Source organism: Microtus oregoni, unplaced genomic scaffold (assembly GCF_018167655.1).
Source record: "Microtus oregoni isolate MIOR12 unplaced genomic scaffold, Mior012 000010F_ref0000083, whole genome shotgun sequence".
Taxonomy (NCBI): Eukaryota; Metazoa; Chordata; class Mammalia; order Rodentia; family Cricetidae; genus Microtus; species Microtus oregoni.
Window position 1 is genome coordinate 30,044,664 of NW_024543069.1, and position 252,837 is coordinate 30,297,500.

At 36.4% G+C, this 252,837-nt stretch overlaps 1 protein-coding gene and 1 long non-coding RNA gene across 4 annotated transcripts; one reads left to right on the forward strand and one right to left on the reverse strand.

Moving 5' to 3' along the window:
* Nucleotides 1–120,383: 120,383 nt before the first annotated feature.
* Pcdh10 (protocadherin 10) lies at nt 120,384–177,653 on the reverse strand. Of its 3 annotated transcripts, none has more exons than XM_041658901.1 (5): nt 174,206–177,653; nt 172,642–172,700; nt 172,027–172,133; nt 163,534–163,839; nt 120,384–122,764 (listed from the first exon to the last, which is right to left on the reverse strand). In XM_041658901.1, the coding sequence occupies exons 1-5, from the start codon at nt 176,834–176,836 to the stop codon at nt 122,694–122,696; spliced, it is 3,174 nt and encodes a 1,057-aa protein (XP_041514835.1). In that variant the 5' UTR covers nt 176,837–177,653; the 3' UTR covers nt 120,384–122,693. The 3 variants fall into 3 exon arrangements, with proteins under 3 accessions (XP_041514835.1, XP_041514837.1, XP_041514836.1); XM_041658903.1 differs by lacking the exon at nt 120,384–122,764 and adding an exon at nt 133,534–137,818; XM_041658902.1 differs by lacking the exon at nt 120,384–122,764 and adding an exon at nt 156,589–156,848.
* A 189-nt stretch (nt 177,654–177,842) lies between these two features.
* On the forward strand, nt 177,843–242,347 carry LOC121452994. Its single transcript, XR_005974942.1, has 5 exons — nt 177,843–177,934; nt 188,464–188,700; nt 232,228–232,292; nt 240,313–240,420; nt 241,133–242,347. It is a non-coding gene; the product is annotated as an uncharacterized LOC121452994 (long non-coding RNA).
* The last annotated feature ends 10,490 nt before the right edge of the window (nt 242,348–252,837 follow it).

A 252,837-nucleotide genomic window follows, 5' to 3' on the forward strand; every position in this document is an offset into this window, starting at 1 on the left:
ATAGGTGGCTTTAAAACATAAAACAAAAATAACCATCCTACAAAACACAATTCCACAGAATTTAGACAACTGTAGTAGGAGGGAGGGCCTGCTTTTCATCCCACCAAGTTAGCTTACTCTCAAAATAACCACACAGAAATTGTATTAATTAAATTACTGTCTTGACCATTAGCTCTAGCCTCTTATTGGCTAATTCACATCTTGATTAACCAATTTCTATTAAATCTGTGTATTACCAAATGACTGTGGCTTATCAGCAAGATTCTAACCTATGTCTGTTTCAGGCATCTCAGGCATCCGCCACAGTTTCCTTATTCCCAGCATTTTGTTCTGTCTTCCCGCCTATCTAAGTACTGCCCTATCAAAAGGCCAAGGCAGTTTCTTTATTTAACCAATGAAAGCAGCACAAATACAGAAGGACCTCCTACACCAGACAACAATGAGGACAATAAGAGAGACTTACATATATCTAATCTACATGGGAACTAGAAAAAGACAAGATCTCCTCAGTAAATTGAGAGCATGGGTCCTTGGGTCAGGTTTGAAGGGGAAAGGAGAGAGGCAGGGAGGAGAGCAGAGAAAAATGTATAGCTCAATAAAAATCAATAAAAAGTATGAAAATATAATCAGTTTGGCTCTCCAACTGAACAAGAAACAAACTAACCAGTGAGAAATACAATAGGAGAGAAATATCATCTGTTAAAATATGTAGTGTGATTTAGAATTGTTTCCTGATAATACTAGAACATTCTTCTTATTAGAACATGGGGAATGCAGCTTCAACTTTAAGTCTTCAGTGAGATATGTATTTTTGTTTTAAAAGATTCTATAATTACTTTGAGATATTTAGGTACTCGGTATAAGGAAGACATGGTTTGACACAGTACACTGAGCAGTTTTTTAATTTTATGTATTCATCTTCAGCTGAGATACATGAGGTAGATTTAGTATTTACAGATAAGCAAGGAAAATAAACTACTTGAATACAAACTTAAGTCGATGGAAAAGTCAAGGGAAACTCCCTTGCCCTGTGGTCTTAGCTTTCAGATTTTCATACTTACCTAGTACAGCAGGTGAGGGATGCAAGACATCCCACCAAGAACTGGTGTTTCAATAGACTTCTATGTACTGCAGGAACGTGTGGAGGAACCAGACCTGCAACTTTAAAGCTACAGGATCTCTATGACCCAAGGCAACAATAAGGTATCTGAGAGGAATTACAGTGATGTGCCAGTATTGATACTGTAGTAGAAGCCAGAGACCTCAACTCAGATCAATGACTTCATTATAAAGAGCACTTAGAAGTAAATATGTATGAACTAAAGGTTAAACTGGGACTCAGTGGGCTACACTACATCTTCCACATCAAGATCTTGTTCTTTTTTGCTTGCTTTTGTTTTTTGTTTGTTTATTTGTTTTATTTTTATTTTTGATTTTACTTTGAAATTCTGTTTTGTTTTGGGACAAGCATTGCAAGGGCAAAGGATGAAGTGAAAAGACAGGGAGATGAGGGGGATTGGGATGCATAATGTGAAGTCCACAAAAAAAATCAATAAAAAAGTATATGAAAAAGAATATCCATTTATAAGTTTAAAATATTGGTTGAATATAAATTTTAAAAATGTATTTTTCTATAGATACATTTGTGGTTATGAATTTTTTCAATAGCTACTTTAAAAAAAAACAAAGCTTGCATGTATTCTTAAGCTCACCTGCAGATATAAATGTATATACTTATAAAATAACATTTAAATAATTACTGACAAAAGTTCCACAGAATTAAACCTCAAAATTTACTTCATTTACTTGATTTTGGTTAATGTTCAAATACCCCTATAGTTATTGTATATTTTCAAAAAATAAAGGTTTATATTTATTTGCAATATTAGCTTTTGAGTAATTTTTCTGATTTTCACATCTGACAAATATATATTTGGCAAAGTAAATTATATGTGCCTTTCCAGTTTCTTTTTGTATCTGATTTTAATTCACACATGTAGATATATAGTACTTTGAATTTAATCAGCAATCATTTCAAACCCTTAAAATCTTTATGCTCAATGTCTTAGCACTTACACTAAGAGGCAACGTTCCTACCACTATGATTTTGTAAATAGTAACCTATGTAATTCAATAGATGAACATGTATGAACGACTTAACATGGGAAATTTCAATATCTTAAGTATCATCTTAATTATACATTTGTATTATAACAAATCACAATGAAAAAATAAATTGAAACACAGTAATTAATTTTAAGGGGCAAGATGTTATCAAAATCTACAATTATAAAAGTCAGCATTTTTATGAGTGTGCTGTTTTTCACCCCTTTACTTTCATTCTGAATATGTTTTGTAGTGTAGTGGCATTTAATAATGATTTCAAGAAATAATAATAATTATAGTAAAACCTAAACATTATCATATAGAGAATCGATAAGGCTTGAAATATAAATACTTAAAATAATATTGAATATATACAAACTGCTAAATCATAAAAAAACTGTTCCACTCTCTGTAAAAAGTTCAAAGTCTATGCCTGGAGGAAACATCCTGGAATTTTCTTTGTTTTTGGAAATTCTGACCCCTGATATGTTCAAATGAATTTGTTTTTAAATACACCAAGATGTGCCCAGATTATTTCATACTTATTTTTGCTCGAATTGTATTTGTCTGTCTTCCAGATTGTCTGCTAACTCATTAATTAAGTTAGTCTCTGTTTATGGGTAAATTTCTATTGAATTACATAAAGGGTATGGCAGAGCTGAGATAATCTCATTTTAAAAAGAGACTGTATTTATTCAGGGCTGACTAGACATTTAAAACTCTGAGTTTTATCAAAGGCCTTGTCTGCAAGTTGTGTTAATTGTATTACAGAAAACCAGTAGCAATTACATGTACACAAGTATTGTACATTGACCACTGCTTCAGAAACAGTAGGGCAGTAAGCCTACCTACTTAATGACCCATGTAATTTTGGTAACCCCAAATTAAGAGGGATTATATATATGAATTTTGCATCGTCTCATTATTTTGTGGCATTCAAATGTATAGACCAAACTGTGTTTTATCTAACATAATATCACTTAGAGAAAATGAAGCCACTAGGCTTGAGTCTTATGTTACAAGTATAAAGTTGGTAAGAAAAATCAAAAGTTGTAAAATGACATGCTGTAAAAACCTCAACCTCACTCAGTTACTTAATTTTTTTATCATACCCACTCAAATCTTGCTACTTAGTTAACAGTTAGTCTTGCACAAATTAAAATATGATTTTATATCCCATGAAAGTATAAAGCTTTTAACTTGCTTGTCATGCAACCTGTTTCATATTTAAAAATACCTAAAATTTTCATGCATATGTATATATGTATAATATATATATATATATATATATGTATGTATGTATGTTTATGTCAGTGCATATCTGTGCTAAATTGTGTGTGTGTATCTCCAGGTCAAGAGAAAAATTTATATCCTCTAGAGTTTGAGTAATGGACAATTGTGAATCTGCCCAATGTAATTGCTGGACGCTGAACTCAGCTCTTCTATAAGAAAAACGAATACTCTTCATTGCTACACACTCTCTCCAGCCAAAATATACTCAGATTTGGGCGATACTAACATTCTAACTGGTCCTGTACATTTGATTCTTCAACCAGTCATATCCCACATCTCTTTATAAAAGACATCACTTCCACAGTCATATTTCTTCATGATTATTTCTACTTTATTATGTCCTTCCTAGAAGTTGATTCAATATTTTTTCCTTTACTTCTACCTTGATAGTCACTGCAGTTGTTCCTGGTATCCCTGACATCAAAAGGTAAATCTATCATTACTTCCTTTATACTCCTGTAATACATGTGTATGCTCTCCAGGTAATAATCCCTTACTTTCTGAAGACTTCTAAAGAGATCCCATAGATTTCTAAAGTCTCTGCAAAAAATTAGTGTACCTTAACTTACTAAAAGAACAAAAAACATCATTTGCATACTTACCATTAGCTAGTTTAAAATTACACAGAAACTGTTTAAAATATATCTGCTGCATAATGTATATTAGAAAATACATTAAATCTTTCTGATTAGATATGTGTATTTTATTGAATACACTGGAAATAACAATGTTTTGTAGCCTTTCTGTGGAATAAATCTGCTTAAAGCATTAAGAACATTCTTATTCTTGGAAAAATCGTCCACAATCACAGGCACAATGCGTTATATAGAGAGTAATATAGGGAAAGACATTTTTATAAGCATCAAGACTGAAAATGAATTCAAAGATACTCAAATAAATGAAGTGATTTCATATAAAAATAAGCAATCTATGTAAAAGAAAGTTTCTAATGCTAACCTATTTTCATCGAAGGTTATTTTTAAAATGACGAAATGAAATTTATCATTTAAAAATAATGACATAAACAGTAATTTTATTCTAACTGGGGTATTGTTTACAAATTGTTCCTGATTAACTATAGTAGGTACCATTTGCAGACACCACAACAATCAATTCATGTGACAAGAGTCATGAGTTCTCAAAAGCATTTAATGATTCATTGTGATACATTTTAACTTTTAGGAGGATTTAATGGTATTGCAGAGAACTGAAATGTCTTATTTCTTTTCTGTAACATTTTATATGCCATGTCCTACAAAGACATAAAACAACTCACTAAGAAAACATGTCAGTGATTTATTAGGTCCACTGACCACCACATTTTCCCAATATTACATCATTGGTTTTTCTTTTGAAAAAAAAATGGTACTTGTGTTTTGTTATTCTTTCCATTTTACTGTGCTGTATAAAATCAATATTTGACAGCTTTCCAGAAATCGCACGTATTGACTCATTATTGTTCAAACACTTTAATCAAGTATTCCCTTTTGCATTTTCTTTTCTTCCTTTGTCTTTTCTTCCACTTCCTATTTTTCCTTCTCCTTTCCATCCCTCTATCTCCCCTTTCCTTCAATCCTTTCATCCTCCCTTCATTCTTTTTTACTTTATTTTTTTTCCTTTTCTCATGTCATTGGAGACAGGCTGGACATATTGTTTAGGATGCAATTCTGTATATAAGCTGATGGAAAACACAGCGCTATACTTGTGAAGGTATATTGTTAAGAAGGACAAGACAAGAATACAAAATATTAAAATGACATAAAATATATTTTTAGAGATAAAAAGTCGTGTCTTTTAATGTGAAACATTGCTAATTTATCTCACTATGCAAATCAAATTAGATGAGGTAGCCTGTCTGTTATTACTAGAAAGAAAAATTGTAAAAGCTTCTGAGTTATTAGCTGAGAGGATGAGATTGCTTTGAAAGGAGAGCTATTGAACAACAATAAAGGCAGAGAACAGGATTGTTTCTGATTATATGTGCAGATGTGTAAATATGCCTTAATGTAAGTTATGAATGTGCAGAGGCACAGACAACAACCAGTTGTACATTATGAAGAAGTACTTATGAAAATGTTAGCTCAAAAAGTCTCCAGAACTCAGTGACTTTGGGGTTTTTAAATTTTGGATTTAACTGTGCATACATCTTTGGACTGAAACTCCGTCCCTTAATGTTCTAATGGTATTTAATTTTATCTCTATCACAATGTCCGTACTGGAGAACACATTCAGGGCCTTCCGCTTTTGAGACAGGCATTACAAGACTGAATTAGAACTGTAAGAAATGTAACCCAGCCTTAACTCTCTTTATTATGTGTATCCTGCTACCTGACCCTTCAAGCATTTAAGACAATGTAAGCTAAGGGACCCCCAAAGTACGGTAAGTTAGAGATCAGTCTCAAATATGTTATTCTTGCATTATGACCGCATCCAGCCTGATCAACTCTATTAAGGTCCTTCATAAGTGAAAGAGAATTTATCTCACAGTATCATGGAAGAAAATCAATTTCTAATAAGTCAGAATCTTCTCACTGTGGTCAACAAGTCACAAAACATGTAAGTTCAGAATGGAAGCACCTTTGTCATGAAATTATATTGTAATAAAAACCCAGCTTCATGTAGCAAGAAGACATATATATATATATATATATATATGTAAATTCTTACACTCTAAGTTGTTTATATGAGACATCCAATCAACACAACATGAAATAACTAAAAGAGCAAATTGGCACTAATAGAGTAGTCATTGTTGAGGGAACAAGACCGTGTGACTCTTATGGACAATGGATTGGAAGTAGAATTTCCATGAGATCAGAGAACTTGACCAGAAAATCTTTAGACTCCAACAAGCAGAACAAAAAAAAAAAGTCTTTTTTATGAAGTTATTTGTATCAAACATTCTTTCACAGTGAAAACAAAAGCAATTCATGCAGCCGATTGCATTATATTTCAAGTTCTAAGGGCATTTCTGTTATTCACCAAATGCTTGTCTTTGGTGCTATGCATTTTGCCTTCATGCTTTGGAAGTTTGACAATAAAAACCATTGTTTTGTTTTATGTCTCGCAATGTCTCTCTTACAGTTCAGACAGTTTCCCCACACATCTGGTGACTCTTGATTTATTACTTGCTTATAAGGGTGTTCCTTTAAAAAATAAAATAAAAAGTAGATTTTCTCATGTAACACAGACTCTCAAGCTAGGACAAACACTGTTGTAAGTGTGTTTCTCTCCCCCCCACACACACTCTTCTCCCCTCTCTTCCCTCCCCTCCTTTCTTTTCCCTCCCTTGTCTCTACTCTTACCTTCTCCCCTCCTTTCTTTTTTCCTACTGTCAATAATTTCTTATATCAATCTGTCAGCATAAAAAATAAATAAATATAATAAACCAAGTGGCTAAAAGTCCAGTTTTCTTTTTTAGACCTGAGCTTAAAAGTCCAAATTCTTTGCCCCATTTTTGGTTTCTGGTACACACACAGGCAACTTTGTGTGCTCGGTGTCCTTTTCTGGATGTCTGTGCAGGGAGAAATGCTGCCTGGTGCACTGATGTACAACTGCTAGTCCAAATGGATCTATACCAGGGCCTCAGCCTGAATATACTTCCTTTGAAGGTCTGTAAATAAAGACCCCCATAGTAGGGGTGAAGTTTTCAGCTTAGAAATGTTGATAGGATATATTTCAATTAAAACAGTTCAGACAACTAATGGTGATGTCTGGATATATGCAAGAGCAGTTTCATTTTTATTTTATTCACAAAGCTCATTTTTCATTATGAAATGTATCTGAATTAGCTGAAACAAATTGGGACTTACATACTATTTGAAGGATGTAGAGGTGAACCCTCACTATGGCATTATCTACCATCTACAGTTGTCACACCAGTGGTGTTCCTCCTTTGCCCTCTAATAAAGAACACTTTGTAGCATAAATTCTAATTCTTAATACTAAAAACCTGGAGTCAGATATTGGGCAGTGAAAGCTGAAAGCTGAGAGAAGCAGAGCAACCAGCCACTAGCTCTTACCTCTATGAAATCCTCAGACCAAATGGTGTATGCTTTCTCTACAAGTCCTCAGAATGAATGCCCGGAGCCCCTGTATCCTCCAGCCTTATATTCCTCTCACTGTCCAGCTATATCACTTCTGTCTCCACCTCCCTAGTGCTGGAATTAAAAGCATGAGATCCCAAGTGCTGAGATCAAAGATGTGAGTTCTGTTTCTCTGGTAGACAGATCCATTCAATCTAGTATAGCCCAGGGTGACCTTGAACTCCCAGAGATGTATCTGCCTCTGTCTTCTGAGTGCTGGGAATAAAAGTGTGTGCCACTACTGCCTGGCCTCTGTGGCACCTAGCTAGTGTGGCTAGTTCCACATATCAATCTTCAGGCAAGTTTTATTTGTTACAGCACAAACAAAATAATGCCACAGGTCATGGATCCAGAATTGCAGTCCTGGTGGTGTAGCTAGTCTAAAATCATCTCCCTGGTTTTCCAGCTAGAAGCTGTGATGGCTCTACTTTGGATGATAGGACAGGAAAGACAGCAACTGACAGGAAATTCTCACATAGAGAAGACTGCACTTTAGGGAAGAAACTGAAAGTCACACAGCTATAACCTCTGAGACTCCACTTGCATAAGGAAAGCTCCCTTTGTTCCTCTCCTCAACTCCCTCTGTAGCCTGCTGTCTCTTTCTCCTCCTTTCAACCAGAAGCTCACTTCCCTACTCTTATTTTTAGCTCTAGTTTGAGTCTCCTACACTCTGTATATCTTTTGTGCTTCTGCATATCAATACATTTGCTACTGTAAAAGTATTCATTATCTATAGGAGTTCCACCATTTTACATGATGTTGATCATTTGATGTTTTGTTTAGTAAATGTATCTGAGAATGCATTGCATAATAGCACTGTCTCCTGAAAGATTTGCATTTTATAAAGTAAATATGAGAAAAACAGATCTAACTTTATACTGAATATGATAACAAAGCACGCATCAAAAGTAAGTTAACATTCTTACTGCTACAACAGCTAAGGCTGTGGCACTGCTTTTTATTCTGTTAAAAAAATGACACCCAAAACAACATCCACCTCCCACCAAAATATCATCTGAAAAGCTTTAAAAAGTCTTAGAAGATGCATGTTTTCAAAATATTTACCTATTTCTCATGATTTGTTGGGAAACTGCAAGTAAAGTTTTTATTAGAAAAAAAGAGATTAAATTCAGACAAAGGAAGGCATGAGAAGAGGACACAGAGAGAAAAATTCCATTCCTGGGATGCTGGTGACATACAGTGGTGACATTTCAGACAGGTTGTGTCACATGGGTACAGTGTCTCTGACCCATGGGAAGCAGGATCAGCGATTGGCTCAGACTATGTCTCAACTAGTATTCAACAACACATCCGATAAAGTCTTCACTTAGAGCAACTGCTGTTTTATGTGGACATATCTTTGAATGTTAGAAACATTCGTGATTACAAAATTGGAAGGAGATAGAGTCCTTGATTCAAGGACTGTTTAACACATGATCTATACCTAAGGGAAAAATAAAGTTGATCAATATATAATCTCATCAATTTCATCATTTTATAGTTTATATTCCACCACAGGGATTGAACATGAACTAATTATGGAAAGACAGGAAATTAAGAAAATGAGCAAAGTGTGTTATTAACCACAAGGAGAAGGACAATGGGCAAGTGAAAACTGCACAAGAGAAAGCAATGAATGCCACTGATTCAAATGAAATTATAAAATACATTTATTGGAAAATCATAAAAGGAAGAAAGAGTCAGAATGCACTAAAAGTATTAAGTGAATGATACCAGAGATTAAAAAGTATAGGGGATATTAAGGAATAAAATTTCAAGAAATGCTACAAAATAATAAAAACTTTTGATTTTAAGGATAAAAGAGAAAAAGATGTTAATATGGTTCCTTCCTATAAGGTATTTAGTGCAGTGTGAAATTTGCACATATATGCTTCTTGTAAAACAAAATTAAAATTGAATTTAACATTGATATGACTTATAATAAAAATCTGTCTACATAAAGTTATTTTTATCTTCAACTATTTCTCCAAGAGTGTACAACTAAGAAATGACCCTTGTACCCAATGTTCAGAGAACATCAAGGAAAAGCAGAGAGAATTATTATAATAGTCAGATGCCCTGAAAAGCTGATGTGAGTTTATGTCTTCTAAAGATGACAGCAAAGCTACACTTGCGAAATAGCAATAATACGGCTGCCTAAACAAGATCTGAACAATGACAACACCAGTTGACATGCCTTTATGGGTAGGAGAAATCTCACAGGACCCTACACCTGACTGAAGAGTTTCAGGCAATTAATTAGCAATGCTGAGAAAAGGAGAATTAATCTTCCCTAGGGTAAGCCCTTAACTGTTTGTTGAAGATTGGTGGTCAGCCTTATAAACATATTCATACAAACAGCAATAAACCAAATCAGCAGATTATATGTGGTGGTAACTGAAGAAAAAGAGGCTATAAAATTTGAAAGGAAGTTGAATGGAAGGTTTGGAGGGGTTGAAAGGAGGAGAGGAGATGTGGATGCTATAAATATATTTTAATTAAGAATAGATTTCCTAAAGAAACCAATTACATGTGGAGGTCAGAATGCCAAGCATTGCAGTTACAGAGGATTATGAGCCACCATGCAGGTGTTGGGCACCCATCCTGGGTCCTTTGCAAAATCAGTAAGTCCTCTTAACCCATGAAATTTTCACCATCCCATTCTTTTCCCTCTCACTTAAAGGACCTGACTGGGTGGGAAGACATTCTTCTTCCGTCTCATCTTCCCTCACATGTGATGCCAAGGTCACTGTGTACTTCATGAACTTGAAGTTTAGTATTTACAGAATTGGTTTGGGTTCTCAATTGGTTTGGTGTACTCCTGTCCTCTTTTGCTCAGTGGTTTTACATGCTACCCCCTCACCTTATAGGTTTTCACTTGTTTTGTTTCAGGGTAGTAGAGATGCAAGGAAAAATTATACTTTTAGTCAGCCACCTCTCTTCTCCATGATTCATTTGCTACTTTAGATCTCAAGTAATTTATCTCAGGTATTGGACTGTTTTATAATTCTTAGAGGTCTCACTAATTAAAGCTTTGACCATAGCTACTGCTAAGAATTTCTCAACCTGTCTAATATTAATTATCACTTAAGGTAATGTAATACAGTTCTATTTCTTTCACAGAATGGGAACTTTACCATCGATTTTCATATTCTGATGAAAGCAGAGAGATTTCTATTGTCTCTTTCACTTTACTGGATGGATCCCAGGTGTGTTCTGTAATTGTAATACTAAGAAAGCTTAAATGAATTTTTAAAATTATATTAGCTTTTTATAGAATGTGACTGTGACAAATGTTGGGTCTGTTTGTTTGCTAACTCTGATTTTGTCTCTAATTTTTGCTGAGCCTAACATGTAGTACAGTAGTAGAATATTTAACAGTTTTTTTTTCTGTGAAAAGACACTTCTTAGAGAAATAATTCAGCTCAGTTAATCTCGCAACATCGAAAACAGTTATGGATCCATTACTCAGAAGTGATGGGAGTTTTTTTTAACACCTATCAAGAAAGAGTTGAAAATAATATGTGCCATAACAGCAAGACAGTGATTCCTATATGTTAAGATTAAGAAGGAAAGTGACAAGTATCATGGTGTGAAATTTAGAACTTGTCCTATGTTTTATCAATGAAAGATCTTACAAAAGAAATAAAACAAGGATCTTAAGGAAATTCTGACATCTTATGAGTTGTATTGGCACAATGATTAACTGTATTAAACATAAATTAGCATAATCTGCTTTAGGAGACTCATTTTGACACAGTAATATGATATACAAGATCAAGTTGCTATGATCCTTAGTGAAGACCTCTTTGTTTTGCTTTATAAACTCAGTCGGAATTGCAATAATGTATCAGCGCTCTAGTACACATAATAAGTGAATATAATACAGAAAGGTGTTGGATATGAAAGAGACACATGTACTACTCATTTGGCTATCAGTTCAACTTTAAAGTTTTTTGTTTCTATGTCTCAGGTTATTAGTTTTAGAATTAAACAACTGTTTAGTAAAACAATTACACTTGCTCCAGTGGTATAGGATTGTAGCAAAAGGCCACTTGTTCGTCCCGGCCGCCCAGAACTGAAATAATCAAAAAGAAACTGTATTAATTAAATCACTGCTTGGCACATTAGCTCTAGCTTCTTATTGGCCAACTCTTATATTAATTTAACCCATTTCTATTAACCTGTATATCATCACGTCCTTGTGGCCTACCAGCTAAAATTCCAACCAGTGTCTGTCTCCAGGGGTTCCATGGCATCTCTCTGTCTGCCTTTCTTCTCCCAGCATTCAGTCCAATTTTCCCCGCCTACCTAAGTTTTGTCCTATCAACAGTTTCTTTATTCATTAACCAACAAAAGGAACACATAGACAGAAGGACCTCCCACACAATTTCCCCTTTCCTGTTTAAACAAAAAAAGCTTTAACTTTAACGTAGTGAAAGTACATATAACAAAACCGTTATTAAGCAAGAATTACAGTTACAATATTTATATCTACTTTATCTTTTATCACAACTAAGAAAATCTATAATGATAACTCTAAATTCTTCAACTCCATCAAAGACTCTAGAAGGATATGATATTACCTAAGTAAACAGGAAGTGCATTGTAAGCAACTTTCAAAACTCTAGAATTGACAGAGACACCTTCCTGCCTAGACAATCAACCAAAGTTCTTCTGTACTGTTGGGGCATCCATCTTCAGCCCACAGACTCATAATATCCAGCAGATTTTTCCATGAAGCAGGAAATTGAAAGACAGTTCCACCTATATTGGTAGTTTGTCAGTCACTTTCTTCTGTGTCCTTCTGAATGTCTAGTAGACTCTTTCACGAAGTAGGAACCAAAAAGCATCGTCTCACCTTTAAGCAAGTCCAGCACTCATTTCTCTGTGGACTCTGCATGTCAGGGTAGCAGTCCAGGCAGGAACAGTTTATTGCCCAAATGGGCTATCAAACTCCATAAGGAGCCTCTTCAATGCCCATCTTCCTCTTGAAGTAATTGGTGCTACCAGGAACAGATGTGTCTCATTGTCATAAAAAGTCCTAAGTTATTAAAACGTGTTTCATTAATGCCATATTCTGAAGGTCTCTGAAAGATTTGAAGAATACCTATCTAACTGAAATATATCTCTATACATCTAGAAAATCTAACTAACATGACTCTAAGCTTGACAATTATAGATGAATATTAGTAACATATATTTTTAAATGATAAATTACATTTTCAAATGAGTTGGACAAACATAATACCTTAATCAAGATCAGAAATACATATACACAGCAAAACAAAATTTACCTTAAATTTGTGTCAATAAAACAAGATCTATACCAATGCAAAGTATCCATCTCTATAGGATATCCCCTTTAAATATAAATAAACATTTACAAATAATATTTAGGAATATGGGCGCAGTTCTGCCCAAACATTTTTTGCTATTTATTGAGCAATGTATTTTCTTTGTGGGGGAGTTTACAGCAACCTTTCAGGGGGTCTTGTTCCATAAAATAATATTGGTCTGGAAGCAATTGATAGGTTATCATCTTCTGTGAAAACAAAAGAAGAACCTCTTTTCAAAGCAACATATCCTTAAACTCAAATTTTGGAATCAAGATACCTTTATGTTGCTTTAACTTAACAGTCTACATAAGTCTCAGTACTTAGCTCCTTCGGAGTCAAAAAAGTCAAAGAAAATACAATCTAGACTCTCTGTGAATTTTTCCTTTTTACGTGGCTTATTTTTTGATTCCCGCTTTTAATCTATGACTGTCTTTACTCTGTCTCTTTAAAGACTACTTTTTTTTTAAAGCATTAACTTTATATTATAACTCTCTATACTGTTTTTCTTTTCTCTTCTAAGCCTACATTTATCCAACACTATGACTTATGTGGATTTGTTTTTATTACATATCTTTAATTCTTTACTGTCCAGGAGCACTTTGTAAAATGCTAAGCCCTCTTAAAACTTAAGGTGCTTTATTCAGAATCATTTCTTATGAAAAATATGAATGTTCATGTGGTGACCTAGAAAGATGCAGCAAATGTATAGAAGGAAGATGTCTCATTCATGTTTATCTTAAACATATTTTTAATATATTTCATATTTAATGATCATATTTACTACTGAAATATATTATAATACATAGTTATATGCATACACACAATAAAAGTGTAAAATAATTGACAACTGAATATGTAGAAAGCAGTAGGGCAGAGTGAGAAATATAGTTAAAAATTATCATGAAGCTCACCAAAATTAGCATGATGAAAGGAAAGAAAACCAGTTGTAAAAAAGAATGACTGTCTTTTGTCAATGATATGGAGAAGCTGGGTTGCTATGCATCTGTGGGATAATATAAAATATTGTAGTCATAGCAAAAAAAAGTGTATGCAGCTCATCAGAAAATTGAAAAGTAAATTTACCAGAATAATTTCTCTTTTGAGCATGTTTACAAAGATTTTATACACTAATATATGTGTCAAAATTTAATGTTGGCCGAAATTCAAAAGGGGGAAAAACCCAAGAACTCATAGGTGGAAGGAAAGATGAAGAAATCAACCATGTACAGTCAATAAAGTATTACTAAGCCTTGCAAAAGAAAGATGTCATGACGCATATTATGGATCGCGATGACCTAATTTAGGAACAAAGAGACAGCTAATTTTTAAAAGATATTTATTTGCTTATTTACTTATTTGTCTTTGAATATGGGGCACAGGTTGTAATTCCTTTGGAGATATGAAGAGATCTGTAGATTCTTCTGGAGCTGATGTTACAGGTGGTTGTGAGACTCCTGAAACAGATGATGGGAATGGAATCTGGGACCTCTGAAAAAGTTGCAAGTGCTCTTAACTACAGAGGTATAGCTCTAGGTCCAAACAGTATTTTATGAGTCATTAAGGTGGAATGTAGCATAAAAACCCTCTCTAAATAAACTTTCTAACCTTAGTTCAATCTCAGGATCCCACACTCAGAGAACTGATTCCTAAAAATATTCCTATGATCTCACATGTACCTATGTTGTGGTACTCTATATGCACACATGCATACACACATCACAAATGATTGATGGAGGAAGGTCATTGGTTAAATAAAAAGAAGCTGCTTGGTTAGAAGATAGGTGGGAGGAGTAAACAGAACAGAACGCTGGGAGGAAGAGGAAGTGAACTCAGACTCCACAGCTCTCCTCTTGGGAGCAGATGCCTCAGAGAGATGCCATGCTCTGCTCTCCCGGGCAGACGCACGTGATGAAGCAAGCCGCCAGGTTAGACATGCTGAACCTTTCCCGGTAAGACTGGTGCTCACAGATTATTAGAGATGGGTTGATCGGGATGTGAGAATTAGCCTGTAAGGGCTAGAGCTAAAGGGCCAAGCAGTATTTAAGTGAATACAGTTTGTGTGTTGTTATTTCGGAGCATAAGCTAGCCAGGCTGCCGGGGTGCTGGGGATGCAGCCCCGCCACTCATATTACTACAAATAATAATAAATGAAAGCATATTTAGAAGACAAATCATTTTGTTCCACATAAATAGCCATCTGGAGTAGTCAAATTCATAGTAAAATAAAAATACCTGAAGATTAAAGGAGGCTGTTTTTGGTCAAGTAGATCAATGATTCTTACCTGTGGGTCATGACCTTTTGAGAATCAAATGACCCTTTCAGTGGGGTCCCCTAAAACCATCAGAAAAGATATATATATATATATATATATATATATATATATATATATATATATAGTTATTCGTAATACCAACAAAATTATATTTATGAAGTGACAACAATAACAAAAATATGGTTGGAGATTACTACAACATCGGGAATTATAATAAATGGTCAGAGTTAAGAAGGTTGAGAATGAGTGATATAGAGTGTGCAAAATTGTATAGTCCAGACTTAAAAGAATATGTCAAAAAATCTAAACAGGCTTAACATTACTGATCTCTGTACCCCAAGGTTGATAAGAGTCTAAATATTATTTTTATTTTAACACTATTGTTAGAGTTTAAAGATTAAATAATAAGAAACTCACAATGAGAGCATCTATGACAAAGGGGACCCAGCATTTGACAACATGCAAGAGTAGGGAAAGAACCAGAGAGGTTAAGGGGTCTCAGATAAAGAAAGTCACTCCAGACCTTGATGGGAATGATCAAGAATTTTGAAGTCATTCAAATAGTAAAACAAAACTGCAATGGAGAGCTTTGAGTCAGTTAAGCTTTGAGGGAGATGCTGTTAGTTTCTTATATACGTACTGAAAATATTCCCATTTATTTTGTACTGCCCAGTGGATTCTCTCCATAAGCTTATCCTGATGCTAATTATTAAGGACATCCCTGCAGGAAATGAGGGTTCAACATAAGGTCAAATTTCACTTTGCTGTGTTTGTGGGGCTCATAACCATGTTGTTATGTAAGATGTGGGACACAAATTACCACGTCACTGCCATCTCTTCCACAAAACCAAGCTTTATGAAATCAGAAAACTATAGCATAAGGTGGAATAGAACAGACGTAGGAAGAAACTAATGTACAGAGTCACCGAAGGAGGAGGAAGGAGGCTAAACAATGAAATGTTGGGTGGCAACAATGGAGGAGGAAAAAATCCCCAAAACAGTTAATCAAAACACAAATAATTAAATCACTGATGAAATATGCTTAAATTATTGAGTACTTCCTGCAGACTGGCTCCTCAGTTTTCTAATTTGTATGCCAGCTCACAGATTTGGTTCAACCATGTATACTCATGACATGTGTTCAGTAAATATATGATTCATTGATAATTCAACACCCGCGTAGAATTTTTATAAATTGTGCCACTTCCTACTTTATCTTTAAAACTGGAAGCCATTTCTTAAGAAAATATTCCTGGAGGAGGGTCTGTATCTTGGTATTGCAGCATCATGACAGACTACATGGTAAATCACTCAGCATTGCAAAAAATTTCATCACGCAGGCTGTTGATTCATAAACAAACAACTGTTTCAGACTAACATCTAATTTCTCTTTGCTATTTTCCCCATGTTGGCTGTAAAACCATGCTTGACTTCATATAATCATTAGTTAAATGAGCAAGAAACAAACAAAAACATCTGCATTTTGTTAATATTTTCAGATACATCTAGCTCTGCTCAATGTCTCTTGAAAGAAAATACTACAGTTCACCCACAGACACAGAAGCACAAACATAGGAGCAAACACACACACACACACACACACACACACACACACACACACACACACTCACAAAAGTAGAGAGACATAAAACAAAGAAAACCAGCTTACAAACCACCATGCCAGAGAACTTAGACAACAATGAGGACACTAAGGGAGACTTACTCAGATCTAATCTACATGAGAAGTAGAAAAAGACAAGATCTCCTAAGTGAATTGGGAGCATGGGGACCTTGGGGGAGGGTTGAAGGGGGGAGAGGTAGGGAGGGGAGCAGAGAAAAATGTAGAGCTCAATAAAAATCAATAAAAATAAAATAAAATTGCCATCCTCATGGAAAAAACATCAAACTGCTTATTAAATTAATAAATGGTTAAAAGAAGAATATATTTGATTAAAATTGACAATGCCATTTCAAATATATGCATAAAGCAGAACGTATCTATTTTGATAATTTGACTAGTTAAATATACTGGATAGTTTACTTGAGAATTTGTTACTGATCTGCTATAGGACTTGTCTGGTTTTTAATTGATTCCAGTTGTCCCATCTCTGGCACAAGAAAATATAATATAGCATTCACAATCTCTATGCTGATTCTAGACAATTTCTATCTGAATAAAAAAAAACAATGTTTGTTTTGTAATATGTAAATGAGTTATATATGAAAATCACTATTCCTGATACATATTTTGATAAATGGTAGATTTCAATTGGGTATTTCTCAACTCAAGTCTCTGAACAAATGATACTTTTCTCTTTTCAAAAGTATTTAAGAAACTTTTGAAACGTGTTGCAGGTTTAGTAGTAGACATGAAACACTGACACTGAGAGACAGGACAATTTTAAGAACAGTAGGATTAGGAAGGATATTCTAAGGCTTTTTTTCATATATCGGCTTCCAGACAGCTGTATTGGGCTTGAAATAGAAGACTTATAGGACTCAGGTAAAGACTACATAATGCCGCCAGAGAGCTTCATTCAAAAGATGTGGATGATTTATAATCTGAAGGCCACAGGACAGGGAGACAGAAATCACTGTCTGGACTTGTTCTAAAAGCAGGCTTTTCCGGGTTGCTTGGCCTCAGCACTTTGCCACTCTTCCCTCTAGTGGCTGCCAACACAATTGCACGTTTGTTATGGCTGCAGCAGCCAGGCTCACTGAACTTGGGTCCATGAAAGCATTCTGTTAAGGAGAAGTAAATATTACCAGAGTATTACATTAGAAGGATATTATTAAAGATTCTTTTACTTATAAAATATATAGAAATATAAGATTAAGGCAGGATTTATTTTAGTTCTTGTACATATTTCATGAAAGGAGTGAAAAGTTTTAGATTAGGATGTGTTTGCTACTTATATCTCACCTCAGCAAATATTGTTTGCCATTATTTTCACTGCATAGTCTCTCACCTTTTTAAACAACAAAATCTAAAATAAACACAGAATAAAAAAATGTACGTCTGAAAGAAGAAGTGTATGAGAGGGTTTGTACGGGAGGAAGATTAGGGGAAAATGATGTAATTATACTATAATCTAAATTTTTAAAAAACATTTTAAATGTATTTATTATATGTTTAATGCATATACAAGCTAGAATTGTTGCTACCATTTTCTAACTCACTAGAAGTTTGATAAGCAGTGTTTGATTGACTATGTCATTTGGAATATATAAAAAATAAAGCTCATAGGCAACTGATTTTGACAAGGTCAGGAAATCTTTCACTGTAAATATTAATAGCCATGTGTCATAATCAAACCTAAGTACACTGGTATGAATCATATTAAAAAATGAATAGATCATATCTGTTCTTTATTCCACAGAATGGAGAGAGAAAATGAAGATGAAAAGAAGGCATAAAACAGAAAGCAAACAAGAACTCCAGCAATATTAAATACTAATAATGATATGAAGATTTCAATATCATATTACTTGCAGAAATACAAAATACTATACTATACAAAATACTTTCTTTAAAGTAATTAACAGTTCCATAATTTCTTAAAATTAACCCTGAATTTAATTTAATTAATCAATGACCCACCAATTTCACACTAGAATTTCTACTTTATAATTGATAAATTATATTCATTTAAACATTCAAATATAAGTAACAAATTAAATTCGGATGAAATCAATAACAATAATATTGGTAACACTGCCCTTAATAATAAATATATAATAAATAAGACTAGAAATGTTCTCATTTAAGTAGTAAAACTGCTAACTACTTGCCATGCATATAAACAATGCAACTATGGAAACTGAACACACTTCGGATAAACACAAAAGAAACCAGTACTCGGGGATTACCAGCTTGATACATCAGTCATATGCTATGTTCATATAGGCAACACTATAGTGATGGGGAATACATTAGTAGTTGACATGAGATGAGGGTGGAGGAGAAAGTCAACATGACAAGAGATGGTGAGAGGAAATTTTGCCGATAGAGTTTTCTGTACCCAGATTACAGTGGCAGTGACTTTGGTATATTTGTATGGTAACATTCTTAGAACTTTGACACTGAGGGAAATCAATTATCTTCAGTGATAACTTAAGAGAAAGATTCAAAAATTAAAACATAAAAGTTCTTCTGCCTGAAAACAGAAACTTCACAAGATGTAGTGATAGAAATATATGTGTATAATTACTATATATGTGTACAAACATATATGCACCAAGTATATATGTATATATACGACATATTAACATGTACAAACATTTGTGTGGATGTAGATTATCATTTCCTTGTAGTAACTTGCAAGGACATCCATTCCCAAATCACATAATAAAGTGTACTTCTTTAGATTAAAAAAAAAAAGCTGCTAATACAACCAGACAGTGGACAACTGAGCGCTGAAGCTTGGGAGATACAATGACACAGGAATGACACGAAGCATGTTTGATCACATACAAAAAGTAATGCTCCAGTCTGATGTTTGGACACAGGCTACCCATAGAGTAGGAAGAGGGCTGCAGAGATATAGCAAATGGAACTCTTAGGAAAGTAACAGATGTAAGATGCTGTCATGCTGGATGGATTCCTGATGTTGGACATTTGTCTAAAGGTAGAATTATCTTCATGATTACACATCAGTGTGGTGTCATCAGCTCATCTTTTGTAGGGGACGTCAGAAACTGCAGATGTGTGCAGGGGTATACAGGAAGCCCCTTCATCTTCCTCTGAATTATGTTCTGTATATGAAACAATCTAAGATGACATTATTTTCTAAAGCAAATGACTTAATAAAATGTAGTTTAAACTACCAAACAAAATATCCAGTACCACCACGTTAAAAATAGAGAATCTGAGAGAAATTAGGAAGGATAAAATATCATCAAAATATATTCCACAAAAAATAAATAAATAGAAATCACACAGAGACTAGTGACAGACTCACTATAGACATTTCACACTATTATCCACTGTATTTATGCATTTCAAAGTCACTTATTCATAAGATATTATGACACTTTTAAGTAAAATATTAAGGAATTAACTCTTGATCCACAGTACATAAAATTTCCATAGCCTCCACTTCTATCAATTCTAAGTTCTACTATTTTACTTCACCTGAATTTAGGAAAACTACATTTATTGCCCTAATTTACCTGTAATTTTTTACTACAGAGACTGAGACTTTAATAGGCTGGCCCATTTGTGGCAGTCTTATTATTTTCTTTCATTCTGTGACATTCCATTAAGAATTTTCCACCCTACAAGGACTCGATGGGACTGATTCGCTCGGCATTGCTTTTGCCTCCACTGGTCAGGAAATTTTAATTTGTTTTCCGTCACTGAGCAAACGAAGATGTACAATTAGCCTGCCCCTTCCCAGACATAAGTTCCTGCACGTTATTAGTCATTTATGTCTCTCTCCTCCGCTTAGCCTTGAATAACAGCAGTGACGGAGCTGTGCCAGGTCGTTGCATTAGCTGTGAAAGAGCACCACAGAGCATACACCTTGCTCTGAGAAGACCTTCCACAGCCCCAAACCCAGCCCGCGACTTCACAGTGTTGGCCCTGTGCTAATGACCCATGCATTTGTAGGGCAGCAGTCAAGAACCCAATGAGTAAAATGGCTCACCCACATGACACCTCTGCCCCACAGCATATTAGCATCAGTTAGCGGTGTGCCGTGAAAAGTCAGGTCTCACTAAAGGACTTCTCTAAATGCTAACTTGAGAACATATCAGTTTTTAGCTTAATTTATTAGATCGTGGTAAACGTCATATATTTATATGGCTTATTTTGATTTCAGTCATCACTCATTCTCTTCTAGCTTCTCACAAGAAGTTTTTTCCTCCAGCATGCCCTTGCCCAACCTCACTAATCTTTTCGTACCATATGAGGAGGATAGGGTCACGATAAGGAGCATGGAGAATCTAACAGGATCTTCAGAATGTTACACTGAAGAAAACAGCCTCTCCCTACTACAGCAGCTGTCAACTGCCAATAGCTCTTCAATGAAGGGTAGAGTTTTTTCAGGACCTCCTATTCGTTAAACTTTTTACATCATAGGATGTTCAAATGGTTAGAAAATTTCACTTGTTTCATTAATGTATAACAGGCTGTATAGTGAAAACACATCTGAACATTTTAATTGAAGTCTTTTCAAAAGTCCCCTCCAAACATCTACATTTTTTACTTCTGTATTTTCTTAAAAAAATACTTTATTTTATTTTTTTATACCTTATCTTGTTTTTATATTTTTATTGAGTTCTACAATTTTCTCTGATCCCCTCTTATTTTTAAGATTTACTTTCAAAGGAGTGTTGTGCCTGCGCGCACGTGTGAGTGTGTGTGTGTGTGCGTGTGTGTGTGTGTGTGTGTGTGTGTGTGTGTGTGCATGTGTCCATGTGACTGCAGATGCCCATTGAGGCTCAAGGCATCCAATGTCCCCTGAAGCTGGAGTCTCAGGAGGTTGAAAGCTGTACAACGTGCCTGGTGGGGATACTTATGGTCCTCTGTAAAAGCAGTGCAGGCTCTTTCTTGCTGAGCAAGTTCTCTAGCCCTGAATTCTCATCCTGCTCCTTATTTCTTATTTATTGACTTTTTAAATTAGAGACAGGGGTTTTGCTTTGAACTCAAAGTTGTCCAAGGTCTTGTGCTTCTTCTGATGCAGGCCCTTAAGGTTCAGAGTATGCCGACATGCTGTAATCCTGTTGATTCATGTTAACAGAATTCTTGCTCTCTTTTCTCTCTCTCTCTCTCTCTCTCTCTCTCTCTCTCTCTCTCTCTCTGTGTGTGTGTGTGTGTGTGTGTGTGTGTGTGTGTGTGAATGTGTACAGACACTGAGGTTAAGTGCTGTAAAATATTAAAAATGATAACAGAATTTTTTTGAAGCCCATACATTTGACTGTTCAAACTGTAAGGAGATATAATGTGCCTGAACCTGAGTCAGAAGAGACAGCTTAGTGATTGAAAATACTTCATACCCGCCATCCAGAGGACCTGGGTTCACTTCCCAGCACCAACATCATCTGGGGGCTTACAATTACCAGTGACTCCAGTTCCAGAGGATAAAGTTCTCTTTTTGTTCTTTGCGAGCACTATACATGTACAGGGTGCACAAACAAGCAGGCAGGCAAACACCCATATAAATCAAAGAAAATAAGTCTTTACAAAATAGGGCGTCAGAATTTCAATGATACAGTATAGAAATACCTTAGTCGTGTTGTGAAGGACTGCTACACCACAGAATTTTGCTTGCTTGTTGTGGTTTTGCTTTGCAGGATCATTGTGAAATGTGAAGGAACCCATTCAGTGCCTATGGTTACATTAAACAATTGAAAACTATTTTCAAAGAAATATTTTGAAGGAAGTACTGCCTTGGAAATGGATTGTTCTGTTAGATTCAGTAAAAGTTTAACCTACTACTCTATTGCAACATTTCCAAAATTTGATATTTGCTAAAAGTAGAGGAATTGTTGTAACAACACTTAACAGGATGTACACAATGGCAAGTTTTCCAATAAGCGCCTTTGTTCTCCCATGTCAATGAATATCAAATGAATAACAAATGGTGGAACTAAAATATTGTGTTTTGCCTACATGCATATTTGTTTTGAATCTAGAATAACAAAATAAATTAAGTGTAATTTATAATCTTTGTTCATTATTAATTAGGTACAAAACCCTTAAAATGATTTGAGGGGATAAATTATTGTTGATCTGAAATGACAGAGATAAAAGAATAAGCAAAACTTCCTACTGTTTCTTTGTGTTGTTGAGTGTACCTGCTAGAGTCACACAGAGGATCATCTCAGTCTCTTTTCTGAAGACCATGGTCATGTTTTTTATGAAAGCTGATACCCCTTTGTGTAAGATCTGCATAGAATGGGCTGTGTCACACATTAGCTGGTTCTTCCTAGTACACAAGGCTCTATGATAATATAGAGGCTATTGATTGTATTTAGTGCAATTATCATCAGCAACTTGAAATGTTGTTATCATTGAATTCTGCAGATTCAAAAGTTCAGTAAAGAAAATCATTAAGTCTAAATTTTTACTTAATATACAAATAGGGAAAGGAAAATGTTAATAAATTATATAAATGTTAAAATGGATAAGCTCATTAAAAACCCATTACTTCTATTGCAATATCAGTAAACGCTTAATAGGTTGTGATTGTGGGCCAATTTTCCAGCTGAGGCTTCTTGTTCTTGCACAATGTAAACAGGAAGAAAAGGCACTTTGACATGAAAACTGTGGTACAACCAGACTTTGTTCCACTTGCGAAAACAAGCGAAACCTGAATATTATTAAAAAAAATAAAAGGGATATTAAACATTTTTGCACTGTAGCATGCATGTGGAATTTCCCATGTATTCTGTGTGATATGAAAATATATGCATAGTTGTGCTTCTTGATCTTTTTCTGGCATGTAAAGCATGGTTCCTTTCTCCAGATTCTACAGTCATCACTGCTGTAGAAAGTGCTGGGAGTGTTGACTTAATGCTAACTGCATGCACATCCTCCATTAAATATTTTAGAACAACAAAATAATAAGTCTTCTTTGCTTAATGATGCATGACACATTTGTTGTCATGTTTTAAGCATTTAGAGTTGAGCCCAATTATGAAATCTGATTCATCGTCATCTGCTAGCACTCTGGAACCTTCTTTTGAGGATTTTCCAACCACAGTGCAGCAACTAAAGACGATATTTTTATATCACCCAAGTATGATATCACCACCCTCTACCATTATTTAGTTTTATTTTTTAATCATTTCTTTTATTTCTGGAGATTATAATTGTGTCCTTTCTGCCTCCTCTACTTTCTCCATCCAAACCTGGCTTTATATACAAAATTAAGTTTATTTTGTTTTTATATACAAAATTAATTTATTTTCATACACATATTGTATATACACATATATTTAAACACCTACATAGCATTTATATTTTTAGGAAAAAAGCAAATAATTTTATATCCTAAAATGTAGTATAATTTCAGATATATTCATTGATACAAAACATTAATAGTTTATCAAGAGAAATGAAAAAACACATTCATAAACCAGAAATAATTTAAAATACTCTTCTGAAAGAAATTCTTAAAGGTAAATCAACTTTGAAGTCATATATACCAAGCCTCCAGAACTTAGCTGAGTAAATTTCATTTTGCACATATATGTAACAGTAATATCAAAGTCAAAGAGTCCATCAGTCTGAGAGGGGTTGAGGGGACAGGATATGGGAGAGGATGAAGGGAGGAAACAGAAGGAAGCAGACAGCAGAACTAGAAAACAGCCAGGAAATAGACTCATTACAATTAGCATGCTCATTACCTCGAATCTCCTCCCTAGAGAAGGTAGGGTTGAGGATGTTAGGCTGTATCATTACGAAACAAAAAATTAAAAAAAAAAAAGAAAAGAAAACTGTGGATCAAAGAAAAACAACCGAGGGGTCTCAGAATTTACATATATAATGAGGAAAACAAGAGAGTATTATCTAGAGCATATAAGGGATGGGTGCATTTTTGCTTTCCTTATCTCATCCAGAGACCAACTTCTCAGAGTCAGAAGCTATCTTCAAACTGATAAAAATCAGCATAGTAAACCCTCCATCCAGAAAGCAGAAGCAGAGCTTAAGAAAAAAAAAAAAAAGAATTTCTACCAAAATAAGGGAGGAGATTCGAGGTAATGAGCATGCTAATTGGCTTCATTTCCATAACCATTTCTCAACATATATGGAGACCAAAAGATCACATTGCATATTATGAATACATTCCAGCTTTACTCATCTATATAACCTGAATGAAACGGAAAAGTGCCATATTGTGTTTTCACTGTCAAATGAACATACGACATCTCTTTCTTTTCTGTTTAAATATTTGGTTTATTGAAGATAAAACAAAGTCAGAACTGCTTAAAGCATTTCTTAGGACAAGATTCTTTTAGGTTATGACGTAACTTCTCATGGGAAAGGAGAACTAGGGAGCTCTTTTAGAGGTTCAGGGAATAGATAAAGCAATTGTGCTGTGGAACAAAAAAAAAAAAAGAAGAAGAAGAAGAAGAGAGAGTGGAGTGAAGTCAAAAGAATTATTCTCCAGCAACACCTTTCTTAGATTTTTATCTAAGTGACACTATGTATTACGCATACCCAACGTATTTGTCTAAGTGTCAAACATGCATATATGCTTTTATGTTCCTTTTTAAATGTAGTAGCATCAAAAACAATGCTTTGGATGGATGACCTCTTTTCAGCATTTGCTGAAAGCTTCTTGTGAGAAGGATCAGGTGCGTAGCTCAGAGAAGTGATAATTAGCAAGGATTTTACTCTACTCTAATCTTACACCTCTGCTGCATAACATGAGGCATTAGCCTTCTAAATTTATCCAAATGAGCATTGCAGTGAATTATAAAATGCAAAGGGAAAATGCCATAAGGGTCCTTGAGAGAAATGTCAAAATTCACAACTGAAATGTACATAAAGATTATGTGCTTTTTTTTCAGTTTTATTTTATTAATCTCTTCCATTTATCAAGTAGTTTAGAGAAAAGATCATCTTGATTTAATGAAGGTTGCTATGCTGGCCCTTCTTTTTAAAATATGTGATTTATGGAGCAGGAGCTAAATCACGTTTTATTTTCAGAAAGAAGATGTGTAGACGGTACAATGATATGTAGTTGAAATAATAGAATCTTGAACATTAAATGACCGGTGTAATCAGCAGTACGGATTTATTAAAGGCTTGTCTGGCATCCCAGGAGTACTAGTATGTAGTTTTTACCTTCGTTCTCAGGATTCACTAATATTTGACAGAATGAGCCATCTCTCAAGGCCCTGTTTCTCTTTCGCAATGCTTCCCACTGCGGTTTCTTCTGTTATGCTTCAGGATAGTTCTCGCTCATAACCCTAATGGTGGTCTTTGTTCCAATGAGAGAGGAATGTCTAAAACTTTTGCTGACACTGCACCATGAACTTTGCCTAAAGCTCCCTCATTTCTGCACATACAGTGGAAAAAAAGCATATAACAAAACAGTGAATAAAAGCATGTGTCTGTATGAATAGAGAGCTGGAGGACCCCGGGAAAGTTATTTCCTGGCATTTTTGCTTGGCCTATAAAGAAGACAGAAAGCTCACTTATCTGGGCTGATTTAGAATCTTTTTATAACCAAGGCATCTATTATTTATGCTTATTTTTATAAAGTAAAATTTGTTTTATCTATTATACAAGTTTCTAGAACTTTCATTTTCTTAATTACAGATTTACAGAGCACTCATAAGATGTTCCTTCTCTCAAATCATAATATGACCCTTTCAAATGAGTCACCAGTGCAGCATCTGCTCCAAAAGGCGATAGGAAGAGCTGCTGGAATTGCTGATGTACAATAACCATCTCTAAAACTGTCAGCCCAGCCATAGTTTATTCATTATCACCTAGGTATTTTAGATAGCATCCCTATAAGATATATCAGAGATATCACGTTGTTCTCTCTCTATACAAATCATTTCAGGATTTTACAGCACCTGATTTAAGTAATGCGCTTGCATTTGCTTTTCCTCTTCAAATATCTAGTTTTGAATAAATAATATTCCTGTATTGTATATATTTCCAACCTGAAAATAAAATACTTAGATATTGCCATAAAGAGTGAAAAGTGTAATAGTATCTCACAAAATTATTTTTTACCTGGAGATACTTTAACTTTCTAAGAAATTTTGTCAGGAGCTGATCTCTAATATTCATCCACTTTTCTGTTTAGAAAACTTCCTAAACAGCAAGGATTCTCATGGTCTGTACATATTTCTGATCTTGGTTGTAATATAAGAATGAGTGGGGGGCTGGAGAGATGGCTCAGTGGTTAAGAGCATTGCGTGCTCTTCCAAAGGACCCGAGTTCGATTCCCAGCAACCACAGGGTGGCTCACAACCATCTGTAATGAGGTCTGGTGTCCTCTTCTGTCCTACAGACATATATGCAAACAGAATAGTGTGTCCCTAATAAATAAATAAATATTTAAAAAAAAAAAGAATGAGTGACAGCCATGATTCTAATGACTTGAATACCACTCTCCTTAAGTGCTACTACATTATGGATGGGAAACTCCTCAAGGAGAAAAGAGAAGAATCGGATTCAATCGAGGTTCCAAAGCTATATATTTTTAATAAATTCCATATAAATCCTAAGTTGCTATTTTAGGCACTAATAAAAGTGTTTTCTTTCAAAGAGACAATACACTGGAGCTTTAAGATGCCTTTTCCTGGAAAGCTAACTCTAAATCTTTAAATAACTTACCTTTCTTAAAAGGTAGCCATGGGACAGATTCACAAACAAACACATTATTTGTAGCATGTAAAAGCCAAACTTGGTGTTTTATTCATTGAAAATCATGAAACTGTCCAAAATTTCCTTAAAAGCTTTTCAGCAAGGGTCCCTTGTTTACTTCCTAAGGAACAGGCAATATAAATAACTCCACTTGAGAAATCAACTACAACTCCATTTAAAAAACATATCCATAATCTTTTAACTTTTCCCTTAAGGATCCAAACTCTTCTAAAATATTTCTCAAAGTTCTTTTTAAAAAAATCAGTTTAACTACAAACCAACAAGACTACAATACAGAAAGAAGCCACATATTTCAAGAACAAACCTTTTTATTTGTCTATCACAAGAAAACAAATGTAGCTGTAAAAATGACATCATCTTATATAACATGGACTTTGTTTTAAGAGGGCCTGCTGCATGGCAGTTTTACCATTACCTCTTATTGAGTTATATGTATCTTAAATTCCTCTTGATACTGGCCTTAATGCCTTTTGGAGGCTAGGCTTTTGCATCTCTGTGCCATCTTAAGTCCTCCTTATACAGCTGATGATAGCTGGAAACATAATTAAATACTAAATCAAAGAATGGGGCTTTAATGCCTACAATTTCCCCCAAACAACCACAAATTCCTATTACAATATTCTACCAGTGAAACATAAATATAATGTAGATAAAAGAAGATGGGTCTTTGATTTATTTCTCTGCTATTTTCATCTGTTTTCTAAATGAAAAGAGCTGAATGAGAAAATAATTACTATTGTTCATACACACAGAATATAAAACACTGCTTAAATAAAATGTAGCACTGAATTCTTGCCCTTGTAATTCTTTAAATAATCTTACAAATTAGATTAATGTATCATGTTGTTTATGTATAAGGTAGCAGAGTTGAGTGTGCCTGTAGTGTTGTCTACTAATGAACCTATTAGTATTTAGCTACAATTCTCAGTGCCTAACTACATTGTCTTAAAACATTAAGATATAGATCAAACCCCTGGCAAAAACAGACAAAGCCATTACATGAGCAGCATGTAACCCTGAAGAATGCATCCAGCAGGAGATGAAGGTTTTCTGGGCTTTGGAAAGGGAAATCAAAGAGAACTACCAGTTCTACTTGAAGGTCCAGTTGGATGCTTCTCATAGCCTAGCAATGGGGTGCTTTTAAAAAATAATTATGGTTATGTTAAAGATAGATAGATAGATAGATAGATGATAGATAGATAGATGATGGATGGATGCATAGATAGATAGATAGATAGATAGATAGATAGATAGATAGACACACAAACATATATGTTAACCATACTTCAGATCACAAGTGTAAGACCTCAAAGATTGTCATAAAATGCCTTAAAATGGAAAGGATATGGCATCAGTTCCATATGTGAAGTTCTCAGGAGAATTAGAATGAGCTTCTAACAGCTGCAGGAGCCCAAGGAGTCCATCACACTGAGGAGTATGAGTCTGATCCATGAACAGCTGCTTCCGGATCACTGCCCAGATCAGAGATCAATGGGAGAAGACTAGGAATTAGCAGCAAGACTTACAAATAAATTTGTGCCTGATGAGATCTAAGTCTGAGGAGATTTGTTTTTGCTATTCCATCTGCTTGAGCTAAGAAGAGTTTGAGTGAACAGGGAGAAGATAATCTCAAGGGGTATTAGTTTGAATATAAGAGCCATGGGTTGTCCCTCAGAAAATATCACAAAAGTAAAGTAGAGGTTCTAGTTTTTATTTCATTTAAATACTTGTTATGGGTGAGATGGGATTCATATCCTAATGGTTAATAGTTTATTACTACAGAATGGCGCCCAGACGTCTGGGTAATTGAATCCACTGAAAGCCTGAGAAAGCTTGGGAAAGAGTAAAGCGTGTTTTTCTGGTAGCAGCGATTTTTCATGTCTGCTCTGCTTGCTAGAGGCAAGCAAGCACTCTCATCTAAGAGAGGCTTCCTGACTCAGCTTTAGCTGCAAATCCCTGCAGCTCATTAAGAGGTCCTGCCACAAAACACTTAAACAGTGTTGATGAAAAGCTTAACGCAGTGGGTTTTTGATCCTACTGCATGTACTGGCTTTGGGGGAGCCTAGGCAGTGTGGATGCTCACCTTACGAGACCTGGATAGAGGTGGGCAGTCCTTGGGCTTCCCACAGGTCAGGGAACCCTGATTGCACTTCGAGCAGATGAGGGAGGGGGACTTGATCGGGGGAGGGGGAGGGAAATGGGAAGCAGTTGCGGGGAGGAGGCAGAAGTCATAAATAAATAAATAAATAAATATTAAAAAAAAATAAGAAAAGAAAAGCTGAACGCATGCTTTTCGGTTTTCAGCCGTAGCAGGAAAAAGCTGTGCCATTTAAAAATGCCAGCTTTCTGGGCCATCCTGCCAGGGCAAACTCTGACTGTTTGAGGCAGGAGGGCCGACTACAGAGAGAAGACTTGTGTGTTGTCTGTGGACATAATGCTGCAGCTTACTTGCTGGCAGGAACCTTGTAATGCCATAGAGTTGTGGCAGTAAACATGCCTACAGCAGGTACCTCAGCCATGAGGCCAAAAAGCTAAGGAATGGACTGGATCTAGCTGCCAAAGCCACGTCTTTAATCCTACCCGTATTGCTCAGTAATTTAAAGACTCATGTGGTCAGAAAAACAGAGATACAGTAAAGAGAACGTCAAAGACAAAGAAAAAATTTAAATGATTTACAATGATAAAATATATGCAGACTAAAAGTTAAAATTCTTAAAGTAAAAAACAAAAATAAGGAAGAAAGAGTAGTTGGGTGTGGTAGTACACACCTTTAATCCCAACACTTGGGAGGCAGGGGGAGATTGACCTCTGTGACTTCAAGGTGTGGTAGCACACGCCTTTAATCCCAGTGCCTAGAAGGCAGAGACAAACAAATCTCTGTGAGTTCAAGGTGTAGTAGTGTACACCTTTAATCCCAATGCCTGGAAGGCAGAGACAGGCGGATCTCTGAGAGTTCAAGGACAGCCTGGTCTACAGAGTTATTCTAGGTCAAAGATACAGAGAACCTGTCTCAAAAAGCAAAAAGTTAAAAATAAAAATAAACAAAATAGAGGTTAAAATAAAACGAACAAAGATGGAAAATAGACAGAGAATTTTGATACTGTATACTATTATGCTCTTTTTGAATTGTTTGAATGCTGAGGAAGGAGCAACAGATGCCAAAAGATATTTGTTTATAAATGTTGCTGAACTAATCCAACCTAGATATTTTGAAAATGCCTTGACTTTGAAATTTGGATCTAAGGACATGATGCTTTGGAAAGGAGTTTCTTATTTTGTTTTCACAGAGGATGAGACCCTGTTCATTTCTTCTATTCCGATATGGTATGATGGACCACGTCCTCCTGAAGGGTTGCTGTGAACATCTTCAGAAAATTGCTTCGCTCAACTGCCAACTGAGATGAAACTAGCACACAGGTTATACCATGAAAGACCTAATTAACGACACCCCCATTCATCAGAAATCAGTTTGGAGAGAAAAAACTGAGCCCATGTTCCCAAATATGGTTTATAAACGTTCTTTTACATTTAAAGGGGGATATGATATAGATATTAATAATTTGCATTAGTATAGATTTTGCTTTATTGTTAGAGATTTAAGGTCAATTTTGTTGTATGTACATGTATTTCTGCTCTTGATTAAAGTATTGTGATTGTGTAGTTTATGTAAAAATGTAATGTATATAGGTTGTTAATAGATAATCATAATAGTCAAGTTTGTAGTCATGTTAGTTAAGATTTTCTAAATGTGCATAGATATATCTTAGATAGGCATTCTTCATATCTTTCAAAGATTATAGAATATGGCATTTTAAATGTTTTTATAACTTAGGACTTTTCATGACAATGAGACACTCTGCTCCTGGCAGCACCAATCTACTTCAAGAAGAAGATTGGCATAGAAGAGGATCCTTATGGAATTTGATAGTCATTTGGGCAAGAAACTGTTCTTGCCTGGACTATTGCATAAACTGGACACAGAGAACCCACAGAGAGAGGACTGCTAAACTTGCCTAAAGGTGAGATGGACTTTCGGGGTTCCTGATTCATGAAAGAGTCTGCAAGACATTCTTCAGGACAAGCAGATAGTGACTGCCTTTGAAATTTCCTGCTTTGTGGAAATGTCTGCTGGAAACTATGGGCCTGTAGGCCGAAGACGGATACCCCAACGGTACAGAGGAACTTTGGGTGACTGTACAGGCAGCGAGATATCTCTGTCATTTCTAGAGTTTTAAAAGTTGCTTTTTTCTTGTTTGCTTAGGTAATATTGTATCTTTCTGGAGTCTTTGATGGAGTTAAGAATAGTTAGTTATAGTTATAGTTTTCCTTAGTTATGATAAAGATTATTATAATTTTTACTTGATAACTGTTTTGTTATATGTAATTATGCTATGTTAACGTTAAAGCCTTCCTTTGTTTTTTTTTTTTAAACAGAAAAAGGGAAAATGATGGAGGAAGGTCATTGCTTAAAAAAAATAAAGAAACTGCTTAGCTGGACCTCATAGGTTAGAACACAGGTGGGTGGAGAAAACAGAACAGAATGCTGGGAGGAAGAGGAAGTGAGCTCAGACTCGACAGCTCTCCTCTCGGGAGCAGACGCCTCAGAGAGACACCATGCTCCCGGCTCCTGGGCAGACACACGCGATGAAGCTCCAACCCAGGATGGACGTAGGCTAGAATCTTCCCGGTAAGCGCACCTAGCTGTGCTACATAGACTATTAGAAATGGGCTAGTCCAGGTGCGAGAGTTAGCCTAGAAGAGGCTAGATAGAACTGGGCCAAGCAGTGTTTAAATGAATACAGTTTGTGTGTTGTTATTTCAGGTAAAGCTAGCCGTGCGGGCGGCCTGGTGCCAGAACGTAGCCCGCCGCTCTTATTACTACAGTTGATTCTTAACATGAGTTAATCAGGGGATGGACACCTCTCTAATACATGACACCTGTTAACAGGTATTGGGTCATGATCAGCCTTATGAAGAGATAAATGCTCATTGTTCTTGGTGGGAAAAATCTTGAGAAAATATTAGCTCCTGGAGGAATGGCTAAAATTTATAATCGAGGTAGGACTCTCCACTTTTCTTACTTTCTCATTCCCTTCTGATTTCTTGCATTTCTCCCATGATTGAAACCAACTACCATGCTGTGACATAAATCAGACCCTCCACAGATGTGGTTTCCTAACTTCATACTGAACAATGACACTCTTTCTTTATTAAGTCTCAGGTCATATTGTTTGTTTGTTTTGGTTTTGGTTTGGTTTTTGCTGTTTTGTATTTATGTGTTTGTTTGCTGTAACAAAAATAAATCAAACAAAAGCCAAGTAGGGAGAGAAACATACAGAATTTGTACAAATGTATTATCAATAGTTCTTTGCTGGTCCAATAAAAATGGCATCTAAACCAATATTGAATATTATTTATACATCTAAATACATATAACTGATAGGTGAAAAGATAGGTAGATGAATAAGTAGGTAGTAGCCCTTTTTGGAAGATAGGAAATTTTAGTTGTACAGATTCTAAGCACATCTAGCTGTCCCAAAGCAACCTTAATGCCAGCTCTTCTATAAAACTGTCGTTTAGAAAGTTCTCTGTCTTCTAAAAACTAGTCTCATACGACCTAGATGTTTTTATGTTGTGTATCTGTTTTATCTTTGACTGAGACATTCTATTCTGCAAAAATGCTCCTTACAAGAGAATGAAAACAAAAAAAAATAGCTTTAGGACATTCCTGAAATTGCACAGATTAACTGGACTGATCTCTGCCCTAAGTAAACAACAAAGACTATTGATAGTCATTTTGAGACAATGAAATTTCAAAGAAGACTCTTAGACAAATCAAGCTGTAAATGAGAAGCAGACATTATTTAACCAGTCTGAAAGGAAGCAGAGATTTACAAAACAACCTGGAAAGTAGCTGAAACCTGCCTGATTCTTTGAGGAGGTATAGATCAAGTGATCAACCTTCAGGGCACACTCTTCAACCCAGTGAGCAGCCTGAAGGTCTGAAGAATATGCATCATGCTCTAAGTTTGCAGGTTTAGTGAATTATCACTCATGTGGATTTCTGCTCCACTAAGTAACCTCCAACTCTTACTCTTGTATGTAACTCATTAAAATTCCTTAGTTCACCAAGTTAGACTTTGGTGTTGTTCTTACTTCGGTCTGTCACAAGCTGTTGATTCGGGGTGTGGTGTTGCATTCTCCAGGAGAAATCTTGTCACATGACACTATTTTAGTTTGCTTTCTGTTATGAGAAAATGCTGACCAATAGCAATTTGGGAAGGAACCGGTTAATTTGGCCTGTATATTACAATCTATCATTATTTATAGGCGATCAAGGTAAGAACTGACGTAGAAACCATGGATGGTTGCTGCATCCTGGATAGTGCTTCTGCCAGGTAGATTCTTTTTATAAACCAGGGTCACTATTCTACGAGTGATTCTGTCATCATTAGGCTAGGTCCTCCTCCACCAATAGGAATTGCAGAAAGAATTTCACATAAAGACATGCCTTCAAGCTGAGTTGAGGTTCCATCAGTTCAGTATATGAAGTTGAGATTCAAGATTCAAAACAGTTGTGTAAGATGTTCCCAGAATTTACTACTATCATGGTGAGAGTTACCATTACTGTGATAAAACACCATGACCAAAAAAAAAAAAGAAAAAGAAAAAGAAAAATTGGGGAGGAAAGGGTTTACATCTTTCACATCACTTACATCAGACTGATGGCAGAAACTCAAGCAGGGCAGCAACCTGGAGCAAGGAGATGATGCAGACATAATGAAGGTATGCTGTTTACTGACTTTCTTCTCAAAATTCACCTAAACTGCTTTCTTCTAGAACCCATGAGACTGCCCACACACTGCCCACCCTCCATGAGATGGGCCCTCTCCCATGAATCACTAATTAAAAAAAAATACCCTAAAGCTTTCCTCAATTGAGATTCATCCCGATACCTCTAGCACAAACTTGTTTTAAAGCAAGTAAAAATCTGGGTGAAAATAAGCAATATGCAGAAAGTATGCAAAGATTTACACAGGAAATAAATTTCCCCTCAGGTTTCATGGATAGGAAGACCAAGCAGACTTAGATCTGTTAGTGAGAGTTGTAGAGTTCCTTTATCATAGATGTGAAAGGGATGAGTTAGAGAGGGATTTGTACAGCCGGCGTTCACAACATTGCTGTGTCACGGCATGGCAGCATGGTTTGAGAGCTAGCCTATGAGAACGCAAGCTTCACTTACATGCACTGAGTGGAGATGCAGGTATTGTCTACAGTTAAAGCATAGCACCAACATACTCTGACACATAAGATGTAAGAAAGAAGCCCCAGGTATAGAATCAGATTAATATACTTGCAACTTTGGGGCCAGGAGACATACTTTTTATTAATTTGAAAAATAAAACTATTTATTTATAGGAAGACCGTATGGCTAAAGGTGATGCATGCCTGAATCACAGAACACAGAGAATCAGTTTCCTCACCTGGAAATGTGATCTATACTGGGATACTTTCACAGTAGCAAAGCACAGTGTTCATGCTCTCAGAGGAGGAAAGTAATCATAAACAAGACATATGAATCCAATCCCTGACTTTCAACTCTACTACAGAGCTACAGTATTGAAAAGAGTCTGGTATTGGCATAAAAACAGACAGAAGGACCAATGGAAATGAATGAAAGACCCAGATATCAATCCACACACTTATAAACACCTGATTTTTGACAAAGAAGCAAAAAATATAAAATGGAAAAAAAGGATATTCAACAAATGGTGCTGGCATAACTGGATATCAACATGTAAATGAATAAAAATATATCTATACCTATCACCATGCACAAAACTCAAGTCCAAATGGATCAAAGACCTCAACATAAAACTAACCACACTGAGCTTCATAGAAGAGAAAGTAGGACATACACTTGAACACATTGGCACAGGAGACCACTTCCTAAATATAACTCCAGTAGCACAAACACTGAGAGAAACAATTAATAAATAGGACTTCTGGAAACTCAGAAGCTTCTGTAAAGTAAAGGACACAGTCAACAAGATAAAACAGCAGCCTACAGAATGGAAAAGATCTTCACCAACCCCATATCAGTCAGATGGCTGATCTTCAAAATGTACAACAAACTCAAGGAAGTGGTCATTAAAAGAACAAATAATCCAATTAAAAAATGGGGAACAGACCTAAACAGAGAACTCTCAACATAGGAGTCTAAAATGGCTAAAAAACACTTAAGGAAATAGTCAACATCCTTAGCCATCAGAGAAATTCAAATCAAAATAACTTTCGGATTCCATCTTACACCTGTCAGAATTTCCAAGATCAAAAACAATGATGACAGCTTATGCTACAGAGGATTTAGGATAAAGGGAACAGTCCTCCATTGCTGGTGGGAGTGCAAACTCTCATAGACACTGGAAATCAGTATGACAATTTCTCAGAAAATTAGGAAACAACCTACCTCAAGACCCAGCAATACCACTTTTGGGTATATATCCAAAGGATACTCAATCATGCTACAAGGACATGTGCTCAACTATGTTCATAGCAGCATTGTTAGTCATAGGCAGAACCGGGAAACAACCTAAATGTCCCTCAACTGAAGAATGGATAAGGAAAATGTGGTCATTTACACAATCGAGTACTACATAGCAGAAAAAAAATGACATCTTGAAATATGCAGGTAAATGGATGGATCTAGAAACCATCATACTGAGCGAGGTAACCCAGACTGAGAGACAAATATAATATGTTCTCATTCATTGGTTTTTAGAAAAAAAGCAAATCAAAAGAAAGAAAAATCAAAAAAAAGTGTACAATTCACAATCCCAGAGAATGTAGACAACAGAGAGGACCCTAACAGAGTCAAACATGAATCTAATCTACATGGGAAGCAGAAGAAGACAATGTATACTGAGTAAATTGGGAGAATTGTGATCATGGGAGAAGGTAGAATGGGAGGGGACGGAAGAGAGTAGAGAAAAATATACAGCTCAGTAAAAACAATTAGAAAAAAAAAAGACATGTAAACCTTTCAAATTGCAACAACAAGAGGCCTGACAAGCTATGTTCACTGGTATAATAGTGGCACAAAGATCATGACAGTAATCTACCACTTTCTAGTTAGAACCCATGCTGGACTTATTAAAGTGGCCAATCATCTTTGGTTAGATAGGTCATAATAACCCAATGTCATTATTGTGTTAAATGGACACAGTATTAAAATGACCACTAATAACATTGTTATACCCATTAATGAGAAATTCTCTTAAGCTTCATCAGAGAAGCTTTTCTAGCAGTAGATGAACTAAAACAGAAATCCTCAACTGGTCAACATGCCCAGAATATGGGGCTATGCACTGCTCAGCCCTAAATGGGATAGTTAACCTACCAAACTCACAGAGAGACTGTAAAAGCCAGAGTGAGAGGGAGCCTGAGAAACAGCTACCACATCCAAGGAAGGCAGCAGGCACGCAAATTACCCACTCCCGACCCGGGGAGGTAGTGACGAAAAATAACAATACTGGACTCTTTCGAGACCCTGTAATTGGACTTTAAATTTTATTAGTTTTCTACAAAATCATTGTTCACATTTATACCAAAAAGTGAAAAATATCACTACTACAAATATTTTAGCAAGGAAATGATTTTTCTTTTGTTTAGTTTTCTTTATTCTTTTTTGCATAATTTTAAGACAATTTATCAACAACAAATAAAGCACATAAAATTAAAGAGAAAGACAAATTATTTTGGAAATAATGTATGTCAGTTATATACAATAAAGTTTCTGGTGTCTTTTTCCTTCATCAGCTACATGGCATCTCCCTGACTCCGCCTTCTCTTTCTATATATCTTTGTTTGAATTTCCCACTTAGCTGTACTCTACTAAACCATTTACCAAAACAGCTTTATCCATCAACCAATAAAAGCTGCACATATACAGGACATCTCACATCATACCTGCTTTTGTAAATGTATAAAATAATGTACATAAGGAGTGGGCAGGAATTTTGTATGTATTGAGTGATTTTGGAATGTCCTTCCCTGCCCTTATTCTCATCCCAGTTTTCTTAAAAACAGCAATATGTTTATCTTTTTATTCATTATTCTTTGTCAGTAATCTAGTATATCTATTTCTTTCCCCAAAAATGTGTTTCTGTGATTTAGACAAATATCTGTAGTAGAAAATAGCTCTGTTTCAAATACTATTCCATATTTTGCAAACAGTATTTAATGATAAATTGTAATTCTGCATCCTAATAAAGGTACAAATAATTATGTTTATATGTAACCATGATTATAAATATAACTTCTAGTGTATTTCTTGAATCAATATATGTATTTGAAGGCATATGCTTGATTATACATGGGCTTGGTTCTACCAAGATGTAAATTAGGAGAACTATAACCTCAAACTAATTTTTGTATAAAGCACACTGTTGTTAAACAGTGCATTTATCCACTAGTTTCTTTAAAGTCAATGAATTTGTCAATGCCCTCTCATGGGACTATCAAAAGTGATCTCTGTTAGCAAACAAGGAATAAAAGGTTATATTTTCCCCAACAGGTATCATAGTGAGAGTCATTCTCTGTGAAGTATCTGCTATCTTTGTAACTTAGTGCATCTTTCATGGGTTTCATAACTTTCAAGGCTTATTAATGCTTCAACTATGGTATAAAGCATGGGGAGAGATTCTCATGTGTTTTCTAAGTGCCGGCACTTATCATAGCCATCTGATCCACAGTGTTTCATCTTATATGAAAGCGCTGCAGCAACAGACTCAACAACATTGTTCTTGCATCAGCAGTACTAGGAACAGTCTTGCCACGAATGTGACAAGAGCTAAAGCAATTAGATCTAAACTTGATGAAATTGCTGTACAATCCATTTACTGGATCATGTTGAAAAGCTTTCCCATTCTTTTATGGGTCTGTAATAGCAGGTGGTTTGCGTGTCGGGCCCAGCCTTCTTCCATGGTACCCTGACTCATAACCATGCATACAAAAAAACATATTATTGCCTTGAGACACTGATTATGTCCATTGTCACATTCCTCTGTGGCTCTGTGTAATTGTTCAGCTGCAAGCCAATTACAGAAATGCTTAGTGTTGCACACTGGATGAATAGGGGCTCAACTCCCCTAAATGTTAGTGGTTACACAATGGGGAAAGGAAGTCCCTGTTGAGACATAAAGGTTACAGTGAGTTCTTTATGTGCTGACCTATAAAAACACAGATGTAGTTGCCTAAATTAACAAGTGAAACGACAGCTAGTGAAGAATGTATATTGAACACATAGTGAAGAAAAGCTGTTGTTATAACTAGGGTTCAATCTTTAAAACAAGCATGATGTAGTTGAAATAGGTAAAATAGATAAAGTATGTTGATAATTTGGCTGTCAAACAGATGTTAGTGTATGCCTTCATTATTTTATCTGGTTAACATTTACAGTTAAATGACTATATTAACAGCTGCTAGTGACATAAACCATCACGGATGAATTCTTCCTTCCTAAAATATATGTGTGCTTGAATTTGAAATATTGTTGCTATATTTGAACACTTAACAGCAGGATGAGATTTAAAAATACTAAGTTACAAATTCTCCTTAGTTAATCTTTTTTGAACTTTAACGGGGATTTAAATGTTGTGCATAATTATGACTGAATGGAACCAGTCAAACTTTGGATTACTAGACAAGACCTAAAAACCAACAACCCTCTGGGGTGTAAGACTATTCCTAGGGAGTTCTGAACAAACATCCACTCACCCCATATAGAGAATCCATGACAGAACAAAGTAAGGATGACTCCATAACCCCAAATTGTTAAACTAATAATTTTTATGGAGGGAAGGTTTACTTACTGGGTTATTGGAACAGGAATAACTAAGAGACACATAAGTCACAATGTGTGAATGGGGACTCACTGAAGGTGAAATCCTGGAACTGTTTTCAGGACTTGAAGGAAGTTTAATAGATTGCAGATTGTATCTTCAGGTAGGTCTGGTGGCAAGAGTCTCGGATTAGTTAAGAGTGTCTCTCACCGGACCTTACAGATGCCATAATGACCATAATAGCCAAGTTGCTTAGTGAATTTGTTCATTTTTAAAGGACTTCATGAAGCTATTGAATAATTTACTTCTTGAGTTTAAAAGGCAATATTGTATTTCCAGAACATTCTGCATTTTAAGGAGATTCCTTCCAAGAAGGAAATGTTTCATCTTGAAATTGCTATAGATCATGCTTGGAACATCCTGATTTTCTATTTATATGTTGCCTGTCTAACACCATTGGCATTGGAGCAGCTCTTTTCAACCTGTGGGTCATGACCTCTTTAGAGGGTCAAAAGATCCTTCCACTGTGATCTCCAAAGACCATTGGAAAACTGATATTTACATTACTATTCATAACAGTAAAATTACAGCTATGTATTAGGAACAAACATAATTTTATGTTTGGGGTCATCCCAACATGAGGAACTGTATTTAATGGTCACAGCATTAGGAATGTTTAGTAAGAAGGAAGTACACCCTTAGAATATCAGCATAAAAAAAAACAATACTTCACTGTAGACTAAAAACCTTACTGAACGGTGCAGTTAGCTTAGACTTTCTATTCTGAGGCTGCCATCTCCATTAAAAAGAAGAGAAGAGGAATCTATAGCCATTGCAAATCTCAGCTATATTCAGATACTTTCAAAAGGTATCATCATTCTGTATCATATAGTAGATATTGATATCCTCCTATTAGGAAAGCGACAGCTTCAGTATATATCTCCAAAACAAAGGTGTTTGGCATATTTAGACTCTTAATATACATTTTCCACACTTATAAAATGCAACACGACTATTTATGAAGACTGCCTACTTTTCTTCAATGCTCCTACTGTTTCTGCACTTAAATATTTTCTTTACAAGTATTAATTTGTATGCTAGTGTAATGCTGGATTGACAGATAAATTACCCTTTAAAAAGATTGGGAATTTTCACAAGATAAACTATTATATTAAAATGCATCACAAAACTCACTTTCTTTTGTGACCTTATCATGGAAAATATTACTTTTATATTTTCAATGGAAATAAGTGTAAATTATAACACCATTATAAAAGACACCCCCACCCATACAGCAGAATACAGAAGAAAGCTGAGCTCCCAAAAGGGAAATAACTAAGCTATGACTTTCCCCTTTTGAAATCAGCATGCACAACCTCAAATTAGCTGGAAAATCTTTATATGTGACCCAAGCAATAAAACACACACCAATTGTTAGCTCTTCCAAGGAGCTCTATTTGTGGGTTTGACGGTGGGTGTCTGACCAAAAATAATTTTGTGTTTATACGTGATATTTTTTCCTCTTGAAGAATATTATATTGTACTTCCAAAAAGGCGTTCACAAACAGACTTTACGGAAAGCATTGGGCTCACAATTGAATCATATTATACGTGAGTTTGTGTGTGTGTGCGTTCACTCATACACAATGTCTTCGGATGTCAGTCTCCCTCAACTCTTCCTTATGCCCCATCCACAGCTGTCCACCACACCCCATATCTAGCAATTCCTTACACAGATGAATGACTTTTGGTTTGGTTTTTTGACCTTAGTTGTTATATAGAGGAAAGCATACAGTGAGATTCCTAAAGGTAGATTATAGATGTAAAGTTTAAAGTTAACAGAAAGACAACAGTGGATCTTACTCATCCGTGAACAGTGAAGTATAAAATAGAATAGTGGTTATTAAAACCTGAAGAAACTAGATGGGAGGTGAGGAAGTATGGAAGAAATAGCAACATATTCAACATACTGATTAGATAAATAATATTTGCTTATAGGTTCTATTGCACACTGCGGGGAGGAGTGTCAAAATCTTTTCTTTCTAAAAGTTTTATTTTTTAAATATTTAAAAAGGAATAAAAGGAGATCTTTAAATGGTCTCACCAAACATGCCTTTTAGATCATATATGCTAAGTTTTCTGAATTGAAGACTATACAGCTGAGGTTTATAATGAAATGCCACCCTGTAGCAAATGAACATATACAGTATGTTTTCACTATACAGATATGTAAAGGATCTGGAGAGGTGGCACAGCAGGTACTTGCTTTCTTGAAAGAGAGCCAGACTCAGTTCCAAGCACACATATTGGAGGGTTCATAACTGTTTGTAACTCAAGGCCCAGAGGTTCTAGTGTCCTTCTCTGGCCTCTGTGAGCACTACACATGTATAAAACACATAAAAAGGAAGACATATCACCATTCACAAAAATAAAATTAAGCGAATTGTGATTCAATAAAAATAATAAAGCTTTCATTGGAAATATAGAAAGTACACTTATTTCCTGGACCTTAACAATGTTCCTTAATTATTATACATTAATAACTAAACATAAAATATTTTTAGTTGAAATATGACTTTTCACATCAAAAAGTTACCTTTTAGGTATATAAAAAAGAAGTTAAGTTACTGAACAGAATATATTTGTAAAATATGTAAAAATAATTTATAAAAAATAAACGTAGAAAACTTTGGAAATAATATTAAAGAAACATTCACAAAATGTCACATGTAATGAGCCACTAACATTTGAAAAGATACACATCTGCACTAAGTTTTAGTGTATCTGTACTAAAACCTCAAATCTCTTATAGTTTCAGAAGCATATAGAAAACATATGTCCAAGTACACCACAGTCAAAACCAAAACCAGAAGCCTTCAAGTTCTGTGGCAGGGGTGGACCTGAAAAGGTTCCCCAGGATCCCTGGTAAGAATATAATCGGATACCACTTTGGGATACTAGGGTATCCATGGAAGACAGCACAATAAAATATTGCATGAATATGAAGAACAACCCATAGGTTCTAACAGCTTTCAGTGTAGTTCTATAACAATTACTATAAAGAACACATAGTAAAAATCCCGATAACAAATACTACGAAGAACAAAACTGACCCCATGGCAAGTATTTAGTTGCTTAGATATATTCACAACAGAGAAAATGTGAATCTTTTAAAACCACGAGATATTTTACTGCAAAATGTGTTGTATTGTGATTTATTTCATTTTATGAGTTTAGTCTCTTTATTATAAAATGTACTTATTTTTAGATCTGTCCTTGCATAATTGCAAAGATCCATTTCTAAGTCTGAGAGAGATACTTGAATTTCTAGATTTGTTATTTTATTGAATTCTAGAGAGATTTTGCTTCTTACATGGGTATTCACTCTATTTTTTTAAGAGTTTAGTAATGAAAAATATCCTTTTATTGAAATAAATTGTACATCACTTTCACTTCTTTTTCCTAATTTTACATTCAGAGAGTATATAGACAGGAGTCAACTTTCTTCTTGCAGAATATGCTCTCCTAGTGTGAGAGGAAAATAGATTTATTTCAATTACCCATATCATTACTGTTTTCTCTTATGTACACAAAACTCATATTCAGTATTTCTGCTGATCTTACAGCCTAAAAAATTTTCCAGAAAGGAGAGAGTTTAGTGAAGTCCTGCAAAGACATGTCAGACTGAAAGGATTAGTACTGCCCTGAGTTCAAAAGGTCAATGGCTTTGGGAAGGAGGGAGGGTAAGCTATTTCCTGATACAGTGTTTGCCATCAAAAGTGCCCAGCCTGGTTCCTGGAAACCAAAATCTGCAGATAGCTCACGAGGCAATATTTATGAATCTATTATGAGAGGGTCAGTGGCAGGGTATTGCAAGACAAGCTATCATCACTGGAAATAGCAGTGCTGGGGATGAAGGCGGCTATGGAGACTGCAGCACACACACGTGGTTAGAATAAAACCTCCCCAGCCTCAGGATTACAAGCAGCACAACAAAAACACAGGAACGACTACAGTTGAATTCCATCTCTCTTAATAAATAGTCTATATTAAGTACATAAAGGCTCACGCTATTGGGATACATTAAAATGGTCCTCAGAGAAATCTTAAATGTGACCGTACTTCTAAGTTTAAAAATCTAAAGATACCTTAATGAATGACTGAATCTCATACACAAAAGTAGTTTTAAAGGAAAAACTTTGATAAGTGAATGCTACAGCAGCATGTATAGAACCATGATATTTTTGTACCCTAAAGACAGCATGAGTTCTTATTCATTTATAAACTAAGTAGGAGATGGAAAAATGGCTCTCCTGGACTTGCTGTCCTTCCACAGGCCCTAGGTTCTATTCCCAGAATCCACATCTGGCAGCTTCCAACTACCTGTAGTCCCAGCTTCAGAGAATCTGATGGTATCTTCTGGGCAACAAGCACTGCACTCACATGTACAAAACCACACACATATACACATAAATTAAAGGTAAAATCCATTTATAAACAGTGTAGGGGAATACATCACTAAATTTTTCCTTTCTGATATCAAGTAATATTGATATTCTGAGAATGTTCCTGATTAATATAACGAAAATGTTTGATCTGTATTTTGAAATTTTATAATAAAAAAGGAAGAAAATGTGTGCTGTACATTTCTGGGAGCAGGGAAATTCAGTGCTGGCCCACATCTGCCAAGAACCTTCTTGAGTCATTATTCCATGGTGGAAGGTGGAAGGGTCAGACAACGAGCTATGCAAAAGTAATGAGGGACCCAATTCACCTTAATAGCACATCTTCCTTACATATGAGAAGTCTGCTTCTTTGCTAATGCAATTAATGTACCCTTGATGATGTACCGTTGATGAGAGATCCCAGGTGGCTGAGTATATTACCACACAGAGGTCACATTTCCTGTCCCTGGTACTCTGGGGATTAACTTGAATAACATAAAATTGTGATAATACATCCAAATGGTCACACTGTAAAAACTCAACTACTCTGAATTCACGTAATGCAACTTTGGCATTAAAGTGCAAGTTTAGCATAAGGAACCACGTTCTTAAAAAAACAACTTGAAATGGCTTTGAGATTATCCATATTTCATTTCACCCAAGTAGGGAACTTTTCTCTAAACAGTAAATGTCACCGGACCAGTGCAGATAACATCTGCAAACCATGCTAATGATCCTGAATCAGCAAACACACCGTGAAACAACTATAAGCAAAAATCAGTTCAAACACTAAAATTCATTTGCTAAAGAGTTAAGCTGCTAATTTTCAAATAATTTTAAGAGGTATATTGTAGTAAATACAACACCTGTAACTACCTAAACGAAAAGCAAAAGAAAACAAAAAATAATCTTTTAAAAATGCACGAGTTCCTTGTTTTAAAAAGTATATTTTAAGTTTCTCTAGTCATTTAATGGAAGTCAAAGGACAGCTTTCAGGGGTGGGTTCTGTGCTACTGCCACTTGGGCATCAGAGAGACTCCAGAACAAGACATCAACCTTGACTGCAGTGGCCTTTACAGGCTGAGTCATTTTACCATTGGGAAGGGAACACATGAGTTCCCACCCTAGCTGTAAAGCTACAGGCAGATGCTAGCTGCTACAGGAGGGAAGCTCATGTTGTTTGGAGGCATTCTATCTCTGAAAGTTCAGCCATGGTCCGTATGATGGTGCCACATCTATGTGCACCTAAGTAACAATAAATGGACTTAATGTGTGACAAGATTTTTTTAAAAAAGGATGTTAAGTTGCCAGGATAAGTCACATGAAGTTACCCCAGAGGAGGCAGAGGATTGGAATGTGGTGATGAATATAATCAAAAAGCACTGTATGCATATATAAAAGTTTCCAAACTTAATAAATTTCAAAATAAGTATAAGTAAAAATGTTAATACTGAAGGTTATATAAAAAGGAACTTTACCACAGATCACATTTTTAGAAGCATGAGCGCAACAATGTTCTTTACAGCCGCTTTCAATAATGGAACTTTACTGCTCTCTTACCGAGGATAATTCCTACTTGAACTTGTTTTGGCCTTGCTTGCTGAAGGTAGTGAAAGATCAGAGGGTGGCTTGAGTTTTACAGCCTGGTCAGAATAGGTCATTGCGTCTTTCTCTCTTTAGAGGCTGGTTCTGGAGGCTCCTGCTCCAAAAGCAAAACCCAGCCCTAGTAACAAGCGAGCAAAGCCAGCAAGCACTTCATGGAGAAGCGCCAGGGAGGCCCTCAGCATCCTGGAAGAGCTCAACTAGAAAGTCCTTTCAGCTGTGGTTGCCTTGGTATGAAATTGCATCTCTTTTATGTTGTGACTCAGTACTTAATAAACGTTTTTATCTTCCTGTCTCTCTACAAAAAAAAGGTAGAGGGAAAGAAAGAGAGGGAGAGGAAGAGGGAAAGGGAGAGGGAGGGAGAGGAAGAGGGAAAGGGAGAGGGAAGGAGAGGGAGGGGGAGCGGGAGGGGGAGGGGGGAGGGAGAGAGAGAGAGAGGGGGGGGGGGCTCTCCTAGTACCCTATCATGTTCAAATCCCCTGGAAAAATCCACATTCTGGACTCTGTGAATGTGGCTGACAATGAGGGTTGACTGAGAAGCCAAGGACAATGGCACTGGGTTTTGATCCTACTTCATGTTCTGGCTTTGTGGGAGCTGTTTGGATGCTCACCTTCCTAGACCTGGATGGAGGGGGGAGGACTTTGGACTTCCCACAGGGCAGGAAACCCTGACTGCTCTTAGGACTAGAGAGGGTGGGGGAGAGGGAGTGAGGGGAGTGGGAGGGAAATGGGAGGAGGTGGAAATTTTTAATAAATAAGTAAATAAATAAAAAGGCCATAAAAAAGAAAAAAAAAAGAAAAATCCACCTTGCCGGGATGTCAGAATTCTTCCTGAAATCATATCAAAACTCTTTTTTTATGTCAGTAAACTTAAGATATTGGCTGAAATACTTATCTAGTTCTATGATTTTTTTTCATTGTTGAAAGAATTCTTAAAAATAAGTACAATTATTTCTTCTTCATATGTTCATGAGATTGTGTCAGGCACGGCAGTACAAGATTCACACCAACATTGAGAAGACAAAGTCAAAGACATCCAGAATTTGAAGTGAGCTGTTGTTGTATAGAAAGATAATATATTCAAAAAACAAAAGGAAGAAGAAGAAAGAAAGACAAAAAGACAGTCACAGACATGTAAACAAAAGCAATCAAAAATAGACAAAACAAGTGAAAGCCTGGAATAGTCACTTAGCAATGGGTTTCCTATGAATAGAAACAAGCAAAGGTTGAGTGTTTTCTATGGTAGAACTGAAAGAGCAGCAAGAAGTGACATCATAGTTAAGGCAACACTTTCTGAGGGAACTAAACGAAGTGAATGTTGTTGGGAAATGTCATCTTCTTGAGCAATATATCCAGTAACAAGTTGTCCTTGCTCCAGTAAATACTCTCACCACCAAGCTCATGCTAGCAAAACCAATTAAACCCTGTAATCACACTCAAAAGCAGACTTGAACGTATGGGGACTTGTTGAGGAGCAAGCTACTGGGAAGAGAAAAGGAGTACGAGGGAGGGAAGAAGACATATGCTGACTACAACTTATTATGTAAATTTAGGAAATTGTCAAATAATAAACATTTTTCAAAACTCTCAAAATGTTAGAAGAAAAGCTGTAACTCTCAGGACATATGTAAATTAAATTACTCAGAAAGAGGATGGATGAGATATTTTATCAAACCCAAAGACACAGTCCTTACCGGGAAGAGGCATTTCGTACATGAAAATTGTTAGATCTGTACAGGCACTTTTAAAAAGATACATTTAAACACAGCTAGCAAAGTCTGATCAGCATAGCTTAACATCAGCAAAACTGTTTCTATTATTTCAGACTAACCCTGTTTAACAAGCCGTTTGAAACAAGAATTACTAGGTTCACAACCCCACCCCCACAAAATACTGGTTTCTAACCAAACTTTAGCCATTCATCTTGTTTCTTTGTACACCTAAGAATTATTCTCTCCTCCTTAATTTATTGCTGGTTGCTTGAATACCTTCCTTTGTTTTCTTTCATTTCTTTTTGGTTAGGACCAAAAGGTTTCTTTTATCTTCCCAAGAAATTCTGCATGTGATTTGCATTATATGATGGTGAATATGATTCAAATCTTTTATTATTTTGCCAATATATTTTATCATGTTAATGGAAGTATTTCTTTGGAAATTCACTAAAATGTAATTTAAAATAATGATTACAAAAGTAATACTTGTAGCATAGCTACTCGGAGTTTTAAACTGCTTTAAAATTTTTTAATTGATATAAAGAACTGCGGCATAAAAATTTTATAACATATTATTGTATTCTATTCATGTTCAATTTCCATTATTCTCCCTGGTCACACTGTTTTCTTTGTTACTGTAGTCTCTCCACGCTCTCACAGACACAGATACACATACACATACATGCAAATATATATATGTATTATTTCCTTCATATGAAAGAAACTTGCAAAGTTGCTGTTCTTTTTTTCCACCTTTTTCTTTCCTTTTTGTAAATAGAACTTTTTTATCATACAATAAATCTGGTTATGGTTTCCCCTTTCTTTGTTCCTCCAGGTTCCTCCCATCTGGATCTACTCCATCTCTGTCTCATTAGAAAACAAAGAGGCTTCTTAGGGATCATACTAAAATAAAATATTATAAGAAAAAACAAAATATAACACATCAGAATAGGACAATACAAGCATAAAAAAGGAAATGTAGGCTAGAAAAGGTGCAAGAAACTGATATAAATTCAGAGACTCGTTTCTTCTCACACTTAGGAATCTCATAAAAGCACAAAACTAAAAGCTACAATATATACACAAAGGATCTATTGGGGGGAATATGTGTGTGTATATGTATGTATGTATGTATGTATATGTATGTATTACACACAAACATATGTAATAAAATAAAAAGATAAAATTTTTAAAAAGTCCTGAATGATATTGTGAGACAAGAATCCCCCTAAGATGCTCTTGATTTTATTTTATACTACCTAAGCTGGGTATGTGGTTTACCCATAAGAATAGCTTGCTTTGCCAGTGAGATTCACTTGAGGAAAATTAAATTTCATTTGCAAGAGGTTACTAATTGTAGATAGCTTCTAGATAACAGGAAAAGGTATCAGGGGCATGTCTCCACTTCCATCTAGGTCTAGGGAATCCATGAGATACACACCCATACAGGCCCTGTGGATGCTGCCTTGGTCTCTGTGAGTTTATGTGTATATCAAGCCTACTGATTTAAGGCCCTTGTTTACTTGATGCTTTCTATTCCCTCTGGCTCTTTCATTCTTTATGCTTCCTCTTAGTTCTCTAAGCCCCAAGGAGAGGGATTTGGCTGGAATTTCCTCTTTAAAGCTGAGTATCCCAAGGGCTCTCACTCTGAATAACATCTGGGTCTGGGTCTGGGTTTGGGTCTCTGGATCTTTTTTCATCTGTTTCAGGAGGAAGCTTTGCTGATTACGGCTGCGAAAGACACTCATCTAAAACTAGAGCAGAATGTCATTAGAGTCATTTTATCACTATGTTGTTTTAGTAGAACACTAGTAGTTGATTTTACTCTAGATCCCTGGGCTAACTAGCTTCAGTTTCTTGGTCACCCAAGCAGTGTTGGGTATGGGTTTCACTCCAGAAAGTGGAACTTAAGTCAATCCGATATTGGTGGGTTATTATCACAAGCTTTGTGCCAGCGTTATACCAGATTACCTTGAAGGCTGGACACCAGAGTAAATCAAAGGGTTTGCATCTTTGTTGATATTTATATTTCTCCTTTGGTAGCATGCAGAGTACCTTCCTTTATCAAAGATGATAGCTCACAGTGGTGAAGGCTCTCTGTAGGCACCAGCTGGACTTTGCCCTGTACAAATGAGTTGTATATGTTTTACGTTTAGCAATGAGGACTTGCCTAGCCCTTTCTGGAGGACAAATTATAGTCATAGAGCACCCTGAGTTGAGTATAGATCCCCACGGGACTCCATTTGCCAACAGCTCAATCAGATATAATATGGGAATATTTATTTGGTAAATGAGATGTCAGTTGGGGTTCTGTTTCCACCATCATTTGATGATTTAATTTTGATAACTTTCATACATGTATATATTTTTGAAACTTCTACTGTATTAGTTTTCCATATTACCCTCAAATACCTCTAGATTTAAGCTACCTCTCCTCATATTTCCTCTCTTATCCATCCAAAACTACCTCTTCTATTTCTAGACAGAAAGAACTATCTATTCTTTCTTGGATAATTCTATCTGTCTTCTCAAGTTAGTTTATCTTTACCAAACCTCTGTAGTTCTATGGATTGTAGCTTGATTATCATTGGCAAAGCAGTTACTATCACATATAAGTGAATAAATGCCATATTTTATTTTGAGATCTGGGCTACCTTACTCAGGATGGTATTTTACCTGCAAATTTCATTTTTTTAATGGCTGAGCAATATTCTTTTGCATAAATGCATTGTTTTCTTTATCCATTTATCCTCCAAAGATGGGCATCAAGTCTGTTTCTAGTGCCTGGCTATCAGCCTACCGTAAACTGCCTTTATTATGTTGAGATATGTTCTTTGTATTCCCAACAACTCCTGGGCTTTTTAATCATGAAGTGGTGTTGGTTCTTCTCAAAGGCCTTCTCTGCATCTAGTGAGGTGATCATGTGGTATTTGTCTTTTAGTTTGCTGATGTGATGAATTATGTTTCTCAGTTTAGGTATAGTGAGCAATCCCTGCCTCTCTTGGATGATGCCTATTTGACCATGCTGGGTTTGATTTGCAAGTATTTTGTTGAGAATATTTGTGCCTATTTTTATAAGGGAAATCGGTCTGTAATTAGGCTTTGTTGTGTCCTTATGTGGTTTTATTATCAGGGTAACTGTGGCCTGGTAAAACAAATGGTGAAAGGTTCCTTCTGTTTCTATTTTGTAGAATTATCTGACAAATAGTGGCATTAACTCTTCTTTGAAAGAAGAATTCCCTGGTATAATCATCTAATTCTGGACTTTTTTTTGGGGGGGGGGACACTAAGTATTAAAATGTATTTAAACTGTTTATCTGATATTGGTTTACATTTGGTAAGTTGTATAGATTGTGAAAGTTAAGCATTTCTTACAGATTTTCCAATTTGGTGAAACACATGTTTTTAAAGTATGTTCTTATGATTCTCAGACTTATTATTCTAGTGTCTGTTGCTATGCCCCCTTTTATCTCCAATTTTGTTATTTTATCTCTAGTTTTGTTTATTTTGTTATACATTATAAAATTGATTAATTAACTTAGCTTAAAATTAAGCAAAATTTTCTCAGTTAATTTGGTGACGAGTTTGATATTATTATTGGTTTTCTCAAAGAATCAAGTGTTTCATTGAATCTGCATTTAAAAAAAACTACAGTGCTGAGTTTTACTATTTCTTACAGTCTAAACCACTTAGGTGTGATTGTTTCTTTCTGTTCTAGACATTTCAGGTGTGCTGTTAATTTTCTAATATGAGATACTCCTTTTTAGTTTTATGTTGGTTCCTGATGTTATGAACTTGTCAATTTAAAATACTTTCATTGTACCACATGAATTTATGTATGTTGTGTATTCATTTTCATTCAATTCTACAAAGTCTGTCATTTCTTTCTTAATTTTTACCTTGACCCCTTCATTTTCAGTCAATAATGAGTTATTCAGTTTCCCTAAATTTCTAGAATTTCTGTGTTTCTGCTGCTGTTGGTATCCAGCTTTTATCCATGGAGTTCAGATAAGACACAAGATGTTATTTAGATTTTCTTGCCTCTGCTGAGAATTGTTTTGTGTTCTAGTACATAAAAAATTGGGGAAAAGTTACATGAGGTGCCTAGAAGAAGGTATATATTTTCTGTTTTCCTGAACTGTTTTGTAAATATCAAACATCCATTTGATTAATGAAATCAGTTAGCTCCAGTATGTGTGTGTATGTTTGTGTGTGTGTGTGTGTGTGTGTGTGTGTGTGTGTGTTTCCCCTCGTTTGATTTGCTGGCCTGCAAACATTTAATTTTTGTGCTTTCTTGTGTGTGGTTAACCTCTTTATGTTGAAGTTTTTCTTGAAGTGCTATTTGAAGAAGCAAACTTGTAGATACATATTGCTTAAATTATATTTTATCATAAAATATCATATTTCCTCCATCAATTGGGATTGAATGCTTTCCTGAGTATAATAATCTGTGTGGGTGTTGAAGTGTAGAAGATTCTTCCAGGCCCTTCTGTATTTTAGAGACTTTATTGAAAATTATATGTAATTCTAATAGGTCTGTCTTAAAAAGCTATTTGGCCTTTTTCCCTTGATATTTTAATATGCTATCTTTTTTTTCTGTATGTTCAGTGTTTTTGATTATTATGTGTTGTGGGGAATTTCTTTTTAGGACAGTCTATTTGATGGTCTGTATGCTTCTTGTTTCTTAATAGGCATTTCCTTCTCTAGGTTAGGGAAATTGGGAAATTTTCTTCTTTGATTTTCTTTTTTGAAAATAGTGTCTTGCCTTTGACCTGTGTTTCTTCTCCTTCTTCTATTGCTATTATTTTTAGATTTGATCTTTTCATTGTATCCCATATTTCCTATATGTTTTCTGTCAGGAATATTTTTTATATTTAATGTTTTCTTTGACTGAGGTATCCATTCCTTCTATTGTGTCCTCAGTGTATGAGATGCTCTCTTCCATTTCTTTTATTCTGTTGATGGGACTTGCCTCTAAGTTTCTATATGCTTCCTTTCATAATTTCCCTTGTTTTTGGTTTTCTTTGTTGATTCTATTTTAACTTTCAGGTCTTAAATTTTTCTGTTCATTTCATTTCAGTGTTTGTGTTTTTATAGATTTCTTTAAGGAATTTAATAATTTTCTCTTCATATTCACAAAGCCTATTTTAAGGTCCTTGAGCTTTAACTGTGATACAAATCTGAAGGCCTATTGTAGTGCAATTCCTGGACCCTAGTGAAGACATCTTAGCCTGCTTTTTATTGATTATGTCTTTACACAGTTATTTGGCATTTGGTATTAGGTATTTGGGTTTGGTCTGAAAACAATTCTACATGCATATATCTGGTCTTGTCTTTGTTGGGTGGTTGTTTGTTTCCTGATTTCTACTGTCTTTTCTGTTACTCATAAGATGTATAGGCTATGTACTACCTGGTTGGGGATTTTTCTGCAGTCATGCCTGGACTACCACAGGGGACTATGGGTAAAATATGTTTCTAAGTATGGCGGCAGTTAACACATAGGAATGGGGATGGCCTAGAATGGGCAGGATAGCTGAGCAGTTCACAGACTGGAGAAAAACAGTCTTCTATCAGGATCAGGTTAGTCCCCTGAGAACTAGGATAGAGAGTGGGGAGAAACCACAGTAGGGAGTCTGTTAAGGAGCTAAGGATGAGATGTAGACACTAGATTTGCAGAAGAGGAGAGAGATGGTGAAGATCTGAAGCTCATCGACCTGCACTACAACATATTTGCTTCTCTGGCAGGCTTGGCAGGCAGGTTCCCAGGAAATGCAGAGTGCAGCTGGGGGCTGCTTTCCTGATTGGAGTCACAACGTGGCATTTATTCTGCTCCATAACCTCACTTATTCCATAGTACTCCTTCATTTATTACTACCTCTGTTAAACACTCCTCCTGCTAGCTTACACATGTGTGAGAAAATATATGCTATTTCTCTCTATGAGTCTAGATCGTTTCAGGTAATATTCATAATCCTACACTGACATACCTCCATTATCATTTATGGCTGAATACAGCCCCATTGTGTTTGTGTAATGCACGTACATATTCATTTGTCTATTGACAGGTGTCTAAGCAAATTGTGACCAATGTGTCTTGGGTTTTGTAAAAAGTGGTGCATTATAATTTGTATTCAAGGATTGTAGCATATGAATATTAATAAAAATTATTTGCAAATCGAAAACAATTTTTCTTTTAAAGTTCGTTTATTTTTAAATTTTTCAAACTGTTTGTTGATTATATTTTACTCCCTAAACTCCTTCCAGATGCCCCTCACTTTCCTACATACCCAATTCCATGTATTTTCTGTTTCTCTCTCTCTCAAAAAAAAAGAAAATGTAAGCAAGCTAAAACAAAATTTCAATGTAATATATTCTTTTAGTGTCACATCTTATAGGTAAATTCTGAGAAACAATGTAGTGCTTGTACTGATGTATTTACTGCCTGTTTAACACAATTCAGCTCTACTTGGGGCCTTCACCTGCACATTACTGTCACTGAGTTTGTCCACTGACATCAACACATTTAGATACTGGATTTTCTGACTGTCTTATTATATTTGAAAATACCTCAGGTTTCTAACTTGGAAATATGGGAAATAGTAACATTGTGGTAAAGATGAGGTGTATCATACTTTAGTAAGTAACCAAGGCTTATTAGTATTTTAAAATGACAGAGCTTTTTTTATGTTACCACTGAATCAGGAAAACCTTTCTTAAAGGTGCCGAAGCATGCCATCAGCAAGCAAAGCCCATTCGGGAAAATAAATGCAACTAACCTTTTTTTTTTAGTGTCTAGAATTCCTTTTCAAGCCCTCTAAAGTTTTACATGGATTTAGTCCACCACATTGGTAAATCAATTTGTTGTGCGGAAGCCGCTTATTGGTTCCTAGCTACTCAGCCCTGAAGTAATGACATGGAAACTATATTAATGAAATTACTGCCTTGGGCCCTTAGCTCTATCTTCTTATTGATTAACTCTTACAGAAATTCTTTCATGGTGCCCTTGATTAAGTTTTCATAGATTGTTTTAAATGTATGGGTATCTTATTTATGCTTACCATTGTTGTGATGTAATACAGTGACCATTATAACTTAAGGAGGAAGGGTTTTATTTAACCTGTACTTTAAGTTAACATCCATCACTGAGGAAATTCAAAGCAGAAACAAAATCAGGGCAGGAGCCTGAAGGCAGGAGTTCATAAAGAGGCCACAAAGGGGCTTTACTTATTGATCTCCCCCATGGCTTGCTTAACCTGATTTCATACAGAACTCAGAATCACCAGTCCAGGGATTGCACCATTTAAAATGGGCTAAAATGTCTCCTATCCATCACTGATTAAGAAAACACTTATAGTCAAATCTTATAAAGACATTTTCTTAGTGGAGGTTCTCTCCTTTCACATACTTCTAGCTTGTGTCAAGTTGACATAAATCCAGTCAGCACTATAGGCTAATATAAGGATTATATGATTTAGCATGTATGAACTTAGGTGAGTATGCATTTATACTCAACAGACCCATATCCATTTAAAATTATTCTTAAATATTTATTAAATATGAGTATATAGTAGATAAAGGTGTCAACTTCCAAGTCTGATAGTGTGAATTGAATTTCCAGCACAGACATGAGGAAACCATGTTCTGAAAATTGTACTCTACCCTCCATGTACTTGCTATGACATGTGGGCATATGCATTCATTCATCAATAAATAAATGACAGTAGAGTTTAATTCTATTTTTAAAAGGCATTAAAATAATACAATGTACTACAGTAATGACTAAGTAGAGATTTACTCATGACATATAATTACACAATTTTAGTTTATTTCCTTTAAAATATTTTTGTATAATTAGCTTATTCCATTTTTTGAAGTCATTTTATATACTCAGATAATAAAAAATGCATGCATGAAGTAAAGTTTTAAAATATCATTACATAATCTCTTTTTAAATGTAAAATATTTGAACTCTCAAACTAGGCCAGGACACCAACTTTCAGAAATAATGCAGCAAAGACTTATTTAAGATGAAAGATAATGCCACAGATTTGCCTGTTTCTGACCATTAAAGGGTTTTGATCTTTTTGCTGCTCATGTTTGATAAAAATGGCAAGAGCACTAATTAGACTTTTCACTGTTACTTGCTTTATACACACCTGCACATAAAACACACACACACACATATATACATTGGTCTAGGTCTTAGAGAATGTGTTTGATCTAAGTGATTTAGAAAAATTTCAGTGAACACATGGAATATTTTAAGGGTCATGAATTTAACATCTGATAAAAATAGATATTTCATTTAATTTTCATAATTTAAAGTATGAAATGTAAAAATATGTCAAGGCAATATGTACATGGCAAATATATAAATAATGTCAGAACTACTTACAAATAATTAATTAAAATATTAGAAGGTAGTTGATTGCATTGGTATAAACATAAAATATTTAACACATCTTAAATAACTGATTCTTTAGTTACATTTCAGTGGTCTTATTTTTAGGACTTTAGTATTTAAATCTATTAACAGTAGCAAGATACACCTAACAGCACTTACTAACAGATGTATACTTCACTCTTCTCGCATTTCAGTTTAATACCATCATGAAAGTCATTTGTGCTATGGATGTGTATGAATACAAAGGCTTTTAAAAATCAATTTTTGAAATGTGGAAAATTACAGCAAACTAACACCTTCATGTATTGCTTTCACATATTATAGTGTTTCCAAATTATATATATATATATATATAATTATCTTAAATATCTTATATATATCTTATTAAAGAAAAACACATAAGATAATCTATGATGTCAATCATTACATAACAGCTCTAGTGCAGATCAGAAAACAGAGAGATTCAGTACATTAAATAGCAGAAAAATGACCTCTTAAATTATTGTAGACAAGAGACTATTCTTCCATGTGAACACTTGGGAATGATGAATTCACATAGATATTCTTAAGAACCGAGAGTTACAATCTGTAAGAACTCACTAGGTATTTATCATAAAATATGCATGGTCAACCAGTGCATGCTGGTTTGAAAGAAAGTGGCCCCAATAGGGAGTGGCAAAAGTAAATGATATTGAAATAGGTGTGGTCTTATTTGAAGAAGTTTGTGTCACTGAGGACACAGGCTTTCAGGTCTCATATATGCTCAAGGTATCAACCTGTGTTACAGTCCATGTCTTTGCCTTCTGATCAAGATGCAGGCCTTATTGCAGTTCTTAGGATTCACAGCAGGTAAGACTGTTGATTACTTTTCTCTTCCAGTAACAAACATAGCATCTTCCAATAGACACAGCTAGACAGGAGGAAAGAAGCTTCCAGGTAATTATCTGACAAATTTCTCCATGGTTCTTTGACTCAAGTTTGTGGTAACTTCAGCAATATTGTCTTGCCATTAAATTCTGAGAAGGGTAACAAAGAGACGAAGAGTGAAGGTGTTAGCTTATGAATTTTGTGAGGAGGTGTCTATTGTTCCCATATACCAACAACTCAAAAAAGAGTAGCATTTCACCTGCTGTGGTGAAATGTAAGATTTTCAAATTTAACAAGTGTTTAGCCCTAAGTACAAAAAAAAAAAATTCTAAATTCAAAAGCATATTCAGTGTATTAAAATATTACTTGGGATCTAGGGGTAGAAAGCTTGCACAGAATAATGTCCAGATTCTATCACTGAAGATTTTTATAATAAAATACTATAATTGTTTTCATCACTTTATTTGTGTATCCACAGTTCCAAAGTTTCAGAGGTTTAAGAAACATAAGAGCCACGCTGTAAGCATTTGGGATCTAAATACATTTCACTAAGAGGTAATTATTATAGGGGGCCATTAAGATACTATCTACAAAGCCTAAACCTTCTAAGAAATGTGTATTTCATAAGGAACATTTTTAGCAATTTAATAATTAGATTCCCTTGAAAATACTCAAAAAAGTCACTGTAAATGTAATTACTCTATATGTCAAAACAGTTTATAGAAAATCTCTGATTTGTGAATATATTTAAGTGTGCATATACTAACACAAGTGAGCATAATGGTATTTTTAAATACTTTATCATAGGGCTGGAGAGATGGCTCAGCGGTTAGAGCACTGACTGTTCTTCCAGTGGTCCTGAGTTCAATTCCCAGCAACCACATGGTGGCTTACAACCATCCATAATGAGATCTGGTGCCCTCTTCTGGCCTGCAGGGGTACATATGGGCAGAATACTGTATACATAAAAAACGAATCTAAGAACAAAATAAAATAAGTATAAAAATAAATAAATAAATAAATATTTTATCATATCAATGTCAGTATAATGATGGAATATTTGGAATTATATATAACATAGTATTTCATATTCTTCAAGAACTACATTACTCAAACAATATGAAATCCCATATTTCACTATGAACATTAGAAATATTGATGAAATCATGCTTCCACTCTCCAAAGAAGCACACTGAAGTACTAATAATTCAAGTTTTATCTCTGTGTTTTCTCCTTATTATTTCAGCACTCTCATGATCAATCAGCTGTAAACATAGGCTTCTTTTAAGACAGTTCACTAAGTGATTCCATTTTCTTTTATGATAAAAAAAGTTCACCAGTTATTTAATTTTCTTTTAAAATAAAACTTCAATTGAATTATTTCATTTTCTTTTAGGATAAGGTTTCCTTAAATTTTATCTTAGTGAGGACATTTGAGATGCTTCAAATCGTAGTTTTTAGAAATGATATAAATGCCAACTATCCAATTGTCAAAATTTGTATAGTTCCTGTTGTATAGTTCCTGTTGCTGAACCCTGGATAGTCTTTTTCTCATACATGGCCCTTTAAACCCTAGCATTCTGTGAGTAATCATAACCTTTTGCAGTGTGGCTACATTAATTTCATCCCATGATAGATAGTGCAAGACATGTGCTCCATATGTCATTTGTTCAAAGACAAAACTTCAGTTTGAATGACTAACTCTGTAACTTCTTTTCCCAAATATATTCTGTTACATAGTGCTTTATTTTTAATAAACCTGACTATCACAGATTGATTAAAGTCATTGTATTTGAAACTTGACAATTAAGCCAAGGCAAACATCAAATGTCTACAAAAATATGAAATGAAATCTCTAATAACGACACAGCTAAACACTTCTTTGTTTTCTTGACCAAGGCATTGGACATAATTCTCTGTGGTATTTAATTATGTTTTGTGCTCTATAAAATGTTCATCTTGGATTTAATCTTATGAAAGGATTTTCTCTGTGCCCCAAGACAGATGTCACTTCTTATGCTTCCCGTTGATAGAAAAAGGTATTGTTATCTTACATAAGAATCTTAATTCGTTGGCAATTCCATGATCTTATTATCCTTAAATTATTCTATGAATTTTACCCTCATCTGCAGATCTATGGGTACTATTCTGTATTGGCCTCTAAACCCACCTGCTTATTTCAACTGCGTACAAACTGATGTGCCTATGGCCAGTAACTCTCTTAGATAAAGCACTAGCTGCATTTTATCCATTAACCACAAGTTTTATAAACTGCAGAACCTATTTCTAATTAGATTGTTTCCTCAATTTTTGTTTGTGTAAAATTTCTGGATAATTAAAAATTTTTCAGTAAAGAATCAATACCAAGATAGACAGACTCAGGAAAAAAAGAACTCCAACATTTTGTGGTGGTGATTTGAATAAGGGTGTTGAGACAAACTTGAATTTCACAAGTGGCACCCAGGGGTGCTGAACATGACTCAGATATCCTCTTAGAGTGAGGCACTAGTTATGCACCATGAAAACCTCTGAGGAAAGCAAGATATACTATTATAGAAATGTTGGTGGACACTGCGCTAGGGCATGATTTTGGCTCCCTTGAATACTGAGCATTTGGGATTAACCCCAGATGTGAACAGACATGCTGCACAAGGACAGGAACGTTTGTAAAGCCTCATACCTTTAGACAGTTAATCGTTTCTAGTAGAAATACTTTTTTTCCTTCAGTGGTATAGCTGCCAATAAATTGTTGCTGTTCCTGTATATAACCCCATTCACCACCTATGCCTCTGTAAGTAACCCCAATTTACACCTCTTGGATAAAGCTAAACTTGGGTGGATTTTTCCTTCCTTCCTTCCTTCCTTCCTTCCTTCCTTCCTTCCTTCCTTCCTCCTCTTCTACCCCTCTTATTTTCATCTTCCTTCCTTTCTTTCCTCTTTCTTTCTTTCTTTCTTTCTTTCTTCCTTGTTATTGGTGCCCTCTCTGTGGTAACTAGACAGTACTTCATCTCCTTGGGCAATGTTCACACACATACACACATACACATGTAGATGGAAGTTATTGTTCTGACTGTTCCCACAGCTGTTCAGTCCTAATGAAATATACATATATATATATATATATATATATATATTATAAAGTATTTTGTCTATTACCTCAGGCTTATTAATATCTACCTTTTAAAACTTAAATTAACCCCTAATTCTTGTCTATGTTTATCCACATGGCTTGTCACCTTTCGCAGTGCAGTGTTTTCATCTTGCTTCCCTGAATCTTGGTGGAAACTTTAGACTGAACTTTTCTTCTTCTTCCCAGAATCTCCTTGTCTGGTTTCCCTGCCTATAGTTTCTGCCTAGCTCCTGGCCAATCAACATTTTATTATACCAATACAAGTGACAAATCTTTATGGTGTTCAAGAGCATTATCCCACAATGTGTGAATGCACATGCTTGCACTTTCACACCACACACACACACACACACACACACAGAGAGAGAGAGAGAGAGAGAGAGAGAGAGAGAGAGAGAGAGAGAAAGCGAGAGAGAGAGAGAGAGAGAGAGAGAGAGAGAGAGAGAGAGAGAGAGAATTAGAAGTACTCTATTTGGAATATTTTCTTCAGTAACACTATAATATTAATTTTTGAATCTGCCATTTTAAGTCAAGTATTTAACTCAAGAGAGCTGACAAAATACTAAAGTGTCTAATAAACTTGTTCATTTATTCCATACTTTTTCTAATTCAATGATATCCTTGTATTAGTAGATAATTGACTGAATGATTCATTATAACATAAGATTCCTAAATTTGAAAGTCTCAGAAATGTGATAATAGTTTATATAAATACATAAGATACATTTTCTTGCTAATAGAAAATTTAGATGAAGACAGACTCTGAATATATGAGTCAAAGCAATCAAAAGCAACAATTTAAAAATATTAACAAAGGTTATAACTTGAAAAAGTGGAAATAAAATTTCCAGAAACATTCCCATTACAACTTATTTCCAAACTGTTATTGCTAGGTCAGTGCTTCAATATAAATAATTTATCCACATAATAAATATTAAATCTTGGTAAAGGTGAAAAGTATTTGAGAGTAGAGCTCAGCAATTCCTTGTGACTAAATTGTGAATTCAATTTGAAAAGTAGAATAGCACACAAATCTCTCATAAAAAGACTTGAGACAAGAGTGTCACATAAAAATGGAACTGATAGGCCAAGCGATGGTGGCGCACGCCTTTAATCCCAGCACTCAGGAGGCAGAGGCAGGCGGATCTCTGGGAGTTCGAGACCAGCCTGGTCTACAAGAGCTAGTTCCAGGACAGGCTCCAAAGCCACAGAGAAACCCTGTCTCGAAAAACCAAAAAAAAAAAAAAATGGAGCTGATAAATATATTGACATGAGTGGGACTTGAGAGGTGAGTGAGTAGCCATGGTGTAAGACACCCCATTCTCTAGGACCTCCACAGTGGTACAAAATCCTGGGCCCCTCCACAAACTCTCTCTGCTTTTCTAGCCAGCCAGCAGGAGACCTGCCCACAGGTAGGCTCTCCCAAAACCCAACACTATCAACCTGACCCTCCAAGCTACTAACCACACCCCTCCTCCAAACTCACCTATTCTTCTATAACCTCAGTGGAACTCTGAAACACAGCTTGCTTCAATACTGAAAAGACTTAAGAGGTGAGTGAACAGTAATGCAGCAGGACATGCCACTCTCTGGGACCTCCACAGTAGACAAAACCCAGGTCCCTCTCCCAACTATCTTGGTTTTTTCTAGCTAGCCAACAGGAGATCTTCCCTCAGGTAGGCTCTCCCAAAACCCAATACCATTCACCTGATCCTACAAGCTACTAGCCCCACATGGCCCACAAAATGGCCTATCCTACTGTGACCTCAGTGGAACTCTGAAACACAGCTTGCTCCATTACTGAGGGGATATAAGAGCTTGCTACAATACTGAAGGGACTAAGAGCTTGCTACAATACTTAGGGGATCAAGAATTTGCGACAATATTGAGTGAACTAAGAGCTTGCTATAACAATGAGGAGACCAAGAGAGAGGACCAAGGGAGTGAACCATAACAGAAGACCAAGAGAATGGATTTACAGAGATCTCAGAGGCTTCCTGAGACCCAGTCCTTGACAGTACATAGCAGACCAAGAAAAATTCCCAAACACTCAGACAGCCACTGCATGGATTAGACCAAGACACAAAGATACTGCTGGCCTCATTTGAAAGAAGAAATGGGTTAGCATCAATGCAAAAATTCCTCCAAAATCCTAAGAAGCAACCTGGTAACACCAGAACCCAGTGGTCATACAACAGGAAGACTTGATCATCCTAACCCAGAAGAAGCAGAAGTAAAAGAACTTTAAAAACTTTATGAAAATGATGGAGAGCATTAAAGAGGAAATGAAAAACTCCCTTAAAGAAATGGAGAAGAAGAACAAAAAATTGAAAGAAATTAATTAATCCCTTGAAGAAACCCAAGAGAACAAAGAATAAACAATGAAACAGGTGAAGCAAACAGTTTGAGATTTGAAGACTGAAATAGAGGTAATAAAACACAAACTAAGGAAATTCTGGATATGGAAAATTTGGGTAAACAAATAGGAACTAAACAGTCAAGTATAACCAGCAGAATACAAGAGATAGAAGAAAGAATCAAATGGACTTACCAAGCATCTATAGAATATTTCACCCAAACACAAAAGAATATACCTTTTTCTCAACACCTCATGGAATCTTCTCTAAAATTGATCACATACTTGAAAACAAAGCAAAAACCAAGAATGGAGTAATCCCCTGTATTTTATCAGATCAACATGGGTTAAAGTTAGAATTTAACAACCATACTAATCTCAGAAAGCCTAAAAATTCATGGAGAAAGAACTACAAAACCAACCCTGGGTAAAGGAAGGAATGAAGAAAGTAATTAAAGACGTCCTAGAATTCAACAAGAATGAAGAAACATCTGCAAACCTATTGAAATTTACGACAGTGGTGCTAAGAGTGAAGTTCATAGCACGAAATGTCCACATTTAGTCACATTATTGACTTCATAGCACACCTGACAGTTCTAGACCAAAAAGAGGAGGACTCACCCAGGAGGAGTAGAAGACAGGAAATAATCAAATTGAGGGCTGAAATTAAGAAATAGAAACAAAGAAAACAATACAAAGAATCAATGAAAAAAGGGCTGGTTCTTTGAGAAAATCCACAAGATAGACAAACCCTTTCCCAAACTAATCAAAAGGCAGAGAGAGAACATCAAATTTAACAAAATAAAAAATGAGAAGGGGGACATAACAACAGATACTGAGGAAATTCAGAGAATCATTAGGTCATATGACAAAAACCTGTACAATACAAAATTGGAAAACATAAAATAAATGGACAATGTTCTAGATAGATACCATATTCCAAAATTAAATTAAGACCAGATGAGCAATTTAAATAAAACTATAAACGGCAAGGAAATAGAAACTGTCATCAAAAACTTCCCCAGAAAGAAAAAAACAAAAAAAGCCCAGGGCCAGATAGGTTTAGTGCAGAATTATACCAGAACTTTCAAGAAGGGCTAGGAACTATACTAATCAATTTGTTCCACATAATAGAAACAGAAGGAACATTTTCAAGCTCTTTTTATGAGGCAACAGTTACCCTAATACTAAAACCACACAAATACCCAACCAAGAAAGAGAATTACAGATCAAGCTCATTCATGAACATGGATGCAAAAAACTCAATAAAATACTGGAAAATCAAATCCAAGAACACATCAAAAAGAGTATACACCATGATCAAGATGGCTTCATCCCAGAGATGCAGGGCTGGTTCAACATATGAAAATCTATCAACGTAATCCATCATATAAAGAAGCTAAAAGAAAAAAACTGTATGATTATTTATTTAGATGCCATGAAAGCATTTGACAAAATTCAATACCCCTTCATGATAAAGGTCTTAGAGAGATCATGGATACAAGAAACATATGTAAATATAATAAAAGCAATATACAGCCAGCCATCAGCCAACATCAAATTAAATAGAAAGAAACTCAAAGTGATTTCACTAAAATCAGAAACAAGACAAGGCTGTCCACTCTCTCCATAGCTATTCAATATAGTGTTTTAAGTTTTGGCTATAGCAATAAGACAACAAAGAAAGATCAAGGGGATTCAAATTGGAAAGGAAGTAGACAAATTTTTGTTGTTTGCAGGTGATATTATAGTATACATAAGTGACCCCAAAAACTCTACCAAATTATTCTTACAGCTGACAAATTCCTTCAGTGATATGGCAGGATACATGTTCAATTCGGAAAAATCAATAGTCCCCTATATACAAATGATAAAGGACCTGAGAGAAATAAACAGAGAAACATTACCTTTCTAAATAGCCACAAATAACATAAAATATCTTAGGGTGACACTAACCAAAGACATAAAAGACCTATTTGACAAAAACTTAGGTCTTTGAAGAAAATAATTGAAGAAGATACCAGAAAATGGAAAGATCTTCCCTGCTCTTGGATAGGAAGGATCAACCTTAGGATCCAGCTTTACAATTATTGAGCATATACTCAAAATATGCTCAATCATGCTACAAAGTCATTTGCTAAACTATGTTCATAGCAGCATTATTTGTAATAGCCAGAACCTGGAAACAATGTAGAAGCTGCTCACCTGAGAAATGGATAAAGAAATGTGGCATATTTACACATTAGAGTACTACTCAGCAGTAATAATCAATGAGTTCTTGAATTTTGCATGCAGATAGATGGAATTAGAAAACACTATCCTAAGTGAGGTAACCCAGAACCAAAAAGATGAAAATGGTATATACTCACTCATAAGTGGATACTAACTATAAACAAAGGAAATTAAGTCTATAATTCATGATCCTAGAGAAGCTAAGTAAGAAAGTGAACCCTAAGAAAAATGTATATAGATCTAACTGGAAAGTGATAACAGACAAGATCACCTGACAAAATTGCGAGCATGGAGGTGAGAGAAGAAGGGGGTGGAAGGGGAAAGGGGGGAATGGAAAAGGAGAGGAGAACTTGAGGGGAAAAAAGAAAAAAAGAATATTGACACGAATTTCAAAGAAACAGGGAGTGAATAAAAATTTATTCAATTATAAAATCTAACTTGAAAATTCTCACACAAAAAAATAAATATGGAAAATTTTATAGAATAACTTGTCCCCAGTCATCTAGTCTCTTTCCTATCTTCTCTCACTGTTATTCTATACATTTCATCTTTTGAGCCTTTGTCTTTCCCCTTTCTCCCACTTTAACCTCCTTTTCCTGGCAAAAGGCTTTTCTGACAGCTCCACATAGCTCTCCTTTGTGGTTAGGTGCAGAGACAGAGGAACTTCTGCACATTCTAGCTGTGGGATAATCGTCTGTATATGTGTTGCTTTTATTGGTTGAAATAGACCGCTTCCTGTTGCTTGTTAACCAAGTTGTAAAGACACTCAGCTACTTCTCCAGCACTATGCTCCCCACAGACCACCATGTTGCATTATGATGATAATGGACTAACCCTCTGAAAATGTAAGTCACCCCTAGTTTAGTGTGGGAGGTCCTTCTATCTGTGTGTTGCTTTTTTTTGATTAATGAATAAAGAAACTGCTTTGGCCTGTTGATAGGGAAGAACATAGGTAGGCAGGGAGATGGAACTGAATTCTGGACAGAAGAAAACAAGAGTCAGAGAGATGCCATGGATCCGCTGCCAGAGTAAGACATGCTGCCAAACCTTAGCTGGTAAGTCACTGCCATGTGGGGATACACAGGTTAATAGAAATGGGTTAACGATCATATGACAAGGGCATTTGTTCAAATATGTTCATAGCAGCATTATTTGTAATAGCCAGAACCTAGAAACAACCTAGATATCCTTCAATTGAAGAATGGATGAAGAAAGTGTGGAATATATACACATTAGAGTACTACGCTGCGGTAAAAAACAATGACTTCTCGAATTTTGCATGCAAATGGATGGAAATAGAAAACACTATACTGAGTGAGGTAACCCAGACCCAAAAAGATGAACATGGGATGTACTGACTCATAATTGGTTTCTAGCCATAAATAAAGGTCAGTGAGTCTATAATTTGATATCCTAAAGAAGCTAAATAAGAAGGTGAACCCAAAGAAAAACATATAGCTATCTTCCTGGTTATGGGATGTAGACAAGAATGCCGGGCAAAAAAAAAATGGGGTCTTGGGGGTGGGGTGGGAGGGGGGTAAGGAGAGATGGGGAGAGAAAAGTGAGAAGGGGAGGATGGGGGAAACTTGGGGAAACGGGATGATTGGGATAAAGGAAGGTTGGATAGGGGAGCAGGGAAGTACATATCTTAATTAAGGGAGCCATCTTAGGGTTGGTAAGAGACCTGGACCTAGAGGGGCTCCCAAGTGCCCAGAGCAATATCCCCAGTTAGTTCCTGGGGCAGCTGAGGATAGGGAACCTGAAATGACCCTGTCCTATAGCAATACTGATGAATATCTTGCATATCACCATAGAACCTTCATCTGGCGATGGATGGAGATAGAGACAGAGACCCACACTGGAGCACTGGACTGAGCTCCCAATGTCACAATGAGGAGCGGAAGGAGGGAGAACATGAGCAAAGAAGTCAGGACCACAAGTGGTGCACCCACCCACGGAGACAGTGGGGCTGATCTATTGGGAGCTCACCAAGGCCAGCTGGACTGTGACTGAAAAAGCATGGGATAAAACCGGACTCTCTGAATATGGCGGACAATGAGGGCTGATGAGAAGCCTAGGACAATGGCACGGGGTTTTGATCCTACTACATGTTCTGGCTTTGTGGGAGCCTAGCCAGTTTGGATGTTCACCTTCCTAGACCTGGATGGAGCGGGGAGGACTTTGGACTTTCCACAGGGCAGGGGACCCTGACTGCCCTTCAGACTGGAGAGGGAGGGGGAGAGGAGTGGGGGAAGGGGAGAGCAGTGGGGGGGGGGGGAATGGGAGGCTGGGAGGAGGCGGAAATTTTTTTTTCAATAAATAAATAAATAAATAAAATAGAAATGGGTTAAACTATGATGTAAGTGTTAGCCAATAAGAAGCTAGAACTAATGGACCAAGTAGTGATTTAATTAATATATTTTCTGTGTGATTATTTCAGGGATAAGCTAGCTGGGCATCCGGGACAAACAAGGGGCCTTCCTCCATCTCCACCTATTAAATGTTTTTCCTTTTTTTAAAAAAAGTGTTTTCTCTTGTTTCTCACGTGTTTGATCACACCACATACACACACACACACACACACACACACACACAAACAGATACATATTTATATACATTTCTGAATTGTATAAAGAACAAAATTTATTCTTACATTTTGTTTTCGACGTGCTGTTGTTTAAATTTTTTTTTTTTTGCAAATCATTGGGATCATAAACTAGGAGCACATACATTTTATCTTGAGATATTTTATTATTCTTCTAGTTTTGGTTGTAAGTCTACCCTTTAACAGCTGAGCCTTCTTTCCAGCCCTTGATTGTTCTTAAATTGAATAAACCTACAGTTGTTAATTGTTTCATCATGGCTACCCGTCTTTTTCATTTTGAAGAATCAAGAGCTACCTGGAGACACTACTAAGCACCTGTAGTTCCACCACATAGGAGGCTGATCTTGGGATCACTAAGCCTAGAAACTGGGAGTAATAAACATCTGTCAAAAAAAGAAAACAAGACTTTTAGAAGCAGAGCATAAAAATAGAGGGGAAGAGGGTAGACAGCTCTGTTTATCTCCATTCTGCCATGCTTACAATTTTTGACTTGTGTGTGTGAGTGTGTGTGTTTGTGATACAGCTTTGAAAACCATAAAATCATATTTTTGTGACTGAAACTCTTAAATCATAGTTAGACCCATGGGAGAGTTCTTAATTTACAAACATAAAAATAAAAAATAAAAACACACCACAACACGGTATAGTCATCCTCATGACATCAGTCAACCTCCTGAGATTAACAGAGATTTACACAAAGAGATTAGAGAGGTGATGTGGGTCCAAGTCATCTTCTGGTGTTTTCATGTGACTACATTAGCCAAGTCACAAATTGTGTCTCACGAGTGCCCTTCCAAACATGTCCAGTGAATTACACTTATGAACACCTTGGTTAATGAACGGGGAATGGGAGGGTAGATGCTCCATCAGAATAAAAGTCCAGGAGACATTAAGTCTTGGTTTTATTCAACATGCTTTGGTGGGGTTGGAAGACACTAAATACAGCAGACAATCAGATAATGTAATCACGCAGTTACTTAACAGAGTGACAACCTGAGGAGGGAGGCCACACCTCTAATGGGACTCATTGGTAGAGAAATGTAATCAAACAGAGAGCACATGTAGGATCAATAACCTCTGGTAGATGAACTACAGGGGAAGTCTGGATAGCTAAAATGGGCAACGTGCATAAGGGACAGAGTGCTGGGAGGAAATAGCTTGCAACTCCCTCCACTTAGAGCTGGAGTCAGCAGAATGACTGCTCACCACTATCATACACTTGCCTTTGAATTAACACAATCACTTGAAGATGTTATGTCAGTAAAATTTCAATTCATTCTACTAATAAGATTTTTTTTGCACATGAAAGAAATTAATATGCAATTTTAATTTTTTTTCTTTTTTTTTCTTTTTTTTATATTATTCCTCCCATCCTTCTCCCCCTCCTCCCACCCTTCTCCCCCTCCTTGGGACCTTGGGAGCTCCTGTGTGGGTCTCTGTCTCTATCTCTATCCATCACCAGATGAAGATTCTATGATGATATGCAAGATATTCGTCAGTATTGCTCTAGGATAGGGTCATTTCAGGTTCCCAATCCTCAGCTGCCCAAGGAACTAACTGGGAACCTCATCTTGGGCACTAGGGTGCCCCTCTAGGGTCAAGTCTCTTGCCCACCCTAAAGTGGCTCCCTTAACTAAGAATTGTGGTTCCGTGCACCCCTATCCACCTTTCCTTTATCCCAATTCTCCTGTTTCCCCAGGTCCCCCCTCCTTCCCTTCTACCTTTTCTCTCCCCATCTCCCCTTACCCCCATCCCACCCCACCCCCAAGATCCCATTTTCTCCCCGGAAATTTTGTCTACTTCCCTTAGCCAAGAGGATAACTATATGTTTTTCCTTGGGATCACCTTCTTACTTAGCTTCTTTAGGTTCACCTATTGTAGACTCCGTGGTCCTTATTTATGGCTAGAAACCAATTATGAGTGAGTACATCCCATATTCATCTTTTTGGGTCTGGGACACCTCACTCAGGATAGTGTTTTCTATTTCCATCCATTTGCATGCAAAATTCGAGAAGTCATTGTTTTTTACCGCAGCGTAGTACTCTAGCGTGTATATATTCCATACTTTCTTCATCCATTCTTCCATTGAAGGGCATCTAGGTTGTTTCCAGGTTCTAGCTATTACAAATAATACTGCTATGAACATAGTTGAACAAATGCTTTTGTCATTTGATAGAGCATCTCTTGGGTATATTCCCAAGAGTGGTATTGCTGGGTCCAGGGGTAAGTTGATCCCGAATTTCCTGAGAAACCGAAACACTGACTTCCACAGTGGTTGCACAAGATTGCATTCCCACCAGCAATGGATGAGGGTACCCGTTCTTCCACAGCCTCTCCAGCAAAGGTTATCCTTGGTGTTTTTGACTTTAGCCATTCTGACAGGTGTAAGATGATATCTCAAAGTTGTTTTGATTTGCATTTCCCTGATTGCTAAGGAAGATTTTTTTGTATGTGAAATTTAGGTATGAGGTTGTACACATATTTTCACTTGGATTTTGTCTTTCCTCCTTTTGTCATTCCCTTGATTCCCTGAGATATGATAACTCTACTTTGCTCATGTGCTTAAGTTTCTATCTCCCATCTTACATTTTTGATGTGTGATTTTTTTGTCATTGTTTTAGAAAATAAAATATCCATCCCGATTTAGTCCGTTGTGATTTTTATACTCAGTAGTTATAGATATATTTTCAGCTTAACTTGTTTTTCTGGAACACATATGAGAAATAACATGGATTCTTATTCTTTTAACATTTACATCCATTATTTTCTATTTTTCATTGTATTAAATTTTCTAGAATCTCCCCAACAATAATATGGAATATTAAAATTTAAAAAAAAGTGTTTTAAGAGCTAGCAATAAATACGACTAAGCTATTGGACAAATATTTTTGTCCTTAATATAGTTTTTCTGTTATTATTTAGGTCTGGACATCCAGGAAATGAACAAACAGTCTCCATCTGCAATGCAAGAATTTAAGTATTGGGATTAATGAGTCCTGACCTTCAGTTGCTTTTCCCTCCTAGAACCTTCTAATATAAGTTACTAGAAGCTGTGCCTAGTTAGAGGATCAGAGGATCACCTGTTGACTATTAACTGCAGTGTATTTAAGTCTACATGGTGTTAATAAAGAGGGGCTTTCTGAACCAGCGTTTTGGAGCTGTGTGTCAATCTATCCCTGTGTCTGTAAACTCAACCTCCAGCCCCTTGCCCGAAGCTCGGGAACTGGGTGCCAGCGCACAAAGCGCTGACACGGGTGAGGTGCGCAGAACTTAAGAGTCAGATAGTCATCCAATTTCTCTAAACAGGATGTCTCTTAGCTGTCATTTAAACCACATGATTCAGAGAATTCTCCAGGTACACTTAAAGCCATTTTGGAAGAGTGTCGGGATAACAAACAAGCAATAAAAACAAAACAGAACACAACTATAGAGAGCCTTCCAGAAGATATTCTAGACTTACTAGAAATAGAGAGGGCAAAGGAGACTTGAAGTAGAACACGCTTAAGGGGGGATGCCCAAAGGCAAGTTAATCAAAATTTGAATTAGAGCATAGGCTGTGAACAGCTATAATGTATCAAGCTACTAGAAAACCCATGACATTTTCATGAGAGGTATTTCCTAAAGATATATGATGACATCAATTTATCAAAGGATGAGTTAAGGCTATTCTCATACAACGTGACCTAAAATTAAGTAGAAATCACCAAGGCTTCTGCTTAAAATTTTTCATAGCAGTCATGTCCTCCTCTGTCTTCATTCAGAAATCTTTTTGCCTGCTGGTGTGACATTATATCTTGGTAATTGATTTTCTGGCACTGACGTGGACACTGACCTGTTAGAGAGCATCCTTATGCTAGGAGAAGGTGAAGGCATGTAAGAAGATTGCCAATGGCTCCTTGGCTCACAGATCTCTTTCTGGCCTTGGGTTAAGCACGGAGAACAATAATGGATACTGGAACTGCACCAGAATCAGTGAAAGACCATCTTTCAAGGGAAAATGACAGAAGTAAATAAGCATCATATCTAATCATTTTCTAAGGTCCATGGAAACGTGTGTACCCACATATACATGTGTGTACGCACACACACATTTACACCAATACATACATGTATCTAACACATGTGTAATTAAATTAAAAAGTAAGCTTGTCTTATTGTTCACAATATCAGTTTAAACATATTTATATTTTAACATATGTATTATAGAATTGTGTTAAGTTCTGAGTTTGGAGACAAAAGGACACAGCAATGTTTTAGAAATACAAAGTGTTTTAGTGGCAATCATCACTTAAACACAAAAGATTATAGGAGTCAATAAGACTATGCTTAGGGAAGCCAAAGAACGAAGGTCCTGCTATTATTTTCTGTTTATGCATAAATCACTTCTAATTATTCCTCAGATTTATAAAAATAATGTTAAATATTATATGTTGGGTAGTTTTTTATTACTGTAATAAATGTCTGAGATAATCAATTTCATGAGACAGGAGGTTTATTTTGCTCAGAATTTGGGATATGTCAGCCAATGATTACTCAGTCCTGATGCTTGAGGCCTGTAGTAACATCTCTTTTGGAAGCAAGTGCTTATGGTATATTAAAACTGTTCACAACTTAGGAAGGGAGAGAGAGGAAAAGGAAGAAGTGGCTGAGATACCACTGTATTCCTCAAGGACATGGCTCCAATGTTGTATGTCTTCTGTCTATGTTTTATCCCTGATGATTATACTATTTTTTAAAAGTGCCTCTCCAGAGGCTCCTAAAGGGCACCGGAGGCCAAAGCTAAACATGACCACACATGTTAGGTTGTTGGTAAAATTGGTGTTAAAGTTGTTTAACCATACCTAAGCTGTGGTCTGGCATTCATGCCCAGGTAGATCCACTGTCTTAATATCTTCTTGAATTTTAACAATCTCTTCTGGATAATTCTATTCATTTTGAAAAGTATTCTGTATAGTAGTTTGCAAGAAACTAATGGGTGTTGGGAGAAACTTTGTTGAGAAAATGCCTGACAATAATTCCAGCACTGGGGTGCAGACAGAAGAGAATCAGGAACTCAGGCTGGCCTGATCTATGTATCCCAGATCATACCCTTTCTGAGAGAGAGAGAGAGAGAGAGAGAGAGAGAGAGAGAGAGAGAGAGAGAAAGAAGAGGGAAATGGAAAACAAGAAACAAGATGAGATATGGGGGTAAGAAAGAAAGTAGAAAAGGAAGGAAGAAAAAAATAAAGGAGAATGTAAATAAGTTAGAAAGGTGAGGTAGGGAAGATAAATATAAAGGAAGGAAGACGACTAGGGGGGCATAGTTTGAAGACCTTCATATCTTAGTTTATACACATTTCCATCCAAATTTAAGCAGTATATTTTATAGACAGAATGTTCTAACATTCTCAGGATGTGAGGGCTTTGTTCTTTCTATCTTTTAGCACAGAATTGGAGAGGTCACCTCCATTCTTATTTTTGACCCTTCCTATAGCTAATGGAATTATAGAAGTCCTGGATTAGCATATCAATATGGCCCATTTTTTTGTCAAGTTTGGAGACGATCCATGGACTTTTTCTATCAGGAAACTCATGTCTATATGTTCTGACAAGTGTTCTCAGTGAGTTCTTTGATGGTGTCCTGATCTTTCTCTTTTTTGGCTATCTCTTTCTGATTATTGAATTTCCTGAAATGATCCTTAAATGCCCATCTCTTTTTTTCTCCACTTCTATATGTTTTTTTTTGTCTTTTCCTTTTGACCCTTTTGAGACTTATCACTTTTTTCTTATTATCCTACTGAGTTTCTTCAACTGAGTTTTGAAATCCCAAAGTCCCCTTTTCTCTTCTAATTTTTTTATATAACACTATTCATATTTTATTTGAACTAACTTCACTCATCTTCAAATATGTTCACAATATTTTATGTTAAATCTTTCTTCTCCTTATAAAAATTGTTTTCTCTAAAGTGAAGTATTTTGTTAGACCATTTGGCTTCTGGTTTTCCTATCAAAGTTCATCCTTGCTCAAATGTCCAGTGAGCATCGCCTTTCTGCTTGAGGCACAGAAAGCACAAGGAATTGCTTCATCCAAGACTATATTCATGAATGTACACTCAGCAGAGTCTTCAGTGCAGACTGATCTAGATGATCAGTTTTTATATATAAGTGGTTTTTGTCTTTAAATCTGCCCCATCAAAGATTCTGATAACTTTGGACATAACTCCTAAACATCTGCCTTATATTATATCACCTCATAAACTGCTAAAATACTAGGAGGTGAATAGGGAAGAAAGTAAAGTGAATGCAAAGGAGGTGATAGAGTTATAGAAATAGAGATGAAATAAAAACATGGGAGAAAGGTGCAAGATGGTCTTAAAAATCAGAAAAGAAACATTAACTCTTTTAAATATACTTTCCATAACATCTTCAACTTCTGAAAACACATTTTTAAAATCCTTGCCAAAATGGGCTTCAGAACCATGGGCAGTAGAGAGATAGTGATTCTACTCTTAAAAACTAGATCACACTGGTTCTTCCATTTCAACAAACCTCAGGTTCAGTGAATAACCCTGTTTCAAAAAGTTAGGTGAAGAGTAAGAAAGGAAGACAATCAGTGTCTATTTCTAGTCTCTACATGTATTTGTTATATATACTCAACACACACACACACACACACACACACACACACACACATACACACGCACACTTATATAATTTCCCTTTTTATGTCTTCTTCTTCTTCTTCTTCTTCTTCTTCTTCTTCTTCTTCTTCTTCTTCTTCTCCTTCTCCTCCTCCTCCTCCTCCTCCTCATTATTATTATCATCATCATCATCATCACAGGTAGTATACAACCTATACCCTAAACTTATATCCTAATTTACAAAAGTCACTTCTCTTCTGGGGAGTAATTTTAAACATCTACAAATATATTGCCAAGTGCTGTCACTCTTCATAAGCTTTAATCCCAGTAGCAGGAAAAGAAGAAGATAAACCTGAGTCACGATGAGCCACGGTCAACAAGTTCACAGGCTTTTTTTTTTTCCTTTTGGCAAAGTGAAATTGAATTTGTAATTAACAGTATCATTACTAATCAAAACTTATCTTTATCAGTTGTTTGTGACTTTAACTAACTCTGGATGATTTTGTAATACAATTTAACTCTTTGCATGTATTTAGCTAAGATTCTTCTATATCTTAGGCTTTCCCAGTGATTTCTTTTCACTGCTATTATTAGAAGGAATGAGAGGCTTGAGTGTAGTCAGGGTAGAAAAAAAGATTGTGGGCCTTTTACACCACTGCATAGGCATCCCTACTTGCAACCAGAAAAGCCAAATAAACGGCATCATGGCATCAGTGGGAAAAAGCAGGGTGTTATTTCTTGAATTCCTAGCAAAGATCAAAGCTGAGTGTGATGCACAGAACTGTCATGGAAGGGGAAGATAATCTTGTAGCAGACGAGGAAGGGTGGAGATCCTAACCCTGTCTCAAGGTGCAGGACATGACTGGGACTTATAAAGCACCTGCAGTCTTCATGTTTTTTTTTTTTTTTTTGGTTTTTTCGAGACAGGGTTTCTCTGTGGTTTTGGAGCCTGTCCTGGAACTAGCTCTTGTAGACCAGGCTGGTCTCGAACTCACAGAGATCCTCCTGCCTCTGCCTCCCTAGTGCTGGGATTAAAGGCGTGCGCCACCACCGCCCGGCGCAGTCTTCATGATTGAAACTGCATCTGGCAGAGGGAAGGATTGCTCACCCAATAACTGATTGCAAATTTCATCAGCATTCATTTTGACAGATGCAAACACAGCGATTTAGAGAGCTAAGACGATGATAGGAAGAAGACCCAAGGTGGGAGAAAATGAACCAGCAATGGATCCGAGATTTGGAACAGAATCTAACGGACTTAGAGAGCAATGCCACTTAAGTGTATTCAATTGCTTTTAACATTAGAAATGTTTTCCTCTGTATGACTGACTAAAAATATGTGACTTATTTCCAAAGAATGGCTTAAAATATTAATAACTACAAAAAGAAATGTTTCAAAGGTAGTGTTAAAACTAATTGAACTATTTACTTGTAGTGTAAGAAGTTCCAAGATAGATCCATGATACCTGAGAATTTTCATTTTTCTCCTTCATGTATTCTACCCAGCTTTGCAAAATGTGATTAAACAGAACAAATAGCAGTCATCACCTGTCACAAAACACAGAGCCCTCACACTCAGACAAGACAGAAAGGTGACCTGAAAGAATTGGTTTATGACACTAAGAGGTGCCTTCTGACAATATGAGGGGCTTGGCCTCAAAATATGACACTTACAAGGCTGGATACCCACAAAAATTGTGTGCATGTTAAAATACAACTGTGTACTCTAAAAGCCTTTCCCATAACACAACAAATGCAGACAAAACTAAATTGAAGTGATAAAATAATTTTATTTGTTAAAATATAATTTAGCTAGATACATTTATTTATTCCTTTCCCTGGTTGAATATCCACACAGTTCAAATATCACTAAAGTTTCTTACATTTGAAAAAGAAAGCAATGTTGAAATGGTAAAAAAGTTATGAAACATAATTATCACACGAAGTAAAATTTACTTTGAAAGTACTGACTGATGTTTGAATGTGTTAAACATTATGTTATTACGTAAAACTCTATCTTCAAAAAGTATTAGTTCAGGAGTACTCGGGGCTCCCGGCAGGCTGCAGTTCCTTTGTTTCTGTGGCCTGCCTGCACCAAGCGGGGTAGGCGATTTGTCTGCGAGCCGCCCAACCAGCACGGAGGCCTGATCTTTCGGCGCCAGGAGACCCAGCATTGGGGTGAGTTTCTGGCCCACGGCGCCAGCCTGGGACGGGGAGCTCGGGGGTTTCTTGGCCCCCTGTCCTGCTTGGGCTCTCTGCAGGGCCTCTACTCCCCGGGTGCTGCCTCTTTCTTCCTGGCCCACCCAGCTTCCGTCCAGAGCCCTCCCCACTTCGGCCCCACTGCCCTCTTTTGGCGCATGGCATCGCCCAGCCCAGCCTATCTGGGCGCTGGGTCCGAGTACTCGGGGCTCCCGGGTGGGCAGCAGTTCCTTTGTTTCTGTGGCCTGCCTGCACCAAGCGGGGTAGGTGCTTTGTTTGCTAGCTGCCCAACCAGCAAGGAGGCCTGATCTCTCGTCGCCAGAGAGCCAACATTGGGGAGAGACAGCGTTTGGTAGGCAAGGAGACCTGATCCGGTAAAAGAAGATCCATAGGGAGCATTTAGAAGAAGAGATGGGCCGACGTCAAGGCAAGAATTTGCCCAACAAGCTGAAAAGCAACATGAAGCCACCAGAAACAAGCGACCTCACAACGGGAGGATAAGAACCCCTTAATCCAGAGGAAGGAGAAAAGATTGACTTCATGAAAGTGATTGACACCCTTAAACAGCATGTAAAAAACGCCCTTATTGAAATGGATGAGAAATATAACAGAAAGTTTGAAGAATTGAATAAATCAGTGAATGATGCCCTAGAAAACCAAGGAAAAACAATCAAACAGATAATGGAAACAGTTCAAGACCTGAAAACTGAAATGGAGGCAAAGAAGAAAACACAAACAGAGGGCCGGCTGGACATGGAAAATCTAGGTAAACGAATAGAGACTACAGAAACAAGCATAAGCAGCAGAATACAAGAGATAGAAGAAAGACTCTCGGATTCTGAAGATACCATAGAGAAAATAAACACACTGATCAAAGAAAACAGCAAGTCCAACAAACTCTCATCACAAAACATTCAGGAAATATGGGACACAATAAAAAGACCAAACCTAAGAATAATAGGAGTAGAAGAAGAAGAAGAAGGGCAGCTCAACGGTCCAGAAAATATATTTAATAAAATTATAGAAGAAAACTTTCCCAACCTAAAGAAAGATATTCCTATGAAGGTGCAAGAAGCATACAGAACACCGAATAGGCTGGATCAAAAAAAAACATCCCCTCGCCATATAATTATCAAAACACAAAGCATACAGAATAAGGAAAGAATATTAAGAGCTGCAAAGGAAAAAGGCCAAATTACTAATAAGGGTAAACCTATCAGACTTACACCTGACTTCTCCATGGAAACCATGAAAGCCAGAAGGTCCTGGATAGATGTACTGCAGAAACTGAGAGACCATGGGTGCAAGCCCAGATTACTATACCCAGCCAAGCTTTCATTCACTATAAATGGAGAAAATAAAATTTTCCAGGATAAAAACAAATTTAAACAATACGCAGCCACAAATCCAGCCTTACAGAAAGTAATTGAAGGAAAATCACTAACCAAGGAGTCCAACAATGACCACAATAACTCAGACATCTAGAGACCCTTCACCAACACAAAACAAAGAAGGGAAACACACAAACTCTATGACTAAAAAAAAATTACCGGAGTTAACAACCACTGGTCATTAATATCACTTAATGTCAATGGACTCAACTCACCTATAAAAAGGCACAGGCTAAGAGATTGGATAAGAAAACAGGATCCAACATTCTGCTGTTTACAAGAAACACACCTCAACCACAAAGACAGGCACCTACTCAGAGTAAAGGGCTGGGAAAAGGCCTATCAAGCAAATGGACCTAAGAAACAGGCAGGTGTGGCCATACTAATCTCTAACAAAGTTGACTTCAAACTTAAATCAATCAGAAGAGATGGAGAGGGGCATTTTATACTCATAACAGGAACAGTTCATCAGGATGAAGTCTCAATCCTGAACATCTATGCCCCTAATATAAAAGCACCCACGTACATAAAAGAAACATTGCTAAAATTCAAGGCAGCCATCAAACCGCACACACTAATAGTAGGAGACTTCAACACTCCTCTCTCACCAATGGACAGGTCAATCAGACAGAAACCTAACAGAGAAATAAGAGAATTAATGGAGGTAATGAATCAAATGGACTTAACAGACATCTATAGAACATTCCATCCAAATAGGAAAGAATATACCTTCTTCTCTGCAGCTCATGGAACCTTCTCGAAAATCGACCACATAGTCGGTAACAAAGCAAACATCCACAGTTACAAAAAAATATTAGTAACCACCTGTGTCTTATCAGATCACCATGGATTAAAGTTAGAATTCAACAATAATGCTACCCCCAGAAAGCATACAAAGTCATGGAAACTGAACAGTCAACTATTGAACCATACCTGGATTAAGGAAGAAATAAAGAAAGAAATTAAAGTCTTCCTGGAATTCAATGAAAGTAAAGAAACAACATACTCAAACTTATGGGACACTATGAAAGCAGTCCTAAGAGGAAAGGTCATAGCACTAAGTGCCCACTTAAAGAAAACAGAGAAAGCTCACATTAGAGACTTAACAGCCCACCTGAAAGCTCTAGAAAAAAAAAAGAAGCAGACTCACCTAGGAGGAGTAGAAGACTGGAAATAATCAAACTGAGGGCTGAAATCAACAAAATAGAAACAGAGAAAACAATACAAAAAATCAATGAAACAAAAAGCTGGTTCTTGGAGAAAATCAACAAGATTGACAAACCACTATCCAAGCTAATCAAATGGCAGAGAGAGAATTTGCAAATTAATAAGATCAGAAATGAAAAGGGGGACATAACCACAGACACAGAGGAAATTCAGAGAATCATTAGATCTTACTACAAAAGCATATATGCCACAAAATTGGAAAATGTAAAGGAAATGGATACTTTTTTAGATAAATATCATATACCAAAGTTAAATCAGGACCTGGTGAACAATCTAAATAGACCTGTTAGTTGCGAAGAATTAGAAGAGGTTATCAAAAACCTCCCTACCAAAAAAAGCCCAGGACCAGATGGTTTCAATGCGGAATTCTACCAGATCTTCCAAGAAGATCTAATACCTATACTCCTTAATGTATTCCCCAAGATAGAAACAGAAGGGTCATTACCAAACTCCTTTTATGAAGGCACAATTACTCTGATACCAAAACCACTCAAAGACTCAACCAGGAAAGAGAACTACAGGCCAATCTCACTCATGAATATCGACGCAAAAATCCTCAACAAAATACTGGCAAATCGAATCCAAGAACACATCCGAAAAATTATCCATTATGATCAAGTAGGCTTCATTCCTCAGATGCAGGGCTGGTTCAACATACGAAAATCTATCAATATAATCCAGCATATAAATAAACTGAAAGAAAAAAACCATATGATCATTTCATTAGATGCTGAAAAAGCATTTGACAAAATTCAACATCCATTTATATTAAAAGTCTTGGAGAGATTAGGGATACAAGGGTCATACCTAAATATAATAAAAGCTATATACAGCAAGCCGACAGCTAACATCAAATTAAACGGAGAGAAACTCAAAGCCATCCCACTTAACTCAGGAACACGACAAGGCTGTCCACTCTCGCCATACCTATTCAATATAGTGCTTGAAGTTCTAGCAATAGCAATAAGACAACATAATGGGATCAAGGGGATTCGAATTGGAAAGGAAGAAGTTAAACTTTCGTTATTTGCAGATGATATGATAGTGTACATAAGCGACCCCAAAAACTCCACCAAAGAACTTTTACAGCTGATAAACAGCTTTAGTAATGTGGCAGGATACAAGATCAACTCCAAAAAATCAGTCGCCCTCTTATACACAAAGGATATGGAAGCAGAGAGGGAAATCAGAGAAGCTTCACCATTCACAATAGCCAAAAACAGCATAAAATATCTTGGGGTAAATCTAACCAAGGAAGTGAAAGATCTATTTGACAAGAACTTTAAGGCATTGAAGAAAGAAATTGAAGAGGATACCAAAAAATGGATGGATCTACCTTGCTCTTGGATTGGGAGGATCAACATAGTAAAAATGGCAATTCTACCAAAGGCAATTTATAGATTCAATGCCATCCCCATCAAGATCCCATCAAAATTCTTCACAGATCTGGAGAAGACAATAATCAACTTTATATGGAAAAACAAAAAACCCAGGATAGCCAAAACAATCCTATACAATAAAGGATCTTCTGGAGGCATTACCATCCCTGATTTCAAACTCTATTACAGAGCTACAGTAATGAAAACAGTGTGGTACTGGCATAAAAACAGAGAAGTCGACCAATGGAATCGAATAGAAGACCCGGATTTTATCCCACAAACCTATGAACACCTCATTTTTGATAAAGGAGCTAAAAGTATACAATGGAAGAAAGAAAGCATCTTCAACAAATGGTGCTGGCACAACTGGATGTCATCCTGTAGAAGAATGAAAATAGACCCTTATCTATCACCGTGAAAAAACTCAAGTCCAAATGGATTAAAGACCTCAATATCAGCCCGAACACACTGAACCTGATAGAAGAGAAAGTGGGAAGTACCCTACAGGAGATGGGCACAGGAGATCGCTTCCTATGTATAACCCCAGAAGCACAGACATTAAGGGCAACATTGAATAAATGGGACCTACTTAAAATGAGAAGCTTCTGTAAAGCAAAGGACATAGTCACTAAGACACAAAGGCAACCTACTGACTGGGAGAAGATCTTCACCAACCCCACAACAGACAAAGGTCTGATCTCCAAAATATATAGAGAACTCAAGAAACTAGACTTTAAAATGCTAATTAACCCAATTAAAAAATGGGGCACTGAAATGAACAGAGAATTCTCAGCAGAGGAAGTTCAAATGGCCAAAAGACACTTAAAGTCGTGCTCAATTTCCTTAGCAATCAGGGAAATGCAAATCAAAACAACTTTGAGATATCATCTTACACCTGTCAGAATGGCTAAAGTCAAAAACACCAAGGATAACCTTTGCTGGAGAGGCTGTGGAGGAACGGGTACCCTCATCCATTGCTGGTGGGAATGCAATCTTGTGCAACCACTGTGGAAGTCAGTGTTTCGGTTTCTCAGGAAATTTGGGATCAACTTACCCCTGGACCCAGCAATACCACTCCTGGGAATATACCCAAGAGATGCTATTTCATATGACAAAAGCATTTGTTCAACTATGTTCATAGCAGTATTATTTGTAATAGCCAGAACCTGGAAACAACCTAGATGCCCTTCAATGGAAGAATGGATGAAGAATGTATGGAATATATACACGCTAGAGTACTACGCTGCGGTAAAAAACAATGACTTCTCGAATTTTGCATGCAAATGGATGGAAATAGAAAACACTATCCTGAGTGAGGTGTCCCAGACCCAAAAAGATGAACATGGGATGTACTCGCTCATAATTGGTTTCTAGCCATAAATAAGGGCCACGGATTCTACAATAGGTGAACCTAAAGAAGCTAAGTAAGAAGGTGAACCCAAGGAAATACATATAGTTATCCTCTTGGCTAAGGGAAGTAGACCAAATTTCCGGGGAGAAAATTAGGATCTTGGGGGTGGGGTGGGATTGGGGTAAGGGGAGATGGGGAGAGAAAAGGTAGAAGGGAAGGAGGGGGGACTTGGGGAATCAGGAGAATTGGGATAAAGGAAAGGTGGATAGGGGAGCACGGAACCACAATTCTTAGTTAAGGGAGCCACTTTAGGGTGGGCAAGAGACTTGACCCTAGAGGGGCTCCCTAGTGCCCAAGATGAGGTTCCCAGTTAGTTCCTTAGGCAGCTGAGGATTGGGAACCTGAAATGACCCTATCCTAGAGCAATACTGACGAATATCTTGCATATCATCATAGAACCTTCATCTGGTGATGGATAGAGATAGAGACAGAGACCCACACATGAGCACTGGACTGAACTCCCAAGGTCCCAATGAGGAGCAGAAGGAGGGAGAACATGAGCAAAGAAGTCGGGACCACGAGGCGTGCACCCACCCACTGAGACAGTGGAGCTGATCTACTGGGAGCTCACCAAGGCCAGCTGGACTGTGACCGAAAAAGCATGGGATAAAACCAGACTCTCTGAACATGGCGAACAATGAGGGCTGATGAGACGCCAAGGACAATGGCATGGGGTTTTGATCCTACTTAATGTGCTGGCTTTGTGGAAGCCTAGCCAGTTTGGATGTTCACCTTCCTAGATATGGACGAAGGGGGGAGGACCTAGAACTTACCACAGGGCAGGGAACCCGGACTGCTCTGTGGACTGGAGAGGGAGGGGGAGAGGAGTCGGGGGAGGGGGAGAAGGGTGGGAGGAGGGGGAGGGAAATGGGAGGCTGGGAGGAGGTGGAAACTTGTTTTTTGTTTATGTTTTTTTTTCTTTTCTTAGTAAAAAAAAGTATTAGTTCATTCATCCAGACAATAGCTGTTCCTATGTAATTTTTGTCCTTTGGATTTTGTCCTTTGGTCCAGTTAAGACTGGACACTGTATTATTTATATTTGCTTCATGGTTGAATATGAATAAAACATCAATAAGTTATATATCCAGGTAAGAGAAAACTGGCCTGACCTCTCTGGAATTATCAAATCTCTCAAAGAAACATATTTTTTTTTATTTCCAAACAAGAAGGTTGTTGTTTAAGAAGTGTCTAGGTCAAGAAAAGAGTAGTATAAGCATTTGAAAATATGGAAACAAGAATCTACAAAGAAGAAAGTGCATGTAGTCTAAATTAATTGTCCTTTGCTTCTCATGGCATTACGGAAATCTATAAACAGTACAAGAGCTTAGGTATTCCTTTTCCAAAATTCCTAGCATTTGAATATTGGTTCTTAAATGTTATTTTGCATTACTATTTGTTAAATATAGTCTAATTTCCCCTTTTAACACTGATGGCAGAGTGTGTAGACACTAGGTAAAGGACTTCAGGGAATGAGAAGAGGACAGGGTGATTCAGTAGGTGGTATTTGATGTAACAAAACTCAAATGAGATTTCCTTAAAGCAAAAACTTAACCTTGAGCAATACTCATTCTCTCTCTCTCTCTCTCTCTCTCTCTCTCTCTCTCTCTCTCTCTGTGTGTGTGTGTGTGTGTGTGTGTGTGTGTGTGTGTGTGTATGTACTGTGTGTGTGTTTGTGAGGGTTGTTTGTGATGTGGGTATGTTTTTATGTGCCATGGTGTGCATGTGGAAGCCAGAAGACAAACTTGAAAGTCAATTCTTTCTTTCAACAGTGTGTGTCCTGCAGCTCAAACTCAGTTTATTCACCTGGATAAGTACATTGCCCACTGAGTCACAATAGCATCCTGCATCATTTATTTTTAAAATAACCATAGTTTTATTAACGATTTCATCAGTAAACGGATTAATGATATAATTTATAAGTGCATTAAAATGTTGAGTTTTCATACTTTAGTTACTCATGCATAATTGCTCAAAATATTTCAAATTATTATTCCTCTCTCTTAAAAATCAACTTTTGAGCAGAATGCACACGTTGAATTAATTTACTAGGAATTAAGGCATGGAAACAAACACAGGGAAGACAATAGCTGCATTTTGAGTTCTACTCTGACCTTTTTCTTTCAAAACAGTAACTCTCCAAAACTGTTGAAAGGTTAACTAATCTTTTAAAAGGTCACCTGTCTTTAAACTAGCTACAGTATATAAATGCTTTTCTCCTGTTCTCCAACTATTCATCAATAACTCATTAAAATCACACTGTTTCTTTCTGAAAGTTTTTTACTTTCTTGTAAGGCTGTTTCCTCTTAGTCAATATAACATTTAACATATGTCATAATTTACAAAATATGATTATATGAAACCATGTAGTGCTGTTCAGGTAATTAGGACGGCTTTGAATGCAGTATACACCAGGAAGTGCATCAGCTGTTAAGAAAAATTTTCATATTTTAGTGTAAGTGTAGGCTTGCTCATAGTTATGAATCAATTATATGTTTATATCAAAAGATGCCACCATAATGGCTAGTGAGACTCACGAAAGAACGTGCTGGTTCTTGAGGACACCTTGGGTCAATACAAATATTTCTCAGAGTATTTTTTTCTGACTCACTTGAGAGCTGGCACTTCTTTCCTAATCCCTTAAATGTCAAATATAAATTAATATGAAAATCCATCTTCAGCTTTACAATTGGATTTTTAATATGATCAAACACCATAAAAAGTTTAATAGGTTGACTAAAGAGACTGAAAAAAATAACGGCGGGGGTATTGTTTGTGGATTCTGAAATAACGACACAAAAATTGCCTTTTCAGCTTGCAACTTAATCCAGAACATATTTTTTAGGGTTGTTACTCCAGAGGAAATACAAATATTTTTGCATAATATTTGTTTATTGCTTAAAAGAGAATCTCATTAAAGCTCACTAAAATGCACTATTCATTACCCACTAAGTAATTAAGATACAGTGTACCATTATACTGAGAGAGACAAGAATATTCTTATTGAAAAAAGAAAGAAAGGCTTCTTGCAGAAAGTAACGCTTTGTCCATGCATCTGATGAACAATTGTGGTTGATCACAGAAGCATATGAACAGTTTATAAATTTACTTTAGCCTTATTTTTGTCATTTATTAAATTCATGTTTTTAAACCTGTAGAACCTGTAGGTTTGACAGACATTTTCTTTTATCTTTGAGCCAGCGTAACAGTATAGAATAGAAAATGCATCTGTAAATACTAGTATGTCACACAGTAGAACCCAGAATTGCTTTATGTGAATTGTGCTTCAATTATGTTTATTTTGTGTTCCTATATATGTATTTATATATACAGGGTTACAATGAAAACTGTGTTTCTAACAAAAGATGCCTTTCAAGGACTGGACAACACTCCATTATAATATAAAGTGAGGCAGTCTGAAAGCCTCAGTAGAATAATGTCTGATTTTCACAAATACACATTATTTTCGCCTTCTTATTATTATTTTTTACTGAAAGCGTTAGCAGCCATTGTGTTGAAGATATAAATAGTCATGCTCATTTGAAAAAAATAAAAGGCAGAGTGGCCACCATAGATATTGGAAAAATAGAGATAAAAACAAAAATTATAAGAAGCCATGTTTCTACGATGGTATTAAAATATAAAACTCTCCTCATTACAATGTACAAATTAAACTTACTCATTAGATAAACACATATAATAGTTTATTGAAAAAACATTTACTATTGAGACTCTGTTTTCTATCTAGTCAAATGGTTTTTGTGAGAATTTCTCGGGGTAGTGGACTGAGCTCCCAAGGTCCAGTTGAAGAGTAGAAGGAGGGAGAGTATAAGCAAGGAGATCAAGACCATAAAAGGTTCACCCACTGAGACAGTTTGCCTGAGCTAATGGGAGCTCACGAACTCCAACTGGACTGGGAGTGAACGAGCATGGAATCAGACTAGTCCCTCTGAATGTGGTTGACAGTTGGGGCAGATTGAAGGGCCACTGACAGTGGCACTGGAATTTGTCTTTCATGTACTGGCTTTTTGGGATACTATTCTCTTTAGATGTAAACCTTGCCCAATCTAGATGTAGTAGGGAGGGCCTTTGACTTTCCACAGGGCAGGGTGCCTTGCCCTCTCTTAGTATTGGAAGGGGTGGGGTTGGAGGGTGTGTGAAGGGAGTGGGAGGAGGGGAGAGAGTGGGAATTTGGATTGGTATTTTTTTAAAGTAATAAAATAAAATAAAAGGAAAAAAAAGAATTTCTCTAATATCTTTAAAACATAGGCTTCTGTCATTCTACTAAAAGAAAGATGAAGAGACTTTTTTTTTTTATTCCTGTTTACATTTTCACCTTTTAAAAAACTGAATCACCTCCAGGTGTCCCTGAGAACACAGCACACTTGCTTCTGTAAGGCACATGAAGCTGGCCTGTGTGTGGTGAAGAGCTGACAGCCATCCTTGGTCCATATCCATAGATACTGTAGAGATCCCTGTTGGCCATCTTTGTTCCACATTCATTCAACACGTGGCCAGTTGTTGGCCATCTTTGCTCCACGCTCATAAGTCTAGAGAAGACTCATTGTCGACCATCTTTGCCCCACACCCACTGGGATGGGGCTATTTTTCTTCTGTATTTTCTCTCTTTTATCTGTTTGCCTGTGTAGATGACATCAACTTTTTTTTTATTTTTTATTTTCGAGACAGGGTTTCTTCGTAGCTTTTTGGTTCCTGTCTTGGAACTAGCTCTTATAGACCACCTGGCCTCGAACTTACAGAGGTCCGCCTGCCTCTGCCTCTGCCTCTGCCTCCCGAGTGCTGGGATTAAAGGCGTGCGCCACCACTGCCCGGCTTTTTTTTTTTTTTTTTTTTTTTTTTTTTGACATGGTGTCTATGTAGGGCTTTGGCTGTCTTGGAGTTTGCTCTGTAGACCAAGCTGGCCTCAAACTCAGAGATCCACCTGTCTCTGCTTCTCGAGTGCTGGGTTTAAATGTGTGTGCCCCTGCCACCGTGGCCAGTTTGGCATTAACCTTTTGATTGCTCTATTGTAAATACAAATAAAATTGTGTGCAAATAGCCAAAAAAAATAAAACACTGAATCAACCATATCATACTTATTGGAGTCCTTAATATTGTATATGCATTCTCTCCTAGAGTGGAGTATTAGTGAAAGTGCTCTAGGTCCTCCTTCCTTCTCAGAACATATCTCTGAAGTTGGAATTCATTCTTTTCCAGTGACACATACCTCACAATGAATTGTGGTGCAAAAAGTAAGGACATGTTACTACAGCAGTTTTCTGTAGAGCTGGGGATGAGACCAGGACAATAAATTTGGAGGATTTGCAGAAGTTTAGATCTGCATCAGTCTGGAAACAGAGGCAGAGACCCTCATCAGAGCACTGAAGTGAGCTCCCAAAGTCCAGTTAAAGAGTGGAAAGAATGAGACTATGAACAAAGAGGTGAAGACCATAATAGCTACACCCACAGTCTACTGGAGCTAATGGGAGCTCACCAACTCCAGATGAAAAGGGAAGAAACAAACATAGGTTCAGACTGGTCCCTCTGAATGTGGTTGACAATTGTATGGCTGGGGAAGACTGAGGTGCCACTGACAGGGGTACCAGGATTCATCGCTACTACTTGTACTGGCCTTTTGGGAACCTATTCTCTTTGGATGGTTACCTTGTTCGGTCTAGATGTAGTGGGGAGGGCCTTGGACCATCCCCAGGGCAATGTGCCTTACCCTTTCTGTGGAGTGGATGGCAGTGAGGTTCAAGGGTAGGTGGAGAGAAGGGGAGGAGGGAGGGAGTGGGAACTCATATTGGTATGCATAACGAAAAAAGACACTTGTTATTAATATGCAAAACAAATAAAAAAATAAATAAAAAGTTGAATATACCCAAAAATAGCTGTTTAACATACACACACACACACATACACTCACACGTATGAACTTGTGTATGTATTTGACAAATGTCACCTTATGACTTTTTCACTATTACAACGAGTACTTCATGAAGTCTGAGCCCATAGACTTTAAGAATGAAAACTAAAAATTTGGAAAGGATAAAGTATTTTTTGAGTATATGACTGTGCTTTGTAGTATGTTGGATATAAAACTTTATAGAAACACAACAAACAGAAGATCTTAAATAATATTCTCCTACTAAATAAAGAAGTTTTTGAAATGACAGTGAAAGAGAATCTTGCTCCTAGGATCTTGAAATTTGCAGGCAAATGGATGGATCTAGAAAACATCATATTGAGTGAGGTAACTCAGACCCAAAAAGACAAACATAGTTTGTATTCACTCATAAGTGGCTTTTAGACATAAACCAAGGAAAACCAGCTACAATTCACAATCCCATAGAACCTAGACAATAAGGAGGACCCTAGGAGAGACATACATGAATCTAGTCTAATGGAAAGCAGAAAAAGACAAGCTCTTCTGAGTAAATGGGGAGACAATGGAAGAGGGTAGAAGGGGAGAGGAGAGGAAGGGAGGGTAACAGAGAAAAATGTATAGCTCAATAAAATCAGTAAAAGAAGAATTAAAACAGAAAGAACAAAGCATTTCTCTCTTACTGTATGCAAGATAAAACAAAAACAATTGCACAACATGTTAGAATAAAATAATTGTGAACAATTGGTGATGCTCGTCAAACATAGAACAGTAAGTACCAATAGGGGAAATAGAAACTGAAAGATATTCTTCTGCTGTGTGATACTTGAAGACAGTAAATACATTGTTAATTAGTTAACTAATATAGGAACTTCATTTTCTGTAGATGTATTATTGTATTTTCCCACCGAATGGTTTTCCAAATAAATAGATTTCTTAATGAAATTATCATAACATCATGCTCCATTAGGAAACTTAAAATACACATGTGAATTAGCTTCATGAAGCATGCTGTTCATTCTGAAAATTAAACTACTGCCTAGAAGATATAAATCTCCTCTGGTGCATTAACTCCTAAATGACAATATTCCTTGCAATCTCTTGCCCTCCAGCAGTAATGAGTAACGGCGCTCAACAGCGTCTCATTCTGTGGGTACCTACTGAGGAAGACCTTTACATCTTTCTTAGAATCCATCGCCAGAGCACAGAAAACTCCCCCATTTGATATTAACCACTAAATAAAACTGACAAATAAAAGTTGACTGTTTGTGTTCGGCATCATCAATTTTTCAAAATTAAGAAGCTAATTGTGACTTTTGTGGCCAAGCCGCTACATACTGGAAATATTAAATGTTTTTGTAATTGAAAAACTATCCACTAACTATCAGATACTCATTGTGTCTTACTCAGAATCTTAATTATTGTTACATAATATTGATACAGAGTATTAGCAAAGTGTCAAATCATACGCCTACTCTATGAACATTTTTATTCATATTTCAAGTCACAGATATTGGATTATTAGACAGTATCTTCTGAAACTTTCCAAGAACTCTGCTCATCATTTCATGTTTCCTGTCACCCCCATGTCATACTTCTTGATCACTCAACTCAGATGCAGTGGTGAAAGAGAATATTCAAATAAGAAAGTCCAAAATATATATTTATTCAGTTTCATTTAGCAATCACTTATATAATCCACTTATTAATTATTTTATGTATTGATAAGGATATATTTGATTCCAAAGAATACAACATTACAAATTAATTCTTGATTTTATATATTTATTTTGAAAATTTCAGTCTGTTTTATTAACTGATTTATTTCAAGCATCTAGAACAGTGCCTGGCATATCCAAGATATTCAGTAAATTCTTCACGTTAAACATGGAAGGATAGGATGTACAACAATAAGACTACAATAGATAATCTATTGTGATTTGTGTGTTTCACGAGTTCTCCACTGTCACTAAATCAGGTGACACCGAAGAAACAGACCACAGAACACACTTTCCCATTGCAACAGCCCTAGCTAGTACTGAGCACTTCATGGTTTAGTTTATACAATCTTTATTTAACACATGGAAGAGACTCAGGGAGATGAATTTGCCAAGAGTTATATCTTATTAGCTAAGCCTGGATAGTATTATTATCTGAACATGTGCTATGGTTAATCTATTATTATTATTTTAGCTAATCCTAAAAGTATTATTAGCAGATTAAAGTTCACCCATTAAGAAGGATGATCAAATTGTCACAGGTTTGGGAAGATAGCATGTAGGGAATTATTTTGAAATCTTGATCTTTTTTTCATGGAAATCTCATCGACATTTTAAAAAAAAAACATTCACTTTTGAAAGTACAGGAACTGGATCTCAGAACTATGTTTATCCTTGAATCAAGAAAAGTATAATCATTGTTTGGTTCTAAGCTCTCTTGTTTCTTCTCTTAACTAAGAAACCCTTTCATAAATCACTATTGCACTGTCTCAGTTCTCAAGCTTCTTTGTTATTTTCCAGAGGACGGGGATTTTGAATGGCATTCATCAATACCTGCTCCACAGCCTCTTGGTTCTATGACAATAGTTTCCAAAAATGTCCTGGAGTTGCAGGTTCAAAATGACAAACTACTTTATAAGATGAAACTCAAGTAGGCTAATGCCATGACTTCAAATTCTGTATTCTCTCTATTTTATTTAAGACCATTTGCTGATTTTTAGTGTAGTATAAGTGAAAACTATCCCTTTTTTCTAAAAAAAAAAAAAAATCATGACCCTTTATTAAATGACCCTTTATTCTCCATACTTTTACTTATTAAGTATAAAGACAAGATATATATAGAGAGAGATAGATAGATATGTTATTTTATATGTAATATAGCAATAATTAAAAGAATTTTTCTTTTGTTTGTGGTATCTTTTAATTTTTAATTAATAATTAGCATTGATGAAGTGAAATATTTGAATTTGATTTGTTTTTGTTTTCATTAAAAAAAAAGTATCAGTGGCAGAGACAGGCGGATCTCTGTGAGTTCAAGGCCAGCATGGTCTACAAGAGCTAGTTCCAGGACAGGCTCCAAAACCACAGAGAAACCCTGTCTCGAAAAACAAAAAACAAACAAACAAAAAAAAAACAAAAAACAAAACAAAAAAAAGTATCAGTAAATCAAATCCATTTAAATAAAAAGTCAGTATTATTCCCAATTCTTTTAAATATTTTTGGCTGATAAGTTTGAGAATCACTGACACATGTGAATGAAATCACAAACATATGACATATTAAACTAAAAACAAATCCTTATGAGCATTTTACCGCTCCTTGGATCTTATGTTTTTCTCATTGCTACTGTATTCTTGCAATCAATGCTTCCAGCTCAGGCTCTGAAAGAGAGGTATTTCGATGTACATAATGGCCCTGTGTTGAATTAATTGTAATAAAAGGAGATTATTAATTTATTGTAAAGTATGAACATCACAGTGTCTTCCGTAAGAAAGTAAAATGTTTTCCAAAACTTTAAATTTTACAAGAATATTTTCATTTGTGCTTAGAATGTAAATCATGAATGAGCCAGGATCTTGCTTTTATATGACTCATACACTAACTCTAAACACCCAGGCTGTAAAGAAAATATAAACATACTTTCTGATTATGATCAGTGTTAAGAAAAGAATTAAACAAAAAGATGGATGAAAGAGACTTGAAAGCATATGTTAGAGTTTAAGTGATTCAGGGGGAAGAAGCCTCTAAGAGATGTGTTTTGAAGTGAGACTTCAATGGGCAAAATAAAACCAGACACATCAAGAGCCATGCAAGGAACAGAGAAGTTGAAGATCAATTCCAGAAATGGCCCAGGATCGGGCTTTAGAGGTTTTTGAAGCTGATGTATGGATAAAGAATGGTGAGTGTAGAAAAAAAAAATGCAGCTGCACAGAAAGCAAAGTCGTCTCCACAGTTGAGCAGTGATGGACAAGGTTGCTGCTCAGATGGGGAAACATTCAACAAAGGTCACAACTCTATGAAGGGCAAGTTTAATCTTGATAAAGGGGTTTTTAGTTGGGTATAAAAAGAAGCTGATGGAACTTTAAAATGAGTCTAGTAAGAAAGATGGCTGAAAGGAGTGAGATGGTCCTTATTAAATATTGAAAAATATTTCCCATCCATATAGGGGAAACGGAATTGAGCAAAGAAAAAAAGTTGGAGAGAAAGGCAGAATACTGATGAAGTACAGAGAGTAAGTCGGTCTGGCACAGGAAGAATTTATAAGAATACATTTTCATAGTAGTTCTGATAGGCTGACTACTTACTGGATTGTATTTCGAGAGTGAAAAAACAACTTGTGCTTATTGTAACGTGAGAAACTGGAGATGGTACTTTCCTTGAGATGAGAGAGAGTAAAAGCAAAGGGTGTTGAGGAGAAAATGCAGTTTCAAGTTTCAGGATGTGTGTATTAACCTGGAATCTGATATCAGATATTTAAGTAAAAGTAAAAATTAAGAATAAGCAATTTAATTTTAAAAGAAAACCAAAGCAAAGCATCTAGGGGAGAAATTGGAGGCTGTATTGTCTAACTAGGAGTCTGCTATATAATAGTGCCTGAATGATCACACAGAGTTGACTCAAATGTGCTGAGAAAATAAATTAGTGAAGCATTTATTTCTCCTATTATTTATGTTTAATCTCAAGAATATTTTTTAATTGTTTGTATTGAGCTATATATTTTTCCCCAGTCCCCTTCCTTCTACCCTCTTCTATGATTCCCATGCTCCCAATTTACCCAGGAGATCTTGTCTTTTTCTACATCATATGTAGACTAGATCCATGTGTGTCTCTCTTAGGGTCCTCGCTGTTGTCTAGGTTCTCTGGGATGTGAATTGTAGCCTGATTTTTCTTTCCTTTATGTCTAAAATCCATTTAAGAATGAGTACATATTATATTTTTCTTTCTGTGTCTTGGTCACCTCACTCAATATGTTTTTTAGATCCATTCATTTGCCCGCATATTTCAAGACATTATTATTTTTTTTGCCTCTGAGTGTAAATATACCACAATTTCCTTATCCAGTCTTTGGTGGAAGGGCATTTAGGTTGTTTCCAGGTTCTGACTATGACAAATAATGCTGATATGAACATAGTTGAGCACATGTCCTTGTGGCACAATTGAGCATCCTCTCTTTGGACATATACCTAAAAGTGGTATTGCTGGATCTTGAAGTAGGTTGTTTCCTAATTTTCTGAGAAATCACCAAACTGATATCTAAAGCAGTTCTACCAGATGCACTCCCACCAGCAATGGAAGAGTGTTCACTTTACCCCACAACATCCTCTCCACATAAGTTATCATCAGTGTTTTGATCTTGGCCATTTTTACAGGTGTAAGATGGAATCTCAGAGTTGTTTTGATTTTTCATTTCTCTGTTGACTAAGGATGCTGAGTATTTCCTTAAGTGTTTTTCAGTCATTTTAGATTCATCCGTTAAGAGTTCTATGTTTAGGTCTGTACCCCATTTTTATTGGATTATTTGTTTCAAGTAGTATTTTAATTACTCATTCATTAATAGATTTCTTTCATTCTTGCTCCAGATGAGAAATAATCATAAAGTAAGCAGAGTATATGCACATTTTACTTACGGAAATCTCCTTAAATTGAAGTGTTTTATACAAATTCTAATATTTTTGTACTGCCTGACAGTTTCTGGAATAACTAAGAAATTTAAAGTTAGGATAATGAATGTGCTTATTGTAACTATGTACCATGATAGATATGTCTTTGATAAACATATACATGTGTTTATCTATTTATTTATTTACTCCTTCATATTTGGCAAATGTTGATTGAGTCTCTATCCTGTTCCACATACCTCCAAATAGTAAAGGTGTTTTTCAGAAATGGGAATGTTTCTGCCTTCTACACCATGGTTAAAATCTAGCAACACTGTAAAAAAATAAGAGCAAGCATGCTGGATTTAAAACAATGACAACCTGGATAATTTAATGGAAATGCATAGAGTGGTATCCTAAAATCTTCATGAGAATGTTACATGCCTGGTAGTATTTTCCATGAATATTGGAAGACAGGGTTAAAAGGTCAATTGGGCAAGAAAAAAAGCATAACATGACTTGAATATTATTTTTAAACTCCTTGTAATATACTTAAAGTTAAGTGTAGTGATTGACAAAAGAATTGGAGAACGAGGTTTTGAAAAGGAAAAGAAAGTTATTTGAGTGATCTAAATATCTCAATGAATTGAGCCAAGTACACTCAGTGTAAAGAATAGTTTTCAAAAACAGAATGTGAGGCCCTGTGGTGGTGGCGCACGCCTTTAATCCCAGTGGTGGTGGCGCACGCCTTTAATCCCAGCACTCGGGAGGCAGAGGCAGGCGGATCTCTGTGAGTTCGAGACCAGCCTGGTCTACAAGAGCTAGTTCCAGGACAGGCTCCAAAACCACAGAGAAACCCTGTCTCGAAAAACCAAAAAAAAAAAAAAAAAAAAAAAAAAAAAAAAAAAAAAAAAAAAAAAAAAAAACAGAATGTGAGGTAAGCATGATGGTTCCATCCCTTTACTCTTTTATTTTTCTAAAAATTTTATTTAAATAGCATTTTTTCCCATTTACTTTACATACTGACCATGGTTTTTCCTTCCTCCTCTCGTCCAAGTCCCTCCCCCCTTTTTTCATATATCCCTTCCTGCCTCAAATTGATGTGCCCTGCTTTGCTCAAGTCTGGGGAGACGGGGGGCTTGCCCCTTTACTCTTAACATGGAAGCTGATGCAAGAAGATTCCAAGGAAGAACCCAGTTTAGGCTGCATACAAAGTTCAAGACATTCTGGGATACCTAGCAACATACTATCAGTAAAACAAAACAAAGAAACTAACAAAACAACAAAAAGTCAGCATACAATTGCAACTTCGAAACTTGAAGAAAGATGATGTCATTCATCGAGAGAAGGTGAGACTAAGTTAGACTGGAAATTTCCAATGGGAATGTCCAGTGGGATGCACATCTCTGGACCATAATGTAAATTTGCTGTTAAGCTGCTTTCAAATCGGTGATTGGTATCTTAAGCCATGGTAGTGACTCCAGCATAGAGGTCTAAAGCATGGACAGCCTTTAAGGAAAAACTAGAAAGAAAGAGAGGAGTGCATGTGAGAAACAGAGAGAAGTATGAAAGTGGATGGAATCTCATGAAAACACAGAAAGGGGAATCCTCCAAGCAGAGTGAAATCAGAGTCAATGGTACAATTATATATTTCAAAATAATAAATTAACAAATTATTATTAAACTTGATTAAATTAATTTAGATGAACGAAACACATGAAGTCATTGTCCTCCACCCGGAAGAACTGTGCTCAGTTTTACTAGCATGCTATATAGAGTGTTGAACAGTTTATTTCAAGAGAATGACTTTGACACGAGGAGGGTGAGATCTTTCAAAGTCTCAGGACAGTGTCAGCAAGAGATTAAGGTGAAAGATATCAGAGATCTCCAGTTTATGATAGGAAGGCAACACAATCACTCAAATTATTCTAGAGCAGTGGTTCTCTGACTGTGGGAAGCAACCGCTTTTGGGGGGTAAATGAACCTTTCACAAGAAACATATACAACTATCAAAAAACACAGATATTTACATTACAATTAATAACAGTAGCAAAACTGTAGTTGTGAAATAGTAACTAAAATAATTATTGCTGGGGTCAATGAAAAAGTCAAATTAGTAGGTTTTGAGAACCATGGCTGTAGAAAGGCTGGTAGTGGAGGCTCTCTTTGTAATAATCCTTTATAAATTAAGATGTTGAGACTAACACGTTTCACTGCAAATGTCTGTTGTTCTCAAGAACAATAGAGGAAATGTTAAATAGTAATGTGTGTGTGCTTGCTTGGGGTGGTAAGCTTAGAGAGAAATGATATTCATTTATGAAAGGTACTCTTGTATGACTGGAGAAAATAATGTTTTCAGGGAAGTATTTGTGTGGGGTTTAGTTTAAGAAAAAATAATATACATGGTTGTGTTTTCAGACTACTATAGTGCAGGAAGTTACAGAAATTAAAGAGATTTTTATGCACAATAAGTAAGTGGACATGCCATGTCACTTTAATTTTCTTCTACTTGCACCTGTGAGGGTAGGTTTCTGATTTTGGAAGTTATGGAGCAATTATATATTGCTTTTTATATTGGATGGATTCTGAGGCTGACAGGTCCTTAAGCACCAGTAATCACTATGTCGTGTTTATTAAATATTATAATTTCTATATTCTGGGAGATTAATATAATTGAATCTATAAGTAACAGAAATATCAATGTACTTTTCGATACCCAAAGAAAATAACACCCATGTAAATTATGATAACTCTGCTTTACTATGCATACCCATTGATCCCATTAGTATAATAAGAACAAAAATTGGTCTGCTTAGCTATACATAAAATCTATCTAGACTTTGAATTCTGGAGTGGTGTATTTTAGAAAAATACAATTGACCTTTTATAACTAATGGCTTGTGATTTATTATTTTATGTCCTACCATAAAAATGGACTTTAAGAGAGTGATAGACACTTGGAGTGAATTGAGGGACCTCTTCCAAGCCAAATTTATGGTGAACATTTTTATGTTTCCAAGAAGGAAAACTTCCATATCTTCAAGGATGATCTCTTGGATGTAAATTTAGCCAGTATCGATTGTATTATACTCTAGTCAAAGAAACTAGTCCTTTGGCTGATGGCAAAGGGAAGTGGAATGGTCTGATTATTTTCCTTTGAAATTTAGAAGGCACACAGTCAAGTTTAAACTTAGCCAGCTAAAAATAAAATAATAGGAAAAGGTGTTGTCAGCTAACTCAACAAAAATAGAATGTTTTCATTACTTCAAAAATAAAGAAAATATATTTGAGTAAAGAACACATCAGCACTCTGTTTCCAACACTATTTTGGAAACAGATCATAGAATGATAATGTAAAGAGATAGGAAAATATAGGAAACAAAGAGAGAGCAATGATTTCAAATCATTCAGCATGAGGAGCATGAACCTCAGTAACTCACGCCCTACGTTGTGAAAATGTATTGTTAACCACGGAAACGTTTATCAGAGACTGCTTGTCATTAACGGTAGCACCAAAAATTTAAAGTGTGTGCTTATATATGCACTATACACATATATTACAATAGCATGCGTATATTTCAATATGTCTGCATAAAAATAGAATGTATTCATCTTTGTGTATGTACAAACAGCTATGTGTATGTATGCTGTCGACAGTTTCATCCCAATGAAATGAAACAGCATATTGAAAAAATTGCTAATTTAAAAGATCTTAAAGACAATATATTTTCAAAAATCAGATGTTCTAATATATGGTAATACTATAAGTTATTCAATGGTGATATATTAAAATTTTTTTATAAATAGCCTTCAATTATGACTACAGGGAGAATTGCTGCTAATATTTTCCTTGGACTTTGTATGTGAAAGGAACTCTAAAGAACAACTGGAAAGAAAAATGCATTGTATTTCCTGTTGTGTGGCTCAGTGCTATTGAACTTTAACACACTTCTTTGGAAAATAATGAGATTATTCTTTTCATCATTCAATATAATGGAAATTACATGATATCAAAATTAAGGCTAATGATTCATTAACACTTTGAATAAATTGTCAATTTACCTGAATTTCAATGCCAAATTTTAAAAGATGATAATTCATAGCTTTTAAAAATCAAATTTATTGAAAAATATCCTTCTTGAGTTTTCACAGCTGCGAAGCATCTATTATGATCGGAACTAAATATTCGACAATTAAACAGAACATTTATTCAATTACTTGACAATTAAGACCAGTGCGACATTTCTTTTCATGTGATTAATTTTTCAGAATAGAAGTATGTTGATGACTGGAAGAAATTGACAAATAAGCAGACCGGATGGGAGTGATGTTGCAAACTGCAATCCTAGTTTTGAAGGAGATGAACGCAGGTGACATGAATTGGAGACCCCGCTAGACAACTTCATAAAATCTTGACTCAAAAATAAAAGTATAAGTTTGGTTCAGTAGCAAGTATTCGCTTAGCCTGTTCAAAGTACTGTATTGATCTCTGGTCCATCAGGCAGCTTCCCAAACAACCATTGGAAGGTAACACTCATGGCTTCAAATATTTTTAGGAAGTTAACAAGTTTAGTTAGAATTCTACATTGAAGTAAATTCATTGATCTCTTAATTTTCTTGTGGATACACTTGAAAGTATTTTCAAAAAGCATTGTGAATTACTCATTTAAATTGCTATGTATCATTCATTAAAGAAAGAGATTTATTGATAGCTTGGCCCTTAGCAAGACACTTGATGATATGCATACAATTTGCTTCTTCTGTTTGAGGGATTAAGGATCCTACACAGGATATTGATGTGGTAATGTAGGCTTTAGGTTTCTAACTCATCCCTGTCATACAGCTGAAACAACTACCATGCCTCAGCAGCCTACCTATATTTTAGTCTCTCGAAGGACTGTTCCGTCTCAAGTATTTACACTTGAAGTCCCTCTGTCTAAGTGCTTCATGTGATTTACCTTCTTGTGCCATGCACTACTGACAATGTGTCTACATTCACCTGATTTACTTTCTTAAAATGTTATTTGGTAAAGATTATTTTTTACTTCAAACCAAATATATTAATAGTAGGATGCTATTTTTAAACTCCTTTGCCATTTGAACAAATATGCTTCCCTTTTGTGAAGATTAAAAATTAAACAAAATTTCTACTGGGCATTTTTCTGGGACAGCCTTCTTTTCTTTCACACACACACAAAATAAGCAACACATGTGAACAGACTTTACTTTTATCTGTTTTTAACAGTGACTGGAAAAATGTTACATTGAAAATTGAATAAAGTTAAATAAGCTTCATTCAGGATTAGGAGACCTGGATAGAGGTGGGCAGTCCTTGGGCTTCCCACAGGTCAGGGAACCCTGATTGCTCTTCGAGCAGATGGGGGGGGGGGGGACTTGATCGGGGGAGGGGGAGGGAAATGGGAAGCGGTTGTGGGGACGAGGCAGAAATTCTTAATAAATAAATAAATTAAAATAAAAAATAAAAAAAAAAGAAAAAAAAAAAAAAAAAAAAAAAAAGGATTAAGGGATTAGAAATGAAAATTTCAAATGTATCTCACTGGCTAAGAATAGGGTTAATACTTTCATGCAAGTATCAGAGAAGTTGGCATACTTTAAACATTAGAGTAAAATTTTCTCTATCCACATTTTTTGCAAGATGACTATTAAATTTTGATGCAGCTATTATCTCTGGATAGTAGCTACTCTGAGATTGGATCTTAGGTAAAAATGAGGTGCAAGTCTAGAGAAATTGTTCAATAGTTATCAGCACCTGTTGTTCTTTCAAAGATGTGAGTTTAGTTTCCTGTACTCAGGAGAGGTATATCACAAATGTTTATACCTGTAGCTCATGGGTTATGGAATATGTGAATACACACAAACACACATCCAAAAAGTAACAATAAGTCATTTATAAAAAAATATCAGGAGTAAAAAAAACATACTGATGTAATCCTTTTCTAAAACAAAAACAGAAATACTAAGAAAGATTCAAAGGAAATTTTGTTATTGAATGGGTCAAGATGTGGAAAAGGTAACCACATTTTAGTTAGGGTTTATATTCCTGAAATTAACATCATAACCAAAAAGCAAGTTCTAAGGAAAGGGTATATTTGACTTACATTTCTATATACATAGCTCAACATAGGAGATTTTCAGGATAGTAGCTTAAATAGGGCATGAACCTGGAGGCTGAGGTTGATACAGAGGCGGTGGGGTGCTGCTTACAAGTTTGTTCCTAATGGCTTGCTCAGCCTGCTTTCTCACAGAGCCCAGGGATGGCTCCACCCACAATGGGTAGGGCTCTCCCACATCAGTCACTAATTAAAAAATGTTTTACAGGCTTACCTACCACCTGACCTTGTGGAAGCATTTTCTTTTTTTTTATTTTAAGCTTGTATTGATTCTTTGTGGTTTTCACATCATGCATCCTGGTCCCACTCATCTCCTCATGCCCTCACTTCTGCTTCTGCCATTGAAATCTCCTCCTCCAAAACAAAACAAAATTCTAAAGTAACGACAACAACAAAAACCAAAAGCAAACAAGCCAACAAATGTCTCAGCATGGAAGCTGTTGTGGTCCAGTACTCACAAAGTACACATTTTAGTCCACACATCTTTACTTGTAAGTGTTTAGTGCAATGAATCATTGGTCTGGGTCAAGGCCTCTTGCCTTCACTACTCTGTGCATACTGGGCCCTGTGGTCCTCTTTTACGGAGATAATGTAGCTTTGGATCTGCAGGTCTTGCCCCTTCACATATTCCAGCACTGCATTAATGAGGAGGATGTTGGGCTTGGTTAACTCAAAGCCTTGATTCTGCTCACCCAATGCAGCAGACAGCAAGAAGCATGAACAATATCCCTGATCGCATGCCCTTGGATCCAATTCACCCTACTCACACAATCGGGGCCAGCTCTACTGTTTTACCCAGGTGAGGTGCAGGGCTCACTCTTCTAAATGCTGCATGATCAGCTCTTTTATTTCTCATGCCTCTGAGGCAGGTTCTCTGGCCTGGGCAGACAGAAAGGGGTGTGGTGATAAGAACATATTTCCTTCACCCATGTCACCAACTCATATGAAGGAGAGGGTAGAGGCTACTTTCCTGCTCTAATGTCTGCTCTTCAGAAATAGATTAACCACAACAGAAGTTATATGTTTAATGTTAGAATATTTTAAATGCTAGTGATATATTGTTAGAAGTCAAGTTCAATGTGCCTATGAGGTTTAATATCAGTCACATTGTTAGAAAATTATGACAATTATACTACATATGATTTTTTTCTATTATATCCTTTTGTGTACACAATTTTCCTCCTTTATCCAAAAATATTGTCAGGAAAGGAAGGTCCATTAATTAACCAATAGTGGGCATATTACTACTCTGATAAATATGAGAAAGGGGTCACAGGTAAGTAGAAATGCTGAAGATTTGCCTTCCGATACTCAAATAATTTGTAGCAAAATGTACCCATTATACAATCCTTAACACAGCTGAAAATACTTTCTTAATGAGAAGATAAAAAATACCTATCAGGGCATGTTACTCCTTCACAAAGCATATCTCCATACACAAACTCAAATTTACTGTTCTTTTAAAGTTGACAAATTACTATTAGTAGATACTGTCAAGCTGGGAGAAGAGCCTCTCATCATTCTCTTGGTGTAAGAAACATCTCTTCATTGAGGAGTGGGTGTCATTATTACACAACCTGATTCAAGAGTTAATGGAGGGCTTTCCTGACCAACAGTACTTAGTCTGTTGCATTCATTGAACCCAAGATAAGTTGACACAACCTTGGTTACTCAAATATATAAAACATGTCTGCAAAATATGTTTTCCAATGACATGTCTTCCTTTTGGGGTGCCCTGTAAAGCTTTGCTAGAAGGACTTTTGCCTTGTCTTATTGTACCTTGTTTTCTCCTGTTCGGTTGTCATCTGCTAGAAGCCTGTTTTTTAGTGGATTAGGGATGTGGGAGGTGGTGGCCAGAGCTGGGAGGAGTGGAGGGAAGGGAAACTGTAATCAGGCTGTATTCTTTGAGAGAAGAATCTATTCTCAATAAAAATATTCTAAAAAAAATCCTTGATAAACAAATTTCAAAATATACTAATAATGGGATCAAAATTGCATAGTAATGAAATAGATATGCTTCCTTCTTCTTACCTTAGGGATTAAATTATGGTTACATTTTGATGCTTCAGGAGGTAGAGATTTTCAGGGTTTAACAGAATTGATCAATATCTTGATTTCATAACTGTCTAAAAAGTACTTAATGGCATTCTACTGTTGATAGAAGTTTCTGTCCTGCCTGATCCTACAGCCATTCAGTCTCAAAGAAATACTGAGATAGTCTACATTAATTATAAAATGTTTGGCCTATTAGCTCAGGATTCTTGTTAACTCTTACATCCTGCATTACCCCATAATTCTTATCTGTGTTAGCCTTGTGGCTTGGTACCTTTATCAGTGAGGCAGTTTCATCTTGCTTCCTCTGTGTCTGGATTACAACTGTGGACTGTCTTTCCCCTTCCCAGAATTCTCCTGTTCTGGGTCGCCCCACTTATACTTCCTGCAATAGAACTGACAAAACTTTACAGGGTACAGGACCATTGTCCCACAGCATTATGTTTAATGCCATTTCAGAAATTCTTAGAAATCTTGTATTAATTTCAAGCAAACTATTAGTGAATGACTTTTATGAAACTAAAGTCATCAACTTAAACTACAGTTTGTAAAATTCACACAGTACCACACAATATACTTCAAAAGCATAATAATTTGATAATTGCATGCTAATGAATGATGGTAAAAAATATTATTCTTTATTTTTCTTAATTATACTATTATCTTTCTATAAGATCAGAGAGGTTTGTATATATAATAAAAACCCTGCAATTCATAACATACATGGGTTTCAGTTCTGAACTCAAGACAATTTCGGCAAGCCTCACTGGCATTGTGTTAATTGAACTGTGCAGAGGAAAATGTGTCCATGTTGCATGTTTAAAATAAAGGATGGTGAGTTGCCTCAATATCCAGTCTCTAAACTCCAGAGACCCTCCCTCCCAATTAGGCCCTGTCCCAAACAAAAATAACAGGAATGACAATCATTGGTCATTAATACTCCTTAATATCAATGAACTTAATTCACAAACACACACACACAAAACACACAAACATGGGCAATAGAATGAGTACAAAAACAGGATGCATCTTTCTACTGCATACACAAAACACATCTCAACTTCAAAGACAGATACTACCACAAAGAAAAAAGTGAAAAGAGATTTTTGAATCAAATGGACCTAAAAAGCAAGCTCATTAAGCATTCTTAATATCTAACAAAAAATACTTCAAACTAAAGCTAATCAAAAGAGATAGAGAAGGACATTTCATATTCATCAAAGGAAAAATCTATCAAGATGAAATATCAGTTCTGAATATCTAAACCCAAATATAAGAGTACCCAAATTTGTAATGGAATATCACTAAAGCTTAATCACAGACCAAATTCACATATTAATATTGAAAAACTTCAACACCCCACTCTCACCAGTGGACGTGTCTTCCAGACAGAAATTGAAACAGAAATAAGGGAACAGTTGTTATGACTCGAGTGAATCTCACAGTTATCTACAGAACATTCTACCCAAACACAAAAGAATATACCTTCTCCTCAGTACCTCACGTAACTGTCTCTAAAATTGATCACATACTTGTTCACAAAGCAAATCTCAACACATACAAAAAATTTGGAATAGCTCCCTGGATTATTAGGTTGATTATCAGATCAACATAGCATAAAGTTGGAGTCCAACTATAACACAAACTACAGAAAACCTACAAAGTCATGGAAACTAAACAACTCTCAACTGAATTACCAATGGGTCAAGGAAGAAATAAAGAAAGACATTAATAATTTCCTAGAATTCTATGAAAATGAAAGCATAGCATATCCAAACTTTGGGACACCATGAAAGTAGTGCTTGAGGAAAGTTCATAGCACTAATTGCTGCATAAAGAACTAGGAGGAATCTCATATAAGGGATGTACAGCACACGTAAAAGCACTAGAACGGAAAGAAGCAAACACATTAAAGAGAAGAAGATGACATGAAATAAACTAAGACCTAAAGTCAATATTAACCTTCATCAGGCAATGAAAGGAGACAGAAACAGAGACCCACATTGGAGCACTGGACAGAAATCTCAAGGTCCAAATCAGGAGCAGAAGGAGAGAGAGCACGAGCAAGGAACTCAGGACTTCGAGGGGTGCACCCACACACTGAGACAATGGTGATGTTCTATCGGGAACTCACCAAGGCCAGCTGGCCTGGGTCTGAAAAAGCCTGGGATAAAACCGGACTCGCTGAACATAGCGGACAATGAGGACTACTGAGAACTCAAGGACAATGTCAATGGGTTTTTGATCCTACTGCACGTACTGCCTTTGTGGGAGCCTAGGCAGTTTGGATGCTCACCTTACTAGACCTGGATGGAGGTGGGTGGTTCTTGGTCTTCCCACAGGGCAGGGAACCCTGATTGTTCTTTGGGCTGATGAGAAAGGGGGACTTGTTCGGGGGAGGGGGAGGGAAATGGGAGGCGGTTGTAGGGAAGAGACAGAAATCTTTAATAAATAAATAAATTTAAAAAGTCAATGAAATAGTAAGAAACCAATCAATACAAAGAAGAAATAAAGCAAAGAGTGGGTTCTTTCAGAAAATCCACAAAATAGACAAAACCTTTTCCAAATTTACTAAAAGGCAGAGAAAGAATATCCAAATTAACAAAATCAGGAAAAAAAGAGGGACGTAACAACAGACACTAAGAAAATCCAGATAATCATTGAAGTTCATTCTTCAAAAACCTGTACTCTACAAAGTTGGAAAATTTAAAAGAAATGTACAGATTTATTGCTAGGTACCATATACCAAAATCAAATGAAGACCAGATAAAAAATAGACTTTTAACCCACAAGGAAATAGAAGCAATCATTAAAAACTCTTGAAAAAAAAAAAAGCACAGGGTCAGATGATTTCAACACCGAATTGCAACAGGATTTCAAAGAATTTTTTTTTTTTTCCTGTTCGGAACATCTTTGAGGATACAGTGCGGATGTAAAGGGACACACAGCCTAGTTTCCGGGGAGGGGGTGTTCTGCGCAGGTCACTGGGAGATTGTGATTTCATCCCATTCTGAACTCTCGCTTTTCCCCTTCCTAGTTCAGCTTTTACACAAACTCAGTCTCCAAGCAGCTGATGGCCCTCAGAAGCTTTTGAAGGTGAGCTGGGGAAACCTGTTGGTAGGTTCTGTGGCTGGTTCTGGGGCTGACTTTGCTTTTTCTTCTTAGGTAATTAATAATCCAGTGTCTGACCATTTCCCTGTTGGCTGTATGAAAATTGGCACTTCCTTCTCCATCACAGAAGTCAGTGATGTGCGAGAGCTGGTGCCCAGCAGTGACCCAGTTGTTTACGTGGTGGGGACCTTTGCCCAAGGCAAGGTACAGTCTGGCTTCTCTGACGTTTCTGCCATGTCTCTCACAGACAGAGCTAGAATCTCCAGTATGGAATTCCTCATTGTTATTGTAGAAAAGCAGGCCTCCAACCTAATTCGGGAGAGCCCCACCCTGAGCAGCCTGGCCTCCATCACTGCCCTGCAGCCCTTCTACTACTTGGTGCAACAGACCATCCACTGGCTCTTTATGGGTTACTTCATGACTGCCTTCTGTCTCTTCACGTGGGACAAGTGGCTTAAAGTGTACAGATCTGTGTACTTCCTTGGACATGTCTTTTTCTTCAGCCTGCTATTCATATTGCCTTATGTTCACAAAGCAATGGTGCCAAGAAAAGAAAAGTTAAAGAAAAGGGAATAATAGATTTCCCTGGTGGCCGAGAGCTGGACTGGTGCAGAAACTACTTGTCCCTTCTCACAGCACTCCTCACCCCAGAGCAGACACCAGGCACTGGACGTCACAGCACTCCCAGCCGTGCCTCTGCTACAGTCAAAGAAAAATTAATACCAACACTCCTCCTGTTGCTCCATACAACAGAGTCAGAAGGAATTTTGAATTTTTTTTTAATGAAGATACAGTTACCCTGATACCCAAACCACACAAAGACTCAACAAAGGACGAAAATTACAGACCAATTTCCTTATGGAATTTGATTCAAAAATAATAATATACTGGCAAACTGAATCTAAGAACATGTCAAAAAGATCATCCACCATGATAAAGTAGGCTTCATCCCAGAGATATAGGAATTTCAACATAGGAAAATCTATCAACGTAAACCACATAAATGGACTGAAAGAAAAAAAAAACCACATGGTTATCTCTTTAAATGCTGCCTTTGCCAAAACACAACATCCCTTCTTAATAGAAATCTTGCAGAGATAATGGATGCCAGGGGCATACCTAAACATAATAAAAATCAAATTACAGCAAGATGACAGCTAAAAGCAAATTAAAGGAAGAGAAAGTAAAAGCAAGTCCACTAAAACTGGGAACAAGACAAGGCTGTCCACTTTCTCCAAATCTGTTCAATATAGATAGTACTCAAAGTTCGACCAGGAAAATTCTACAACTTGATAAAACCCTTCATCCTGTCCCTTACTATTTGGCAATTATTAGGGAATCAATTTCTCATTCTGGGTTGCCTTACCAATTCTTAATATGTGTTGCTTTACCAATTCTTAATGTGAGGGAGCTTAGTCCTACATCGATTTGATATGCCATGCTTCTTTCTGACACCCCTAGGAGAGGCTACCCCTTTCTGAACAGGAACAGAGAAGTGGATGGGTTGACAGAGGGGTGGAAATGAGTGGAGAAGTAAAACAAGAAACTAAAGTCTGGATGTAAAATAAATGAATAAATTTAATTAAGGAAAAAAATTATGACTCGATTGACATACGACAATGAAATAGGATAAGAGCTTCCAGAAAAAGTCAGATTCAGTGTTAAGGCCCTCAAAAAGTCCCAGAAAAGACCACCAACGATGTATGCAATCAATAAGAGCATTTTATTAATAAAAAATCAGCCAACAATTTGGGTTGGCACATGTTGACAGCTGGAGATGCTTGCAGGCCCCCTTTTAAACTGGGATAGGGGAATCTCAGGGAGGAAAGATTAGTCTGGGAGCTGATTGGTGGGGGAAGACTAGTCTGGAGACTTATTGGTGTGTGGCTCTATGTTAAATGTGTTTTAAATGTTAAATTTATTTTTGTTTACTTAACATTCACAAGTTGTTTTAGTTGTCTCCCAATATTTGCAACCTTAACATTGAGTAAAACACCTCCATATGCGATGGTGACACAAAGTATGTGGGTAGTAGAGGAGCTGCATGAATAGAATATTATTTACATGAGTGTGTGAGTCTCTTTGTATATTTATATAATATAAAAGGGACTCATTTAGCTCATGTAATAACAGCTAGATAGTACTACAGTGTTTGTCTGATGGATGGAATGGCAAAAAAAAAAAAATGTGGTATCTGTTTACTCCATGAAATAGGTTGACTCAACACTTCCAATCCGGTGCTGAAAGCCTAGAAGACTCTTAGAAAATTCATAGCATTGAGTCCATATTTGAAATCAAAGACACTGGTGTCTGATAACAACAGAAGACTACACTATCAACACTAGATACACTGTGCTCAGACCTGGTACCTGAGGCACCTATTGGAATGACCTGCACATGTTCGTGATGGTTTTTCTCCTCTCATACACATACCCAGGTATACGTCTCCAGGTGATTCAACACCATCTATCACACAACAAAAGCTGAACTTGTTGCAACTTCGTGTTATACTTCATACACAAGTGGTATTTTGGTTGTGTTACAATTTTTTTTCTGAATTCTTTTGGCTACTTCTTGTTAATACATCATAAGCAATTTAAACACAACATGGATGAGAAGTCAGAATTTCTAATAAGAATATGATGGGACTTCGGCTAGGTAGACGTGAACAAGTATCTGCTCACACCAGATAGAGCACTGACAGTAGACCAAAGAAATAATTGCCACCAAGCCTGCCTTAGGGAATAAATGAGTTGATGAGAGTGACTTAAAATAGCAGAGGAAAGAAGTGGCCCATAGACACATGCTACACCTTAAGATGCAACCAGACTCCCCTCTAACAATTGCTCTTGTTTATATTACTTTGCAGAAGAGTGTGTTGGGATGCTGTAAATTTCATGAACTAGCTGAATCTTGTAAGTTTTATTTTCTTGTATTAGACTACGTCCTCTACCTTCTAAGAAAGAATGCTTCAATTAAGAGGAAATAGCCTCATAAAGGCATTCTTTTTTTTTTACTTGTTCTTTACTGTATTTTATTTTTTAGCTTAAAATGATGACTTTCAGATTCATTGATTTTTTTTGTTTTGTTTTTTTTTAAAATTTATTTATTTATTAAGGATTTCTGCCTCGTCCCCACAACCGCTTCCCATTTCCCTCCCCCTCCCCTGATCAAGTCCCCCTCCCTCATCTGCTCGAAGAGCAATCAGGGTTCCCTGACCTGTGGGAAGCCCAAGGACTGCCCACCTCTATCCAGGTCTCATAAGGTGAGCCTTCAAACTGCCTAGGCTCCCACAAAGCCAGTACGTGCAGTAGGATCAAAAACCCACTGCAATTGTTCTTGAATTCTCAGTATTCCTCATTGTCTGCTATGTTCAGCTAGTCCGGATTTATCCCATGCTTTTTCAGACCTAGGCCAGCTGGCCTTGGTGAGATCCCAATAGAACATCCCCATTGTCTTAGTGTGTGGGTGCACCCCTCGTGGTCCTGAGTTCCTTGCTCGTGCTCCGTCTCCTTCTGTTCCTGATTTGGACCTTGAGATTTCTGTCCCTTTATAGTTTCTTTAACTTTTTCCTGAAATTTAAATACATGTGGGAAAAATTTACATACCCTAATAGTAGACTTTGCTAAGAAATATATTCAGAATCCAGATCAATAAATTGAATTGTTCTCAGCCCAATCTCTCATCTACCTTCACAGACTATTCATTAAAGAATTATTTTATTCTCGTTTCTAATGCTGTGTATTAGTGTATTATTCAGTCTGCTTTGAACAAGGTATAGACAGAAGTTTAGAGTGAATTCTTTATTTTGCCAGATTTTATTATCTCAACATATGATTTCTGCCATTAAACATCTGTTAATGGGCACTTTTATGTATTCAGTCTCATTGTTCATTAAACTATATATGTCATAATGGGCTCTATAAATACAAATCATTCTCTAGTAAATAGTTAACGCTTTTCTTTTCTATAGGTATATCAGATTTGTGCATTTTTCTGATGTGTATGTATCTCTGTGTGTGTCTACTACAAATAGAAACTCTGAACACATCTTATTTATTTTATCATTACTATTAGTGACTATGATTTGCCCTGTGCATTTATGGAGATCAGAGGAAAAACTTTGGCCACGGTTTCTCCCATGTAGATGTCTGTGTCCTCTTTCTATCAAGTGGATCCAAAACTCAAACTCAGGTGTTGATCGCTAGACAAGCAGCCTTGCTAGCTAACCATCTCTTGAGCCCACATGTAGCTAATTATTTTAAATAAGTATCTAAATTTAATTTATTTAAAAATTTTAATTCCATACATAAATCCCAAATTATGCTTACCTTATTTTGAGGGAAGAAAAATAGCAGGTTTTTTGTCCATATAAATGTAGCAAAAATATTACTAACTAATACATATTAGCTCCATTTTATGCTTTGGAAAGCAATTTGTCTACAGTTAGAACTCAGAGCAAACCAAAAAGAAACAATATGCTCAATAAGGTTCACTTCATAGAATCTAGGAAACAGTAATGGGAAAGCACATGATCTTCACTGTAGAGAAGGAAGATTCCATATGTATAGGTACAAGATATAGATAGATAGATAGATAGATAGATAGATAGATAGATAGATACACATAACCTGGACTAACAAAGAATGTGCTATTCTGTTTGCACAGAACACAGCACTTTGTCTCACAGCAATGTTTTTCCACTATCAAAATGTCCTGGAATCCTGTACCTGGGAGTCTTAGAGTCTCCCTTTTACGGTGGTCGCAGGGAAAGTTATTCAACTGTGACAAAATGCCTGGGGAAAGAATGAAGATTCATATTGGCTGAAGATTTGAAGAAGGTCAGTTTAGGTTTGCTTGGTTCTGCTGTTTCTGCTTTGTAGCGAGGAACAGCATCTTGGAGGGTAAAGGAGGGCTGAGGGGCAAAGCCATTCTCATGGCAATAGATAGCAGAGAGTACAAAAACGGGAAAGGCAAGATGTGGTTCTGAAGAGCATCTTTCCCGTGACCTACTTCATCATTCTGAGTTTGACCTCATCATTAAAGAAAAGACCCAGGACCGCATCCTGAGAGGCAGGGGCTCTGTCACTAAGCCATATGCCCAACCTTCACTCCAGTCCCCCATCAGGAGTTTTCACCTGCCATTCATACTACCAGCTGATGTCAAAGTCCTCAGCACTTAAGATTTCGACGATCTTTAAGATATAAATCATAACGCAAAAGAGTCTTACACCTGTTCATCACACAACAAGTAGCTGTGGTTCTTGCTGGGTGAATTTAAGGATCTCAACTACATCTCTCATCTCAGAACGACATGGGCCAATTCCTGCTCTTTGACAGATTCCTCTGTACTTAAATATTCAAAGGTGGAATTTTTTTTTCTTACTGTACCATGACCAAGAGTTTTTACGTAAGAATTAAACACAGTGTAAATTACTTAATAAAAAAAAATCTGGAAAAGAATCATTAAAAAAAAAGGAAATACTGAGAAATCTTCAAGCAAGTGTGATGCATGGACTGTACATAGCACCGGTAGATAAACGCCTGGATATGTTGAGCTAGCAGACACTCATTACATATCCTCCTTATTGTAAAGAACAATTGATCTAATGTCGATATACTCACCTTAATTTCATCTTGTATCTGATGATCTGCCTCCCTATTTTTGGGAGTGGTGAGACCCCAGATCCTGAATTTCTTGTAATCCCCTGATCTGAGTGCCTACAGCTGCACTGAGCACGAGACCTTCAGGAGTTTCTGATGGCAGGAGAGTGGTTTCTGGTGGGTTTGGCTGGGGCGTGGCTATCTCTATATAATCTGCCCCTGAACACAATAAAGGGGGCATTCTTGGGGAATTCAAGGATGATCCGTGTTGCTGTCTCTCTGTCTGTGTGTGTTTGTGTATTTTAACCTCCACCCGCTTTGCCCGAAGCTCGCGAACTGGGTTCTAGCGCACAGAGCACAAACCGGGGCCACGGTGCGCGGCACCTATGACTTCAAGACTAATCAATTCCCGTTTATGACTCCAAGAAGAGCACAGAGCACAGGGTACAGCTGATATCCTAACAAGGGAATGTGAGGTCACTTTAGAAGTGCTTCAAGGTGACTTTCCTAAGTTTGGCCTTAAACACTGAGAGGAAATTGTTATTATTCCATCTGACATAAGGAAAGAAGTTTGAAATTTTCATAAAAGGTAAAGAGGATGATAATGCAGTCCTATTTCTTCACAATTAAGAGAAAGCTGCCCAAAGCTGGAGTGATGGGATGTGAGGTCTCCAGAGCAGGATTTTCCCATTCAGTACTAAAGCATAGTCTCCTTGGTAACGTGGTTTACATCAACACAGCGGGAGAAGGTCTCACTAGTACTGCTGCTCTGTCTTTTTAAAGTTGATTCCCAGAATAAGTCCACCTTATCTGGGGGTTGCTCATACTCAGATTCATTACAACTACAAGAAAAGTGGTCTAGCTAAACAACGAATAGAGCTTATCTAAAAGACTAAAAAAGAAGATGTTAGTCATCAGAAAAATTTTTAGTGCATTGTTTAAGCCTTAAACATATTTACATATTTTTTTTATTTTTTTTTCATTTGTTCAATCCTCTACTTTTGTAATCATGATTGAGGAGGATTTGGTACATACTGGACATGTGTTCTTCTGCCAAACAGCAGCCCCAGCCCTGAAATACTGTTTTCACAATGACTTCACAGAGGTATGAATTTTTACCTTTCCAAATGTCATGTGTATCAGGGCCAAATGAGAATCTTTTATCTTTTTAACTCAACTGCTATTGGGCCAATTAAAGTTTCTACCCTTCACTAAAACAAAAATAATTTGTAAAATTATTTTCAGAATGTACTGCTTAAAATTAAATTTATCTCTGTGACTAACTTAAACAATTGTGTTTACAAAACCCCACTCTGTTAAAGTATGGAAAACTGACAAAGAGGAAAAAATATTATACATTGAAAATGTAGATCGCATGAGGAAAAAAATACCCCACAAATACTTGATGTTTTGTTCTTTTAAAACATCAAAATTAAAAATCTAGTGAATTTCAAAATTTATGTATTAGGCTTACAAATTTTCTCCATAGGATTTGTCGGCTATTCAAAGAACACACATCATTTCATTACAGATAATTAAGCCAAACTATGAACACGCAATTACAAAGACTGGGAAAGCTGTCTAGATATCCGTTCTGCTCCAAAGTCAATTTGTCTCTGCTTTTACAGCATGCCAGGAAAAAATTGCATTACTTCTAGGATTAATGTAAAACATCAACCTGAATTGAGCAGCTTCATTCTCAAATCCCTTCAACTTATATTAATCTAAAGCATTCAGAACACTGGCATGGTGCTAAACAACTGGGATGAAAAAATAAATGAAATCTATATAATTCCTGATATTGAGAACAGACTAAACTCTGAGAAAAAAAATTCCTACTTTTTCAGATAAGCATTGAAAAGAACTCTCAAAATGTCATCACTTTGAATGGTTCCGTCTAGCCTTTATTTGAAGCATATTTTGTACATATGACAGAACTTGTACATAGAACAGCAAAATAAATTCTTCTTATGGACATTTTTATTCATCTATGTTATTATTTTATATTAATTTCAATTCACTGGGATATTGCTTTCATATCTGAACATTGACAAACAATGTATAATGAAGCCTTCATTCAACCCCTTTGATAAGGTCCTCCAACTCACTTCATCTCTATTTTAACAGAGATTGCCAATTCAATTGTGATTGAGCTTCATTAGTATTCTATAATATATTCTTAATATAATCCCCATTATTAAAAATAAATAACTCTATCCATCTTTCTCCCATACTTAGGAATACATCTCAAACAAATGTAACAACACAATTCTTCACAGACCATGAAATAACAATACTCAACTTCATATGGAAAAACAAAAACCCCAAGATAGACAAAACAATCCTGTCTAATAAAGGAACTTTTGTAGCCATCACCATCCCTGACATTAAGCTCTATTACAGAGCTACAGTAATGAAAACATCTTGGTATTGGCATAGAAACAGATAGGTTGAACAATGGAATCAAATTGAAGACCCAGATATTAAACCTATAAACACCTGACTTTTGACCAAGAAACTAAAATTATACAATGTCAAAAAAGAAAGAATATTTAACAAATGGTGCTGGCATAACTGGATGTAAACATGCAGAAGAATGAAAATAGATCCATATCTATTCCTATGCACAAAATTCAAGTCTAAATGGATCAAAGACTTCAATATAAATTCAACCACACTGAACCTTACAAAAGAGAAATTGGGAAGTGGCCTTCAATATTTGGCCACATGAGACCAATTCCTAAATATATCACCAGTAACACAGATACTGAGAGCAAGAATAAATGAATGGGACCTGCTAAAACTGAGAAGCTTCTGTAAAGCAAAGGTCATGGTCAATAAAATAAAAAGGCAGCCTACTGAATGGGAAAAGTATAGTGGACTGATCTCTAAAATATATAAAGAACTCAAGACAGTAGACAATAAAATTCCAAATATCCCAATTAAAAAACTGGGGTACATAATTAAACTGAATTCTCAACAGAAGAATCTCAAATGGCTGAAAGACACTTAAGGAAATGTTCAACATCCTTAGCCATAAGGAAAATGCAAATCAAAACAACTCTGAGATACCATCTTACAAGAGTCAGAATGGCTAAGATCAAAAACACCAATGATAAGTTATGCTAGAGAGGATGTGACGTAAGGGGAACACTCCTCCATTGCTGGTGGGAATGCAAACTTGTACAACCACTTTGGAAGTCACTACGGCAGCTTCTTAGAAAAATGGGACTCAATGTTAATATTCTAATTCCTTCTACTCTTCTATTGGACCTTGGGAGCTCAGTCCAGTGCTCCATTGTGGGTCTCTGCCTCTGTTTCCATCTGTTGTTGGACAAAGGTTCTGTGGTGATATTTAAGATAACCATCAGTCTGACTACAGGGGAAGGCCAGTTCGGACACCCACTCCACTATTGCTTAGGATCTTAGCTGAGGTCATCCTTATAGATTCCCGAAAAATTTTCTAGAGCCAGGTACCTTCTAATCTCATAATAGCTCCCTCATTCGAGATATCTCTTTCTGTTTTCTGTTGAATTTAGATCCACTGTTATTTGAATCCAGAAGACATATAACAATCATATATATACATACTGAACTTTAAAAACATTATATTATCTATGAACTATATTACTATATGCTTTAAATATTAATCTGGCAAAACATATTCAGCAGGTTTTCTTGAAAAAAGTAAGAGAAAACAAAACTTTTGGTTGGCAGAGGCTGCTTGTTCGTTTCCCGATTACACAGACTCAAAATAATCACACAGAAAATACGCTAATTACAATAGTATGGTCCAATAGCTTAAGCATGTTTCTTGTTAGGTCTTATATCTTAAATCAACCCATCTCTACTAATCTGTGTATCAAGACTGTGGCTTGCCAGGTAATGTTCTGGCATCTGTCTCTTTCAGCAGCCTCATGGCATCTCTTTGGCTCCACCTTCTTTCTTCCAGCATTCAGGTTTAGTTTCCCCAGCCAAGATTCATTCTACCCTGCCACAGGCCAAAGTGGCTTCTTTATTTATTTACCAATAAAAGTAATACAGAAGAACTTCCCACACCAACCTTTTTCCAATATATATATATATATATATATATATATATATATATATATATATATTTCTCCATAGAGATGTTTTGTCTCAATCCACTTTCAATTTAGATTCAGTAATGAATACAATTTATCAGTGTCCTAAAGAATTCTTATTGGCCTTTCTTGCATGCAAATTGATTACTAATAATCCGTTTTCAGATAGGGAGTTATTTTTCACACTATCTCTGAAGGAAAATAGATATCCTTTATGTGATTTTTTTAACTTTGATGTTTTACCTGTATGATTGAGTAAGATTCCTATTTAAATATGAATATATTAGTATATGGTATATAAGAATAATTTTTGTGTGAGATTATATCATATATGAGTACATACATATTCAGATTCATTGTATGCACAACGTATAATACTAACAGGCTATAAATTAAAAATAATTCATAAAATAAAAACAGACATATAAATTAATCCTGCATGTCTTAGAAATATTTTTTCTTTCTTTGTAAATTATTAGAATTAATATACACAAGTAGCAAGTAAAATTAAGTTTATACCTTTATTCATAATACTTTATGTAACTAAATTACTAAAAATATTTCATAGAACATTAAAATGAATGAAAGGTGTTTTCTTTGCAAATGGAGGTAAAGAATATTTAATTTTATGTTTTTTTCTTCAGTATGCAGCTCTTCTTTTAATTGAAATAAATTCTCTCCTCATGCAATGTGTGCTGATTGTAGTTTCCCCTCCTTCTATTCCTCCCAGTTCCCCCTCACCTCCTCTCCCCTCTGGATCCACTCCCATTTTGTATCTCATTAGAAAAGGCTTCTAAGAGATAGCGAAAAGCATGACAAAGTGAAACATAAGATGAAGCAATATCTATCATATCAAAAGTTGGACAAGGACAGCCCTACAGGAGGAGAATGGCCCAAGAAGAGTCACAAGAGTCAGAGACCCAATATCACAGTCAAGAGACCCATAAAAGCTCTAAGATAATAGCTATAATGTATGCAGAGCAATTGGTGCAGATTTGTGAAGGTCCGATGTTTGCTACTTCAGCCTCTGTGAGCTCATATACCTTGCTTAGTTGATTCAGAGGGCCTTGTTTCCTCATGTCCTCCATCCCCTATGGCGCTTATACTTTTTTCAACCCCTTCTTCTTAAGGATTAGCAGGGTTCTTGTATTCTGTTAGTGTAGTTCTTCTTGAAATTTCTTAATTTTTCATTTCCAGAATTCTGTCAGTTTGGGGTTTCTTTATTTATTTTATTTCCAATTTAAAGTCCTGAACAGTTTTATTTTTGTGTTTTCCAGGATTTCTTTTAGAGATTTATTAATTTCTTCTTTAAGGACCTCTATCATATTTATAAAGGCTGTTTTGAGATCTTTTTCTTGTGCTTCATCATATTGGAATATTCAGGGCCTGTTGTTGTATGATACCTGTGATTTCCTGGAGACGTGTTGACTTAGCTGTTTTTCATTATGTTTTTATGCTGGTTTCTTGGCACTTTAGTTTTGGATGATTTTCAGAATAGGTGTTGATTTCTGGATATTTTTTTCTTATTGTTGGGTGAGTACTTTGTTCCTTCATTTCTCTTTCTGCTATTTCCTTGGCCCATTCAGCTGGTGTGTTCACAGGGAGGGCTTGCTGGTGTTGCAGATTGGGATACTGGAATGAGTAGGGGGAAGAAAGGTTACAGAAGGTCTTTGTGATCTATTGGGGATGAGATCAAAGAGGAAAGGGAGAGGACAGCAGGTTTTCTGCTACAGAGGTATTGATGAAACTCAGGGTACTGGATCTCATGAGTAAGAAAGGTGTGGGTCTGCCTTCAGCCTTCTTGTTGCCCTTGGAAAATCGGTCCTGGTGTTAGCAGGGGGTCCCGGCTGGAGTTGGAGTCTGAGACAAAGCAACAAGTGGTGGGAAAAACATTAGAAGGGGAAGATTGTGACATCAACAGAAGATGGGAACAGGGGTGTACAGAAGGCTGGCATCAGTGTTCAGCTACAAGCTGTGGATGAGACTAAAGGATTGGGTCTAGGGCAACAGAGAGAGAGAGAAGAAGAAGGTCTATGAGCAGCCTACTTGATTTTCTGGTCAGTAAAGAGGGGTGCTCTCTAGAATTGGGGGCTAGGAGCAGTGAGAGTTTGGGAGGTTTAGTAAGAGAGGCTGGTTTGTGGAATCCCCTGGAGAACTTGCAGAGGAAAAGGAAGGCTGAATCTGCTTTCTGCTCCAGTGCTAGGAACAAAAGTGAGGAAACCTTAATTTTATTTTTAAAGGAGCTTTACAAAATAGTGTAAAGAAATCATTGTTACTGACTGTCATCAATTTACAAGTAATTTCTTTACTAATTGTCAATTAATAAGATGGAATTTTAAGGTATACTGTTCATTTTTAAATAAGCATAATGTCACAAGTGTGTTACCAAGTTCCTTCACCACAAAATGCAGTTATTTATTTTCTTTAAACAATCTAAACTGTATTGTTGATAGTTGAAAAAATTAGAAATATCAGTATGAATAATTCATGTTCTTGAACATATGGGTATTGGTTAATCTAAAGATGATGAGGAGAGAGCAGGCCCTTTGTTCCATCCCGCCTGAGTAGTTTACACCTGAAATAATCACACAAAAACAATATTCATTTAAACACTGCCTGGCCCATTATCTCTAGCCTCTTATTGGCTAACTCTCACATATTAGTTTAACCCATTTCCATTAATGTGTATCGCCACTTGACTGTGACTTTCTGGCATGAGTCTAACCAGCATCCCTCTCGGGCAGGAGAATCACGGCGTCTGCCTGACTCAGCTCTTTTCCCAGAATTCAGTTCTATTTCCCTGCCTACCTAAGCTGCTGCCCTATCAAAAGGGCAAGGCAGTTTCTTTATTCAGCCAATGAAAGTGACACAAATACAGAAATACCTCCTACACCATAAAGATATGGTGCTCATAGAAATGTGTTCTGATGTTGTATTAAATGGAAACAATAATATTTAAAGGTTATCTGTATTTTTCCTGAAGAAAAGGAACACCACTATGTACTTAAATTTGACTTTTAAGATATTTTCATATCATTAAGAGTGTAGTCAGTTTCCCTTCTCTTTTGTCACTTGCAATTAAGCTGTTAAACCATTCAGAAAAATTCAGCAGGCTCCCTGCTTATCTTTGTTATCATCGTGAGAAAGGATTTCAAATAGAAAATAAAGTAGAAATCACTGGAATCATTAATTTTTAGATCTTATTGTGTTGACATTACCCTGCATTATTACATATACATATGTAATTTCAGAGTATGGTGATGAGCACCAAAAATATGTTGTCAACTACATGTTAAGTAATAGTATTGAAAGAGACCTACCCAGTCCTCCAGCAGTATTTTAAGTGTGGTGCTTAGTACACTGTCAATTTCTGAGTCGGTGTAATAGTTTCATATCTGTTTCTGTGATATATCTTGACAAAAAGCAATGTAGGGAAGGAAAGAGTTTCTTAACCTTACAATTGCAGGTTACACTTCATGGTTTAGGGGAGTCAAACACATACACTCAAGTAGCTAGTCACATGACATCATAGTCAAGAGCAGAAACAAATGGATCTAGGCGACTTGCTTGCTTCTTTTATCTAGTTTTCTTGTATCTTATATAATTTAGGATGCCTGCTAGGGGTTCGTGCTGCTCACAGGGGCTGGATCTGTTAACAGACAATCCCATGGAAATGCTCACAGACAATTTGGTCTAGATGACTGCTCAACTGCCACACTTTTTCCAGGTGATTTTAGGTTAAGGCAAGTTGACATTTTAAATTAACCATAACAGTGGGAGACAGATGATTTGAATTCAAATGTTTGAAATTCAAATCCATGTCATCACTGAAACTATATCTCATAAACTCAATGCAATTCACCATTTGCACTGACCCAGTGTCTATATTTTATTAAGTGATGCTACAAAGGGATTATGTCTTTTTTGCTAACAACAGCAAAAAAAAAAACAAAAAAAAAACAAAAACAAAAAAAAAACACTAAAGCAGTGTTTACAAATCTCAGAAAACAGAGAGAACTGATGACTCTTGTGATGATTCTTCTCATCTCCTATATTATTCTTCTAGGCATATTTAACACATTGTAGAAAAAATAAGAGTTAACATCATCAGTTTGTAGTATGTCAAATGCAGTATGAGTTGCATATGTCCTAATCCATGAATTGTGTCAATGAATAAATAAGTCAATGAGGGGAATTCAGTATTAGGCATAAATTATTGAATGTAAAGGAAGAAATAAGAAAGATGGAAAAAAGAAAGGAAGGAAAGAAAGAGAGAGAAGAAAATCAGAGCACAGTTATTTAATTTTAGTTGTGTGTTTGTGTATGTATGCTTGGTGTGTTTGTGTGTGTGTGTGTTCATCTGTGAATTAGTAGATACATAAGCACAAAGAGGCCTGAAGTTGACCTTGAGTACCCTGTTTTTTCTTTGTTTATAAGACAGGGTCTCTACATAGCCCTGGTCATCCTGGAATCCAGTATGTAGACCAGGCTGGTCTCAAACTCACAGAAATACACCTGCCTATAACTCAGAGTGCTGGCATTAAACGTGTGTGCCATCATTGCTGGCTTGGTGCCCTTTTTGATAGTTCTTCACTCTACTTTTTGCGGTATAGTGTGTTACTAAATTCAGGACCTGCCAATCTAGGTAGGCTAGCTAGCCAGTTTACCCCAGGGATTCACTGTATGTACCTTCCAAGCACTGGAATTACTAGTGACTACCATACAAACCCAGTTTTGTATATGGATTATGGATATCAAAACTCTGATCCTGAGGCTTACAGAGCAAGCACTTTACACACTGAGCCAACATCCCAGACCCACAACTTATTTTGTAAAGTTATCATAACTTAGAGAAAAAGAACATAAAATTGATGTTTAGGGAAGTAGGAAGATATTAGAAGAACAGGGGTATGGAAAATGATCAAAATACATTGTATGAATTTTTCAATAAAAATAACTACAATAAAGATCTTACCCCAACCAAATACAACTCTACATCCTGTGTCTGATGTGCATCAACTTTTCTGCTTTCTTGCATTTCGGCTGTCATTTTGTCACATGAGTTTAAGCCACATCCTCACAGCCCAATTTTCTATTTCTGAGAAGTAAGTGGAATCAACATTTCCCAAAATATGTCCTCCATAATTCTCCTTTAGGGATGCTAATTTTGTACAAAAACATTTCTTTGGTCAGTGGTTTGGAATATGATGCTAAAATACTGTTAAACAAGATGGTTTTATTGAAAGACTCTAAAGAGACTGTTAACAATATAAAGGATTTTAAATCTTTCAGAAACTGATAACAACACACGACGTCCTTTTGAAAATGAAATTTCCTATATTTTCCTTTTCACTGACTCCCAACTAGTTAGTGAAAGTGATGCTTTGGTAACATACACTGTGGGGTTTAAACCAGGAAAAGTCCTACTTTCATTCTTGCCCCATGTATTGTATTATTGACTCTTTCTGAGGAGGAATAAAGAAATATTTGTTCACTATACATAGGGCACTGAAGACTGTTCAAAGAGGTTATTCCACTCTAGTAGAGTTTAGTAAACCATTGCATTTATTGGCGTTACTTACAAGAACAGGGATGATTCCAAGACTGCATCTTGTAAGTGCCCACCACAGCAGTTGAACAAGGAGGCTGTACCCCTGGAGCTTCCTGCCCAGTTAGTAGCCAGACACTTCAGAGAGTTCCCTCTCTTAGCAATTGCTTGGCGATTTCCTAACCTTTAGAAGTAACTTTGTGAATCTTTCTTTGGGATCCTTGCGAGATTCATGAACATACTGAGTCATGAGCTTCTCTTTCCTTTCCTGGCAAGATTATTTCTATTCATTTAAAAAAATTAACTATTAAAATCCTATATTTTGACAAAAATAATAAAGGCAACCAATACATAGGAACTTGGTATCATTATGTATGTAATAAAGGCTTAAATTAAATTTAACCACTAAACTCTTCTCACCATTCTTGTTGGTTGTATCATTAGTTATGAATAAATCACACAGTCATAGTGTAGAGATTTATGCTTCTGAAACAATTTCTCTTTAAAATTCACAAACTATTTTGGTCCATTCCAGCAAAGCATTACCTAGGGGAGTACTCCATCCCATCTTCTATACACTGAGAGAATGACAAGTGCACACAGGTTATAGGTCTCTTCCAAGCTTTACCAATCACTAGTCTTATCCTTAAGCAATAAGTTTACATATATCATCTTGTCTTGTGTTGGTGTGTGAATGAGATCCCTTTCATGTAAGTGATGTGACAACGGGCACACTGTATTTCAGATGGACCACTCAGACAACTCTGAGAGCATTTGCTTTCTCAATAACCTCATAATTATTTGTTTTAAAGACCATCCCGGCATTCTTTGACTGGTTTGTGCTATAATATTGAGTCACACAAAAACACATGGTAGAGATTTTGGGTTTTATCATATTTTAACAAAATGGCATCATTTGTAACACATATCAGAAGAATATCTAAATACAAGTAATCTTCATGAGATAATAACTATAAACACTGTATTGGGTCACTAAGTGGTTTGCAAGGTTTTTTTAGAGAGTCTTCTCTCCTGGGCAAGGAACCTAGCTGAGTTCAGGGTAGAGTGCAATCACAGAATATAAAACAATTCTCTACCTATGCAATAGAGATATTTTTGTAAAACATCATCCCTTAATGAATTCTATATATGATCAAATTTAAATGTGAGAACTTATCTGAGTCTCTGAATTAACCATGAAACTTTAGGAAGGATGTATGGTTTTCAAGTGGTACAGGTAGTAATCCAGAAATCTTAGCATCATATTAGGTCCTATTGTAGGAGCTGAGGGCCCCTTCCCACAGCCCGGCTCCTGGCTGCCTGGCTAGTTTATACCCCGAAATAACAACATACAATCTGTATTCATTTAAACACTGCCTGGCCCATTTCTATTAATGTGTGTAGCACCAAGGTGTGTTTACCGGGAAGATTCTAGCCTACGTCCATCCTGGGTCAGAGCTTCATCACATCTGCCTCAGAGAGCAGAGGCCTGGCATCTGAGCTCACTTTCTTTCTTCTCAGCATTCTGTTCTGTTTACTCCACCCACCTATGTTCTAACCTATCAGGCCAAGCAGTTTCTTTATTACTTAACCAATGACCTTCCTCCATCAAGGTCCTTTATTTCCTATTTGTTCAGCTAGTTTTTAAGGATGGTTCTAATTCCTTATATGCACTAATTTGTTAGTACATGTCTGAAACATTCAAATTTTCAAAATTTTGTCATTCATCCCAGAAAAAAAGACATTTCAGATTGTTGTGTTTTAAAAATGACAGTTTCAGAGCAAACTGACAATTTTGTTTTCCTAAAATACTACTTGAATTATCATCATTTACATCCATCCATACTTTGAAGATTAATAAGTGGTAGGTTTTGCAAGATGCCAAAAATGGGAAAACTCCTTAGCCTAGATGTAATGCATAACTATGCAATCCATTGCCTCCCCAGTTCTCTGTTAATTGCCATTGGTTTCTAAGTATTTTTCATTTAAAATGGTTACCCTTTTACTTTAATGTCAAGTGTAAGTGGTTAATATTGTTCCATTCTGAATAAACTAGAATTTATGGCATTTTGTCTTGAATTTTAAAACTTTTTGTTGTTGTTCTTGGTAACCAGTGTAGATGAATTTTTTCAATCATTTATAAGGATTATAATTTTATGAGAAGGCATGCCCTTTACATACAAAAAAAAGATTCCTTATGTATAACTAATTCAGAAAGCTAATTATGAGATCTACTTAACTGAAAGCAGTCAGGATAATTATAGAATATTAAAAGTTAGCAGAACATACTCAAAATAAAGTTAGTTTCATGGAATCTGTTCTTAATAAGTTAAGGGTTTGTGGCAAGCTTTGACTTTACACAGACACACTGAATTCATTTACTTTCCAATTATTGGGGGGAAAAAGAATGCATGAAAGTATTTCAGATACTATTCTAAAAAGAAACATTTTCTTTCTGTGTATGTGTATTTTGCATGCATGTATGTATGTGCCCTGTGTGAGTACCTGTTAACTAGGAATGTGAGAGGCAGGAATGTGATCCATTAGACTTTGAATTCTGGAAAGTTGTAAACCTCCATGTATCTACTGAAAATGGATTCCCATTAACTTACAATAGCAATAAGTAATGTAACGTGCTAAGCCATCTCTCCAGCCCAATCCTTTTTAAATACTCTGGGCATGCCTCTACTGGCCCTGGGAACTTGCTTCCTTATGGAAGAGAACTGTGTGGAAGGGATCTGGTGGAATGTTTCATTGTTACTTTGTGGGATTTCTATTACGTTGCTGAAATGTGTTGCTTGCCATCTTTGGCCTATCAGATTGGATAGACATTTCTACCCTCATAACACTCTCCTCTGCAATGGAAGTCAGGCACCATTGTCCTTGAACAGTAGAAGAGCTTTTGTTACACTAGGTTTCTTGCTTTGCTTCACAGGCATCATTTTGGTACTAAAAGGATAACAGTTATGAACGGATTAGGCCCTTCTTAGGCAGGAGAATCCTGCCTGGGATAACAGTCTCTGTAGTTACAAATTCTTCAATAATCTGTCAGAAACGGGCTGTGCTGTGTAGTGCTGCTAATTTCTATATCTCATTTTGGATTGATGTACACGCACTTTTATATCCTTTGGTTCGATATAACATTTGGCCTTTCATGTTCTTAGTTTAAGCTCCAGGGAATTCAAGGATATTTCAAAGTGTAATTATGCCAATCTGCATATAAAAGGCTATATGTCCTACAGAGGGTTTTATGAAAAAGCAAATGCTTTCAAAGAAGAAAATTAGAAGTAATTCCCACAACTGAAAGTCGCCAAAGTTAATGCATATTTCATTTGAAGAGAACACTTTATATTTTTAAGCCAATATATTAATCCAGAAAATGGTGGGGATTGTGTGTGTGTGTGTGTGTGTGTGTGTGTGTGTGTGTTGTGTGTGTGTGAGTGAAGTGATGAGGAATAAAGCAGAAGTGGAAATTGAAGAGCAAAGCAAAGAAACAGCAAGTGCACGCTGTATATGTTGTTTGGAAAAATAGCCACATGGCACCAGAAAAGTCAATACTTATATTACTGTAACAGACAATGAGTTTCTCAATTATCTATTGTATTAGCTATCTATTGTTGCTAAACAAGACTCCCAGGAAGAAAGCAGCGTAATCCTCCCGTATTTATCTCACAGTTTGTGTGGTTTGGAATTAGTGCAGCTCAGTTAGTGCCGGGCTGAAGTCTCTCGGGAGATTTTTCGGTCACGCTGTCTGCTGGGGAGCAGTCTTATCTGAGTCCTGAAGTTGAGAATCAAGTTCTGAGATCCGTCATGTGGTTGTTTGCTTGCCTCCATCTTTCGTCAACTGAGCCTCTCCACGCAGCTGCATCCACAGCATTTCTGCAAACAGCACAAGAGACAGCAAACAGTATATGTACAAGGAGCCTCACAAAGGGGAAACCAAAGAAGCTGTTCTATCATGATGTCACAGAAATATCTCTTGCCTCCTCCCGCTGTGATTTCTCAAAGCTGGCTTGTTATAGCCCACCTCCCTTCAAGAGATAGGTTTGAATAACAGAGGCTGTCTCCCTTCATGTGTCTGTTCTTGCAAAGTCATTTTTTAGCCTTTTTTTTAATAAAAAATGCAAACGTCCTTTTAAGAAGAAAATCCTATAATGATTTTAAACTGAACAAACATATTTTTTTAAAACAAACTCTTTAAGTATATTTTTTCAAGCATATTGCTCTTCAAATTTAACTTTTTGATTTCAGAATGCTTCTATCACTTAAAATGATGAAAAAGCGGTATGACTTTTAAAGTTTTTTTTTATCTTTTAAGGGAGAATTAGCATTTAAGAAACCTCAGAATATAACTGTGTGATTCTAAAGCTAACAAAGTACTTAGCAGAGAAGTTGAGCAGCATATGGTTATCCTAGTCCCAAACAGTAAACTGTGGCTGCATGTGCCAATTCTTAATTACCAGCTCATTAACACGCAGGTGTCAATTGCTGGTGGCAAAGGCAATACCCACATGGCCTAGTTTCTGTTGTGCACGGTGTAATTAAATTGACCTCCAGTGCTGAAGCTTGCTAGTTTCCTATTACTATTTAGACACTAATCTCTGGTCCTAATCAGATTCGAACAATATGGCAAATAAATCAATATAAAAAGGAAAATATGCCATTTTGTGCTATTTTTTAAAATGAAACTTCATACGCAAATATACCTTAAAAAGAGCTGTCTAAATAATCACTGGTGCTAGATATAACAAGCAACAAATAACAATGTGCATTGCACATGCTGAATGTTGATCTGATCGATCTACATTTGATAATAAGAGTACAGTGGTTGCAAAACAAAGGGAAAAATAATTTTTTGTAGATGTGGCCTTCAGGTAAATGAGTTGGGTGTACTATGGTTTTCATTGTTGATACGTAATGTTTAGTTTTACATTATTGATTCGAATGTTATGCCATCTCTAACATATCAACACTTTGCAATAAAGCCTTACCAAACGTAAAAGCTATACCAACAGTTATTTTACAGCTAAGGTTTCAAAGCTATGATGGGTAGGGTTATCGTCTGATGGTCTTACGTGTGTACCACAGGGGTTTGCTCACTATGTAGTAGTTTATTTTCAAGCTCTGGTTAGAGAAAACAGGAGAGGTAAATTTTTAGACTAACCTTTCTTCCTCTTAAAATTTCCCTAATGAAAAAAATTTAAAAACAAAAACACAAGGAACAATAAAAGAAATGTAGAAAAGGCACCTCTTATATTTGGGGAATTTTAAGCACAGATAGGTGTGCTCACTGACATAACAATATTGGCATGGCTTGATTCTTATAACAGAGTAGGAAGATAATATGAGATTTGTTCCTGAGAAAATCTCAGAGGCTCAGAAACTGATGGAGCAAATTAGCCGAAGTGTGAGAGCGAAACTGAACCAAAAGCAGGATAAAAAAAAATGCCATTAGAAGTCATTAGACCTCCCATATGCCCTCATCTACCAGCACAGGTAGGCGATCAAGTGTTCACTATATTTGGATGAAGGGCTTATCCTTGTGGAGGGTAACAGAAGCAGTGCCTAGATTGGAAGACAGCAGGCAGATGTCTGATCATCATACTAGAAGTCTGAATATTCAGTCTCCCAGGTTTCCTTCCCAATTAACTTTCAGAGCCCCAGTTCTAGGGTTATGCCTCTAAGCAAAAGATCTGAAAAAAACCTTTCTCTTGAACATCGAACTTACTTAAGGAAAATATACCTAAACACAGTAGTGTGAACTTTCTAATTAAACTATGCTGCTAAAGGACTTGACAAAAGATTTAGAAAATAAACATGCAATAAAAAGAACCAAGGTTGTCACGCACAGAACAGACTTTAAAAATAGGTAAACAAACAACCAAACAACAGAAGTTAGTAGAGAAAGTTCAATGTCTAAGTAATGAAGGGTCTGTGATGTAAGACAGTAAGCAAAAATGATGCAACTCAAGAAATTTTCAGAATCTTAAAGAGTTCCTTTGTGGGTTCAAAGAATTTACGAGGTGCCTTCAGCACAGATTAAAATAGATACACATTCAATTCTATGGTGTTATGAGCTTTTAGAACTTGATAATAGATTATTCCATGCATTTACAAAGGAGTTAGGGAACCTTCAGAAAGAGTTGTTTGATCAAAATATTCTAGCTAGGAAGACAGCATATTGACCCCTCTCAAACACTCTAAGAATGGAGAGTTAAGCAGGGCAGGTAGCTTTGGATCTCAGAAAGCATGAGGATTGGTTGTTGAGGCCAGCATAATGAGTCTGTCTTTATAGCATTGTATTCCAGTCATTCTTCTGACTCTCAGGGGCTGTATTCTAGTTACCATTATCTGTCAACATGACACAGTCTAGAGAAGAGACTCTCAACTGAGGTATTGCCTACAGCAGATGGGACCATGAGCAGGTCTGTGGGAGATGGTCTTGATTGCCCATTATAGGAGGCACAATTCCTAAGCAGGCATTCCGGGGTTATTAAAGGAAGCTAGCTAAGCATTGGTGTGTGAGACCACAAGTACCATTTTTCCATATGTTTGGCTTTTAATTTGGTTTTTGTTCCTGCTCTGACTTCTCTCAATATTGAACTGTGACCTGGAAGTGTAAACAAAACCAACCCTTTTCTCTGATCAGGGTAATTTGTTAGTAATAGAAATAAAACTAGGAAGAGTAACAAAATTCCACAATACAAGGCCCTCCATAACCTATGTGTCTATAAATGTCAATCATATGAATGCATAAACCACTCTGAAATAACATTACAGGCAAGATGGTATGTGGAAAACTGTTCTTCATCTTCTCAAACAGATAAATTTTCCTAAGACATGACTGAGTTTGTGTGTGAGGGGTTACACCTGCGCATACACTGATGACTTAACCCTATGGATTATGCATATTTACTCCGTGATTAACCTACATCCCTAGCCGTTCAGCCATATATTCTAATACAGTTGCCTTCCTTGACTCAGATTCTTGTATCTCAAATTAATTTGCCTGCCATGCAGCTAGAATCTGGACTTGATTTCTATAAAAATAAGCATCTGGACTTCAATATAATGACAGTGAACAGTTTGGTTTTGGGGTCTGCCACAATTCTAAAATATCAGATAATGGATATCATTACAGAATTCTTCTTAATAACGTAAAGGAATGAGATAATATTGAGAGTGATATTGACATTTACTTCATTTCTCAAAATAAACAAAGTTGGGGTGTGCTTGTATGTGTGTGTGTTAACAGTTATGAGCAGATATACATGCACATTTGTGAATGTGGATGATATAAATCAACATGGCTCCTTTTATATCAGTTTTCAAATTGTTTTTGAGATAAAGTCTCTCACTGAATCTATAACTTCTAGATTCAGCTAGGCTGGCTGGCAAGTAAACCCTAGGGATTGTTCTATCTTTTCCTCCTCAGTATTGGAATTGCAGGTGTGCACCAACTCTCCTTTCTTAGGGCTGGTGATCAAACATAGGTCTTCAGATTTGTCACACAAGCACCTATAGACTGAGACTGACGTAATAAAGATAAGCTCTTGAGAAGAAAAAAAAATGAAATGAATGGAATTTGTGCCCTGGCAATGCCGAAGCATCCATGGTCAGCTCGTATATGCTGGTTCTGTTGAGCTTGTCCATATTGGGTTTCATAGTCTAAGTTGGTGAGAATGACTGACCAGGTCTCTTCCTCAAGAGGGCACCTGATCTCATTACAGATGGCTGTGTGTCACCATGTGGTTGCTGGGAATTGAACTCTGGACCTTTGGAAGATCAGGCAGTGCTCTTAACTGCTAAGCCATAAGTCAATCAAATTTCAAGCTCTTAAACAGACAGCTTAAATGGAATCAATATGGCTTCCTTAGAGAATGTCCATTTAAGCTTTCAAGTGGGAAGTAAATTCATCTTTGTTAGAGTTATGAAGTGATATAAATCTACATTATTGGTGATATCCATTGGCTGCACTAATGGCACATAGGTCTCTCAATTTTTGTCGTTTTCAATACCAAAAAACACCTACAAAATGCATGTTTTTAAAGACCATGTCTCTACATGTTCTTCGTCCCCTTGGTCATGTACCTATTTTTCACTCTAGTGAGATGCTGCTGCTTTCTAGAAATCTCAGTTTATTCTCAAGTTATAAACTCATGTCACGGTTTCAACGATCTTATTGTGATGTTACAGTTAAGAGCCTTAATAACTGGCAAAGTCAAGAGGGCATCCAGCAGTATTGTGTCATTGTTTACGTACTCTTGATATCTAGTGACCTCGCCAGATAGTTTGGTATTTTGTTTGTTTGTTTGTGTTTTGTTTTTTTCTTTTTCATTAGGTGGGGATAGGCATAGTTGTTTCTTCTTGCTCCAGAATAGTATTGACAACCAATGTCTTCCTCACCTGAGTTTTAGGGAGACTGTTTTGCTGTGCTTCTGAATGCAACCTCTGTGACACTTTGTGTGGAGTTTTGTGTCCTCTCACATGTTGTGAGGGTATATGACTGATACCATTTTACTTTCTTGTGTCTCTATCCAGCAACAGGTATTGTGGTATCTACCTCCAAATTGCAAGGAAGCTCCTTCAATACAGTCAGTAACAACTCAGAATAGCTTCAGGAAGTACCTGAAACTGAAAGGTTCAAAGAGTCCCACTTTCCCTATGATTGCATAAGCCCTAGAGACTGCTGAGAGTCATTCTCTGGTGAGCTGAGCTTCTGTAAATAAGCAGATACAACCCCACCCCCTTCATCTCCCATCCCTCCACACTCCCACTCTTCGGCCCAGAAATGCCTGGAAAAAAAAAGACACCAATGGAATTGACTGCATGCTGACTATATTTTTTTTAAGTTGCCTGCATTCTGTGCAGTAAACTCCAGGTTTCTATCTTTCATGAGCTGTCACCCATACTGATATGGTCTTTGGTGATTTAGCTACTTTGGTAACTCCTCACCATATTCTGTAAATGACCCCAACCAAAAATATTCATTTACCAAGTTAGACTTGGTGTTGTGTAAGCACTGGTGCTATAACATATTTGCATATTACCAAGTATAGTTGCTCCTGGTGTTTCAACAAGGAGCAGAACCAGGATGGAAAATTTGCTTAGTGCAGGTTGAAAATTCAGTACAAAGAAAATGGACTAGATTAAAAGTTAAATTTATGGTTAGATTCTTTGATGAGTTGACCAACATTCATCTTGTCTTTTTATCCATAGCATGAGGACATAAAGAATGACAAGACCCTGATCCATGCTAAAATACTGTTGCTGGGAAGAACTCACTTAAAAAGAAAACATAGAAATGGTATCAATATCTACTAAAGACATAGAAATGAGGTATAATGAGCATATATTCAGAACTATGAAAAATTGGTACCCTTAAAATTTTTAATGAAAATATTACAACTGTTATATTTTATTTTTACTAACATTGTTTACATTAGTTATATGTGGTGTTTCGTTTCCTCTGTGTTGTTTTCTGGCCAGGCATTCTTTTTTCTATCTTGATTTTTATAGATTAAAAATATTTGAAATTAACATACTATATATTCAAAGCCATTCCCAAGCAAGTATGATCCATGAAAAATGGCACCTGGAATGAAAATTTAAATAATAACCACCAACTCTTACACAAACTATTGTCCGAATTTAGGCTATCATTTGCTCCCAGGAAAACTGTGAAATTATTTTATATTATTTTTGTATTTTCTTCTCTTTTTTTTGGTATTCCTAAGTTGCTTCTTGAGTAGCTACTCAAGAAAAAGAGAAGATTAGAAATTATTTTTGCAAACAAGACTATGTTCTTATTGACATTTTCTTTTCTTTCATGGCGTCTCATTGAAAACAAGCCCATTTAACTTCAAGAAAGCAAACCCTCACCTTTGTTCTGTCCTGTCCATCATCAGGTAAATGACCATCTACCAGTGAGACATTAGGATCTACTGGGATCCTTAAATTTGTTTATACTCTTCCCCTATTCCCTATTTTCATTAGTCTTGTCTGAAAGAAAAGTATGTTACAATGCTACCCTAACTATAAAGTCACAATAACTTTATAATAGCCCAATGTTTAGGTTATTAGAGCAAATTTTAATGGTGATTCGGTATTTTCAGTGTTTACTTCCTTTATTACTATCTCATGTGATAATGCAACACACTCTTCTCTATAAAAGAGTTGTTGGAAATTGTTTCTTTAGGGGGCATGACAAAGTGAATCAGTGGGTACAGTACTTGCTGCACAGACATAAGGACCTCAGTGTGAGTCCCCGGGATCCATGAAGTAGTCAACACAACACATCAGGTCTTAACTGCAGCACTAGTAGGAGGAGGTGAAAGGAGAAGGACAGTTCCTTGGAGCTGGTGGGCAAGCTAGCACAGCTGACGGGGGAGCTCCACATTCAGTGAGTGGCCTTGTTCAAAGAAATGATAACCTGTGTTGACCTTAAACATCTACACATGTGTTTTCACCCACAAATATGCACACACACCCACACACCAAGATAACAAGAATGTATACTACACACAAATGCCCCCAAATTGTTATATATATATGTGTGTGTGTGTGTGTGTGTGTGTGTGTGTGTGTGTATTTCCCTATGTTTGACACCTAAAATTTAAAAACCTCTTAATGTCCCTGCCAATGTTTGACACTACAACATTATTTCTTTCCTGAGACTCACTTCCATAGTAGGAGCAATACCTGGACTCAGCAGCACAATTTTTACCATTATCAAATGATTTTATCAAGTACAGAATGTTTCATTTCTCTACATGATCCACTGACAGTGCCACTCAATTTTCCACATATTTCTCTTCACTAAAATTGCAAGCAAATTGCAATTTAGAATCAGTGAAGTGCCTTTGAAGTGAGTATTTTCTGCACCTTTTTTCATTGAGGTGTTGGGAACTTGGCCATGAGCATCTGTCTTATTAGACAATACACCACACTTTCAACTCTGTACAAAGTTTTGTGAGTTTACAGACAATGGAAAAATGTGAGGACCTATGAAAATATCCTGATGAGATCATATGATATTACATTACATTTTAAAATACAATGTATGTCTTCTCTGTCTTCTCGTTAAAAATGTTTTATTGAGGTATACCATATCTTTTAATGATTCTTTTTTTTATTTGAACTAAAATCGCCCAATCAATATCTATTTTCATTAACTTAATGTTTTTCATTTCTCTCCTTCTCTTTCTCTCTTTCTGTCTCTGTCTTTGTATCTCTATCTCTATTTCTTCCTCTCTCTCATTCACTCTCTTTCTCCCATACACATGCACACACACCACGACTTTTGGATTTAAACTGACTTGGTATGTTGTAATGTCTGTTATCTTCCTATGGTTCTTGTAAATCATTTTATAAATGATGGTAGTTTTCAAATAACATCAAAAGAAAACATCAGTATTGGAGTTATTTCATGGTGCTGAAGACCCTAAGCCAGCTTAGTGATGATGAAAGTTATTAACTATCTTGGTAACTTGACGTTCTAAACACTAACTTTGTGATTGCTAAAATCCTCCTCTATCACAAGCCCCCCCCCCCCCCCACACACACACCAAAACACACATTTTAAGAGAAGTTGATTGCTGGAAAAATTTAAAGTTTACTATTTATTGCATTATTAACTAAATTAAAAAACAAGGGCAAGAAATATTTCACTGGTATGGAAAGACGGCTCAGAGGTTAAGAATTCGTGCTATTTAAATTTGGTAAAAATGTATTGTAAAGTGGTAAAATCGCAACTGCCTGTAACTACAGTTCCATGGGATCTGAGGCCCTCTTGTGGCCTTCTCAGGCACCTGAAAATACGTGGCATACACTCACACAAAACACTTGCGCACACATATGAATAAAATAAGAAGCAATCTTTAAAAATGAGAGAAGTGCCACTCGTTTTGGAATGAAGCTCTTATTTTAGAATGAAGCTTATTTTCTGGCTCCTGTAATCCCCCAAGTGTATACCTGTGTCTGTTTTCGTCCTGTCTTTCATGGTAAAAGAAAAGTTACTTACAATAAGGGAAGGGAAAGGAAAAAAAAAATTGGGAGTTTTCTGATAAGGTAGCAGCCATGTTAAGGTAGTTTCTTTGTCTCCAGAGATGTTAGTTCAAAAATTCTCCAATAATCATCAAAGGAAAATAAAGTGGCAAAATACAGCATCGTTATCATCATTCACATGATGGTTTCACTAAAATTCCTACATGATTTGAAAAATCCTTTTAAAATGAAAATGCTCCTTTGGAAGCATCAATTTGATTACTGATGAATATGGACTTTACTCTTTTAACTGAAAATGTAAAGGACTTTCCTAAATTCCAAAGAATAAGAGAATTCTAAAAATGTTTTAAACATCAAAAGACAAAAACAAAAAATCAGCCTCTTATCAGGCTAAGGACTGCCCACCTGCAGACAGAGGCTTGCAATTAGGACTATTAAACAGTCTAATTTCATTGAGCAGATATCAAAGACCATGTTTAGTAATTTTAGAATTGAATAAAAGATATGCAAAGATGATAATCATATGCAAGAAAGATCCAATAAATGTTCAGTGTTCCCAATAAAAATCCAGAAAGGCCATAGGCATCACAGGAGTAGGCCTGATACACTCAGCTGTCTGCATGTTTCACGTGTAGAAATAAATCATTATGTGAGGGTTGTTGAGAGAGCTGAAGGACCTGGCCCTCAAGTGGATGGTTGGTCTGTGTTCTGCTGGTAAGTGGACAGGCAGAGCTGGTGAGCTGATACCCAAAGAATTCTAGACTCACCTTGAGGTTTTGAAATTATCCTTGCTTAACTACAACTCCATTAACTTCATTATGCTGGGATGTTTTCCATTTGCTAATTGCATCCTACAGTGTTTAAAATTGAACATAGGTATCAGATATTTAAAATAATAATAAACCATGGTAACAATAACAAGCTACCTATAGGTTAGCATTGTGCTATGTCTTTCCAATAAAGGAGCCTACTGAATTATGAGAAAAAATCCTATCGTTAATAATACTTATCCAGAATGTACAAAGAGTGCAGGAGATACTCTAAGATGTGAAACAACTTTTCAAAGTATCTTCTCTCACTTCCTACTGTATGAAATAGTTTAACTTTGAAAAGAGATCATATGGTTTGGTGTGTGGCAAACATTTGGGGAAATGATTCATAGCAAGAATGGTATTTCACATGATGCCCTGTTCTCTCTCTCTCTCTCTCTCTCTCTCTCTCTCTCTCTCTCTCTCTCACACACACACACACACACACACACCTGAAAAGTTTCAAAATGAACTATTGACCGCACCATGAACAATGAGTTATAATACTGTTCTAGTTATATTTTCTTGTTGTAATTAATTTTCTTTATATATTATCATGTTACTATTTATATTAAATTAATCTAAGGATACACTGTTTATTTTGATCAGAAAAATTTTCATTATTTCATCCTTTCACATTTTCTTGTAATTTGTTTGGTTCTTAAGCAAATTAGAATTTTCCTAAGAGAAAATGTAATAATAGAAACTTAAGCATTGTGATAGCCAGAGCAAGGTCAGTAAATAATACATTTTACATCTAAAATATATTTTGACTTAAACAGAAAATTAATCATGAATGTAGAGGTGAGAAGGGACATAGGCAAACCATAATTATTACTTATAATCTTTCACGGAGAATCATCATTCCAATTAAATCTTTCCATGGTACAGAAGTTGAAAGCAAAAATAACCAAAACAAAAAACACAAAACAAAAACACCTAACCCTATACTTGCTGGCTGATAAAATAAATCTTTGATATTTATTGCTGGTTTAACTAAAAAAAATCAATTACATAAATCATGCTTGAGTTTAGGATGTACATTGATTTTAACATTTAACTTTTTGGGAGTTAAGTTTTTATAGTAAATTTACATTAATCTAATATTATATAAAATGCACCTTTACTGTGATTCACACGTTGGTGTCTGAAAATGATATAGATATAATGTTTTTCTTGTGTTTCCATGAACTTTATGATGTAATAGGTTACTCTAATTTTAAATACAGTCTTTGTTTTATTGCTTGCAGACACCCATATTTTGTACAATTTATATGTTAATTTTTGTGAACACGATAACGTTTCAAAAGTTTGTGTTTTTTTGTTTTTTTTTTTTTTTGTTTGTTTGTTTGTTTGTTTTGATTTTCGAGACAGGGTTTCTCCATAGCTTTTTGGTTCCTGTCCTGGAACTAGCTCTTGTAGACCAGGCAGGCCTCGAACTCACAGAGATCCTCCTGTCTCTGTTTCCCGAGTGCTGGGATTAAAGGCGTGCGTCACCACCGCCCGGCTATTTCAAAAGTTTTAAATTAAAATAATCCAGTACTAATTAGAAAAAAATGTAAACTTAAATAACTTTGGGGTTAATACTGAGATTCACGTTGAATTGAATGCCTATTCTCAGTGTGTAAATATGACAAAATTCTTCAAAGTCTAGCATATGCTGTTTCAAGGGAGACACGATTTTGAGCAGATGTCCCTTAGACCTTTGATATTAAATCTAAAATTACTAAGTCAGCATCATTCGTTTTCACAGAGGGTTGCAGTTTTCCGCTGATGGTTTTATTCAAAGCTCCCAGTGACGTCAGTGGAAGATCCATGCATGGAAAGATGGCGTGATATGTATCCTAGTTTTATTTATTTTGGATGTATACAGCAGTATAAAATAATATATTACATTTACACGCATTTTACTTATGTATGGTTATAGCATTCACAGTAACAACACTGCAGTTAAGACTGAAACTCATCTGTTATAATACCCTGTATTCACTCACAGATAATTGTCTTGGATTCGTTCGCTGAGCTGAAGCTCCCTGCCATTCAGCTCAAGGACGTGCGGATGTTTAGGAAGTGCGAGTTCTGTACTCCATAAATTTTTAAGTTGCATGTGAAAATGTAATGTTTTCTGCATTCAGAATGCAGCATTTTCACACCCCTCAAAAACATCTGGAAAGAAAAACTTCAAACTAAGCATCTGACGAGCGTTCAAGAAATAATTTTTTTTCTAATTTTACAAATACTTAAAAAACAGTGATTAGAAATACATGCATGCACACTGAAAGTATTAGAATCAAAGTCATATTATTGCCTGCTATACTCTGGCGGCACACAGCTACCAGCATTCTGACAGAATGCTAAAATCTAAAACCTAAGCCAAGTGTTAGCAGAAAAATTTTTCTACTGAACAGTTTCACAGATTACTGTATAAGGGTTTTGTCTGACTTCTCAGAGGGCTATTTCTTGAAGTACTAACAATATACAAAATAACTTTACTACTTCAGGATGTAAAAAATATTGAATTTAGCAATTTCCTGGTTTTCCTTGTTTAAAAAGGGAACATAAAAAGGATGCTAATGCAAAGCCTTTACCACTACAAAATTAGACTGGAAAAAAAATTAAGGACACAGAAAGATACAGTATGAAAAAATAAATGATTCCAGCAATTAATCGAGTATACCAATATTAAAGTATTGGGAGTTCTATGGGTATTTATGCCACACATAGATATATGAGGGAAAAACTAAACACAATGACAGAAACAATGTCAGTATCTTTCAATACCATAAAGACCTTTTTATCTTGGCAAATATTCATTACATTCAGTTTGATTAACTGAACGCCATACACAACTTCACAAGATTCTACAGTCATATCAGTGCCTACTTGTGACAGATTGTGTCAAAAACTCTAGGGGATATGTTTCTTCCCCCATGGAAAAGTAAATGAACTTCAATATTTCAAAGCATCTGAGGACAAGTTATAGCAAAACTAAGAAACAAAAGAGAATGGATAATGAAAATATTTATAGCTCCTACATAATTTCTAACACACAATATTCGATAAAGGCATTGCATTTCATGTTTTCCTAAAATGAAATATATATTACCTAAAAAGAATGACACATGTATTTAACTAACATTGCTATATCTTTGAATTAATTATGATGCAATATTTATATACTTGAGTTGAGGTGATTTTACAATATTATGCTCACAGATTAAAATTATGATCTTACATGTGGATGAAATATTCCTAAAAATTGTCATTTGACATACCATTGAAACCATACGACACTCTTTCCACAGGAAAATTATTGTTTTACTGCTCTAAACTAAGGAGACTAAAGAGTAAGGTCCATTTTGTAATTGGAAGTGTCTTATGGATGGAACACTGTCTAATAATATTGTTTCCCTTGAACATGAGCACAATAATGGCAGAGTCAATGTTAAAATGATCAGATTAAATGGAAAAGCTAGGCTAACTCTCCTTGGTGGGTTCGGAGCTTCTTCTAGGATTTCATTACTTTCTTGTTTCACTGTTCTTTTTAAATACTCTGTCATTGAAACATAATATTTTGGACAACTCTCTGATATTATGTCCCATTGTAGCTTCTGATTTATCCTGCATGTAATGATAGATAAATGATACTAGCATTTAATATTGCATGTTTAAATAATTTGGTTCATCAAATTATGTATGTTTTGGTAGAATGATGACACAATTTGTGTACAATGCATGTTACTCTAGAGAGTTGTTCTAATATATAAAAATAACTAACAATGACTACAGGTCAGAAAAGGAGGTTCGAGAAATATTGAATATGATATAAAAGAGATTCAAAAACATTTTAATTCAAATGAATTAGTACAACCATTATATGTGAAGTGAGCATAAAATGATGTATGTGGATCTTAACCCATGATTGCAAATTGAAGCAAAAATGGTTTTAATTAATGCTAAGTGATTCATCAAGAAAGCGATTTTCTTGATTTAAAAGCAATTAGAAAAACTAACCTTTCCCTCGGTTCAATTATATATAACATTTTCTTACTGATATAGTCTATCATGTTGCAGGCCTTGCTTTTGAGTAAAGACTGCTACTGCACCCAGTGAGTGTGTCTGCTTTTGTATCACACATGAACAACTGGTTTCCTTTTTAAATGGTCCCCAGAGAGAGGAATATGTTTACATTATGTTGCTATGAGCTAATTGGCATTATTACAAATTATTATGTGTTTTGACATCATCAAAAGAATGATACTGGATGTCACTCTAAACAAATATCTGAAGGGCCGATGACTGCATGAATGTATTTTAATGATAAACCTTAATTAAAAATTAATTTTAAATCATATAAAATTAGATGAAACTCATTTGTTAATTGATTTTAGTCTATCCCTTAATCATTGTGCAACTCAAATTACCAGTGAGTATAGTATAGAACTGGATGGAAACAAAACTTAACATTTTGAAATGTGCCTATAATTTGGGCTGAGGAAATATCTTGATATCCTTCTCGCATTTTTTTAGAGGGTACTTAAATACCTTCCATGATTTACTTAGACGAGTCTCTCACATTCTGATTCTTCTCCCTCCCCTGTTTCAATAAACAACAGACAACAGCAGAAAAAAAAATATGTGAACTAAAGGAAAATACATCTTTCTGAATTTAATAATTAACCTTGTTGACATGAAGGTAAAAAGCAAAATTAATTTTTCAAGGCTGACCAACGAAGAATACTCTCGTTAATAAAACACTGACTACATTTAAGCTTTAAATTGTCACACATAATATTGAAACAGCAATGTGTCATGTTTCTATCTCCAAATTTATTTAACTTTTTTAAATTTAGAGAGTTTTTTTTATATTTTATTGTTAAGACGTACCAGCTCTGATATTTATATTTATATACCTCTATATATCCATATATAGAGTTATAGATTTTTATTCATGTTTACTTAAGAGTCACAAAACTATGTAAAACTATGTAAAATAAAATTCTATGTGAATTATATGATGAGAACGTCTTAAAATAGTAATCTTCAGTTACATATTTTACACCACAAAATGTACAGACACCCAGATTTTTCCTAACAACAAATACAAGAGAATTTATAGTTTGTTTATAAAAGCCTTAAATTATGCTAAATCCAAAGCCATGGAAATAGAATCGGAATCATGTAGACTGCGTGATGTTTGGAAACTACATCTTCTGTGCTCCGCCTGACAGTGTTAACAGCTACATCTTTGGCATTGAAAAGTCACAATGAGTTCTTGACAAAATTTTGCAACTGAAAACTTCACTTTCTTTTAAAGAAAGAAAAATGCAGGGCTGAGTAAGGTATGAAAATTAGGACAAACTATTGATATTTTTTTTTCTCACAGCTAATCTTAGGGACCCTGAATTACCTTTTATTTTATTTTATGGTGAGGGCTGTATGAACTCATTTAAAAACCAACTAATTTGTACCACATCTTAGGAAAATTATATAATATAATATATATTTTATATTTATTTAGAAGCTTTGAAATAGTACAGTAAACACTTTGCAACACGGTGTATAAACTACAGAATGTCTTTGATATTTTGTGGGTCTTTAGAATACAACATTTTTTAATACCCCACAGATGAAAAGAACATAGTCACATCTCTCTTGTAAAGTTGGGAGAGTTTGGGGGAACACGTGGTCACACAAAAATAATATAAAACAGTCAAGTTTAAAACAGTGATATTGCATTTGTAATGCACGAATCTCTTTATCTTGATGACTGGCTTCTCATGGTGAATATAAACATCTAAAGGGCTCAGTGACATTTGGAGAGAGAAGGATAGATAGTGCTGTAAACAGGCACACACTGATCGGAGAGGCAACGCCGGTTGCCTATGGAGTTTCTACAGTCTGCACATTTCAACTCATTTCTCAGGCCTGCTGAGAGCAATTAGGTCCTACACGTGGCCACGGTGACTCCGCTGGAAAGCTAACACTCAGCTACACACAACTAACGGGATGGCCAAGATAATGAAGTTGAAAAGTTGATGCTTTTGTTGGTCGACTCTGTGCAAATCATACTGCTTCGGGTAAAGCGGCAGAATTGACTAGCATATCCTTTTCCGTGCTGTGAAAAAGAAAGAAAAATACTCTAAGAAAAGGTGGTTGATGTTTGGAGTTCAGAACTGCACAATACCGCATACGAGATTATACAAGAGGAAACTCGGGGTTAACCCCGTGCTGGACCCAGGACGTGCCAAACCGCTGCCGCAGCATTCAGTTGCTTGGCATGGTGAAATTTACAGTCTTGACATTTTAAAAATCCACTGTGGACGGGAGCTACACGTTTAACAGAGAAATCACAAGTTTTACAAAGATTTACTTTTGATTATCTGTGGAACAATTCCTGCTTCACTGTTTGTGTAATCAGAGGTTAGAAAAAATAAAATAAATGTATAAACATTATGTTGCTAGAACTAATCTTTTTTAGAAAAAACTATAAATAATTTTATGAATAGATTTACTTTGATAAACTTTAAAATTATTCATATTTTAATCCAAAAGTGTAGGAAAATATTTATGGTGTTCAAAACTTCAAAGATGACTCATAAACTGTAGTTTTATTTTGTCTTATTTTTAACATTACATAAAAGCTCTCTGGATATATTTATCTAAAATCCTTCTGTGGTATATTATTTTGAATCTACTTTGCTCTTAATAAGAGTCAGTTTTTCTCATAAGAATGCTAATAGAAAAGTGAGTTAACATATATTATCTCATATTTCAAGTCCTGTAAAATATGAGTTAAAAAGAACAGTACCAAGATTTAGTTGTAAAGATTTATGGTGTCATGTATTTTACTTAGTAGTAGTGTTAAAAGATATTTATTCTCCTTCTTAAGTAACTGTCAGATACTTGACCTTGAAAGAAAATGAACAGAAATTATATCCCTTGTATCAGCATCTAATCTGGAAAAGGATAGTTAAAAACATGTACCGAATGCTAAAAATATTCAACTGAAATAAAATTAAGCATATATATGTATGTATATATATGCATGTATCATTAGAAACTAAGGATTATGTTTATAATGTAATGGAATTATTTTAGTCTGTTGAAACTTTTTTCTTTTAAACATTGTTTGCTATGTCTATCACTTTAGTTCTTCTCTGATATTTCTACTACTTTCAAGAAGATGGTCTATTTTCCAGTTCCTTTGCCCTGATTCTTATGCATAGCCTTCCACAAAAACTTAGTTTCTGATCAGTAAAGCCGTTTGCACCTTGTCAACAGTCAACACACATGCCAGCTGGAACTGTAAATACCAGACGCTCCTGTGGACAGAAATTAGATCTAAAGTGAAGAGAAGTACATACTGCACAGAGACAAATCTGTAAGTTGCCAAAAACTTTGCTTTTTTAATATGAGGATACAGTGATTTCCTATATCTCATGATACAATATAGTACATGTAACATTGGACCACAACGTGGTTATTATTACATGTGTGGTCATGTCATAAAGAGTGTTCCCTAAGCAAATAGAAATAAATGGGTCTTTACATCTGATAAATTTCAATCCCATTTTGTTGTTTTCTTGATGTAAAAATCCTATTTTGTGATACTTGGGAATGTAAGTTATTATAATATGGTTTCTTTATAATGATCACAACTGAAAATCATTTAGCAGCTTAGACTTGTACAGCTGAGAAATTCAATCCACACAGTGAATTTGAGCAAATCACTACAGTGATAAGAAATCGCTGTTTCCCACCTGGATATATTATCCAGAACTCTGACAAAAACTTTTACTTTCCCACCTATACCAAAAAAATATTCTGACTTCAAAACTGTTATTAAATTTCTCAGAATAAGATAGAATGATTCCCACTGCAGTTCTTTCTCTCTTTCTCTCTCTCCCTGCCTCCTTCCTTCTATCCCCCACTAGCAAGAATTTTTATTCTTGGAGTTTAAAGACAAAAGGAACTCAATAACTCAGTGGTACTATTAATCTCAATATTCAAAAAATTCATTTTAAGAAAAAATCCTTCTTACATTAGTGCAGAAGTGAAAGCATTCTGTTCTCACATTGATATATATCTATATAATATATATCTCTTTGATTAGTAAGATATCATTTATTATTAAGATAAAATATCACTGGTAAGATAGTTAGTGGAATAGATCATCTATGTTCAAAATATAAGATAAATACATTGTGCATATGATAGGATTAGCAAACACAATTTTAAAACTGTAAATAAATAATAAACTAAGCTTTAGAGATAGGTTTGGATGGTGTCTGAGTTGTTAACACGTTCTTTATAATTGAAATCACTCTGTGCTTCAGCTGTTCTCTGTATATTTTCCTTTTTATTATTTTTAACTTCTCTTACACACTCGTTGATTGAAATATCCAAATCTTCAATGAACGATCATATTGGGGAAGGTCAAGAAGAAATTCTGTTGACGGTTTTTGAAGATATAGCCACACTCAGTTCATTTCTACACATTTAGGAGATGAGCTTAACCTTGAATGGTCATCGTTTAAGGACAATTGCATTGGTGAAGTGCTAATAAGATGGTATTTTAAGAAAATCAATCGCATTCCATATCCAGTGTTAGTGACAATGGCCATACCGGTTGTGAAAGTGATACAACTACCTTTGTGGGTGTAATTTCAGGATAGTACAAAATCATCATATACGTTGATGTCCTTAGCTTTTTGGTGTCTTCTGTAGGTACACAAAGTGAGCAAAACTTCCTTGGGGAATTTCTGCTCTAGCTTTTCACTTCTCAGAAGCATTTAAAAAATTATCCATCAATATGTGCATTGAATCAGTTGCCTGACATTGGATAAACGCATTTTTTGCACTGTGATCAAAAGTATTAAGGAACTGTTGGCGCTTCTTTTATATGTTTTAGCTGCATTTTTATTTTTCTTAGTGACTCATAGAAATGGTACATTTTTCACACTTATCTTGACATCTAAAATAGAGATGAAAAAGCATTCCAGAGAACGTATATTCAAGTTTCTACTGTTACGATTTAGAAAGTAGTTTTTAATGAGATGTGCACCAGTTTGTATTTTTCTTTATGTTCTATATAGCCCTATTTCCTTTTGTGGTTTGCAAACCCTAATTTTAAATTCTGGAGAAAATTAAAGAATTTAGATGAATTAAGGTTTAATTTACTAAACCGATTAAGAAATGCATTAAGAAGAACGACTGTCACATGCGTGCTATTATGTATTAGTAAAACTATCATGACCAATAGAGTACTTGCGCTGTTTAGTTGCCCAACAGAAAATAAGAATGTTTTATATGAAAGCGATGATTTATAAGTCAAATGCTCACATTTCAACACTCGTATAGCTAAAAACACAGATGAATCTTATGCCTTATCACAATACAAACCAAAGTACCTTTAAAAAACAAATTATACTATGATAGTTGTGAAGTAGTCTAATCTTTCTGTAGCTAAAAAAAAAAGAAAGAAAGAGAAAGAGAAAAAGCAACCTTCAAATATCTCCAATGAGTGAGACCCCATTGCACTAAAAATTTTCTAGAAGCTGAGATCAGTCGCCTACTCAGAGCTCATTGAAAGGTTTAATGAGCCTCACAGTTAGGACACTTTTCACACATAAAGGGAATCCAGCCTGTGAGAGTCTGAGCCCATCACCCCCTGTGGGAGTCTCAAACACCTGCCCTCTGTTCTCTCTGTAGAAGCGTATCATAAACCTAAAGACAGTTTAAAGGTACCTTTCCATTAGAGATTCGCCCAGTTGAATAATCAGATCCTTTAACTTTCTTGTCTTATTTTTGAACTACTTATGAGCAATCTCTTTTATAATTTTTCTAAAGACGTCTTTCCCTGTGTTTAACCCTATGTCGGAAAATGAGGATCAGTAGCGTTAGATACTATTGGAGGGTAACTACCTAATTTCTCTTGTGAATTCCCATCTACACACATTCGTATTTTACATTTTACATATTTGTATTGCGATTACCACATAGAAGAATACAAATCGGTAAGTTGCGTGTGTGTGTGTGTGTGTGTGTGTGTGTGTGTGTGTGTGTGACAACTAAATGGGCTTAAGGTCTATTTAAAAAAAAAAACAGGCTTGCCTGGCGGTGGTGGCGCACGCCTTTAATCCCAGCACTCGGGAGACAGAGGCAGGCGGATCTCTGTGAGTTCGAGGCCAGCCTGGTCTACAAGAGCTAGTTCTAGGACAGGCTCCAAAACCACAGAGAAACCCTGTCTCGAAAAACCAAAACCAAAAACAAAAAAAAAAAAAACAAAAAACAAAAAACAAAAAACAAACAGGCTTTTCTTAATATAATGTATTATTTTTGTAACCATTGGTAACATTTCTAGTGAGAATGAAGTTGAGTTTACATTTCATTTATAATGTCAACTTGATTCCCTTTCAAGGTTTGCTTTATCCTTTTATCAAGTCCTATGACCTTTATTGTAGCCTGACAGCAATAAATGATCAGGCAGTATATGGAAAACAGGTGTTTCTTTGAAGCTGGCAGCATTAATATCGTATATATTTAAAGTCTCCATATTTTGGAAAGAAAATTCTTTGAAATGAACCCCTGAAGAATTCCTCTAGAATGTGACTGTAAGAAATATACAGAGAATTCAAGTATAAGTTCAGCTTAAGTTGACTATTTTATGTGTGTAACACTTAAAGCATCATTTGCACTCAGTATTTGTTAAATTAACATACAAACCCATGGATACTTTAAAAGATAAGCAACCTAAACTATAGTTCCATGAAGCAGAAGTATACAATAATGAAAGTGGATAAAGGATCATTTCTAAGAGAAGAAAACCCATGCTAGTCTGTTTCTTCCAAACTCTACCTAGAACAAGCCTTCACTGCCAAGGTGCTCTCAGGTCTGCCATCATAAATACTATATATAATTTAAAGAGGGGATTAAACGGAGCCTGGGCCTCATTTACTCACCTAACAGGATATGATCAGTGGAGGAATTTCTCTTATGATCAATAAGATAGCTTCCAATTCAAGTAAAATTATGCCTACAAAAACTCCTGAATTGATTACAGGCAAATTTCACAATTCAATTTGCTTAGTGTGTATTTTTAAACTAAATTTTATTGCTCTGCAAAGAATACAACACCTATAAGAACAGAGGTATCTCATTACACATCGGTGTAGTTCCATCACCCATCGTCATACTCATACAGTTTTACCTGACGAACTGAGTACTCTGGATTAACACAGGTCTCCTAATACTAGAGAGCCCCTCTCGATGGAGGACCCACGGGCAGACAACAGCAAGTATACAATTGTTTCACACTTAACATCTATGCGACTTACTGCAGCTGTGCTGTCTACCTCTAATATTAGCATACTCATTATATTGGGACGAAGTGTCTATGACATAAACTAGAGATGGTGCATTAACGTCTTTCAACAAAGCCTTGAATTTTATTTGCACCATGTTTTCTAACAACACACAACAGTTATATGAGTATCTTGCTAAGAAATACTATGAAAACGTGTCTTATGAAATAAAGTGTTAAGTTAAAGTAGAATATTTATAATATACTAAGATGTGTATGCATAAAAAGTATGCATTAGAAGCTAAATATTGCAAGAGGGGAATCAGAGTCTGGCCCTTCTTGGTATTAGGTGGACTCTGTTCTAGACTCTCTGAGAAAACAAAGCCAAAAAATAAGTTTTCCATTAGTTTCTTTAAGTGGAATTTAGAGGCTGGCTTATTTTTAGTATTCTGTCTATAGCTCAGTATATATTTCACAAAATGGAATGTATGTTTCCTTTAATGATATTGTTTTTTTTAAGCTACCCCACCATTATACATTAAAATAAAGAATTTTTTCGTAGGTATTTATATACATTATTTACACTCAAAATAAAGATAACTCTCTGAAACTTCTGGAGACAACTTACCCAGTACATCTTTCCTCAAAAAGTATGAAGTCATTAAGCCAAACACATACTGCTAATTTAATACAGCTGGGAATTTTAAAGGAATTTCCTCATATTTCTTTAAAGAATAAGTGGTTTTAAAAAAATGACTTTGATAATATTTACTGATACTTAGGCATTCATACTCCAAGTGGTCTCTTCAAAAGATCAGCAGAAAATAGGCTACTTCTTTGTAAGGTTGCAATTAACATGCCTATTCACAGCAGGAAAAATGAAAGATTTTATGGTTAGAATGGTCATCTCACGGACACAAGGGTAGTCCACCTGCAGAGAGCTTTGTGTAGCAAGCTTCATTTTTACATGGAATTCATGATAACTCTTTAAGAACCATATGATTTCATGTTTCTTTCAAAGAAACAAGATTAATTCAGCCTCACATGATACAAAAAGAAAGCAAGGTTTAAAAATTGGGTAACTTCATTTACCTCTAGGTCTAATTCATTATCTATAAATTGCTTTCCTAAGTAAGGTAAAGATTAACAACAATTGAAGTACACCTTGGAAAATTATGCCATGAAAATAACTAGATTATTAAATTCAAAATTCATTACATTACTACCGAGCATATTTTCTAAAAAGGCAGTCAATACACAACACCATAATCTGTGTGCTTATTGATGGCTACTTAATGCACTTGATGATTTTGATCCCCTTAATGTAATTTGATTGAGACTATAGTAAAGAGTTAGTAAACTAATAACATTTGGGCAGGGTCAGAGCATATTTGAGATTATAGAAATTCTGGAAGCTAAACACAAGAGAATACATTAGAAATATCACTAAATAGAGCAAGTTAAACACTAGTATTTAATATTCCTAAACAGGGTTGACAGATAACACACAGGGTACCCAGTAAGGGCTCGGTCTCCAATTAGACAATGAATAATTTGGTAATACATTCATATATATATATATATATATATATATATATATATATATATATATACACACACACACACACACACACACATACATATCCTGCACAGTATTTAGGTGTCACATATTCAAGTCTATCAATCTATATTTCAAGGCATCTGCTTAGTCATGGCCTAGATATCATTAGTAACCATAAAAGCTAGAAACTAACATTGTAAAGCTAGTTTATTTGAGAAACTTTCTACATGACTAGAGAAATCAATTTTGAGGTAGTATGTAACAAAAACAGCAAAGAATTAATTCAATTATAAAGAATTGAAGTTCATATTCAATAACTGGTAATTATCACAAATGAATATATATATATATAATTTTGTCACAGAAATTATTTTGTGTAATATTAAAGTAATATATTATTGTAAATAAATAATTATTGTTTAATCTTTCCCCTGAATGTTTGAGTGATTTGTGGTTTTGTGACATAGTTAATAAATGTTCTCTCTTTTACATAAGAAACATCATTTTACTCACTTTTTCTAAAATCAATGTCAAAATACAAACTTTCAGTTTTAGGTATATCTTATATTCATCAAGATATATTCTTATGTTCCTTTGATTCAATAATAATAAAATATTATTATTTCAAATAATAAAATACTTGAAAACTAATATACTGGAAATCAAACAGCTTTAAAAGTTTTAAGATGTTAATTGCTGAAATAATGTTCTATCATGATTGTTAAAAATTAAAGTTAATTTTAGTTATAATCTAAGTAGATATCATGTTTAGACCTTAAGTCATCATTTTAGTTCTATAAACTTAAAGTATATATTCAGTTCAAGTTTATTTTAATATGTGCAAATACTACATTTACATAAAATTAAAAAGTTGTACTATGTACTTAGTATAAGTAAAAGCCAAAAATATCAAAAATAAGTTCAAAATATAAATAATTAATCATTCTTACTTCCATTAGTAGATTCTGGTTAAATGCATTGATACTGTATATTTGCATATAAAATATCTTTATTTTTAACAAAATTGGCAGGGGTAAAACTCAACAATATTCTTGTAAATTGGGTTTTTTAAATTATTAGACAATATAAACAACCAACCAAGAACATCCATTCATTGCTTTTTGTCGTAAAACTCAAAAAAAAAAGGAGAAGGAGAAGGAGAAGGAGGAGAAGAAGAAGAAGAAGAAGAAGAAGAAGAAGAAGAAGAAGAAGAAGAAGAAGAAGAAGAAGAAAGAAGAAGAAAGAAGAAGAGAACCAGGCTCTGATAAGATTCCTCACATAAGGTGGAAGAGATAGAACATTTAGCAAAATGTTTGAGACATTAACAAGAAAATCCAAATTTGATTCCTGACATTCTTATGAAAAAGTAGAACACGGCGGCACACACAGAGACGGGCAGATCTGAAACTTATTGGCCATCCAGTCCAGTCAAACACATGGAATCGAGGTCCACTGAGAGTTTCTCTCAATCAAAGAAACCAAGAAATGCAATCTATAGCAAGAGAGGAAGACACCTGATCTCATGTGCCCACATGTGCCCACCACTGCAGCAATGCAACACACACATGTGCCCACCACTGCAGCAATGCAACACACACATGTGCCCTCCACTGCAGCAATGCAACACACACATGTGCCCACCACTGCAGCAATGCAACACACACACGTGCACATGCGCAACTCTGGACTTTGAAAGATGATTTTATTAGAATTTAAGTTCCCCAAGTGAAAGTAATTTGCCTCAACCAATTTCTCTGTACTGATCACCTACCTCTGTCTTTAACCCTCAGTTCCCAGTGCCTCCATTTTGCTCACACTGAGTTTGGTTCATACTTCTTAATAGCAATGTGTGCATGAAATATGTTGGTGACAATCCAAAAATAAGGATATTGAGAAATTAGCATTTAAATGAGGGGAAGCAGGTGTAAGGAGGCAAAGTACTGTCTCAGAAAAAAAAAAAAGAAATCTATGAGCAAGTACAGGTAGGGCCATAATAAATATATGAAATTTTGGATACTTGGAAGACTCTGAAATACAAGCAAAAATTTCAGAAGCAGAAATTTTGCAGTATTTTGTTGTTTTTACCTTTTTGCTTTTTTAGCACTGGGATGCCACTATAATTATTTAGCGATCTCAGAGAAGTTGTCTAAACAATTTCTTCAAAGAGTGAAACTTTCTCCTTCGAGGATACTTCACTGTTGAATCACAGATCATTTCTACAAACCTTGTGGCTGTCTGCTTGCTTAAAATAAAACTCTAGACATGGGCACATGGAGTCTTTTCTAAAACATCTATAGACTGATGGGCAAACAGATCTTACAGACTGTTTAAAGACAATATTCTTGTGCATCAGAATCTGCAAGGCATTATGGAGAAAAGGTATATGTCTGTCTGGAAAGGTTATAGTTCACATAAAATGTAAGTTGTGTCTTGTTTCGTGGGCAGGAAAGAGCCCTAACCCTGCATAGTGGGGAGAATATATGTATATATATTGCCTCAACCAATTTATATATGGAGGCACTCATCTCGCAAAGTATAATACAATGGATGAGTAAACAAGATCTTCATGGTAATGGTGTATCAAGATGATGAGGATCACTAATGGGCATAAAGCAGAAACTGTCATGCCTTAACTATAAAAAGACTAAAAGCTGGTGACATATGAATAGAATTGTCATTATAACATATCATCTCCTAAAAGTGTTTCATGAAGACCTTAGAAAAAAACATTAGAAAAAAATACTTAAATTAGAGGAAAAATTACAGTGCTTCTCCTTGATTCCAGTGAATTAGGCAGAAATGTCTAGGCCTAAAGAAAACAGAAAGGGGTCCACCACTGTCTCAGATTCCAGCAGAGGACTAGGATTATAGTTAATATATTTGGAAATAGCTTGCCTTTCATTACTCTGATTTTCAAAAAGCAATAAAATATCCTACACAGAAAAAGGTCTGTGCAGCTGTCTTGAGGCAAGTTCACCTCTAAGGACAATTGTGGAAGAAGTTGGGGTTGGAGGTGGGGTGAGATGAGATTTCCAAAGACGAATTTTGCCCTGCTGTCTACGTATCACATACCCGAGATAATGTCAGCTGCAAAGAAAAGTTAGGAATCCACGGAAGACAGCTGGATATGTTTTACCTAAAATTTTTAACTAAGAAAAAAGAATAAGGCAGATGATAATCACCAACTAATATCAAATTTACTTTATAACTGAGATCAAATCTTCTTTTCTCATAGAATATTGCTTCTGGGCTTATTCTTTTACAGGGAGACACAAGTCAGTCTTGTTATGCAAAGTCTGACTCTGTAATTCACAGGGTTATTGGCATCGTAAAGACTATGTTCTCTAAAGCATTTTATCCGAATAGGCCAGGAGATTGTCAGTAACCTCAGATCAAGTACCTCTTATGTGAAAATAACCACATATCATAGTCTACTAGTGTTTCTATACATTCTATTCTCTCATATTGACACAGAGAGAGCAAAAAAAGCAACAACAAAAAAGCCCTTGGATATAATTTGACCCTTTCAGTAACATGCTTTCCTTATGTGCCCCTAAGAAGTTATCTTGTTCCTTCCCTCCTTCCTTCCTTTTCCCTCCTTCTCTCCCTCCTTGGCAGTACTCGGGTGGAAATTCGTGCTTTATGCCTGCTAGTCAGTCATTGTACCATTGTCCTTCCACCTCTGTTTTCAGTTTTCTAATCAAAATTGACCTAGGAAATAAATTATATATTATTGTTGTTTATCATCTTAGCCACGCATTTTCAGGAGCAGAGAAAGGATGTGGGGGGGACTACTTCCTACATTTGCTACACTGAGCCAGTCTCTCCTTCGTTTTCTATGTGAAGTTTCATTAGCACTTCCTTCATTTTCATTTCCCACTGGAGCCATTGTTGTTCAGTCCTTTAGAGTCACAACACACAGCCACGGCAGTCAGAATCCCAGCAGGAAAATAAAGCATCCTGCCCGTAGCAAAGCCCTCAGAACTGTATTCTTTCATCTGCCTAGGATTCAAATGTGAATTGCTTAAAAACATTTGGACTACAGATGGATGGTCCCCAAGAAAAAGCAAGGCTCTCCTTCACCTTCTAGAAGCAACTAGAAACCTACTATAAGAATTGATTCTTATTTAATAATTTTTAATGTGGGGACAGTAAGAATATCTATGTACGGTAATACATTTAGATGAATTTGCATTAAATGAAATGCATAAAATATACGAGGATCACAACAGACTCTTAGTTGCTGCTCCCTCTTTCAGCTGGTATTATGTGAAAGAGCTTTAATTTAACCAAACCAAAGCTTTAATATAACCTTCTGGAATTTAGCCAAAACAAATTTATACTGTGCATCTAAATTTAGGTTATAGATTTATAACCTAAATCTTTAGGTTATAGATTCATCATACTAAAACTTTTACTTTAAAATATATTATTTCTTTCAAGCATTTGCTCATCAGTTTCATATTTTGCTCACACAATTCCCATCAGCATCCCTCTGCTCCATTAGAAACTTTAAATGGATGATACACAGTTACTGGACTGCATAAGACTTCCTGATTTGCATTGTAATATAGGAATCATTCTGGAAGATCACCAAATATGTCTTATTCTGATAAAGTAACCACATTTTCTGGTGTTGATACGATGAGAATGTTCACCCAAAGTCAAATGAAAATCCATTACATAGTAAAATCTACACAGTGCCTTGGGGGTATTTCAAATAGGCTTTTACCAACATTTGATAATTCGGTTTGATTTAGAAAGACTGTGGAGCAAAGTTCAGATACCACGCTGATTGAGAGAATCAGGTGTAATCAATAATTTAGTGAAGGAATAGGTATGAGAATTCCTTTTGGCTTTTATGTGTTCAGTCCCTGACCTAAGTACACACACACACATTTCTCCTACATCTCACAAAAATGTGTGAGTTTCCATTCTGACAGCGGTTTGTGTTCTCTGAAGTTGCAGAGCACCTGTGTCTCTCACTTCGAAGTACTGATACTATTAGGCGTAACAATATCCTGTCAATAGCCATAACTTACACTAATGGTCAAACACAACTGTCAAAATATAGTGCTGATAAATCATATTAGATATGGATTTGTTTAATTCTTTCCTTTATTTTTTTTGACCAAAAAGAATATAAATCCCTTATTTTTTACAATCAGTAAACCTAACATGTTACATTCTATATGAAAGCAAAATTCTTGTTTTCAAAATGAGGATTCTGTGTCACTGTTTGTTTTACATAAGCAAGTCTTCCCTCAGTATAAATACACAAGCTGAGTAAAATAGAAAGACAATGAAAATTTCAAATGTTGTAGTTTCTGGGCCATAACTAACATCATCATAAAATGAATGAAGATTAATCTCTGCTGCATATTAGACATTGGGTTCTGTAAGATCTTAATGGATAAAGGGGTAAAATGGGAATACTGTACTTTTAACACGTGTGCTCTGTGAAAGAATACATTAACTGCAGATGAAAAATAGTGATTTATTGTGGAGAGAACACGTGGTCTCTGATTTTTCTCTCAGAGTGAAAGAGGGCATAATTAGTTCTATTTAAGCTCTGAATTTCAATTTTGTCCATACTCAGACTGATGTCATAGTTTCCATTTTGACTGAATATATGATATATGGTTTCCTCCACACTTAATGAGTGCTTCCTTAGACTGGGCACTGTGCTTTAAATATGTTAAATAATTTAATTTCCACAATGAGCTCCTAGGCATGTTTTATAGATAGGAAAGGGTTACAGCTAGACTAAAGAAGTTTTGTAGATAACATAGTTACTGGCTGGGTCAGCCTTAATTTGTCTCTCTGTATAACAGATCTCCAACTTGCCATGACACCTCGGACACAAGGAAATGCATTAAGAACACCCTTGAGAAACCACCCTAGGCTGGGAGAACAAATATCATAAAAATGAATTCTGCGAGGAGAATAAGAAAAGTCACACATTTTAATACAGTGTCCCAAGTTATAACATAAGCAAAAGGGATAAAATTGACGAAAACTGGTCAAAATAGCCACGCGGCAAGTGGCAAGACTATACAGTATTTCTCAGGTTTTATCAGTTTTCAGATTGACTGCTTGAAGCACTGTGGGCTGTAAGGTTTATTTCTGATAGGAAGGGTGGGTGTTTGCATGAGACATGTGGAGAACAGATCTGAGGACCACACTATACTTCTTCACTGTCTAGGATGACTGAACAAGGGGCAGGTGGTCTCTCTGACCACCCTGACACTTAGGGTGACAGGTAGGAAGAGCTCAACCTCTCTGAAAAAGAAATGAGTTCAGCTACGCAGGATGGTGAGTTATTAAACACACCTGTGTCCACTTCTAATTTCAGGCAGACTTTTGATTTCATTTTTAGCTTTCATCTGAAGAGTCCTCCAGAATATTATAGTTTATTTACTGAGCATATTAGTTGTATTTTAAATGAAGTTCTTGATCTTTCTATTTGTGCATATATCTGTGGTAGGTTTTGTGATGTAATTCTTCTGTATGCCAGCTAAGGCTAGAGGACATTGATGTGGTTCTATACCAAGAAAAATTAAAGTACAAAACCTATAAGGTATTTCAGCATTCAAACTACATTTAAAAAAAAAAAACACGCCATGGTGTTCGTGACAATAATTTGCAAAGAACACCTTGAAGCACTAGCTAGTGCTCTTGCTCTGTCTCCGTCTCCCTCTGTTCTCCTCCATTTTATTGTATTTTTTTATAATTTTACACTATCAAGAGGTTCTCTAATAATATATAGTTATAATAAAAAAGAGTATTGTGGATAGTCCTTTGAAATTAGAAAGCAAATGTAATATCTTCACATTAGCTTAAATAAAATTTAAAGTTAAGGTTAAAGGAATGTGTTTTTTTAATCTATCTGGGTTTTCATTGAAAGAAATAATATTCCATATTGTATACTTTCAGTAATAATTATCAAAATAAAATTTTGATATTACTGAAATAAAAATTGAAATGCTCAAGGATCACATTTATAACCTCTTACAGAATTTTAATTGTGAGAAGAAAAAAATTAAATTATTCAAAGTCAGGCTATTTTCTACAAATAATTCAGCAATGTAATCCTGAATTTAGAAAATCCTTAGTAAATTCATTAATACCATCACCCAATTCCTTAGATTAATTCAAGTCACAAAGAATTGGAGTTTATTTCAACCAAGCAACAAAACATTTCATTTTGTCTACTATTGAGCTACCTTTTGGCTGATATGAAATTACGAATACATATTGCAATTATGTACTGTCATACAATCAAAATGCTCATATTCAATTCTAAAATTATTTACTGTAGCCTGAATTCACAAGCTTTAGCCCACGGGTTGCATTGAAGAGCACTGACCCCTTGTAAAAACCTTTGAACTCGGTGGCTTCATTACATCATTATTTTCTATTCTTTCCTGCAAAGTGGGCACTCACTCTCTGGTGTTAAATCCACTCTTGATGTTCACTAATATTAACTCTTATTTGATGATTTTTGTCTTTCATTGCATACTTCTAAGACACATGTTTGACTGAAGTTTCTGCATTCCAAGGTTAAAGCAACCGTTTAATCTATGCTCTAAAATACAAAACTCAGATATAATGACTATATGTGGCATTAATCATCTGCTCACTTTCCACATAGTAAGAAAAGCATGACCACTAGGAGACTTGAGACAAGTACATGTGTAACGCGATCATGACAATTAACAAAACGCTCTCTTTCTATTTAATTGCGGACTATTTTACAGATCATTAAGGCTGATCTTCTTTTCTTAAAATCCAGTGGAGGATAGCATAGCATCAAACATAGAGAATTCTCCATATTAAGAAAAATAAATTAACTCAATAATGAGATACCCCAACACAGTTTATGTTAAATTTCTACTCACTTGCTAGCAACTTATATACGATGCCACATTAAGTGGTCTGGGGAACTTTTTAATCTATGCAATCTACTTATTCAATGCATATATAGAATAGTTGATGCATGTATGCTTGTTTGAATTCTAGGCAACTCCGAAAAGGTTTTCTTTAAATTATAGTGATTTTGCTTCTTTTTCTTGATGTCTTATTTTCTATCATAAATCTGCCTATGAGATAGAAGACAGCGATCTCAAGAAACTCAATTTCTTTTTTTTTTTTCTTTAAAATTCTAAAGAAAGAAAGTCTAAGAAGTCAACTACAGTGACACAGAAAAACAAGGGAAATGGAATGCAGTTTTCTCAAAGCTTCTCCTCTGGAAAACTGAACCTTTTGCTTCCTTGCTGGACTCAGCTAGAGAGTAACATTTTGTGAGAAAAAGCAATATCAAGGGCCTAGAAAGTGAAATTCTGTCAAATCACAGATGGCATCTGCATATGTCTGGAGTTTGTAGGCTTAGCATGTGAGCTGTTTCTCCCTCCCTCGGGAGCAAACACCAGTGTGCTGGCCAGGGCATTTCCGCCAGTTCTACTTTAACGTTTCAAGAGGCTAAATGCTTTCTTTTCTTCTCTGCCCTCTTGAAGACGGAGGAACTGATTATTGTCTTCTATCTGTAGATTTAGGATGTCCTTGCTCCTCTTTTCTTCTCAATCTACCCCTCATCAATGTTTTTTTTTTAAAAAAAAATACTGTTTAGATGTGTTGATTTTTATCATGTTCATCTATAATTCTAAATTTCCATTAAACATTATCACAAATTGCGATAATTCTCTACTGGGGTTTCAAAGAGATATAAAGTTCTAGCATCTCGATTTTACATTTCTTTTATTATAATCTGGCATTTAAGTTGACATATTCAACTGTGTGTTTCCATAAAATCTACTAAATCAATAGCATATTATATTTAGTCCATCAAAAAGACACAAAGATAAGAGCGAAGCATTTCTGACAGACTAAACACAAAGATAGCTACAATATGCTATATATTTAAAAAATCTGCTCCCTAAATTGTTCTTTTCTATATACATTAGTAGATAATACAGCTTGCTGATAATTTTCCAATACTATCAGAACAATAACTTGCTAAAAAAATTTAGTATAATTTTACATCATTTCATTTATTCCAATAATAGAAGCTTAAATTACAAATAGAATAATCATTAGTACGGATAGAAATAGTTCTAAACAAGGTGTGGCAGTGACTTGGAGGGCCTTGGAATACTTCCAGTGTTTTGGAACCTGGACAGATGTTTAGGACACTGATTACATAGAAGGAGAGTCCTCAACTTGAGAAAATTTAAGTTAGGTATTTATATGAATTTTCAGGGTTTTTATGTACAGAACACATCACTAAAATCTTAAAATGTTTCCTATCTTTAAAACCAAATTACTTGTAAGTATAAATAATGTTTATGTGACTAATGGAAATTTGACCAACAACAGTAATGAAGAAATATTTTCAAGGTTAGAGTATATAAAGCATCTATAAATGTATATTTATAGAATTAAGCAGTACCAAATATTCAGTTCAAATATATTTCTTAATCTTGTTTTTGAATTAAAAGAAAACTATCTCTTTTGAAACTCATAGTTAAATATGAGTTAAATAACATGACTTGTAGATTTATTTTTAACTGTTTGAATGAAAATAAAGTTATATTGGATTTTGGGTGAAACAAATTCAGTCAAAACTTGTGGTAACAATATTCAGTATAAAATTTCTCTATTATATCATATGACTGAACACATTAATTTAATAATAGGAATCAATTGCTGTTACATAATCTATTTCATAACAATTGGTCTCCCAAGAAAGACTGACGTAAAAAAATAGGTAAATACTTATGTTCATTTTAAAGATAAAAATCTGATGCATAATTTATATAAACTTACATGTAACATATCTCAAAATTTCACCAATATAGTGATTAAGATCGCCTACCATTTTCTATACAAATTTTCTAGACTTCAGATGTACAACAGCTGACAGACTATCATACTAACTCTCAGATTTATGGACTGTCTCCCACAAGCCTTCCTGTGAAACACTTTGAAGTTACAAAGTCAACCAAGTCTATTCCATCAAGACGCCTCTGCCATATTTACTCAGTTTGCTAATGTCACAGTTGATTCATGGCCTTGTGATATGTTGCACTTCAAAAAAGCAACCTACTGCATCCTTAATTAGAGATGAGAGGGGAATCAGGGTGCTATGACCATTTCTTCCTACACCAAAATTTAAAATAGAAACTGTATCTGTAATTGATTTCACTCATTATACATTACTTATTTACATTGATGTTTTTGCACATAATCAACCTTAAAACCTATTTGAATATCATGTTTATAGGTTGATTTTTTAACAAGTAAGGATTTATTTGGTTTTTGAGTTAGAGGCCAACTTGAGCTATACTTCTAGACCCTGTGTAAAAACAAGTAAACAAAACATTTTCAAAGATTCTATCTTAGCAGTTGTCCCGATGACACAGGCCCATGATTCCAACATGAGATTGCTGAGTTGGGATGACCATGAGTTAGACACCTGCCTCAGCTATATAGTAATATCTCATCAATATTGTTTTGTACAATATAATAGTATCTAATTTTCATCGCAAACATAGCCATTGGCATATACATGAAACTTAAAATTGTTACTGATAAACTAAAGTCAACTTTTCAGTGAGTAAAAGTATGTAATAATCAAGTACTCAACATAAGACTTGGGACGGTATAGTGTATGATTAAGGGAAATATCAATATTTAAAGGAGAAAATGCTATGTTAACTACATTTTTTTTCTAGCAGTGAAAATTAACATCCTTGTTTCAATACTTAGCACTGAAACAAGCAATGCAATTTGCCTACAGTGCCATAGTTAATTTGCTGTTATTCTTGAGCTTTATTCACTGTTGCTTTAAAAAGAAAAAGGCTAATCTTAAATATTGAATGGATAAACTAAAATTGATTGCATCACCTTGTTGACTAACAAGTAACTTGTCCTATCCATGGCAGAAGACAAGAGGGGAGCTGATTAAATGAATTCCATTGTCAAGCATGACCACAGCTCTACCTGTGATAACTTTTGGAAACAATTAAAAACTAAATTCAATGAAGTACAATACTCCTGTTGAGGGTATGTTGGTGTACAGTACTTCCAGGTGAGTGTATAAATATGGATGTACCCATGTAACCTAATGATGAAGATAGAACATAGAAATGTATTGATAATTATTTGTTGATCTCAATTACTTCAAGCTATAATTGATCATTTTGACTGGCACTCCATTGTAGAGACACCGAAACTTAATCACAATTACAGTCTGCAAAATCTCTTCAAATATTTTAAGAGGGTGTCTCTGAAAAAAAAAAAGCATACAGTAAGAAGGACATTGCTATGTAACTCATAGTATATGTGTTAAATATCAAGTTATGGGTTGACTCTAGACTCAGAGCTAAAACTCCAATTATAAATACAAGCTTTTCTGGCTCACAAGTTGTTTCTATCCATGTCCTTTAAAAATTAATAGCATTCTGAGATTCGATGCTTTCAGACCTCTCTATTCTCTCCACTTGGAATGATCTAGATTATTCTTTGCAGTGACTAGGACAACCTAAGGAGCCCCAAATTTCAAGTACTTTTTATTCTCGATATAGCACCAGCAAAGATGAGACTGGCTTTAGCTTTTATTCACCAGTATTTGTGTATGTAGTATTTTTATAATACTAGAGGCTGTACCCATCAGGTAGTTTTGCAAATTTTAGGCAGCTTTCCACCCTAAACACCATACCCCACCCTCTTTTAATTTATTTTTTGAGACAGTGTCTTTATAACTCCCCCAGGCAGTATTTGAGCTCTCTTTACAGACCAGATTGGCACTGAACCTCCCGCTTCAGAATACTGAATAGTAAATTATTGTTCTATCTACTGGGCCTAGTTTTATAATTTTTTAGTCTTAAACAACCAATAACAACAGTCTTACACTATTTTCAAGCTACATTATCTAAATAATTTTAACTCCACACAAAGAAGGAGTTTATGAGACACACTCAGCCAAGAAGAGTCTAGGACACTGAGTATTGAATATTGTTTAATGATATTTATAGGCAAATCAATTTGCATATTCCAGGATTATCTACAAGATATTTATAACTTAAATTATTCATATGTTGATTCAGAAATCCTCAGTAAGATGAAGCAGGAAAAATAATTCCATATGTAGGCGTTCCTTTTCATTGAATAATTCTACTTAGGTTTTAATTGATTATCTTCTTATGTTAGAATCTTATGATGGACAAATGCTTAAATGGGTTTACTTCCAATGTGCAAAACAAGAAAGAGGGTGGAAATGATCTGTAATATAAAATGAGGTATACAAAAATGTTAATATGCTAAAAATGAAAGTGTGCAGGATATAAATTTTCCTTGGTTACACAAAGTCTCACAGCAAATGGAATATTATGTAAAATAACAGCTAACTTTATCTGTTCCCTTCTCTTCACATTCATTCTTGAATAACATTTTAACTAATCCTGTATATTTGCTCAAAGACATAATTATAAATGACTTCAGTAAACAGTATTCATACAGGATATTAAACAAAGAGATGGCTAAATCTAGAAGAAGGCATGTACTTACTAGCTTCATAGAAAAGTGAGAGATGGAGAATCACATGTAAGATACTCAAAAACATGAAGCTGGAGGAACACCTCACAGACAAGGTACAAAGTGGTTTTAAATAAAATGCTAAGAGTCAAGAGTCATGAATCACAATTTCAGTCCCTTAAGATTTAATATGTTACAAGAACAAATCAAAATAAGTTTAAATGCTGAAAATGTTGAAAGATAAGAACAAATCAAAAGAAATTTAAGTTCTAAAACGGATGAATGGTAAACCATAATTTAAACACCATTATCTCGAATAAGTTCAAATTTTACTGCCCTCTAAAATCCCTACATATATTATCTAAATAAAGGACTAAACTAACATTTTAAGTTGTGAAAGCAGATATTTGCTTTAAAAGTGCAGAAATCGTGCTTATGCCAAGATATGTGAACAAATGAATGATGATAGTATTATGTAAACCCACATACTTAAAAAATATCCGCTCTTCACTGTTCATGACAGATTTAAAATATACTATGCATTGCTCAGTACATCTGGAAGTGTCAAGAGAGTAATTGTGTCAGGAGAAAAAATATAGGACAAAAGCAAATTTTAGCAACATTTGCAATTGCTTGGAAACACACTATTTTTAATAATGATCACACAAGTTTCTTCTCAGCATATGATGGCTTGGGTAAATCATTTATAAGATTATCAAACTCAGGTCAATTGAATTGACAGACATATTTAAATGGCACTTTAAAAATTGCAGGGTTATGAATAAGGCAAGAACAGTGACTAAAGGAACTGTAAGAATTCCTTAGCAAAGGGATTAGGGCTTTCTGGGATGGACACTAGTTTGCCATCAGCCAGTGTAAAGATGTGCAGTGGTAAGAGGTTAGCTATGGAGACACACAATGCCAAGGTAAGAAACCCCCAGCACTGGCAGATGAGCACTGGCACAGGAAATGAAACACTGGGTCTCACTGTTGCCTCTCTGAAGAGTTTTCATAACTTCTAACCAGAAGAAAGAACTTGAAGAGCAGCGTAACAACCAGTTGTCTCATATCCCTAGGTTATAGGGAGGACCCAGACAGCTGCTGTCTTCAGTTAAGCGCAGTCATGATGGAAACTGGGAATACATGAAGGGTTTGCACATATAGGAACTAACGGGATTAGGTGAACATCAGATTCTGACAGTAGACACAGGGCTGAGCTGTGCTACTGATTATTTGTTATCATTAATTTCCTGGAGAAGTGAGTAAGCTATTTGTTTACAGGAGATTTCTTTATAATCCTGGAGTCACGGGAGTTAATCGAGAAACAGCTCCACTAGAGTGAGAACTGGGATTTGTCAAAAATGGATGAAGTGAAAATCTAAGTAAATTGGGCTCATGGATCTGGGAGTGAGGAAAGAAGAACAAGAGATCAACAACAAAGCTCTCAGAAATATTTGATTAATAAGTAACCGAGCTTGAAGGAAAAATGAGCATTCAAAGAAATTATTTTGCTGAAAAGAAAAATCACAAAAATCATAAAATCATTTACTGATGGCTGTAACTATATGACAGAAATGTTCTTTAAAATACTTTAATAAAAAACACTCTGTAGATTTAACAAATCTGCTATACAATGGCGTTACTGGAATGGACATATCCCAAAAATACCACCGCACAGAGTTATATAAATATTCTAGCAATGAGTGTCAGTAAGAAAGTCATTTTGTCTTGAATTCTGTATATGCTCTCAACACACTATTGAGTTCAGCAAATTATGAAAACTCACAGAAGGCACACTGAGATAATGAAGACATTGGGAGAGATGTTACTAAACAAAGCATGTTCCTCACTTCCCATCAGCTCGAGGCTGGAAGTGCTCAGAAGCCGATGCCCAAAACGAGCTGTTAACTAACTTTGGATTCACTAAGAAGAGATCTAGGTAGACTATCAGCAACAATTTAGGTGCAATGTTTTAAATTTTTTATCTTTTCATTGTGGTCGAAGTGAGCGGCAAAATTTTAAAAGAATGCACAAGCTGATAGAAAGCAGTGGAACAAGTGATCTTTTGCTGCACAAGCAATAGTCCAAATGCTTCTAACATGAAGGCCTGATGGACTACAACATGTTTCAGCAAGTGGTTCTCTCTAAACTGATGAGTCTAGAAAGTTCTCTGGGATTAAGAAGTTTTCAAGAACGTTACATCAGCCATGTTTCATTGCTTCATTTAATATGTTGAATGTGTCAAAAAATTCCATATCACGAATACAGGATGAATGATTACTACACACTGGAGGGAAAGAGGACATAAATGAACATATCTTAAAGAAAAAAAATAAAATTATCAGAAAATGTTCCTTGTGTATCCTCATGCTTGCTTTTTTTTTTTTTTTGCCGCATTGCTTCTGCTTTCTAGTTTGGACCACACTGATTTACTGCCAAAAACATTTTAACATTAACATATACTCAGGAGTGACTCCAAATATAGCTCAGTATTGGTTTGTTTATTCTGGTTTTGGCCAATTATATAAGTAACACATTTTCTAATCAACTGCCTTTCATCAAGCTATTTTTTGAGAGAGAGAGAGGGAGACAGAGACAGAGACAGAGAGACAGACAGAGAGAGAGACAGAGAGAGAGAGAGAGAGAGAGAGAGAGACAGAGAGAGAGAGAGAGAGAGGAAGAGAGAGTTTGCATGTGCACGCTTGAATGGGTATGATCTGTGGGGTGCAGGTCTTGGTTCTTGTGTAGGCCAATGCAATTTGTCACTGTATCTCCCTTAATCCCTTCTCTACCTTCTCTTATGAGACAGTGTCTCTCACTGAACCTGAAACACACCAATTCCCCTAGATTAGCTGGCCACACAGGGGCATAGCTGTACCAGCCTGACCACTGCCAGGGTTACTTCCATGCCTGCATTTGATTAGAGTTCTGACCACCTGGACTCTGGCTATCTATCCTGCTTACAAGGCAAGCACTATACACACCGATCCATCTCCTCATCGCTGTGGTTAAATTATTTCTGTTCCTTATCTTCTGAGACTAGCCAGATTGTTTCAAGTAATGCATTGTGTCATTTAAAGGATGAAATTGCTTTAAATAAAATGCCTATAATAAAAACACACACCCTAAGAATCCTTATGACAAAAGTGCAATGTCATTGCTAATCTCCAGAGAATGTCTTTTTCCCTTTTTAAATTGGCTTCTAAATTGCCGAAAGCAATTATTAACTTCAGTTAAAAGTTAAATTTGTGTTTTAGGATTTCTATTAATCCAATAAAATGTAAGATGAAGCTAAACTAAAGTGAAAATGTTCAGGTAAATCTAGGAAATCTATCTGTTTCCAATATACACAGTTTTGCTGTGAGCATGAAATCCTCAACTCTGTAATATAAGTAGGAAAACACAGGTCAGGCAGCGTTTGTGACTAAGGAAGTATTGATAGATGGTATCAGCATGATACCAGTTGTTGTAAGGTCCAGTTGAGTAAACAGATCATCTTGAACTCTTTGGACGTTTTTCTATGTGTTAATAAAAAATATGTGACTCGTTTAGATTGCCATGTCATTTTCCTTGTATGCAAACACCTCGCATCTTTTTCTTTAGTATAGCTTAAAAAACACTATCAGAGGTATAGTACTCAGAGGGATCAGCATAGACAATGATCTAATTTATATTTTTTATCTCATGTTGACCTTTGCTCATCATTATTATATAAATTACAGTGGTTACCTCAGGAGACATTTTTGGAAACTTTAAAAAATTACTAAATATATAGCTACTTTCCTAAACAACAAATTATATTACTCTCATTATAAAACTAAATGCATAGTTAACAAAAGTAAAACAGCAATATCAATAATTATTTAAACATTCTGATAGGCAAGTAATTGGCATGAATTTTTGGGGTTTTAATCATATGATGGACGAGGTTTTTAATTTAGAATATGAGAATGTTTCCATTCATGATGATAAATGGCTCAGTATTAAAACCCCTCAGCCTATGATGGAGCAACCTGAGTGTATAGTGTGTACTATTGGACTAACATTAAAATTGACGGTGTCTATTAAGTCTATGTCAAGATATAACTTTAAGGGTGATTGTCTGAATCTAACATGACATAAATCACTAAAATATTGTTATTTTTAAAAAGGAGAAACTCATACATACTCAAAATTCCAGGGTAAATTAAGTACATGATAAATAAAAACGGCCTTTTTTTTTCCTATTTATTCTCTACTTAGGTCACACTTCATTCCAAACACTGAGTATTTGCAACAATATTAGTTGGAAAAAATCCATAGTGAAAAATATGTGTAATTAGAGACTAATTTGATTCAACAGACATGTTTAATCAATATAGGACCAAATTTGACTTTACAAGGTACAATAATAGATTTTTTATTTGATTATGCTAACACAACTACGTATGAAACAAATGGCCCCTAAATTCAAACTTCTAAATGAGAATATTAGATTCTTACAAAATAGAAAATTTTGCAATAAAATAGAGATAGTGTTGTTACTAATAAAAAATATGATTACTATAATCATTATTAAAAGCAAAAATCAGTTAAGAAGATCTTTTTTTAGCTATAACAAGTTCCAGGTTTAAATAGAAGTATAATTTGCCAAACATTGTATTCACAAAATTATAAAAAAGAGAGTTGCTTTTCCATTTTCTGTGGATTGTCTTAACCTGACAATATGTCCTTAAAGGAAATATTAGTATTCATTAAAAGTATATACTTTTTATTCCTTAGAATCACATATCTTTTAATTTTCCCTTTTAAAATTGCTAATAATGGTTTTCTCTAAAACATATCCTTAAAGTTACACAAAACAAGGTGGCACTATTCATTTTATTTTGGAAACATTTTATTTGTAAGAACAATTTCAAATCTATAACTCAGTTTAAGAAGACCTCATCATGGTCTGCTTTATAAAATTTGACTTTTGCTCTCTTTGAAAAAGCGAGAATGTATGACTATGTCTAATTTTGGATTTTGGACTCCCAATAATTTATGTATTTATGTTTTATATAGTATAAATAAAATTAAGGCTAATTTTGAATCAGTGATTCAAAAAAGGCATAATTATCAAACTCTGTGATACTAAAGTGGTGTATCCTCTGGAGTTACAGTCTTTCCTTAAAATTTAAGAACCTGAACACAGTCTTTCACTTAAAAAAAAAAGATCACTATTATCATCACTATTTATGAATCTGATGAGGACCTCAGTGGAACACTTGCCTGCTCTTATTGTCAAACATTAGAAACCATGACATCAATAATTTATTATGTGATTTTTGAATTACACACTCTTAATATATACATATATATGCTATATATTATGCATACTCAGTTTGTTTTCTTTTCTTTAAGTTTTTTAAATCTTTCTTATTTTACCAGCTTCAATAAAAATAATACATCTCCAATACTTCTCAATCTTTATTCAGTTTTATGAGCCAATGAATATTTTCTTGATACTCAAAGATGAAAAAATATATCAAATGCAATAGAATTTTCAATACCAGGTAGATTTCGATTTTAGATTGAGTTGCCATGGATTTTTAACCTCGATCGAGTATTACTTATGTGGCTTAACCGAAATTGAATTATAAATAGTATTTATCCTTTAGCAAAAAGGAGACGATGTTATGGAGCAGATATTAAATGGAATAGTTGCATTACTGAGGTCTTCAAAGGAAAGCTATCATAGAAACTCCAAGCATTTTCACTGTCATATGACTGTATAGGATGATCCACAATACATGTCTATATTGAACTAAGGGCCATAATGTCTGTTGTCTCAACGCTACAAGATTACTGGTCACTCTGTCACGCAGTATCTCCAACTCTGATTACGGACCTGAGTCCTTACCAGCAAACCTCTTAATCTCTAGTGAAAGCTCAGTATGAAGTATATACAACAACACTGCTCTCAAAATTTGGTCTAATACGTTTAACTTCATTCTGATAAACCACAGTTAGCTGATGATACCAGCCAATATCATCAGGAAACATGAGACTAGGCCAGGAGTCATAACTCAGCGGTAGAGTGCTTGTCTGATATGCACAAGTCTCTGAGTTCAATACCCAGAATGCCTTACACCCCCCTCCAAAGGACTCTGACTTTGATTGGACCTTCAAATTACACAGAAATCAAGTAAACAAGGGTTCCACACTCTAGGGAAATATAGAACATCTGAAAATATTTTTTCATAAAAACCTAGCCTGTGTCTTTTAAACATAGCCCTAACAACAGAGCCCACCTTCCTGCTAACTGTTTCAGTTTTCCATCCTCAAGTACTGCTTAAAACTCAAAGCAATTTTCATCATCGTTTCTAAGAACTCACAGTTTTCAGCAATAAGAATGTGGACCTTTACTTCTTAAGAGGAACCACTTTGATGTAAACTTTTGTGTGATACTTACTCAAATATGGTGGTTTGTAAGGCGCTCGTGAACTAGACAGCAATCCGTCCAGCTCCTTCCTCTCCAGGGTGCCATGCAGGGCCTTCTCTTTGCCGAAGGTGGAGAAGGACCGCTCTGCTCCAGGCTGGGCTTCGGGAGGTTCAAAGACCTCGGTGTCTGGAACTGAGTCCATGCCGGGGACATGCAGATTGCTGCGGTAATCTGCAGCCTGACGTCCATCCGAAGGGACAAATGAAGGCATCCAGCATCGGTCGGAGTGGCCCAGCGCTTTACATTCCTCAGTGCAGTTAGAGAAGAGATCCATACCTGGAAGAAGAGAAAACCGTAGAGAGAAAAAGGGAAGAGACAAGAAACTCCAGATGTAGTCACCATGGGCAGCCATACAGTGGGGAAAAGTCTAGAGGTGATGTATTGATAGGGAAAAACATTTTACTAAGCAAATTTTCTCTTAATCTGATGAAAACAAATAATAATAATAATATCATTTGCCCTATCATTTAAAACAGGATACATGATTGGCAAACGTAAAAGCTCTGACTCAATGGCAAAAAAGTTGTAGAAACAGTTTTTAAACTCAGAATACTAGTGGAAAAGAAACAATGCTGGCTGCCAACTTTTTAAAAGTTGAGGAAAAGAGTGAATGGACAAAGCATATTTGAAAACTCTCTCATGGACTGAAAATAGAGAGAAACCCAAGCTACCTGGGCTTCTTAAACTACGTCCTCTAACAAAGCATCTTCTGATGTTCCTACAAACACAGAAAGGGTATGCCAAGCTCTGATCACAGTCAGACAACAGACTTTAGATTTTAAATGGAAAGTAAAATTCAACAGTAACTCAGCCCAAATTCACAAATGGCCAATGGCCCGAATTCTGTCCATTTTGTACATAGGAAACAGTAAGGTTCTTACTTTCCTGGGAAATGAGTTCCTAAAGGTATCTGTCATTGGAACTCAGGCAGTCTATATGCCTATACACTGCTTATACTTACCCCCTTGCACAAACCAAAACAAATGACGATAATTAGGGCAGCCACAGTAACCGAAAGCACTGGGAAACTGCTCAAGATAATATTGATATATTCCTTAGTGCTCATCTGTACTGTAAATGTTGGTCCTAGTCAGCACAACTTATATGTACCCAGATTGAAAATGACACTACAAATTTTATCACATTCATTAGACAAACAAGACTATTAAATGTTACCTGGTTGTGACCAAGAAAGTCCATCTAGTTTTTGAATCATGTACAAAAATTTGTGGGTATTGTATATGTACAAATATGTACATATACATATGTGTGTGTGTCTCCAGATGTGTGTAGATGTGCAAGTAACTAGTTGTATATGCACATCATTTCTCAGCCGTTACCCACTGTCTTTTATTTGTTGTCTTTTGAGATGGAGTCTGTCATTGACCTGGACTTTGCCAAGTAAGCTGTGCCATCTGGTCAGTGAGCACTGAGGTTCTGTCTGTCTACATTTCCCCAGCAGTGGGATGGCAAGTGCATGCTTCCAGACCCAAACCAGCTACCTGTACTTAGGTACTTGATCTCTAGTCTCCAGGATTCAAAGACAAGCACTTGGCTGACTCATTTATCTCAATAGTCCAAGAATTTTTGATAGCTATGATATTTATCTATTTTTTTATTTATTGAGCTATATATTTTTCTCTGCTCCTCTCCCTCTTTGGCCTCTCCCCTTCTAGCCTCTCCCATGAATTATTATACGTTGGCCTCAAGCAACTTGTAAGAATTGAACTCAGGGCCTCTGGAGGAGCAGCTGGTGCTTTTGATTTCTAAGTCATACCTCCAGCTCCATTGTTTGTATCATTTGTTCTACTTTTTGAAACAGGGATTCACTATACAACCCAAGCTGACCTAGAAATAGCTAAGTAGCTTAGGGTAGCTTGAAATTCTTAATTTTCATGCCTTCGACACCCAAATACAGTCAACCGTCACCATGCCCACCCAACCTGATACTCACTTGGTATAGAGGATAACACAGAAAAGAATGTAAAGAAATATATCGTTCCAATGCTTTTCTAAACATGCTAGTATATTGACTGAATGTTTTAAATATTGGCGAATCTTCCTAGTGTTTTAAATTTATATCTATTTTCGTGTGTGTGTGTGTGTGTGTGTGTGTGTGTGTGTGTGTGTACACATACTATATAGCACATGTGTGTGGGTCAGGTCAGGTCACAACTTGCATGGGTGGTTTCTCTCCTTCCACTATGTGGTTACTAGGGATGAAATTCAGTTCATCGGGTTGAGTTCCAAGGACCTTTCCCCACTGAACCATCTGGTAAGCACAATTTTGATTAATTTCAAATAACTAAAGCATAATTAATTTATATCATAAAGTCTTTCAAATGTATGAAAAGCTGGATTTTAAAACTAACATAGAAATTTATTTAATGAGTACACTTGACTCTTAATAGCCCAAATATCTAGAAGTCTCACGTTCTCAAAGGAAAATGTAATGCTTCAACTGATTTACTATTACACACTGATTTAAGTGAAAATGTTTATAGAAAACAATATTTCAAAAAAATAAAACTTGTAGAATCTGTGCAAGTTTTTTTTTGAGTTAATGGGCATTAACTATAAAAAAAGTTACCTTTTGAGGAAACGACGCCAAGGTATTTACTGTCTATTAATCCCACTAAATAGCGACTTCATTTTAAACAAACCTACGCATGATGCTAAACCATCCTTCGCTGTAACATTCTATTGATAACTGCCATGGACGAGCCTGAAGGTGAGATTACTAGTGAGTAATCTCCAGAGAGATTAAATACTGAAACCAGAAGTACAAGATGTGACTGGAAACAGAATGAAAATCCTGGAGATGTTTCACTACAATCTAGACACATCTGCAAGAAGACAGGAGCGCTAAAAGAGAAAGAGAACATTCCTGATGAGCATGTATTCATACGGTATACAGGCAACATCCCTGGCACGAGACTTGAGTTTCGATCCACTGGTGGTTATCTTTTATCTGTTTTATTTAGTGATGGGAGAAAGAAGGCTCCTGTATATCATATAAATCACATTTAAGAAAAAATGATTATGCATAATTATTTTAAAAGTAAATCTGAGAAAATAAATTTGAAGAATTATGGATCTTAAGTTCAAATTATTAGTGTAGAATTGTTATATTTCATCATGGAAAGATAAATACTAATGAAAGGTTTTCCAGTTCCTAACTTTTTCTTCATATGATTGATGCATATCATTTTAAATGGGAAAATATGATCAAACATATGAAAATCCAGCCATTCACAACTTTTAAGTATTTACGTACAAGTATTCACTGTAATTCAGATTACTGTGACCTCACTAATATACCAATATGCCAGAGTTAAGATAGCTCTTGATGTTATAAATTATTTTATATTTAGTTATATATTTAATTGTACATATTTTTATCTTGAAAACTGACAACTTTTTCTATGTAATAAATTTTTCTATATAACAAATGCTATGAATTTATTCATAAATAATTCTAAATAAATAAATTAATTCATAAACACTTCTAAATAAATAAGTGTTCATAGCCTGTTGCTAACAAAAATTAAGGATCACTGAAAGCTTGGTACAAAACAGTCTCATCTGACAACAGAGAAATTTGGTAAGCAATGCTTTAAAAAGGTTATGAAGCTATAGAGTGAGACTTTCTTGGCAATATTATATATCATTGTATATAACTGGAATAGAAGGTGAAGTGTCTGGAATAGGGCCTGAGTATTTTATTTCACCAGTTTTATCAATAAAACAAGTGGATATATTTCTTATGATGAAAAATCAGTTACAAAATGAAAATGAAAACCACAGCATAATCAATAAACTTCAAATAAGAAACAGAGAAATTAATGGAAAATAGACTTTTTTCATTTGTCACTTAGTGAAATAGTTGGAGAATTAAATAAATGTATCCCATTAAGCATTCTCACACAGGGGAGCAACGAGATGGCTAACAATGTTCTTTTATCATTCATCATTAGTCACATTGACTGTGTAACTTTAATTACCAAATACGTGGAAGGGTCTTTTACTTTTTGTGAAAACGTGACCACGTAACAGACAAGATGCCAATTCCATTACCTGTGATGCAACTCAGAGCATCCACCTTGTTCTCACTACTTCTTACGGCTCCAATTGAAGGTTCAAGATTTAATAAGTTCAACATAATATTCTCTTTTTGAATGCATTTATGATTAAGCTTATGTCATGTATGGAGATGTGAAAAACATAGGACAATTTTTTTAAAAAAAATTTATGACATCTACAAAGTGTCTCAAGATATGTAATTTTACTTGCAGTTATTATTTCTGGTCATTTCTTGCTGGTCCTCAGGAATATTCTGCAATTATGACAGCTGATATAAGAAACTGACTTTATTGCAAAGATAGACACAGATAAATTTAATATACATGAATCTATATTTTAGACAATAGCTATTGGCGGTTCTGTTGAGAAATGCTATTATGAAGAAAATTAGAAGTGTATCCAAATTGTGTTCTTTTCTGATAATAATATAAGACAATTCTTCTTTCTAATCAAACCTTTAGTGTGTGTGTTAAAAACAAATTTAAAGCAAACAAACTAATTTTTGAGAACATTTCTAGCCACCCTTCAAAGTATTCAAAAGTACTTCATATTAACAACACTTATAAGGTAGAGGTAATTTATAAGACTATTCCAGGGTGAGATATTTATCATTATTCATTAACATATAAAACACACATCATAAACCTATCCCTTCCTATCAGCTTTCAAACAACTTGTGTTCTCCATTTTCTCTCAATATGTTCTCGTCTCCATTTTCTCAGTTATAAGCATCCTCAGTTTATCAGATTGTAGCTCATAGCTCACCAGAAGCCAAAGCAAGCTTTAGCAAACAGCTGGAGTGAATCCCAGGTATTTATCAGTCAAGGCTTTTGTTATCACTACCTGAAATCTTAGTAGCAATAAGAAAATGATATTCATAGTTCACGGAAAATAAGATTTCTCTTGCAAAAGTTTTAGCTAGTCAATGGTTTAATGTAATACATGACATATATATTTTACTTACTATCTTGAAAAAATGACAATTCTAGTTATTTTATTTTTAAATTTATATCCAACAGTTTACCATGCATGATGAATAAATGTCTTAAATTCTTTTAACAAAATATTGTAAGACAAATCTGGCAAGTTTTAGTTGTTGTAAGTAATGACATTATCTGAAATTCTCCCTTTTAGCATACCTTTTGAAAGGGGAAGGCAATAAAATAAATTCACAACTCATTGTCATATTTTATGAGCATAGACATTTAATAAAGACCTGTTTCTTACAACTAAAGACATCTATGTAAATATACTTTAGTAAGTTTTAAAATCATATAGCTAAGATGCTATATCCCTATTCGAAGACAGAAAAATATATCTTTTAAAATACTGACTTACTAAAGAAGCTTGAAAATACGCTTTATTAAATTAGTTTTCGGTCCTTGGACTGTAGGTAATCAGTTTTCCCTTTGTGATGGCTTATTCAAGCCTTTACCACATCTCCCTGGACCCCTGCCATATCTAACCGATACATCAATAGTGTAGTGAAAAAAAAGCAGAAAGCACCTTGACAAGGCTATAAAAAGCAAACTGATATGGAGCAGTGGTCAAACCCAGGAATTTTGTGCATGGAGCCAGGTGCAGTGGCCAACTGAGAAAGCTTATGTGACTCTCTGCAGCTGCCTACTTGTCGGCAGCCTTTCTGTGAAGAAGGCTTGAGGCTGCTGTAAGCTTAGACAGCAAAAGAGCAGGAAGGAGAAAAATAAAGAAGACAGGAAACAACTCAAGAAAGAATAGATAGATGTACTGTGCAAATAAATAAGAATAAAGTAAGGTTAACCTAGAAAAATTGAGGAAGTAAAGCAAAAGATGGGAAATCTGAGCAGGTGAAACAGTAAGTTACATTGTGCACAGGCAAGAGGCACAATCTAAAAGAGAGAATTCAGAGTTTTTATTTTTTTTTCCACTGTTGCTCTGATCTTATTGCATTTTCTCCTATCAAGTTTAGTGAGATTTGTTTAATTACCTCATTTTGCACATTTAAAAGTTCAACCTAAGTTGTCTTTAACCAAAAAATAAATCATACTTTTTGGGGGAGCAAACTTCACTTCTGAAATATCCTTGCTACCTGCTGAAAGGTTTATTACACAAAACAGCAGTATGAACTAAAAAACGTCACTTAGTAAAAGGCAGTTTAATTTTATGCATTCAGATTTTCACACTAAAAACACTCAGAATCCTTCTTACTATGAAATGAAGCCTATGACAACTGATCAATTCCACACGAAGGTGCAATTACTTCTCCCTGTAAGTGCTTTCTTACAACTGCAAAACAGCAATTATTGTGCCCAGTATATTGTGTCTACCCTGGGACCACTGAGCTGCAGAAGTGGAGTGGTAATTCTATAACCCTTTTACACATTCAACAGCTTAGCTATGGGGGCAAAAAGTTCAGCACTTTGATAACAAAAACTAGAAACTGCTTTGCCTATTTAAACTGTATTGCAGAACACATTTTTTTTTCTTTTTCTCCTTTTGCATTTTAATGGTCCTTAAAAGGATCTGGAATCCCAAGTTCTTTGGAAGAATCATTAACAAAATGGCAACACTGTTTGTGTGAAATGAAATAGCTCCCAGGAAGACATGGTAACAGGAATATCTAACAAATTTAGTCTTCCTTGAGAAGGTTTCTCCTCTCCTCTCACTTTGCATTGGTTATTAGGTTCATTGTGTACGTCTAAGTGACTAGACTAAAATGCTCACAGAGACTGGGGTGCTACTTAAAGAAAAAGAAAGCAAAACACAAAAGGGAGTGGGTGGGAAAGAAATAAAATGCATGCAAAGTAACATGTAGCAGAATTCTCTTTCTTGTGTCAAACGTTTTATTGTAAAAAAAGACTGGAGTTAAATTGGAAACTCCGGGAAAATAGAAATGAATAGTTCTAAATGTACAGTTTTTAAATGATAACAATAAATCATATACCACATATAGGGCAAAAATGAAAGGGACTTTGTACTCACATATAAACTGCTGGCAAGGTCTGGTTTGTTGTCAGGATCCCAGACACTAAATAGATGCTCTGTTCACTTAGCGTGAAGGCCCGCAAGGGGCAGGGACCTCCGGGGATTCTTGGCAGTTCTCAAGTCTCATTAGGTCTGCATATTAATGACTTGCAGCAATATAAAGAGACCCTTGAGCAGTCTTTTTTTTCCTTTCCTCCTGCCCGGGTTTCCCAAGACTAAGCAGCCATAGACAGAGCCCACATTAGCCAACCGAGAGTCTTGTAGCAGCCACTGCTGCCAGGTCCTGCGGGGTGTGCATTGCCCTTTGACACACTGGCTCAGCCCCATTCCCAGGGATACCGAGTGTTTTAAGGAATGAGTACTCTCTAGGACTAATATTACCCTGAAAATAAGGAACTCCATCACTTTATAGCATAAACCGAGGTCAAGGATCAAGAGAGCTAAGTGTCACCGAGAGGTAGCTCAGTGATGGATATTTTTCAGATGTTTCAAGAAGTTCCCGGGCTTTCCACCTCCCCATGTGCCAAATAAACACAGAATTAGGAAGAAGGAGAACAGAAAATATCTTTCATGGGTGAAATTCAAATGGAAGTAGAGGAAGGCAAACAATTTTATGAAATTGCTTTTGTGTCAAAGTAGACAGTTTAGTTCCTATGAGTTCTTTTAGTAATAGTAATTGCTATTAGACTATCATGCACATCCTTAAAGGTCAAACTCATATAGAGAATCAAGAAGTAAAATTCAATTTAAAAGTTACATTATATTAAGCTCCCACTTGTGGCCTTTAGTTACCACAAAGGTTAACCTACGTAGACAAATGCTGGAGTTCAAAATTTAATACTTGTCAAAATACAAAGAGATCGAAGAGGCTTCAACATTTCTAATTACCAAATGTCTTTTACTAATGTTCTGAATCCCAGGGACTCAGGGTTGAAAACTAGATTTTCAACCTATTTGTGACTCTTACACACCATCATTTCTCAGGGCATATTTGGTATGTAAAATGTATTTCTCTGAAAGGCATGGGGCTTGAATTCTAGCGCCCAGCCATATATTTATTTTCTCTTGCCCTTTTGGCATTCAATGAGCTAACTTGTCTCAGTTCCCTCCTTCATAAATAAGCCTAATTATATCCTAACTGTTTGAAGACAAGGAACTAGACAAGGGAGAGATATGTGGATACCTCCATGTGACTGAAATCCATGAAAGGACATTGCAGAAAGCAGGAAGTCTTCATAGTCATAAGGAATTCCAATCCTCAACACTCTAAAGTGAAGTCACACGTTTCACAGTTCCCTTCTGAGCATAAAATGGCCAAGTGAAGACAGACCATTCCCTAAGCCATTCTCTCTTTGAAATCTATTTAAATAAACAGCTACACAATGGGCATTCAGATTTCTGTTTGGTCACACTTACCAGCTGACTGGCCACGATTGGTGACGTCATGATCACTGTCTCCCTGTTCACTGTCTCCATGGCCACTGTCTTTAGAGCTTACAATGTCAGCTTCCTGGAATGCAGAACTAGAAACACAAAAAGGAGAATGTTAGAATTTTAAAAAAAGAAGAAGAAGAAGAAATGTGAAGAAACACAGAAAACATTCTTCTGCCACCACATGGTCACAGGTGTGTGCTGCAGACTCTTGAAATTCTTATGCACCTCTAGTTCCACATGAACCTCATTTTTTTCCACTTTAAATCCTGGCGCCTTCACAGTCCACTGGGACATCCAACATGTGAAGTTTGGACATTATTCTATGACTGGAGCCAAGTACACGCCTATGACACATTCGTAATATATATGTGGAAAAGTCATGGAAATTGGTAAATATTTTATAATTTTTTATAAACAAAAAACATTTTATAGCCCACAGTCTACAGATGAATAAATTATATACAGTGCTTATGCTATGCTCTAGCTTAAAGCATTTATGCATTTTGTCTTTTAATATGAAACAACACACCTACTTCTTACTTTTACTAGGTAGGAAACTGTTCACACACCAAGCTGAGGCTTTCAAAGAGTTCATACCTGTTAACTCGGCGAGGTCTGTCAACTAGATAGCTGAGCTCTGCTCGCTGGTGTTTGTTCTAGGAAAGAAAATAAATAAATAAAGAGCACTAAAATTCAGGGGGTGCAATGGCCATTTTGCTTTTGAGAATGAGAACTATATTAGGTTTAAGCACTGGTATATATTTTAATCAGTGTGCAGACCTTCGTAAGAGCACAGTCTGGTGATTGCTGAGTAGGAGCAGGAGAAATGTGTAGAGACATTTGAATCTAGATTTTTTCTTTTTTAAATTCAGGTGTAAAGGCTTCAAAAAAGAAAACTCTCTGGCCCACAGTGAATGTATCTTACTGTAAAGGGAGAAAGCAAACAACCTCATAGCTAGGCTTAATATACTGTTGTGTCTACCACAGAACAACCCTAATTGAATTCTGTGTCTTGTCCTTCCACAGGCTACAGAGTGTTTAAGTGCATACTGATGGACACAAGAAAAACAGCACGCTCAATAATCAAAAGTTTGGATAATTTCTCGAATTATTTTGTTGTTTATTTTCAAGAGGTACTTAGGATACAAATGAGCTGTACAAATATTCGTGAAAGTCAATGAGTTATATCTGAGACTCAAAATAAGGAGATGCCAAGAAAGACTGTCAAAATCCTGCCCCCACTTTCCCCTCAGGAAGCCCCCTGCAAGCACCGCACAGCCCACAGACCTCAGTCCAACTTTGCTTTACATGGTTCTCCCCACTCCCCACCCTCCAACTTTGCCACTATGCCTCTACCTTTTAAAAAGGAATTGGAATTGACAAGCCAAATTCTTTGATGAAGAAAGCCAACAGTGAGCGTTTCCTCAAGAACACAGTGGCAAGGAGGTAATTATTACTGAAACCATATATTTAAGACAATTGTTCAAGCTTTCAGTTGGTTTACTCTTACAGGGTTTGGTGCCAAAGGAACTTCATTCAAATTCACACTGTGTGGGCATTCGGCTTCAAGAGCTTGTGTTAAAGCTGTCCAGAGCAGAACTGAAGGTTTATTCCCCCCACAGAGAAGTAACTGGTCACTAACAAATGCAATTCAATTTAGGTAGTGATATAAATTTAAACAATCTATAGCTCACTTGTACAGGCGACTGAAAGCAGCGATAAACAAACCAAAATTGAACCAACTTTATTAATGCCTGGAACAGATGCAAAGAGAAAAAGACTTTTGTCAGTGATAGGAAGCCCCTCCCCCACCCTGCTTTCTCTCTTCAGGCTTTTTCTTCTTGTGTCCCCCAAGTTTCAAAGAAGGCAGGATCCTAAATAGGCGAGAGGGAGGAGGAAGCTAAGAGGTGTCAAAGAAGCAAAGGGGGAGGGAACGAAAATAAAAGCAAAGGGGTGGAGCACAGTCTGGAACAACGCGGAAGTTAGGTTACACTTCACTAGGTGAGAAAAGGTGACCCCCATATCCTCGCCTTCCCACAGCCATACAAACCAGCTAACACCCTAAATATACACAGTGCACCAGAAGAGATACAGGGCCGGGCTAGAGGAGGCTTTCTGATGGAGGAGATGAGAGATGGTGGTTCTTTCGCTTCAGCCTTACCTCGTTGGACAAAATGCTTCCGTTGGAAATGATGTCTGGTTGTTGGTCGCTGTACCCAGTGACGATGGCTCCACAGGGGTTGTGCTCAGCATCTGTACTCCGGGAAGGGCTGCAGGGCTTCAGGAACATCAAGTCGGTCTTGGCGGACTCCGGGGTGAGGCAGACCTGATAGCAATAGTTCTGGTTGTGGTGATGGGAACCGAAGCTCCCGGACTCCTCCACCGGCACCTGGGCCGGGTTGCTGGGGACATTGGCGCTCTGCACCAACATGATATCTGACTTGCTGAGTTTCTTCTTGCGCGCCCTGGCTTGGCGGCCGCAGCAGGTGGAACCCCCACTGCCACAGCAGCAGCAGCAGAGGCAGCAATCACTCGCTAGACAGGTGTAGATGTTGAGTTTTTTCTCCTTTTGACAGCGCACGGCCAACACGATCATGGCCAGCAGGAAAATGAAGGACACTGAGCCCAGGGCTATGATGAGGATCAGTGTGAGGTCCAGTGAAGTTTCCCCGCCGCCAGAGCGGCTGGTGCGCTGGTGTTCCCCGGGCCCTCCGCCTCCGCCCCCTCCCCCGCCCTGGGGCTCCACGGCTCCATCTACCAGCTGAACAACCAGGGTGGCTGTGGAGGACAGGGGTGGTTGCCCATGGTCGCGCACCTCAATCACCAGCTCGTAAGGCCGCTGGGGGTCGCGCTTGGCTGGGACCCTGCGCGCAGTGCGGAGCTCTCCGGTGCGCCAGTCCAGGCGGAATAGGTTCATTTCATTGCCCCGCACGATGCTGTAGGTGAGCCTAGCGTTCTCGCCGTCGTCCGCGTCCACTGCGGCTACGCGAGTAAGCAGGTAACCCGGCTCTGCAGAGCGGGGCAGCACCTCGCGGGCTGGAGTCCCGTTGCGCCCCGGGAGGGGTGCCACGATGGCGGGGGCGTTGTCGTTCTGATCTACAATCAGGATGTTGACTGTGGCGTTGCCTGCCAGCGCCTGGGGGCTGCCCGCGTCCCGGGCTTCCACTTGAAAGCTGAAGTCCTTGATCTGCTCATAGTCGAAGGATCTCAGGGCGTATAAGTAGCCGTTGTCCGAGTTGATGGACACGTAGGTGAAGACGCTCATGCCCTGGATCTGGCACTCGAGGATAGAATAGGTTAATTTGGCATTAGCCCCTTCGTCGCGGTCCGTGGCGCTCACCGCGTAAATGTAGGCACCCGGCACGTTGTTTTCTGTCACATACACGTCGTAGACCGGCTGGCTGAAGCGCGGCGCGTTATCGTTCACATCCGACACTTGAACCTGTATCGACTTACTGGTGGAGAGTGCTGGTTCGCCCCGGTCGCGGGCCACGACTGTCAGGGTGTAGGAGTCCCCAGCCTCTCGGTCCAATGGGGCTTCGGTGACGATAGTGTAGTAATTCTTGAAGGAAGACTTGAGGCGGAACGGCACGTCTCCCAGCAGCTCGCACTGCACCTGCCCGTTTTCCTCTGAGTCCCGATCGGTCACGCTGAATAGAGCCACCACCGTGCCAGGGGCCGCACCCTCGCTCACCGCCTCTTTCACCGTGCTGAAGCTGATCTCTGGTGCGTTGTCGTTGGCATCCAGCACTCTGACCAGCACCTTGCAGTGTGCAGGCACAGCGTTGGGACCCAAGTCCTTGGCTTGGACATACACCTGGTACACTGGGCTCTCTTCATAGTCCAGCTCTCCGCTCACCTCTAGCCGGCCGGTGCGAGGCGACAGTCCGAAGAGCTCTCGAGCCCTGGGAGAAATGTGACTGCTGAATGAGTACACGACCTCGCCATTCTGGCCTTCATCCGGGTCGGTGGCGTTGAGTTGGATCACTAGGGTGCCAGGGGGTGAATTCTCTGGTAGGGAAACAGTGTAGACGGGTTGGTCGAACGCGGGCACATTGTCGTTGGAGTCGAGCACTCGGATGGTGAGCAAGGCCGTGCCAGTGCGCTGCTGTTGGGGGGGCAGGCCAACTCCCCCACCGCCTCCCCCTCCTTCCCCTCCTCCTCCCCCTCCTCCCCCGTCCACCGCGGTCAGCACGTAGCGGTGCACCGCTTGCTGTTCTCGGTCCAGTGGCTTCTCCAGCACCAGCTCGGCGAATCGGTTGCCATCTCCCTGGGTCTGCACGTCTAGCGAGAAGTAACTATTCGGGGTTATCTCATAGTCTCTCAATGAGTTGGTCCCCACGTCTGGGTCGAAGGCGCTCTCCAAGGGAAAGCGGGTGCCTGGCGTGGCGCTCTCCGAGATCTCCACTGTCAGGTCCGGCTCCGGGAAGGAGGGAGGGTTGTCATTGATGTCCAGCACTTCGATCTCCACTCGGAACAGCTCCAGCGGATTCTCCAGGAAGACCTCCAGGTGCAGGACACAAGAGGGACTCTGCTTGCAGATCTGCTCGCGGTCGATCTTTTCGTTTACGTACAGAACCCCGGTCTCCAGATTGAGGTCCAAGTAAGGGGTCCGTGAGTTGGCCACAGTCTGAAACCTGCGAGCTGAAAGTTTTGTAATGTCCAAGCCCAGATCTTCGGCGATATTCCCCACGAAAGTGCCATGTTCCTGCTCCTCCTGCACTGTGTAATGAAGCTGGGAAAAGACTCCGTCCACCATCCAGAGCAAGGCAAAGAATAACAGCACAATCATCTCCAAAAGGAAAGGAAGCCGCTCCCCCGTAGCCAGCCAGCCACCCGATTACCTCCCTAACCACCAAAAAATAATAATCTCAAATATATAAATTAAATAGTATGCTACGAGGGGGGGGGCTTTTGTGGCTGTCTTAAAATTGTTATTCCTTTCCCTACATTTTAGAGCTTCTCCAAATCCAGCCTCATTTTTCAGTCTTAACGCAGGAAGGGTGACAGATGTCCCCTCTGCTCAGATGTAGTCTTCCCACTGACCAATTAATAAAATAACGAGAATGCAATAGTCAGCCTCCTTTATTCCGACAGTCTTGGCGCAACGCGGCGCTGGCAAATCCCAAGGAGGAAATTTCGATATTTCAAGACTGTCCTAGGTTTGTCTTCTTTCTGATAGGAGGAGAACGTGGAGGAGGAAGAAGAGGAGGAGGAAGATGAAGAGGAAGAGAAGGAAGAGGAGATGCTGCCGGCACCACTGAGCATGCCTCTTGATGTCAATGGCTTGCAAACGCGAGCGGACTTAAAGACAGCGAGAGAATTTTGAGCCGGAGAAACACCGAGCCGTTCTGGTGCATAAAACTTTCATTCTCTTCCTTTCTCCGGATGGACGTTCCTCTTGACATTTCCTCCCCTCCTCGGCTCTATTTGCAATTCTTGGCTTTCATAGTCTTCTTGTCTGTGTCCTCAATCCAACCGTCCCTTGCTTTGCTGTAAACACAGCGAGCGGTTTCTTTTCTGCTGTTTCCTTCCCGAGCCTTTCCCCTCTAACCTGCCTCTTTTCCTTTCAGTCCATCCTGCCTCCTGCTTCAGCCTTAAAGCCTGTGTTCTCGGCTGGCAGTTTCTGAGCTCCGAGCGCTCCGCTTCTCTGTTTTTGCGCAGCGCCCTCATTCTGCCAACCAATCGCAGAGGAGCACCACCCACTGAGCGACTACTCATTGGCGAGAGTGGCCGTCAAGTAGACACGTCACGCGGCAGCCAGGAGGGGCGGGGCAGAACTCGCCTTGGTTGCCCGAGTGAGTGTGAGTGTGAGAGCGAGAACAGCCCGCAGGTCCCGAGGCGCTTGCTGGGGACTCTGCCGCGGAAAGTTCCCAGTCCCCAGCCGCAGGTAATGGGTAGGGAATAAGAGAGGTTCCCCTGTTTGCATCAGCAAATACGAAAACATGATAGCAACAGCTGCGGTAGCCTCTCCAAGGAGCGGGGTTTCCAGTGACGCTAACATTCCTTTTCCTTTAAGGTGTTTTCCCTGCTGCTGGTCGTGGAAAGAAATCACCAAGAAGGGGGGAAAGTTGCCTTGGGGCCATAGTCATCAGGGTTTGCCTAATGAAGGGACTCTGGCTGAGATGCGCGCGGACAATTTAAATGCGGACATAAAATGGCATGTGTCAATCAGAGCAGGAGGCTCCGTAGGGGGTGTGTGGGGAGGGTAGAAGAGGCTGAAATGGGAGGGCGGAGGTGAATTCCCCTATAAAGCGGAGGGATTCAAACCGTGGGACGTGGGGTGACAGCTTCTGTAGACGGGTAGATGATTGGACGTCTGCCCACCTAAAGTCTAACCACAAATTGCTTACCTGGTAGGTTAACTCGTTTGGGGACATTGTTTCGAACTGTGAAGACCCTAGTCAAGGACTGGGGTCTTGGTGGTAGCTTTTACATAGGAGCCCGCCATCGTCAGCCCCTACTATAAAGCACCAGTTCCAGCACCACCCATTGCTGCGAGGCGCTTGCAATATCCCTGCGCCTCGCCTGGCCTCGCGCCAGGCAGCGGTGGGGAGCGCGGGCTTTTATTTTATTTGTCTGATTTTATTTTATTTTTTTAAATTTCTCTTACAGTTGACAGTCCATCCCTATCTCCATACTAAAGGGGGTGGGGAGGGTCCATGTCCAGTCTGGGAACAGCTCTCTGGAGAATGACCCTGGGGTGGACGCTAGGGCGGGAGGGGCGGTGAGCCGCGCGGTGCACACGAACAGGAGCATCGAGTGTGCACCGCTGCGGGAATCCACAGACATGTTTCACAATCCTGGTGCTGGCCTTGGTCCGCGGTGACCTCAAGCTCAGCTCGGTGCAAGTCCCCGGGGAGCAGCCCCAGGATTCTGAGCGACGCGCTTGACTAGCCGCGGGTGCCCACTCGCGAGGTGCATCCACACACCCAGTTCTCGTGAAGTTATAAGGCGGCGCAAACGAACTCTGGGTTGCTGGGTGCGGGAGAGTGAGTTTAATGCCCATTCTCCAAGGATAAATGTGGAAGTGTACGCTTTAATACTAATCAACGGGCTTTCACACGGAATAGGTTGTTTATTTTCTTGATCGGGCCTCTTAAGTCAAAAACTGGACCCTGGAGGCTTTCTGGTAATGAACGACCCAAGAGTAACGCCACTGGAACCTGAGGGAAGGTTTCTTGTCCACCTCCTAAGGTGCTTTTACAGTGCCTTCGGGCAAGGAAATAGGAGGTGCGCGTCCCCATGCGTGACTGACACCGAGGCATGCTTCGAGCAGTCCTGAGAGTCCGTGTTTAACGGCCGGTTTCCCTAGTCCTAGCTGCTCTTGCTGAGAGATGGGTCTACCTTTAAGCGGGTAGCTGGAAAAGGAGCCACCAAACATGGCTAAGCCTTTTCCAGCTGCAGTGAATTGACCATCCGCCAAACCCAAGCTCAAACCGCTGCAGTTTAAAATGATTTTAGCGTCACATCTGCGGCGGAGAACGGAGCGGCAGAGCAGAAAAAGGACCTGTGGATCAATGAAAAGGGGCTCGTAGTGTATCCGAATATTAATACACTGTGGCCATCTGTGCTTCCCGCCCCTCCTCCTTCCTTCAGATCTAAGGCGTTAAAATGTAATTTTTCTAGCTCCCCAAGCTGACTCATCAGAAACCTACAGCCCTGTAAAAATAAGAAGGAGATAAAATAAAACACGACGGCAATGTTTTAATATGTTTATTGGTACTTGGGGAACACTTGTGTGTGTGCATGTTTACGTGTGAGAGACGTGCTGCGGAATGACAGTGCAGAAGCAAATGTGTCGGGGGGAGAGGGCTTACTTCTCAGGAAGGAGCTTGAAGTTTGAGCTGACTTAGGGCGTTTGCAGAAAGCCAGCGATCTTCCCGAGGTGGGGATGAGAACGTGGAGAGATGGCCAGATTTCCCTGTAAATAATCAGTGCACCCACCGTAACACTTGAGCCGCTTTTTTTTTTTTTCTTTTTCTTTTGGTGGCAGCTGTGTCTGAATGGAGACCTTCTCCAGAAACGTGGGTTACAGGCGTCTCCTAGCGGCGAAAGCGGCATAATGCAAGCGAGATAATTCTGTTAGTGGAGCCCGCCTTCTCTTCGGAAGGGCTTGCCTGTTGGGGGCTCTGCTGGATTTCACAAGTCACAGAGGCTGGAGTCCAAGCCAACAATGCAAAGCCAGGCTCCTCCACAGGTCTGGCCTCTTTGGCTTTTAGTCTCTGAGGTGCCAGCACCTGGACCAAAGGGGGTGACAATAGAGTCTTCGTAGTCAAATAAAAACGATCCAGGCCCTCTGCTTTCCCCGAGAAATACATCCAAGGAAGATTGCAAGAACAGTTTGTTCGCATCCAACATTTGCAGGTGGGCATTGTAGTAAAGTCTTTAAAAGAAAGAGATCCTGTGGTTTTGAACTCAAAAGTAGTACTTAAAATTGTCTTTTCAAAGCTGCCTTTTGAGCCTAACATGTATGCTTTCTGTCTTAGTTATTAAGCAGATACCTTCCCCCTCTATCTCTCATAATCTTATCCCCCACCCTAGTTTGTCTCTGTATTTAGTGAAGTCACAGCTATAGACATAGCAGTCAGGGAGAGGAGGTGGCTTCTTTGAAGTACGGAGCAGTGAGTGTTCTTTGTCCCTGAACTCTGCTTTACCGACATACTGTGGGAGAAGCTAATGTGTGCATGTAATCTTGCAATCTTCCTCTCTTGGCCTCTGCACCCAAGCAGCGCCTGCTCTTTGTGCCACACCAAACTGCATGCCAGGGCTGAACGGAGTGTTTAAATAATCATTTGGAAGGAGAATATAAAAATCAATTTTCATGAAATTCTTGGTTTATTTATGAATAGGGTAATGCATTACATATATAATTTCTGCCAAAAAGAGGCAGAAATAAAAGTGCACCAAGAGCATGGTAACTCAATAATAGGATTGCCTTTTTCTCTTCTACCTCTTGCTGGAGAGGGCGGGAGAGACAGATCTGTTAACTAGCTTTTAGATAAATGAGTGTTTGCTGTGATTCAATGTGACTCCAAAGCAATCGGTTCTAAAATCCTCTTATTACTGCACTGGGCTCAGAACATTGAGGGAAAAATCTGAAGTTTTGTCATTTTGTAAAATTTGGAAGGAATAGTTTTAAATGCATCAATAAGGATGGTTTCCAATGCCAAGTAACACCAGGATTGAGCTGGATGCTTCCCTGCATGTGCCACTCCTAAGATGGCCAATCCAGAGGATAAATGCCAAGGGCCTGGCACGGTTGCACATTGTAGAGATATCCAAGAAATAGGTTCTTATGCACTAGCTCTACACAACTTAAGGGGAGGGCAAGAAGTCCTCAGAGCTGAGCTCACAAACACAATACTACCTCCATTGCCTTGTAGCAAAGGGTGGGTGTGTATCAGAGTTTTGGGAAAGATTTTTACTGTATTTTACTAAACTTATTTAAGTGACTAGTAACTGTGGAAGGCTTTGAACACAACAGAAAACCAATCAGTTAGTCCTTATTCTTCGGACTAGGAATGCCAGATATTCCTCTAAGTTCTACTCTCCTGATATTCAAAGCAGAAATGTACGTCTACACTTTGTTTAACCTAGTAAATATTGGTTGGCTTCACACTGCAGCATCTTTCCATTCATCCAATGAGGCCACTATTTTGTTAAACGCTAAACAGTGAATTAAAAGCACTGGATGGGCCGAAGCAGGCCTCTAATGTAAAATGACAAATTGCACTTAAGCAATACATGAGCAAGAAAATGATTTATGGATTTTTACAATGGTCTGAGCAAATGAAAGCAACATGAATTATACATTCTAATGCTCTAGATATCATTTTCTAATAATACCTTTTCAGTTCAGATACTATACCCTCTTTACTATAAGAGAAATTGATCAGGGGTATTTTTAAATTAGGCAATAGCTTTTGATAGTGGTGCCAAATATATAGAGGTGTATAATTTCCCTTGGTTTGGGGATGGGGAGTCAGGAACACCAAACAAGCATTTTTTTTTCAGGTCCTTACACATTGTTTTTAGAACAGCCTTTTGAACACTAATACTGTCCCACCATCTTCTCAAGGCAAGGCAAAAGCTCTGACATAGAATTGCCACCTGACCCTTACTGAAAAATCAGAATCACTCACCCCTTTCCCTCATTGTACTGAATATCAAAGAGTCTGATTTCTAAATGTCTCTTGGCCTCTCTGTGTCCTTTTTATCCTATCTTTTTTATGCTAGAAAAACTGTGTTTGGAGATTCATGTAAATTAAGGAAATGTTCATACAGCTTAGCCTCTCTCTCTCTCTCTCTCTTTCTCTCTCTCTCTCTCTCTCTCTCTCTCTCTCTCTCTGGTGTGTGTGTGTGTGTGTGTGTGTGTGTGTTGGGAGAACTCTATGAACAAAACGCATTTCATGAAGTGCTTCAAATTCCCTTAAGAATCAGATAAACTTTTACATGGTACTAGCATTTTGAGAATGCTTAGTGACATCGAAGTTGTGATGAGAATTAGCTGCAGCACTTTCATTAAGCCGTTTGTAACTTTAGAGTGTGTCTTTCTTGGTGCTGTATATTGCCAGTGAAATAACCTCTGCTGGGCTGCATATTAAACCAAAGGCAACTGCTAATCACCCAGAGGCCTCTCAAGTCATATTACTAAGCGTCATCTTAATTATCTAGTATCATTAAAAAAGAAGAAAGAAAGAAAGAAAAAGAAAAAAAACTTAAAAAAAAACACCGAATCCCAATTTCTGCCTTTGACAACATTAATAACCACTCTTACTAACAGATTACTGAAATCAATGGTGTGATTAGGATTGTAAATAAAAGCTCCAAGACATCAGATTTTAAAAGCCATCTGCTCCACTAGCAGGGAGATGTGTAGATTTTACTGATGGGACCCAGAGGCAGAAAATGAAGCTTCAAACATGAGGGTCGATACAGAACAATCTCGAAAATTAATTGCGAGTCTTGATTAAGTTTATATGAGCAAGAGAGAAATTCAGAAAGAGTCCTCCTCTCTCTCCTCCCCAGTGGCATGACTTCTTATTTGACACAGACAGAAAGCCCACGGAGTCCCAGCTTTTGCTAAGGAAATATAAATTGTTTTCTTAGCAGAAACCCCTTGGTCTTATCAACAGAGAATGAGACGACTCGAACAGTGATTGAGGTTACAAGTCATACAACTCTGTCCTGAATCATTTGAAAATAATCTTAGAGACAGGGACCATGGAAGTAATACCCAAAGTGGCTTCAAAATTGCATTAATAATTAGAATTGCACCAATAAATTACAGCACACAGTAACATGAACACTTCAATAAAGAGTATCACTCTGTTTTCCCTGACTTGTTAGTGAAACCCATAATACAAGGAGACTTGTTTTCTATGCTATCCTTTTTAAGTTTTAATAATGTAGTATATTCTTCCATGCTTTATTCTACTGCATTTTTGTATATATTTAGATGAACGTTACTAATGGTTTTAAACCATGTACAAAGTTTTGTTATGATATTTGCTCTTCTCAACCTCTGGAACTATATTCATCCCTACCTTTTGGACAAGGCCATAAAGGATGATCATATGCAATCAGAACATGAGACTACAATTCAAGTCCAGGTCTTCTGATATTCACATCCAGAATCATTTTACTGTCACATGATATTCGAAGTTTATTGATTTTTTTTTTTTTTTGAAACATAGTCTCACTATGTTGTCCTGACTGGCCTGGAACTCACTAAGTAGAGGAGGCTAAACTCAGACTCCATCAGTCTCAGCCTTTTTAGTGCTGAGATCAAAGGCATGTGCCACAGTGGTATTTCCAAAGCCCATTTGGATGGGTGAAGTTAATGGAGAAAATAAAGAAGAATGATTGGATTTAGTTATGCATATCTTTCATGTCTTGAACTGATGTCAGTTCTAATCCTACTCTAGTCAAAAAGCAAATTTACTCGTGAGAAGTAAACCATGCTCCCCTCTCCCGGACAGAGGCAATAGCTCTGCTCTCTGAGGCAGATGCATGAAGCTGAGACCCAGGATGGACGTAGGCTAGAATCTTCCCGATAAGCGCACCTAGAAGTGCTACACAGATGATTAGAAATGGGCTGAATTAATATGTGAGAATTAGCCTAGAAGAGGCTAGATAGAAATGGGCCAAGCAGTGTTTAAATGAATACAGTTTGTGTGTATTTCGGGCATAAGCCAGCCAGGTGGCCGGGGTGCTGGGGACGCAGCCTTGCTGCTCCTATTACTACAAAAAATCTCAAGGAGAATTTTTGTTTTGTCTTTTCTTTTAAATTTTATCACTGAATCAAACTGAACGTATTTTCTTAAAAAGAGGGATTATAAGCAGTTGCCTTCTTCTTGTGAGATTCGTCTTGTGAGATTTTAATAAAGAAACATGGAGTTGATTAAGCAACTGTGTCCAAAAGGAAGCCATCTCTGATTCATCTGTTATTAGAAATTAATAGGCAGGTTGACCAAGGACCTTGGAAGCGTTTTTTGTTCTCTCAGTTCAACAGAGGTTAAGACAAAAGAAAAACAAGATATTTGCCAGCTTTAAACAATGTCAGTACTATTGTTAATTTTCTTTACATTTGTAAACTAGTCTTTAATTTAAAAAATAAAATTTTGTTAGGAACATTCATACTTTATTTTACAGTAATTTCTTCAATTATGCTTTGAAAACTTTTACTCATTAAAATTTTTAAATTAAGTGTGTTTATTTGAAATTGTATGGTGTGTCCAGAAAAATATAATGAAACCATCTTAAATCTTAAAAAAAAAGAGTAATCAAGGTATGTGGCATTTGTAGTCATTTTCTTTGTACAAGCTAACAAGGATACATTGTCACATTTCCTTTAGAAGTATACTTAGTAATTCAGACTGTAAACAATGGTTCTTGACTCAGTAACTCCTCTCCTTGCTTCTGGTGCTCTCTCAACTGTGGCAAGAGATAATGTGGCGCATAGCAGGGACCAGAGCCTCAGGAACTGAAACAACTTAGGCTCTCAGTCCCTTGCTGCCTCAAATACTTGAATTTTACCAAACTTCTTAAATTCTTTGAAGTCCTTTAAAAAAATTCTCTTTCCTTCCAAATTCTTATGACAATGTGATGTGCTATTAAACTTGTTAATCTGAAATGGCACATGCAAATGACTTGTAAATGTTCACAAGGAGGCCCCCCAATATATGTTTTTAGTGCATAGTAACATAGGTTCTGAATTGAGTAGTTAATTTACTGATATTTCCTGAGAAAAAATGACATTAATTCCTCCAAATTTTATTTCTTTATGTAACAGAAACAATTTACTAAACAGGCACAAAAACTCTTTTGCACTGTGCACATTTTACAGGAAATTATAATTTAATTTTGATGACTACAAGCAAATAAATAGATAAGGACTATACTAATTAAATATAAGCTTCAAATCATGAAAATCAGCCTTTTCTAACATCTTATTGCCATGTTTCATATTTATATTGCTTTCCTATGGAAAAAATAAAATTCTCCTTAAGTTTAAATTTGTACAATGAAGCTGATTAAGTATATATTAAAACATTTGTTTTTTTTTTTTTTTTATATTGAAACTGCTAAATTTATATCAGATGATACAGAGTTGACATTATTTATTCAGTTACAAGAAATAATTATGGATAGGAATCATTCCATATATGTAACACACATTTGATCCCATATGGATCTGCCAATTCTTTTTTTTTTTTTTTTTTTTTAAATTTATTTATTTATTAAGGATTTCTGCCTCGTCCCCACAACCGCTTCCCATTTCCCTCCCCCTCCCCCGATCAATTCCCCCTCCCTCATCTGCTCGAAGAGCAATCAGGGTTCCCTGACCTGTGGGAAATGATGAATTAAATATTTTATTAGCCCCATATTTGTTGACATTTTAGTATCACAGTACTATACTGTTGTTTAATATTCACTTATTTTTATTCTAGTTCCTTTGCTGACTAGTACTTAAAATTCTCAAAATTAAAAACATATTGGTCAAAAAAGGATGTGATAAAATGCAAGTTCGAAAGAATGCCTCTTTCTCTTCTTCGAAATCCTGATGAGTTTGGCTTCCTTTTTTGGCACTGCCTTACTATTTTCTTGATGCTACCGAACATATTAGCATTCCACTTTACTGCATCTTACAACTAGAGAAGCGAAGACTCAAAATATGCACTGAACCTAATGTTATGCAAATTCTTAGTACTGAAAGAAAATTAGTGTTAGTCATGGATCTATGTCTCAAGGAGTCCACAATCAGCGTGATAAATCATATATATGAGTAAAAGAGTCGGGGAACATTAAAAATGAGAAAAAATAAAACATAATGACTATCAACACTGTATGTGGAACAAAGATCGAAAACAATAAACCAATCAGATATTTCTCGAGGAGAGCATCTTGTGTGGTCTCAAAGGAAGCTGTAACACACAATGGTGTAAACAGATAAACAAATTCAGATTAGTCCATTCGCACCATAGGAAGTAAAGGTGGAGATGGCAGCAGGATTTTCTGGAGAGAGCCTCACAGTGAGCTCTTCACATGAAGCAATGCCCTGACTTGCACCTGTCCCCTACATCTATGATGTCAGCCACCCTCAATTATGCCTCTTTGGGTTGATCCCTTCCCCAGTCCAACTCTCCATCTCATCAAATATAATATCCAGGATGATAGGTGAGATTCTTATTCAGAACAACACAACTTGATGTTCTTGGTGTACTGTGGTTTAAAAGCTAAGATTCCGACAAAATCTGAGGTTACTTTTGGTCCAAGAGTGTATCTGGGATGGTTGGCTACTTTTGCTAATTTAGTAGCAAAGTGAAATTGATGATTTTCCAAAAACAAATTATTTTCTTCTTCTTCTGTCATAATATACAGAGAATCATCAAATTTAACAAGACACACAGGTACTAAGCAGGACAATATGAGAGAGAAAGAGAGAAGTATTGTTTAAAGACACAGACACCCAGTAGCATTCACTTGGATGAAGATTCAATGAAATATTGGCTACCTAACATTTTAACATCTACTATTTTTTTATATTAAAAGATAGTTCTGGATATTATAATCAATTCCACAAGCTGTGCTTTTACTAATAATGTATATCTTATAGGAAGTTTTCTAAGTTAATGATTTCAAATAAAACTTCCAAAGCTTTAAAAGAAAAGCCACTATACGAGTGTGTTGAAAACAAGTTATCCCTTTCCTGTTAAAAGATTTATTTCTTGTATGTCTCTTCACTACAAGCTTGCAGTGCCTATACAGGCCAGAAGAGGGTGTTGGATCCCCTGGAACTGGAGTTATAGATGATTGTACTATAATAATTTTTCAACACAGGGCAGTGATATCTTAAAAAGCAAATTTAATTGCTTAGTCTATTCAAAGCAACGTCTGGAACTTCAAGGCAATGTGCAGAGACCATGGTCTAGCTTCAGTGTTCTTCATTTTGCTGATGGAGACAATGTCAGTTTGAAAGAGCATAAGTGCACACACACACACTATAGAGTCCTGATGGTATAATAAACAGAACAATGACAACATCTTTATATGGTGACCACCAGAGCTATATAGTTGATCATTTAGATATTATGAAACTTGGATTTTTTTTTTTTTTTTTTTTTTTTTGGTTTTTCGAGACAGGGTTTCTCTGTGGTTTTGGAGCCTGTCCTGGAACTAGCTCTTGTAGACCAGGCTGGTCTCGAACTCACAGAGATCCGCCTGTCTCTGCCTCCCGAGTGCTGGGCTTAAAGGCGTGCACCACCACCGCCCGGCTGAAACTTGGATTTTTTAAAAAAATATCATGTGATTGGTGTTTTCTCTGCATGTACATCAGTATGAGGGTGTTGTTTCCCCTGGACAGTTACAGACAATTAGGAGCAACTGTGTAGGTGCTGGGAATTGAACCCAGGACATCTAGAAAAACAGTCAGTATTATTACCTGCTGAGACATGAAGCTTGGCTATTCTCATCTCTATAGTTAAGATATGATTGTTAATGCTATCAAGATAGAAGGTAATCGTGAAGGCTCATGGGAGAATAGTTTGGGTAATAAGAATAATGCAAATGTTTAAATGAAAAATAACTGCAAATATTAAAATGGTTTTGGAAAAGAAACTTCATAGTTAAGCTACATTCTTATAAAGTATTACTGGATCTGTGAAGCATAATAAATTCCACAAATTCAGACATTTCCACTTTTCCACGTTTGTTTATATTAGGAGAGAACTTCATAATATTGCAGAAAGAATGACTTAGATTTTATTTTGTAGAACATGAACGAATGAATTCCAGATGGGTTTGACCAAAATTTAAAATATTTAACTATGGAACAGGTGAATGTTTATAGTATTAAATGTTATAAAATCTCAGCCATGTTTCTTAAATCCGGGTTTAACCTTGTGTCTTTCATAGCTACTCTGGAAAACAGGAAGCGAGCTCAACCCATCCCAAGCCCAAACCACCAAGATATGTGAAGTTCATACAGCAGAAATAATGAGATTTTCTGATAAGAGATATGGAATGAAAAATAGTTCTGCCCGGCACTCATTCCCAGATCATCCTTCTCACTGGACACTGACGACCTTGGAGACTGTGGGAGATGCAGAAAAGGGTACTGAGGTCTTGCAATTTTGGAAGTCTCCCTTGAAAGTAAGTCACTTTACCTCCATACAGAAGAGTGTATGGGAAACTGTTAGTCTTCTGAAAGTTTTCAACATACTTTCTCTTCTTTTTTTGCTGACTACCTTTGTTATGTGATAATTCCTTGCACATATGTTATTGGGTGCTGGGGTCCCAGATAGGCTAGAGTTAAATTGATGTAAGCCTAAACAGTAAGTAAGTATAGTCTGAGACTCCACGGCAAGATGCTCTGATAAATGGAGGTTGATGTTTCTGACATGCCTGAATGGTTTTGACCAAGTTGTCTGTTGTCTGGAAATCTCAAGAACTGAATTTTCCTGGGGATCTGTTTTTTCCTCTTTATTTGATTAAATATGTGTTTATCTATGATTAAGACACATGCAATTATGTTCATTTCATTAGTGCCAGGGATGAAAAACTGGTTTATGCCAGAACACATGATCTGATTACTTAAGGAACTTCATTGACCTTTATCATCATTAGCATTATCAATACCATGTTGAAAATCAGAAATATTTTACAGAATCAAGCTATGTTAATATAGGAATACTAGAGTTAGAAATTGAACTCTTTTTTACTATAAAAGAGAAAGAAAAAGAAATACCCTTCATTTTCCCTCAAAGTTTATGGTTTGAGTTTAACTGATCATAAGCACAGTGTTCTCTAGGCATTTGTCAGAGGCAGAGCACAGTAAGCTTAATCCAAACTTTCTCAAAGGTATCAGGCTTCAAGATGATAAATCAGTAGGTATTGTGTTATTATAAATAATCAGCCAAGTATAAAATTTTTGTGCTCAAAGAAAGGGAGATTTAAGGATTGTAAGTTCTTGTTTCACTCTTAGTTGGCTGACTGTAAGAACACTTTCATTTATATCTTTGCTCTCAAATTGAATCCATAAATGTGAAGGCAAATTTGACATGTCAAACAAGGAATGTAATAAGTCTTAATATGTCTTAGTTTATTATTTATTAAGTAAATACAAAAGAAATAATAAAGCTATGGCATTTAACATCTACTTCCTATTGTTGTGGTGATGTCTTGAATGACTGCTGGTCACCCTGTCTCTTTGGTATTTGGTTATGTCAGGTGCTTCTAGATAAGAAAGAGGAGCTGTAGTTCAGTGAGTTATAGGTGGCAGTATACACAACAAAACTGCATGTATTACAGCACAAGGGCATCCTGTTTTCCATTGGTTTACTTTTTTATTCATTTCTCTTAGATTTGGATTTTAACCCAGGACTTCATATATATAAGCTAAGAATATACTCTTTGATCAACAACCTCAGCCTTGGTTGGCAGCTAGATATTTAATATTATTGTAGATCTTGACTTTTAACATTAGCATATCAAAAATGAAAGAAAAAAGAAAAGAGAAAAAGAAAGGAAAAGGAAAAGAGAGAGGAAAAGAAAGAGAGGTCGATCACACAAAATTTGTGTGTGTTATTGAGGTATATTTTAAATATCAGGATATTTTCTGAAAGAATCATTTTTAGGAACCTTTACTAAATACTTTTGAAAGTCAATATACATATATCAGCAAAAGCATATTCATCTGTCAGCAGAGCCAATACTAAGAGAATTTAAAGCAATTATCCATCATCAGTGACAGGTCTCTTTCCTGTCTGGGTCACTGTCTGTTCAAATGTTACAATCACGTGTGATTTTGTTGGTCATTTATAATAGCAAAACCCTACTGATTTTTTATCTTGAAGTCTGATTCCTCTTAAAAAAGAAAAAAAAGGTAAGCACACACTTTCTGCTCTCTGTCCCCCAGCACACATGCTGATAATTTTATGGTAATAAAGTTATACAATGTAAAGAAACAGAATAAACATTAAGATGACAAATGAAAGCTACTGGCTAGCATCCCAAGAGATTAAGGTGAGCAAGTGGAAGAGTGCATGGTACCTCTTTTCTTCCAGATCACAGAACATAGGCAAAGATCTCATGAAAGCAATGAGAGCAGACTGAGGGAAAACATAGCAGATTGGGTAAGATTCAGATACACATGTTGTATTGTATTCTGCGCTCCTGACTTTTTCTCCTTACTTTGAACAATTTCAAATATCTTGCTCCCTTCTCCTTTACACAGTGGTCCCCCCCCCCTAATTCCAGCTCTTTGTGCACACAAAAGAAAGGGGTAACTTTCCTCACAGGGTTGCATACTATCATCTGTGAGAAGTAAACAGTATTTTTGTTTTAATTGTGTTTTATTGAATGGTTTTTTTTTAATTTGTTTTGTGATTTGTCTTCTCTGCAATTTGATTTTCCATTTCAGCACATTCAATGTATTTAATTTTTAGCTCATTTTTAGTTTATTATTTTCAAATAGATATGTATTTGCTTTCTTATTTGTATATTTACATGTGTGCATGTAGTGTGTTAGTCATTTTTCACTTTGTATGTATATGTAGTGTGTATATGTGGTGTATATATTTGTGTACATATCCCTATATGTATGTGCAGAGGCCAAAGGAGTACTTTGACTGTATTATTCTGTTGGTATCCACATTATTCCCCCTGGAGCTCATTGATCCCCTAGAGTGGCAAGCCAGCAGGCTTATAGGCGAATTGTATTTCCAGACTTGTACATGGGTGCTAGGCATCTGAATTGAGTTCCTAATGTTTGCACAGCAGGTATTCCTACCCACTGCGATATCCTCTCAGCTCTACATTTATTTTTAAATTAAGTTTATTTTAGTTGATGCCTGAGATGGTAAAAATTTAAGTATTTATAGACAATCAAGTGAAGATGTGAGTTTTCATACTTTTGTGCAATCTTTAGTGTCTATGTTGGGCTGAACACATCTAGGTACTCAAGAAATTGTCCTTTTTTATAGCAACCTCTTTGCTTCTTCTGGATTTTTGAGATATGCAGTACATTGTTGGAATTATGCTCTGTGCAAGCTGCCTTTCAAGTTGTCTCATTTGCTTACTACTTGGGCAAATCCATAAACCTTACTAAGTCTATGAAATCGGCATACTGTAAAGAAATCCAAACAGGAATTCTTTCTTCAGTTATCCTGCACTCATTTTCCCAGCCATTAGGGACTCAAACCTTGGGTTTTTCATGAACACTTTAAGAAAATGGTCTATTGTTAAATTTTATGTTATAATTCTGCAGCATGTAGAGGTCTTGAATATGCTTCAGTGTTTAGATTTGAAAACAGATGCCGTCCTTGAGGACAGCAATCCCCAGAACAATAACCACTAACCCCTAACCCCTGCACCTATGCTCAATAGTCTACAATGCTGATTAGAACTTCGTTAGGTGTGAATAGTTGAAATGTTGCTGATTCCAGCCCTTATTACGTTAGACTATCTTTAGTCCCCTTAATAGCATGCACTGAACACTTCTCCTTCTGTTCTACCACACTTCTAATTATCATCTGAATCCTTTTGGCTTCAGACAACGAACAGAAAAGGTAAGTATGTCATCAGCTGGTATCTGAAACCTCTGGTAAAGATTTTCCTGCTTCGCTGTGACCCATCTACCTGCTATCCCCCGAACATACTTGAAAAGTACCTTTACATGTAACTTTCTTTTGTTTAGTTAAGTATAAAATTGTTTCCACATTGGATAATGTTATTTGAGACATTCAAAGCCATTTTCTTGACACCATTCCTTTTAACTCAAGAAGAAATCATTATTTCATATAGATAATAACTGTGTTTATTTCTACAGCTTTTAGAGACATCAACCAACTTCATATACACTGAGTCAAGTTCATTTTCAATGTAAAGTAAAACCATGAAGATTAGATAAAATAGGAGATCATTTTTTCTTTGAGTTGGAGACATCAATCACTCAGACAAGGATTTGGTTGGTCCTGTCTTTACATGATATCCCTAAGTCAAGCAGCAAGAGTGGGGGTCCTTGCATAGAAAATGGACATTATGCCCAAAGTCAGCACATTCTCAATGCATGTCACTCTAAAAAGCATTTATCAATAGCAGGCTGGGACATCACTCTTTCCCTCTACTCATGCCTGGATTAAAGAGAAGTGGAAACTATAATACAAGTACAACTGACTTAGTTTGTATATGTTATAACTTATGGAATATATCATCTCATTAGGCTGTACCTACATGAGTCTATAATAGTAATGCAGGGGGCTGGAGAGATGGCTCAGCGGTGAAGAACACTGACTGCTCTTCCAGAGGACCCGGGTTCAATTCCCAGCACCCACATGACAGCTCACAACTGTCTGAAGATCCAGTTCCAATGCACATAAAATCAAGTTAAATAAACCATAAGAAATATTTAAAAAAAAATAGTGATGCAGGCATCAGGACCTTCACAATTATGAACACATGTTTACATTGTAGAAAATAAACTAATAACTTATAATTCAATTTGAAATAAATAATGAAAAACCCTTTGCTTGCTCAATGAATTCATTCTTTCTGCAAATATATCGAATGTTTTCAATATTGTCAAAGTTCTTGGTATGTTAATGAACAATGCTCAAGCCTTTGTGAGGATATGTTTGAACAGATAGGGCAAAAAGTAAATGTGCTCACTAAATAAATGAGATAGTTCCCTAAAAGGTGAAATGTGCCGTGAATAATTGAAAATTTAGGTAAAAGGCATGTATGAATATGAAATTACATACTCTAGGTGCCAGAGAGATGGGTAAATACTTAAAAGCAGTAGTGACGACAAGAGTTCAGATCCCAATACACATTTAACTGTTATGCCCAAATCCGCGAAGTCCCCCAAAAGCCAACAAGAAAACTGAGTCCCATATGTAAAAGCAAAGAGCCTTTATTTTAAGCAAGTTTGCAAACTCAGTCTCCTGGCATGCCCAATGTATTGGAATAAACTGAGAGCCCAGAGCTCTGTCAGAATTGGGTTTTTATAGTAGTAAAGGTGGGGGTGAGGGGTTTCTGAGGTTCAGGACCTTTGACTGGCTGACATTTATCTAGGGGTGTCCTGGTGAGTGTGTGCTGGCAGGTGATTCTATCTACAGCGGTTGGAATGTTAGGCATTTCCTTTGGATGGTCTGTTCTTGGGTGGTGCTCAGGTAATCTTACCTTGTGGATCTTCCTGCAGCCAGGTATTGCTTCAGGGTAAACTACTGAGATTCAGGCCTCTTATTAAATCTATTGATGGCTGAGTCCTACTCTGGCAAGTGATAATTGTTGAAAGGAAAGAACTTCCTTTTGGTGATCTGTTCATATTTAGCTTATCATGGCTGGCTCCTACAATAACAAGGCAGGCATCCTGCACATACCTGTCGCACCAACTCCAGGGGAGTCTGGAGGATTGATGGCTCCAAGCACAGCTGATAAAATTCAAGTTCCAGGTTCAGAAAGAGATCTGCCTTAAGGAATAGCCACGTGGTGATAGACGAGGACATCTAATGTCCTCTCCTAGGCTCTGCGCCCATGAATACACATGTACAGATAAATACACATGTGCATGTGTACACACACACACAGCGATTTAACAGTTAAGGACCTCTAAATTTCTGAGGTTTAAAACACCGAGATGAGGTTTAGAGAAGAAGTGGACAATGATTTTCATTGAGAACAAAAAAATCACACATTAGGAGACAGATACAATATTGTCATATTTTGTTGTTTGTTTTAGTATTTGCTTCATGAGTTGCTTTAAGGTTGATTTCACAATAGACACTAAATTGAATCTTTTCCCATCAGGTAGTTTGCCCCAAACACACAAATTACGGAGAACCATGGATATAACTGTGTCACTCTGATGACAAGATGTCTTTTAAAGAAAGGATAAAACTGTCTGACTATATAATAGGCTTCCATTTTGTTTTGTTCTATTTTAGCGAACTTTTATTTTTTATCAGAAACAGAAGGTAGTTTTTCAGGGGAGGCAAACATTGATTTAAGGAGCTGAGTGCCTAGAGAGGATCTTTAAGGACTTCCATGCTTACCTTAACAAAACACTTATTTTCCTTGGGGAGTTGCTAGACAATGAGATAAAAGTAAAGGAATTAAAAGCTAAGAAGAATCTAGTTATTGTTTGGTCAAATAAATTTCATGGAGAACTGGCAGTGAGCTGTGTCATTATCCCCACTCTAAGAGACATTGATTGTCTCTTGCCAAAATCTGATTTTCAGTCTACTGGGAATGAAAAGGCTTAAAGACACTACCACATGTCAATATGATGGGCACTTCTAGAATGGACTGTGTGATAGGAGTGCTCCTTGTATACTCTTGGTAAGGTTTCTCTTATTTCAGTTAACCCTATAATAAAAAAGTCATGGTCTTAAAAGAAGCCAAGGTCTGTACAAACAAAATCTGTAATTATAAAGAATTAACTCCTCTTTGCCTTGCTCCATAAAAATTTATTCTGCTAAAATACCAACATTTTACCAGCATGCTTATTACCTAAGCTAATTGATTTGCTTACTAATCTTATGAACTTTAGTACCACATGCGTCATGCGCTCACACACACACACACGAAAGTACTATGGAATAACCTATCTACTTGAGTCACTGTCTTAAATAAGTGTTTTCAAATAATCTTTTCATGATTAATAAATAAATGTTCTAAACAGACATGTTCCAAATTTGCCCTACATAGTAGTAAGAGCTGTCTTGAAAATTGAAAGGCTCTCCTAGGAAAAATAAAATGGTTCTAATGTCAGCATGAATACCACACATCTAAAGCAACATATAGGAATTCCTGGTTATAATGGCACATAAATTACAGCAGAAAGATGGATGTTAGTGAGGCCATGGAAAGAAATATATGCAAATGTGATTCTTCTGCATGCTACACTGGTGATGTCATGACTATGCTATAAGATGGACATAAGAAGAATTTACATCTTGCTGCTTGCCACTTTTATATAGGTAACAATATTGTTATATATTTCAGAATGATTTCAACATACAGACCTCCATTAATGGTAATCATTTCAATACATTGGGAAGTCCTTAATTATTTTCAATTATTTGTAAAGAGAAATTGCCTCAATTACTTTATGCCTTGACTGTGCTAAATTTATCATTAGAGATTATACTTAGTCTGTTTGAATTTTTGAGATTATAATATAATTACATCCATTTGCCTCTCTTTCTTCCCTCCAAATCTTTCCATATATGCTTCCTTGCTCTTTTGCAAATTCATAGTCTCTTTTCATTAATTGCTGTTACATGTACACACAAGCACACACACACACACACATAAAACAAATATATACATATATTCAAAGAGCTCATTTTTCTTTGCCTTGCTCCACAAATTTTATCCTGCAGAAATACGAGCATTTTACCAACATGCATGTGTGTGTGTCTGTGTGTGTGTGTGCGTGTACATATATATTTTGGGGTTTCTTGCTCAATCTATATACTGTTACCTATATGAATGTTTTCAGGTTTGGTCATTTTGTATTGGATCTCTTTATTAAAAACATCCTACTTTCCATGTTAAGAAGTAATTGTCCAACACAAAATAAACTCACAAAATGAACTCAGGATATTTTTATAGACTTTTTGACCCCTTTTGATTTCCTTGGATATTTTTCTCTTATTGCTTTCATGTTTTGGTTTCCATTTTTGAAAAGTTTTTGTTGTTGTGGCTGCTGGGTTTGTTTCATTTTTGTCTCTGTGTGTGTGTGTGCATGTTTCTTGTTAGTTTTGCTTGTTTGTTTTTGCAAAAGAGAGGGAAAGTAACAAAAATTGGGGTGGGAAGAGAGATGGGAAAAGTCTTAGAGGAACTGAAATAGGGATGATCGAAATATACTAAATGAAACTTTTTCTGTAAAGAAATATATCCATATAGTATCAAATGTATAACTTTGCCATATCTGATTTTATACAAATGTTTTTAATATGATGACTGGCTTTCTGGATGCAACACCACATATGCATCTATCGAAGATCAACCTCAACAAAATACTTCTTACCAGGGTGGGGGCTTGGGAATAGAAAAATTATATAAAGATGCATAAAAATAATAAGTCAGAAAACATAAGACAGTATCAGGAGGATATTTCAGGTATTACTCAGCCCCTGAAATCCACCTGCGTTTATTTTCCACAGCTTGTACACCCAGGGTAAACTGGGGGAGAACTGACAAAAAAAACTCATTAACATTATACAGCAAGGTTAACTCACACAGTCTATTCTGAGACTTCCCATCATTAGCATTCTGTTGTCTAGGTGACTAGACGTCCCAAGTCAAGTACACTGAGTCACTACCTTGAAGATAGCCCTTCCCCAGGTGACCTCATAGCAGAAGCACATCTGCATATCCTGACCACCTGCTGTCTGGATGGCACCAAGCTTCTCTTAATTTCAAAATGGGCCCCCTGGCCCACTTCCTGAGTTAGAAGATACAGTTATGGGGCTGGAGAGATGGCTCAGCGGTTGGGAGCATTGCCTGCTCTTCCAAAGGTCTTGAGTTCAATTCCCAGCAATCACATGGTGGCTCACAACCATCTGAAATGAGGTCTGGTGCCCTCTTCTGGCCTTCAGGCATACACGCAGAAAGAATATTGTATACATAATAAATAAATAAATATTAAAAAAAAGAATCTTTAAAAAAAAAGAAGATACAGTTATGCCTATTAGTCTCCAAAACTCTCTGACCATCATGACAATAAGGTGAAAATGGGCCTGCATTTCTTGGCCTCCACATGCCTCACAAACTATCACCTACCTATTTTTTAAATTATTATTAATTTGTAGCTTGTATGTGTGTACATGGTTTGTGTGTTTAAGTGTGTATGCATTGTGTGTGTTTGTGTGTATGGTATGTTTGTGATTTGTGTCTTTGCATGGTGTGTGTGTTTGCGTGTGCATAGTGTGTCTGTGTGCATCATGTCTGTATACATAATGTGTCTGTGTTTGTGTGTGCATAGCGTGTCTATATACATGGTGTGTCTGTGTTTGTGTGTACATGATTTGGTTTGTGTGCCTGGTGTCTCTCTGTGCATAGTGTATGTATGTGCATTGTGTGTTTGTGTGCTTGTTGTATGTGTATGATGTGTGTGTGAATGGTATTTGTGTGTTTGCACAGGTATGTGTGTGTTTGCTTGGCATGCGTTCGCATGATGTGCCCGTCTGTATGTATGCATGGTGTGTGGGGGCATGATGTGAGTAAGGTGTGTGTGTGTTTGTGTGCGTGTGTGCAGCAACATGCTCACATGTCACGTACTGTGAATGTGGAAGTGAAGTCATAGGGTGGACATTGGTTGTGTTCTTCCATGCAATCTAGGAAATGAATATCATTCTTGAGTAGCAAACACTTTTACCCATAGAGTCTTCTTGTTGGCTCCAGTCATTTTGAAAAAGGAATGTTTTATTATTCATTGAGATACAGTACAATGAGTGAATGAAATTTAATCCTTCAAAATCTTTGAAGAATCATGTTTAAATTATTCTCATATCCATTTACACTTTCTATCTAAATTATCACATACATATTTACTTGTAAGTGTTATGCTTCTATCTTAATTTAATCACATAAAGTTGGAAGTATGCGTCTTATTTTCTGTAGAAAGACTGTTAAATTTCATATAATAGTTTTTTTGGGGAGAAATGAGAGTAATTAAGAAGCACAGTGTTACCTGTTTAATTAACCTATTTGTATCCTCGGAAGAACCCTAGGTTGTGTGGTGTGTGAGGGAACTTGCCTGAAGCTAATCTAATCAGAGCTATTTCTGACTCATTTGCATTTCTCTTTGGTCAAGTATTTTTTTTAACTCCAAAGTAGCTTATCAAAAAATTCTATTCTATATGCTTATGCATAATTAGTATTTTTGAAGCTGTTAAATTCATATTCAAGTCTAGGTTCATATCAATCATCTTTTCTTACAAAATGAAAACAAATGTACATATTTTACAATAATGAAGGATTCCTGTATGAAAACATCTCTCATTAAGTATAAGGTTGTAAAATGTTGACACCCCTGAAGAGCTTAGAGTGAAGGCTTGCTGTAGGAATTCCTTCAGCCTTTAAGATACCAGCCGACTTGGGCGTGGCCTCTTATACTAGAAATGGCCACATAAGGCACACTTGCTCTCTCTCCCAGCTTCTGGATTTGGTTCCTCTTTCCCATTCCTGCAGAAGACTGTGATCTGTGAGTCTACCCCTACATAAATAACCCTTTATTATATGCAATTCTGAGCTAGTGTGGGATTATTTTATAACTTCCATCTTCAATGACTACCAGTAGATCACACTTTCTAATCTACGTGGGACAAAGCTGGCTTCAAATGAACCTCAAAGATGCAACTGGTATCTACTGGTATGAGTGCTACCTGCTTTAGCTAAGTAGTTTTCTGAAAGGCAAATCTCTATTTAGAAACCAGTGAGGAAAAAACATCTTCCTTTTAATTACTTTTTAAAAATTCTTTTTTGAAAAAAGGAGACAACCTATCCTTTTTCATTTTACATACAATTCTCAGTTATGACACCCTCCCCTCCTCCCATTTTCTCTACCATCCCCCCCATCCCAGCCTCCATCCTCTCCTCAGACAGGGTAAGGTACACTGCTTTGAGGAAGGTCCAAGGCCCTCCCTACTTCATCTAGGCTGAGCTAGGTATCCATCAAAAGAGAATGGGTTCCAAAAAGTTAGTACAAGCAGTAGGGATAAATTTTGGTGTCACTGACAGTGGCCCCCACAGTCTGTCCTAGCCATACAACTTTCACCCACATTCAGAGGTTCTAGTTTGGTCCTATGCTGATTTTTTCCCTATCTGACTGGAGTAGGTGAATTCCCATTATCTCAAATAAACTGTTTCAGTGGGTATCTCCATCATGATCTTGACCTCTTTGCTCATATTCTCACTCCTCCCACTCTTCAACTGAACATTGGGAGCTCTGCTGTAGGTCTCTGCCTCTGTTTCCATCAGTTACTTGATGAAGGTTCTATGGTGACATTAAAGAGAGTTGTCAATCTGAGCACAAGGCAAGGCCAGTTCAGGTACTATTGCTTAGGGTCTTAGCTGGGCTCATTCTTGTGGATTCCTGGGAATTTCTCGCACTAGGATGTTGACTGGAATTTCTGGCCCACCGTGTCCCACTGACAGTCCCAAGAAATACACAGAGGTCTATATTAATTATAAACTTATAAATAATTGGCCTATTACCTCAGGCTTCTTATTAACTCTTATAAATTATATTAGCCCATTATTCTTGTCTGTGTTAGCTACGTGGCTTGGTATCTTTTCTGCAAGGAGTCACATCTTGCTTGCTGTGTCTGGCTTCCTTTGTAGCTGGGTGATGACCGCAGACAGAAACTTTCCTGTTTCCATAATTCTCACCACACCTCTACTAGCTGCCTGGTCGCCATTACCCCACCTATACCCCCTGCCTGGCTACTGGCCAATCAGCATTTTTAAAAAAAAATAATAATACAAGTGACCGGAAAAAAAGACCATTGTCCCACAGCACTCCCGTCCCATTTTTTTTAAACAAGAATTCTGAATCTGAAATTCTTTGTTTAGCTTTTCTCCTGACCATTAGTATCTTTCAGCCATTTGATATTCTTCTGTTGAGAATTCTCTGTTTAGATCTGTACCCCATTATTCATTGGGTTATTTAGAATTTTGATGTCTAATTTCTTGAGTTCTTTATATATTTTGGAGATAAATCCTCTGTCTGATGTGGGGCTGGTGAAGATCTTTTCCCATTCTGTAGGCTGCCTTTTTGTCTTATTGACTGGGTCCTTTGCTTTACAGAAGCTTCTCAGTTTTAGGAGATTCCATTCAATTATTGTTGCCCTCAGTGTCTGTGCTCATGGTGATGTATTTTGGATGTAGTCTCCTGTGCCCATGCATTGAAGACCATTTTCCACTTTCTCTCCTATCAGGTTCAGTGTGGTCAGATTTATAGTGAGGTTCTTAATCCATTTGGACTTGAGTTTTGATCATGGGTATAGATATAGATCTGTTTGCATTTTTCTACATGTTGACATCCAGTTATGCCAGCATCATTTGTTGTAGATGCTTTCTTTTCCATTGTATAATTTTAACTTCTTTTCAAAAGTCAGGAGTTCATAGATGTGTGGATTAATATCTGGGTTTTTAATTTGATTTCATTGTTCAACCTGTCTCTTTTTATGTCACTACCAAGCTGTTTTCATTACTGTAGTTTTTAATTACTTTTTAAAAAAAATGAATCTTTCTCCTTTGACTCCTCTAAACAAGATTGCACATTTAGGGAGAGGCAAAGCAGTGTGGGCTCACCAGCCATGTCGTGAAATCAGATGTTGACCTGTCCTTTGGTGAAAGAAAACTAATCAACAGTAACAACCATTGCTATTGCAGTCTGGTGTCTCCTAGTCACATCATGTTAAGACTCAGGGATAGAAATAACTTAAAGAATTATTCATTAGTTAGATTTCCCAAAGTCCACTTGAAATTTGGACAACTCTCTAACCTTAACGCCATACTGGAGTGCTACCCATTTGACTCCTGTGCTCTAGTTGCCTTCCCTTAAGGGTTTTACATTTCTGTAAGCCTTGCCCTACCAGACATGCTGAAGAGCCTTAACAAATATTAACTGGTTATCTGCCTCAGGATATTCACTATTTTTTTACTATCCTATGAATTTACTCCCCCCTCCCACAATCCAGAGGCATCTAAATTGCTTTCCTTCTCATCTTTCATCCAAATCCCTTGAAGGAATTATTGTTACATCCTTTTGGTTTCTCACCTGCATACCTTAGTCATCCCAAAATTCTAATTAAAACTAAGGACTGTGACACACCCGTTCTCTTTCATTTTGTATTCATGCTTCAGAACACAATTGTGTGTCAGTGACTTAACTTCTAGCTCAGAAGTATGCATTCTATTGCCATTTTCATATTTTTTACCTAAGAACAGACAGTTGATTTTTAGTTTTGTATGTTGCCACAAAGAAGAAAGACAGCATTTCCAGGGCTCATTTGTCACTTGATGAGATACGGCTAAAAATCCCTGCTAAAGAGAGGCAAACAGATTACATTAGAGGTTGGTGAATTCTCTTTAAAAGTTAAGGACTGTGATACTTTCTTCCTCATTTTCCCATTGAGCACAGTTATCGTGGCACATTTTACCTAACAGATTTGGGACCGTGTTGAAGGAATGCCACATCCCATAATGGCAAACAGGACATATGGACAGACCCTGAGTGATGTGGCAGAGCTTCTATGAGCCTACATCACTTGCCTACCAGTTTCCTTCATTAGCATGAAATAGATTTCTGTCTTGTTCAAACACTCCAAGGGTATTTCTGTTCAGCATAGCTAAGCTAATCTCATTGCTTACATAGGTTTGGCCCAGATATCCCTTACAAATTCTAGTCTTGTATTACAAGCTGCTGTTTAATTCTAAAAATGAACCTACAGCTTATCTTGTTAGAAACCATATTCAGCCCGGTCTTCCCTAAACTTCTCCTTCCCACATTCCATGTATCAAATAATAATACCAATATAGACTGACTTTTGCTTTTTTAAAAATAAAAATAGGTTCCTCTCTCATACAGTTTTCTCTCCCTCCACTTTTCCTCATCCTCCTGCATCACGTCCCCTAGATCGACTCCTCCACTGTATCCATTCAGAAAGGAGCAGGCCTCTAAGGAACAACAGTAAAACAATGCAAAAAAGAGAAGACAAGGCAAGTCAACCACCCTCATTTCGAGGCTGGACAAGGCAATCTACTAGGAGAAAACAGTCTCTAGAGCGGGCAAAAGAATAAGCGATTCACCTGATCTCACTACGGCTACATTATTGTACACTGCTTCCTTCTCATTGGCAGTGTAATAAATTCAGTAGCAATACTACTAAGTAATTTTAACTCACCTTCTGCTTACATATCTCCATTTCAGTAATATGTTCTCACATTTAAAGACTACATAGGTTTAATTTTACGTAAGAATTTCTTACTGACTTCCAGACATTTAAGTGGGGTATGTTGCCTATTGGGAATAATATCAATATTTTCAAATGATTAGTAATGCCTAAAACTCAGACAATAACTATAGTAAGTAGCTAAACACAGTGTAATACTAATACACTCTCATGCAATTGCATAGGACACAGACCAATATTCGCTACACTGGGTGATGTGACTATGTAGGCTAAGGAATTTATTAGATGTAGGTAATTTCAATCTCAGATTTATCTCAATGAATAAAAACTCAGATTGGAAATCCATTCCCATGAGCAGTATTTAGATTCCTGCAGCCCCAGGTCTTGTTTATATGCAGGCTGTGGTTTATGAGGGAGGGACTGAGCCCTAATTTTCCCTAATTATGCTATTATCAAACAAACCACTAAACAATTGGACTCAAGATCTATCTTAGTAAATGACAGTTTCTTCTGTAGACACCTACCATTACTGAGCTTTACAGCAATTGCTTCCTGGTTCTTAAAATCTTACTATTCATATAAATAGTACAGTCTTGCACAATTTGAATGTTATATACCCAAAAAATATTACATTAAATTTTATTTGGGGTCATGTTCCTGTGTAACTAACATTGTAAGAATCACATGTATCATCATAAGTAGTTCTGGATAACCAATTATCTTCTCAAATTAGATATACACTTTACTTTGATTGTGTCTTCCTATTAGATTCGGTTAAAGGCTAACACACACAGATTCCATAATGATTTTATGTGTCCACCTCCCCATAACTGTGCACTTTTGTGTGAGGTATAATCTTGTTAGACAGTAACAAATAGTTTTCTAGGCATAGGCTTAATACGCATCTCATTAGCAACACCTGAGAATTCCCATTGCTCTCCTAGGCTTCCAGGCCCTGCTCTCAGCTGAAACTGCAGTTTTCTGCTGATCTCATGGGTGTGCCTTCGCACACCACGGCTATTTTCATTCAAGCCTTACTGATTATCACTTAAATTTGTGATCTTTCTTTTCCTCCCTGTCCTTTCATTGTCTATCCCTTTTTGCTTCTTTAATTTCCTCTTTTTCTTTCCTTTAACCCATTCTGCTCCCCTCTCCTCCCTTTACCGTCCTTCTACCCCATTTATGTCATTATCTTCCTTTTTTATTTTTTTTTCCTTTTTCTTCTGTTTGCCCTTCTAGAGATAAGGCCTCATAACTTTTAATCCCATTTTTCTCCTAAAGAACTCTTGAGCAATATATTTTTCATACTTTTATTATATTTAACCTTTTCTATACTTCCAGCTTGACTAAATATTTTTAGTTTCAAATTTATTGTTTCTTTTGCTGTTCATCTGATTAGGGATCTGTCCTTGATTGCATATATGGAGAACATCTCTCCTTTAGTGATTGTTTTCATTCTCTTTTTAATGTTATGTTTATGGGTGTCTTGTCTGCCTGCATGTCTGTGTACCACATGGTAAGTAATGCTAGGGAGGTTGTTGAATCTTGGGGACTAGAGTTAAATATAGTTGTGAGCCACTAGGTGATGCTGGAAATTAGACCCCGATCCTCTGTAAGAACAAGTGCTCAGGAGACAGAGGTGCGAGGATCTCTGTTATTTCAAGGTTACCTTGGGGCTACACAAGATTGATCAAGAAACAGATCCAGGTGGTAGTTGTTCACACCATTAATCCTGGTGTTTGGGAGAAACACACTTTTCATCCCAGCATTAGGGAGGTAGAGACAGGAGCAGTATAATTAAATGAAAAGACATATAAAGGGGAAGAGAAAGGAACTCACTCAAATGTGGAGTCTGAGGTTTGGTGGAGGAGACAGAGAACAGTTTAGGCCGTCTTGTTCTGAGCATTGGAAAAGGCAAAGTTCTCTATATTGCCTTCCTGCTCTGTCTCTCTGATCTTCAGTATTAACCCCTATATCTGTCTCTGGGTTTTTAAATCTCAAACCACTATTTGTTTTAAAGCATTAATCTTGTTTTCTCGTCATGTTTAGTGCTTCTGGCACTTTCTTCCCTACTGAAGCTTTTTGTTTTTTGTTTGTTTGTATTCTGTAATCCTTTTATTATCCATAAGTTACAATCTTAAACTCCATTAATTGACATAATCTTTTGGAAAAAAAATGTGGTTTGTGATCAAGTCTTCCTCATTAGGAACAACTGTCACTTTAGAGCAGGCCACAGCATTCTAATCTGTGCCTTCTAGATGAGTCTTGATGTATTGCTTTTCTTATTTCAATTTCCAGAGTTGATCTGTGTTGGGGTTCTGTCCTACCAGGTGAATATTGATAGTTTTCAAGCTGATATTGTATGAAAAGACCTAGAAATAAAGGATCTCCAAAGAAGATTTCATTGATGGTCACAGTGCATCAAGGTACTCCAATATCTTATTTCAAGGAACATTTATTATTTATTAAATACTTTACAAATAATATTTAGCAAGTTATCTGGTGAAATTTATGTATCCATTTAGCTGTGACAATTTTATTAAAGACGATTGTGACTTCAAGACTTTAAGTAACACATCCAAAGCAAGCTGGAAGTAGGAACCAAGATATAAACTCAAGTCTTATTCCATCCCACTTTCCTTTGATGTATCTCTTTAAATGCAATTTCAAGTTTTAGCCTGACAGATTCACTTATTTCAAATGATATCATCACTTTAAAAATAAATGAAAGAGTCCTGCTCTAAATTAAGGCGCATCTGGATTTCTCACTGTGAACATTTCTTTTCTAATCCAGATTCAAAAAGAATTATTTACCTTTTTAAAACTTTCAAAGTCATCCTTCTTGTCTTATGTATTAATTGAATATATTTTATTTTTGCCCCTTTGAGGACTTTATGGCTGCAGTACAGAGAGTGTTTTGAGGGCAGCTTGCTGAGACCAGACTTAAGTTGTGGTTTGTATTGTAAATGTCCTCTAAACGACATGCATTGAAACACTGTCTAACAGTGGATGTGATACCAGGAAGTAGCTGAATCTTTGGACATCGAAAACTCGTGGGAGGTGGTGTATCCTGGAAGGGGACTGGAGGGCGTAAGTTCCTCCATTGCTCTCCTGTTCCCCATTCTTTGTGAAATGGGCAACATTGCGCCACAGTTACACTTTACCATGATGCTCTACTTCAACAGAGGCTCAAAGTGGTCAAAACACTGGACCATGAACGGATTCAGTTGAAACTGTGAACCAAAATGGAGGCTTCCTCTCTTTATGTGAGTCACCTCAGGCATTTGTCACAGGGACAGCAAATCTAAGCTCAGATTTCATTCTTTCCTTGCTTGTTTCTTACCACTGATATGCTATGAGTGGACTGAAGAAAACACTTGCATGAATAAAGATTAAATTAAGGAATTTCACTTACCATTTGTCTTCAATGCTATTTACTAGGATTGCCTTTTCTGAAAATTTATTGGTTTATATTTATGTCTGGTTAATGCGGTTTGAAAGCACACAAATTTCATTACTTCCAAACACTGCAGATCAATTTACATGCTAGCAATGTGCAACTTATCACCTTCTCTCTTAGAAGCTAATCTTTCAAAGCAGACTCAGTGTGCCAGATGCCTTTATTAGCCGTAGACTAGTGAGAGAATACATAGGAATCGCTGAGGTTTTGCACTGAGTAATAAAAATAAACAAATCAAAGCAACAAACAAAAACAAAAAGTGGGCTTTCTCAAAGAAGACATACAGAAGACATTTTGTGTTAAAAATGTTTAATCCAATTTAAATCCAATATCTATATTAATGCAATATCTTAGATAAATATGCATAAAGTCTGAGATTTTATAATCTCCATTTTCCTTTACACACAGGTTTATAAGGAGTGATGGCACACATCTGTAACTCCAGGATTCTGGAAGCAGTGACAGACAGACAGATCTCTGTGAGTTAAGGTTCAGCCTGCTGTAGAAATCCAGTTTCAGGCCAGCTGGTATAGCATGAATAATAAAAACCCAGAGACAGATATTGGGGTTCAAGCTGAAAGATCAGAGAAGCAAAGCAGACAACCACTAGAGAGCTCTTACCTCTACAAAATCTTCAGACTGAAAAGAGAGAGAGAGTTCCTGTCACATTCCTGCCTTGTATTTCTTTCTAGTGCTGGGATTAAAGGCGTGCACCACCGCTGCCAGGCCTCTATGTGAACTAGTGGTTGCCTGCTGGGATTAAAGGTGTGTGCCACTACTGCCTGGCCTGTATGGCTGAATAGTGTGCCTAGCTTTGTACCCTGATCTTCAGATGAACTTTACCAAAACACAAATAAAATATCACTATAAGCCAGAGCCAGGGCCACACAGTGAGACCCTGTGTCACATAAACAAAAACAAACTAGCAGAAACACTCAAATAAACACCAAAATAGAGGCCTACAGAAGAGAGAGAGAGAGAGAGAGAAAACCACATGTTCTCTCTCAGTCATGGTATTGTAGAACCCTACCTTGTATTATTAAGAGCGGTGGGGCTGCGTCCCCAGCACCCCGGCTGCCTGCCCGGCTAGCTTAGTCGGTAGAGCATGAGACTCTTAATCTTAGGGTCGTGGGTTCGAGCTCCACGTTGGGCGCCAATCTGTTGTAAATAGGGGCGGCGGGGCTAGCTTTACCCGAAATACCAACACACAAACTGTATTCATTTAAACACTGCTTGGCCCTTTAGCTCTAGCCCTTACTGGCTAATTCTGATATCCCGATCAATCCATCTCTAATAATCCGTGAGAACCGGTTTTACCGGGAAGATTCTAGCCTAGTCCATCCTGGGTCGGAGCTTCATGGCGTGTGTCTGCCCGGGAGCAGGGCATGGTGTCTCTCTCAGGCGTCTTCTCCGGAGAGCAGAGAGTTGTGGAGTCTGACCTCACTTCCTCTTCCTCCCAGCATTTTGTTCTGTTTACTCCACCCACAGGGCCAAGCAGTGTTTAAATGAATACAGTTTGTGTGTTGTTATTTCGGGTAAAGCTAGCCAGGCAGGAGGCCGGGGTGCTGGGAACGCAGCCCCACCGCCCCTATTTACAACACTACCTACATAATATATACATGTATTATGTAAACAAATGTAAGTAGGGTTATAATGTGTCACTTAGGAAGCTTACTAGGGAAAGGTCATATTATTTATGAGGAAGGACAATGTGGGAAAGGACAGATGACTCATAAAAGGGGCTTCAAAACTGTTTTTGTTGTTGCTTTTCTCATTTTAACTCTGCCATGATTTTTTTTTTCTTTGTGGTGGATAAGTGCATAAAGTGCAACAGATAGCAAAGATGTAAAACACTAAACAAAGCTCCATACCTTCAGAAAAGCCATCTTAACTATGTCAAAATTCGCTAAGATTCATAAAGTCTGAGAACAGCCTAGTGTTTGTTTGAGAACCTTAATCTGTCTGTGCAAAGGTTTCATTTATGAGTTACTTACAATAAAGTGATTCTACCACATAGAAAAAATTTTAAAAAATCAATCTTTAAATATTTATTTGCGAATCATAATTTTATATCATAATGAATATAATAGTATTTTTAGTTTTTCAAAACAAGACAACTTTACTGATTGATATGAAGTAATAAGTCATCTTACACATGTGCCTCTCCCTATGATTGCTTTTATTATAATTATTTCACATTTATGGAATTAGTCATTCCTATATTTGAAATCATAGACCATATGTACTTCCATAAAATAATTTCTTAATTTATAGAGATGCAAATGCAAATAAATCCAAACCATTCTACTGGATGGTGGAAAGTTCTTTGAAACAATGTTTGTCATGCTGGCTTTTGGAGCTAGATAAATCACTGCATTCCTGAACCACCAACAGCTGTGCGTACCTCCACTGGGCCTGCACAAACAAGTCAGGAAACTAGCCATAGATGAGAAGGAGGCTTACCGAGCCTTGCAAAGCCCTGTTTGGACTAGTTAAGAAAAATTGAGGCCTGTTGCAAGAGCAGAAGTCTTTGCCTTTAGTGATGTAGCCATTGGTGAGGTTTTCATGTTATAGTATATAGCTTCACACTCAAGCCCAAGTAGATCAGTTACTTTTCTCTTGTTGAGATAAAACACTTTGACTAAAAGCAACTTACTGTGGAGGAGTCTGTTTGGGGTTGTTGCAGAAGTTAAGAGTCCTCCAAGGTGAGGAGCCATAACAGCAAGCCACATTCATTTGGGAGGAAGAGAAAGTTGAGGGGCTCCCATCTTGAGCCTTAAGGATGAAGCAGAAAATGCTAACTCATCAGAGAACACTTACTCTCTCTGATATACTTCATCTAGCAAGGATGCACCAAGTCATCCTCCTCAAACAGTGCCGCCAACTGGTATCCAATGTCCTATGGAGGATACTACAAGAGTGCCCTTGTTCAAATCCAGTGGGTTAGAAGGCAAAAATGAAAATGAACCAAATGAAAAAGACTTAAAGTGTGTTTGGCACAAGGTGGAAGAAAGGAATGATTATAGCTAGAATTCCTTTTATATATATAAAAAATTTCCAAAGAAGACATTAATTTTAAAAAATTATTCTTTTCAATTTGGCTTGAGTCTCCTTGGTGCCATCTCATTTTCTAATCCTTAGCAGATATCCATACAGAATTTAACTGCTTAAAGTATGAACACTTATACAAAGAACAGGCTGTACAAGTTCTCTTTTGAGATCTATAACTGCACGTTTGGCTTTAATGTTCTTATTGTAGAGCCTAAGTATGGTATATATTTCCTCTTTTTCTAAAGTATGCATGGGGAAAAAAAAGCTGGTCTGCCAATTAAATTTATTTGCTTCTAAATTCTAGCTGACCCATTCTATGACTTTGTTGCATTAGGACTTTAATAGTTCAGGGTGGGCATCAACTTTCTTTGTTGGTTAAATGTTAAATCAGTCTTTGGCTTTTTTACATCTGACAGTTATTTTCCTTTCTCATCTTTAAAGGCGGAAGTTCATGAGCTTTCTATTTGGTGGTGTAGCTAGGGGTTTATTCATGCCTAGACTCATTCAAACCTGCCAACCACATAAAAAGAGTTGGCAATGTCAGAGAACTGTCCCCTGTGTTGTAACAAATAGGGGCTCTCTGTTTGTAAGTGAACTCAGAATATAAATGTATTCCCTCCCATATGTATTTGATTGTCCAGGTGGCTTTCTACATGACTGAGACTGAATGTATTTATTTTATGAAATTTTGAAAATTCTGTTAAATTTGGTTCTTAATGTCCTCTCCTTACTCTCTTTCCCATCACCCGACCCAACATTGCCTGAATTCGGGTCCTTGGTTTATTGCATTCAGGTTTCTGCAAGATTTTGACTTCTCCTTATTTACAATTTCTCTCTTGTTCAGCTTATTCTAAGACTGACTTTTGATATCATGTTTTCATGTTATCACATTTTTCTACTATTATATTCCCTACTAGTTTTAGAGTAATTTTCACATTCCTTTGGGACAGTTTGTGGCAACAGTCAATAACCAAATATAAGTATTTATATTTCAATGAAAATACACATTTAGGGCACGCTTCCAGAATTTCATAGCCACAAAAGCCACATATTTTTCACTGACTACCTAATTAGACACTGCTGGTATAGAAATTTCTGTCTTTGTAGAAGGACTTGTAAGACAGCGATGCCCTACAATGTTAGATCACTCATTCTAAAGGTGGGACCCCCAACTAATTTACTTATCTTTACTTTCCTTCTCCAAAGTATAATCTTACCTCAAATTAGTCCCCTCATTAACTCAACAAAAACCATATATTTACACCTTACCTGTAGGCAGTGACTGCTCGTTCATTTCCTGGCTGCCCAGACCCGAATAATAACACATAAACTGTATTAATTACAATAGCGTTTGGCCAATAGCTTAGGCATATTGCTAGCCAGTCTTTTATTCAGTCATCATAATGGTTTAAAATTAGAACCAATAAGAAAAAAGCAAAGGAAAGAAAAAACAAAAAGTTGCTGTTGCTATGGAGTCCATGGAAATGGTGATGGAGAACTTAACAAATGCTTGAAACGATGCATTAAATATGTGGCGGCCAGGAGCTCTTAAGAGAGTGAAGCAAGGTAATGCACAGAGAATGACGGAGTGGGTAGTTAGAGGAAGAGAGGAGAAATGACCACTAGGATGGGTGCCTCAGCAGAGCTGCGTGTGAAATGAGGAATGAGTCACAGTGAAGAGAAAGCCATTCACTCCAGGGCCTTAAAGCCCTGGCACTCTCAGGTTTATGGGAACATCATTAATAAAGGTCATAACATCTTGAGGCATTAGCTCTTCCACTGCTCTAGAGACTGTTGAATTCATTCCAGAATGCACTTGGAAGTCCAGACTATGAGGGAAGAGGTCATCATAGAAATTATCTACTCCACATTCTACTTTGAAAGACAAGGAGCATAAAAATGGATGCTATTTGACTTGCTTTAAATTACGATGTAAAATAATGGGAAAACAGTGGTTGACCTTTGGTTTCTAAATGCTACTGTCTTTTGCAGAGTTTTCTCAGATCCAGATGTAGAGGACCTTTTTATGATTTTTTTAAAAATGAAATTTAATGTTTCCTTCTTCTGGGATTCTTGATCTGTTGCTGTTGGTGTTTTCAGTACTCTCCTTCCATTCAGGGAGCACCCTTCAAAGATTCTCACATGTGGGTATATTTACAGTTTCACTTTGTCTTCCAAATATTGTATATTTTTAACTTAAATAGTGTTACACACAGTATGTGTGCTGTCACAGCAGACAAAGACATATACTCCTGTGTGTGGTCTTAAATGGCATAAAGTCATGCACTTTCCATACTTGTTCCGTCACAGAAATATTTAGAGATTTCTGTAATAACAAATGGTAACTAATATATTTTCGAAAAATGTAGTAAGACTTAAACTCAGTGTTTTCAACAGCACCTCATCCTTGTGCTCTTTTTAGGGTGCAAGTGCATGGTGCATTATACAAGAATTATAATTTAATGGTAAAACTGTTTTGCAGTTACTGTATTATCAACAGTAAACTCAGAAGGTGCACCATTTTTTAATAGTTTTGAAAACATAATTGGAACACTTCAACTGCAATCATTCCAAATGTATTTAAAATTATATGCTATGTCTTATAATTTTCAACAATTTCTCTTATTGTTATAAGGTAATAGAACTTCCTTTACTCATCCTGCCAATAAGATAGAGACACTCTAACCCCCATTTCATGTGAATATCAAAACTACATTTCTTTTCGAAATAACAAACTGATTTCCACGGCCCTCAAGACAAATTGTGTTTTCAAATATGTTTTTGTATCCCTTTTGAGTATGAATCTCATTTCAATGCTTTGTACGTAAGCTAATTTAATTAGCTTAATATTCATAACTAAATTGTAGCAAATACTTAGAAAACTGCCTGTGAACTATTTATTATAGGTGAAGATACAGTAAATTATATTACTCACTATTTAGTGGAAATAATGTATGAAAGTAAATGATAACACACACACCTAGTAAAACAAGTTTTTTTTTTTTACAAGTTTTTAATTAAAGAAAACAAACAGCTCTTCTCTTTACAGCGAAAGTGATCAAGGATACCCTTATCCACCGTGTATGGCATCTACTGCTCTCAGCCAGGTGACATGCCTCCTGCCAAGTATGAGTGACCATTAAATCCCTCAAAGAGAGAAAAACGCTAAACTTGGTTAGAGATGTGTGCCAAGGATAAAGTGCTTGTCTGGCATGTGGGACGTCTGGTTTCAGACTTATTACCACAGAGGGGAGGGCAACATACACAAAAAAGGAAAAAAGAGATGTACTCAAGACAGAGTCTTCTAACAGAATGTCAAAATTAACGGTGAATTTTAGAACAACCTTCCTTATCATGAATTTTATGAGCAAGAACGGGATTATGTTATGAGACAAAAATCGTGTGTACTGAAGTATTTTTTTCTTTAAAAGAATGGTATTTTTTACTTACAAAAGAGAAAAATAAGTGTTTTAATCTATGTCAGAATTTGCTTTTTCAGATACTTGTGTGAAATAAAGGAGAAAAGAGAAAATGGAGGAATGTATAAAGAAATTTAAATAAAACTATAGGACAGAGAAGAAAACAGACATCCAAACACAGCTCCTAACTGTGTTGAAGAGCAAAGGATGAAACACTTCAACACTGCATGTCTATGCTCTGTACGAGGAGCAAAGCCTGCCTTCCTCTGATTGGTGGAACTCCTGGCTCCTAAGCCTTTTGAACAGCACCTAAATTCAAATTAAGTCCAATTCTATGGTATTATATGATCTTTTCCTCTCTGAGTATGGATCCTGGATGTATGTATTTTTCTTAAATATCAAAGAAATAATATGGGCTATGTAATTGTCAAAGTACCACATAAAGTGTAGGTATTTCTTTTTCAGTAATCAGAAGCAGAATATATGCTCCTGTTCACTTTCATGAGACATTTTTTTTTTAAAAAGAAAATTTGACAGGAGAAACCAGAGAAAGAGAGAGAACAGAGAACCCCCAGAGACGCTTGATATTTTTCTTATCTGACAAAAGCACATAGCTTTTAATATTTTCCTTTCCATATTTATTTTGTGTAAGATCTTACTGAAACAGGACAAGGAAAAAAGTCTACATTAAGAATCTTTTTTTTTTCCAGTTGAAAGAAAGGTTTGAAGTGTCTGAAAGGTGATTTCCAGAGTAACTTTGTTTTATTTTTAAATAGCCATTTCTTTGAAATTCAAAAACAACAAAACCTGTCCATATGCTACTACAGTTCCCGGTGGAGGGATAGGTGCCCTTTTTCAGAGGCAGATAGAGAATTTCAAATATGGAGATTCCATAGTCAAGACTATGAACCTTGACTCCAATGTTGCAAATCAGAGACAAAAGTGAGTCAGAAGGGACCTGTGACTACTGCCACCTGCTTGGGTCTGCTTCTGAATCTGCCAGTACCAAGATTTTTAAATAATATCTAAGAAGTTCTTTGAATTTAGAATTTGCTCATAGAAATTTTCTTCCATTAAAAAAAAAACACATTTTATATTTGGGTCTGGCTTACCTCACTCAGGATAGTGTTTTCTATTTCCATCCATTTGTATGCAAACTTCAAGAAGTCCTTGTTTTTTTACTGCTGAGTAATACTCTAATATGTATATATTCCATACTTTCTTCATCCATTCTTCCATTGAAGGGCATCTAGGTTGTTTCCAGGTTCTGGCTATTACAAACAATGCTGCTATGAACATAGTTGAGCATATACTTTTGTTTGTTGTACGATAGGGCCTCTAGGGAACTCACCAAGGCCAGCTGGCCTGGGTCTGAAAAAGCATGGGATAAAAACGGACTTGCAGAACATAGTGGACAATGAGGACTACTGAGAATTCATGAACAATGGCAATGGGTTTTTGATCCTACTGTACGTTCTGGCTTTGGGGGAGCCTAGGCAATTTGGATGCTCACCTTACTAGACCTGGATGGAGGTGGGCGGTCCTTGGACTTCCCACAGGTCAGGGAACACTAATTGCTCCTCGAGCTGATGAGGGAGGGAGACTTGACCGGGGGAGGGAAATGGAAGGCGGGGGTGGGGAGGAGGCAGAAATCCTTAATAAATAAGTTAAAAAAAAAAAAACACAGAACATAACCCTAAATAACAGTTTAATTTGACCTCTTTAAACTTTGTGAGAGAATTTGCGGTTTGAATTGTCTCACATGTTAGTAGTTTGGCTGAGTCCGAATTCAGGAACACTGTTGCATGAGAATGTAAGTTTTCCTCTCCTGTTTGATGCTTTATGTTAGTTCATTGTACGATGATAATCACAATTATTTATTATCTTGACTTCTATAAGATGGCAGCTGTAAGACCACACTATATTCTTCTGCCCGTAGCTTTTTTGAATACTCCCACAGATACTTCTTTATTGTATACACGTGGAAGCAGAATTTGGGATCAACTATAAACATGCAAAGACTTTCAAAGATCCGTGCATATCATGCCGCAGCTATGACATCACTGCGGCCAACACACAACACAGAACTATCTAGTACTTCCAACCCTTCCTTTTGTAAATAACAGCTTAGCCTGTCACTGTGATACTCTTTTGGAGTTCCTTGTTTGCCAGTAAGCTTGAATGATGTTGTCTTCTAGGACACTTGTATTCTCTTTTTTATTAAGTGCCAGTTCAAGTCTGTTTCCTTTTCTTTTTCTGTCTGTGTTGTGTGTGTGTGTGTGTGTGTGTGTGTGTGTGTGTGCCCTGATTCCTTTCCCATATCCCATGTCGTCATTATCTTTCTTCTACATCATGTGACATCCTTTTACTTTCTTTGTGTTACTGTTAATGATTAAAGAACAAAAGAGTCATTTACCTTAAAATGATGTTTTTGATATTATATTTAGATTCATTTATTCTTCTAAAAGTATTAGCATATTCATCTGGCTAAGTGTGGTAATCCATACCTAGTATTAAACTCAGAGTTTTAGAGGCTTAAACAGGGTTATTGGAAGTTTAAGTCTAGCCCAGGTTACATAGTGAGTGGACCAGGACAATCTTTTTGTATTGTCATCTGGCTTATTCACATAAGTATTTTTACTAGGTAAGTCTAAAATCTTCTAATGTGACTTTTAACATAGTGTGATTGTTACATAAACATTCATTTTTTTCTATGTACCTACACTATGCTTTTCTACTTTTTATAAATTCTTGAGAAATTTTATACTTATTATTATTTCTGTACGAATCTTCTTTTATGTTTTTCATTTACAATATCCACATATGTATGGCTCTTAGGTTTTGGGGGCATTATTGAAACCTTATAATATATTCTAATATCTATGTGTGTCTTAGGGTTTCAAATTGATTTGAAGAAATATCATGACCACAGCAACTCTTGCAAACGAAAAACATTTAATTGGGATATTTACATTTCCAGAGGCTTAATCCACTATCAACATAGTGACATACAGGCAGACATAGTGCTGGAGAAGTAATTGCAGGCAACAGGAAATAGATTCAGACTCTGGGTATGGCTTGTACAAATCTAAGACCTCAAAACCTACCTCCACAATGACACACTTCATCCATCAAGGCCACACCTATTCCACCAAGCCACACCTCCTAATAGTGCCTCTCCCTTTGGGGGTCATTTTCCTTCAAACCAGCACATTCCACTCCCTGGCCTTCAATGGGTAGTAGCCATATCATAATACAAAAATGCATTCAGTCCAAATGAAAAGGTACCCATAGTCTACAACACTCTCAAACTTATTTAAAAGTCTAAACTTGAAAGGCTTTTCTGAGATCCATGCAATCTCTTAACTGAAATCCCTGGCAAAAATCAAAGTAAACAAACAAACAAACAAACAACAAAACAGGTCACATACTTTCAGCATATAATGGCACAAGATGAACATTACTGTTCCAAAATGTGATAGCAAAGAGATACTGGACCAAAGGAATACTGAAAACTGGCTGGGCAAACTCCAAAATCTGCATCTCCATATCTGATGTCAAAACGCTCTTCCAGGTGTCCAGCACCTTTCAGCTTTGTTGACTAAAACACACTTCTTTCTCTTGAACTGGTTCCACTCCCTGTTAACAATTTTCCTTGTTAACTTAGATCTTTATCTTAATCATTAAGTTAAGTCTTCACCTGCTTTCTCTTTTTCATGGTTTCCTACACTGCCTAAGCTTAGTTCTCTGGGAAATTTCTCAGTAGACCAAAAGACCAGGTTGGCCTGAAAATCAGAGATATTTCAATTGCATCTTCACCAGCCTTCTGTTTTTAAATGAGTTCCTTTACTACCTAAACTTGGTTATTCTAAAACTTGCTCTATAGACTAAGGTGGTCACAAACACAGATGTACCAGGCTCTGTCTTTTGGGATTAAGGGTATGTACCAATACACCTTTCTCTAAGCTTCTACTTAATTGCTTTTCACAACTTGAAACCTTAACTGGGTGGGACCTTGTCCTGAGGTCACTATTACCTTTATTCCATTCTTAATTTGTTCATCTCCTCGAATAAAGAATTTAACTCCATTCCACTTCCTGGTGCTCCTTTTCTTCCCAAATTTTATATTTTATTGCTCATTCTTTTCATTATAAATCTGTATACCAGTCACCAGTAATAATTACACAACAGAGTTAATACTAGGCTGTTTTGAGATTTCCTCTGCCAGTGGAATTAATTTAAAACTCTTTACTTTGGCCTCAGGCAGAGTGTCCATAAAAGGGCAAAATGGAGCCTCTTTCCTCATCAAAATATCACAAGAAAGATCTCTAGGCAACATACTAAATTCTTCTGCTCTGAATCATCTTGAGCCTGGCCCCTGACATTCAAATCTTTCCTAGCATCACTGCCTTCCATGATCCTAATGGTATGGCCCATTTAGCCACACTTAAAAGCATTCTATTTTTTTCTAATCCAAACTCCTAAAGTCCAAATTTCTCTAAGCAATAACATAGTCAGAATATTCATGACAATACCCCAGTCCCTGGTTCCAACTTCTTTTTAGATAAGGTTTGTGTTGCTGAGAAGAGACACATGACTCTAACATGGCAACTCTTATAAAAGGAAACATCCAATTGTGGTGGCTTAAAATTTCAGGCATTTAGTCCATTATCATCATGGCAGGGAGCATGGTGGTTGGGAGAATGGAATCACTGAAACAGATGTTGTCCTGGAAAATTCTACATCTTGACCTAAAGGCAACAGAAGGTAAACTGTCTCACTGGGCAAAGCTTGATTATATATTAGACCTCAAAGGCCATCTCCATGGTGACAGTCTTCCTTCAACAAGGCCACACCTCTCCCCAAAAGACCATATATCCCAATAGTGCCCCTCCCTTTGGGAACTTTTTTCTTTCAAACTACAACAATGTGTATGACTATTTTAAAGTTTTCACCATTTGATTTCCATATAAATATGTGGGCTAAATGGTCACATGCAACCCTAATGCTAAGTGTTTGGTTTATAACCAAATGAAATCAGTTTACACATTAGAGGGAATTTTAGTTTCTATAATATTGGCTTTTATAGTTCGCATTAATTCTTATGTAGTTCTGTAATGTCACTAAATAAAGTTCTGCAAATTTTGTCACAGTTTGTGACATACTAGTAGAAATATGACAGTATTTTTAAGAACACTCAGAATGATTTTGGTGACTTTTTACAGATATGTTAAATTCAATTGATTTTTATCCTTCCTATATGTTAAAACATGGCCAAATTTTTAGCAAATCAAATATTTTCACTGCAAACTCCTAGATATTTTCTTTGACTCTATTTTTGCCACATTTCTTAGATTCTGTTGAGTCCTGCAATGCCACTGTTATACTACTGACCAACTCTATCATTGCTCTTTGGAAACCATTCTGGACACCCTTTTCTGATTCTTGGTCTCAGACAGAAAACTTTCATATTAGGTGTGGTATTTATGGTACAGCTCTAGAGTTGTTTTAATTTTTAGAAATTTCTCTAGTGTCTTATCCCATTTTTTATAATTAATTTCAAATTTTGATAAATGTTTTGCCTATATCATTATTGCGTCCTTATGATATTTCCCCATTTACAATTTTTTTCCAATTTTTTTTTGTTTGTTTGTTTGAGACGGGGTTTCTCTATATATTCCTGGCTGTTCTGGAACTCTCTCTGTACACCAGGCTGTCCTCAGACTTAAAGAGATCAGCATGCTTCTGCCTCCTAAATTCTGGGAGTGAAGGCCTGTGCCACTCCTGTCCAGTGTCACCTTCCAATCTTAAAATGAAAATACAAAGACTGATTGGCCAATGTTAAAATGCTTTTTGTTCCTGGTACAAATCTAGTGTATTCCTGGATATTATCCTTTTTAAATTTTACATCCACAGATTTGCAAACTTCCTAAATATATGTTGTGTATCTTTGCCCATAGGTGAGATAAGGTAGTAACTTGTAAAAACTGATGTGATTTGGGGGATATTTTTGTCACATAGTCCTACAGGTTTCACTCTGTAAGGATTTTTTAAAAGTTTATTTTTTGGTTTCTGATTTCTATGACTCTCAGTTAAGTGAATGAGTTAATGGAATTTAGACTTTAAAAGTGTAGTAATCTTAGCTGGATTTTGGGAATCCTATGCTGGATTACATTGCCCAGCCTTGATACAGGGGGAGGAACTCAGTCCCACCTCACTTGAGCTCCTTTCTGAATGGAGAAGGAGGAGGAGGAGTGACTGGGAAGTGGGGTAGATGGGAGGCAGTGATGGGGGCGGCAAGAGGAGATGAGAAACAGGAAACTGGGAAACTGTGACCAGTATGTAAAATAAATGAAAAAAAAGTGTATTAAGTATTTTATGTTCCACTGTAATTTTGTAGGGATTTTTAAAATTCAGGGGTTTAGTATATTGATTATTTTCATCAGCATATCATTTTTTTTTGATGTCTGTAGATTGTTTCTCTCTTGCTGGAAAGAAAATAAATTAAAATAAGACCACCCCCCAACACCAGATGATCTTCTTGGTGCTAAAAGGTTGTCTTCAGATTCTTAACCGTTAAAGGGATTTGGTATTGCTATAATTTAAGATAACCAAGGGCTTGTTTTCTTTTTGACGATTTGCCATGGAAATATCAATACTTACCAACTTGGCCAGCAATAAAAAAGGGGATTAGGGCTAAAAGTTAAGTAGAACTTCCAGGAAGTTAACACTATCTAATAATGAAAGACAATAGTAAGGTGTGCAAAGAGGAAAGAAAGTCGAGGAAGAGAGCTAAGGGAGACTTAGGTGCTTACTGTGAGAATTCATTTGAGCAAATTCCAACCCTCTGTTTAGCATACTGCTAGCTATCACAGTGACAAAACTTACTTGTCGTTCCTATTTTGCTTATAATTTATTGACATGCATGACTTGAGTTCGTAGGAATGATTTTTTTATATTCAAATTCATTTGTTAATTTCCTAATCACTTGAAAATTAGAACACGGTACTTTGAAGGAAATATGTTTGATCTCTACTTAGTAATTTTGGGAGAAACAAATGTATTGAGGAGAAACTGTTTCTCTCAATTGGATTAGATTTTACAAGTGGTTGTAGCAAAATGGAGACACATACAAGAAGTAAACTAATATATGTAAGTACATATATTATTTTTCAAAATCTTAGCTAGGCCTGTCAGGAGAACAAGGAGATATAAGAGACTGCGAACATGAGAGCCCAGGTTTGGAGTGACACACACTTCTTTTACATTCAAACCCTGGAACTAATTTAGTTGTACACGGCATTTAAATAGTTTACTTATTTCTCTGTCTAGTTGTAAGGGAGTCTACAGTGTAGTTGGACTGTGTTATAAATGGCACTTCCATTATGGCAGGAAAGAAGGGAATTCATCTGTAGTCAATAGCTTACAGTCTCTGCTTCGCCGCCTGCCAATCATAGTTTAAAGTCAGTGTATGTAGCAGAAAAGGAAACATGTAATCACTCTTTAGAACAAAATTTTGTAACATTTCTCAGAGTTTTCTGTGTCATTCAAGGTTTGTGATATGATATATTTATGAGAAAAAAAGTGATTCACAGTTACAGAGAAAACTCCCACTACCTGTGTGCCTTAGAAAACCATAATATCATGGTGTATTGTATAATATAGTCGATATACCTAATTTTCTTTAAATTGAGTATATATTCCTGACTTTCATGCCAATACCTGTTTTTCATCTCCAGGGAGTCTCTATTCCTGAGATGACGCTACAAGGTTCTTTAATACTCAAAACTGTCATCTGTGTACCAAAGAATACTTCACAAACATTAAAGGAACTGAGATCTTGTTAGGCTATTGTTGTAAACTTTTATGTTTTCTGATATTCAACTTTGGAAATACATTATTACTAAGTTCTTATAAAGAGGGAAGTGTGTCACAGACTATAGATAAATACAAAGCAGATAGGAAACCTGCTGAAGTTAAAATAAGTTTTTTTTTAAAAAAGGGAAACTCCATATTTTGTATGTTCCTTTGTATTTTATGAACAGTAGCTAAAGAAAAATTCTCCCTATGATATGTTATAAAATTCATTATAATTGAAAGTCTATCAAAATCACAATAATTGTCTTAGGAAAATGTTAGTTTAAATGGCAATAAATGCATTATATCCCTCTCTTTACTGATATTAAAAGATTTCATACCAATAGCACTCTTTTTGAAATGCCCATCACAGAACAGGTAGTCTACAGATTTCATCGTTTCAGGTCTTATATTTCAATCTTGAATGCATTTGGGCTGACTTCATAACTTGTGAATGCAGAGGTTAAGTTTGACTTTAATGCATATACAAGTCTAATATTGTCAACCTTCTTTGTTGAAACGATGTTTGGTACATCACCCTGAACCAAGTAAGAGGTCAAATATACTTGAAGTCTCAGAATTGGAGAGACCAGAAAATGTCAGCTGCAGCTCTGGATGCTGTATATGAAGATTCTAGGGTTCTTTTTTGTTGTTGTTATCTTTCTGAGATTAAATATTGTTAATATCTGATCTTTTCTTTCCGTGACCTCACTGCATTGCTCCCTTTAGGAAAGGAAATATATTCCTCCTGCCATTGTATGTAAGCTTGTTGTTTAATTTTACAGAGTATCACAGGCAAGATATTGTCTTGAGTCTCAGAAGAGGCTTTATACATTAAAAATATGTTGAAACTGTTAAGATATGGGGATTTTTGCTTTAAGAGATGTCCATGAAACTATGGGGCTAGAGCCACAGTGTCAGGATTTGAAAGTGAGAAGTGAGCCCTGCTCCCCAGGTTTGAATACTTGAAGTGTTCGAATACTTGATTTCCAGCAGGGATTTATTTTGGAAGACTGTAAATCTTTAGGAGATGAGGCCTAACTGCCAACAGGTACCTCTTACATATGGGACTTATGGTTTATAATCTGTCTTTCCTATTATAACATCTCTGCTTCTTGGTCCACAGAGATGTAAACAAGCAGCCTCATGCTCTTTTTGCCACTCCAAGAACTGCTCCACTACCATGATTTCCCATCCATGATGAATACATTAAATCCTTCTTTCTTAAAATGCTTCTTAGAAGGTATTTCCTTACATCTGTGAGAAAAGTAAACAATCCTCCGACATAACAAAAACTGCCAGTAGTTATTATTATCCCCTAATTTAGTGATTTTCATAGTGACATTTTCAATTGACTGAACATTTATATGAATATCACAATGGTATAAAATATGTAAACATCATTTGTTTTTATATTGGATATCCTCAAATTTTGAGAACAGGTTAATTATGTTATTTTATTTATTTATTTATTATTTTTTTGGTCATTTTAATTTGACTGGAAAAATATACATTTTGGTACACTAAATACCACATGTTTTCTTGTTTATGTGAATATATTATATACTACAAACTATCATTTACACAGGAAGTACTACTCACATACATTTTAACTTTCATTCAATAAAATTATTAGCAGCAAGCCAAAATCAAACTAATCCCAAGTTTAAAAATGCAATAATATTTCAATAAACTGCTAAAGATGCTAGCCACTTCATTACTTTATAGTTTGAAAATAAGATTACTTTTTATCCCATTTAAGCCTCAATTTTAATTTATATACATTTATTTTATTAATATTCAATTTTTGAGAAAAGATCTCTAGTTCCAGCTGTCCTCCAGCTCAGTATGCAGGTAGACATGACTTTGAACTGATTCTACTACATGTGTCTCCTAAGTCATAGAATTACAAGAGCATACCACATTCACTTTTGTATGGTCCTTTAATCAAACTCAGGGATTTATGAAAGCTAGCCAAACTTGCTACCAGCTATATCCCCAGCCTCCTTCTTTTAAGACTAGTTCAACGTTCTATGAAGCCATTCTGAACTCTTGTAAGTTATGATTAGTAGCCGTTTTGTTTGTTCCTTGCCTATACATTTTTATAGGGCTTATTTAAGAATTATAAAACACAGAGCCTGTACATTTAGACCTTAGTAGACTCTAGTATGAGTTCTCACCCTCTAGTTCTTAATCTACTTTATATTATTAAATCTTATTGAAACAATCTATGAAGATGTTTCTGCTTATTGTCTTTGGCAGCTCTTACCTCATAGGATCCAACAAAATAGAAATTAAAACAAACATCCTCAATATATTTTCATTGAAAGTTCAAATGACTAAAATTGTAAAAACTAATACCAATTTTACAAGTGAAAATTAAGGCAACTTGCTGTTTTCCATTTTTACCAATGTCTTATAGTTTACTCAAGAGAAAGAGGGATTTCCATATCTACTTAAGTATTCAGACTCATGTGACATTATGTCTAAGGTATTGAATTTTATTACATTATCATGATAGACAAACTAAAATAGTAATAGAAATATTAATAGAAAAACAACAACACCTTAAGCTTATAATCTTTCTTCAGAAAATATGAAACCCTCAGAAATATTTTGACAGTACTTTTGTGACGAGGGCAGTTGGATGCCATTGACCATGTCCTTCAGTTTATTGGTGTTTACTTCTCAGTTCTGAATCTCAGAAATCCAGATGCTTGTGAAGTTTTATATTTCTACATTTTACTGATGAACTGTTGGTAAAACCAAGGCCAAATAATTATGCTAGTGCTACCTCCAACTGTAACTGTAGTGTTACCTCCAAATGCTCTTCCTGCTGTAGGGGTTTCTTTCATTTATCTTTAGACATTTACTCCAATATCACCTCCTTTGTGGTGCTTTAGTCAGTCCCTCTTTTTCCCTTTGATATACTGCACATATAATTTAGTTTTTTTCACAACCAAGCAGATATTAATTACAACCTGCAAGCCAAGATGTCTACAAAATAGTACTCTATTCTTGTAATAAAAGTTATTTTTACTGTCAACTTTAGATACTCCAATTTACAGGAAACTCCATTTTTGACTTTTAGGCATTTCTCCCTGTGACTGATTTCTTTCCAGAATTTGGGAGAATTCTTGCTGTCTGGGGAACAGCAATGAATATCTAATGGCTGCTCATATCTGGTGATATCCATCATGATATTTCTAGTGTCTGCTCTGCTTACTTGTCAGCTGCTCCCATACCATATGAGGTGTTAGCGTCTCTGCTGGGGTGGTGATGTACCTCCCCACAGTCATTCTTAGAAGCCTGTAACATGAAGGGGGCCAGGCCTGCTTGTTGGTTGTTGTTTTTTGTCCTGTCCAGTTCCCCCAGCTGTTTAGTCCCAGAGAAAATCACACAGAGATCTCTATAAATTGTAAGCTGATTGACCCATTAGCTCTAGCCTCTCACTGGCTAACTCTCAAATCTTGATTAACCCATTTTTTCTCATCTATGTTAGCCATTTAGCTCAGTACCTTTTTCAGTGAGGCAGATCACATCCTGCTGCTTTGGTGATCTGGGCAGGAGTGGGAGGAATCAACTTCCTCCTTCCCATTCTCCTGCATGACTTGGGTTTTGGAGCCCTGATGAGGTATGGAGAAGAAATGAATACAGGACAGACATACAGACAAGCAGCAAAGCTGAGATTATGTGGGGCTGGCACCAAGGCAAAACAAAACCTCAGCATATTTACTACATAGAGCACAAGGATAGGGGCTAGCAACTCTGGGTGGAGGGTGTCTGTAGGTGAGCAATTTTAGGCTGTAAATATCCAGGAGGCAGAAGATGCTCATGCCATCTTTTGTACACTCCAATCATCATTCAGGGAATCCATACTGGAATTCTTGAAGAAAGCTTTCCCCTTACTCTTGAGCCTTACCAGGTTAAGGCTTTGGTGCTCCTTCTGAACTGAGACATTAGAGTCCTTGGCATGACCTCACCTGTCTCAACAATGGACATTTACTCAGTACTTCATGTACTCAGAGATTTCTCTGCTCCCTGCAGAAGTCCATTTTCCAGTCCAGTGTATATCTACAGAAATTCACTCATTCCCCCAATTCTAAATAACACAACCTTGATATTAGAAGGTTCTATGGTGGCTCTCCTGTAGCAGGACCTCTATAAATGTTTCATCTAGGAAGGTAAGAAGTATGATTAAAGTATTTTAAGTAGCATTACACTTACTGTATCTAAATTCTTTTTTGAGAAAAGAATATAGGCTTTCCTGTTCTTTATTATTTGAATTATAGAACTCAAGGACTAAAGACCACAGATAAAATATTGATGTCCTTCTCTAAGGGCTTTAATATACCAAACAGGTTCTTAATAAACTGGGATGTTCAGTGAATATCAATACATGTTCTTTAGTAAGGCACTGAGAGGAATAATAACTATACTTCCAACCTAGAATTGTTCATAAAATGTATCATTTCCCAGTACTGAAAAAAATAGTAACCCAACATGCAGAATTACGCACACAAATGTGTGCGTAATTGAATCAACTGTAATGTCTTCAGCTTTAACTAATATAGTACAATAGCATGTTGACTAAGTCATGGGTGCTAGGTTAGGCTCAGTATCCTAGAGGTGGTGATTTTTGCTTTTATGTTTCTTTTTTTAAGTATAGACATCATAAAACAAAACTAAATACAGTATCACTAAAAAAAATGGAAGGTTCTTCTTGTTTGACTATATCTTTCATTGATTGTCTCAATGAACTCTTCCTTATTCATTTTCTAGTCTCTGAAATTTAGAATTAAAGTTTCAGCTTAAAAATAAGTTAAAATTTTTAATTACAAATTCATTTGCTTTACTCTCCTTGAACTCATTATTGGGCATCGTTTCTAAGAACAATTACTTTCAGGTGCCGATTAGCTCTAATTGTATTTGTAGATGTGTTTAACTTGGGGATGTGTTGGAAATCTCCTTTCCCTGACCTTGATAAAAATATGGTTCTCATTCTTAGGTGGCCAAAACAATGGAGACCCCCTGTATCTCCTCTACTTAGTACCAGTGCTTTTGATTATGAGATCTGTATGATGTTGAATGTTGGTGAAAATCTGAGACCTCTCTACTTCTGCGCACATGCTCAGTTGGTGTCACTGACTTCATCCTGGACTGTGTTGAGGTCCAGGTCAATGTTGATAAGTAATTTAGAAGGTTTTTGTTCTTTACAGGGAAGCTTCTGTGATCCTGAATTTTCTACTCTGTTAATATTGTCAACTATCTGTCTTCTGAGATTCTGACATGCACGGGAGCTGTATTTACTATTATGCAAAGAAATACTATTCAATCAATATGAGTGGAAAACATTCCATTGGTGACAGAATTTTCAACACATAAATAATATACTCAGAGAATTTTAGTGAGCAGTGCTCATTAAAATATCCACCTATTTTATGTAATTTGGGCATTTCCCCCAATATACTTTCATTTAACTATTATACTAAACTTTGGTAGTATAAATATCTCAATGCTTTTTTAAAAAAACCTTAATTTATCTTCAAGTTTAGGATATCTTTGTTTCTCTTTAAAAGTCTCTAGAAAAAAATTTAAAAAAAAGTCTCTAGAGTTTCCCTAGTGATGTAAATTCCAAGAATGAAAACGTATGGTTTCCCACTTTATCAAGAAGGGAATTACTGAATGGCTTGAATTAACCAGCAATCATCTTCTAAAATGAAATTATTAATGTAAGATATTCATAGGCATTATAATTAATATAATTACCTATCATATAGTGGAAATGCTCCTATTTAAAAAAAATATGTTGTGTCTTTCATTTTTCAGAGATATGCTTGTGGATAGTTGAGAAAGCATGTCAGAAATCTTGTCATAATATTAACTGTTTATCGACTATTCCACACAAAACTCATTAGAGTAGTGTGTTTAGCACATCAGCCTATGCCTATAAATTAGCACGTATTTTCTCATAATTGTCGGAAGCTAATTTGCATCAGTATGTAACCAGATTCAGGGCTTGTTTTAATTTAGATTCTGAGTTGGATAAAATTATTAATTAAATTCATATCTAAGAGAGTCTATAAGTTGCATTATTGTGCTCGGAGGGACCAAGACATGAGGTTGTGTGTTTGTATATCAGATTGTTTAAAATAATTCTGACATTTTTAACAACACTCAGGCTTGTGCAAAAGAAATTCAAGATGTAGTTCTGAAATAAAGCTATTCTGTCTCAGTCTCTTTCCCCCTCTCTCATTCTTTCATTTATTATGTTCCTTCAGAGCAATTTGGGTGTGTTCCATCACCTCTAGGTCCTTCTGTGGAGGATATCCATCAGCTGCATTATTTTGATTAAATATGTGGTTGGAGATATAAAGAAAAGAACAATGCTCACTTTTAACTTTATAGAGAAATTCAGATTTTGAGAGCTCTATTAAGACACTTCTAGGTTTTTTTTTTCCCCAAGAGAAGCAGATAATGTTAAAAATTATGTTGGTAATATAAATCTTAGGCCTATAATATTTTAGTCTATAAAGACATAGACTATTGTTATATAAAGTATAGGAATGTACTTTTCTTCTTAGTGTCCTTCATTGATTAATTGTGAATTTAAATATAATTTTAACTTAATGTCCTTATTGGCAGTGCTGCTGATTTCTCTGGGACCATTTTAAATTTCATTAACATTTGTAGTGAGCACAAGTCCTGTCCTCACTTGCTTTTATTCAGGATACTTTCTAAGCAGCTCATTGATGAGTAGTGTCCTTGTTATTCATATTCAAGTTCTCTGAACACACACATTGGACAGGAAAAATTCAATTACTAGATAGGATCTTTGAAGTACTTTGCATGCTTGTAATAATTCAAATGTTTAAATGATTCCCTTAAGGGTTTTTTTGTTGTTGTTGTTGTTGTTGTTGTTGTTTTGTTTGTTTGTTTTGTTTTTTCGAGACAGGGTTTCTCTGTGTTGCTTTAGAGCCTGTCATGGAACTAGCTCTTGTAGACCAGGCTGGCCCGAACTCACAGAGATCCACCTGCCTCTGCCTCCTGAGTACTGGTATTAAAGGCATGCACCACCACCACCCAACCCTATTCCCTTGAGTTTTTAATTAAATTTCCAAACATGTGTTTAATAGAAGACATACTACTCTTTTCAGTATTAAAATTAACTATAAAGTAACTCATAATATTGATTCAGAATCTCCCCATAATTAAATATACTACTTTTGTCTTAGCCAGAGCAATAAGACAATTAAAAGGGTTCAAAGGAGTGCTAATTAGAAAGAAATCAATGTATACATACAATATGTATCTACACATATATAAACACAAATATATATATGAAGAGCTCTAACCAAGTCAATAAAAAACTTGTATAATAAAAAATTTAAAACATTGAAGACAGAAATTGAAGGAGACATCAGAAGATCTGAAAACCTCCCATGATGATGGATGATAGGATTCATTCAACGACAATGGCCAAAAGACCTAAAGAAGAAAAAGACTTTCTTAACCTTAAGTGAATTTATATTTTTCAGCCAAATTGATTAAAACAGCAGTAATCACAGCTGATACATTACTATATATGATTGAATATAATTTGTTATTGACTTTAAATTATGTATTTTTAATAATAGAACTTATTGATTGCTGATTGGTTCACAATCATGCCACATTAGCAAATGTAACCTTGTTATCATTTTAAAAGCAATTAAAAATCTCTGAATTAAACTTAATATCCATTGTATTTTCATTGCACTAAAAGTTCTGAAAAGTGTTTATATTGCCCCTTAAAAAATGTATTACTCTCAGATAATAAAATACTGATTAGTAAGCAGTTCTTTAGATACTACAGTCATGTCCTAGTAATACACCAACAGTTTCACATTGTATTATCATTAAAGATATGGGAATATTTCATGCATTGAATTTGATGGAAATTTGTTATTAGCTATCTGTAAAGCCTACCCCAGAAGAGGAAGCCGAAAGACTGTAAGAGCCAGTGGGGAGAAAATACATCAAGGAACAAGCTGTTCTAGATAAAGTAGATCTGACTTTCATATAAACTCATGGAGATATGGCAGCACGCATAGGGTCAGGACAGGTCTAAGCCAGCTTTGGTCCCAGTGCTGAGAGAGGAAGTGGACAAGAGCTCCCATCCATAACTCAGAAACTAGGTCCAGTTGATAACTGCCCATAAAAGAAAAATCAGTATCTCAGAACGCTTTGTCTGGGCATTTTTTTTTTTGTTGTTGTTGTTTTGTTTTTTTTCGAGACAGGGTTTCCCTGTGGCTTTGGAGCCTGTCCTGGAACTAGCTCTTGTACACCAGGCTGGTCTCGAACTCACAGAGATCCACCTGCCTCTCGAGTGCTGGGATTACAGGCGTGCGCCACCACCGCCTGGCCCTTGGGCATTGTTTTTTTTTTAACCTTAACGTTCTTTGTTGCTGTTGTTCCTTTGTTTTTAATGGGATTTCTGTGTTTGTACTTCCCTGTTTGTTTTGTCCTATTCTGATTTGTTTTAAGGAGTCCTCACCCAAATAAAAACGAGAAGCGTAGTTGAGTGCTGGAATGTCTTAACTCATTGCTCCCTGCTTTTGACTGTGTTGGTAACACATCTAGGTCTTTCAAGTTGCTGCCACTTTGACCTCCCAACTCTTTCTACCCCACATTGCTTCGGTAGGAGTCTCTTGTCATAGCAACAGGACAGAAACCTCTAATGGTTTGGATGACTATTCCCTGGGGTTCGTGTTTAAAATTCTTTGTCTGAAAAACGACACCCTTGGGAGGCAGTACACTTTAGGTGGTAGGAGATAGTTGGGATATTTTTTTTTATTAATTTATTTACTTATTTATTTTGTGATGTGCTACTGACTGGGATTTTTGAGAAAGGCCGTTCCCTTATCAATCATTTTATTTCATAGCTCATGAGCTGTTAAGTTTGATTCAAAACACACTCACCCCTTCACTACCTAACATTGCACCACTGCCTGACAGCACTGAGCCTACCTGGTCTTGGCTGGACCTGGCCACAGAGTATCTAAAGAAACCTTTCCTTATTAAATGTTAATTAGCTCAAGTAGTTTAGGTGTAGGAAACTAAAAAAGGACTGGGGAGAGGGGGATTGCAAAGAGGAAACTCTGAAGGTCAGAGAGGTCTATGTAAACCAGTCTAGCAAGTTTTGCTTGTCATTTGTTTGTTTTGTTTCTTTTGTTGAAGGTAGGACTAGTGGTTTGGCAGCACTCAGGACTGTGAAGAATGAATGACCAGGTCGGGTATCTAAGTGCTCAGATGAAGTGCTTAGAGAAAAGAGGGTCCTTAAACTTATTTTACAAAGAAATTACATAGGAAAAGATTTAGGAATTTAAATTTGCTCAAGCAAAGCCTCTCCATGTCTTGAAAAATAAAAAAAAAAGAAATTTATTTATGTAAAGAGATAGAGAAAAGTGTGTTTGGCTTTTTAATTTATCATGATATGCATCAGCGATAGTTATCTTTAAGGAAAGAGTTTTTGAAAGGTTCCTGGAAGATGAATTATTGGAAGGGTGTAAGTACTCAGGAACTGTTTTGAAGTAGGGTTTCTGTCTGAAAGAGAAGACAGAGGGATTGTTTGCTTCTGAAGAGTCCCAGCAGTAACCATTGCTCTAAAGCATCATTTTCTCATTACCCCTCAGTTTGCTGATGTGGATTGGGCATCTCTCTTCTACGGATTCTTATCATCTAGGCGGTTTTTACCACAGTTCTGATATTGTCAGGAAATTTTGTTTGATCATTGAAAAATATTTGATCAAATTTTGTGATATTTTACTGTCATTTTTTCCTGTTTATTCTCACAATAAATCAGAAATTAAATCAGTGTTCATATCTGTTAAAATGCTTCCAATTAGTTCAACTTAGATTAATAAATTAAAATGAACTGAGCTAATGTTCCTTAAGCATGATACACACACACACGTACATATAATATATATATATATAATAAATAAAATGTCAACTCTATGAATTACTAAGTAATTTCAGCATGTATAAATGCATATTTCTTTTCAGGTGTGCAATTTTTGCTAATACATTTCCTTTTCCTTCTTTCCATAAAATGTTGAGAATAGGTTTATCTCATGCTTACTTAGACAAACTCATCAAGAATAAGAAATCTCTCGTCTCCAGGGATAAGAACAAGGTTGATGCACAATGCATTTTCTGTACACATTGGTAAGAAGCAGTATCAGGGATTTTCAGAGCCCTAAGTTAGAATGAGTGTGCTTCTCTATTAAACAAAGTGAGTCTGTGATAGAGGCTTGAGAGACATAGAGGCGACATATCCTGCTGGGATAGGAAGAGTCAATGCCGAGGAAATTAAGAGTTTGACTTCTGGCAACTGAAATTGGTGGTTTAGAATATGCAATTGGCCAAACATAAAGATAAAAATACTTATTGTTTGGATAACATAAATAGATACTAACTATCACTATCAATCCAGAGTTAATTTTCCTTAAGGGCATAGAAAAGCCATTGAAAATAAGAAGTCAAATTGAGAGCTGGCTTGAGAACCCCATCAGGAAATTTGTAACACACAATTAAGTGGGGAAGGATCTATAAGGCTGTCTGGTACAAATGAGGGTGCTTGTCAGCAGCTGAAATCTAAGTTGAGAAATGAAGAACAAAATGAGGCATGTAATGAAATATGATTGAGACGCATCTATGACTTCTGTGATTGATGAGATTTTTCTTGGATGACACTACTTCAGCATTATGGTAAATAGGTTAATCAATAATCTTTATTAGGCAAAAGCAATATCAATTCCACCATCGTTTTCAAGTATAGCTAGCTATTTTTTTTATATTTTAGCTTCGTAAGAACATAAGTACATTAATTTGAACATTTCTGAAAGATAGGCAGAAGGTAAAGTATTTTGGTTAAGAAACTAATTTCTAAAAATTAGATCAAATTGTATTCATTTCAAGACTACGTAAAGAGTATCCTTTGAGATGTATATGTATACATATATCAGAGCTAACCCTAAGTCAATAATTACTTGTGAATAACTCCAGCCATTACATATACAATTATTCAGTATATGTGAAAATAATACCAGTAGGGCTTCACTCTTTATATTTAAATGAATTTTTTTGAGCCTGTACTGAAACTCGCTCTGTAGACCAGGCTGTCCTTGAACTCACAGAGATTCACCTGTCTCTGCCTCTGAGATTAAAGGCCTGTGCCCCCACCACCCAGCCATGAAAGCATCTTTAAAACACTGAAAACATGCAAATATCCAATGAGAATTTTATGCCATAATCAAGTAGAAATTATTTTAGGAAGTCAATACTTCTATATCACTCAAGATTTAAGAAACATGTCCAAATATTTACATTAATTATCACAAGACAAAAAACAGACAAATTCAGTACCTATTCACTACAAAACCTCTCAGCAAAACTAAGATAAGGGTATTTTCACAGCTATATTAGGAATATTAAAAAAAAAGTCTTAGAACTTTCACCCAATTTAATAAGCAGCTATTTCCCCCACAACCAGAAAAAAAGAGTACATCAACCTTCACAGCTTCTACTCAACAGTATACAGGAAGGTTTAACTAGGGCAACAAGACAATGAAATGGTAAGACAGACTGAAAACACATAGAATTCCCCTTGGGCACAGATGGTTTTCTTAGTGGAAGCTCCCTACAGTTCAGCAGTATAGGTGTATGTTACAGCACAGGTAAATTTCTCTACTGACTTTTGTTTCTTTTCGGTCTGTGTTTTAGAATTGCTTTTTACTCTTTCTATTGCTTTGACATTTCCTGAAGGTCTTCTTGAATAGATTTTTTTTCTTGCACCTGGGATAGATATAGCCCTGTCATATACAGATATGTTATTGTAGTCATAAAACATGGGGGAGTGGACTATTTCATACTCTTACGGTGAATCTCAGTTTTTTGTTTGTTCTGTTTTTCATCCTTTAAGTGAGACACAAAACTTAGAAGATACTGGTTGGAAAGTCCTTGCCGTCCATTTCTGCCACAGCTCTGGTAAGTTCTTTCACTCTGGAATTTAGATTTTTGTAACAAAGCATGATTTTGTCTTATATCTAAGTACTTACATTTCCGTGACCCAGTTTTCAACTGTGAGAATTTGAGAATGTTCTTGGGAATAACTCCTGCAAATATCTATGAAGTTCTCTAAGATTTTTTTAAATTTATTTATTTATTAAAGATTTCTGCCTCCTCCCCGCCACCGCCTCCCATTTCTCTCCCACTCCCCCGATCAAGCCCCCCTCCCTCATCAGCCTGAAGAGCAATCAGGGTTCCCTGACCTGTGGGAAGTCCAAGGACCACCCACCTCCATCCAGGTCTAGTAAGGTGAGCATCCCAACTTCCTAGGCTTCCACAAAGCCAGTACGTGCAGTAGGATCAAAAACCCATTGCCATTGTTCTTGAGTTCTCAGTAGTCCTCATTGTCCACTATGTTCAGCGAGTCCGGTTTTATCCCAGGCTTTTTTCAGACCCAGGCCTGCTGGCCTTGGTGAGTTCCCAATAGGACATCCCCATTGTCTCAGTGTGTGGGTGCACCCCTCGCGGTCCTGAGTTCCATGCTCGTACTCTCTCTCCTTCTGCTCCTGATTTGGACCTTGAGATTTCTGTCCTGTGCTCCAATGTGGGTCTCTGTCTCTGTCTCCTTTCATCGCCTGATGAAGGTTAATATTCAGGAGGGTGCCTATATGTTTTTATTTGGGTTCACAATTTGTCTCACAGGACTATCTGCCTCATGCTTGTCCACACACAGTCTCCAGCATTTTGATAAAATAGCATAAAATCTCATATCACTTTGGGGATTTAGTAGTCTGGCTCAGGCCAGCAGACTTGCCTAGTGGATCTATAACTGGAGTATTCCACATTTTCAGTGGTTTTCCTTTTTTCTTTTTTTCTTTCTTTTTTGGCCCTCCAATCTCAATTACCTTTAATCTCTATCCTGGATCTCTACACTATTTGTGTGAGAATACAATATGGTATAAAATGGTCATTATTTTTTTCTCCTAAAGTTTACATAGAATTTTACAGTGAAGGTTTGTGGTTAAAAAACTTAGTTGTTTTGAAAACAAATATTGGCTATTTTCTCAGTTTATTTTTCACGTTTTGATGTTTTCTGAGATTTATTCTCCCCCCAATGGTGTTTTCTGAGATCAGAGGAGGCTGACAACTTCCTAACGTTTCAGATGTTAACATTGGATTCAGAAGATTAATGACGGAAAAATTTCCAGGCCTCCATGCAATAATTTTTGGCATATTTTGAAAATAAGTTAACCCCTTTGACTGTGACTTCAGCCTGGTCTACAGAGCAAGTTCCAGGACAGGCTCCAAAGCTACACAGAGAAATGCTATCTCCTACCCCCCGCAAAGAGTATCTGTACTGAACATGTGAGACTATGCCATTGTTCCCTACCTACTGCAATGCAAAAGCTACTTCACTTTTACAATGAATGAGCTACTTCTAATAATTTAGATGTTATAGAAAACATCACGCAGGAAGAACATATGTATACCTTGTATGGTTTTCTGTAAAATTGAATAGAATGACCTTTAACTCTAATCCATAGATTGTGGATTTCAAATGGGAATTGAGAAAAAATATATAGGCATCCATAACTGAAAAAATAACCTGAAATACCAATTGTAAATTTAAATATTTAGAACCTTCACAATATGCCCTAGTTAATAGAGAATCATCAAGTCATTATTTTGATAAAGTACTATACAATAGAGGGATATGCACATGTAGCTTTTATCATAGTCAAATACACTACTAGTACCATAAATAGTAATTGTCTTCCATCAAACACTGCAGAATATGGTGAACTCCCCGATGCTGATATTGACAATTACAAGGTGGATATCACGTGAACACCTAACTGCAGTGTGTGATGCTGACTCAGCAGGGAAAACTGAGTTTAGGCATATGAGCAAATGACTTCAATTCTAATATGAACACACTTGGATTAAATTTTCAAAGAGATTCATACATTAAATGGAAATCTGGATTTAAATTATTTCAAACGTCTGTGTACTCTCATGGAAACAGCAATGTTCTTAGATAATTGGTACTGAAATTCTATATTAATTATATCTGGCAGTTTGAATGGGCCAAAACTTTCAACTGCATAGCTACTGTGTGAAACCTGTTTCTGTCCCCCAGAACTGTGTCACACAGAATTATATTAAGTGTTTAAGTTCAGTTTACTGTTACTCTAGACAGCTTGGAATGAGCTTGTGATATTACAACTGGCTAACAAATTGACTAGATATTAGTAGCCAGAAGATCCAAGCAGACAGCAAAATGACAGTGGCTGATTCATCTGTATCCCAACATCTACTCGTCGGCATCCCCATATCTCCTACTCATCTTCATCCCCACATCTCCATTATATACCATGTGAAAATGGACATGAGTTTACAAATACTAAATCTAAATCTAATGTCACTGTTTTTTTTTTTACTGAACTTGACCTCCAGGGGGCAGAGAAGCAACAGAGGGAGGGGCAATGCAGACTATTGCTAGAGTTGACCTGTAGTGTGAAAGGATTGTAATGCCCATATTCACATCCACTAGCATGCAGTGCTCAAGCAGGTCAGAAAGGGACATTGAATCCCCTGGAATCAGAGTTAGAGAAGGGTATGAGCTATCTTCCTTGTACCAGAAATCAAACCAGGGTTTCCCAGAAGAGCAGCCTATGCTCTAAACCACAGAACCACATTTCCAGCTATAGGAGATAATATATTTCAATTTGAAAATGATACCCATATTAAACATAAATACTGATGTAAGCAAGGGCAAAAAAACATTCTTCATGCACTTAGGAAAATGCTAAGTTTAATACTAGTTCTGTAGTATGAAAAAGAGATTATTATTATCATCATAATTATTATTGATGTTGACTTAATATGAAGATTTTAGGTCCATGAAACTCATACTTTTGCTCTGGGTGCTACTTGCTATTTATAGAGGTGAACTTTATTCCTTGCTTGTGTTTAGATCAGTATTGTTTTAATAAAATTTAAGTTTAATGGGAAATATTGGAATTTATTAGTTTAATTTTGCAGTTGTATCATTGCATGCTAGAGAGTCAAATAGACTGGATTCCCAGGTCCTTGGATTTCTTACATCTCACAATACATCTCTGACAGCTACTTTCTAGCATACAATGATGACAACTGCATACCTTTTATTAAAACACATACACACACACACATGCAAACACACACACACACACACACACACACACACACACACTTTGATATTACTTAGTCCTCAGAGTTGTTAGTCTTAACCACTTTGGGTTCTCAAGTGATATCATCTAGCTGTTTTTTTTTTTTTTTGGTATATTTTTCTAACAATGGGGTTGATCAAACGGCAAGATTCTTATGGACTGAGAACTTCTAGGTCTATGAAAATTTTAGGACTAAAACTTGGACTATGCTTGGAAAACCAAGGAGATTTGTTACATTGTTCTAAGTCCCTAATTTAATCCAACAAAATCACTTGTAATACACTGGAGAGAATAATTCAGCTGTTTAGACTGTTCCTATAACCCCCCTTGCTCGTCCCTACAAACTGCTTGCCTTAAGTGTTATTTTGGCATATCACACCTCTTGGGGTTTAGAATAATAAATGGTGTACAATTTAACGACTGTCCTCATACCTATATTCTCTTATCTGCAGCAATGCCTTCCCTTTCCTTAATGGCAAAACTGGAAACTGGAAAACATTTTAATATCACTGTCACAGACCTTCTTTTTATATGATGTCCCTCACCATTTATAAAGGGAATCACTTATTTTACTTATTTAAACTTATTTAAATGGTTATCCATTTCTTCATTTTCTATTTTAACTGCTTTTATTTTACTTGTGTCAACCTTTCAAACTGGCCATCAAATCTGATTCATACTCCTCCAAGTATGGCCCTAAAAACATTCCTTTTTTTTTTAACCTACAATGCCAACACTCATAACTTACCTTGACCACTGCAGTAACTTAATAAATGGTCATCTCCAATCCATGTATAGTTTCTGATCAATTTTTGTTGTTCAACTCATGTGATTTTTGAGAAATGAAAACTGATCAGTTCCTTCCTGTTGAATCAAAATGACTCAATGACGTCATATTATATTCAGCAGAAACTGGAGACCATTAAGGTGACTCAGGAAATCCTAGAGCATTTGGCCTGAGATCCTTGTCTATCTTGTTTTCTCTCCCAATAACTCTGAATTTTCTCTGTAGTTCTTAGAACATGAAGGCTGGCTGGCTTCTTACATACAGGTTTTATCTCTGTTGCTGTCATTTCTTTAGAACCTTAAATAATATTTAGATTTCAGTTTTTTGTAATATGTCTCCTTATGAGTATCATTTTCTAGAGTTTTAAATGATTTAGGACCTCCTGTTATTCATTATCATCGTACTGTGTACATTACAATCAAAATAACTTTAATAAATCTAATCCAGCCATTCTGTACTTGACTATATATTTGCAAACAACTATTGGACTATGGAGATGTTCACTTGGTAAAATGTTTGCTGCATAAGAATGAGGAGCAGAGTTTCATCTTCAAAAATTATGTAAAAAGTGCTGGGTCTATCATCATACGTATCTATAATTCCAAAATGGCAGAACGTAGACGGGTATTGATGATCTCTATGCCAGTGTCAAACCCTGCCCCATAAAAGAAATGTGGACAAGGTTGAGTAACAATCTATGCACTGATACAGGTGTGGACTCTATATGACAAAATCTTAAGACTACATAGACTTGAAAAATTATCTTGTGTTTATGTTTGGAAACTTAAAATTTAGAAATTTTTATAAAGTAGCACTACAATACCGTGCTGTGGCAGACTAGAACTTGGTTATCTTACCTAACATCATTTTTGTGTCTGTTATACAAGCTTACCCTTCTTGACTTCCAGGGATCATTATTTTACTCTCAACTTTTATGAAATCATCATCTTAATCTTTCACCTTAAAACAAGAACATGCAGCATTTGTCTTTCTGTCTCAAGTTTATTTCATCCAACAAATTATTCTCCAGTGCCATGAGGTTGTTGGCAATGGTGGGATTTGATTCTTTTTATTCCTAAATAATATTTTATCTTGTATATACCACCCATTTTCTTTACCCATTCTTATCTCAATGGACACCTCATCAATTCCATATTATGGAGCTATCTTATGGACAAACAGAAAGGAGGAACACTCAATCAAGAAAGAGACAGCTTGAGAATGGATCCCACCAGTCACTGGAGCAACGACAAAAATGGAATCAATTCTGTCAGGAATATTTAATGATCTTACAGTCATAGTTTAACTTACAAGGGAGGTTACATTGACAAGGAGATCTTAGAGGTGTGGTGCAGTTAGCTGAGACTGTTGCTTATAGACAGATCTGAATGCAACATGTTCTTAACTCCGACATAAAGCCATGTACCTAGAATGTTGGCGAATAGTGTTGGTTATGTGTTTGGCAAACCAGGTGGCAGTGGAATCACCGTGGAAATGGTAACTTTAAGTCACACTAGAAAAACCAAAAGGAAAACCAAAAACAAGAAAACCTTTAAAGTGCAGTTGGAAAGTGCTTGTTCACCTGAGAAAGCCTATGACAATATTCTCAAATTACCAATAGAAAAAAGTATGACACCAAGTCTCGTTAAAGTTAATTTATTAAAAAAGTTTAACTTAATGTCTTTCTTACATACTAAATTCTGGTTCATGCAGTTTCTTTTGAAAAAAAGATCTACTAAAAATGGATAGTCTTTTAAATATACATGTGTGTGTATATATATATATATATATAGCAGAATACATGCTGTTCTATTAATTAGTGTACAAAGAATTATTAAGTTTGATGATTATGTTCAATTAAATATAATGAATATAATTAATGTGTTGCTGTTTTAGGTTCTTGAGTTAATAGTGCCATTAACTGATGCTGTTTTTGTTGTGGTAGTGATTATTGTCATAATAGAATACTAAACTTAAAATGAGAGAAAAGTTGAAAGCTTGACCAGTGTTTTTCTTACTTAAATCTGTGTGCACAAATGCATGTGTATATATGTGTATATACACATATCTATATGCATGAGTTATCATCTCCATTACACACTGTAATGTCAGCATGAATATTTTAATTTTCTTTTTCATATTAACTTTTCTTCATAGTGTTAGGTGCTACAAACTACTTCTTTCTAAAAACCTACTTAAAAAGAGAAGTTTTAAACCCAAACATGGTTTGTATATCTTCTTGGATCTCACTGTTTAGTTCTGACTAGCCTGGAACTTGCTATGCAGACCAGGCTGGCCATAAACTTACAGAGATCCAACTGTCTCTGCCTGATGAGTACTGGTATTAATGGCACACACCACCACTCCTGGTCAACAGAGATTAAAATAAACACATCGTGAAAGTTTCCTTCTTTATCTAAATTTAGGTTCAAAGTATTTAGAAAGTATCAATTTAATTTTAATTTTTAATTACTTCTTTGGATAATGGATAGGAAATTTAAAATTATTTATATCATTATTTTTCAGTTTACCACATAGCTGCACAATGTTTATAAAGTATATTGAGTATAAGGTAGAGTCATTGAAATTTACTTTATTAAAGACAAAATTGATTTTCTCAAATGTGTTAAATTATGTATTTATGTTTAAGTCAGATACAAATATCTCAGACACAGACATACTCCTCATATGTATTGAATAACGCATGGTAATGGTTTCCTTAACTCTTCTATACATTACAAATTCATAATCTACAAATATGTCTTATATAACAATTTAATTTGTTATAATTTTATATTTTGTTGGAATGCTTATTTTTATTTGTCATTTAAAATCAATTTACTTATTAATAGACCCTAACTTCTAGATATACAACAATAATATTTTCATGTTCTGTGGGCTTGTGGTTTTCAAATCATATAATGTACTTTTTGGATTTCTATATATGTAATATTATGAACTTCAATTTAATCCTTCTGTTCTCCATATCATTAATTTATATGTTTCTCCATATCTTCATATGTGTGTGAAATGTCTAAATTATATTAATTATACATAATTGATGTATATATATATATATATTAAATGTATAAGAAAGATTAGGCTTTATTTCCTGGAATGAAAAGTCATTCCTAGAATAACAATTTATTTAAGAACAAAACATTAATGCTTCATTGCTGGCTAGCTGCCTTTGATAGAGGGGGGGTCAGTTATTGACCTGACAGTCAGACTAATGAGAACAGATGTCATAAATAAACAAAGTAGACAAGTCATAATACAATCGAAGAAGATGATTGCCTTCTCAGTTCTTATTCCCTGAAATAAAGACTTACTAGCTTTATCCCTGTAAATGGAAAAACTGCTGATTGGATCTTTCAATATTCTTGTTGTACTCTTGGCAGGAATCAATAAACTTCTCTGTCTTTGTCTAATTCAACCAATCCACCAAGATAGTCAAAACCAACTAATCTAGAAGGAGGAAAGGGAACTTTCTCATTCACCAAACAGAAAAGCCTAGACTCGCCAGAAAAAAAAACAAAACAAAACAAAACTACTAGATTCTGGTTTTCAGATCACGTCCTCTTTGAGCTATCCTTCTTTCTTTGCTATGCTGACTTGTATGTGTAACAAACCTTGGCTATATGTTGTGACCATAGATTTTGCCTGTTTCTGAATTCTTCAATGGGAGAAAATTAACTATGTCTAACACTACAAAAATGACAATATTAGGTGAAACATTCTTTAAATGTGTGTATCCATCTGACAACTACTTGAATAACTTACAGTAATGCTCTTAGTAATCACCAACACAAGATATAGAATTATTATTACTCAGACTTTCTTCCATCCATCCATCCATCCATCCATCCATCCATCTATCCATTCATGTCATGCATCCTTCTGTCCACTTATCCATTTATCCATCTACCCACCCATTGACCCACCTACCCATTCACCCACCCAACCATCCACTCACCCACCCATCTATCTGCATGTTCAGACTGCCATGGATTGTATTTTACAGGAGTTTCCATTAAGGACTTGATGAACCAGTTATGCCATTGGGCCTTGTAGATACACTTGAACCACGAGGATTCCAGAGCACACAGTAAGTGAATCCCTGCTTGTACCTTACCACCTTTATTTCTTCTTGTGAAATACATTTGCCTCACTATTGTTTTTCAAGGCCCCATCCAACAGCAGGTATGAATCAGCTGCTTCCTGATTTTGACTTATAACTGTACTTAGAGAGTAGCATTATAAATACACAAAACTATTTTGCCTTCTGGTTCATTCTTCCTAGCTACAACCTCTAATGTGGCCATGGGAGTAAGCTAATACAAAGGTACTATGCACATACATGAACAGCTAATTTGAATATACTCTATTGATGACATTTGTATGATGACATGAGTATCAAAGGGGCCTTGTCTGAGAGGAAAATGGATATTTTGCAATAAAGAATTAATTTTATCACTGATACTTTAACATGTACACTTAATATATTTAAATTAACCTTACAACTATAACCCAAGTCTAAATTTATTTTTTGTACATTTCATGCATATGTGTGTATGTGAATTTGTCAGATAATATTTAAAATTTTGACAAATAATATGGTTTTCTCTTAATGTATTCTTATTTCCCTTTCTTCTTGCTCCCATTGTTGCTCTTGAATAGTCCATTGTCATTTGCTTCTCTCTCCAGTAGTATCTTCTCTCTGAAACTGTGTGTCTTAAACCTTCAAAGTCATTGATCATAACTTAATGTTTAAATAACTATGAATTTGTTTTTTCTTAATTCTGTTTCATGTTTTTTAGACTTTCTGGATCTATGAAATGGTGACCACCGAAAGTCTTTTTGTGCTTCTAAAACTGAACACTGGCACATGCATGATTCAGAAGGGAAGATTTTTTGTTCACAACATGAGATTCTGGACAGACCATTGTCAAAGTACCCACATATAATGAGGACATTTACACTATATCTGATGTTAGAAGGCTAAATGGGAAGAAAATGCATGAAGGATTAAGAGTGAGGGAAGTCAACTTCTCTTTAAAATAACTCAACAATTCCCACGACAAAAGCTCTGAGTACAGAAGTCTTTGCTCGAGTTTAACCATCTCTCACATGTGCCTCATGTCAACAATCCTTCATTGGTGATTAATATCCAACACCTGATTGCCAAAGGCATGTTCATGGTGCCAGCTTTCACTAATTTGTCCTACTCGTTCAAGGAAATGTATTCACAGAATGCCTCATGTAGAGTTGATTTTTTCTCATTTTTCAATATCTCTTACATCTCTGTTGTGGGCTTTCTACATCATTGTGTCATTTATATATGAATTAACATTATCATTATTTTGAAAATTTTGAGTTTGTATGTAGTCTTTCCAAAATTCCAAATTGACTGAATTTTGGAACAACTTACTTTTTTAAAATAGGCTAGTCGTCTTCATTTTTACTTTTCTTTATGTGTTTAGGCACAGAAACATAATTAATTTGTATTATTTAAAGTGAATTGGTGTTTGGAATACACATATGATGAACTATCTAACTAATTGCCATCTAACTCAATTAATAGATTTTTTCCATATGCAATTGTAATTTTAATTTTAGTTTATCATTTTACAATTATAACAAAGATGATACTTTTTAAACTTTTTCTTTAATATCTTGTTAAAAAATGTAAATTATCAAATCTGCCTTCATCTTATGTTTTGATTTCGTCCCCATCCCCTACCTCACTATTCTCTCTCAAATTCTCAAGCTCTTTATTTTATTTTTTAAACCCATTGAGTCCAGTTGGTGCTGTCAGTGTGTACATGAGTGTGGAATCATCTGCTGGTGCACAAGGGTCTTGTGGACTTTCCTGTATATCACACCCCTTCTACTAAGGTTGAGGGATCAAGGCTGGGCATTGAAGATGGATTATTGGATGTTCTTTTTTGAGGTATTGTCTCATGGGTTTTTTTTTTCATTCTTTTTTTTTATTGAGAAAAGGAGAAAAAGAAAAAAAAAACAAGTTTCCACCTCCTCCCAGCCTCCCATTTCCCTCCCCCTCATCCCAACCTTCTCCCCCTCTTCCCACCCTTCTCCCCCTCCCCCCACTCCTTTCCCCCTCCCTCTCCAGTCCAAAGAGCAGTCAGGGTTCCCTGCCCTGTGGTAAGACCTAGGTCCTTCCCCCTCTGTCCATATCTAGGAAGGTGAACATCCAAACTGGCTAGGCTCCCACAAAGCCAGCACGTTAAGGAGGATCAAAACCCCCTGCCATTGTCCTTTGCTTCTCATCAGCCCTCATTGTTTGCCATGCTCAGAGAGTCCAGTTTTATCCCATGCTTTTTCAGTCACAGTCCAGCTGGCCTTGGTGAGCTCCCAATAGATCAGCTCCACTGTCTCAGTGGGTGGGTGCACCCCTTGTGGTCCCGACTTCTTTGCTCATGTTCTCCCTCCTTCCAATGCTATAAATTTAATTCTTCAATTAAATTCCTTAATACAGTACTTCAATTTGTCTCTAAGTTATTCATTATAACCTAAATATTCATGAAGGCAGTCTTGGGATATTCTGTTATAATCTGTGGTGAAACTTTATTGTTTTGTATACTTATTCCAAGGTACTACTGAGCTTTCAGATTAACAATGTGTTTGATAATCTACATATAGTCCTTTGAACTATAAATTAAAACCCCAAATTCTTTACGTGAAACAGCTACAGTACTTAGGTTCTGTGATCCTGGGTGTTATCTCAGAACTTAATTACTTAATAACATTTACACACACACACTTGATTATTTTCCTTGGCCACGTGTACTTGCTGTTATTTTGGATGTGTCTGTGTGTTGTCTTGATACAGCTAGAGTCATCAGAGAGGAAGGAAACTCAATTGAAGAAAGTCTTCCATATGATCCAGCTGTAAGGCATTTTCTTTATTAGTGATTCGTGTAGGAGGATCCAGTCCTTTGTCAATGCTGTCATTCCTGGACTGGTGTTTGTTGGTTCTATAAGAAAGCACACTGAGCAAACCAGGGGAAACAAGCAACAGCTCCTGCCTCCAGGATTCTGCCCTCACTGAGTTCCTGTCCTAACTTCCTTTGAGGATGAACAGCAATATAGAAGTGTAAGCCTAATAATCCTTTCCTCCCCAAGCTGCCCTTTAATTATGGTGTTTCATCACAGCCATAAAAACCCTAAGACACCACTGCTAATCTTTTCAGAACCATGTATCTAAACACACATCAAATCATTTTACCCAGAAATTTTTATTTGGTATAGAAATGGTTTTTACATTGACTATCAACAGAATAAAGAACTGGAATACTTCTAGAATGCCAGATTTTAATGATATTTCTAATCTCTGTGGTTTATGATACTATTATTTCTTAGCAACTGATCATTAATATATAATTAATTTTTATAGTATAAAATAAATTCTCTAAGAATTCTAGTCTATATAAAGAGCAAAACAAAAACTAATTCCTTACTGTCAGTCTAAATTATTAATATGTGGACTCATTCACTATAAATGTTTGCTGCCCTCAGTTTCACCCATCCTCTCCATAACAACAATTATGAGCTTTTGTTACTCTGGAAGGATGCTTTACAATTTTGGCTCCATTAGACAACTGTATCTCAAATGAAACAATTAAACTTTAATTTGATATCTTAACTATAAATATCAAATTTATTTGAATGAGCTCATTAAATATACTTAGTACTAACACTGTTAATTTGGGTAATGTGTAAATCAATTATTTCCTTAAAATAGAGTGCTAGAATATATGTAAATTAAAAAATATTGTTTACTTTCTTGAAATGAGATGTAAAGAGCCAACTTATATATTTATAAAGTCTTTTAAGATTTATTTTTATCTTTTCATATATGAGTATAAAGCATTTTGATTGTATCCACCCATTTCAACCCTCTTTAGACCGTCCTATATGTCAACCCTTTTTACATTCCCCTGTCTGACTTCTTCTATAATAATACACACACACACACACACACACACACACACACACAACCTACTTTGTCTAGTTAGTAATACCAGTATGCACATGAATGTAGAGCTGAGCTGTAAGACCTGGAAGTCCCCAAGAGGCTCCTGCAAAAAGAAAAGCAGCTTTTCCTCTGTCATCTGAGTCCCACTGCCTATAACTCCACAACTAGCAGTGGTACCTATCTTAAGTGCTTGTTTCCCATCCAGGCAGGGATGCTGGCTTATGTGATCATGTACAGGTAGACAGAACCATTAGCATCCATGAGTACAGTACCTTGTATGGTCCAGGAGATACAACATTACAGTAGTCTTCCTGATACTGAGCTTCTTTAATATCCCACAAAGTCATACAAAATTTTATTTTCTACCTTGTTCCAGACCTTTACTCATAAAAGTATTTTGAAGATTATTTAAACTTATTTTTACCTATGCCATCTAAACTATAAATATTTATTTATGCTATTATAAAATGTTATAACCAATTTCCTACTGTGGGACTATGATTTTATCCTGTAAAGATTTGTTTCTTGTACTTGTTTAATAAAATGCTGATTGGCCAGTAGCCAGGCAGGAAGTACAAGTGGGGCATCTCAGCAGGAAGTAGAGGCAGGGCAATGAGAACAGGAGAATTCTGGGAATGGAAAGAGTCAGTCTGCAGTCATCTCCCAGACGCAGAGGATGCAAGATGTGACTGCTTGTCCAAAAAAGGTAGCAAGCCATGTGACTAACACTGACAAGAATAGTGGGTTAATGTAAGATATAAGGATTAATAAATAAGAAGCCTGAGCTACTAGGCCAACCAGTTTATGATTAATGCAGACCTCTATATTAGTGCAGACTAAAATGCTGTGGGATCTGGTGGGACAGAAACATCAGTCAAAAATTTCCTTTATACCACATTTAAGTAATATCTTATGATTCACAAAATATTTTCATGTTTATCATTACTTGGGAGTTAGAATGTTAAAATATCTAAGTTTTGTAGATGGAGAAATGAGTCTCAAAAAGAGGAAATGATTAACTTAAAAAATATATATAGATTCATGAAGTTCCAGAGACTATTGGGGACATGTCTACCCAGAAAACTTGCTGGTTTTTTCCCCAAAAGATGCATGAGTGAAATAATAAGACCCAAGTAAGGAGATGAGAGTTCTTTGGCATGCTCTATGATTTTGCATAATTGCTCTAGGCATTTGGATTGTTAATATCACTATCTAAAAACTGAAAATAATGTGTCTTTTGAAATTGTTATCAATGAGATTAGATAAATAACATGTATGACACAATGAAGCTTAAACACTGAATTAATTTTATTCCTTTATATCTCAGGAGTCATAACTTTGAGCCTTTCAGGAACCTGCAATTAGGTAGAATTCCACATTTTACCTTTTGATTAAATCATGTGTTATACTTCTGGCTCTTTCTGCTCTTTTTATTCACAAAACTGTGTTAGTCATTATCTTCAAAGTGAAAAACTACACAGTTTGGACTTGGGTGTTGAAAGAAGGCTGCATTCATGTATTCATAGCTGGACTTGATCTATTTGTTTTTATTTCCATTTCCTTCCAACTCTAAGACCAAATAAGTATGAAACATGCTTCTAAAATTATAGTTATGCATTGGCATTCATTTGAAATGGGCTATTTCATAATTACTGAAACATTGAACCCATAAAATATTCAAGTTGCTTATACAGGCTGTAGAAGAAATTATAAGAGAAAATGCCCTTTAGGTAATTCCTTCTGAGATTCAGTCTAGGAGCTTCCTAGAGGATTTGCACCTCTGCTGTGACTACCACTATCTGCTGAAATCTCCCTGCTCTGAGAGGCCAATGTATCTGACAGTTTAATTGAAGGGACCATGACAATAGATGATCCCTATTCCTTCATTAGTTTCTTCCTGCTCATGTCATTTTCATGTTGTTTTATTATTTTTACATCTGTGCTCAAACTCACTGAATATTCAAATAGGAGAAAACCTGAAGAGTTGGACAGTTTTCCAGATAATTTATTTTCTATTTTTTTTTCTGAAAGCTGACTGCAGCTCATGTTGTATAGAAAGATTCCTCTCTTGTATTTCTAAGATATGATTTTCTTATCTTTGCCTTGTATCATCAATTGCTTTTGACACCCTATATTTACTTATACTTATATTTATTTATTTTAAAAGATTTATTTATTTATTATGTACTCAGTGTTTTGACTGCATGTGTGCCTTAATGCCAGAAGAGGGCACCAGATCTCAATGTAGACGGTTGTAAGCCACCATGCAGTTGCTAGGAATTGAACTTAGGGCCTCTGGAAGATCGACATCTGAGCCTATATTTATAACTGTACTTCACTGGCCAGGTGAAGAAATGCCATCCAGAATTTTATTTATGCTTACATGTTTCCTTTACTGGATAAACACAAATTAAAGAAATCAAGAAGATATGGTTTTCTGCTTAGAATGTCAATGCCTATTTAATCCTGTCTTTGTTTTGTCTTGTTTGATGCCTTAAGAGTTTGGTGTAAGTATACATTCAGATATATTTCTGATGTGATTTTATAGTAGAAATGAGCCATGTATCATTTAGAAATGTCTGTTAACTAGGGTATTTACAAGATAGGGATACGATTTGCACAATAACTGCATGAACTATATTTTTGGCAAGGTTATCGTCCTGTGAGTCCTTCACTCTTTTACAGATGCACTAATCTTAGAGGATCAGAGAATTGTAAAACGATAAAACTAATTCATGGTAGTGATAAAACAAAACAGGTTAACATGCTTAAGAAAGAGACATGGGAACAATTTAGTAGTGTGAACTCATACAGGAAATTATCCACTGGATGCTGAAGACTGCAGCTATCTAAAGTAAACAAAAATTGGTATGTCATAGCAATTAAACAACTTAACACTTATTGTCTCTAACATAATGGAGGCAAAGACTCTGAACATCTGTGTTAGATCACTCTTCTAATTCAACAAAACAATGTCAAGATGCCTATATCTTTAGGAAGATGATAAGAATAATGCTGGAAAGTAAAATTTGCAAAAGTCTTCATTTGAGAGTGGTAAGGTAATTCATGGAAAGAGAACCAATTCTATGATGCACTTCAGTTATATGTATTCCTGTCCCCTGTGGATTGAAAATCCAAAATAATCTCACTTTTAAAACCTCAGTTACAGAAAGATCCCCAAAATTATTTCTTATGGTACAGTTTGGGAAATAAGTATTTTTTTCCCTCATTATTCGGTATTCCTGTCTTAAAAGCTCACATTTCTTGATTGTGTCTACTTGGAGTTGTGGGTGAGTTGTGTTTTTACTAAACTGGCTTGAGTTCCACATAAATTGGTTTCTACAACGCAGGTTGCAGAATAGAGAGCATCTAGGGCATGATGCCGGCAGTGGACAAAATGCAGGAATTTAAATCAGTGGCAATTAAAATGTTGCCATTCATTCAGGGATGGTGGCCCACACCTTTAATCCCAGCACTCAGGAGGCAGAAGCAGGCACATCTCTGTGAATTTGAGGCCAGCCTACTCTACAGAGTGAGTTCCAGGACAGCAAGGGCTACACAGAGAAACCCAGTCTGAGAAGAGAAAAGCAAAACAAAAAAAAAAAAAAATAAAATAAAATAAAATACACTGTTTCCATCCATGAGATCATGCTAAAACTACATCAGTGTATATGCCTTGAAACAAAACTTATTTGATTATAGCCAAATACAGCAAAATGGTCTTCTGGATATCTTTTCTCTGAAGTTCTATCTTTTTCTTTCCCGATATAAACCATCTCATTAGTCGCATCTTTGATCATCCTCAGCTGTGTGCATTCTTCACCCACTGTGATTGATTATGCAGTAACTAGGCATTTTTGGAGGCTGTGTCTTTAATCCATCTCTATTATCTCTCAATTTAATTGTTTTCACCCAAGTTCTACCTCCAATATCATTTGCCATGTCAATAATTCTCATTCCTTTATAAGTGGATTCTTCTCTAAGTTATACTTTAAATTATTTTTGAAATTAAGTTAAAAAAGGTAATGATCCATTGAGAGGAAATGTTTTTATTTTTTGATGTGAGTTTTCTTATTTTCATGACTTTGTGGACAGTCTGTAAGTCAGACCACAATTATACTCATGACTTTATAATGTGGAATCTGCTACGTGATGTAGCCATGCACTAAATATAACAATTCTTGCCTCCAGTCTTGAGCATTTTCAGGTTATGCCTGCTCTTTGAAGCATCCCGCCTCCTTTTGTATTTGGTATGGCTTCCCCTTACTAGGGGCTGATACATTATCACTTATAGGGATTTTTTCAATGTTGTTCTCCTTTAAAAACATAGAATGTTTACTTAGTGGTCTTTGTATTTTCTTAAGATATGGATATAATTTGATTCTGGAATAAACTGTATCATAAGTGCTTGTCAATATATGAAAAATCCAGACACAGTGACTCTGAGTGGGATCCTTCTATATTTAGCTCTCAAACTTTGTTTTTCTGTTTACATTCACCACACACATTGTTTGGTTATTGTTTATATTAGCCATTTGACCATTTTTATAAGTTGGACTCAGTCATAGTTTGAGATGGATAGTTCTTCAACAAACAATTAAAATTCAATTTAGCGTAGCTCGACCTGCTTTCTCACCTGGAAAATAATTGGTTCACTCTCAAACTTTCAGATCAATTTACATAAATCAAAGCCCAAATAAAATTTTCCTTAATATCATTACTATTGAGATACATCTGTCAATGATAATGAGGAAGTTTAATTAACCAATTTTTATATGTAATAACTTAGGCTGTTAATTATGTTTAAACATGTGACCATTCTCCCTAAAGTGCAAAGTTAGAAAAATTAAATATGATATTGCTAAAAATGATAAGTTAAAACTATTAAGCATCAATTAATCTCATAATTATTAACTTTTTAATGACCAATTTTAAAATCATTTGCTGCAAGAATGTTATGGAATCTAATTTCTCCCTGTTAATTTATTTCATAGTGTTTCTTAGGGAACAGCAGCTGCTGTGCTTACCGAGTGTCCTTGCCTGCCCTCTCTGGAAATAGCCAGCAGCATTGGCTAATTGTCTGCTGAGGATGGGCAGTGTCTGTTCATGTAGATGCTTGAGCTGGTCATGGAATTCTCCTTCCCCAAAGAAAGTTGCTGGCTTGACACAGAATGTGTTGAACCCTTGACAAAGGCTTCTTGACTAAGATACCCAGTATACTAGGCTCCATCAGGGTCCATCTGGTCTTCCTGTGAGACTTTGACCAGGCAGGTACACATGAGTTACTGCTCTGAAGTGCTGCTATTGGCTGTATGCAAGTGATGAAAGCTTCTCTGGGTTTCTGGAGGTTGAGTCTCATTGCTATATAGATGTCTTCCTGAGTACTGACCTTCAACACCATGTCCATGCTTTCTGTCTTCTCAGGTTATAAATTTTCCCTGACAGATTTCTTTCTTTCTTTTTTTTTTTAATATTTATTTATTTATTATGTGTACAATATTCTGTCTGTGTGTATGTCTGCAGGCCAGAAGAGGGCACCAGACCTCATTCCAGATGGTTGTGAGCCACCATGTGGTTGCCGGGAATTGAACTCAGGACCTTTGGAAGAGCAGGCAATGCTCTTAACCACTGAGCCATCTCTCCAGCCCCCCAGATTTCTTTCTAATTAATTGTTTTCCATATTCAAAGATGGTCATTGTCTCAATGCTCAGGATCTCTTTTATAATTGAACAAATGAAAAGAAACACCCTGAATGTAATTCAAAGAGTTTGACAATAGCTAAATATTCAGAGTCTATTTATTTTAACTGAAGCTTTAATTTTTTTAAAAACTGCCTTTCCTCATTTTACATACCATTCCCAGTTTCCACTCTCTCCCTTCCTCCTTTTCCTCCACCTTTTCTCCCCACACCACTCCTCAGAGAGGGTAAGGCTTCCCATCCGATGTCAACAAAGTCTAGCACATTGCTTTGAGGAAGGACCAAGGCCTTCCCCACTATACCTAGGCTAAGCAAGGTATCCCTTCAAAGAGAATGGGTTACAAAAACCATCACAAGCAATAGGGATAAATCTTGGTCTCATTGCCAGTGGCCCAGCTGTCTGTCCCAGCCATACAACTGTCACCCACATTCAGAGGTTCTAGTTTTGTCTTTGCTGGTTCTTTCCCTGTCAGGCCGGAGTAGGTGGGCTCCCATTAGCTCAGATAACCTGATTCAGTGGGTATCCCCACTATGGTCTTGACCTCTTTGTTCATATTCTCACTCCTCACACACTTCAACTGGACTTTGGGAGCTCAGTCCAGTGCTCCACTGTGGATCTCTGCCTCCACTTCCATTAGTTGCTGGATGAAGGTTAAGATAGTCATCAATCTGACTACAGGACAAGACCAGTTCAGACACCCTCTACACTATAGGTTAGGGTTTTATCTGGGGCCATTGTTGAATAGATAAAAACATACAGAATGTAATTCAAAGATTTTGACAATAGCCAAACATTCATAGAACCTATTTATTTATTTATTTATTTATTTACTTATTTTAAACATTTATTTATTTATTTATTTTTCTATTTTTTTTATTTTTTAAACATTTATTTATTTATTTATTTCTATTTTTTTATTGCAAAAAGAAGAAAAAAAAACATAAACAAAAAACAAGTTTCCACCTCCTCCCAGCCTCCCATTTCCCTTCCCCTCCTCCCACCCTTCTCCCCCTCCTCCCACCCTTCTCCCCCTCCTCCCATCCTTCTCCCCCTCCCCCCACTCCTCTCCCCCTCCCTCTCCAGTCCACAGAGCAGTCCGGGTTCCCTGCCCTGTGTTAAGTCCTAGGTCATCCCCCCTCCGTCCATATCTAGGAAGGTGAACATCCAAACTGGCTAGGCTCCCACAAAGCCAGCACATTAAGTAGGATCAAAACCCCCTGCCATTGTCCTTGGTGTCTCATCAGCCCTCATTGTTCGCCATGTTCAGAGAGTCCGGTTTTATCCCATGCTTTTTCGGTCACAGTCAAGCTGACCTTGGTGAGCTCCCCGTAGATCAGCTCCACTGTCTCAGTGGGTGGATGCACGCCTCGTGGTCCCGAATTCTTTGCTCATGTTCTCCCTCCTTCTGCTCCTCCTTGGGACCTTGGGAGCTCAGTCCAGTGTAGAGACAGTTTCTCTGTGATTTTTGGCTGTCTAGAACTCATTAGGTAGACCAGGCTGGTCTCGAGCTCACAGACATCTGCCTCTGTCTCCTGAGTACTGGGATTAAGGGTGCGGACCACCATGCCTGGCTTCACAGAGTCTTTTAAAATCACGTTTAGAATTTTGTAATAGTCAGAGTTCTCTAGCATACCATAACTTATAGATCTCCCCATTTCTTACTCTCTCTCTCTCATTTCATATATTCTTATAATTCCCCTAAATATTCTAATAAAATATACTTTAATATATACAAATTTATATATGTGATTTATTAAAATAGCATACAGGCTACTATTCAACTAATCTAACAATGGCTGTCTATGAATAGAAAACCCAGGAATTCAGAAATTCCTCAGTCCATGAGGTGGATGTCTCACCTGGCCTTCAGTGTGCCAGTGAAAAAAAGGATAAGATGAAAGCATTGAGGTAAACAACTTCCTGCCTGCATGTCCTTTTATAAGCTTCCAACAGAAGGCGTGGCCCAGGTTAAAGATGCATCTTCTTGCCTCAAGATCCAAATGAAAGGCATGTTTCTTCTTATCTCAAATGTCCCCTCCATTTCTGGATTGTAATTCATTCCAGATATAGTCAGTTGGCAACCAAGAATTGCCATTATGTATCCAAAGTGTCTTTTAATTTTTTTCAAGACTTGATTCTTCAGAATTTGAACTTGCAATTCAGTATTTTCTTAGAATATTCATTCAATGAAATTACTTATATTTTACTCCGTTTTTTTACGTTTATGAGCAGTCACAATTATTACCTATAATGTAGTATAAATGCAGACTTTAGTATTACAACTAAATCTCTTTATAATTTACTAATTCTTGCTGTTTAGATTAAATTAGTAAAGATTTGCTATCATGCTATTATTAACTTATGCCTTCTTGTTATTTATATTAAAATGCTAAATGCACATAGTGGCAAAAAGTTTATAGTTCCAGCAACATGGGAAACTGAGACATGGTAGTTATGAGCTTGAGGCTATACTTGACACCACAGACCACAAAGTGCGAACCTGTGACATGAAAATAAGCATAAAAAGTTCTTTGAGGTCTTTCAGTTGAGTTCCCTTGTAGTCTGTTATAATACTAAGCAAATTACAGGCGTAGGAGCTCCAAGATATAGCCATGAGATGAATACATGCAGAAACTCTCCCTACATATAATTTCTTTGCATTTTATTTATTGCCTGAATTCTTTTCTGAATCTTAAGTGCTCCTTTAAGCCAAATATAATACGAAATTGTTTTGGACACTTACATTTGAGCAATTAAACTGTTTAGCAGATTAAAGTCACAAACTAAATATTATTTTAACTACATTTCATGATCTGCCAGTATCTAT

What these genes read in the sequence shown, in the direction of transcription:
- Pcdh10 (XM_041658901.1), bottom strand. Translation starts at nt 176,836, where the DNA reads ATGATTGTGCTGTTATTCTTTGCCTTGCTCTGGATGGTGGACGGAGTC. An exon ending in GAAGCATTTTGTCCAACGAG is followed by an intron (nt 172,701 to 174,205) that starts GTAAGGCTGAAG and finishes TTTCTTTCCTAG; the next exon opens with AACAAACACCAGCGAGCAGA. An exon ending in TTACAAACCACCATATTTGA is followed by an intron (nt 122,765 to 163,533) that starts GTAAGTATCACA and finishes TGCTGTTTGCAG; the next exon opens with AAATGCTGTGGATGCAGCTG.